Raw genomic sequence first — 283,269 nt, 5'->3', positions numbered from 1 at the left:
AAGATTACTGATCTTATGGTCATGTTTAAAGTAAAACCCCTACGCTGGAGTCAGTGTCAATGATCATTGCTACTCAATAATATGACACTGGCTCGGAGGTAAGAAACCAAAGCAAAAGTCACATCTGGTTGCTGAGAATGACGAGACAGTCTTGTCATGTCACAAATAGACACAACTAAAATAGACAAAGAAGCAGCACTGGTGGGACAGACATAGAAGCAAAGAAGAAAACAAACAGCTCAAGTTATTCACATGTCAACCCTACTTCACCCTAATGAAAAAAAAAATCAGTCAAATTGATTAAACAGCATTTTTTACTGTCATGGTTTAGCTGTGTTTTTGTTTTCTCTTTTCTCCTTTGTGTCCTCTCCATCCCTCTTTGTGTGTGTATGTGTGTCTTTGGCCTGGCCTCCAGGATCTGGCTTCTATCTACCTGCTCACCTGGCAGCACTCAGCTCATCTGGTCCACCAGCACACCTGGCAGCACTCAGATCTTCACCCACTGCTCAAGTACTCTGGCTTTCCCTCCACCCTCTGCCACATTGTTCAGTCAGCTAAGTGCTCTCTGCCACTTTTCTCGAATTTGCTTGTTCTCGATTGCGAAATATTCCTCCCTGTGTCCAGGTCTCCAGTGCCAAGCCTCGCAGCCTCCAAGCCAGCCAGACATACTCCCACTATAAGCTTGCCTGCCCCCTGGTCACTTCAGCCCCCCACTCCTTGTCCCTCTCCAACTGTGTGCCCTTAAAACTACCCTTCAACTCAATCTTCTGTCTCTGTGTCTGCTTGTGGGTCCTCAAACTAACTCTAACCTTAACATGTACAGTTAATTCTGCCAACGATTTGTATGTGTAGCAAGAAGAACAAGAAAGCAATCAAAATATCACAGTTGAATTGGGTCAACTTGACAATTTCTTGGTCAAAGTGTTGAAGAAAGCTTCCTGATCTGATCAAGATCCACAAATAAGAGAGAGGCAGTTTGTTCAAACATGCTGTTGAAGATGAAACTGATGCTGCTTTTTCTATCCTCTGAAAAATGGTGCGCCTATGGACAGTGTGAGATGTGGATCTATGTGGCCCTGTGTCATCATACTGCAGAGCAGCAGTTTTATATTGTGAATGGGAAGTGAATCTAGGAGCTTAGCTGAGCATCCTTCATGAGGGCTCTGAGCAGGGTGAACAATGTGAGTGTTGTAATCAGTTCCTTTAAATTATACACATCAAACACTCCATCATCATCCCAGCAGGAAGGTCTGAGAACCTGGAGTTGACCTCCTTTTTTACTGTCAGACTGCTATTTTTGTTTATCTTCTTTTTTTTTTCTTATTTCAGGAAGATATATTTGACAGTTTGTGTGTAAGTCTGTAGATGGAATGGATAGATTATGTGCTATGTACAGTATATAGGTATTTTAATGTTGATGTTTATAAAAATAAGACTTTCAGTATAATGAAGATGTGCATCATTATCTTTACACGCCTCCAGCAAAGAAACACATAGAGAGAGGATGTGTTGTGAGTGTTATGGGGTGTAAATTCACTGCACACACAAACATAAATACATTTAAAATGTTGCAGTTTCTGTTTGAAAATAACATCTATTCTTTTCTCTGGGAAAGGAAAAAATGTTTTTATGTAGTCGGGCAAATTAATACTTAAGAAATGCTTATTTTATAGCTCATAACTGGATTAAATACATTCTCTTATCCACTCTAGTGGAAGTTATTTGAGCTGAAGCCATCATACGGCTCATCTGTTGGTTTGAACCAGTCCGACCATCCATATTCTATTGGACGGCAGGCGTTCACCATTTTTTATAACCCTTTCCACAGCAGGCTGGTATGTGTTTTTGTTTGTTTCAGGGGGAATTTTATTACATTTTGTTAATTTACTCCCTTTTGTTATTCACAGTATATCAGCACCCTTACTCATGGATAACTTTCTTTTCTTGGCCCAAAAAGAGGTAAAATGCATAAGATCCGGAGGTGAAAAAAAGTGAAAAAATGACGTAGGGTGGCGGATTGTCCCGAAACTTGCTAAAATGAGCCAGGGGGCCGGGCTGAGTGAAGAATGAGCAAAATTAACCACCATGGGGAAGTTATCTGAAAATTGGGTACAAGGCCCAAAAATGGGTATAGTTTCTCCCATATTATCAATTTTATACACCAAATCATTGGGATTTATTGTGGGTAATTATTGTCCTTAATTTTCATTAGCACTGCAGATTAACACGCAGCCCAGCATGTTTCTAACTTTCACCGTGAGTCTCGAGTGTGTTCTGCAGGTTGACATGCTGCTGTGGAGAGATGGTGCAGTGCTGTTTCTGCCCTTCACTACTGTAGTCTATGTGGTGCTTAACATCATTACTGCCCTCCTGTCACCACAGCAACCAGCCTTGCTACATCCTCAGCAATGCTTTTGTTTAGGCAGTTATTGACTCTTTCTGTGTATGTGAGGTTGTTGGGCGCTTCTTGATGTAAATGTATATCGCACACAGCAGAGAGTCAATCACGGCTATCCACATGTCAATAAGAACACAGCGTGACCTTTAAGTGAATGAATAACCACAAAATTCATTACTCTACATCCTATCAGATAATCAACTTTATTAACATGCCTCTCCATCATCCTCTGCCCTCTTCTTCTAGTCCCCATATACTTTCAGTAGTCCCCAGGACACGGCCACATGTCGCCTGTACTGACTGAAGGTTTAATAACACTAAAAGGTTCACCGCCCCCACACCTCTCTCTTTTCTCCCTGGGTAGTCTCACTCATTCCTGAAATGATCAGGTTCACTCTAATAACACCTGCCTACGTGTCACGTTGAGCCTGAGAAACAATAGTGCAAGTTTCAGGAAAATCTTACTGCAATTTCCCTGCAAACGCATGGAGGTTATCAGTGTAAATGGGAATCACCCTTCAGAGAAGTTCTTGCACAGTTTCAAGATTAATTTACTTTGGTCAGGAGTTTTCATATCATAGAATAGAGCAGGTTAAATATCTATAATTTATCAGCGATAACCCAGAGACTGCGCTGATGTATCCACCCTCTCAGAGATGTATCATTTCTCTGTGTTGAATAATAAATATTAAAGCAGATTTTGAATCTGTCCAGCTGAAAGCACTGCAATGAACTCTGCATTCTATGGTGTATGTCTCCTATACAGCATGAAAAACTGTATTTCATGTTCATACAGCACAGTGGTGACTGGTGACAGTGCAAATATTCAGACGGAGTATCTGTGCGTCAGTGAACAGTGATCTTATGACAGATGTATGAGCAGCTGTTTTTTCCAGTCTGCTGGCTGGCTTTTCAGTCTCTCACCTTCACTTCTGTAAGGACTGACCCGATCAGACTCAACATCTGACTGAGAACTGATTTTTTTTTTTTTTAAGAAACACAATCTGTAAGGCAACAGTAATTATCATTCTCATATTGGTCACAACACAGCATAGTCAAATCAACTGTTTGCATAATAATTTATTCACATATTTTTTTCACATACTATTATTGCTGCAGTTCTGGAACCTTTCAGGTATTCACTTTCAATATTCCCACAACGGGATGCTATGTTCATATCTCTTTATATTTTTCATCTTAATGCATGCTGAGTATTACATTTCACAGGAGCAGGATGCAAATAAATAAAACTCTTTTTTTTCTTAAAGTTACATGTCATAATCTATCCATTCTATTAATGCTTCAGTTAACATGCCTTTTTCAAAGTCCATATGGGGGGGAAACACTTTTCGGGAACATATAGTCTCCATTAGAGGGTGAAGGCTTAACAAAGAGCACATTAATAATACATATTGTTAAAGCTGGCAATCTATGAGTAATCATTACCACCCAACCCCTGTCCCCCCTCCCCCCGCCCCCATCCAAGTGATGCCCATCTATACCGCATAGGAAAAAGGCTAAGTGTAATTATTACATTTCATCTATGTACAGTAACTTTGAAATATGGCACCAAATCTGCTTGTGAAAAAAAGCTTGAGGTTACACGTTAAAATATTTGTGACTACAACACTTTTTCCTGTTTAATTGAAAAAATCTGTATTTAACTCCATTCATACCTTTAGACAGCGATCACACACACAAAGTGGAAACACTGGCACACTTTTCTTGACTGTCTTCAGTGAGTTCTGAGAGTAAACAGCATGCCTTGCAGGCACTGAGAGCGTAGCAGTGTATAACACAGTGTTGGAAAATAAATCTAACTCATCTTCAATGCATTCTAGTTCTCACTTTGACTTGGTTCTTAGTGGTAGCACAACAACAAATGACCCGAACTTGCTAGCAAAAGCTACAGGGCAATGTCAGTCTGTAGTCTGACTAGCACCTAATGTGACAAAGAAAATGTGGAATAGTGAAAATGTATTTATTTATGTAACACTGACAACAAATGTTCCAGTTTATGCTGATAGTTTTAGTGCTGTTTGTTTTTGTTTGATTTGGTGTAAGTTTCTTAGGACAACATTAAAAAGGTGCTTGTTTGTCTGCCGAGTGACTTCACACGAAAAAAACTGTCTTTCTCTCAGTAGCTCAGATTTGCTTAGCATTCAATTTTTTGACTCGAGTCAGAGATTGGCTTTTTTTCCCACACACATGCGTATGCATGCACACGCTTAAGCTCTTGCATATGCACACATAATTGGAAAATTAGGGGATTATTTCTGAACTACAGCAAAGGCAAATAATGAAGGACTTCAGATAATTCAATCTCAGACTACCTTTACAGTAATTTATTATCATTCTTAATTGTTCAGTTTTGTCTGTTGGGTTCTTTAAAGGCACCTAGTGTCACCTAGGCAGAGCAGGACTCTCCATCATTTAAGCTTTAGGCGTCAGCTTCATTACAGCAACACAGTCGGCTTTTTTAGGAAGGTGATTCTTCTCTCTTGAAGTGTCAATAAGTCTACTTTGTGAATTGATGCTTCATCATGACTACACAGAGTCTGTCTGTGCTCCTGAATAATAATGCAGTGGTGAGTTTTGTACCCTAATGATCAGGGGTCCTGGGCCAGGGAAAAGCTCTTCTCCAAAATTTAAGAGGTCCTTGAGCCCCCAGGCAGAGAAGCCTCTGTCAGACATAGGCTGACTCACTAGACTGGGTTCTGCCCAGGTTTGGGGCCTGGGACAGGTGTGAAACATCCTTCTTGCGTACTTCACAGATGGACTTCCTTCGGGCCTGCACCCCTCGCATGGCCGTCTTTATCTTCCTCCAGCCAAGGTGGTTGAGCTCAGCCAGGTTGAGCAGCACACATATGCCGCTCACTGCAAACATAAAGACCAGAAACACGGTCTTTTCTGTAGGACGAGACACATAACACTCCACCTCCTTCACGCACGGGTAACGATCACACTCAAACATTCCTGGCACATTGAAGCCATACAGGAAGTACTGGCCGGCCAAGAAGCCGATCTCCAGCGCATTGCGGAACACAACCTGGATGACGTAGAAACGGGAGATTCCTTCCTGCCGACGCACTTTAGAACTCTTGTGTGTTTGAGGAAGTCCCCGGGGTCCGTTGGGGATCTCCTTGACTTCCAGGCAGTCGTGGTCTTCCTTACTGCTGTCAGGGTGCACCAGGATGCCGTTGATGTTGCGAGAGTGAAGCTTGCGGGCGTGATGGTCGTGATGGCGACCGTGATGACCACCATGGCCATGGTGATCCATGTAAGGATGCAGGAGGGAGTAGCTTCGGTCGCGTGCTTTAGCAGACTGATGAACAGAATACGTGATGAAGCACAGGCTGGGTGTGCACACCAAGATGATCTGAAAGACCCAGTAGCGGATGTGCGAGATTGGGAAGGCCTTGTCATAACAGGCTTGGTTGCAGCCAGGCTGCATGGTGTTACAGATGAACATGATTTGCTCATCCTCATACACCTTCTCTCCCACTATGCCTACTATCAGGATACGGAAAATCACCACCACTGTCAGCAGGATCCTGCAAAGAGACAGAAGGAGAAGGAAAGGGCAGGAGGGGGAGGGGGTGAAAGGGAGAAAGACAATGTCAGTAAATAAGGAGTAAATGCAGAAAGGGTCAGGAAATATCTGGACAGAATAAAATTGATTGTAAGTCTTGGTTCAGTGTAGTCTAACTGGTGATTGGATGCTTGTTGTGTTTGAGTATCTGTCTTTCTGACACTAAAGGGACACATGATGTACTAAATATGTGCCTCTGAGTCTGTGTATATGTACATATATGCATGAAGATGTGTGTTTGCATGTGTTATTACTCAGCTGCTGTGACAAACACTATAGGATGAGGGAGTTGCGCTCTAGATACCATGCACATATGAGCTCACTAATAAAGACAAGAGAACATAAGAAGAGACAGAACAGGAGGGGCTGTCAGATGATAACGGTGATTTCACATTGATCTTCACTGTTGAGCTAAAATGGAACATCAAGTTTATTGACACCGTTGTGTGACTGCACGTACATGCTTGGCTAAGTCTCCATACTTCATACAGGAAGGGGAAATAGTGCAGTTGGTGTGTTACCAGAAAATCTTAACAGAAAGAGGAGCACATGCAAAGTAGAATATTAAAAGAATTGTTAGTATTTTTCTGACAATGCCATTCATCAGATATCATAAATGTCTTCACCGTTGCGGATATATTAAACAAATATTTAACAGCGGTACAGTTGGCCTTGTTTTACTGATACTCTTCCCTCATTTGGAAAAAAGAGCAAGACCATAATATGGGACAAAACCTGTCACAGTTGGCCAGCTGTTCTGAGAGCTCAGATACCAATACAAAAAAAATAAGGTATGTTGCAGTCGCCTTTAAATCTGTTGTAATGTGGAGGCAGCTCATTAGCAACTTGTGATACAGTATATACTGAACCATATACAGGTGGCCTCCTCTACAAACTGAGTGGACTTCCCATAAGCATCATTAGTGCATTGCTGTAGCTATAGAGAGCTGTAGCCCAGGGCAGCTGCGATTCAAGGCCTCTGAGAGACTGGTGTGCTGTACTGTTATCTTCTGGTGTCGATCCAGCATGGGCACTGCGGAGGAGGACTGGGCCTTTAGGGCTGCACTGTCAGCTCTTTCTAATGAACAAGGAAAGCCTGCATATCATGGGGCTCCCTGGTATTTATGCCACAATGCAGAGGATGTGCATGGTCCCTGCGTGGAGGAACCAATTACTTAGAACAAACTTGTTTCCAAGCATAAGAGGGCCAGCCAAGGTGGCTAAAGGGACAGCAATCGATGAAAGCTGCCCCCAGGTGGTTTGGGACAACAGTGGTAAATGGCAGCTATGTATGACAGCATTTGATTCAGGTGATGTAGGGTAATATGATGTCCTGTGTATCAGAGAATATGCACATGAAAAGTTGCAGTAGTTCTGTTGTGTCTTATAGCGGGGGCTCAATAATGCCAACACCCACCTTCAATGGCCAGTTACCACAGCAACCAGCAAATTGGTGAAAGGTTAAGACTCAGAAACGAATACAGGGAGAGAAGGGGGACTGGACATAGAGGTATATGGAGGAAAAAAATATCGTCTAATTTAATCGTCTTTCATTTTTAAAGATATCTGAAAAGTTAAATATGCATTTCCGCGGGGAATGAGAAAATAAACGTCTTTAAATGTAAAGAGTGAGGACATCTCAAGGGGTAGACAGGTGAAGGTAAGAGGTAAAAGAGGAACATTTGTTAGCGTGAATCAGACTTAAAATAGAGCAGCACGCCGCTGCAGGACTGTTCCTGCTCCACTTGCGAGTGTATTCCTATGCTTTTTTGTGTGTGTATGTGAGAAAGACAGACAAGAGGACACAGAGACAAAGAGGAAGAGTCAGCCATGTGGATGACTTCTGTAAAATGGCAAACGTGTCTGGCCGTCTGTGCTTGGAGCAGCTGTGAGTGTGTACGCTACACTGACTTTTAGTGTGTGTGGAAATACAACAGAATAAAGCTTCTCTGCACTGTTGGTCTTAAAGGAGTTAAATACAGGTTGCGTATGTAATTTACGTTCAGTCGCTCTCTGTTCCTTTGCAGCCAGTCACATGTGTATCCCTTCACTGATGATTCAACAGCAGCAGGTTTGACCAGAGGGCTGATATTGATTGTTTTCTGCACCACAAAGAGTTATTTAATGTATGCTGCTCACTGAGTACACTGTGGTCCACACTACTCATTTATATGCAACTATTTGTTCAAATAATATAGGGAATATGTAACAATCTCATGCTCAGTGTCACTGTGAGAAGAGAAGCTGATTTGAAACAACGTAACAGACTGTGTTCACTTTCTGTTCAAAAGGTGCCTCCTCTCATACCAGCGATTATTAGTACATCATAATAGCATTAAGTAAATGTCACTAAGTCTGCCTGCTATCCACTTGTCTGTTTAATGACAGAAGTTAATACAGTACGTAGACTGTACAGGTCATGTAGAGCAAGAAAAATGTCCGCTGCAATGTTCCTAAATACATTTCTTTCAAATATTTTTTTAGAATCTAGAGTCCAAGTGGATGGTTTGTGTTTCATTATGAATATATCTACACAATAACAACATGTAGAACAACTCAGTATATTAGTTTGCAATATTGTCTTGTGCAGGCCTCCTCATTAACACTGGTCTCCTATATATTATACACAAAAAAATACTAGCCACACTTGTTTTAGTGACAGCTTCCCTTAAAGGACAAAGACCTTGTGGACATTGAGGGCAAGTACACTGAACCTTTGTCTCCTCACTTGATGACAAAGTCTACTTCACAGAGACCAAAAGTAATGATGCATCTGGGTCCTTCTAATTAACCTGTTCAGTAAAAAATGTCCAAGTTTATTAGCGTGGAGATGCCCTCGAAGTTATAAGGTGCTGAATAGCAGTGGAGAATTTGGTTGTGATGTTTTACTTCAACACATGGATAAGGGGCACCCACTAGTCCTAGTTAATCACAAATATATAAGGCTTATTCCTCTATCTTAATGTGTGTTACTAATGTGTGTAATGTAATGATTGTAAGATTGTAAGTATGGGCTGTGCCTGCATCCTACTGTAAGTCCACTTCCCGCAATGTATGCAAAGTGACCCATGACCACCTTAAAACAAAAGCCTGGTAAACTTGATTGTGTGCAAATGTTTTAAATGCATGAGTTGTTGATGAGCATATGAATGCAGCATAAACAGCTGACTGGTGCACAAAGTAGAAACCTTTGTATCCTCCTGAAATGTGACGTATGTTGTGACTGCAGTTAGCTCACTGCAGCTTTACTCACCTCCTCCCTCTTTGGCAATTGATTGTCTTAATCAGACATTTATGCTTGTGGTTATATAATGCCTAACCTGTAAAAAACCTGCAAATGTTAGACTAACGCTTGGCCTTCTGTTGGAGAGGAAAGTTTTTTGTGAGTACTGTATTGCAGATATTCAGTCTTTCAGTCTGTATTTGTTTGTTGGGCAGATTTGTGTCGTAGAAAAAAAAATCAAAGACATTGCAAGTATTGGATGTTTGCTGCTGTGTGTGTTTCCAGGCTTGTGAGTGTGTTTGTGTGCTGCTGTATAACAGGATAATCAGCACAGGGCAGATTGCTGCATTAGCAGAAAGCAGTGAACGAAGGTTATCTGCAAACATCAGTGTTTTAAGTCCTGCAGAGTAACAAGCCAATACTGTACGTTAGAGCAGATTGGGGCAGGACAGCCCTGAGGCTTAAAAATGCAGAATATTCAATAACCACCATTAATGATCAAAAAGGTTTTTGAATTTTTAGTGTCTCAAAGCCTGAGGCAGAATATAAAAATATGTCTAGTTGCTGAGTCGATTAAAAAGGAAAACATAAAGACGATGCAGGTACTGCACCACTGCATCATCTATAACGTGGTGCCTTTGACCGAATGTTCCTTAAATGGTGAGTAAATTATCTCCTACATCAGTCACCACTCATCACCTCAATTAGCTGCTCACTTCCCGGAGGACCTCCTTTTAACTAAGACTAATCATTACATTTTGGAGGCTTTCTAAATCTCCAACATGGTGCCAGAGATTTAATAAGATTTGAAAGAAAATCCTTTTGTATCCTGGACTGAGCTCACATGTCAAACTTCTGTCCTAATTTTTCATTTCTTGTGCGACATCACTGACTGTTTTAAGTGCAATATACATATACGGTATGTTGATGCCTGTGTTTGACATGGTGCTTCTCTGCTGTATAATGTAACAAACAAAGTGATCTGGAGGCAGCTGATTGACCTGTAAGATTATGTGTAAGTGTAATGGTAGCTGCTCTTCAGCTGGTGTGTTGGCTGGACATGCTGGCTCTGCCTTTCCCAGAGGCTTTCGCACACACACACACACACACACACACACGCACACACACACGCACACGCACACGCACACACACACACACACACAAACACAGGCATACGTTCATTCATGCAGCAGCTGCTGCCGTCATCCTCCAGGGACGACAATGGCCCAGAGCACGACAGCAGGTGCATTCGAAAACGTGCACACATTTGCTCTCACACAAATATAAATAAACTGTGAATATAAAGCAGCCTTTACTGTATATAAGTTCAACCAAGGTGTACAGTATATCTGCACATGCAGAGGCACATAGACAGTCCTCAGAAGGACTGGTCATATTATCAGTAGGGAGACCTTGGGTAAAAATATTCTTCCCGCCCATACGCTCTTAATAATAAGCTCCACTGATTGCTGATGGCAGCACATAATGAATAAAGACCTTACCAGGCATAGAAATTAGGCAGCTTAATTATCAGAGTGCAGACATTTCTTTCCTCCCGCCTCTCATCCACTGTTCCTCGCTCAAACTGTTTTAATAGTTTCTCCCACGTATCAGGCAGACGTGCATGACCGCCTGAGGTTCCGCTAAGAGTCGGTGTGACTAATACATTAATATAAGCTAAACTCTAAGATGTGCCTTCAGCTGCAGCAGTTCACTTACTTCTGGCTTCTTCTTAAAATACTTATCAGCGATATTTTACTGAGAGTATAAAACATAAATGGTTTAAAAATAGACCTCTCTGATATTTGGGATTTTAGACAAAAAAACACTGCACAGAGTCAACACATGCAGATAAGTAATTGTCTCACTTGCTCATTCAACACTTCTGAAGGAAATACATTTGTTTTGCAGGAATAAAGGAGGAAACAGGGAGAGTTAATTGAGGTAGATGCTACAGGTAACTGCCTCCATTAGGACAGCCATTAATAGAATTTGAGTTATGATAATACCTTACCAATTCTGATTAGAAAATTAAATATGATATGAGAAATAGCCGGGGGGTTTTTTCTCTTACTGGAAACAGATCTACAGCACTACAAGGACCAAAAGCTGGAAGATACTGCATTTGAAGAAATTACACACGAAAATGTTCTGCTATGCTGCATGGCCAAACCATGAGTGATGATGATGATGCCATGTGAACCAGACGCAGCCTTTTTCCATCCCATTTTGTCACTGAGGTAACCCTTTCATCTTCAAAGGGCAAACATTATGCCGAAGTATTTCTTACTAAAATAATCTTAAAGTTGAAATACATTAAATGAAATACATCTGCATTTACCTTTCTTCCTAACTGGCACATTTTGCTGATTGCATCAATATGTGATTTCAGAATATTCCATAAATCACATTGAGGCTGTTCAGTATTTGGAGCAATTATAGTTTCTACACAATCAACACGTTGAATGAAACCAAGAGATGGGTTTTAATTCAGTGTAGAAGATTCATCTGCAGAGGGTTTTCACACACAATATCTGAAGTTATAATTTAGATGGGCTGTTGATGTAGGACTTGGCTTCCACCCAGAGAAGATTATTTTAATTTGCAGCAGGATGCAGAGTAGATTGGGCTTATTTTCCTTTCTCTTTGCGTCCAACGCCTTACAACAAAATCTAATGTTTCCTGTTTACACAGTTTACATTTTTCCATACTTAACTCCACTGGAGCTGTATTTAAAATCTCAATGTGTGTATGTTTGGCAGGTTATCTGTTAGAAAATAACATACACATCCAAACAACAAATCGGACCAAGAAATTAAAGGTGCCTCTTCTTTGTAAGTGTTAAAGGGATTTAGGGTGGATTTTCTGTAACACCACAGACATTTTCCACCTCTTTATGAAGCACAGCTATTATCCCATTACATGGCTACAAACTGAGCACATCAGAGCACAGCTTTTACTGAATTTACCTTAGTCAAGCCTAACATGATACAAAAATGTGTGTGAATGGAAGGCTACTAAATGTGTAGAAAATATCCTTGGCAGATCAGCTGCAAACCCTATAAGAAGCATATCAATCTGAGCAAATCATTAGATGATTTAAATGCCACAAAGGTTGTAACTTCTGTTCTGTCTGTTTAACCTTTGTAGGTTAATGATCATTTTTTCAAGAATTTTTCCCTTTTCATTTGTGGTTTACTGATTAGACTAAATGGCTAGCCTTATAGTTCATTTTAGTTTACAAGTCATGTGATCTAGGTGGTTAAGAGTAATAACATACAAACAAAACAAATAAAACAAACATTTGCATTTTTCATGTTTCTTAATGTACTAAAACAGGAAACACAAGTTTCCCTTCTCAGCCATAATGGTCACTGATTCAGCTGAATTGCTCCACTTGGCCAGCTGACAGAGCCAAAAATGGGGGATTCAAGGATGCAGAAAGAAATCTGATCTGACATGAACATGAAATGTTTTGTTCTGAATGAAGGCTTTCAAAAAATCTATTTCCATCAAAATCTTAAACATGTCAAATGTTAGTTAAGATACTACTTCAGTTTATATGATCATTTAAGAAATGAATATCTACTTAAAGAATTATATAAATAACAGCAAATAGTGTCCCTTTGAGCAGTGACAGTTGCTGTTTTTTATTCATCTAAGGGAAGTTAAGGGTTGTTAAACCAAAAACAATTAGCTGAAAGATGCTAAAATGTTCTACAGAGTCTGCGATATTTAATTGTAAGTTCATCACAATGAATGATATCCTTGTCATTTGATCCATTCTTAAAGGGGACCTATTCTGCTTTTTCTTATTTTCAGTCATGATGTTACAATGTCAGATGCTCACATAAAACGTTGCCAAAGTTTCAAATAAGGAGGTAAACATATTGTGTAGAAGTAATCCCTGTGAGCAAAAAGCACCACCTTCAGAGTGCTCTGAGCACTCATTTTTTCTACTTTCAGCCAACATTGATGTCGGCGTGTGGCAGATTTCTTTATATAGTCATCTGTTGCACACATAGCACACCAGCTAAAATTATGGCGTTTCTCCATCATTGTTGGGGATAGTCTTGCTGAGCCATGACTTGGGTCGAGCTGGCACGCTGAGTGTTTTTTCCACTACACAGCACGGCAAAGTAAAATAAGTTTAAGTTAGTAAGTTTACCTGTCGGAGGTGTGCTGGTCATCTGCAGCTTTAAGACAGACATTTTCACTCTGCCCACTACTGTCGGGTACAATTACACATACTTAACTAAAATAACTGAATATTACTGGCAACACTGAACAAAATGTGAATAAATGATATTAACAATGTACTATAAAATAAAATATATTTTCAGGTGCTATACATGCACTTGACTCTACATGGTTTGGTGTTCATTGGACTACATTTATAATATGCCCCATTACAACAAGCCTTCTCATCTTCAAAAACATTGACTATATGGACTTGAACTATCTTAACCATTCAATACCTCATCAAGCAGACAGCCTATTACTCTAGGAGATTTCTATTACTGATATTATATATGATATATTTATATTTTGTTATATTATGCTTATATCTCCATTTAAAACACATACATTTAAATATATAATAAATCTCTGCCATTTACATGTAGCTATCTTTATGATCTTTTAAGATTATATATCTCAAATGTACATAATTAACATTAACTTAATGGGCCCATGAACATTTTAGTATCTAAACATCTGAGAAACCCTATTTTAACCTAATTAAGGAATTTTAACAGGTGAGAAAATCACTGAATGTTATGTATAGGGAAACATTACACATGCTGTAAAGCTCATACACACACACACACACACACACACACACACACACACACACACACACACACACACACACACACACACACACACACACACACACACACACACACACAAACACAAACACAAACACAAACACACATATACACACCGTCAATGTGTTGCTGAAATGAATAATCGCCTGTGCTGAATGAAAGCTGAGCTCAGCTTTACTGGCAAAATCCCCCCGTCGAACAGTATAATCAATAGCATTCAACATCAGGGATTGCTGCACAAATAAACTAATGACAAGTCTAGATGTGCAGAAAAATGGTTTAATTTGAACGACAGTCCTGCTCCTCGCCACAGGATGATGGATTACTAATCCTGTCAAACGCTGACATACAGTATTGCCTCCAATATTTTGCTTTGCAACACAATCTTCCACAGAAAGTATAGATTTTACCCTGGAAGCTGACTATTAATGATTCATGAAATATATTCCTGTTTACTGTTAGACAGGATGACGCCCTCAATTGAAGCCATTCCTACATCTCAAATTATTTTGGGAGAACTAGGGTGCCCTTCTCAAAGTAGGGTACCTCCTTCTTGTGGATATCCTGACCTATTTAGGAAAAGTGGCGAGAGAACACAACTACAGTAGTGAACCATTTTTTGGCAAAAGGGCAGACTATCATCTGTATTTTGCTGTTAGAGCCAAAGGTGTAGGTATATTTGGTTTCATTAAACCTTGACACCTGTCTATTCAAGTACTGTTTTCTGGAGTTTGCTTTTCATATAAACACAAAGCAACAAGATATTTTATACACCACTTTATCCATTACATTAAAAGGTTGGTCAAATCTGTATGCATTTTTAATGAATGACTTGACATCCACTGCAAACTTACAACAAGGGCCACATAACATCCATCAAGATTGTATAAAGTATTTATAATGCTTAAGTGGGGAGTGATAGATGTTAAATGATAGATCATATAAATCTGGAAGAAAAACAAATAGATACAATTGATATAGAAATATACTATGAAGTAAATAAATAAATATAATAAAAAGCGGTGACAGTAATGTGTATATTTCCATTTTCTAAAATAACTATTACGCTGATAGAAATGTAATGCTTTATAATGTGAACAATGTGAATGATGAATTCATTTGCTTCAACAACTTGCAGTTTCTGCCTCTTATCAAAGATTCTGTTTATTCAGCCGAACCTGCATTGCTGTGTTTGCAAGGATGGTGAATGATTGCATGTACTTTCTCTCCTAACGACATCAACCTCACCTTTTATCAGGCTTACAGTAAGAATGTTTCATGAGGATGAATGTGAAATTATAAAAACACAAAAGGTCCTGTGTATTTTTAGAGCATCTCATCAATGCAGGGAACACATATTGAGTTTGTGTGTGTGTCGAGACTGTTTCCTCAGCAGCGGGGTCAGTCAGCAGCTCTGACACAGATTCTCAGCACTGAACCTCTGCAGAGGGAAAACTTTTCTTCCTTCCCCTATTTCTTCTTCCCCCCTCTTTGTTCTGCAGCTCACATCCTCTCCTCTGTATCCTTCCATTCCGCAACCTTTATTATTTTATCTTCCTTAGATCACTCTAGTCCTCCATTATCTCTGCCTCTTTTTTTTTTTTTGCTCTACTTGTCTTTGGCACCGACCTCACTACAGCATTGCAGTGTAGGGGAAGATGCATCAACACTTCCTTTCTTCTTTACTTCCTACCTACAAGGTGTATAACTCAGATTTATCATCAGATCCTTGGGGCTTCATGCTCTCACGGTAGAACACATCCTTTTTTACGTGACACACACACCTGTGGTCTGCAAAACATCTGAGCATCACACATGAAGAAGTATATATGTAGTATGTCATGTTCTATGTGTGCACTTTATTGCCCTATGAGTAGAAGTATGCATCAGAGAATTGTGTCCAGTAGCCGGTGGGTTATCCCCAGAAAACAGAAGTTACATCTCACATGGAAGAACAGTTAGTACACAACAGATTCTACCTGCTCCGACTCAGCAAATACAAATGACGGGATGACTCTAGATGCTACACAAATGCCTTCTGCATTCAATTGTGAGCAATGCTGGTTGGACAAATCTGTTTTTGGAAAATCTGAGAATGTATTGTGAAGGTGTTCAAATACTGGTCTGATAAGCAAGAATAATGAAGATGAAAGGAAAAGTAGATTAATAAATGTTGTAAAACTTTTAATTGTGGAAACAAAACTTGGCTATGATTTGATTGTAATGTGTGAGACCTTCCAATTTCTGATGGTTTAATAATAGTTGCAAAGTTGTTGACATTTTTATCAGTTACAAAAGTGTACTTACTGTACTAAGTGTGATCACAGATGTAAATTCATGATTATGTGTACACGGCTTTGAGATGTTTAAGGCAACTTTAAACATTATCAAGGCTGCTAGTGTGTCATTTTACACGACTACAGCTGCAGATTCTCAGCATATCAACACAAACACGTATTTTATTCATATTGGTGTCAAAAATCAGGCACTTAGAGCTCTATTCAAAATATGATTATCTGTTGCTACCTTATAAAATATGCTGCTCTGAAAGCCAATCAACGCACCAACATTTTTGTCAGTGTACTTGCAACAAACCAGATTTACCTCAAGGGCAACAGAGAACTGTGATATCTAATTTTACTTGAGTAAACTCTATTACAAACGTTGATTGAATAAGCTTGACTTTACTAAATGACTGAATTATGTTGAAAACTTTGAGAGATTGTTAATTTTCTTTTTGTTTTTTCATTGAACAAATTATATTACTATTGCCTGGGTTGTGTCATTACCTGTTAGCGGGCTACCTCTGCCCATCAAGTGCAACTGTTAATTTACTTAATTTCCTTAATTAAAACACTGGATGAGATATGTCAGGACACTTTACAGGCCATATTGAACAGTCTAATGCTAATGCTGAAATTCCCAGAGTGATTCTTACTGTGAATATACAGTAAATTTGGTTTTGGTGAGAGGTTAACGCAGCCTTGACAATGATATCTTTCACTGTGTAATCATGATTACAGGCATTGGTTATCCATGCACACACTGTACATCGTTCAGTTAGAAGTCAAGCTTAGAAATCACAATACACAACATTAATCTTTGTATGAGTCATAATATGCAAGCTACCTGTGGTTAGTCAGAGGCACAGAAGCAACTCTCAGTTTGTCTGTCTTTTTCAAAGACCGTGATTAAGCTAACCTATGCCACTGCGTACAGTTGATCCAGTTCTATTATTAACACTGTTCTGTATCCCTAGGCTAATTATCTATCCTATGCCAGGGCATAGGTTAGCTTAAAACCTACAATTAAGAAGCATCTTAATTGTAGCTGGATTAGACAGTCTAGACATCCAAAAATGGTATCTAACAGTGTCTCGTGGTAGAACTACATCCTCATGTTGCAAGAGAAAGGGTTGGCACTCAAACAGATGACTGACATGCAACCATGTTCCAAAGTTTTAATGCAGGGGAGACTTTCTCAGCCATGGGGAGACATCACTGTTCTGTACTTTGGAACGGCATCCTTTGAACTGCAAGCGGAGACATGCAAACTCTTTAAAAGTTACTACACAGAGGCTGAACATCCTGCTTTTTATGCCATCTAGCAGTTGCTGCATGCTCCAGCCACACCCTGTGAAGTGCAGAACTTCACAATGCACAACAGTGCAACACTACGTCACAGTTGGTAGTGTTCACAAGTGCAACAGACCACACCTGACCACACCCAACTGTGTTGTTGGGTGTGGTCAGTGGTGCAACAGACTTGAACCTTTCAACCCATAGAGGTCAGTGTAACAATTTTGACTCCATGCACGATTTAGTGTGGAGTTGATCTTTAACAATCTAGGAGGCACCTTTACAGCACGAAACTGTGCCAGAGGTGAACAATTCTCCAACTTGCTGATACATCCAAAAACATCATTATAATCATTTAAATATTAAGTGTCATTGATTTCCTGACCATGCAAATACATGCTTTGGATAAGGAATCAAGTCTTTATCTTTATTAGTTTTATGTTATTGCTAAGATTGTCTGAGAAAGTCTAACGTCTAATGTCTAAGAAAACCTGTATATAGGTAAAACCCAAGATCCAGACGACCACTTTAAAATGAATTCCTACACTTTAACCCACGTTCTCTCTGTCCACCAAACTAGATGAGAATTCTCCAAATATATATTTGAGATATCCTGCAAACAAACTAAATAACAGGGACAAAAGCAAAATCGGCTTGGCAAGGGTAAAAATAAATTCAGGGACCTACAGCCTATTGCTAGAAACTCACAAAATAAAGTTCAAAGTGATTCCAAAGACAATGTTTCTTGGCTCGTATTGCACAAGCAAAGTAGATGAAGGGAACCTCATTGGAAAGCAGCTAATGTTACAGCTAATGCCCTAGGGTCAACTAGACAGCCTTGTAGGACAAACAGTCTGAGGGAAACCAAAACACATAAGGATCATTTACAGAGTGTTTCACTGTATTCAACACAGTAGCATATAGTTGATGTCCTGTGGGCATCATATAAACTATGTCCTGTATGAGGGAACATTTTCTCAGTTCAAATTGTCATTTAACTATATAATAATATGTCCTTTTGGAAGTTAATGTTTTGACACATTGGATAAATAATCTAGTGGACTCTACCATTAGAGGAACAAAAACAGATGTTTAAGGACTATTCCAAATTGATCCAGAAAAGCTTACTTTTGCCACTCAGGAACCCCTTTTTAATGTTGAGCCAGTGAAGTGCATGATCAAAAAATACCTCAGATTAAGCATATAACTGGAAGCCATTGCATCGTCAGAGTATTCATGACTTTTGAAAGAGGTAGCAGACAAATTGAGAGTTGCCTCTGTGCCTCTGAAAAACAGTAGGTGGCATACAATCATTGAATCATCCAAAACTGTGTCCTGTGCTCACAGGGTTTTATTGATTCAGGTGCCAGGACTGGATTTTAAAGCTGCATTAAGTCATTTTTGACCACTAGGGGGCGGAAAGACTCCAGAACAGATTCACAACAGTTAGCATTGAGCTTATCAAGTTGTTATGGCTAACATGTTAGCAAACAGTTGCCTACTTACATATCCAGCAGAAACAGAGCAACACGGACATCCCTTCTGTCTCCTTTTTCTGGCCACCTGTTGAATGTAATTCCAATATTCACTGCCGTTTTAGCCCTTATTTGGTCTTCCAGCTCATGAGAAAAATATCTCTTTTTGGCTTGCTCAATGTTCAACTTTCTTCACCACTATCTTCGGCACTTTGCCATTTCGTGCTGGGCAGTTAGTGTATAATTAGCTTCTTTTAGCTTCTGTGCTGGGAGTAGATGCCCATTGTTTTGGTTTTGTTGCTCCAGAGAACCAAAACAATGAGCTGTAAATATCTGAAAGCTTCATAGAGCTTCAAAGTGGGATGTTGATTCTCAGTGATATCGGAAATACAACCAAAGTCATTACCGCGATGGAGTCATATGATCAACTGATGATACAAAATATTACTTAATGCATCTTTAAATCAAGTCAACATGCTCTCTATGTGCAGGTTTTCATTCCATCTGAGGACTAGACCAGGTAATTTCATTAGTTAATGTGCTTTCAACCACAGAGGAACAACCCAGTGAAATGACTTGGTGTAGTGGTTAGTTGGAAAGAAAGTCTCCACCTCACATGGTTTCAGATCCCTGATCAACAGAAGTTTTGGTGTAATGCAGCTCACATCATCTCTGTCGTTCTGATGCAGTTACATTGTCCCTGAAGCTGAAGGATATAGCCTAATGTCTCTGTGCAAGCAGAGCATAGTGTAATCAGTGAAAGCATGACATCATTTCCACACTTTCAAATTCAACTTACACACAAGACAGACACACACAAAGAGCAACCGGAGCAGAGAGAAGGTTAGGCCATGCCCTTGTTATGGACTACCTGTGGTCTGGGTTAATGAGCACAGCAGTGAGGTTAAATTCATATTCCCCATGGCTTTGTTTTCCCTGAAAACTAATTTTCAAATCACAAATCTATACATCCAGGCTAAACCACTTTGACTCTTCACTTTTGCAAATGAGCATCCTGAGCGTGACATTCGGATTGTGTTTAATGGGTGGAAAATTCCACTTTTGCATTCAAATTAATCAAACAGAGATGATGTGGAGCACATTTTTCACACAGATATCACAGCATGTCTCCATGGCATGTCTCCACTGCTAATCCAACTGAAAGCTCATCTGTTCGACCCTCCACCAAGAGCCGTTCTTATGCAAACATATGAGAATTTGTCCAACTTTCACTATCATGCAAACAAGAGTCTGCAAATGGGAGCAAATTGAATGAACTTGTTTTCCTTGTTCTTGTCTTTTTTTAAATTTCAAGTACACACAGCGCACCGAGCCATTTACTCCCCCTTTGATTCTACCTTCCACACCTGCTTGTTCACCATCCTTTCATCTACCGCACCTCTGGTCTCCTCTCTCTCCCACTCCCCTCTACTCCTTCTGTCCTATTGGTCTGTGGCCAACAGCATCAAGCGTTATCTATCAATAGCTAGGCTATTAGGTAGTATCAACACAAGAACCTCTCTGAATTAACCATAATGCCCAGTAAAGCCTGCTATTGATCCCTTAACTAATTACGGTGTGGAAGTTAAGGGTGAGGACAGCAGGGATGAGGAAAGGATGGGGGAGGTGGGGGTGACTGTGGGGGACTGTAGAACAGAGGAGAACACTTGGACAAGCCTGAGGAGGGGGGTTTCTGTGGGGATGCCATCGGCTGATCAACACATACTATACATAAATACAACCAGCTCATCAGTATAAACAAAACCACGGTTAAAATAAAACCTTCACACACAAAAGCGATGAGTAACTTACCTCCCAATCATGGTAGAGTGCTGCTGGACTGCTGCCTCCAGCAGCCTCTCCAAAATGGTCCATTCTCCCATGGTGATGGAAAGGTGGCAGACCTCTCAGAAGAAACAGGACTTGGGGAGCTGGCCCCTCTTCCTCCAGTGGACTTCTTCTTCTTCCTTCTACTACTGGACTAGCCGGCTAGCGGTGGGGTACACCCAACCCCCTGTCCCGCACCAGCTCCCTTTTGACCTCTACACGTTGACCTGGCTGTTCGTCGATTTTGACTGTGTGTGTGAGTGAGTAAGTGAGTGAATGTCTTCTTCTGGGCCTGTCCCGCTGTGCTCTTCTTCCTGGTGGAGGAGAGGTGCTGAGCTGATTGCCTCCCCCTCCTCTCTTCTCTCCCTCTTTCTCTCAGTCTCTCCCCTTCACCCCCTCCCTTGTGCAGTGATGCTCGTCCTCCCCCTGCCGCACCACTCTGCTCTGCGCTACAGCATATGCTATAGCTCACTGTGTGACAGCCATGATCACCCTCTCTGTTCCATTTCCCTCTCTCTGCGCCCTTGCTCTTTTCTCCTTCCACTCTCCCTCGTCCTCCTCTGTCCCTGCCTTCGTCCTCCACCCTACCTCCAGGGCACTCCTTGTACTTTAGCTGCACTCCCTGCCATCAGTGCTGGTCTGTGCTCGTCCTTGCATTGTGTAGGATCTTTGCCTTTGCTGCACCTTCACTCTAACCTAAAGACACACACGCTGCATATAGCTGATCCTCCCTGGCTCACCTCAGCAAACAGCTCCGTAAACACAGCCTTGCACACACTTGCACTCGATGACAGCTCTGAATATCACTCTCCCACTTCCTACTGAGGACTGCAGATCCACACCAGCACACAAAGCTCCTGCCTGCTGAATGTCATTTTACGACTGGAGGAATGGTCGCTCCCACAGCTCCGAGCGCTACAGGGACCCATAAAAACCTGCATACACACACACACACATGTACACACTCTCAGAGCCGCACACGCAAACACGCTGCCACCCAGCCCCTCAGTAATAAATCAGCTGCTTTGCTGCATCCAGTGATGCTAAACCAAGGCAGCGCGCTGCAGACCTGCTGTCCCGTGTTGTCTCCCTGGCTAATTTCAGCACAGTCCAATGCCCAGAGTCATGTCTGCCGCAGAGAGCAGGGATGAAAAGCTGTCCTGTGAAGCTTATTTCTGGGCTCCATCATCTTGCATCCCTGTCTCCCCCTCCTCCTGCTCTCCTTCAACCTCCTCTCTCTTCCTCCTTCCCCTCCTTTGCTCACGTTTGTGTGCAGATCTCAGTCTTGCCAACTACCTCTGTCTCAGTGTTCGGTCCCCATCCCTGCTTTGTGTTCTCCCTCTCTGTCTCTGGCTCTTCCTCGCTCATGGAATCGCTCTATCTCTGTCACACACTGTGAGCATGCAACACCCCCCCTCCTCCTCCTCCCCTTCCTCTGATAGATCTGCTCTCTCTCCTCCCTCCTTCCCTCCCTCTACCTCCCTCCCTCCCCTATAGTAAATGTGCTTGGATTGCTACCCTGATCGCTGCTTCACTTATGCTTGCAAGAATGCCTCCCACTGTACTGCTGTGTCTGTTCCTGCCTGATGTTGCACAGAAAAGTGGGATTTGAGATCTCACAGTGCCTTCTGCCCTCTCCTCACTGTAATCCTTTGTTCCAGTCAGAGTTCGGCAATGTTTCCTGTGCTCTTCAAATGATCTCCTTCTCTCTTTTTTCCCCTCTGTCTGTTACACATCATCCAGCACATGCTTCCAGGGAGAGGATAACAGGGGAATTGTGGCTCTGCTCCTCACCATCCCCCCATCAATCTCCTCCCTTTCTCCATCTTACTGTATTGGGGATGACAACACACCTATTTCACCCTGACCCAACCCTCGTGCCCTTTCCATATTTCCTTCCCTCATCTTTTCTTTCTCTTCCTCATTCTGTCCATTTCCCCCCTCCTCTCCTCCATTACAACCCCTGTGTTCTCTCTCCCTCTCAAGAGAGATGAGCGCTGTATTGTACTTTGCTGTGACATTGAAAGCTGCATTCATTAGATTTATATTAAGGTGGTGTGGAGATGGGATGGTCTCCATCTATTATAAACACAACGATAGAGGCAGATGGGAATGTCATTAACATAAACACACACATACAGTAGCGCAACTACAGTAAACCTGGAATACATGTGTGTATCTTTGCATTCCAGATGAGAAAAAAAGAGGATAAATAACAAGAAAAATAAAAGGACCATACGTTTGTTTGCTTATTCAAGAGGTGAGTCATACTGTATCAAGGTTTTCCCATCTAAGAGACAGAAATGATGCAGAGGCATGACAAGAGACCAGCACACCAGGATGAAGTCATGGCTCGAGGTGACAAGTTCAATTCATATGTGCTGTGCGTCCTTTTAGTTACGCTTCTTTGATTGTAGATGGTATGCTTCTCCAGTTGACAGTGTATTTATTCCAGAGTGAGGTGCACTGTATTTCTAAAAATAAAAAATAAAAACATAAATAAAAAAATAAAAAAGCTGTAGCAATGAGGTGAGCAAATTCACAATCACAACCCTTACACCACAACCTGTACAGTGCATTAGTGAACAATTTATCAAGAATATGCGCATGCACACATACAAAATCCCTGTGTGTGTGTAACAGAGAGAGTGAGAGAGAGACAGAAACAGAAAGACGGAGTGGGGGAGATAGAGAGCGAAAGAGGATTTTGTTAGTTCAGCATCTTCAGTAGGGGACTAGGGGTCTTTCCCTTTACCAAGGACATTGTCAGCAGCCATACAACATGCAAGACCACCCTGTTTCTGCTGAAAGACTGAAGCTAAGCAGGTATGGTCTTGGCTGGTACTTGGAAGGGAGAATTTCCTGGGATAAATTGAGTTGCTGCTGGAAGTGGTGTTGGTGGGCTAGTCGGTCCTAATGAATCCCAGTTCCCCAGTATAGTGACAGGGACGCTGTGCTGTGGGAGATGCCAGCCTTTTGATGAGACATTTAACTAAAGTCCTGACCATAGACTGTAAAAACATAATGGACATTGCCACCGTGATGTCATCCATTGGTTTGTGGACTCCTGTTTTGAAGCCTCGAGTTTGGCATTTTGACCGTCGCCAATTTGGATATTTGGAGCCATATCTCAAACATATTTGAGAGGATGAGAGGGTGGAGCTGAACCTAGCGCTAGCCACTAGCACTTCACCATTGGCTTCACTTTTAAGAAGGTTCTGATTCAGTGTGTTCTTTAAAGATCCCATGGCATTTATCTCAAAAAGTAAGGGGTTCCCCGGTGACCTGGCAAAATGCCCAGCTTAGCTTTTTCCATCTGCTCACCTAATCACACCCCCCACCCCACCCCCCAGTGTAATTGGCTCAATGATTTCCTCACTCTCCACCTTGAGCTGATGTATGGTGAGCGTTTTGGTGCAAAATGGCTGCTGTTCATCCCCCAAGTGGGTGCTAAACATTGGTGGTGTTTGAGGTGAGTTTCTCTTGTTTACTATTTACACCTTTGGGTATCAAGATAAAGCCTAGATAGATGTAATCCATTATTATTGTTATTATTGTTGTTGTTGTTATAATTGTTATTATTATACGGAGTAGGAATGCTGTTGAGGAGAGTGGGGAGGGGAAGGTGGGGCAGTGCAGTGTGATGGCTCTAGTGTGGGGAAGGCTTGAGTCGCAAAACAGAGCAGCTGAAGCGCTGGCATCAGCCGGCCAGTGCTGTGAGAGGAGGCTTGAGCTGCATGGCACATGAGTGAGAAAGAGGCGCAGGTGTGTCTTCAGTGACCTAGAACAGCTAGCTCAAGCATACATAAACACACATACTGTACTCACACGCTTTTAATGCGTCACCATATACACTGAAATCAGTGATGACACAAATGTGATTCATAATAGTTGGGTCCTGATGCAGGGAAATGCCAGCTGTGTGTTTCTTTTACAGTACATACTTTGTACTGTGCATAAATTAAAAAAAAAAATGGTGATGTAAAATCTGAAATGCTTATATATTCTACAGGATTCTCCAACATTTTATAATATTTTTTCACTTTAAGGGTATGTTTGATCTCATTAAGTTGCCTGTGTAAACATACCCCATCTATGCCCCCATATAACTTATATATCTTGCAAGGATAATCAATATTTAAGCCCATTTAATGTTTATAAGGGTTATGTAAGAGTGAAATTATCCACAAAGGCACTTGATGAACTATAGATATCAGAGGTAACTATGAATATATTAAAACGTGGTTTGGTATTCAAATGAATGCAGCTGCATCAGTGTCTCAGCAAGATCTCTATTATTTTAATTCACAAATGTAAAAGTCAGATGAGTATGCAAAGTATTAGGGAAGCCATAAAAATGATATTTTGCCTCTCATTCCTTTATCAGCTACTCCCGTTATAGACAGAAGAAGATTTATCAGATGCAGCCAATAAAGGATCAAACCACTTTAATCCATTTGGCCAGATTAGTATGAGAATGAATGAAAAGAAATGAGTCTTTCTGGTCCATTGTTTAACATTTTCTCTTGACACTTTTGACCTCTGTTAAACAGTAAGCCTACACTGAGTGACAATAATAAAATATCTGCAGACTTTCATTTGAAAACGTTATGAACATTTTGTTGGCCAGTTGTGACAGAGACAGGAAACAAATACATTTGAAACTCTTTAGGATTTTGGTTTTAGCTTTTATAGATTTTATAAATTATTAATTAAGATTAAATGGTTGATGTTACTTTTTCAGTCCACAATTTACAAAATGTGTTAATACACAAAATTGAGTTTAAAAATGTTTAACGTTGGTTGTTTTTTTTGAGAGATGGTTTGGTTGAACTTGATTAATGTTTTGTCATTAACCATAATAATAAATCTCATAAATCTTTTAACAGGTCATTACTGATCAGCAAAATATCAAGTGATTATTTATTGACCATAAACAAAGACAACATATTTAACTCATGAACTCTTTATTCAATATTTTATTGTTTGTCTGTGAACCAAGCCACCTTGTATGTTGCCACAGGGCTTCAATCTTCTGGACAGCAGCAGGAGTTCATAAGCAATCAAATAACAGCTACAGTGGGTCCTGTTAACATTGCAATGTGACACCAATTTTTCAAAGTTAGCAAGTTAGATTTCCCACTTTCACACCTACATATTGCTACCCATAGCCTAACTGTGATTTAATTGTGTTCACGAATATAATTAATGCCAGTTGGCTTGATGGTGAAAGGTTGCAAACAAACAATTGTGTAATAATATAGTGTATAGTAGCCTACTGTGAAGTGCATATTCACAGTAATGTCTCAAAATAGTTTGCCCTGAACTTAGAGAAGAGCTTATCTTTCAACACCAGCAAAGTGGCTTAATATTTTCTGGGTAGGGAGGGTGCGCCAACTCATATTTTATGAAAAGAAATGCAAGTCTAAGCCTCCCTGTCTCATATTAAGTGTTATAGAAGTGTTATATAACTATTAGTTAAACATTATTACTGTGCTAATATATTGTACAAGAATATTCTGCCTTGTGTGATACCTCTACCCTATTATTTTAATAATTTGGAGGTGAATTTCAGATAGATAGATAGATAGATAGATAGATAGATAGATAGATAGATAGATAGATAGATAGATAGATAGATAGATAGATACAACATAGATAGATACAACAATACTTAACGGGCTGTTTCTTGTAGTTTTCTCTGTCTTTAGCTATCTATTGTACGACGTAACTCCCACAGATTAAATAAGACGACATATCGTTCAGCATTGCTCTACCACAATGAGGTTTTTTTACCCACACATTATGTTTGTCGCCACCAGTAGAGGGCAGCATATCACCTGCCTGAGATACAAATACGGTGTGAAGAAGAAGAGGAGTAAGACGAAGAAGAAGAAGAAGAAGTAGCTGTGGACATGTCAGCGAACTGACAGTAATGCTAACTGCTAACTTGGCCCTAGTAGTTAGTGAGTTATCAAAACAGTGTCCGGGAGCTTAAAGGAGTGATTGTACCACACGGACCCTCGCCTGGCTTTTGTAGAGGGGTTGTAAAGCAGTAAAACCTCACGGATCTCTGGACTTTTTGTATCTGACAGAAGCTGGTTAGCTAGCATTAGCTCCTGAAAAGTAACGTCAGAGCTTGTTTCATACAGTCATGTCTGCGGCCGGAGACTTTGGAAATCCCTTAAGAAAATTTAAATTGGTCTTTCTCGGGGAGCAGAGCGGTGAGTCTAACGCTTAAGTCAAATATTGTGCGTAATTTAGCTCTACGGGGTGCTTATTGTTGATGAAACAGTGATACAGCCTTAGTCGTAGCTTGCTAACATTAGCTGCGTAATTTTAAACTTGGCACACTGAAGGCATTGCGACACAAACAAACTTGTTACTGCCTGCTTGACCACACTGGCTTCATGGAAAGACTATTAACTTTCTTACAAATAAGTCCTGTCTGTGCAAACTGAGTCGTGCGCTTGTTTACTAACTTCATTGGCGAAAGAAATAGACGTTGTGCAGCCAAGAACATCCCAAATGTTACTGAAGTGGTTAAATGAATGAATACTAAGTTCTTTCAATATAATAATAATAATAATAGTAATAGTTGCATTTTGTCTTAACATTACTTCCAAAGCGGATGGTACAGTCACAAGCTGACAACAGGTGACATGCTGTGTTTAAAGGCTGCAGTCAATCTCGGTTAAATTCCGCAGCACAGAGTACATTGCAGTGATTTTCACAGTCAGATCACTTCTTCTATCCTGGGGGCTCCTCTGCAGAAACATGAAGCATCCCAATTACCAAACCTGTTCGGTAGCATTCCTGCCCTCTCCCTGCTCACTTGCCCCCCTTTTTCCAGTCAAACTGAACACAGGGTGTACTTGTATTGGAAAAGAGGGGGCGTGGGAGGTTTTATGAAGATTTGGGATGCACAAATCCCACTTTTTTTTCTCTCTTCCCGTTTATATGATACCACCACTATCCCAAATTCAAAATTGAATACTTCACTGCATTAAACTCATTGTCATCTTTCTATGTTCAAATGAAGCCAGGTATTAGGGCAGGGCTGAATTATTGGTGTGACTCAGTTTACGAAACAGATAGCGGAAACCGTTAATTTCATGACATTAGCAAAGAAACTGTGTAGCAATCATGTCTAACAAGTACTGATTCTCTCACCAATCTGAGAGGGTTGGTTCTGCCTAGCCTAGAGGCAGGATAAGGTGTAGAAAAGGTTTTCCAGTAATGATTTTTTTTACAGGTGTTGTGTCATGTCACGTTACTCTCCGCTCCGTCAAGATAAGACATGCAGGCTTTGTGTTAGTCAGACAGTCTGTGATCAGCTCCGGTTCCTTGCAGGTTTGTAAACAGCCGTGTTGGCTTTGGCTGTATCATCATCACTTGATGCACGGTGTAACTGATAATGTAATTCGAGCTCAGCAAAACAGTCTGAGGCGACTGTTGTCTGCATGTTCAAAGCAGACAGACATAAGTGTCTTTCTCTTTACTGAAGAGAAGTTTTGCCAGTAAATATCAACAATGTTGAAATGACATTTTGGATTTTCACCAATGGACACAGCAAGGCTCGATCTTTATTTTTATTTTTAAAGAAGATAAATAGAGAGCTTGATTCACAATCCTATTTGTCTCTCAGCATTCCTCAACCCTCCAACTGCTCGTCAGATGCTTTTATTATTGTGCACCACACCCTGTCACGGATAAAAATTTCAAAGATGCATGAAATTCTGCTGTCAGCTCCATTCCATTATGAGACTTCTTCATCTGCAGCTCATAAACTGTACACAACTTGTTAAAGTTGCTTCTTATTTATAACTCTGTGTGTCTTGCAGTAGGTAATATTATTTTCTAACATATTATTAACAAGGTCATAAATTCCACAGACTTGTGTGGTATGTTGTCAGGGTAGTAAAACATGTGCACCTTGTCAGTAGTGCAGCAGTTAATAATGATATTTTGTCATCAGTTAATCCGCTGATTATTTTCTCGATTGATCGGTAATTTGTCCAGTGTGTAAAACATCAGTAAATAATGAAAAATATCCATCTCAAATTTCCATGAAACCATGATTACATTTCTTGTTTTGGATGACAGTCCAAAATCCACAGGTAATTAGTTTAATATCATAGAAGGATGTAAAAACCACAAACTATTGATATGTAGAAGCTGGATCCAGTGAGTTTTATACCATTATTTGAATCTTGTAGATTGATTTTCTGTTAATTGACTAACCAATTAATTGTAACAGCTCTTCTAAGTTTTTAAATTGTGGCAACATGTGAGGGCGAGTGCCACCCCGGCTACTATAGATTTTCATACATTAACAAGGATAATCTATTATTTTTTGTTGATACTGACATGACAAATTATTTTCACTCCTCACAATTATTCAGTTATTATCAGTCATGGGTTGTATTTATCTTTTGATGTTGTTTTATTAGAACAGAAATTATCAGTTGAGTAACCAATGAGTCTTTCAACAGAAAATTAATTGGCAACAGTTTTGATAATTTATACAATATTTTAAGTTGTTTTCAAGCAGAAATTCCATACATTCACTCCTTCCAGCCTTTCACATGTGAGAATACTGATCTTTCTTTGTTATTATAGCAGAGTTTATTAAAGGAAATATATTTGGGTTTGGATTGTTGGTCTGAGAAAACAAGCAACTTGAACATGTCATCTTAGACTCTGAGAAATTGCATTTTTTGAATATGTTTTCTGACCTTTTTTTAGACTAGATAATAGATAAATTGGTTAATTGAAAACATAAAATTGAAATGAGGCCTACTCATGCTAACAAAATGCTTCTTTTCCCTCAAAACAGAAGTCAAAGTTTTTAATGTTCTGTGTTTTCATTGTTTGTTTTACTTCAGTGGGAAAGACGTCGCTGATCACCAGATTCATGTATGACAGCTTCGACAACACTTACCAAGTGAGATGAACGCCTTTGCCTGATTTGATCATCATTGATAAGGTCCAAATCATATAATGGTGGATTGAAGATGCCTAATTAACAACTTTTTATCAATTTTCAGGCCACAATAGGAATAGATTTCCTGTCGAAAACCATGTACCTTGAAGACAGAACAGTAAGTTTTGTGTGGATGTGGATCTGTCCTTTTTGGTTGTTAGTTGTCCTCGTCCAGACTCTCTTTAGTAACTAAAGATTTGATGCAGGTAGCTGAGGGCTCTCATTTACTAATTTCTGATATCATTTTGTGGTGGCGTTTTTTTTTTTTTTTTTTAAGAATTCAGTGTCAAGTGTGAGTCTGGTGCTGTACCCTCCTGGAGCGTTTTCCTCTTCTCTGTTTGTTTCCTCCCTCAACACAAGTTTTCTTCTTCTCCTTCCTACCCCTCCATCTATTCTCTTCATCCCTGTTTTAAAATTAAACACCTTACTTGATCAAGAGAGGAGGGATGCTGACAAGTGAAGGGTGATTATTTATTTTTTTCTCCCCAGGCGCAGACAGCTTGCTCTCTCTCTGGTGGTTATTCACTACCTGCATGCACTACGTTCTCTCTCTTGTCTTTCTCTCTCTCTTCCCATTTGTCTGACTTGATTTAGTTTTCTTTCAATTTGCTTTTTTTGTCACCATAACTTACCTCATCTCTGACCTGGGTTTTTTCTTGTTTTATTTTCATCCCTTCTGTTTTATTATTATTTTTTCTTTTTTTGTGTTTTATTTCTCCTCCGTTCCCCTTCTCCATCTTGCCTTACAGATCAGGTTGCAGCTGTGGGACACGGCAGGGCAGGAGCGATTTCGTAGCCTGATCCCAAGTTACATCAGAGACTCTGCTGCAGCTGTTGTAGTGTACGACATCACAAGTAGGTGGATTACTTGTGCACTCAGGTGTCCTACAAACATTCCATAGCTACCTTTTTTCTGCTATATGCACTGTGTTTTTATTTGGTGTCAACAACACGTGCATGCTAGGAGCTTCCTCTTTCTTCTTTATTTTTTAGAATTATTTGCAATGATTTTTGCAGCTATTTAACAAAATAAAAACTGAGAAGAAATTGTTCATTTGGTTTAGTTGGTAAGTGCTGATTTCTTTATATTTGGCTTGATTCATAGTTTTGAATTTGCTAAAATTCTTAATAAATTAGAGTCTTGACAATCCTTAAACTGACAGAAAATACTTTTCAATGTGTAGTTTTGTGCCTCAAACTGCATATTAGGTTGTTTCTTAAAAACTCTACAATGAATACATTTCCTGTAAACTACAGCAGTTACTTTAATAAAAGACTGGACTTCCTCAGACAACTGAAGAAGTATCATGTCATACAACACCTGTTGGTCCACTTCCATAAATCTCTCATAGAGAGCATCTTCACATCATCTCTTGTAGTCTGCTGTGGGAGCTCAGATAGTCACATCAAGAGGAAACTGGAGCGTGTTATCACTAAAGCCTCCAACATAATCGGTTGTGACCTTCCTAAAATAACCAGCGACCCCTCCCACCCAGCCCACCACCTCCAGCTGCTCGTCTGTGGAAGGCACCACAGGTCCATATTGATTCAAAAACAGCTTCTTTCCTACAGCAGTCAGAACAACCCTTGTTAACCCCCTTTGCCATGAGATCCCAATACTGACCTGAATGCTCTGTATGCACCAGACTTGGTGCTCCATTGGTCTGCTGGATATGCTGGTGAACTGAACTGTGCATATCATTTATATTCACTGTACATATTCTCACATTCATGTATTCCCTTATTGTGGGGTCGTTGTGATGGTGCCTGTTTGCTTGTTTCATTGTTTTGCACTGGAACTGAGCTACCATGCTGTACCAAACAATTGCTACCAACACTGTTGCACGGCAATAATAAAGTATTTATCCATTATTGGAAAAAACTATTATGGTAAAATATCGTCAGCATCGTGACACACAACTTTACATGCTGAAAGGTTGTTTTTTTTAAATTGTTGAATTGTTGAGAATGTAATTTATTAAGAGGTTTTGCAAATGAACAACTATATATGAAGCCAAAGGGTGGGTGCTTACCAACTAAATCAACTTTTTCTCTGTTTTTTCTTATAATTTGTTCAAAATTGCACCATCCTTTCTGTCAAATGTCCTAAACAAGTAGCCGTTTATACCTGTAAATTATTTCGAAAATTTCCAGGAAATAAGGAAATAATTAAGCAATCTGTGAAACAAAGTGTTACCCCAATTTGGCCAAGACATGTAAGACTTATGTCCACTTCCTTATTGTCTCATCCTGTCACAAACTCGCCTGTTTTCACAGATGAGGCTTTTCATCTCCTGAACACTGATGACTCTGTTTCCTGCCCCCCCCCCCCCCCCCTTGTCTCTCACGCAGATGTTAACTCCTTCCAGCAAACCACAAAATGGATTGATGATGTGAGAACGGAGAGAGGAAGTGATGTCATTATCATGCTGGTGGGAAACAAGACAGACCTTGCAGACAAAAGGTAATCTGTTCTTCCATCCTTCTGCTCCTGTGCAAGTCAGCTCTCTATATTGAGAGCATACTAATGAAGTCATTGATTGTTGCTGCTGGCCTGTCAATACTCAGTTCCTCAGTCCCTCCTGAGGCAGCAATAGGTCAGAGCCAGTTATCTCTGCCCTTTCTGAACGTCAAAGCTGGGATTTTTTAAAAATGTTTTTCATGCTAAATGCCCTATTTTATGTTTCATCTCACACTATTTGAATATATCAGTTATTTATTCTTTAATAGATCAAGTAGACAAATAGATAAATGTGTAACATTTCCTCTGAATATAAAGTGTGCATTGTCTTTCTCTCTGCATCTTTTAACTCCTTTATCTACTGCAGGCAAGTATCTATTGAAGAGGGTGAGCGGAAAGCCAAAGAACTAAATGTAATGTTTATTGAGACTAGTGCGAAAGCAGGCTACAACGTAAAGCAGGTAAGAGCGTATGTGAGTCGTGCTCTGTAGTCCTGCTGCAGATGCTGCTGCCTGGGCTCCTCATCCAAAGGCCGTCCACCAAATTCAGAGGTCAGATGCAAACAAAAGATGTTTAAGATTAATTGAAGATTTACTTCTAAAATAAGCATTTAAAATATTCCAGCACCTGGATTTTAGATTCAATGTTCCTGTTCTGTCCAGTTACAAAGCTTTCTCTCTGACACTCTGAGTGGCCTGAAGGTCTACTGGCCAACATTTGGGTCTGGAGCAGAGGTGGCAGCAGCAGCAGGAAGGGGCACGGCTTGTTTTTCCACTTCAACATAATTACAGTCTGTGTTTTTTTCCCTCCCCGTGTGTGTGTGTGTGTGTGTGTGTGTGTGTGTGTGTGTGTGTGTGGTGTGTGTGGTGTGTGTGGTGTGTGTGGTGTGTGTGGTGTGTGTGGTGTGTGTGGTGTGCGTGTGTGCGTGTGTGTGTGTGTGTGTGTGTGTGTGTTGACTCGTGGCGACTCGTGGCTCATTGCAGACAGATAACCACAGAGGAGGGAGAACAGAGAGCGAAAGAGATGAATGTTCTGTTTATTGAGACAAGTGCAAAGACAGGCTACAATGTCAAACAGGTAGAGAGTGTGCACCTTTTATGTGTGTGTGTTCATAGTGCTCATGCTCTCTTCCGATTGACTTCTATTTCACACACGCATGCGTGCATAAAGGTGTGCTTTGAACATTTGGCTTCCTCTGGTCATTAGTGAGGTGAATGGTATGTTTTTCAAGCTCTCTCCCACCTGCTGTAAGTAATGATTTCTACTAGTCTACTTTTGTTCTTAAGGTGGGTCAGAGTTTGCAAACCAATACTTCCAACTCTACTGATTAGCACAGTAACTATTTTTGTTGCTTTCAAATCTGCATGTAATCAAGTTCAGCTCTACATGATTCTTGTAATTGTTCTGTGGCGATGCAGGACATGTTGAGCATCACCATAAATGCAAAACTGTTTGTTTAAATTCATGTGAATTCACCAGCCACTTTAATCCTCCAAGCTCCATCAATGGAAGGTCTCAGTAAGGCACAATTATGTCCTCCTTTTCAAGTCAAATTACCTCGCAGTAGATCAAACACATGCTGCTAAATCCAAATCAAATTAGGAAAAGCTCTGTTGGGTCTCTTCCTCTGTGTGAGCTTCAAGTGGACCTTAAGCTACATCATGTAATGGAAATATGCAAGGCACGCTGGCTTGATGTAACCTTGTGTTTTTGTCACCCTGTGTGAGTAGACTTCTCTTGTCTGACAGAATATGTCTGGTTCTCTTTGCCTCCAGCTTTTCCGTCGTGTGGCGGCCGCCCTCCCTGGCATGGATACCACACAGGACAAGAGTAGAGAGGACAGTATCCTTTTTGTGTACATGTCAGTTTGACTGTCTGACATGACAGAAATGAGTCTGCAGGTCTACTCGCTATTTGTTGTGTGATGCAGATAGTCACCTGCCAGGAGGAAAGTCCAGCGTAGCACTGTGACAGCTTGTTATTGTTGTTCAATCCATGTGTCCCCCTAGATTAACTCAACCAATTAGCAAACCTATACTGGCCTTTTTCACAGGAGACTTTTTTTGACATTTCACAATACGAAAGGTGCAAATATTCAAGTTAATGATGACTAAATTCCATTTAGCTGCTTCAGTGTTAGGGTGGTGGTGGTGTTGTGTGTGCAGACTCACTGTCACACTGTCATGGCTGATTGGACCACCTGAATAGAACGCAGCCATCATTAATATTACAAGTAACACCAGTGCTTTACCTACTGTGACAAGTCAAAATGTGTGCTGTGAATAAGGCCTACATCTATACTCTATACCTATACTTTTAGCACAGAGTACATCAAAAACTTATCCTGAATAAATCAAAATGTTGCTAGTTTTAGTCAAGAAGTGCCAAAAAATAATTTTGTTTATTATTAGTACAAAAACTCATTTTACTGACACTCGTATCAGGAAAAAAAAAGTCTTCACAACAATCAATCAATAGTCAAACTATCAGTGCCAGATATTAAAATAAATTAATTTTGTACATTAACACGTACGTTTAAGGTTTACTATTTTTACAGATTGTACAAATAACTCCCTGTGTGGCTTTAAATGAAAGATGAGCTCATATAAAATCTGTATTCAAGTATATTAAAAAGGTGGATAAAGTTGGATTAAAATAATCATTTAATTCTGATTTATGTCACTTCTCGCAGTAAAATGTCTAATAACATTTAAAAAATGAGTTGTTTATGTTTGTAGCTTTTCCAGGCTCTAACAACCTCTTGTGTGTTTCAGAGTTACATTTTTCCTGCTCTGTGATGTTCCTTAATTCTCCACCCTTCAGTGATTGACATTAAGCTGGAGAAGCCACCAGAGCAACCCGTCACTGAAGGAGGCTGTGCCTGTTAATGCTGGCCTATCATCACTAAATAATTTCTCTCACTGGCTTTTTCTCATCCCCGGTCATTTTTCTGTATCTGTACCCTTCACTACACTCGCCTCTTTTCAGCAGCCTGAAAGACAACACTACATCCGTTATCATTGTGGAAACCTGCTCTGAAAGTCATAAACCCTTTAAATTAATTATTTGTGCTGTAACACGCATACATTGAAACAGTATTCAGAGCCGGAGCTTAGGCGTCTTTACTGGACTGGCTAAAATGTTTGCGTCTAAAGATGACTTTTTGAACCAAACTGAAAGAAATGTGTGTCTGAGATATCAAGTCAAAGTATGTGTTAAAGAGTGAGAGTATCCTTTATAAAGTTATATATTGCTTTAAGCTCAATAAGCGCAATGTGGATGTTTTGTGCGTTTGTAAGTTAACAAAATGTGTGCAGCTGAAATCGATTGGCAAGGTTTCATTAATGTTAACAAACTACTTTTTTTAATGGTCTGGAATGATGTATGGGGAAAGGCTAAAAAGTTGTGTTGAAGTAAACTAATAACACATTTCAGAGATGTCAATGCTGACGCTCATACCGTAAACCCACAATTGAGCGGAAGTTGGACGTGGAAACCATGTCACCCCACACCAGCAAAGTCACCATTCTCCCAACATGTACCAGCATGATGTCGACCGCACGGTCTCAGAACCAGCACGAACACATGAACCCTACTCCAAGGGCAACACTACACCACCAACATTACCGTCCTCCCTGTCTTCTCAAACTTGTCCCTTGAGATGGGTTATTTTTTTTACCCTGGCTTCCATTTTCTGTTACCTTATTATTTGGATAGATCTTTTTTTCCCTCAAGAGTACAACATAGATTAAAACCATTTCTTTGATCATAGTGTTTGAGGAGGATTTTCTCATATATTAAGAGTCAGAATTATAAAAACCCACCATAAACATTAGATATGGAGATACAGTATATGCCTTTCAGAGTAAAATTGTAGAGGGCTTCCTTGGGTTTGGGTCTATCTAGATAAGTTTGGTATGTTTTATGAGCACATTATGTTTTCTTTTGCTTGTTTTTATTTTTTGGCATTGATCATTTGTTAGTGATTATTCTACATGTGTATTTAATCCACAATGACTTGTAATATTTATTTCTATTGGATTCATATTTCTTTTTTATGGCTGTTAATATCTTAACTTTTGGTATGATTCCTGAATCACTAAATAAAATATGCATCCATCTGGACCACCTTTAACAAAATCGGTGGGGAGCGTCTGCTGTTCCCTCCACCAGCTCTAAATGACAATTTGATCATACTGATTATACCGTGCAATTTTTTTGTTCTGTGTGAATTTATGGAAGAGTGTATGATTTGTATGGCATAGTAGTCCTTAACGTTTCTGTCTGGAATGGTTTTAAATGAAAGAATAAAATAGAATACACTTGTCACTGCTGCAGGAAGTCATCAGCGTCTTATTGATAGCTATCACGGTACCTTTGGATGTAGTGACTCGATGTGTTATTTTTTCATATCAATGATAATTCTGCATCAGAGATCAAATATTCAAGGCATTGCATAGTTGTTGATCTGTTTCTGTTAAGTCTTCAGCCTGGTTCTGGAAGCACTGGCACAGATCCATACTACCAGTGACTGTACCATGAGGAGCAAGGCCATTCCAACCATCTATGCCTGATGTCTGCTATGGTTTAGTGTGGCAGAGATCTTCATTGGAATTTATTTAGGGGGACACTGGCATCATCATCAATCATAGCCACCTGTAGGATCATGAAGATTGCAAAGTGGTCAACTGCGGAGGACGGGCCTAAACGTCCTGAGCTTACAGTTTGTCAATAGTTGCATGTATCTGATTAATTGCAAATATCTTTTAGAGAAGTTTAGAAGCAGCTCTATTTTAATTCATATTCTGCTCACTTAGTGCACATTCTGAAGCTTTACAACTTTAAGCCTACAATACCAGTAGTTTTGCCCTGGGGCCACCAATCAGGTTCATTGGGGCCATTAGTGATCACTTTAAAGGAGACTGCGACTTTACTATAACCAATAATATTACACCAATGAATTGTCTTACTTGGATTTTTTCAAACGTGGGAAAAAAACTGAAGTATTTTGTCAACTATTCTCTTTACGATTGACTGGTACGGTAAGTCTTTTTTTTCTTCCTAGGATGGCGAAATCAAAGCACTGTAGATATAATGCTCCGCTAACATCTAGAATAATTACTTTCCCAATTACTTACCCCAAAAATTAACCACAGTGTTTGGATTAGGACTGAAATATTCTTCTGACACCTTATTTTACTTTTTTGTGCATTTTTATTACTTGGCCTAATTCTTATTTTATTTGTGTTAATTAAAAAGTGTTAATTAAAAAGCCTGTAATCCACTTCTTGTTGAAAATCTCTCATCATTTCATAATCCGTGGTAAAAAGTACCTGAAAAGTGATCCCCAGGTCATCATTTGCCCTTTTTTCCTCCCCAAGTGTTCAACATTACCACCATGCAGGCGTTACGCAGGAAGTCTGCTGACGGCCTACCTGGAGTGTCTGATCCAGCACTGGTAGCGACTCACATCGGGTACCCAGTTAAAAAGAAATTAATATTAAACTCTTACATAGATACTATACCTGCAATGAATTTCTTAACAAGTTTAGACCCGATGTGTCCCCTTTATGTTCCTTTGAGAGATTGAGTATTTTTCTCATTTATTTTGTGGATGCCCCCATTATACTAACTTTTGGACTCAAATGTCTTTATTAATTTGGGAGCCTCATAAGGTCTTTGCCACTATTACAGAAGGTATGGTCTTATTTTTGAGTGTCAAATCTAATAATAAGGAAATTAATGATGTGATTAAATTGCTGTGTCTGTTGGGTAAATATCATATTCATAAAGCCAGATTTCTTCAATTTATTCCAAACGAAACATTGTTTTATGTTGAACTTAAGACTTTTTATGATTCTGTCTGTAAAGTACCTAAAAACAAAAAGGCTTTTAAGACATGCAGTCTACTGAAAAATATTGTGGATTTTTCATTATCTAGTTTTTATATAGTTTGTTACATTACACATGTTTTTGTCTGCTTGCGTTTTTTGTTTTTCTTTTATGTATGTTGTTTTTTTTTTTACTCTTATTACTCCCTGTACATCCATGTTGTTCCCATAGACTGTATATGGTTGTTCCATGTTGTGTGTATTTTGTCCAATATGCTAATAAAGTTTGATTTTTTTTTTAAAGAAGAAAAAAAGACTCACAACCCTGATTGGCCCTGCTTTTGCAAATCCCGCGAGAGTATCCTGACCAACCGTTTCCATGGAAACCAATCTAAACGACTACTGCTGAAGCGCGTTAAAACACACTGAGTTCATTATTTTTGCATTTATAGCATTTAATCCTATAATGGGCAGCGATTATTACGAGACGTTAGAAGTGAACAGAAATGCAACAGACGCAGATATCAAAAAGGCGTAAGTCTAAAAAGAACAATAAGCAAGTTATTTAATAAAACATGCAGCCACACAGAGGCAGTCTTAGACGTTTTGTGTTTATTATTGTCACAGTTTTCCTTCTCTATTGTCCTAGATATCGACGTCTTGCATTGAAGTTTCATCCGAACAGCAACAGAGATCCTGGAAGCACCGAGAAGTTTAGCCAGCTGGGTGAAGCCTACGATGTTCTGAGCGACCGTGAGTTGATTAGAGAGCAGAAGTTTGTTTTACTTTGTATCAATACATTAGAATAATTATTTTACAAATAGCAGAGTATTTTCTTTTCTTTTTTAAAATATATTAAATGTGTTTTGTTTTTTTAAACTACAAAGCAGTGTGTGTCCCGATGTTATCCTTCGTATGTTTTGTGCTGATATATGTGCTAGATGCCAATGCAAAAATATAAATATTTATTATATATGAACTGAATCATCAATAAGGTATTCTTTACCTGTATCTTACTTCCCAAGGACAATAATCACAGCAACTTTTACCCAACCATGAATACAGAATGTCTGAGTGTGCTATTCTAATGTTCATCTCTTTTCTTTGTGACAAGCTCGCAAAAAGGCCACCTATGACAAGTTTGGTGTGGAGGGTCTAAAAGGTGGTATCCCTCCGGAGTTTGGCAGTGGTGGGGCATGGTCATATAAATATGTCTACCATGGGAACCCAGACAAAACATTCAGAGAGTTTTTTGGAGGTGATAACCCATTTGCAGGTAAGAGAAACAAACATACAAATGTACTTCTTTCAGATTTCATATGATTTACACTGATAACCATTTGGGTTTTGTTTTATTTACAGACTTCTATACAAATGATACACCACTTCAGTTTGGTGGCCTGCAACCAGGAGTGTTGAAGGTCCAGGATTCCCCAATAGAGAGAAACCTTCATTTGTCCCTGGATGATCTCTTCCATGGATGCATGAAAAAAATTAAGATCTCTCGTAGGGTGAGAGCTACTGTATTAAATATATCATTCATACTTCAAAAGATTTTAAGATAACAAAAAACAACAGTTAATCTCCCTAGTGATCACAACAAGGTCCAAAGAAACACACTAAACAAGACTTATTTGCCTTACAGGTTATGAATGAGGATGGATTCACATCCAGTATCAGAGACAAGATTTTGACTATAGATGTAAAACCTGGATGGAAAGAAGGCACAAGAATAATTTTCTCCAAAGAGGGAGATCAGGTAAGAGAGCTATATAACATTCTCTATTGAGATTTAAGAAAAAACTGTACTAATGATCACAAATAACTCACCCACTCTGATGTCTGTAGTGAAAGGAGAGTGGTGTTTTAAACTGTTAAAAATACTTTAATAAGTTGAACAAGACTTCCACAATAATCATAAAGGAATTATTCATTTCACTACTTATGCCATATTCTGATCATATTTTATGAATACGTGTTTAAGATTTAATGAACATGAATGGAAACTTGGTTACGTAGTTGACCACAGATAGCCTTGATTCTTTTGAACGAGATGAAGATTTATAGAGATAGGAGAGGTCAAGTCAAGACTATTTTTGGAAATTGTGTCATTCTTTCCACTGGCTCTGCTTCATTGCCACCACTAGGTGTCCTCAGGAGATCACTCTATAAGTAGATGTCTTTCAAGTTGTTCACAAGCTCACTGTGTATGAAAAAAGACACTCAGCAATAAAGGGACCTAGTTACTGTACTTGGTCTCAAAATGATAAAACAACTAAAGCTAGTATATTGTTCTGTAATTAGAAGCCTACAGGGCACACACATTTTATTGATCTAACTTGAGTCTATAAAATGATCTACCTTTTACAAAAATACAATATATATTTACATATTTGACCAATAAGCCATTTTTAAGTAAAGACCCAACTACCTTGTAATCATATTGCTATATTTCACCTTTTTAGGGACCAAACAGCATCCCTGCAGATATTGTGTTCATAGTGCGACAGAAGAGTCATCCTCTGTTTGTAAGACAACACAATGACCTGATGTATAAGACCCAGATCTCTTTGGAAATGGTGAGTCATGTTGAGAGCCAGAATAAGTAATATAATTATTGGTCACACACAAAAATCAATTGGATTTAAAGTATATAAACACTCAAATAGCAAGTTGATGCCTTTTTTCACACAGGCCTTGACTGGGTTCTCTGTGGATGTGGAGACACTAGATGGCAGGCTACTCCATATTCCCATCAATGACATTGTGCAGTAAGTACTTTCTACTACTGGACACAAAATAGCATTTATGTAAAATACAGTTTATTTGACATTAACCTCAGATATTCAGATATTAATCATGAGGAATTCAAGCACTTAAACTAGCACATAAACTGTAAACTTTTAGGCATCATCTGCATCAATTAACCTTTTCCTGTTTCTGATTTGTTATAACGCATCAGCCCTGCATACAAAAAAGTAGTGACTGGAGAGGGAATTCCGCTGTCCCAGGATCCTTCCCAGAGAGGAAACCTCATCATCACTTTCGACATCCAGTTTCCTGAGAAGCTCGACACTGAGAGGAAGTATCTGATCAAACAAGCTCTAGTGTTTAAAGATTGATCATGTGTTGCCCTCATACAGTAGCACTATGAAGACAAATGTGGTTACATTCCTGTCATTATCAGTGTAAACATGATTTATAAAACTTTTACACTTTTTGTTGAAATATACACTATGAGGCAACCAAAAGTAAAGACATTTATAAACAGAAAAACTGTGGTATAATATCAGCCCTCTGTCAGATGGTAATGATTACAGAATAGTTGTGTAGTTGCGATTTGCCGCCATCATGGCCCGTTTGAGCTGCTCGTATGTTACAAACATCACCACATTCCAGGAGCCAAGGCGTAAGAAAGATGGCATGAACCTGAAGAGTAAAAACACAAAAAAATAGCACAATTTAGTGCAATCCATTTAAAATTACAGCTGTCATTTAGTCTACAATCATTAGCTCTCATTCCCTTCCCTTATACATATTTAATTTATATTCTCATTAAATGGCTCAGTCAATGCTCACCCCTTATAAAAGGCAAGTGGTCCCTCGTTGGTCATCATGGAAACAGCACAGTTGAGGACACTGCTGTACTGGCTGAGGGCCGAGTTCATGTATCTTGTCTTGACCACATCAACTGGAGAGGCAATCACTGTTGTGCATAACCCTGCACCAAAGGCTGATACAAAGTGGCAGGGCAGATTATCTGTGGAGTAAAGGCTATAAGTTACTGCTCCAAAGACAGAGATAGTGTGGCATTATATCATGCCTCTGGATCATTGTTTTACCTGTCAGGGGAGTGGACTTCAGAAGGGTATCCTTGATGAAGTCATATGTCACCAGTTCAGTGCAGTTAACAATTGCATTACGTGCGATGTTCGGAGCTGTACCTGCATGACAGAGTGATATAAGTACATGATCATATTTATTTTAAGAAATTAAAAGGATATGCTTCAAGAACTGCATATTCTTCTTAAGCTCTAGCTACCTTTCCACAGGCCACGAACACCCTCTTCCTTAGCAATGGTCCTGTAAGCCTCAATGGTGCTACAGTAGCGCCTGGCATTCCCAGGAGACCTCGCCTCTGCCTGGAAGCGGACTTTCACCACATCTGTAGGCTGAGCCAAAGCAACTGCCATGGCACCAGTAGTACATCCAGCAAGCAGGCGACTGCCGATACCTACATCTGAAGAAAAGAAAACAGAGATATCAGACCTGATAAGCGCAGCTCGATAAACAACAAGAAGAATACATTCATAGTGACTCACGGTCTGAGCCTTTGGTGTAGAACTGTTTTACAGAGTCGTAGAGACCAATGCGGATAGAGGCAAAGCTCATCTGCCTCTGAAGTCCTGCCACTAGTCCACTGTAAAGGCTCCTGGGCCCTTCTGTACGAACCATAGTGGTGATGGTGCCGAACACTCCACGATACTTCACTGTAGACCCTCTCTCTAAAACTGCAGAGCCCCCAGTCTCACCTTGGATCTGTGTGGGTTCAAATATTGTAATGGAGGATCAGTTGAGGATAAGAGAGCGGGGAACCGAATTATATATAACATGTTTTAAGGATTCACATTTTTTATATTATGTATATTTCACATGCAGTATATTTGAATATGTGCACATACAGTATCAGAAGTTGTTGACAAAAAATTACTGAATATCTGAATCTGCAAAGAGCTTGAATACCTGCAGCCGCACTTTGGCTGTGTCCAGCGGAAAAGTGAGCAGGTCAGCAAAGCATGCTGCAGTTCCTGCTCCTACAAACTTCACAGCCGCTGATGGAGGAACATCTGCCGGTCCAAAGCCAACCATTTTTCAGAATGATTTTAATTAAAATAAAAACTGAAGAGTATAGCCTATTAACAGGACAAGAAGCTCCTCCAAAATCTGAAAAAGATAGACCCCAAAACAAATTAAATGAAATATATCTGACGTGAAACTGAATTTCTGCAAAATTAACACACAGGAATCATAACCCGCAAGATAGGAGAATATTGTTTATTCCTTGGATCTGCTTTTTAATTTATCCTAAATATTTAGGATAAAGTGAGGTGTGTCTTGTAACTCACTATACTAATGATGGGTGTCATAGGCTTATTTAACATCACTACTGAGCAAAAGGGCCATTCTAAAGCAGAGTTGTTAGTGATGCTAAATAAAAGACAGCTGTTCAGTACATTTTGTACAGACAGAGAAAGACTACCAGACCTCTCTGTCACATGAATGAAAAATGTCTGGACCTTAATTATTTATTCTCACCTTTGTTAGAGAAGTTCAGAACCAAAACCATTCGAGATCAAGATTCTCTAAAGGCGTCCCTCTGGCTGAATATTGTCCCAGCTATAAATTGATTTCCTTGTTTTTCCATAGAAAATGTTTCAAAAGTAAGCCTTAAAATCATACTCCAAATCCTGAAAAAGAGAGAAAAATGGTTAAAAATAACACTACAGTGGAACAATATTGACAATAATATAAATATCCCTATAAAAATGTCATTACAAAGAGTTTTGTTGTACCGTAACTTGATGTGTCGAAGTTGAGATGCCTGGAAAATGCCTCTGGAGGTGACAATACCCAAATGAACCAGTGAGAGGAAAGGATACAGCACGTTGTGGGAGAGCAGCTTCTTTAAATACTGCCATGACGTTGTTACATCATGGCATGGCATGTGTTGCTGGTGGGGCCCCACCCCCACAATATCTATAAGGAATGTCTCTTGGTCACATGGCCAGAACGTTATAAACCTGATTGTGTATTTGCAATTTTTGAATGTGCAAATTGTAAAACATGATATCTGTCTGTTTTATCTTGACTTCATAATCAAGCCCTCCCCATTCTGTCCAATGTCAGAACAGACATAAAAAACAGCATTGTCGTTGACTATACTGTCAGCTGAGAGTGGACTAAATGTTCCATTACAAAACTGTATTATCTAGTTTCCTGAAATGTTATATTAATATTTCTGTATGGTACAGATAGGACAGACTTGCTGGTTAAATGCTGAGTCATGCTGAAAATACAAGCGCACTGTACATCCCATGTGAAATTAGATCCATATGTTCAGACCCATAAACATCCCCCCGCTGGGTTTTGTTCAAAACAATGTGTTCTACAATGTGTTGTCTCAAAAACAGATAATCAAGAAGGTTTTCAAAATAAATTCATAAACAGTATTATATTGCTTAATTTAACAGTAGTGTGTTTCTTTGATTGGGCTTCTGTAAAGCAATTATTATTTAAAGGATGGTGAATTTGTTGAAAGTGTGGTGATATATACATAGAATATCAAATAAACGGATTATACATTTCATGAGTGAATTATGAATTGGGTACGTTGATCTACATACAGCACGTGAGAGTATGATAACTATTCATCTGACTGAGCCAAGTGTGAAACTGTAGCATTAGTAGCAGGTGATTTTGGAAATGTTCCAGGCCTGAAGAAGACCTCCTAAACAAAACTATATTCACTCAGAGGCCCAATGCAACAGGACCCTGCTTTCTTTCAGTTAGTAGTTAGCTCGTTTCACAGCTCGGATTTCAACCCACTGTTTGCTGAGATGTTTAGAAGTGTGGGATTTTTGCTTGACAAATGCACATTTTGAAATCATATCCTGCTGTCCACTTTATTTCCAAAATCAAAAGGTCACAACAATTCATGGTGAATTTAGGTCATACTTATTTTTAGAACAAAGTTACCCAGGTAGTCAGCAAAAAAAAAAAAAAATTATCTGGGTTCCCCATCTTAATATCTTACCATAATCATCAAATTAGATGTGAAGTAAATCGTGTTACATTTGCCCAAAACACGTGTTGGATGGTGTATGTACACAACTGATTCTACCAATTAAACTTAAAGGATATGGCTGGTGATTTTCTATAATTTTCTTATCAACAAATCTCATGTGCGGAAGCAAATTAACCATGAACTCATCCTACTTACAAGGATTGTATGTAAATCCAAAACATGTAATATCTATTCCTCTGTGCTGTAGACCTCAGTTGTTATCCAAAAACTATTAAAAACACATAAATGAACCACACCGCTGCACAAGATGGTATGTTACTTTGTCACACACACAATGGCTACCGTAGTTTGTTTAGAAACAGTTCCAAAGAATAATAACAGCAATAGTATTTTCAGTCTCCAGAGAGTAGTTTTACCTTTGTAAGGCAGATGCCACTGAGCATGTGTGGGAAAGAGTTTCCATTTTCAGAGCTTCAGCAGTTTGTTGTACTACATAGCACAACTTTACACCTTACAAGGCACTACTCTTGGGATACTGAAAATGTACGTTTCTAAATCAACTACAGTAGCCTTCAGGACAAAGGTGCAGCAGTGTAGTGTTGATGTGGTTTTAATCGTTTTTTGATTACATCAGAGGTCTACGGCAATAAGGAATATGATGAAAGATATAGAAAATTGCCAGCCTTATTCTTTGAATTCTGAACATGACCCAACTCTCAAGGTGTTCAACTACTGTAAACAGCAAATGTATTGCCTCACTTCAGTAACTCTCTAATCTTTTTATTCTTTTCATTCACATTATAAACTTTATTCCAGGGTTGGTTCAAGTAACACAACTACCAAAGGTACAGCAAGACTCAATAATGGACAAAGATAAAGAACAGCTGAATTATTCTTTAATTTTGGCATTCATTTGTCATTGTGTACAACATATTTACAACTTATTGACCAGCAATAAATCCTACTATTTACATACACCAATAAATATATTATCCTATGAACCCCTGAGCACATGCATCACAAACATTGGTAAACTAAATTGTAAACAGTCCAAGATACAGAAAACAGATTGAGGAACATAGAAATGGTCACTGTTTAGGCCTGTGTTGCCAGGCTCAGTCTGTCCACTGCTTTCATGGAAACTTACTCTTAATAACTAATAACATTATACTACCACATAATCCATATGATCCTACAGTTTATTCTTGTAAACATGAAAATGAATCTTCAAAGCCCAGAGCCAGCTGATCAAGGTTTTTGATATGGATATGCTAATAACTAATAAAGCAAGACTTTCTGGAATTACCCTTTCTCCTCCATTTCACATCCTTCGCAGCATTTAAAAAAAAAAAAAGAAAGTGCTCAACATTACAGTTTAAAATGTCCTTTTACAGTTGAATACTAAAATCCTTCTAGTTTTACAACAATACTAACAGAGTTAGTGTTCATTAATGAATCAGTGAACAAACTCCTGTCATTATAAGGACTTTTTGCAAATAGCACATGAACTCTTTTAGAGCATGAATTCCAACTCTAAGCTGCTACACAGATAGCATGACCTGAGACCTCCGAAACCTTTTGAAGTTCTCCTCTGGGCCTCCACTTGCAGCTATCATATTCAGCTTATAAAACCACTGGTCATCAGTGCACTGTGGTGAGGGTTAACTTCTTGTTTCTGTGCATTTCTGTCTAAAGGAAGCGTCTGACAAGCTGAGATCAAAACGGTGACTCCCAGTACTGTTGTGCCCTGGTCATACCTCGTTTGATTTGCTCGTATGTCACAAACATCACAATGTTCCAGGACCCCAGTCGCAGGAAAGAAGGCATGAACCTAAAGCAGAAAAACAAAATAAAAGTAAAGAAGTGTACCAAACACGTTATTTTATTTGGTGTTGGTTTGGTTCACTGTCATGTAGTTAACAGGACATATGTTTACCCTTTATAGAAGGCTGTGGGTCCTTCTTTTCTCAGCATGGTGAGAGCACAGTTTATAGCACTGTTGTACTGGCCAGATTGTGAATTCATGAACCGTGTTTTGACTACATCCACAGGGGAAGCCACAATTGTCGTGCAGAAGCCTGCACCAAAGGCGGCAATGAAGTGGCATGGCAGGTTGTCTGGAGGGAAACAGAAGCAAGGTCACATCCTTCCGCAATAGTTGATATCGTTTTAGAAACTACTTGAATATCTGTAGTCTCTGCGATCATTTGTTTGTTTTTCCACCTCACCTGTCATTAAGTCATACTTCAAGATGTTTTCTTTGATCAGGTCATAGGTCACCAACTCTGAACAGTTGACAATGGCGTTACGGGTAATGTTGGGCATGCAACCTGAAATAAAGGTATCAAGAGGAGAGGATGGTTACATCAAAACTGGGGGAGGATTTTTTTTTTTTTGTATAATCAGTGATAAATGTGATGCAAATATTTGCACATATTTGATGTAAAAATGGTGAGCACCTTTCCAAAGGCCTCGCACCCCCTCATCTCGGGCAATCGTCCTGTAGGCATCCAGCGTGCCATTGTATCTCCTCACACCATCTGCCATTCGTACCTGGGCTTGGAACCGCACTTTCACCACATCAGTTGGTTGTGCAAAAGCCACAGCCATGGCTCCTGTGGTACACCCTGCCATGAGCCGAGTAACAATCCCAGCACCTGTGCAGAGATGAGTATTTTTCACAATGAAAGGAGTAAGAGAGAAACCAAATTGCTTATATAAGACAGCAATGTCATTAAACTCACTATCAGTTCCTCGAGTGTAGAATTGCTTCATGGAGTCGTAAAGGCCAATTCGGACAGAAGCAAAGCTCATCTGCCTCTGGAGTCCTGCCACCAGTCCATTGTAAAGACTCCTGGCCCCCTCTGTGCGTACCATGGTGGTAATGGTGCCAAACACTCCCCGATACTTTATTGCACTTGACCCTTTCTGACATTCTCCCTGAATCTAGGTGACAAGATGATATTCAAGGAAACTTAGCAACAGGTTAAAAAAGGCTCAAGATAAAAATCTGATTTCAAAGTTAAAATATGCCAAGAAACATTGTGTGTCTAACCTGTAGTCTAACTTTGGCCGTGTCCAGTGGAAAGGTGACAAGATCAGCAATGCAGGCTGCGGTGCCAGCTCCGAAGAACTTAACTGCCGCAGAGGGCACTACGTCTGTGGGTTTTATGCCAGCCATTGCTACACCTGGACTGATGACACAAATGGAAAAATCGAACTTAATGCTATTTACCCAGGACTGCTGTGTACAGTAAATCACACCACACACACACCAAAGAAAACCATTACTCTGTTCATCAAGACAAACACACAAAATAATTTAAAAAAAAAATGTAATCTTTTTTTTTGCTCTGATTATAACATCTAACTTTGGTTAAATGTAAGTAAGGAATAATGAGTATCCTGGATGTATTAGCAGTATTTGTAGTGCTTATTCTAAAAAACTGAGCATACCTGTAAGAGAGGATTTAAGAAAAGCTTCAAGTTTTCTCGGGAAGCAAACTAATCTTTGGAAATAGTTCTGTTGAGAAATCTTCTTGGGCCATAAACTCTGTTTGAAAGGAGTCAGCCAGCACAACACCACTCCCTGAAAAACAAGCGTTTATCATTTACTTTTGATCCAAGAAGAGTCTGTATTGTAGATTTCATCAGTAGTTTAATGAGTATATTGACTGACTGATACATTGCACTTAAATGAAAAAGGTACAAGGAACAACCATGCAACAGTTTAGATATTTTAAAGATTTAGTTATTTATTTTCAATATTTTAATCTACTTCTTCAATATAAAGTGACATGAAAGACACATGAAAAAGACACTTTTGTTTTGGTGTAAAAGTTTACCTAAATGTTCTTCAGTTAAGTTATAATCCAGTGCAGTCAAGAGTATATACAATTCTTCAAGTAGTCCCGTTAGTGTCCTCGTCTTGTGCTGTGTGCTCACTGCTTCACTGTTGAAGAGGCTCCTAAATTTATAGGCACCTTTTGCACATGACTACAGTGTGGCCTGGCAAGTTGTACACACCTGTCATGTGAACCTCATCATGTTTACCAGAGGCTGTTAGACACAGACAGATATTTGAGCTCTTGTTGATCTGCGTCAGTGCCTTTATAGCATCCTAGTGTGGAACATTTTGAATGTTTTCATGTCATTTTAAACTTAATTTAAAACTTATTTGCTCAGAATATCACAAATATATTTATCTAAGTTTTAACCTTGGCGTTCACATTAAAATTCAAAATTAACCGGCTCATATTTCTACACTGACTTCAAGGAACATGCCTCATGTTTCTATTGGTTGATACTGTACGTACAGCCAATCAGAGAGAGAGGCCCGTCTGGATGCCATGGGTGTTTTCATGGGGCATAGGCTGACTCACAGGGTGCCGTGGTGGATAACATTTGCACTATATCCTTGTTTCAGTGTTAGCGCCCCACAACAAAATGCAAAACTAGTTCAGGAGTTTTAGGAATTTCCTCCACCCCCTCCCTGCAAGCATAAAGTAACACAATGTTCCAGGCCTAGGAACCGCCATGCTTCTCAGCCAATCCATACCATGAACGAAAGTGGGTGGATGCACATGGCATCTGTACGCAATCAGCCAAGCCATTAGCATCTGTACAGGCAAACATCCAAAGAAAGGACTGGACACTGAATGGAAAATGCTGTGTGTGGAGTCTTGCGCGTGCATGCCTCTATACATGTGACTTTCCATAGCCAGTGCAAGTCATGGCCCAAGCTTACGTCATGACTCGCAGTTGAAAAATGTTCCCTCTAAATATCAAATATTTCACCTGCTGATACGTGTGTCAGGATGTTGTTGTATTCTTAGAACTGTACTTCTTATTACTTTTTAATGTGCATCTCCAGTCTTCTTTTAAAATTATACTTTGCTTTATCTTTTAGTCTTTATACTGTACTGTGCATATTTTTAATAATGCATATACTTATGCTACTCCATATTTTCCACAATTTACAGTATTGCCAACAATAAAGTTGACATTAGCTGAACGTATATGTCGACCGAGCAGCCCATGTGGGTCAATAGTGCTGGTCAGTAGTGCTGGTCAGTAGTGCTGGTGATTTTGACACTACTGGTGTAACATGATTTTGTAACGTCAAGACTGGAAGTGTGCAAAAGTTCAACTCCTTGTCTATACATAGTGCAACTGTGCAACTTACTGAAAAAATAAATGAATAAGGTGCTTTTATTGAGATAAGTAGATCAACTATTTTAATTATTGAGCTTTGTTACAATTTTTATTTTTATAATTAATAGTATGTTCTAAGAACTTATTTGCATTTAAATACTTTGGTGACAGACAACGAAATGTTGATTACTGTGCTCACAGTGCACGGATGTTTGGGAAAAGAGATTAGAGGCAGCCTTTAAAAGGTTGGATTCATGCATTTTCTTTCATTTTTCTTTAATTTCCTTTTGCTTTGGATGTGTTTCAAGGCAAAGATGGAAACTTGCTAAACCTTAAACCCTGTACTCCCAAGACTGATATGGTAAAAGAGGGGGAGCTGCTTTCCCAACTTGCCTTCGTCACCCCTGGCTAAAAACAGTTTCCTGAGGACACTTTGTGCGCCTGCTGCCAGACCAGTAAACAACCTGTTGGTCCAGCTTCAACCAGCCGTCTGTGACCTCGTTTACATCCTCTGAAAATGAAACTGAGCAGGCAATCTCTCGTCACACCAATCTTGTGTTCTCCTTCACTTTGAATACCATGAACTCTAAATCAGTGCCACGAAACAGCTAATCTCCATTACACTATAAATAAAGACCATTACGCTATGAATAAGGTCAACCGCTGCGTCAATGAAAGGTTAATAGACCACACAGGAATCTTTCCTTCATTTGCAGAAGCATTGGCCTGTGAACTTTTGTCTTTTGTCTTTAGTTAAACTAAATATTAGGTGAGAGGTGAAGGGAGGGAAACTGAAAAACAATGAATGTTGATTCATATCTCAATGTAAAATCAATTTTATTTACCAAACCTGAGTCAGTTGGACCTAACTCCAGCATATGGCGCCATTTATGTTTAATTTTGTCAAAATCTTTTGGGATTCATTTTGACATGCAGTATTTCACAGCACATATGAAGGGAGTGTTTCACCAGGACAACAAATGGCCGCACATAGCTGGCATTGTTGTTCTTATAGCTTTTTTTTTGTTTCAGCCTCCTGCATACTGTGTATGTGGCTCCTAGTAAATTTGATAACACAACATTTCAGTGTTGAATATTTCAAGATATTTCTCTAAATATGAAGATATTGCACTCTGCATAACAGAGTCTGATGGACTCTAGTCTGTTAGAACAGGATGTTTAGGTGTATATTGTCTGCTGGGGACATAAATGTGCCTATAAAATTAAACTACTTAAAATATCAAACAAATAAACAACAGTTAAACACTTGATACAATAAATAATACCTAAATATAATACTCAAAATGTATTATAAACAACATTATCATAATAACCCTTTGTCATAGAAAGAAGGGAACATAAAGATAGATAATAATTAAATATGCTTTAAATATAAACATTTCAAAAAATGTCTACATTTCAAAAAGAGCACAGGCAGACTAATAACTACCATGGCTTAAGTTAGAAACAGTGCAATAAAACAACCATCCATGAAATGTTTTGCAGCCCACCATCAGAGAATACACATGGTCCACCTTATGAATTTGTTCTGAAAAGCACAAGGCACATGCCCCGCATGTGACTAGATTGTGTGTACACTCTGTTGGCCACAGCTCTGTCCATCAACTCAGTTGGCACCTCAGTTGGAGGTTTTACAATAATCAATAAACCTTTTTCACAAGTAGCTATTTTTCTTCATCCGTCTTGGTGACATTTTTGGAAATTGATGTTAATTGTTAAGAGAAAATTATATGTGATCAGTTATGTCTATTAACATTCACCTCTTCCTGTCCTCTTTTGTGCCTCTCATAATCAAATTGGCATGTCTGCAATTATAGATGATCAGCTGTCACATCATTCTGTTTATGTAACTGTCTTTACAAGTCTGTCAAATGGCTCCAGTTGCATAACAATGACTCAGACTGCATGACTGAAACTGCAACTTGAATGCTCATAAAGCTGCAGTTTCCTTCATTACAATCACATCCTTCTTATAATTTTTTCTTGTTATTATTGCTATTGGATTTCATCAAGAGGTTATCAGCAGCAAACACGTTCTTCTATACTTCCCCATATACCACTTGATAGAAGTCTTCCAACCCCCACACCCAGTGTGTAGTGGAGGCCTTCTGTTAGTCATGTGTAGTGTCTAAGCCAAAGGTGAAAATTGAGGTGTTAAATTGTTAGAGCACCATTTTAGGTTACATGGGTAAAGTGTGCACTGCTGCCACCCTGTGTTCAAGGGTTTACTACATATCTACATATTAATTTACTGTATGAGTGTGTATGTGTTCACAGTGCTATGAAACAGACAGACCAGCTGGGTGTCAGGTAAATCATGAAATCATTAAGCAGTCATAATCGTTTAGATAATTCCCATATGCAACTGAAATTTGATCAATATGGTATTAGGACAATATTATTGCAGCTAAAGGGCAATTACTTATTAAGTAAGGGCAAAAACCTAAAAACTATTTCCGTAATAACCTCAATATATGACACATTTGTTTCTCTTAATTGAACATTATTTGCCATGTTTAGGTTGTGTGATAACATTGTAAACCTGAACAAAGGTAATTCTAAGTTTTACTATTAAAGCATCCTAAATAAAAAATTTAAAAAGAAAGAAAAGAAAACAGAATTTCTAGATTAAAACATTTTGTTCAAAGCCTCAAATCTACAGTGGGCATGTTTTATTTTTACTGTCTGCTGTGTTCATTTTAATGGGCAAGTGTTCGTAAGACTTTTGTGACTCTGAAATGACAAAATTAACAGTTAAGTCAAATCGGAGAAATCTCTGTGTCTCCAATCTCACATGACTGACATGAAACACCATGTTAAACTTTGATTGGGCTATCAGCACATTCTCCATTTATTCACGCATCTCAAAGTCTTTCAAATAAAACTACCTGAGAAGGAAAAAAGAAATCATTATTTGGACGAACTGCTGGTCACCAGAAGTATTATGGTTTTATATTTTTCATTGTTTTTTAATTTCAATTAGCTTTTAATGTTTGTTCTCATTTTGTTTAGTTTAATTTAGATTCCATATTGGGTTTGCTCGTTTCACTTTAGTTTATATTGTTTAAAAATGTTTAATTTAGTTTTTTTTTAATTTAGTTTCAGTTTTTTTGTTTTTTGGTATTTTTTATGTATTCATTATAATATGGGGGTATTTGTCAGGGGCAAGATTGAGGAAGATCTGATTAGGTATTACAATACAAACACAACACTTTGCGAAGGTAGTTGATGAAGTCATTCACACCCTTTCAGTTAGTTTTTGTTTTTTCTAAAGGTTAGTTTTTATTTTTATTTCCGTTAAAAATGTTTTTTCCACACCTAGTTCTAGCCTTTAGTTTTTAGTTGTTGTTGTTGTTGTTGGTTGATGTGTCATACTTTTCTCAGACAGCAGGGGGCAGTAAGGCCTTGAAATGTCAACACGAACCTACCAAGAAATAAAACCAGCGAAGAAGAGAGGCCGACCCAAAATAATCACAGCAGACGCAGAAGAAGAAGCGATTAGCTTTTTTTTTGTATTAGCCTTTAGCTTGCCAGACAAACGTAGTAAATTCATCCAATGTCCGGCTAGCATTGGTGCTGCTGTCGGAGGAAAATCATATGCTGCGAAAGAGAGACACAGTTCCTGACAGAGACCGAGCCCGACTGTCGACAACATGGAGAAACGGCTGCATTTAAACCTGCTAGCCTCCAGACCTCCTATGGCAGGTGGTTTTCAGTCCAGCTCCAAAATGAAAATGGGGTGAGTTAGCCAGCTTAATGTTTATGTTGGCTTTCTAACGTGACATTTAATCACATCTGTAGTCACATTAATGGCTCTCTGCTCCGCCTGCGCCATCAACATAGCTGCTCTGATGCTATCCTGAACAAACATCACATATCACATACTGTATATGACAGCACAGCTGATTTGATAGCTTTAGCTGCTGCTAACATCAGTGGTGAATAAAATGCCTTGTAAACGTCAATATGAGATTTTACATTAGCTGTTAGAAAACTGATCCTATCCTGCTTTAGCTAAGCTAAGCTAATATATTTCACTGTGAAATGATGAAGAAAATGTGTGACTATAAAGCAGTTTCTGATCATGTCAGTGACGTTTTGGCCCATTTTCCTGTTAATATGAACTGATACAACCTGTGTAATGAAGGTCAGGGCTTGTGACTGGCTTGTTTACATCACCATGATACAGTTGTTTTTGGCAGAGATGCACATTCCTTGTTGACACTGCGTCTGCTGGCTCATACCAGCGTTAATAACCAGGTTTTAACAAACATTTTCATTTCATTTATTTAAGTTTAGATAAGCTATGTTGTTAGGTTTGCAATTTAAACACTTTTCTGTTTGCTCATTTTGTTATGACCTCAAAAGATAAAGAAATAAAATATAAGAAACATTGACTTTAGACTTATCCTTTCTATATGGGTCATTAAGAGATAAAAAGAGTTTAAAACACATAATTAATATCTATGTCTTGCTGTCGATCACATTAATGTTTCTATGTATTTTAATGGTCCTGATTCACATTTAGATGATAGACACAGCTCTTTTTACACTCTGCTTGTCTTATATTTTATACAGACCTGGACGGAAGAGAGATTTCACTCCCCTGCCCTGGAGTCATTACTTTGAGACCATGGAGGATGTTGAGGTGGAAAATGAAAATGGCAAAGATATATCCTTCCATCGTGCTGCTACAGGAAAATTCAACATGAGTTATTTATACTTCAGCTCCACCTAGGTTCATTCAGATTCAGCCTCTTTTTTTTTTTGTTTTTTTATAATAAACCACTGCAGAACATGTGAGGGTGATCCATTCAAACCATTATTGTTAACTCTCCTCAGGTGAACATAAATTAATCTACCTGTTTTACTGTGAATATTCCAAAAAGAGTTGCACCTTTTCACATTATTAGTTGCATTAAGTAACGTTCAGTGTATGTCATGTATGCTTATGTGTCCGTGTAGTGTACAGGATCTTATCTGACTTCTTTACAGTGTTGGCATGTATTTCCTTGACTTCCCTGAACATTTTCAGACTTTACTGCAGTGGTTCCCATGGTCCTGTGCTGCTCCTGCTCCATGGAGGAGGTCACTCTGCTCTGTCTTGGGCAGTGTTTACTGTGAGCATAATTACACAAACTCTGTAGCCTCTTAGCTCAGAAAAAGTTGAAATCCCCACAAAACAACATATAATATATTTGACAGTTATTTCTTTCAATATATTTATTGTACACTTGTTGATGTGAATGGTTTCATGTGTGTCTTTGCAGGCTGTCATATACAGCAGGATCAACTGCAGGGTGGTGGCCATGGACCTTCGAGCTCATGGTATGTGTCACAAGACACAGAATTAGTTACTAGTTTGGTAACATCTGTTCACATATGCAGGAAATTTAAGATCTTGAATAATATTCATCAGTTCGGTTAGAGATTTAAGAATCTTCTAAGTCACCTACTACTTTAACACTTTAACATCTTTTCAATTGCTAAATATTGCAGTGATGTAGTGATGAAATAAAGCAATGATCACTAAATCTTTTATACTGACAGCATAATAACAAACGTCCGTTATCAGATTTTACTGCTCAAATAGCAGCTACAGCGCCATTAGTGTCATGAGAGGTCAACCTGCCTACTTCATTTGACTGATCATTCTTCATATTCATGAGCTTAGATAGATGAAATGATTACATTTCTTTCTTTCTTCTTCTGCAGGTGACAGTAAGGTGAAAAATCCTGAAGATCTCTCTGCAGACACAATGGCCAAGTAAGTAATATTGTGTGTGTCTGCACTAAAGGCTTATGCTAATTTTGTGACAACCACTTACACACTCAAATTAAACAGAGAGTAGCAGTGAATATGTTTATACTCATTGTGCCTTTTAAGTTTCAAAATAAAATTTAAAAAATAACAATAGTCTCTCAAATTCATTATTAAATACAGTCAAGTTCCAGACTGTATATTTAGAAACACTGATGATAAAAATTTAACAGGTTATCCTTTTTTTAAATTTCAAAAGGGACATTGGCAAAGTGGTGGAGGCGCTCTACGGAGACAACCCGCCACCAATCATGATTATTGGACACAGTATGGGTGGAGCTATTGCAGTTCACACAGCCGCTGCCAATCATATACCATCCCTGCTCGGCCTCTGTGTCATTGACGTTGTAGAGGGTAAGTGCTTCCACTTTGGCAAATAAAGTGTTGATTTAATTCTTTGAGTGCCCAGCTCTAAACTGATTACATCTGCGGTGAATTTAAATTTGAATTATTCATGATAATTCTCTGAAATGATTTTGTATTTCTGGGTATAGTTATGACAAATCGTTGTGATTGCATTCAGGTACAGCAATGGATGCTTTGAACAGTATGCAGAATTTCCTCAGAAGTCGGCCAAAGACGTTTAAATCTCTGGAAAATGCCATTGAGTGGAGGTAAACATACAAACACTGACTCTGCTACATATTGGTAGTATGATTGTGCAAATAAATATAAATATTTGTTAAACAGTCTCCATCCTTAGAGTTTGGATTAGCAAGATTTCATTACATCTCACGTTATTATTCTTGTCACTTCTTGTCTTTTCGTTTTTAGTGTGAAGAGTGGCCAGATCAGAAACATAGAGTCAGCACGGGTGTCGATGGGAGGCCAGGTGAAAAAGTATGTCTGCTCCGTGTCTCATCTCTACATTTACTGTTGCGTTGGTTTTTCAGGTTATAAGTGCTGTGTGTTATGTTCCTCTTGTGACATTCACAGATGCGAGGAATCCACAAGCAGTCCTGCTGTCTCCAATAGCATTGAAGGTATAATAGAAGAGGAAGAGGAGGAAGAAGTGGAAGAAGAATCCAACAAGAAAAGAATGAAGGAAGATGATCAAGAGGTTCTGTCTGTTTTAGTCTTCGTCTTACTCGTGTACTGTGTGTGTGTATATATTTACTGTATATGTATGTGTGTTGGAGAGGGGTTGCACAATACCTTTTAAAAATACCTACAAAGGTTGTTTTCTTTCATACAGATAAAAAAGGAAAGCATCTTCACCTGGCGAGTGGAGTTGTCAAAGACAGAAAAATACTGGGATGGCTGGTTCAGAGGCCTGTCTGCCCTCTTTCTCACCTGCCCTGTTCCAAAACTGCTCCTGCTCGCAGGTGAGATCTGTCAAATCACCAAAGTGATCGAAGGACTTACATTATTATTGATATTCCATGCTGTACATAAAATGTATCTTTATATTCATGCACAACAAGGATCGGCAGATTTATGTAATTTCTGTGCTGTCTCACTAGTTTAGATGAATGCAGATAATTTAACGTTTCTCAAGAAATGTTGCCATTAACTTCACGATTAACACTCCTGACTTGTTCCATTGTTCAGGAGTGGACAGGCTTGACAAAGACCTAACTATTGGACAGATGCAAGGTAGAGCTAAACTGAGATTTTCTGCATTGTTTCCAATTATTGTCCAATTTTGACTGTTGCCATATACTTTTGTACAGTCACATAGTGATCAGCAGTCTCACTGTTTGTCCACAGGGAAGTTTCAGATGCAGGTCCTCCCTCAGTGTGGTCATGCTGTCCATGAGGACGCACCTGAAAAAGTAAGTGGTCCTGATCATATCAGTTGTATGTATTATTGAATATGATGTTTTATGTGCATGTTCAGCTGCTTTTTGATCCAGATTCAGTGTGTTGTGTTCTTTTTTTGTCATCTGTCACCAGGTAGCAGATGCTTTAGCAACATTTATGGTCCGGCACAAATTCACAGAGTTTAAAGAAGGATATCTGTGGTAAGTGAACTTCCCACCAGTAAGAATATAGATCTGTTAAATGTTTAAGTTAGCTCATTGATGGTACAATATGTACTTGTAGCATAACAAACATTCCAAATAGGTTTGGTGTAGAATAAAGAAGACTGAAATGTTGAACAAACAGTAAAAATTATATTAAAGTGAAAGTTCCACAGAATATAGGGCTATAATGTGTCAGTTCTTTGAGGACATTTTTTGTCCTTTATAAAAGAATTTACAATTATATTAAAAAACATGCAAAAACAGAGATGTTGAGTCCACATGTCTGATTTTGTGTAACTATCTTTCTACAGCTAATTTCCAGTTTTCAACCTAAATATAGCCAGCAGCCATAGAAGAAATGTTTCAAGATTCATCAACATCGACATACAATTTAACAGTGAATTAAGGAAATGTAATAAGCATTATTATTATTATTATTATTATCATGTTGCTTTTGTTATGTAGATACCTTGCCTTTCAGCTTTGCCTTATTTTTATTTTAAAACACTGGGATTTGATTGTATTTTTCCTTAATTGTTTACTTTTCTTTCTTTCTTTTTTAATCTCTGAAATGTAATGTTACCCTTATTTTAATGTTTTATTTTGGGTGATTGCATCACTGTTATAATACGTGTTTGTAAGGTTTGAATCCAAACAAAGATTAAAGATGGATGCAGCAAAAAATGTCACCCAAGCTTGTACGTATATTTGGAATGTGTATTAAAAGGACATCATGATCATTTTAAATTTGGTCGTTCATCATTACACCATGTAGCAAGATGCCAGAAATGAAATTATTGACAAATACATGTCAAAATCAAATGAGTACTGTTCTTCTATAAGGCATATCCTATGTGCCTTGAGATAACTGTTGTTGTGATTTGGTGTTAAGCATTTCTCAGTTTTTCCTTCAAAGCATCCTAAAATAGAGGAAAAACATTCTGAACATCTTGCAGTATGTTAACAAAAAGAAGTTAAAAAAAAAACAGTTTTCTAAACTTTATGACAGAGGTGACATGTTTTTCTTCCTGTGCCTGATTCACTCGAGGGAATGAAATGCAGGTTTTAATTGTCCCTCCATGGACTAACACACTCAGAAGTATCTTGCAATGAGGTGCAATATAAACATTTTAATTATTAACAAGCTGTAATGACTGTCCTCCCAAGAGCTAAAGCCACTGAGATCATTATGTGATGTGAGTTTGTAAACAATTCTTGTGTGTATAGTCCTAAACAGAAGTTTTTTGGTTGCGTCATTTTAGGAATTACGCACATTTTCAGCAAAACTTTAACAACCTACGTGATGAAGTTAAAGAAAAAGCAAAAGAGTGTATTTTCCTGCCAAGTAAATATATGTTTGTGAGGTCCCTTGTGATTCCATCTTCAATAGAAATACTGTAGGATTTACTCACATTGGAGAGTGTATGAGGCCTGATATACACAAGAAAGACTGTTGACCATGACGAGTGATTTCACATCACATTGAACCTTTAAACCTTATTCTTTTTGAAACAAATTAAAACAAATCTGCCAATAGGAAGCTGTACATAGTGACTAGACATGCTGATGAAATGATACATGTCAGTCAGAACAAACAAGACGAGCTTCAGGTTTGTTCATTCTAATAATAAAAGTAAACAACAATGTCTCACAGTTGTTGTTATTGGTCCAGCATATTATTGGTTCATGGTGAAATAGCATACTATATCTTAACAAAATGAAATTGGGTATCCATGGTCAGTGATTTTGGTGAGCTACCAACAGGACCGAAACACACTTAAAGGTACCCTGTGGTTTTTTTAGCACAATAGTGCCACTATTTTACACATTTTACAGGCAACACAATACATATTATTGCCAATGGTAGCACATTATTTCTCTGATCCACGTGGCGAGCAAAATTACAGCTTTGCATCCATAAGGCAGAGATGAAGACGACTAGCAAGTAAACAAAGATATAAAAAGTGCGTAATGCTTTATGAGGAAGGAAATACATTTAACATGTAGACCCCATGAAAATCAGAGACTTTGTTTACAAGAAAACTGCATGACAGGGCAGCTTTTAATTATATATACCTTCAATACTAATGATGGAAAAGGTTTGATGCTAACATTGCATGCTAATGCTATTTTAATTCTACAGTAAGAAATGTTAGCATAATGTAACAAATGATTTTATCCTGCATCTCTATGTTATGTTAGGAACAAGAAAAGGGTGGACAGAAAAAGTAGTTTATATAAATGTAGAAAATTATTTGGATATTTTTTTTAAAACCCCCCAAAAAACATTTATGTCATTATGTTTGTTTATTAGATTGTCTATGCGATATTTTAAATATTGAAGAATAAATGCAGCTCATTTCCCTTTAGTTTATAGTTTATAAGCTTGTCCTCCTGTTCAAAATGGCCATGAAAAGATCTCTTTATCATGCACTTTCATTGTAAGTGACAGGGGATAAAACTCCAAAGTCCTCCTTCTGTGCAAAAATGTATTTAAAAGTTTATTTGAAGCTAGTATGAAGCCTCAACACAACAGTCTGAATGAGAAAAAACCAAGTCAATATCTTTCAATGTTGCAGTCTCCTTAGTGCCAAATTTACTTTTTGCAGCTGCAGCTGAACAGGGATTTTTTTTCTGGGAAAGTTATCCACTTTATTTGACTAACTCAAACAGAAGAAGCTTCATATAACCTTCAGATATATAACCTTTCAGTTAAATTTTTTGCTCTAAATGATGACTGAGGATTTTGTTCCCCATCACTTACATTGTAAGTGCATTATGAAGGGATCTTACAATGTTCAGTAAAAACGGGGAATTATTATAGCAAGAAAAGTATGTTTCAATGCTCATTTGGGAACACAACTATTGTTTTAAGACAGACTTAAAAACATGTGAACCTGGCCTTTAAGTTAAATATTGTTAAACAACAACATAGTATATACAATACATAAGATTTTATGCTTTTGTAAATAAGTCTTGCCTCAGTTAGCACACAACTTTTCAAACTCTTACTCCAAAAATAACCATGACCAATGCTGGGCTTTGGTTATCAAACTGACACAGGTGATGACGTCAAGAAGGAACAGATCACTTATAAAAAGGACATGATGGAGGTTACTTCATTCCGCAGACCTGTGCATCAAAACTCACATGAAGTCAGACCAAACCAGTAGCATGTAAGCAATGTTTCTCGTATGTGCTTATGAAAAAATTCAAGTAGTTTTTTTCATTTTTAGAATTTACAATTGTTATTTACTTTTTTTTTAAATAATAATTTTTAACCCCTGAAGTTGTGACTTTGCTTCTGTACAACATGTTTATTGAAGGTATCACATAATCATTCTGAATAGACTTAAAATTCATCATTTATCATATGTACCGTTGATTAAGGATCTGTCTGATGTTTTCTGTCTTTACAAATGCTGCATGAAGCTGAGGCCATGAATAATGCAACAGAAGTGATCCAGATGATGCCATTTCAGAAGGCTGTCAGAGCTCTGCTGTCAATGCTGCCATGTGTCTTCTTCCTCTACATAAACGGAGTCATGCTGTTCGCCTTGCTGAAGAAGCCCCTCTTGCTGGAGACCTCTCGCTATGTCCTGTTCGGTCATTTACTCTTCACCGAGTCTGTCCAGCTTCTAGTGACTATGTTGCTTTACCTCTTGGCTTTTACCATGGTCAGAATGATCAACTATGTTTGTGTTACTGTCTCACTGCTTGCAGGCGTCACTGTCAAAATCTCACCCCTCAACCTGGCTGTGATGTCTTTGGAGAGGTATGTTGCCATTTGTTTCCCACTAAGGCACGCTGACATTGTCACCACCAGAACGACGAGCATAGCCATCGCTGTGATGTGGACAGTGGCCTCTTTGGACTCGCTCACCCAGATGTTTGTGTTCATAAGTCTTGAGAGCACAGGTTTCACTCTGCAAACCTTCTGCACCAAAAAAAGTGTCTTCCGGCTAAAGATTTTTACAACTTTAAACAAGGCCTTCACCATTGTGTATTTTGTGTTGGTGGGCATGATTATCATCTACACATACATTGCTATCATGTTTGCTGTAAAGTCAGCCACGGGTAATGTTCGCAATGCCAGTAGGGCCTGCAGGACAGTGCTGTTACATTTGCTTCAGCTGTGCCTTTGTCTCACCTCCACTCTGTTTAATATGATTAACTCCAATAACATGTTGCCCCCTGATATTCAGTATGCCTTCTTTTTAGGTCTTATCGTCCTCCCAAAGTGTTTGAGCCCGCTCATATACGGCCTCAGAGAGCATGCCCTCAGACATGTCTTAAAATATTATTTCCCCTTTGGCATCAAAACAACTATTAGGCCATATCCAAAGTCTTGATAATTTAATAAGAATTAAAAATGTGGTTTAAAGCTTCTTCTTTTTTTGTCTGTTTCACAAAGTTTGTGTTCACTGATATGCTGAGTTTAAACTTAAGTCACAGAGAGCAGTTATTTACTCATATCAGAACATATGTAAGAGCTCAAATAATGTTTTCTCAATGAAACATATCTATTTTCATGGCAAAGGCTTGGCTGTTATTTAAAGACAAAATGACACCCTTAAATGTGTGGTTCAACTGCAGAGTCATTACAAAGTATGACAGCTTTGCAATCACTTCTCGTTTTGCTTACAAAAGTCATAACATATTGCATTTTGTGAAATTAAAGTTAATAAAAGACCAGTTTGTTGGCTGATGAGTTTTAAAAAAAATGTTTTATTTAGTTAATTTTGCATTAGTGCAGTGTTTTTGCAGCCCTAGTTTAACCTGCACACTCAACTATTTGCTGCTTCTTCTCCTATATAATGCACATCAACAAAACCATAACATTATTTTATCATTTTAAATGAATATATGAGTAATGCAGAAAAATCCATGAACAGTAGATCTAGAATAATAATTATATGTAGCCTGCATCCAGAATCATTCATTCATCTCTACACATAAATTGTCCTTAAACAAACTAGGACATGTTGGATATTTTTTACCATCAGGTGTTTATTTATTGGCCATTGCTTGTTTACTAGTTTTTATATTGCATTCTGGGATCATAGACCTTCTAGACAGGATGAAGTCATCTTAACATAAAAATTCAGACATTACTATAAAATAACAAACAATGAATAATTATGATGTTCAGCTTTTTCATTGACAAGAAAACAGTTTACACACCTTGATGCAGACTGCATTTGGATGATAAACATATTAATATTTGAACTAAATATTTAGTGTTTATTGGTGGATTCTGGGACAGATCTATTGGAGAATTGTTTCATATCTTTGGCTTTTCTTTAAATGTAAACGTGGGAAAGTACCTGAAGAAATTAATAGAAAAGATACTCATTAGTTTTTAGTGATAAGAATAGCTATGATTATACAAATGACAAAGAACTGGTTAACAGATGATACTTTAATTAACTCTACATGGAAGGATCTTTTAAAAGAAATATATGAAATGGAAACAAATAACTATGAGAATCAGAAATCAAGTTCATATCTTTGAAAAAAGATGGGGAAAATGGGTTAGATACATAACAGAATGATTGATGTCACCTTGGTTATGGATATATAAATTGATATTTAATTATACTATTTAACTGATATATCCTATGAACTACAGTAGTATAATTGTTTGTTGGTTGGTTGTTTTTTTTGTTTGTGATTTTTGCTTTTATTTTTGTTTTGTCTCTGTCTGTTATCTTCCTTTATTAGTTATGTCTGTAACACAATTTTGTAAAATGCCAAAACAAAATTAGAATATATTTTTTTGTGTATAGATGTTACAACTTGAAAATACATATTTAGAAGAATCGCACTGTGAAGTCTGAATCTGAAGAGTTCATCCTTTAGCCAGTAGATGTCACCTTTGGTTTGTATATGCTGTGGCTTTACAATACACACTGTGACTGTAACTCCCTTTAACTTTGATCTGGACTGATGTGACACCTGAAGAAACTAGTACGAGGGAAATGAAAAATGGGCATTCTTACAACTTCTGTTATTATTGATGAAATTCCTGTCCCCTCCTCTTTCTCACAGTCTAGATGGACACTTGTGTAGTAAAGAGAATGGAGGCAGAAAGCAGGGAGAAACCAATTTATGTGGGTAAACAGGGAGGGAGGTGCTGACCCGTGGAATAAAAGAAGTGTCTGAGCGGGAGGTGGACTAATTTAACCGATCTTTACTCTGCCACAATCCTCAAGCCCTCTCAATACCTCTCTGGCCTTCATGAAAGAGCACTTGAAGGATTGAAAAACATTCCAGAGAGAGAAAGTACCTGGTGACAGAGAGCAGCTTTTAGAGCAGGAGCAGACGAAAAAGGTTGTTATCAGGATCACAAAATCCTTCACATCCTCAACCGAGAAAATGGATTCTGTTGCTTTTGCTTAATAATGGCATTCATTAATACAGCTTCTGTTTTAGCTTTGGTCACAGAGGTTGTGTGTCACTCTTACCAGTGTGTTGTGGGGTTTTCATCGTACTGCGTTCACATGGAGTGCACTCAGAAAAGATAATTAATTCTGAGCCAAATGCATGCAATGTGAAGGTACAGAGAGACAGAGACATAATGCTTATCTCTATCTTGTGCCTTTGGGCTAAATGCAGGTAGGAGAGAACTCCATTATACTAGTAATTGTTCTATTAAATAATCACCTTAGAGTAAAAACTCTAATTATAATGCATATGTACAATAACAACATAGACTAGAGAAGTAGCTGAATGAACACCTCACTCCTTTATAACAGGGCTACATTGGATTGCCCGTCTTAAAACACTGCTGGTTACAAAGCATTTCACTCTGTTGACTTGACAAGTTTTACTTCTGTTTATAAGACATTGAAAAGAAATGGAAGTTCAATTACAAAAAAATAAGCTGATTATTAAAGAAAAAGGAAATATGATGCAAATGGTAGCAAACATAATGACATACTAGCATAATAGTAGGGTTCATCAAGGGCTAAATCATGTCTGATGGGAAAGTCTACTGCTCCATGAGGAGGGGTTGTGGAAAAGTCATGGGCATACTTTATAAATTACGAAATCTAATGTGGCCGTGATTTAAAAAGGAACAGCTCAATTGAATTATAGTCTTTTAGCCTGTCTCCCTCATCAGAATTTCTTTTTCACAGCAACATACAGTATACTTTTCATGTTGATGCAATGCAGTCAAGGTAGAATTTTATGAATGAACTTTAGAGCAATGAGAATATTCAGTGTGCTTGTTTTACCCTCTTCGAAATGGACTTAAAAAAGACAAAAAGACAAAAAAGACTCTGTTATGCTGGTGTGTACACTCACAGGCACAAACATTTGCACCATAGTGCTGCAAGATGAATGGGATAGTGGGAGAGTAATTGTATCCCTTGTGATTCTCCAGAGGATAGCACAGAGACTCAAATTAAAGCACTGACCTGGTTAGCTTTCTGTCAGCGGGGTGTGTGTGAGTGGGTGGGTGGGTGGGGGGGGTGTGGTTGCTGCCCCCGACCCCCACTAGCACTTTACAAAGATTAACTTGTGGACTGGCTGAACTATGAGCGGCAACTTGAGCTACATATGTCTGCCTGTGCCAGACCCCCACAGCCATGAATTTATTGATACGACAGATTTGAAATTCATCTACCACCATAAATGTCTGAACACCACAAACATGTCCTATAAAAGTTGTGATTTTTCATTAGGAAGCCCCATCAGATGAGTAGACTACAAGTGGAAGAGATAACATTAACAATGGCTCAGTGTCCCAGAAAGCTAATACTAATGAACTATCAAGTGCCCCCCCCCCCCAAACGAAATGGGACGTGGCATTCATTGATGCTATTAATTAATGCATGATTTTCCTATTATGACATGTCACACACACACACACACACACACACACACACACACACACACACACACACACACACACACACACACACACACACACACACACACACACACACACACACACACACACAACACACACATACACACACATACACACACATACACACACACACACACACTGAAATGAACTGACACACTCAGATATTTTCACACCTTGCAACAGGTTAGAAAGAGACACAAGTGTTCATCACTAACAGAAAACAACAGGAATATATCTGATAAAGTGAATCCATCAGTCATGGACCCTGAAAGAGGCAGCCAGGCAGCTGAGGGAATGAGACATCCAAAACAAGGCTCTAGGGATATAGGCTGAAGTGCTAAAAGCTCACCTCCTTTGTGCAGAGCAGCACCTTGCATGTAAGGAGGAAAACTGAGGAATTACTGAGCTCAGCACCAGGCTGGAGACAGAGACCAAAGAGAAAAAGTCTCTGTGGAAACAGGTGGAGTACCTGACCAGTGAGCTCCAGGATGAGAGAGCCAGGAAACTCAAGCTCAGTGATCAGCGGGAGCAAGCAAGAGGCACCCATCAGTCTCATGTGAGTGAGAACCAGGAGCTGCTCAGTAAGCTAAGGTCTAAGTGGGAGGACCTCCATCAAATGATGGAGCAGCAGTTGGAAGACCTGAAAACAAGACTTGAGAAACAGACCTCCACCAACTTTGAGCTTGCCACTCCGCTCCAGACTTAGAAAGAGACAAGTCAAGCCCTCCAGGCCAAAAATGCCCAGCTCAAGGAGAAGCAGGAGGAAAAGATCTTTGTTGCTGTAATGGCCGTCATGCTGGTAGAGGAGGAAGTTTCCGAAGAGAAGGTCCCAGAGATAAAAAAAAAAAAAAAAGAAGCACTCAGTGTGGAAAAGAATCTGCCACTTCTTTGGTTTGAGGAGGAGGAAGAAGGACATGCAGGAAAACAAGTCAACAGTCAACTGAGAATTCTACAATTCACCACCCCCCAATTTAAAAAAAGTACTCGTATGAATGTATTTTATCATTCTGTAGTTGCATTGTTGAGTTGTTGCATTATTAAGTGTTAGGTTTTCTTTTCTGTCTGTTATATTCCTCTTCATAACATACAATAAAATCATTAGCAGAACAGAAAATGTTTGCGTCTTTATTTTGAGAACATTAGAAAAAAATTGTAGACTACATGTGGTGATTTTTTTTTCTATTTATTTTTTTGCTATAAATTCAAAATGGTGGAAAATGTGCAAGCAGAAACTAGTGAGGCCTATATAACAGTCCATGCTTCAAAGAGCATGGACTGAGCTTTGATAAATATTTTTCATTTCAGAAGTTTAACTTTTGGACACAATATGTCTTCTACTCCACTGTAAAGTCCATTTCAAGTGTACGTGCACTAGATGCTTCAAGTTTCCACATCAAACTTGTGTAAGTTGATTATAAGAACAGGTTTGCCTTCAAACTATTTGTGATGTCACAAATCATATTCGTAGGCCCGCCCCTTAAAATTTAATTTTCAATGAGATCAGAGGAACTTTCCACTTTAAGCAGATGAATGTGAAAACAGTTTTCAAGTGTCAAACTCTGTACATACATCATTCTGCACACTGAAGCTCAAACATCCAACTGAAGGAACAGCAAGAGAAACATATTTCTGAGTGGATGGGGACTTTAAAATATCCTGCTAATTGACAAACAAGAGGAAAACAACATATGGAAATGTATTCATGCAATACACATTTTGGCAGAATTTTTTTTAAAAACCTGTAGATGTATTTCAGTGAATAGCAGGGAGAGACAGCAAAGAATAAAGTGATTTGATAAATCAATTATGTCGGGTTATCAACAGAGGTGACGTAATGTGTATAGTAATGGATCATTCCTCCGGGGGGGGGGGTGTTGCTGTGGACCCTCGACAGATGACCGTTTACTTCCATTGCCAGGTGAGCTCGCGGCCTCCCCGCTCCGAGCTGTGTAGATGGTACAGTCCAAAAGCAGTCTGGAGTTGTTGCTGAGGAGCTTCTTCTGTTCAGCACATACCGTCAAAGTGGTGTGCAGGCTATGCCTTTGTGTCCTGTAGCGAGAGATTGCACTGTTTCTTAAAAATGTTACCGTCTTCATACCGGAGTTACCTCGGACAGCAGGGCAAGGTCGCATTAATTCACCTTTTTTTGAGCAATATTACAGGTGAGTCGGGAATATTTTGTATGGTAGTTTGTATCTGCTCCACAACCGTTACACAGAAGTTTTGTGATAGAGCCGACTGTCTCAGCATAACTAGCTACCATAGCCTCCTTTAAAGTGGGGATTATTTGAAGTAGCAAGTTTGGCAAGTTGAGCTGGTGTCATTTTAAACACCAAAGGAAACTTGGCTACAAGTTGAGTTGAACGCCTCGGAGTGGTAACCAGCCAGCGCCGCCGCCGCCGCCACGGGTGATGGTGCGACCCGAGGCTGCCATAGAAACCCTCCATAGAAACCGGCGAGCAGCAGAGGCACTGATATCCAGCTGTATGTATACACTCGGATCATTGCAGATTCAGTGGCAGCCATATTAGCTCCAGAAACATTTTTCAATAAATGTAACATGGTGCTGTATGTGTCACGCTAGCTGCTTTTGTAAAACTGTTGAGAAACTTACAATTAGATCCTAAACATCAGAGCTTGGCAGGTCTGGATGAGGGTCAGCCACCATGCGCCTGCACCGGAGCCTCAACTCATTATGGTGTAATCTAGGGGTTGGCAATTTATTAACTCCACCCTAAAATATGGCAACTTTGTGCCCAGTGCTGAAGTGTTTTTCTATTAAAAACTCAAAACTGAAAAAAGAAAATATATAACAGTTTATTTCCAACTTTGTGTGTAAACTATCTTCACATCTGTTCTCAAGTTAGCACATTATGTGTTTAAAATGAATGAGGATGCATGTCTGAATATTGCAATGTGTGATAAAGATGTGCTTTTCATAAAGCCGCTTTTCTGGACAAAGTCTCTCCTCCTCTACAAAAAAAGGACGAAGTGAGATTTAGGATTAATAATTAAGAAATGTGTTTGACAATAAAATGGCTTTATCAAATGTTACATGTGCATGAAACCAGGCGAAAGACTCCCTGAACAGAATACCTTGTTTTAGGGATGTCCCGATCCAGCTTTTTGCACTTCCAATCCGATACCGATATTATAGCTTTTAGCATAGGCCGATACCGATACCGGCCGATCCAAGCATGTATTAAAGATTAAAGATATTTACTTATTTTGTTGTTATACTCATGTTGAAAAGGGTTTTACTCTTAAGAACAACTAGCCAACTTAATTAGGTTAGTTTGAATAATCCACAATGGTTGGTAATGAGAAGCTGACCTGTTTATTCTTAACAGGGTTAAATAAACACAAAATAGACAAAATAATAAATAGTCAATTAACCACACAAACTGAATTGGCATCAATGCTCTGCTCTTGAACAACAAGAGTGTAAACCAAGGCTTAAAAAGCCATCAGTGCAAACAATATTGTAAACTGTATAAAAAAAGCAAAACACAAAAAAGCTGAGTAGAAAATAAATAGTGGGATGCTGGACAGGTCGCTAGGTGTGCTGAAAAACGCGGACCGGATTTAGGGGGAAAAGCTGAAAAAAACTGGAATGGATTACCTACATCGGTGCGCTGGAAAACACGGACCGGAGCTTTGAAAACAAACTGGATCGGGAGTCCGGATCGGGATTTTCCCGTGCAGGCCGATCCGATATTGATATGCATTTTTTTGCTAATATCGGCGGCCGATCCGATCCAAATATCGGATCGGGACATCCCTACCTTGTTTAGGAAAAGGAAAATCACTCACATATTAAAGCTTGGCTGTGCGTTGGTTGGGACAATCATGGTTTAGTGTCCTGTCTTTGCAGCTCGGTGTAGCCTTGCTGACCAATGAGCAGGGCTCAAATTTAGCACCAGCCATCAGCCAAATGCTAGTGAATATGCAAGAGGCTGGTAGATTTGTTCACTCACTAGCCAAAAAAACAATAGTAATCTGTTGATTGGCTGGTAAAATTTAAACATTCACACTTTTTGGCCAGTTGACAAAAAGTTAATTATAAAACCTGCCAGTGAGTGTATTTTCAGTTTCTCCCCCACGCTGTTTTCTCCTGTCATATCTGAAGGTAGAGAGAGTATGCTTGACTGATTGTATTGCACATACTTAATTACACACGATACCACTGTTTTATGTTGGAGAGGCTCTCGAGCACTTGAGCCTCTTCAAAGCAGGACACGAGTGCTCAAAAAGCTGGACAGTGTGCAGAGAAGAGAAGCCTCTGTACCAGGACTGAACTAGAGCTGCAACAATTAGTCGATTAGTCAATTTATCAATCGACAGAAAATTAATTGGCAACTATTTTCATAACCAGTCACTTTAGTCATTTGGATCCTTTTCGATTTTTGACCGTCGATCAGACAAATCAAGACATTTCCAAAACTCACCATGGGCTCTAAGACATTATAATGAGTATTCTTCACATTTTTCTGGCATGTTACAGACCAACTGATCATCTCTGGTGTCCTGGTAGCCGGCTCGTTAAGACGCTCGTCACATAACTGCAACGTCTGCGGTTTGATTCCAACAGCGGACCTTTGCTGTACGTCTCCACCCCATGTCTCTCTCCCCTTCATTTCCTGTCAGCTCTCCACTGTCGCTTTAATAAAGGCATAACATTCCCCCTGCCCAAAGAAGAACCAACCTAAATGATTGGGTTTGCAACTTGGGTCTTGTTTTTTTCCTGACCAAGAGTCCACAATCTAAAGACATTCAGTTTACAGGCAGAGACAACCAAAGAAACCTGAAAATATTTACATTTAAGAAACTGGGACCAAAGAAATTGGGCGTTTCATTTTAATAATGACTCAAACATTTAATCATTTATCAAAATGGTCGGCGATTCATTTTCTGTTGATTGACTAATCGTTGCACCACTAACAACACGTATCAATTAACTCCCAAATTATTTTCTCAATTAATCAATAATGAAAATAATTGGTGGTTGCGGCCCTTGACTGAACCCAGACTAGGATCTGAATCTCCTGTTAAAGACTTGAGACACGAGACCCAGAGACCCCCAGCCACATTATGCGACTGTTTAGTTCCTCCAGAGTTTACGTTAAGGAGCGGAGACAGGTGCCCGTTAGCTTACGTCTGCCGCACATTTCAATGAGGAGTTTGACCTTGTGCTTTTGTTGAATGCAAAACAGATGCACAAATCCTCTCCCTTGCAATGTAGTGGTCTTAAAGGAAAATAATCGTATTTTCTCAACCAAATGCATACTTTGTTTCATTAAAGCTGCATTAATCACATTTCTGACCACTAGGGGGCAGGAGACCCTGAAATGAGCTGACACTCAGAGCCACACCTGATCGTACCTCAGGCTTCAAATACTGCGTCTATACAGAGCGTCTCTGAATCTCGTTTTCAGTCGTCCATCTCACATGTGTTTGATCGTACAAATCCGCTCCTATTTGAATCATTCCAACTGTTTAACAGCTGCGTAACAGCTCAGGTTTCACTCGTGCTGTTTGCTCTTTACACTTCAAGTCTGCGTCTCTTTCATTTCACACGTAACTATAGTGATTGTGTTTTTAAAATGTATTTATTTAGCTCTGAGAGATGCCAATACACGAGCGACCCGCACGCCATACTGTGCCTGAGCGCATCCTGTGTACACACAGACGGAGGTGTAACATTGCTAGTTAGCCAGTTAGCGAACAGCTGCCTGCTCACAAAACCATCCAGATGTGAAGCAACATTAGCATCCGTTTGCAGTCTCGTTTGCGTTTCATGTAGTTTACATGGTTACAGTTTCTACACATCGGCATTAGAGCGATAGACTTACATATCAACTCACCTCCTGTGTGCAGGAGTCTCTGTGTGACAGGTTTTGAGAGACAAGTAAAACAAATCCAAATTAGTGCCTCTTACAACAAAACTGATGAGTTAAAAATGTGAATCAAACAAACAAGTATTAATTTGATGCACCTGTGTGTGTGTGTGTGTGTGTGTGTGTGTGTGTGTGTGTGTGTGTGTGTGTGTGTGTGTGTGTGTGTGTGTGTGTGTGTGTGTGTGTGTGTGTGTGTGTGTGTGTGTGTGTGTGTGTGTGTGTGTGTGTGTGTGTGTGTGTGTGTGATTTCAGCGCTAAAAGTCAAACTGAAGAGAACAGGATAAGATCAGACTGTCAGAGAGCATTCAGTTGTTTCCTGTCCCTCTCTGCACAGCTGGCTCTGCCACCTCCACCCTAACATCGTCACCATTTATGTTCTGATTTCCACTTTTAACGAGACACGCTGCCCTCTGGCAAGACACACATATTAATACACTGGCTGCCACATAAGTGGTGCATGTGAAGGTAATATTGACTAAAGTGAGAACGAGCAGCAGAGTGTCCCGAGGGAGCAATGTGTCCTTGATGCCAGGATATCTATAATCTGTTTTCTTCTGTGTGAACGAGACACATTGTGTTACAAACCAAACTGAAAGTAGCTTTTCTCTTTGAGGATACTTAAAGCAGTTTATCGTCTTTGTCTTTGAAAGCACAAGAAGAAGAGAGAAGAAATGCTTACTGCTATGTCAAGAAAGGCTGCATATAAGATCAGATAGACTTTGCCCTTATTTTCATCACTTCTTTATTCCGAGTTGAGGAAACGAGGGCACGCTTATGTAAGGTTGTCGTCATGTCACCAATAAAAATTTAATATAGTCGCTATACCTCCTCCATTACATATTCAGTGCAGGGAGAATACGGCATCCTTTCTTCTCTCCATGCCGTTATTCTTACTATCGAGACATATCACCGCCCCACAAATACAGCAAGTTATCAGATCAGTTTTCTACCGAGCCGGAGGCTCGATTACAGGATGTTTGTACAGTAGTGGCCGTCTGCATTCAGGTGTGGCATTTTTACACTTTTCATTGAAACCACTTTACGCTAAGTAGAATAAAAACGATGCATTCATTCAGAGATGATGAGTATCTCTTTATGTGTTTACACAAAAACATCAAGCATACATTTTTTAAGGGATGAACATTATGTGGGGCGTTAATTGTGACATGAACTGTGTGAGCAGTTAAGTTTATTTAAATGTGTTCACAGCTCGCAGCGTCGTACTCGATCACCTGACTGAACCCCTCGTACGGAGGAGTCTCTGTTTGGGGCGACTCGCTAATTAACTTCAGCAACTGAACCGAATGCAAACATTAGCTCGGGGCTACATTCAGAACAGCTTCACTCCTCCTCTTGGGAAGTCGTGAAGTCTGTGTGTGTCTGTGTGTGAGTAGTGCATAGTGCTATTTATTTGATACGGGGGAGTTCTCCAGGAACATAAGCCTCCACGTCTTTTATCGCAGCTCGGCAACTGGTGGCTCATTCAAACTGCCCTTCATGTCTATCTAGGATTTGTACGACACCACTGAGTCCTGGACTGATCATCTGTTGGTTTAAATGCTCCACCACGTGTCCTCGATGGCAGCTGCCTCAACATCACTACAACATTGAGCTCCCAGTAATATTTAGTGTTAAAACGTCATTTTTGAGAGTCTTAACACCACAGGCCAGAATCAGATGTTGTAGATTTTACAATGTTTTTGGTTTTTAACCCAGATTGTTCACTCCAAATCATATAAAATTCATATTTAATGATGTCGGATGCCTCAAGAAATTAGCATCCAGTTTTTCTCTTGAATGCTTTTTTGTATTTAACAAGTTTTCATTTGTTTCTGTCTCATGTCGACGAGCTGTAGTTGATTTTTTGTTGTCAGTTTATTTTTTCATCTGATTTATAGACTTTGTGTAAGGAATGATTGTGCGTGCGTGCGTGCCAGCCCTGAAGTGTGAGTTCAGACCAATGAATAGCCGTAAATAGCCTGTACATTCAGAAGCTTCCACAGCTGAACATCTCCCTGCTGTGAGGATGACTCATGATACTTACTCTGCAAAAACACGTTGACCACAATTATCATGATTTAATATTAACAATTAAACATTGAGTTCATATTTTAGATCTTTTATCGACAGCCTAAACTGAACCAATTCACAAAAAGTGCTAAAAGGGTTAGAAGTCATTACATTTAACAAGTGCATTAATAGTTACAATATTTATTCTCAAATCAGATATTATTAGTTTAAATGTCACACATGTGTTTAGTAATTATCTGGAAGCCTTATTAACTCACTAAATTGTAATTAACTCTTTAACCTTACAACATCACTACAAGCCTGAAATTCTGTAACCAGCTTAGTCTTCTCACAGATTCATACTTCATTCAAATGGCAGTAAAGAAAACATTTGCACTTCATACTTCAGGGTTTGGGGAATTTCCGTCTACTGTACTAATATTTGAGGACATGGTCTTTGAGAAGAGGATTGGCCTGAAACGGAGCTGTTGTTGGCAAAACAACAATACAATATTTGGAGTCAGTTGCCGAGCAGCGCAGCAGGTTTTGATTTATGGTGATGTCTTCCTGCTCGCAGATTGTTGCAATTAGTGATCTGGTTGAAGGCTCAACCGAGCAGTGTTATATTTTCTCTATGAAATTGAAACATAATCCTTTTTTTCCCCTTTGTTTTATTTTTGTTTTGTTTACCCCAATCTTGGTGATATATTCCCTCATACGTGACTTTGCTCTCGCCTTTTTTCTTCTCTCAGCGATGATGTCATCTTTGTGTTAGCATATCTCATCCACTCTTTTTTTTTTTTCCCCCGGCCGGTCTCAGTCTGTTCTCTCTACATATCTCTCAGACTTTCCTCAGCGCGGCGATGATGAGGTCTCCGTTTTTGAGATGTGCCACATTTCTGACAAGTGCAGGTGACAGATGCGTGTGTTAGTTATATTTGGACAAAGGATGTACACACAGCCTGCTTTTAACTCTTGAATTCGGGTCAGGAGGAGGAACGCTTTTGAAATGAAACAAATTCATCAATTGAACATAACGTCACACAGTCAGCTGTGTGTTATTTGTTGAGAAGCCGAGCGCCTGCTGCGGTAGTATCAAGCTCTGATTCTAGTCTGATCCCCACAGATGTCGTGTGCTATTGAACTTACAGATATTACTTTTTTTTCTTTTCTTTTTTTCAACAATTCAGGTCAAAAGTAACAGCAAAAATATTCTTTACTCCCTGATGCTCTCATGGTGTTCTTCATTTGTCTCTGATAAATGAAGAACACCATGTGTGTGATTTCTGTGTATTGAGACAAATAACGTAACTGTCCTGTCAAAACAAGCAACGAGGTCCGCCATCATACTCAATGAATCATTAAGTCTATGAAATGTCCAATAAATGGTTAAACACACGTTAGGGCTGTCACTTTTGTCTAAGATCAAGTTCGAACGATTAACAAATGTCGCGCAATTTGTTCAAATGTATTCGAATACCTGCCCCCCCCCCCCCCCCCCCAAGGCGGCTGCTCTGCGTGTTGCTCATTTTCGAAACAAAACATATTCACTTAAAGTCTGTGTAAAGTCAATTCATTGATTTACTTCTAAAAATATTATGCCTGTTGGAAAATGGTTACAGAAAACATGTGAAAAGGCTGATAACTATGCAGTACTGAATTGTGGAGATAGAGCCTTAAACTGTTTCTCACGCTCTCATTTTTCCAGATTTTCTGAGCCTGCAAAAAATGGCTACCCCGTGACGCAGTGGCGTACCCGTGTTACCTTGGTCCCTCCCCCACTATATAAGTGGTTAACCTGACTAGTGGCGAGTTTTTGTTAATATCTAACACTACTACTACTACAGTCTACAGTTAGCCAGTTAACTGAGCTAGCCGCCGAGTTAGCTAAAGAGCTAGCAGCTGAGCTAGTGGCAGAAAGCTCTCAAACATAGCGTACATGTTTCTGGTGACGTGATTGACAGGTGACACTTGGTAGGGGGCGGGGTTTCAGCGAACTCGGCGGGCACGCCCACAGCGTTTGGGAGCAGAGAAAGAGGCTGACTTTTACACAACTTTGAAGGCTAATTTCATATATTTGGCGATTTTTTTAATCATTCAAATTTGGCAGGGTGGTTAACAACACACTTTTCTGTGGTATGTCAAACCCAGAACACATATTTATTCTTACTTTACACAGACTTTCATTTACAGATGGGTCAAGAGCCTACAATACTTTTAGAGCGCCCACTGCTCGATGAGACGGCAACAACAAAATATAAACAAAAGGTCTAATGCACTACTGATAGCATTTAAAAATTCGAATGGGTGAATTATAGTTTGACTGGGATTTTCTTTCACATCATGTTCAATGAATGTTCGAATATCTAATAAAAAGTGACAGCCGTAACACATGTTGTAAGAGCGCAGAGTGACATGTGGAGATGTTAATCTAAAAAAAAACAGCAAATATCACAAAGCAGGTGTTTATAATTTCTATTTCACCCAGGTTACTACTATTTTTGCTGAACTGAAACAATGAATTTTCACATGTAATTTCATGGTGATTGAGTAATCCATTAATTTATTATTTTTTCAGCATTAATATCAATATGAACTGAAATTTATTTACTTAGAAATTGAGATTAAAGTAGATAAAAGTGTTACTTTATTGCTCAATATTAAATAGAAAATGATTGAATTATCTGGATTCTGAATTTCTCAAAGGTCTCGATGAGTAATAATGTTCAAATTCACTAGTGAGTTATATCTTATTTTTCCCCCGCAGGGATTTTTTTCTTTGAAGGATGAGATGTGGATAAGAATAAAATTGCAGCAATTGCAGCACTAATTGGGCAAAAACATTATGTATCAAAAACAGTGGATATGATAATTTATAAGATGTTTAATATAAGATGTCTTAACAATCAAAGGTGCCGTGTAAGTGCTTTTTCCAACTGTTTAGATTGAAGATGGTATATCATCCAAACATGTTGGCTCATGATTCTTTTTGTGTGTCTCCTCGGCAGGTGTGTGGAGCAGTCAAGTGATCGTGCCGCAGAGGGTGAGCGCTGTGCTGGGGAAGAATGTGACGTTAGAGTGCATGGTGGAGGTGGGCACAAACCTCACGCTCACTCAGAGTTCCTGGGAGCGCCGTCTGCCTTCAGGCTCTGTCACAGTGGCTGTCTACAACCCCGAGTTCGGCATCTCCATCCCGCCAGAGTTTAGCAATCGCCTGTATTTTCGCTCACCATCCTCTCACGATGCCACCATCGTACTGGAGAATGTGGCCTTTTCTGACGTCGGCATATATACCTGTAAGGTTGCTACATTTCCACTGGGGAACACTCAAGCCTCCACGACCGTTAGTGTACTCGGTAAGTGTGTACGTTTACACACATCCGTGTTTCGTTGTGATATAGATTCCTGTAGGTATTGTCAGCTGAAACAATTACTCAATTAATTGATTAGATGATTATCAGAGATGTGCCAAAAGATGAATTAATGTATCTAAATGTTTGTCAAATGTGAGTATTTGCTGGATTACATTGTTTTCTATGATAGTTAATTGAATATTTATATATATTTTGGAGTGTTAGAACAATGCAAGTAATTTGTGATGTGAATTTTTCACTATTTATAGACCAAATATATATACACACACAATCCATTTATTATCGTAAAAGGATTCCAGCATATCTGGGTCAGATAGTGGCTGCTATTAGCTGCCAGATTGTTGGGCGTTTGCTGCATAAAAGAGAGCTTGATGATGACAAATCAATATTTGAGTTTTGATAGGAGTATTTTTTTAGATAATGATATATAGAGATAAGACAAATGTTTGTTAAATCTCTCACAAAATGACAAAACTGATGTTCAGTGTAATTAATTATATTCCACTGGTTCAGTGACTCATTTTTGATTTCGTTCAACCTTTATGGATTCACTCATGTTGTTTGAGGATAACAGTGTCACATCATCATGATAACATTACAATGACAGTCAATAATAACAGACAATAAACAGTGATTATTGACTGTAGTCCAGTCCGAGTCTAAATGAGTTTGAAGTATAGCTCGACCTCCTCAGTGTGGTGGCTTTGAAAGTGTACCCTCCTGAAGCTTGGACTAGGTTGTACTGCAGTGTTCTTTATATGGCGTCCGCCCTCCGCACAAACTCATACTGAACACTTTCAAGCCATCAGGATTTTGCCAGCGTCAGGTATTAGTCTGAGTATTAGTCTGCTCAATTTTGGAGCAATAGCAGGTTCTAATGTGTGTGTGTGTGTGTGTGTGTGTGTGTGTGTGTGTGAGAGTGTGAGAGTGTGAGAGTGTGAGAGTGTGAGAGTGTGAGTGTGTGAGTGAGTGAGTGAGTGAGTGAGTGTGTGTGTGTGTGTGTGTGTGTGAGTGTGAGTGTGAGTGTGTTCCCTCAGTCCATTTTCACAGAACAGATCACAGGGCTGGCTAGAGCTGCTAATGATGGGTTGGACTGGGAGTGGAATGATATAAGTAGAGAGAGAGAGTGAGAAACTGGTATTGGTATAAACTGAATTATAATTTGAACCTTTCAAACACTGTAATTAACTCGGAAAAATAAACTTAAATTTTAACATCATAATGTGGCAACTATTTTCTTTCTCCTTTCTTATCTTTGCTCTCTCAATCAAAGTGGAGCCGAAGGTCTACGTGTCTGCAGGATCAACCGCCCTGATCGATGGTGGCAATGAAACTGTGGTGGCCACCTGTATTGCTGAGCGGGCCCGTCCCCCCGCTGAGGTGTCCTGGGAATCCAACCTTTTCGGCCGGTCAGAAGTGCAACTATTTGATGAAGCCAACGGCACCACGAGCACACAAGTGCGCTACCTCTGGCAACCCACACGCCACGTCCAGGGCCACGCACTTACCTGTGTTGTCCGCCACCCGGCACTGCGGAATGACTTCAGGATCCCCTACCAGCTCAATGTGCAGTGTGGGTATCTGTTATTTTATTTTATTTCCAACAGTAGTCAGCTGATGATTTTTGGCCTTGTCAGCGTTGGTGTTTGATTTATTTGAAGCACTTCAACAACAATTAACTGTAGAAGTAGTTTAATTGACAGATGATATCCTTACAGGTCTTAATTATGGTTTTAAAAAGGCTGTCCTTAGTGTTTTCCTCATTTTTTAAAAGTTTATATTATTTAGGTTTTTCTGTGTCAGTGCATTTTTGTACTTGCCCCTAAACTGTCAAAAGTGAAAGTATTCTAGTGAGCCCCGATAGATGGTAGTGTACATATTTATACTTTGTGGGGCATAAATGGGTCTCTGCATACCATCTGCAGATAGACTGGTATGCATTTAAGTTTGGTCTTATCCAGTGATTTATGATTATTCGATGTTAGCACAGCAACAAAACTGCAATAAGTATACAGCAAACATTTTGCCATGGGACAAACACCCTGCATTATGTTTAGATGTCATCTAACCATCTAACAGAGGAGCGGTGGATTGTTGTCAAAATCCATGTGATACTTACTTGGCAATGAAGAGTACAGTTGGGGAATAATGTTTATGATCTTCTTTGAAATTGTGCTAACTATCATAAGCAAGTCATTGCTTCCTCTACACTGTACTTTTTATTCATGTTTTCACATTACTAAACACCTGAGTGCATATTTGGAGGACACCAGCTCATGTCTCTAGGCTGTAACCGTCCTCAGACTCCACATAACACTGCACACAAACTAGGCAAACAGTCATCTCATGTGTATACTGATTTAAAGTGTAGTTTCCGTACAAGATTAAACTTTTTTTTTAATGTTGTAATTTGATGGTTTTTTTCCCCCCTCTCTCTGTAGTTGCTCCTGATATCTCAGTCGTGGGGTATGATGGAGACTGGTATGTGGGCCGGGAAAACGTTCAGATGACGTGCAAAGCCAACGCAAATCCACCAGCTCATCACTTCAGATGGATCAGGTGTGTGTGTCTGTATATCTGTGTGTGTGTGTGTAAGACGTTTTCCTCTTTAGTTAAGGCCCCGAAATACTGCATTGTAGCTTGAGAAGAGTCTGTTCAGTACATCTAAAATGCAATTACCTTGCAAGGATTTTAATTTAAAAGTAGAGTGTTAATGTGATTTCACAACACAAGTTACCATGGTCACTCGGTCCTCCATCTTCCATTGTGTGTTCGCATCAAAAACAATGGAAGCCCAGCTCTCACGTTAAAGAGCTGCAGTGTGTTGAGTTTCAAGAATCAGGCACTGCAAAGTTTTCTGAAAGCTTAAGAGAGGATTAGTGACTGAAGAGTTATATTTGCTTTGCTTTCAAATTAATACTCATAAAAAATCTTCCAGTCATTGTTTTATGGTTGTTGTTTTTTATAGATCCAGAAAAAAAAACGTCCCAAGGTTCATGTTTACATAATGCGGTTTTAGTCGTGGGTTTGTCTGAAAGTTTTTGTCTCCTGTGAACCTCAGATTGGACAGTGAAATGCCACAAGGAGTGGAAACGATAAACAGCACTCTGCTCTTCCTGCGTCCCCTCAAGCGCAATGACTCTGGAGTTTACAGGTGTGAGGTTGCCAATGACATCAACCTCCGCAGTCGGGATGTGCGCATTCTCATACAAGGTGAGCGGAGTATACACACCGGAACACAGCTGACTCCTATTGCCTCCTCTTCCCTTAGGAAGCACTGTGCATGCACGCACGTCATAGAGGGTATCGCTGCCTGTGACATTGTCCTTCAAGCTGAAATGTGACACTGTATCACTCTTGCCCGTTCTGTACATACTGACAGTCTATCAAACAGTCACCAATTTTTCTCTCCAGTTCTTTTCAATCTCTGCGTCCGTCTCTGTTTTATGTGAATGGAAGTGTGTTTTGACACCGATAATATTTGACCTGTAGATCTAGTCTCATTGCATGCCGATTAGCCTTGATTAACATTGGGTCTCCAGATGTTGAGAAGGGGAGTTCCTGGGCCAAACACATCTGCAAATGTTTAAAGTCTCTTCAGACCACAGTGCACTGTGTCTGCTGCGTCCTGTCTCAGCTTGGCGTTTCAGTATGTCGTGTCCCTCTGTTGTATATGATGAGCATGTTCCTCTGTTTTCGCCAAATCTGTCTCGTCTGCGGAAACCCTCTTCCTGAATGAAGTTCTGATTATGATGTGATTTTTCTTTTACATCTCTCTTGCTTCCTCTCCGTTTCTTTTATTTCTGCATGTGTCATGCAGTAAGATGCAAAAGCCTGCAGCCTGACTGTAGATGATGTCCCAGATTTATAAAACATTAACTAGTTCTTTTCAACTCCTATTTATTATTTATCATCCATATTTCATTTTCCTTTGAGAGGACCTGTACGGTTGTGCGCAAGCTTACACATGTTAGCGTACCCTTCGTGTTGTGTGTGTGTGGGTGTGCTCACTGCCTCTGCATGGAGTTGTACAATTCATATACTTAGAGATTACAAACCTTCGGGTTCATGTTTCTCTTCTCTCAGAAGTGAATCTTTGCCTCACATCTGACATGGCACGGAGGTTAAAGTGGCAGAGCAATTTTGCAGCACCATTATAGCTTTTAGACTCAGATTCTTTCCATTACTTTAGTTCCTTCTGATCCCGGCTTTTTGCTTTTCTGCTTTGTGGGCATCTCCTGATCCACTGTTCAAATAGTGGCATTTTAAAACTTTTAAAATAAGATTTCAAAACATATTTTCATGCAATTTAAGAATTTAATACAAAGTAATCTGGTTATTAGAATTGACAATCCCAAATGTACTCTTGTCATGAAGCTTGGGGAGATCCCTGTTACCATTATGTGTGTTGCATCATCGAGTCACCTCAGTAAGTCTCACATGTGCTTAATACATGTATTAAAAAGTTAGTCAACTTCTCTTCGACTCAACAGCAAAAAAAACTGCAGTGGGTTACACAAATGCAGTACTACTGTAATTATGACTGATGTGCCAAGTTTCTAGGTACCAGATGTCTCTATTTTCATTTGTACAAATTTGACAAATCCATACCAGTATATCAGTCTCATCCCAATCAAGGATTCTGACTGCAAGATTAAGAAACTCCTGGTTACGGGGTTTCAGTCCCCAAGAGTTAGTTCTGTGATTTAAATTGGGATGATTTACTTTGGCAGTTGCAGATAACAGCGTTTAATTGAGCCAACAAAGCGAAACATTTATTGGGCACCTGTCGCAAAAACACTGTATTAAACTGAATTAAGCCAAGTAATCCTAAAGTAAGACATGTCATCAAGGGAATACTCTTCTACACTATAATACCAGTTGGAAATGAGCAAGAAACTAATGTTGTGTACCTGTAACCAAGTCATTTCCCCACCGAAGCCGAGTGAGAGCTGTTTGCAGCGCCTGGAAAACGAGCCTTCACCTGCAGTCGATTATGAGACCACCTGAGAAGTCAACAGCAGACACAGCTTCACAGAAATGTTACTGACATGGTTGAACAATTGTGATAAGATGGAAAGGAAACTTTACCTGGGTGTTCGTGTTTTTATCGACACACTGGCATCGGTCACCTTGGTTACAAGTGACTCTGTTGATTTAAGTACTTGAAAGGGCATGATTAGATATCCAGGTGCAAAGTGCTCTAGCAGTCAGAAGGAACTGAATACAATTTGAATGAAAAAATGATTTGTGTTATATCCTTCGTCTTACTTTCCTGTTGTATTTCCACCCGAATCCATTCACTCTAGTTCTAGTTTGATTCCCTGTGTACAATGTGCTCTGTTCAGTGGCGTTTGGTTTGCTCCTGTTTATGTGTGTCGATGTCAAATTAAGAAAAGCAATACCTGAAACTGTGAGATTTTGTTAGCAAGCGAAGCCTCACAAATGCAGTACAATAAAACCAAATGGTCCATGAAAGATTTGTAAAGACCCTTCCCCGTTTTTTGTTTTTGTTTTGTTTTTTTGTTTTTTGGGAGGGGGGGTTAAGTATCTATTTAGATTTTTTTTTTTTTAATCATGGAACAAAATGATAACAGCCTGCCTCAACCAAAGTCAAAGAATACTTAAAATTTGATTTAAAATGTGTGTGTATAATTTAAAGGTGGTCACTTCAGATCTGTAATTACTGTCACTTGGCTTTAATCTTGGGAGAAAATGAGAAACTACTACGTTATAAGGTCAGTTTGAAAAACCTGCAGCAACGTGGTGAAATATGGTGCTCTTTATTTTAAAGGGGACACAGTTTAGACCATCCTGGTAAACCTTCTCATTCTGCCATCCTCTAATACGTCAGCCCATTATACCTAACCCTAAAGTGTTGATGTTTTACTGACTTATTGTTTAGTAAAGTTCTCACTGCAAACCTGAGGCTTCTGTGAGCACCAACAGTACTCTGTAGTTTAGTATGTGTTGTAGTTTAGTTGGTGTTTTTGTCAGCCTATCCCTACTTAGTAAAATGCTGATGTAGTTGGCATTGACATTCTCTGCTTCTCTGTGTGTTCATCTCTCCCCTCCACCCTCTGCTCCCCTCTCACCCTCCTTCCCTCCATTAGATCCTCCCACCATGCCTTCCACCATCACTGCTCCTGTCCTAACCGGTTCTGCCTCCTCCACCTTAGTGGATGATAAACACCATGTCCTCCTCAGCTCCCCCACTCTTGAAGCCCTACCTGAGGGTAATCTGGGTTCCATAGTGGGTGGGGCTGTGGGCGGGGCCTTGTTCCTACTTCTGCTGCTGTGTCTGGTGGGCGTGTGTTACCTACGGAAACAGCAGACCTTCCACGGGAACTACTACACCAAGCAGTACCTGGGCCCCAATGACCTCCAGAAAGCCCCCGCGCATCACGAGCTCCACCCCACCAAAGCTGGCAGCAGCTCCCACCATCAGGACCACGACCGAGAGGAGTGGGGCGGCCGGGAGCTCAAACACGAGCGTGACCGTCGTCACCATAGCAACTATAACGGAGAGGAATATCCCTCTAATGGCTACACTAGGGCAATGAGGGAGAGCAGCCACCACAACAGTCAGCAGAACCACCACCACGAACACACACAGTATTCTAGTCCGCGGCAGGCCAGAAGTGCCAGATACCCTCATCCGCCCAAGCCACTGGAAAATGGCTCCCCCTACATGTCAGACGACTGCTACGATAGCGGGCCCGAGGGCGATTATGTCTCTCACACGGATGGCTCAGTCATCTCTCGTAGGGAGTGGTACGTTTGACGAGCTACCTGAAAACAAGACGGAAATTGAAGGGTCTCGTTTAAATTAGGAACACCTTATTTCTCTTTTGTACGCACACTTCTACTAATATCAGTTCTGTTGTTCCCTCGTTTTGTTCAAGCGCCCTGGTCGACACTTGAGATATGTCTGTTCTTGATGTGGATCAACTGTGGACTGCATAGCCACTTTGACAGTAACCGTCCACCTGCCTGCAGAAGTGGGCAGGTCATGAGTTTGTGTTTGTAGAGACTATTTGAAGGTCATGATATATGCGCTGTGTTTGCCTTACTACACGGACTGCCAATTTATTTAGAATTACTAACGTATCTCAGTTGAGGAAGCCCTGTGGGCTTAAAGATGTGGTTGTCTGAGGAGACAGTATCTTTGTTTATTTATACAAAATCAGCCTTGTAAGGCTATGTGATGCTCATTTGTATATGTTGATATTGCTTACACTGATGTGTTGAAAAGGCCTGTGACCTCTCAGTAATGTTGGCTGATATTCAAGAATGGAAGAAAAATGAATCCGTGCAGTTCAGATGGTTACCAGTCCTTTTCCCCAAACTCAGTAAGACACAGCAGTCATTACAGGCTAATTTAAAAAAGGATTTGTCTCCCTGAGAAATCAGGACGTCTCCATGATTGATGACCTCTCCACGCTGATTCATGGTCATAAAATGTATTGCACTGCCGTTTGCAAAACTTTAATGGACAACCACATTATTAGACCATTTGTTTTTCTCTAAAACGTCTACCCTGAATGTAAATTACCACGATGGGAGACTTGGGAGTTTGAGGACTTGACCACTGATGTCTGTGCGGTGTCCTTGAAAAATGATGGCCCAGAGTGGGAACCTTAAGAGCATTTCTACTGTACGTTCTCTGCTTGTGTTATCCCAGGAGGGAGGGAGAGAAGGTGGGGGCAAGCAGGGAGGCTCAATTCACTGAGCGTATCACATACTCACTGACATACAGGGAATGTGTGATATGCACATTTGCTCCAAAATGATTTCATCCAGTGCAAGTTTAAAAAGTTTTGAATGTTAATAGTTCACTTTGTGTTTCATCTGAGTTGAGTTATCTACATACACAATCTCCTCTGTTATTTTTTCTACACAATTATAATGGATATGTTTGAGAAAATTTGCACTCTGGCACCAAACCAGGGCTCTTGGAAATTCAAGAGTGCTATCAGCAGGGGCATTGTTTAAAGCAGGCTACAGTATGGCAGCCACCATACGCTGGCCTCTTAGTATTATGTCACACAAAGAAAGCATTCAAGACTGCAGGCGTTACACCACAAATAACCACCGATGGTCTAATTTCACTATTCGAGTAATCTGTAGAAACTAGATTAATAGGCTTATCCATACGTGCAACTTCAGGCTCTCATCATGTTCACCAGTTCTTTTAAAATCTAACATTTATTATTACAACCAGTACGACAGTAAAATGTGCAGGACGTAGACACATTTTTGTGTGTATGAGAGATGTACTGTGGTTATCCAGGCATCCACTTTGGCGTCCACAGCACTGTGCGTACGTGCCAGAAGGGACAGACAGTGAGTTTTTTGCACTGATCATTAAATCTTTCACTCATAATTATCTTTACATAAAAAATCAAAAAAACAATACCCTCTGCACGTTTCTTTTTAAGGATTTCAGGGTAAACTTACAATTTACAAATTATTTGTTAACCAGCCACATCAAGCACTTGAACATTGCAGGACGCACCAAGTACTGTGATTGAAATGAGGAACAAATGTTTTACAAGTCGGTGTCAATGGCCTGTGGAGCCGCAGTAGTTCAGGAGTTAAACTGGGATAAAGTTATTATGGATTTAACGATAGAGTATTTTGGCACATGCACCTCTTTACCAGATCACATGAAGGAGATCCAGCAGTTTTCTTCATGTACACTAACTAGTGTTTGTGAATACATGCCAACTTTAGTAGTTTGGTCACCTATACAATATTTGCTTCAAGCAGCCAAATATTTGTTTAACTTGTATGTATAAATATGATGACAGTGTCTCACATAAGTATTACAGACTAGCTAACAACTGATTAGTAGCTTCTATTAGCGTATCACTGTTGTATACAGGGTCTTGTAGCCTGAAATAGAAATGAAAAGATGCTTTAGGCCACTTTAATATTACCGTAACAGTCGTCAAAATGGGAATTAGTTATATTGTTATGAAGCCTCACTAATTTTTTGTCAAGGTGTGAATTTTGTGCAACTCTCATAGTGAGAAAATTATCCCTGTATTGCAAATCATGATGTTTCATGTGTGAGATGCTGCAGTACAGGAAAATAATTTATCTTTGTAGACAAACCTGCCATTCTGATAACTCCATTATAAAGACATGTTTTCTCACTGACTAGTGGTATACAGATGGTTTGGAGATTTCCATATTAGATCTGTAGCCGACACAATACAATTGAACATGAATGGAACTTCTTGAGTTTAAAAATATTGAAACATTTAAAGTGTGGATTATCAAAAATGACCAGGACACTGTTTCTGTGATGAGATATTGCTGTAAAATGCATTTCATTATTTTTTTTTATTATTATATTGGAGTAGAAGCAAATCAGTCCAAAAATATCTGCACCGCTAGATACCACAAGCTGTAAGTGAGAACATATTTCTTTTTAATTTGGGTGAACTGACCTTTCAGTGGGACTGTCTAATATGAGTGATTTAAGAAAAAGAAAAAAAGAAGTGTACAGTTGGCAGTTTGTGAGCCACCAAACCTTGGTTGTTGAATTAGAAGTAATGTTTTCTGGTGGGCGAGCTGCTGACACCTGTTCATTCAGCCTCTCTGGTAACTTTCACATAAACGCAGAGAAGAACAGGAAGCACGGCAGCCTAACCCCCCTCTTGTGTTTGCCTCTATGCACTAAGACGGAAATTCCACAAATCAATACACTATTTTTGCTTGACTCTGCAATTTGCAGCCCCGCACCTGGATTAATGGAGTTCTTTTGTACTGTGACATTTTGTATAGAGATCAGTCATCGATATCTTTACCTTGAGAAAATGTCCTTCACTCCGGGTTGAGAAATACAACTAGTGCCTTAGATACCTAGAAAAAGAAATTTAAGTGTTTTTCTTATTATTGTTTACTTATTGGTGTAAGAACCTGTTTTGTTGCTCTGTGGGAATAATTTGTTGCCTTTATGTTTTGATTTCCACTACATACAGTACTGTGTTAGGACTCTGTAGTGCCATATTCACTTTTTCTGCCTTTGCCACCATGACAGTAAATGACGCAGTATACTTACAAACCAAGAGGCATTAAAACACACGAACAAAAAAGACGAAGCTTGAATGGATCTAGTTGAATCTTCACATGTATTACAGTAAGCTATCAGACTCCGTGTTTCGGTTTCTGTAGAATCACTGTTGTTCAAAGGACTGGAGGGCTCACTTCAGTCTCACATTGTCATGAAAAGCACCTTGTGGTTTGTTTTTTGTATATACAGAAGAAATGTATGTTTCTTTAAAAGGGAAAAAAAAATATTTATGTTAGTGACAACAGTGACGCATTCATTTGTCAATCTTTTTGGGAATACTTTATTTCAATAAAGCACCTTAGCACCTGTGAGTTATTTTCTCTGGAGGTTTGGAGCTCACTGCTCAGTCTCAGCCTCTTTGTGCTTCTATAAATGACATCATCTCTAGCTCCCTAACGCATAATGCTGCATAAGCCCACCTCCCCACCCCACCCCCTCAAATCCAGCGTGCACATGTGGAACGCTGCACATGATGTAATTCGTGTTTCCTCATTTCACCTTATCTTCATTTCTCTTTAGCTTCCAAGAACGCTTTCCGATATGTATTTCCATTTATTTGTGTTTTATGGGTTAAAACCGGAATCTTGAGCTTTTCTTCTCCGTTGGTCGTTTTATAGTTGAGGGGGGGGGAGATCCAGCATCTCGTCTGCACTCTCCGTGCCCTCTTCAGCAGTCCTAGTTTGCTTTGTTTCAGGACAGAAAGGCCCTCGCTCTCGCCTACAGCTCCTTTTGTGAAACCCCTCCTCCCTCCTCCCTTGTGTCTTTCTCCCACTGTCTACCAGCTGGTAAAATTAAACGCTGAGTGTTTATGTCTGGACCAAAGTCTCCACTCTCCAGCCCATTGACTGTCCCCATGGCAACAAGCTCATCTGGATCTGCTGATGGAGGCTGTCTTCCTGCGAGCTCTACCTGGCCACAGAAACCGGAGGGAAGAGGGATGGCCAGGGGGCACGGAGCTAAGAGGTTAACTGTGCTGCTGCGAGAGGCGGAGCACAGAAAAGAGAATGAACTACTGGAATTGAAAACGGCCCATTATGCCCCGCTGCACTACAGAGAGCTCCTCTCGCTGTAAGGACGCATCACACCGATGTGACCTTGACATTGTTTAGCGTGGACTCCAGGTCCTCAAGACACACTTCCGTTAAAAGTCTTTATTTCAGCTGACCTCTCTGCCGTCCACAGATCTCATCACGGTCACAGCAGTTGTTGTCACTCCGACCTTGAAGCGGGGCGTGCTCCGTCTGAGAATACACGGAGGAAGGTTTATGAAAGTGAAGCAGCTCTGTAAGCTTTGATGATGTCAACCAGCAATGCTTGAATTAGTTTAAGACACTTGTGTAGAAGATCAGTGGATCTGCTTTTTTTTTCGCCTGCGACAACAGTTTCCAAGGATACTTTTCACAACACACAAAGCAGCGAGCAGATATCTCAGGCGGTGGGATGCAGAGCTGATGCCTGTGTGAGAGAGAGAGAGACTTTGATATTGACTCCCCACTTTAGGTGGGATCAAATTGTCACCATCAGTGAGCTGAAAATATTGAAATAAATGCCTGAGAGAAAAATGACAGACCACCTACTGCTCCTCACATGATCTGTTTAACACCCCCCCTCCTCACCACACACACACACACTCTCATCTGTTGCGTGTGGGGTCTGCTCTCTGGTCAATAGCATGACCCTTGACCCTGCTGTTGAGGTTTTAGGATGGGAGGGGGGTTGTATTGCCATCCCTGGCTCCCTCACTTCTCTTAAGGTCCCCAAAGTGTGTTGTGTTTAATTCATGACAAGCCCGTCTGCTGTGCTGACCTGGCTGATGCACTTCTCCCCGTTTCGCTGCGATGATGTGTGTCGTATAAAGTGCTGAAGTAGGAGAGACATGCAAGAGAAAGAAGGATCCTTGCACTGGAGCCAGAGCCCAGTGTGGTGACAGTCGATCCACCGCTAAGACCACTAAGCCAACTTCCTGCAGAACGGATGATGAGTTAAGCAATGAAATGTTCAAATGGGAGAAATGATTAAAAACAGAACATGCATAAAAAATATGTATACATATAATTAACCCAAATCTTATTTTACTTCTAAAAGCATGAAAGAAACAGTGTGCATGATTTATTGATAACACATTTCCCAAAGCTGATACTTCCATTCACAAGAAGACGTTCATTCAGTAGTCTAAATTTTATTTAAAGAGCACATGAGGTTATATACCTCATGGTGCCCATGTATTTTGGGTTTAAAGCTTTTTTTAAATTCCATGTCACATTATGAATGTCTGTCATCAGACATTAAAGCAGGCAGCTTGACGAATTGCATTTTTAAAGGTGTTTTGATCAACTCAAGAGGCTCTTGTCATAGTTCAGCAGCCATCAAAGGTAATCGAATGGTTATTAACTGTTAGAGGACACCAGAGGAGTGGAGGGGGAAGGGGAAAAGGAGGAAGAAGAGGACTTCAGGATGGAGCTCAAAAGTCTCAGCTTGTCCAATCTGCATCATAATTAAACTGTTATTTAAGATTCTCATCTGAGCACATTATTGATTTTTTTCCCCCCTCCACCTCAACAGCTAAATCAAGTGGAATTGACCACTTTGCTTTGTTTTTTCCTATCGTGTCACCTTTTGTCCTCCAGTTCCTTCAGTGCCACACAATCACAGTTTTACACGGTGCTGCTGATTGACCAAAGCTGGCCGTTCTGTGAGTTTAATGCATCTTAATCATGATTAATCCTAATCCCCTCAGCGGACAGCATGGAGCGTATGCAAGCATATGGCCTAACAGAGCTAATTCTGCAGACATTACAACAGCATCTTGAACTCCACAAACACAAAAGACAAAGGAAGGACAATATAGACACGGATGGATGGAGGGAGGGAGGTGAAGATGTAACATGAAGTGATAAGTGAGTAATAGAGTTCAGAGATGCAGGACCTCCAATTGAACTCAGTTAAACTGCAGCCACCCTATCCCTTTCATATGTATGAGTTATCCTCCTGGACATAAAAAAACAAACACTTTGCAACCGTGGAAGAAACACAAGTTTGATGAAGATTTTTTTTTGTTCACACTGTTGGAAGTGTTGATTCAACAGGTCAGTCATTTTTAGGCAGTAGCTTGCTGTTTTTAAGGTGAAAAGGTTTGTCACTCAAAAGCAGTAGTAATAGTCAGGAATTATTTTCATTAGTTTTCTTGCCAAGAATTGTATGAGAAGATTGATGCTACTTTTATATGACTAACATCACATTATGTTAGTGTTATGAAGGGTTAGTTGTCTGTTACTATCCAGTCCACAACCAACGGATGTGTAAATGATTTCAATAATACCCAAATTCATATTTTTAGTTTTCTATAATCAGCCAAAGAATCAAACTTAGCTGTAATATTTATTATCTTTGAACTGTGAGTTGTCTAAGTTGTCTCTGTTGACTGTAGTGTGTTTGTGGTTCACTAAAAGTCTCTCTCCACTCTCAGAACAGTCTCGGGCAGAGAGGTCAAACTCTATTGCTGTGGCCGGAGCTGTGATGGGCGCGGTCCTCGCTGTCTTCCTCCTCGCTGTCTTCATCATCGTGATCCTCACTGCTCGCAAGGCCCCGACACCAGCCTTCACTGACAAAGTGTAAGTCTGACAAATAATTCATACTGCGGAATGTGCTCTGCTACTTAATTAATGACATGATACCTCATGAGGTTGACTGAAGCCTGTCGGTAGGTTCAGGGAGTTTCTGCTTCACTCCTGTGGTGAGTGCTGCAGCGGTGCGCGCCCTGGAGCAGGGAGGCTGTGGGACAAGGTTGAGGGGTGGCGGATAATTGCTGTCTTGGCAGCAAGCCCTTGTCCTGTTTTGTTCAGTCTGTTCCTGTAGTGCACCGGCACTCATGTTAATGTTAAAGCTAAGAAGAATAACTTTGAGGTTGAATTATTTACAGAAGGAGCTGGGTCACACTCTGCCACAGTCCTGTGTCTGACATCAAATGCTTTGAGTGCTCTTTGTCTTGTTTGTGTCTGTCCTAAATAACTGTGACAGTGTGTGAGTGCACCAGGATGAAATCTTGTGGGTTCGTTTTGATCAATTCTGTTTCTATTTAATATTAAAGCCCACATAGCAACATTAAGGTGTTCTTTATGTGTCCGATACTGCTGATCAGCCTACCTACTCCTTCCTTACAAATCATTATTATGAACCTGTGGACCATATCTGCAAGGTTGCAGGTCGATCCCCTCATTCATCCTTATTAGTGTGTCATTGAGGTTGCTCGCTCCGGAGAAACATAGTTATACGCTTCAAGCATGTCTCAAGGAAAGCAACAAAATAACTATAATTCTCTGTTAAATCCTCCCAAAATAGAAATTGCTTGTCAGTTACACAAATAAGTCAATGATGTATGAAAAGAGACACTTGGATATACAAGTTGCAGCTTATAATTGAGAAGATGAAGCTAAAAGTTTGTGAAACGCCTACAAAGGATGTTCATACATGGTTTAATACTGTTGGACTCTAAAGGATTTTGGTTTTATTTACTTTTCCTCAGCTATGATAACCTCTCTCTGAAATCTCTTGCCCCAAATAAAAGCAGTCTCATGAACAATGACATTTATTTGTCTCTGTAAAATGTTGCATTATGATTTCATTGATAGCAGGTACATTTAAAAGACATGAGATTATGTGGCATTGATGATGACCCACCTCCTATCACTGCTGATTGTGTCATCACCAGCAGAAAACAGCATGAATCGATGGAAAAAACACTCAACGTTGGTGCATGGGTGTGGGCCCCGCATCATTACACTGACACTGTAGGAGGATGTGTGTTGGTCTGTGATCAGTGACACGACAAACTTAGCATCTTAAGCATGACCGTGGCTGAGGTGTCCCGGTGGGATATGACGGGGGGCGGGTGGGGGTTGGATGCAGGCCTCGTCCCTCTTCTTCATCACACACTGACGAGAGTGTAGGACAGCAGGTCACTGAGAGCGCTAACCGTAATCTCCTACCACTTCTCATCTGAAGTATGAAAGAGAGGCACTGCATCAAGTGATATACAGTGTTAGAAAATCAATGTCTGTCATGACATCGTTTTATGAATGGCCAAGGTCAGTTTCCAGGTTTCGGTTTAGTAGTGGGCGGGGATTTCAGTGAATGAGACGATTACTCTGATGGTCAGAAATTTTAGAACAGCTGTCAAAAAATCTTCTAAATTTATTGTTATATATGAAAATCCATCACTCTTAAATCCATATTGTGAAACATCCTAAACCCTATTGTATGGTGTCATTAGTGTGATTGTGTTAATGTCAGCACTTAAAGGGACAGTCCAGTATTTTAGTCTTGTGCTTCCATAAATTTGGGAGACAACAAAGAGAGAGATTTTTTTTAAATAATGGTTAAGATCACTGCAGCACAAGCTGAAATATGCAGACTTTTAACCCCTAGAATGGGTTCAAACTCCAAACATTTCTGGAGCCTACATTTCCCATAATGCAACTTGATGTTGCCTTTCATTTGATCCTTCTTTTCTGGTAAACACCCAGGTCTTTCAAACTCCAGGCCCTACATTTGTATTGCCGGTTTTGTGTTATACATTTGGGGTCTCTCAGCCCAACCCAAAATAACCCCAATGACATCACTATGACATCATCAGGATTATTTCACAGACATTACTTCCTCCTTCATAGCCACAGAAGACGTTATACAACCATTTTGTATTCATGACATATAAACTGACCCTCGGTGGTGCTGCTCTTCCGAATATCAGTCCATTCGGTAAAACTCTGTAATCTATAATCATTGCTATTTCTGTCTCTTATTCTCTGAAGGATTGACCTTCCTCCGACACACAAGCCGCCCCCTCCCTACTCTGAGAGAGCACCGGCTGTTCCTCTGGGTGTCCACGCATCGCAGGTGGCCTGGCTGTGTCAGGTAACCCCCACTCTCTCCTCATAATCTATTTAATATTATGTCCGTATATTCTGGTACATCTGAATCATCAAGTATTTGTACTACAGCCCAAAGTTTATCACTTGGTTAGTACTGAGTCAGGACAGGAAGTATATGTGTGTATTAAGCAGGAGGACTAATGTCTGTACTCATTTAATATGTAGGATTGTTTAAAATTTAATTTGTGTTCTCAGCTCACCTCAAGCCTGTACTTTTTTTAGCCTCACCTACACACAGACGTAAAGGCAAAAAAATTTCGGACCTTTCTGAAATTCGCCTCAGAACAGCCGTGAGAAGAGAAAATTGTTTTATGTTTTGCGCCGTGAAAGAGCAGCAGCAGCAGCAGCAGCAGCTGGATGTGAATGATGACTTCTATCTTTGGTTATTTTCAACATGCAGACTCGCAGGGCCGACCGCAGGTACGAGCTGACTGAGAGGCAGCATCCACCCGCAGCAAGGCCAGGACCGCCGGGGACTCAAAGCCACACCCAGCAGCTGTCCGGCCTGCAGTGGGTTTGTCATCAGAGCGGGACAGACCAGGTGTACATCAACCACCGTGAACACTATGTGTGACGCAGTCCACCGAGCACCTTGCAGTCATTCACTCTGACCGGCAGCGAGCTCACCAGCTTCACCTGATTCACTGAGCTGTCAATCCAGAGGAGGAAACAGCTGGCAGCATCAGAGCACAACGTCTCTCTTTGCAAATTGTTTTAATGTGTTACACCACATTGTGCAAATGTTTTTTTGTCTTAAAGCTAATAGTTCAACATTATGGGGAATTCGCTTATTAGTTTTCTTGCTGAGAGTTAGATGAGAAGATCAATACAGCTTTCATCTAAGAGTGGTATCTTTTTTTTTATCTATCTCTCAGCAATAAAGCAAATACACTTATTTCCCAAGAAACTATAAATGTACTTCAATTCTTTTTTTTCTTTGTTGTGTTGCAAATGTCCTGTATTTATCAGTGTTTCATGTTTGACATCACTGCTCAGATTATGCTTTGAAGCAGATTATTAAGAGAGCGAAACTCACCATATCTGCCCCCTTAACAACCACAGAGAAGATTTAGCTAGACAACAGCACAGGGTCATAGTTATCTACCAAATCCAAACACCATATTCATGTTTTTATCGTCAGAACCCACGAAGCGTAAATCTGACAAGCTGTATCCTCACTCATATCACCAGATCCGAACTGCAGAGGTCCACTGAGACCACGTGTACTACCTGCAACACAGACCATGAAGGGATTAATTAAAGTATTTCCGTCCCACTTCTGTGATTTACTGCTGTGATGTTATGACACTGCGCTTTTTTGGCAGCACAAACTGTAGAATTGTAAATGTGTAAATGTAGCCTCTGTGTCAGGATAATTTTGTAGAGCTGTAATCTACTGCTTACTAATCAGGGAAATAATGATGTCAGGGCATTTTATATAGATATGCGTGTAATGTAGAAAAACGTACTTGTTAACTGATAGAAATGTTCAGAAAGGTTGTGGCGAGGAGTTAGCGCTGCAACAGTCAGATTCACAGTGTACTGAGCTGGATTTCATACTGCTGTAAAATATACTGTGTTTGACTTTGATCATGAAGAAACAGAAATAACTGTTTTAAGTGCCATATTGACATTTTGGGGGTATTCCCTCTGAGTATCGTATCCTGTAGTGTTTCCTGAAACGTGACTGAACGGTCATGTGCTGTTGTGTTGTCTGATTCATGTATTAAAGTGTAAGTTGTTGCCATATTTGCACCAGTGACATGATGCTGCTGCTTTACAATGAGGAGTGGATTAAAAAAAAGTCTGCTCTCTCTGTGAAACATAAGAACAACACAAAATGTTCTAGACACGAAAACAAAAGAAAATGAAAGAAAGAGAAACAGAGGACGGCAGTCTTCTGAACTGCTGTGTAAAATCAGATAGCTGCCGGCGTTCGATAAGCTTTTTAAAGTAAACAGGCTAAGAGGTGGAATCTCTGAGTCACCACATGTGGAAACAAGAGAAGTCCTTGAAGGTTTGAGAGGGAGTTTGAATTGATGCGAGGAGGGTTTTTGAGGCAAAACATTTTCATCTCAAGGTCACAGTCACATTGCTTCCTGTGTGATTCTCACAGCAGAAGGGGGAGGCTGTTCACATCACCAGAAACATCTTGTGTAGATGATGCAGTATTTGTATGTGAAGAGGCGAAGCCCAACGTTTTTTTGACGCGACACAAACGGTGAGAATGTTTGTCAGGATTCGTTTGTTTCTTTAGCTCCATCAGCTCTGGGTTCCTCCGTCGTTCCTTATGAAGGGGCGTTGCTGACACTTCCCAAGAGCAACACCCAGTGTTCGAACATGTCAGTGCAGCTTTCAGTCTATCACCATCAGTCTGGATACAGTTTTAAAGCAAATATACAGTTTGACTCTTGGCTTATTGTAAGCTATTCAGTTCAAACTTGGCAATATGTCTGGTGGTTTTTTTTAGGTGTGTCAAGCTCCACATTCCACATTTCCATTCCCAAGCTCCACACAATTAAGCCACAGTTGGCTCTTTCACTTAAATATGGTGTGTGGGATTTTACTTAAGTTAATGGATATCTGTATAGAAATGGAAAATCACATATTGATCGCAATGGCATGCTGATATCCATCACATATCGGTCATGTTAAGGGATGATGGGAAGGATGACCATCTGCTGGCCTTTCAGAAAATCTCCTGAGAGAAATCTGACTGGCAGTAATCACCTTTATAGTGTTAATTTAAACACAATTGTAAAGTAAAACTGAAAATTAAAAAAAGACAGACAGACATATACAAGAAAATGAGAATAAATCATGGATGGAACAGTTTGCTTTACCCGTTACATTTTTTGTGTTATCCTGTTAATCTCTTTAAATTAACATCTTCTGTTTATTGTTTTGCCAAATGTAATCATTTTAATCTTCAGTTTATTTAGCCTTATGAACTTTTATGGTTGGGTTTATACTGATTTACACTGACTTAGATAATAAAAAAAGCACAGGTGTAAATAATTAAATTAATGAATTTCATTTAGCTGCTTCACTTCCAGGGTCCTGGCATTGTGTCTGCTGTCAGACTGTCATGGTTTACTGGGAACTGAGCCATTATTCATGTTATTAGTAACACCTGTGCTTTTCCTACTATATCAAGTGAAAATGTCCTTTCATGTCATTGTTAATGAACTTAACACAGGTGAGTATGAGGATACAGAGAGCTGAGGAAAGTCATTTTTAAGTAACATTTTTATTGGGGAGCAACAGAACAATAGGAAATAACAATAGAAAAAAAATATAAATACCCATAGAAAGAAGTAAACCAAAAACAAAATATAAAAGTGGCAACCATAAGAGAAAATGTCTTTTTAAAGTTCATGGTTACACTTTTCTTTTGTTGCACATTTTTACAGTTGTGTAAAGTGTTAAACTCCTACTGTAGACAAAAAAAAGTTCACAGAGACACCAGTTACACCAACAGCCCAAAATAGGCAGTAAAAATCATTTTGTACTGATACCAATGTTGCTTTTGAAAAGTGATATCAGCTCGTACCACAGTAATGTGATGCATAGGTGCATCATAAAAGGGTTGGTTCACCCAAATCACACACATTTTCTCACTTACTTCTTGTAGTAGCACGGAATATAGTTTTAGCAACTTCTCTAATCACAAATGGTTATAGTGTTAATCTGTAGACCTTTACTTTCAGCAGTGATTGAAAAAAATGTGTTTTTTCTTTTGGATTTTTATGATTTGAGTGTAGCGACCCTTTCCTTTTTTTTTCATACTGTTTCACCTGGGATCAGAAAGTGAAATTACAGTAAATAACTTCAGCTCATTAAGACGTGTCAGTATGAGTGCAGCTGTGTTTTAAGTTCTGAAACATCGACCACTAGAGAGCACCACACGGTCGCTAACATTAAGCTGACGTGTGAACAGCAGCTCACTGCCTGAACAGCTGCATTCAAACATCTGCTTACACTTCACTGGCTCAGGTTTGGAAGCTGTTTTGCAATTTATCAGCTTGAGTTTGAAGGACACGCAACAAGTTACAGTAACAAATGTATTTCTTAATGTAAGGCCACAACTGAAGTGCCTTGCCTTTTTTTGTAAAGTTACATTAAAGGCAAAGTTCATACATTTTGTTCATTTAATTCATACAGCACAAAGTGTTCTGCAGCACTGTGGGCTCATAAAACAAATACTTTGACACAGATATGTTATCTTGAAGGTTTTTCCGACATTTTTCACCTCTGTCACAAAACAAAATGCAGCTACAGTATGTTGCATCACAGTGACATTCGAATTATGCTTCATGAGACTGTGTATTGTGTAATTTTGTAATTTTCTGGTGATGTCTTGGTCATTTCTGGTGCTAATGAACACATTTTTGGGTCGTTTTGTTGATTTGGAAAATTTTGACTTGGAGTTGTGGAGTCAGATACTTGCTGAAAATGTTACATTTTTATATTGTGGCCTGACAAAAATATCAAATAGAGAGTATTATAATTGGCTTGATGCTATTGGAGTAATCTCCTTTATTCTGACTTTACATGTTGTTTACCCTTTCCCAGGAAATCCCTGAAATAGAACAGCTCGCTAAAATCAATATTATTTTGTTTGCCAGTGACGTCCACCGCCTTGTCAAACTGCCCCTCGAGCTCTTCACAAGCTGCCGGCGGCAATTGTTGGTTTGTTTTTAGAAGTGAGGCAATGAAAGTACAGTGACTCCCTCTCTGAGTGATGCACTTTGGTCAAATAATGAATATTTTACAAATGGTATAGGATCTGTAGTTGTATCTACTGAAATGTCCTCTGCGGGCAGTTTAAGGTGCATCAGGTTCACACAAATATCCAGCTGAAACCGGGTGGAGGTGCTGTATACTCCTGAGGATATTTAGTTATAGTTGAGTAAGTTACAAGAGACAAACCAAAAGTGTCCTAAGAGCAAATGCTAGCAAATATAGTAATAATCTAAACTTATGTACTTAATTTTCCATTTGCTCCACAAGTGCTTGAATAAGAAGCAAATATGCATTCTAGTGGCTATAATCAATACTCTTATATCAACAATGAATCACATGACTACTTTTATTCATATCTCTATGAATCATGACCTGACTCAGCAGCTCCCCTCTGCTCTACAGAGCTTTAAAGCAAATTTAACTGAAGCTAATTACTTTGGTTTTCTGGCCTGCAGCTTTTCTTATTTGGTTCCCTCTCACTGCTCCCATTAGCATTGTTTTCGGGCGCGCAAGCAACTGTTTTCAAAGTAAAGAACATCTGTTCACTACCTGCCCAGCACCAAACAGTAGACAGGCGAAGCTGGTGAATATAGTTGAACATGTAGCAGCTCAAGAGTCGGATATATTTTTATCAGGGGTTGGTGGTGAGCATAACAGAGCTAAGGAGAGTGACTATCGGAAACATAGTTCCAAATAAATGCAAACACTGCTCGTTATCTGCTGGACAGGTTGGACAAGTTTAAACTGATAAACTGTAGTAAGACTATGAGAGCAGGAGTCTCTTATCTGCATAGTAAGAATTGTTGCTATTTTGTGTCATAAAACACATCTTTTTGTGCTGTTATTCAATCCAAATGTATCTGGAGTTGCTGAGTTTAAGGTCTCTCTCACTTGTTAAAAGCTGTGTTGGTGCTACATTTGTATCTTTAATCAGCAGACTACCCCAAGAGGAGCAGGGAGTCACTGTTTGAACCTGATTAAACACAATTTACATGAGGAGCAGAGGGCAATCAGTTCTCATTATTCCTTATATAAGTCTCATAAAACTTGTAAGGAGTTGCTTCAGAGAGAGCTAATACTAGTACTTCAACATGGCAAGCACACACTATTAATGTTAATTAATGGCTGGTTATGTTCATGTCACTTTTATTTTACCCAGCTAGCATGAATAATGCTAAATAATGAAAGCAGTAATAATGCTTCATTGCTTCAACAGGAACATGGTGCTCACTACTTGTGTAAAAAAAAACAGACCTGTTACCGCCAAAATCACAGTGATCGTCTGTGCTATCCCTGCTCGGAGTAGATGTGTGAACTCTTTCTATGAAATCGTGCCCACAGAAAGCATCTCAGTAGATAAAATTCCTCTCCTCTTACAGTTCCCCTCCCTCCTCATGAGTGAATAGCAGCTTTGTTTCAGCTGTCAGGGTCGATTAAATCTTGCTCCCATAAACAAACATCATGGCGGACAAAATGGAAATGAGCGGCCCCTCCAGTGGCCCCACAGATGATATAGCCTACCATTCCAACACTTTCCAAATCCCAAATCCTTCCAACATGTGACCGGCATGTTACTTTGACTTCACTTTGTGTTTGGGGGCAGGTGCAGGTGTAGGGGCGGGGGCAGGTGAGGGACTAACTGTACCATACATTCTGAGAAATCTGTAACAAAAGAAAGGACATCATTACAGAAGATCATTTAAAAATATTCTCATTTTTTGTTTGCATGATAATAACACATTGCATAAAGAGCAGGTTACTTACATGTTTTTTATTTTCTTTACAAAACCTTTAACAGCTCTAACCATCCTCCTCATCCGCGCCTGTTGTCAAAATGACAGATGGGTCAGTGCATTCATAGCATATTTTTTATCCAACTGCTCTTTCTATCAGTAGACAGTCTAACAGATTGTTTTCTGCTTGAGTAAATGTAAGCAGGTTTGTTTTGAATCTCACCTGCTGTTTTTTGTACAACAGAGGAAAGGAAAAAACAACGATCACACCTGTAAAACAAGGACACAGAAGCATTTATTTTCTTCACTTTGATACTGTTGTGCAAGTCCATTTTAATTTGTGAATTACCACTGAAATACATGCCATACAAAACCATATCTCATCCCTGTCCCTTAAGGATAAAGTCCTGTTGAATGGACTTTGGCAGAGGAGACTGTGCCTCCTGTCAAAATTGGTTTCTTTTAAACACGACCACAATATTTCCCTGACTGTTACCAGCAGGTCACACTGGAAGGAACTGCCACGTTTTTTTCATTTAGGTTCAGGAAACACAAACACAGGACATACTGTGTGTTGTGTGATGAGCGAAGACTGTGAGCAAAACTCACCAGTTATCACCAGAGTCAGTCCGTTGGTTACGATGCCGACGTAGGTCAACAGATACAGAAGCACAACAAGCTGGGAGAAAGAGCAGAGAAAATGTTTTATATTGATGTTTAAGTTGCTTTTTTTTTAACAGATTTCAGGTCACTGTTTTGAACTGTTGGTCCAGTTGATTTGCAACTGTGGAAAGATGCTCACATACACCCAGTATTGGATTATAGCATTGCTGGCAGCCACAGTGTATTTTTAATACTATCACCAGATGGTGCCAGAGACACAAATTTTCATACATGTTTTGGTTTTGTGACCTATAATTATACTTTCAACATTAGACATGTTTTATGATCATGATCATATATCTGTCATTATTTTTATCATCACACACAGACCTTAATAGAGTCAATTATGCTGTCGATGAAAAGAAGGCGTTTGATCTCTGTGACAGCAAATGCGACCAGTAACACCGTCTCCTCCACCAGCGTCACTGTTTCCTTATCTGTCAGAGAGCTGTCATGATCTAGATAGGACCTGGGAACAGAGAGGCACATACAGACCCTTGAGAACACAAATGGTAATGTGCATCTACCACAAATGAGGCTCAGATAAAGCCAGTTAGTGACATTATAGAGAGCAGTGCAGTTGCATATCTTTCTGCTATATAAGATTAATTGTGAGCTTGATGTCTAAATCATCAGTTAGTGGACTCACTGGAAGGGGTGCTCCTTCTCAGGGTTCCAGCGCAGCAGCTCCAGCAGCTTATAGTAGAGGCGGAGGGGGAGAGTGACACACAAGATACCCAGACAGACATGGGCGATGACGGTGATGGCACTTAGCTGGAACATACTGGCCAGACCGATCACCAGCCCCGTGAACACCACACCAGTCTTACTCACTTTCCGCCAGTACACCAGATCCACAACTGCAAGGTGGACACATGTTAGAAAAAGGATATGGGATGAGTTAATGAGTAAGAGTTAGAGACTGATCAGTTAGAAACACCTTTTTTCCCCCTCATAAATACTGTGTGTTAATTTATCAGATGCTTCTATTTTTGATTTTAAAGCAATGTTTGTTGATCATTTCAAGGTTTTATACTTCATCAGCTGGATGTGAAGCAGTCTGGCAAGTAAAAATGATTTATTTTCTGTGGGACTTTTTGAAAATAATTATTTAGCCATGACAACTATCACTAAGAGTGGGACAAAATAAACAAGAGTTTATGGACACACTGGTGCCCAGTATGAATATTGTTCTACATACAGATGCAGTAAGTAGATTAAAGCCTCTTGTCATTTTTTCCTTACAGCGTTGCTAATTGATGACTGCTCAAGTTAAATTGATAACAGTAAGGTAAATTGCAGTTGAACCTAATTACAAAAAGGCAGAGTGGGCGTATAAAAAACACCATTAAGTTGCATCATGGCAGGTGAAGAAGCCAGTGTTTTAGAAGGTCGAACCATTTGGAATCATCAGGATGACTTTTGTTTTTCAGTCTGTCTCTTGCAAGTCCCCCAATTTTATGGAAGTGTAAGGCTAAATGGCTGAAGAACGCCTCTAAGTACTGTCTAATTAAAATACTAAACTCTGACCACACAACAAACATGTATAATTCCAGTCAGAGGTTTGTCATTCATGGGGTTGAGTAACTTTTGACTTGTACTGTACATGTATAGATATGTATGTGGTCATCATATCAGAATGTCAACTATCCGTTTCTGTGAGAAACAATGTCAGTGTGTTATCAGCCTTAACAACATACAACATACAATATAAGGCATAAAAATGGTCACCTGAGTTTAAAACTTGTACAGATATGAAGCTTGCCATTCCTTCACTACAGACTTTTGGCTCTTAATTTAAGTTAGGGAACACGTGCTCATGTTGCATGTTCATAGTTTTATAAACTACTGTGAAATCGACACTACTTTACCCTGTGATTCACAACGCTCATTCCTCACTCAAATGACCCAGGTCATCTTCTTCTGTTCATTACAAACAAACCTGCTGCTGCCGACAGAAATGTGAAACCCAGCACTGCCTCTGTGCCAGAGAAGACTTTTCAGGTATAAAAAAAAAAAAAAAAAAACACACACACAAAACAGCAAATGCAAAACCTGCCTTGAACTCACTATAATCTGAATGTCTGTTAAATGAAAATCAAAAAGTTATTCATTTAAAAACACGGTGCTCATTTGAATGGTTTAAATTAAGTGACCATGGACCAATCTCAAAAGATTAAAAACATTTAAAAAATAAAATGTGGAAGCAGGCATTTCTACATAATTGCTTTTTTAAATGAGAAAAGTAAGGCTCTGGAGAAAGAATGAAAATGAAAAATAACAGGAAGAAAGCTCAGTGCAAAAGGGGAAAACATACAAAAAAATCAATAATAACCAGTAAATCAATTCCCTGTCATGTTTGCATACACAACACTGGTTTCCTTGTTACTCAAATCAATGAAATCCTGCATAATATCATCTTTTTGTTCATATCTCTCTTTGTGCCAAAAGAGAAGATATCTCAGGAAACAAGTATGTGTCTTAATGAGCGCACTGTTTTTAGTAATGCATTTGTTACTGCACATTCAGGAAGAATTATAAATAAATGAATAAGAAAACCGCGAGTCACTGTATGGTGTTAGATCTTTAACCACCAAAACATCAAATGAACCTCCTAACTCCAGTGTTAATCTTGAGGTAATTATCTGATTAAAAGAGACCCTCAGGCATCTTACACTTAAATGTGTGTACACACACAGACACACACACAACAAGCATTTTTTTCCACAAAAGACAATCTGCAAGAAACAGATCTGTGGATTTACAGGCACAGCAACTGTTCTTAATAATCATGTTTCCAGATAAATCAATAGATGAACATTTATCATGTTTTTTCAGGACAGAGACAGTCACACTCATACCTATGAAGTCATTTTCCTCAACACTCAGCATGCCAAAATATAACTTAACTCAAATTTGCACCCCTATAGCGACGACATAATAAAAAATAAATCACAAACCCTGACAAGAAAACACTTATCAGTATAATTTTCTAATGAGACAACCTTTAAGAATGAACCAAACAACATTCAATCAGCAGCAGGGTCTCATTTAGCTGAGCCCCATTCTGTCCATCTGTCCACCAAGTGAAAGACATGCTGGACTAAGTGTTAGACTGGTTATCCTGCCTGTAATCACATCTGCCCAGCAGAGGGGAAAAAATAATTCCCTCTTCCTCCTCCACCTGACAGCAGACCAACTCACTGCCTGTTCTGATTCACTTCACTAAAAGCTGTCACTCTTTATTTCCTTACGTTTGGAAGCCATTTCAGCGGCGGTCCTGCTTGCTCTCCTCTCTGTCTTGAGCTTGCTGGCTTGCACCTCAGGCTTTTTTTGGCCACCCCAGCTCTGTCAGCGATATAAGGCCCGACTGGCCTAATTTTATCCTGTATTGGATACCCCCTGTTTGGATTCACACTCACACTCACACACACATACACAAAGTGGGAACTTGAGACATCAGCATACATGTACTTGCCCCTCAGCTTCAGAGACTTTCATGGTTTGTCTGCCAGTTGGTGGTTGACCTGAACCCAGAGGCCTTCACAGTTAGTGAGGAACAGCTTTTAATGTAAAATTAATCACCAATCATTATTAATAAGAACACAACCGGTGTTAGTACTGTAGGTCGCTGCAGTATCTCCTCCAGCTGAGTATGCAGCTTTCATAACAAACTAATGAATTTATAATAGAGCTTGAATCATAACACAGCATAGTCTAATAGTGAAACGCCTTAGATGATTTGCTTATCAAAATGTAAATGCATGGAAGAAAGATACAAAGGCATATTTCTCTGCACAGCACATTATCTCAGAATTATGTTGCCTTTCATTTTAGCTCCTTGCAACTGTCTCTGATGACACCTCAGTGTCAGTCAGACCAAAACCTGGACCACACACTCCTCTCAACACTGTAAATTTTTACCAAATAACTTACATCTTGTAGTTGGAAAGATATTGATCAATACTTTAATTTGGTTTTAGAAGCAGATATTCTCATGTTGCAGGCAGATGGCTTTGTTTAAAATGTCTGTTGTACATCACAGTATCGTCCAGATTATTATAATTTTTAGCATTATGTGCTGAACTGTTTATAGTATGTCCTTCTCATGGATTTGCTGAAAATCCCGTTAGCCATTTCAGAGTATTTTTGCTCATGTTTTGACAAAGATTACATTCAGATTAATTTTGCTGCAGTATGACGTTGCTGCTCAAACTAATATACAGCTGTGTAACGGCACATTTTTGCAGCAGTGAATAGAAATGTCAATCTAGAAAAACATTTTCCTCGGGGTATTTTGATCACACACATACTCACAAGTTTGTTTTCTTTTGCTTGTACCTCTGAGACTGAGCTGTTGAAACACCATCATGACTAAGTAGATGTCCAACCTTTCCTGCTTGGTCAGAGTAGCACAACTGGCGGCAAGTGTCAGCCTTTAAATCAAAGTATGTGGAGAATTACAAAGAGTGGTGATGTCATCCCGGCAGACTGCACAGCTTTAACCAGGCAAAACCAAAATCTAATTTCTGCTTGTTCAAAATGAAATAAACAGATTAGACATGAACCAATCTTTACCCATAATAAATAAAAAACATAAAAATGTAATGAGGTTCAGTGTCGCCAAAAGCAAAATAATTGTTCACATTGTAGACGCAAAAACAGTCCAGTCTGACTCAAAATTAAAGTAACAAATTAAGGAGTGCAGCTCTGATTTCAGGTTTTAATGGTCTGTCAGTGTTGGTGCATGATCAGATATGAATCCCTGCAGAGGTGCGTACATGCTCTGTCACCATGTTTAATACACAAAAGTGAAATATCAGTTGAAATCATCTGTGCACATAATGAAAATAAGTCTTCTTTCTTCCCTGCGCCCTCCAGTGTCTCTGTGTCTCCTCTTTCCTTTATCAGTCACACACTGTGTGCTAAATGGCCGACTGTCCCATAATCCACAGAACCGCAAGCCCTTAATCCAGACCGATCAAAGGTTGAGATTATCAGAGAGGGTGGGTGGGTCCAGAGCTGCAGACAGGAGAACAGTGAGAGAGCGTTGATGCAAGCCAGGCAGGGATTGGTGCACACAAATAGCCAGCCAATCACAGAAGAGGCAGGGAAAATAACAAGACGAGGGGAGAGCTGGTGAAAGAAGGAAGAGCTATGAAAAAGCGAGGGAGAAGGTGAAATCACAGCAGCACAGCAGAGGAGAGACCAAACAAGGAAGAGAGGAAGGATGAGTGGAGGAGAGAGCACTGATCACTGAGGTCTCCAGAGAGGGAGAAGGAGATGAGAAAGGAGAGGAGGGTGAGCAGCCAGCACAGAGAACATCCATCAGCGCACGCAGCCATGCTCTGAGCCCTGGAGCAGCAGGGCTACGAAGACACGGCACAGGCCCAGCATCAGGCCTAGCTCAGCCCTCCGTCCCAGCCGTAAACACCGAGGCAGGGACAAAAGCATATTCCCCACGCATCAGCTGCGCATAAGAGCCATGAGGACATCCAGGAAGGGCAGCGTGGAGATGCCTGCGTTTGTGCGGCAGCTGGTGAAAGAGACTGAAAAGAGGGTCAGCTCTTTCTTCAAAGGGGGCCGTGGAGGAGCAGCAGAGGGAGAGCAGCCAGGGGAGGGGGAGAAAGAGGAGGTCATCCCCAGCCCCTATCTGGACCGGCCGGTCTTGGACAAGCTGACAGAGGAGGGCTGTGCCCGCTGGGGCCTCACCTACGCCCTGGGAAGCATGCAGGGCTGGAGGGCCAACATGGAAGACTTTCACAATTGTGTACCACAGCTGGGTGGAGAGCTGGCTGACTGGAGCTTCTTTGCTGTGTTCGATGGTCACGCAGGCAGCACGGTGGCACAATACTGCTCCCAGCACCTCCTGGGTCACATGCTGGCCACAGGTGGATTGATGGATCTAAAAATGATTGAAAGATATGAATGTAATTTATAAAAATGTAATCAAAGATGCTGGAGTCTTTTATAAGGGAATACACAGAGAAAAAGCTGTTCTTATAGTGACTGATGTAAAGAAAGAGAGAGGAATGCTCCCTATTATCAGATATCAATATTATAACTGATAATTCTTTATTGTATCTTTGTATTGTATACATCTAACAATGTGTTTTTATTGGATGCTTTGTTTGTTGAAGTATTAAATCATTGTATCTTTGTGCACACAGGTGGAATGGGACCAGAGGACGACCCACAAAGGGTGAAAGGAGCCATCATAGAGGGCTTCCTGCAAACAGACAAGCACCTCCACTCTGTGGCACGTCGAGAAGGATGGGAAAGAGGTGGCACCACCGTGGTGGCCGCTCTCATCTCACCATATTACATCTACTTCGCCAACTGTGGTGACTCGAGGGCCATGCTGTGTCGCTCTGGCCAGGTTTGCTTCTCCACTGAGGACCACAAACCTTACTGTCCTCTGGAGAAAGAGCGTATCGAGAGCGCAGGAGGCTCCGTGTCCATCCAACGGATCAATGGCTCCTTGGCAGTCTCCCGTGGCCTGGGGGACTTCAGCTACAAGGGGGCAGAGAACCGGACACCCAGCCAGCAGATGGTTTCACCAGAGCCAGAGGTGTGTGTGGTGGAGCGCTCACCAGCAGATGAGTTCCTGGTGCTCGCCTGTGATGGGGTGTGGGACACCATCAGCAACGAAGAGCTGTGCGCTTTCATCCACAACCGGCTGCGTGTCTGCACTGACCTGAGAGATGTCTGCACTCAAGTTATTGACCTCTGTCTCTATAAGGTCAGAAACTGCTACTATCCCATTATATTACAAAGTGATCCAGCGCCACTGTGCACTTTTGCATGTTGTTCTGGAGTTAAACTAGAAATACTTTTAACTGATTATAAACTCAAATTACAATTTTAGTTGAAAACCGAGTTACATCATTTTTAATGGGTTGTGGATTTTATGTAATAACATAATCCCTTCAACTATGACTGTTGAGTTAGTTCGGATGGATTTGAAGGCTGCCAGGGTCTGAGAAAAAAGCTTGGCTTTATAAAAATAACTCAGAAACATTTCTATTTGATTAATAGTAAACAAACCAAATCAATCCCAATCCTAATTTATTCAGGCTTTCAAAAAACTCACTCACTCACTTCTCATCTAACTTTTCTGTCCAACTACTTTGATTAGACAGGTAATACATTTAGTGGGATGAGAAATACAGTACAAAATGTATTTTGCTTCATATTTTACGATTTCAGTATTGCTGTATTGGGCTGAGTCACATTTTAGAAAGATGAGACACATGTTGTGGATAGTTTGTGAAGAGGGCTGATCTCCATAAGGGAATGAGCTGGATCCTCTTAGTTTTTCTTACAATAATCTGAAGATTTGTTGGTGTGGTTATTTCTTTCCACATACTGAATTTAAATGACTTGATTGGTCCCATCACATTTAAAGGTTGGCAAATTTTTAAGCACAAAGTTGTTTAGTTAGCATATATACAGTAATATTAGCATTACAGCAGGTCAGTGTAAGCCCAGTGCCCACTCTCCTTTTGTTTAGGTTTTCTTCCAACTCTTTACAATAATATATGCCTCTTTAGCTAGATGTTCCACTTTCTTCACCAGGTAGTCTGCTGTTTGGAGCTGGGCAGGTAGTGTAAAGTAGATTGTAAAGATCGCTCACCCAAAACAGCACAATGTGAGAGCTGTGAGAGAGGTCATCATAAGTAAAAAGTGAGCTAAAGGTTGTTATTAAGCTCCACTTGGTGACTCTTTCAGACATGTGATCATTAATCATTAATAATAAATTATTAAGTAAAACAGTTTTAAACACATTTGTGGCCATATGGATGGAAAGGTCTAAAAGTGTCTTAGTGTCACAGATTTACACTGAAAAAACATCAGCAACTTCTGCCAGAGCTTCGGTTCAGACTCATTAAGACTGTGGCGGCTGTTCATGGCATAATAGTCAGGCAAACCACCTTAAAATAGATGCAGAGATGTCAAAACAGGTTAGAAGAGATTATGCTGGGGTCCTGTGAGGATTCATGTCACAACCTCTCACTTTGAGAGTGTCAGACGGTTGAAGGTTGTTCAATAACATAGAATTGTTTGTTGTACCGTCTTTATATGATGAATAATTTCAGACTAATGAGGAAGAACAATTATTTCAAGACAACAAGCTCTAATTTATTTAATGAACAACATTTTTCACCATACAGTAACCAAGCTATAGAATATGGGAATTAGCTTGTCAAGCATCTTATCAGCAGAAAAGCGTCATTGCATTAAATTGTGGCCTTTTAGATGAACTTAAAGGTAATTAATAAATGAAACTAGATTAATAGCCTGCCTTTTGTTTTGTCAAAGCAAAGAAACACATCAGAATAAACATGGGCCACATGTGCGCAGCCAAGCAGCACTCTATTTGGCCGTCATGTCCGTCATATCACTCTGTTATGTAACAGGGCTGCAGCTTGGAGATGAACAATGACCTCAAAATGTCACTGCTTCTTCCACACTCCATTTACATTTTGCTGCTCCACTGCATCTGTGTGACACTGGTGTGCAACCCTTGAGGTGAAAAAGATCTATGTCTAACACTGTTCACCCAGGATGAAATAATGTTTATATGACCTGTAGGGTCTGCCATCATTGCTCACCTCTGTTGGTGCCTTTTTCGCTCCACAGGGCAGTTTGGACAACATTAGCATCATCCTGTTATGCTTCCCTGGAGCCCCCCAACTGTCAGCAGAGGCACTGCACCAGGAGGCTGAGCTAGAGGACCTGCTGGAGTCTAAAGTAGCAGGTGTGTTGTTATACACGGTGTGCAAAAGAGGCTGTAGGCACTATATTGTCATATTAGGCTTCTACACCTTGTTTTTTTATAGTTAAATGCTAAAATCTTAACAGTGTTTTATGAGGGTAGACAGCCGTAAAGGGACTTTCTTTTTTCTAATACAAAGATAAATCAATCAAGTTCTCTCTTACCAGTCCTCCATTTTAATCCTTTAAAGGATAAAGCTGCATTATTCTATATTTTATTATTGTCAACAAATCCAATGAAAAGAGATCAAAACCAACAATGATTTGATCCTAGTCAGTAAGTATTGTAAGCATATCAATAGTGTAATCCTACACTGTGATTTAACATTTTAAAATAAGATTTGACCCGCTGATAACTGCAGGAACAGACAGCCAGAGGACTGAAGAGCTGCAGAGCGAGATTCAAAGAGGATGTTCTTTCTTTTTTGTTGTTGATACTAGCAGCTCTTCTTCCTGTGGAAAGTCACAGACAGAGAGCCCCTCCAGCAGGCCAGCGCCAATGTGGCTGCTGTTAAATCCTTAAGTTAAAACTGTCTCTCTCGATTGCGGGGATGGGGAAGGTGGGTGAGCCATTTTCAACCAATGAAATGCTGATTTTCATAAATGTGGTGTCAAAGTCAATATTGACACCAGCATGTTTGTCTTTCCTTACAGTACAGTCATAAAAACACATTTTAGTGTGCAATAACTCTTATCTCGTGTCCTAAATAGTCGCTAACACCAGATGTGTATTGATCCGCTGCTGAAAATAGTCCCCGAAGGGTGCATTATTTACACCTGTTTTATTAAGTTTAGCTAAAAGCTGCAGTGCTCAGCTGTGAAGGGAAATTGCTTCATATTAGTACAAAAAAACAAACAAAAAAAATACATATGTAACCTTTTATTTATATGTTAGTCTATAGAAACAAATTGCCAGGTACTGAAGTCAGAAATTATTGATTGACATATAGTTTTTTGTTGACAATGAGAAAAAATATAGAATAACATCAGTCTTCTTCTTTGAGCTGCATATATAATTTTGCAAGAAAAATGACACCAATGTGCTTGTACGCCTGTTTCTATTGTTTTAATATTTGACAGAGATTTACGATGAGCTATGTGCAAGAGGAGAGGAGCCTGACCTACTGTCCGTCCTCACAGTCCTCGCATCCACCGTCATCCCTGGTTTACCACCAGGTGGAGGCATACAGAGCAAGTAAGAGACGTAACATGTGTTTATGTCTGGGCATGTGTGTTTGTGTGTGAGTGCATACACTGTTATTGGAAATAATATCCTGTTACTGCTGTGTGTTACAGAAGAAACTGCATTATTTCTGCTTACTATCAACAAAGAGAGACACACAAGCCCACAGTACCAAATGTAAGTACAAAGTAATCATCTGTCCCATTGCAACCATTAGAAGACATGTTATTTCCATCAGTATGCACAGTATATTTCTCACTAGTTCCTCCTTAACCTGTCCATCCAGGGATTGGGAGGCTCCTGAGAAGCCCGGCTGGATTTTGCCACAAAGGATGGAGGGACTGTAATTAATGTCAATATTAACTGCTTTCTTCATGTGTGCAATTTGACAAAAAGGGAGATGTCAAAAAGACAGGGTTGTTTGTTTACATCATGCTAGCAAGCAGCATCTTGTCAGAACAAATACAATGCAAAAATAGATGTAATAAAGCCTGTTACATTTTATATTTATACAAGGACATTTTGTAAAACTTACTCAGAGACACTGACCCAGCAACAAACCTCTGCCTCATATTAAGTGAAGAGAAGATACAGATGATAATTTCAAACGACAGCCTGTAAAACTGAACATCAACCAACTGTGAAATTATACATTTTCATCAGATATAGTGAGAAATGTGAGTATATGTGAGGCTGTATTTTAAAGTAAATAATAATGTTTATAAAGACTTTCAGCTTGTTGACCAGCCTTTCCTCAATAGGAGGGGAAAGTGTGAAACATTGTCAGTGCTTGGCATAAGTTAGATTAAAGTTAACATATATATGTTTTTAGTTTCAACAGGATATGCTATCAGTGCTATTTTGGGCAGCTGATAGGAATGCACAAATGTATCTTTTCCACTCATGGTTGACAGGCAAATAAACATTGATTAAATATTATATTTGGCTAATTAAAGGTGCATTGTGCTGGATTTAGTGACATCTAGTGGTAAGGTTGCAGATTGCAACTAACTGAATACACCCCACTGCCTTTCCATGTGTCTAGGACAACCTACAGTAGCCATGAAACTCACAAAAATATGAAAGTGCCCTCTATAAAGCATAAACATACTTGTGAAAATTATATTCCATTTCTGCCAAGTTCCACTAGACGCCACTAAACTGGACACACCGCACTCAACTCTCAAATCTCATTGGGTCAAGAAAAAATACATTTCACACCTTAACTAAAATCTTTTACTCGTTTACTTTTACATATTTGTGTGTATTTTAAACCTGTAGAATCAGATCTATGTGGCTTAGTGATGTTTGGAAATTCTGTTAATTTGTTACATTGCAATCAAAAGAGGTATACAGTATGTTGATTATTACTTACAAATTGAATTAGTTTTGGTAAAAACATCTTTGAAAGTATCCAAATATACGCTGAAATCTATATTTACTGACCAATTAAAATCTATTTTAAAATACGAGATTCAACACAATCTTTTGCCATTCTTTCTTTACAATGAAACATATTTCTGAAGCCATTCTTAAGTACAGTGCATGTGAAATGTATTTTTTCCATAAGTTGGATATGTACTGTGCTGCCTTACTCATCTGTTATATATTTGATAAAACAAAAAACAAGCATTAGAAGGGGTCAGTTTCAGGATGGGTCATTTTATCAGCATAATGCTGCATTGTTGTATTATTTCAGTGAGTACGTTTCTGTGTATAGACATTACATGTTAAAGAGTCATGATTGTTTTCAACCTAAATAAAGAATATTTGACGGACTACTTGGAGTATTTTTATCCACAGTAACTGACTAAACTATTTATCTCATTGTTTTGAAATTATTAACAGTCAAGACAATTATCAAGCATGATTTTGTCTACTCTAAAGATTGCTAAAGATGAAGCTTTTTTCCTTATACTCATCATCGAAAGCACTGATAAAAATCTGCCACATAGACGAGACAAAATGACACAAAACAGATTCAAATGGGTTTTCTTGCATAGTGAAGGATCTCCTCCAGCTAGCCAAGGAGAGCCCAAATGTTACTCCCCACTCTGTTGATGCGATCCTGCAACTGTCTGTACAGCACTTATTAACATAAGGATGTCCTCTACGGGCCACGTTTGATTAGACATGTTCTTTTCGAAAACCCGGGATCTCAGCACTCTTTCATGATTACTGTGAATTTCAATGACATGCATTGATGAAGCAAGATGGGCGATTTGCAAGCAATCAACAAATTAAAATGTTTCTTTCTCAGTGCTGCTGTAGTGTGTTTGAGGAGCTCCTTTTCAAACACAAATCACAACTCAACATGTTTTATATATGCAGCTTATCTAAGAGGAGACTGTAGATATGGTGTTCATGTCTGCATGCTCACTAATACTGACTAACACCATCACATACAAGCATATTTGTCGAGGAGCCCAGGGGACATGTGCAGCACTCTTAAATCAGCCATCCCCTTTAAGTGGTCCTCCACTGCTTCTTTCATCTGATTGCCTTTGTATGAGCCAATCACTTGAGGACATCAGACCGCTCTTCACAGTGATGCTGAATTTTTCAAATTGCATTCGTCTTTTAGCTCTCTCTCTCTTCTCAGAGCAAAATGCACACAATTATTTGATGTCCAGGATCCTTGCTGGAGGTCTGCTATTATCTGCATAGACTTCCACGGAAATTGCTCAGAGAGGCGCTGAACAGATGGTAATTAAAGGGGAATTATTTTATTGTGATAATTTGGTTTTGTCTTACTAAGAGGACAAATTATTGACTTTCTCAAATTCACGCAGTTAGGAAATAAATTGAATTCCAAACATACAGAGCCCAAAGCATACAAGAATACACATCTTTATGTTATATAATTTGGTGCTACCTATCCACACTGGTTTCCTGTAGGCGATTATTCATGATGGCTAAGGCCCCCACGCCACCAGAGAATCCATTTTGATGGCTGTAGCTCTGCCGTGGGCCCTGATGAGCTGTTTCGCTCAGCTGCTTCTGCAGCAGTGCCAGAGACACCTTATTGGACACCATGAACTCATTGACAGAGATCATCTCCCCCGACAGTCGGCGGCCTACATAAACTCCATCGGCCACTGCACCAGCATCTGTCTCACTGTCACACACTGTCTCCACTGAGCCATCTGTGTAGCGGTGTCTTCCTGCAGGGCAATGGGATGAGACGGGCCGCACAGTGTTGCGTTTTAAGCGTTTTTGCCTGAGGTGTGCAGGCGGACGCCTGTGGCTACGATTTTTCTTATGGAGGCAGGGGCAGCAGAGCCACCAGCAGCCAGATATAGAGCAGGAGCAGGACTGATGCTGCCCAGAACAGACCAGCTTACCCAGGATCCAGTTAAGAGTTTGCTTGATGATTATAGAAATAACATTAAAAAGTGAGTAGATGCAACATACTCCCATTAAGATGAAAAGGCAGTTCCCAAGCCGGTAGGCCTCCTGAGACTCGTACTGCTGTCTCTGGCTGCTTACCAGGTCCCCGAAGCCGATGGTGCTAAAGGCCACAAAGCAGAAGTAAAGGGAGTCCACGTAGCTCCAGTTCTCCATGGAGCTGTACAGAGTGGAAGCACTGCATGCGATCACAATTGAAGCGATTCCCAAGATCAGCATGACATAATAGACCGAAGGTTTCCAACCTTCTAAGCTGTCATCCTCCCGGGTCTGCTCCTCCCCGCTCGACACAACCCCAACCCCAGCACATCGCAACCGACGCTCATGACACCAGCGCATGATGTAAGCTAACATTGTGATGATCCTCTCTAGGAAGAGGTTAAAGAAGAGGATAGTGGCAGCACAGCCAATCAGGCCATAGAAGATTAGGAATATTTTCCCAGCTATGGTCGCTGGCGTGGTCATGCCAAAACCTAGAGAGGAAAAATAAAAGGTTCAAAGGTCATGGATGAAACACAGTACAGTTCTGGAGTTGGTATATCATAAGGAACAACTAAGAACTTCTGAAGCAGCATCTCAGAAATGCTGTGAGACTTACCAATAGTGGAGACCACTGTGCCTACAAAGTAGAAAGCTCCAGAAAAGTCCCAGCGGGGCCTTAGCGCATCCACTCTGATCCCAGCTCCATTTGCCTCCTCGTACTGGCGTAGCAGAGTATGCAGGGCCCCCAGGTTGACCCTGTATCTCTGGGTGAAGTTGTCAAGCTGCTGCTTCCAGAGGCGGCGGGCACGGAGCTCAAAGGGATGCTCCAGGGCTGAGAAGATGGCTGCCCCGCACAACAAGTACAGCAGGATGAGCCCGGCCAGCAGGCAGAAACGGGCATTGTCTTCATTCATTGGTGCCCTGGGGCAGCAGCAGCCACCAGCAGCCCTCCTCTGAGCCATGACCACAGCAGCAGCACAGATACACCACTCCAACAACATGCACCGCTTCTGCCAGTGTTGCCAAGTCACACACTCACTGTACGCGTTGCATGCATCACCCGCCACACAACATACATGCGCTGACTATATGAAACACATCTCGTTCACATACACAGCGATACATTTGGCTCGGGACTGAAAAAGCATCTCTTTGAAGAGGCTACTGGGGCATGCTTTGATCATTTAGGAGAAAAATGATGCATCTGTAACAAAACAAAGAGGAAAAAAATCTCAATGTCTATATTTTAGGTATGTTTACTAAAATGGACATGTTTTATTATTTCATTTTGCATAGTTGTATTGTTTATTCATGCAAAAATTATTTTAAACCACAAAACTCTGACTGACAACATGCTTGGCTGTGGTTAAATTAGTACATTATAAAGAAGTCAATGATTAGTAAACACTAAATTAAGAAACACTAATTAGTCAGTAGCTGTTTATGATATGTAATGTACACAGATTTCATAGTCAAAGTTTAAATTTAAAAAAAAACATAGTACCTGTTCTCGTTCCCTGAGCGCTGCTGGTCTGCTGTGTTCCTATGGATCTGCTGAACAATGACCAGGGAGAGGAAGCCCCTTGAGTTTTTTGTGCAAACTGAGAGGCTGTGTGATGTTTCATCTGTCACACACTGACATCATCCCCTGCCCACCCCCCTCTGTCTTTGAGCACACCCCGATTGGTGCTGTCATCTATTCGTTTTCAAAGCACTACTCCTCTTTTCAAGCCTTCATCACACCTTAATTTTGAGTCTGCTGAAAGAGCTCCAAGTGACAAAAGGTTTGCTTTAAATAACTTGTCCTTGAATCACTCTGTTTCATCTACATAAGCATGAACCAAGGAATTTCAAGTCCCGACTGAAGTCAATCTGGACTCCTCTCTGCAGCTGAGGCTAGTTCTCAGCTGTGTTAAAAACATTAAAGGAGCGCCACAACAAAGTTGAGTGGGTACTCGGCTCTAAACTGCTCCAGTGGGTTTTGCTCAGTATCCAACAGATCAGGCTGTGGTTGTACTGTGCAGCTTGCAGACCCTCTGAGAGGGCTTTTTGTTGTTGCTGCAGACTGTGTGGGAGGATTTGTTGAGGATGACTCTCAGTTTCTCTGTCTGTTGTCATTGCTTTAATCTTGTGTGGTGCAGCAAGTAAGGGCAGGGGTTCCCTGTGCCTGCCGTCTGATGACTGAATGACCGTAGAGGACAGGTGTGGAAGACAGAGAGCACATCTGCCTTCATCTCCCTAGTCAGCCCTGTATCAGGTGTTCAGCTTCAGTTTGATTAATATGTGTGTGGTTTTGACTGTGTTGCACATCAATCTGTTAACGTGATAATTTAATTACTTTAAACGCAAGTGAAAGCACTGATGTAGTATGTTTCTTGACTTACACCAAACTGAATGACAGCATATTCAACAACCAAACAATGCAACATATAATTACTTTAAGATTTTTTAGATGATGAGATTAAAGGACCAATATGTATTATATTCACAGTATTAAGTCACAAAATGACCACAATATGTTATCAGAGATTGAAGAAACAAGTTGAAATGCTGGCTTCTCCGACTAAAATACTATAGCCCGTTTGCTCTCCTTTGAAATTTGGTACAGAATATGTGTTTTTGTTTTGGTCTGTGTGATCCGGCCCACAGCTCATTCAACCTGATCATCAGTGTGCTGCAGCAGAAAGCAAGCAAACAAACTGGATCAACTGAGAGGCTCCAGCCGACCTAAAAACCTGCATGAGATTTGAGTCGGTGGAGGAGGGGACGACCGAGACAACTCTCTCCAATATTCTGAATCTGGACTGCAGCACCCATGTTAAATGGTTTGTCAGTGTTACATATTTCTCCTTTCATTTTGAAATGTATTTAACAAACCAAAAATGTACATGTCCATTTGTTATTGTCACAAAAGATTCAATTTTGCATGTTAAAAATTCAGTAAACCCAGGATCTAAATATGACATTGGCACAAAATTAACATAATTTCCCCTTTTCAAATACTCTCAAATTCATGCAAGTTAGTTAAATACAAATATATATTTTTTACTTGTTTATTATTGGTCTATTTTTAGGTCTATTAACTTAATCCAGACTAATCTGCAGTTTGTTAATTATTTTTGGCTGATTGGGTTTGAAAGCTGAAATGCAAAGATCACAATCTGTTTGATTGTTTTCAGTGATCCAAAACAGAGTACAAACATTAAATGTCATCGACCTTTGTTTCTCAGAAGGGAATAAAAACAGCTTCTTGAGTTTCGGGAGGTTTGCAGAATCACTGCAATCAATAACTGACACTGAGACAGATGCACATTTCAACCAGAAAGTTTTTGTTAAGATGTCACCAACAGACAGAATACATGAGGAGAGTTTGCATCCAAAAAATATCCAAACATCAACGTGACACAGACAACAATCCAATCATAAAATTTTGTTGATAGCATATAAAAGCATAAATTCTAATCAATGGTAATTAAATTGATTAATGTAGAAATATTGTCTTGCAATATTACCGATCATAGTAACAATGCATCATATAATGTTTAACCACTGTTGCTACCTTTCCATCTTAAGTTGGACTTTTAGATGAGACAAGAACATTTCACAGCTTTTCACTCCTCATAAAAGTTAATTAAAAGTACAAAGACAAGCCTGAAAATAATATAAAATGTTATAAAATTAAACCATCAACCCCGTAAATCACTATAGTATATGCAAAGGTCTAATATTGTGGGACTAAAACTGGTCTAAACTATGAAGTTAAAATTTCTTAACAGCGGGATCCTATCACCAAAGTATGAAAATTGCAATGTTTTTTTAACAATCTAATGTGAATGTGTCAATGTGTAATAAGCCATAAGCCAAAATCATATTTATGCAAATGATGCATTTAAACCTTAAGTGATGGTGAAATAGTAATGAAATAATGAAATAGCAGTGCACTTTTTGGCATTGTAGTTTTAGCACCATTTTAATGACACTGTGATATTTTAACTACTGATCATCTCAAGTCAGAGGAGGCGTCCATATTTTTGGCTCATAATTGCAAGTGCTACGTTTCCTGAAATAATGAGACATCTCGACACAGTAGAGCCGGATGTCTCCTAGTGAAGCTGGAAACTGAGACTGTGCTTGGCTCAGTGTCAGTGCAGTGCAGCTGAGCATTGCTCTAATCAGCAGTCACACTGGATTCACTGGAAAGGCTCAGGTTGTTCAGGGATCTCATAAAACACTGATTTCATTTAAACAGAGACTTTGGCCTGATTTATTGAAAAAAGTCTGTTCTGGAAAGTATTTCTTTACGTAATAGCGCAAATTCCGGCGTTCACTTATTTTTTGCAATGTTTCTTGTTATTGTAATCAACCACATCTTCCATTTTACACCCTCATTACTATATTTCCCTAAAGTTAATTTCCTCAATTCAGACAACAACCATTTCAGAAACCAATCCATCTGCAGTCACAACGAGAGGTGAAAGAAGGATTGAGAGTAAATTTCCGCAAATTCTTTTCACGTTGTCTTCAGGTCAGTGGCAGCATGTTGGCCAATATATCGATGAGGTTGTCCAGACCCCACAGGTAGCCATCTTCTCGATTGCCCTCCACCCAGGGAGTGCGGTGGTCCAAGGTGAGGGGTGCCGGCAAAGCCACTGTCTTTCCAAAGTCAATCATCCAGATGCCTGTTCGCCCGTTCCAGTCATGCACAAACAGTAAAGAACTACCTACAACCTGCAGGGACAAATGTAAGACAAAAAAATAGGCTCAAAAATACATGGTGCATTTCCAATATAGCTCTTTTGGAACAAGATCAGTGTGCAGTGTACATCGAATACACTGAATACACTAACCTCATGTGTCTTGAAGAAGTTGGACGTCTCCAACTCCTGCCGCAACTGTTTTAACCGTCTTAGATAGCCCCACTGAAGAGAATGACGCAAGATTAACAAGAGACGAAAGAAAGAGAAATACACAAGTAAATCAAAGTCAGTGACGGTCACACTTACCACGATGTGCGTATTGGACTCCACAAAGTTGCCGAGGGCTTCCGTCACTTGTTCTCTGCTTTTGGTCCTTTTGAAGTTTGTGTGACATTCTTCGTTAGCCTTCTGTACAGGACATTTACACATTAAGGAATTACAACCAAATAATATATTTATTGCAGCAAAAAAACAAACTGTTTTTTTTCAAAGATTGTTAACCTAGGAGCATTTACACTTTGTTCATATCTATGAATTCAATAACCATTTTGGAGCTTACCCTGAATCCTTCGATACGGAAACCCAGAGTTGCTGTGGAGCTCAGGGTCTCCCTCCACTGCATGTACCTGGTTTTTAGCACTGCCTGTTGGGCTCGTTCCTGATCTGTCGGAGCCTCTGGGTCCACCGTCACCATCTTCTCATACATGTCCTTACGAGGCTGGGGCCGCTCTTGGGCCATCAGCAGCTCCTCCTCCTGGTAGGTGCTAACATTAAACAGACTGCCTTAAAGACTGGAGTCACTTGCATATAATTTGTATGTAAGGCTCATTATACATGTGAAAAAAAAAAGCTTCAAAGAAACCCAATGATATAATCTGTCATTAAAGATACTCATTTGTTATATATTGAGGAATGATCTGTTCTTTTTCTGCTGATTGCATCACTAGATGTAAAATATAAATTCATTCAGTTGCTCCCGGTGACGTTAACTGCTAATAATACAAACTTACCGGCTGCCCATCTTGCAGTCCATGATGGCCGGTGTGTTAAAATGGGTCAGCAAGTTATCCATCATGTTGTAATCCTGCTCGTCCCGCTGCACCACACCATAGTAGGCTGGGACAAAGGGTCTCAAAGTGTCCTCCATCAGCTTCAGGTAACACTGTCGCTCCCCTTCACAAAACCTCTTCAGCAGCGTACCATAATCCCCAACATGAAAGCTTCCTGGAGCAAGGAAAAGGAGACTCAGAGGAGAGAGACGCAAAAAAACCAGTGAGTTACTTTGAGGGACGCAAAAGGCAAGATAAACAAACCTGCATGTCCGACCACCTGAAGCCACTGCTGAGGGTTCTTTGGGGTCATAGGAAGAAGAGATGAAGTCCCGCAACTTTTGTGTTTCTTCCATGCGGAGTTCTGCATGGGAAGACCAAAATTCTCAGTCCTCATGAGCTGACAGTCATTCTTCAGCACACACACACACACGCACTCCAGGTCACACTCCTGCACCACCTGTGTTTTTCTCTACAGACCGGCAGTGAGGACCTCAGACTTCAGACTCAGTCACTCAAGTTTTTTTTTTTTCCCTTACGGGTGAACAACGTCTCCGTGGAAACAGCCCTTCACTAAGACTGAGTGAAGACGTGCAGAGGACAGGGTCAGCTCTGATCTTACGCAACAGGTGCAAACATTTATCAAATATTTACAGGAAGCACTTGTTTTCTGTAAATGTGCTATTAACCACTTAACAAAACAGCATCCATTAACCACTTAACAAAACAGCATCAGTGAGCACATAAATGCTTATAATGACAACAGGGAAGTTTGTTCAGACACAATACTGTTAATTACCAAGAAGAAAATGTATCTTTCATTATTATTCTGACATATACAAATACGTATACTGCTAATACTGTCCTAAATGTGAAAAGTTGCTTGAGTTGAACTGGTTGTGAGCAAATTAACACACCCTATACTGGACTGAACCCCATCTCTATCTCATTCTACAACACCTCATTTTACACAACTAACTCCGCTTTGATCAACACATCAATGATATCCATAAACAACCCCAGCACTTTCTGTTGCCCCCCCCCCCCAACCTCCTGTTGTTGCTAATCCAACCCATCCTGCTGTACTGCTCTCTGTGTTTCTTTATTGTGTTAACCATCTCTAACAAAAACAAACTTACCAGGGAAAATAAATGTCAAATAATGTATAAAATGCAAAATATACTTTTCCTCCTCCACTATTACAGTATTTTTAGCCTTATCTTGTACCCCATAGACTGTATATGTTTTACCCTGCTGTACTGTGGAGGTACTGTTTGTTTGTTACCATCTGTTTGTTAATGTGTTTGTTAATTTGTTAGTTACTGTTTGTTAGTTACCATCTGTTTGTTACTATTTGTTTGTTACTGTCTGTTAATTTGTTTGTTACTGTTTGTTTGGTACTGACTGTTTGTTTGTTACTGTCTGTTTGTTAATTTGTTTGTTACTGTTTGTTTGGTACTGACTGTTTGTTAGTTAGTTAGTTAATTTGTTTGCTAGCGTTTGTTACTGACTGTTTGTCACTGTTTGTTTGTTACTGTCTGTTTGTAAATGTGTTAGTTACTGTTTGTTTGTTTGTTACTGTTTGTTTGTTACTGTTTGTTAATTTGTTTGTTAGTTAATTTGTTTGTTTGAGGTAGTGTCTCTTGGTTACTCGGTTAGCCGGTGTGTCTGCAGTGTCTTAATCTGACCTGTGGAGGGCAGCAGTAACCCTGAGCGGTATCGAGCCTTTGTCTAAATATAGAAGAAGAAGAAGCAGCGGAGGCAGAGCAAAGTGAAGAAGAAGAATTTAACGGTTCCCGGTTGTTTAACCGCTCCAGTCTCCGGTCTCCACGGTGCCGGTGGTTTACAAACAGTCTCTGAACTGGAGTGTGTCGCATCAACCCAGCAGCTTCATTTAACCTAACCTGGCTAACTCACCGCGATGTTTCCCCACCAAGCAGCCCTTTAGTTGACAACTTAAACCTCACTAACGGAGCATCGCTGCACCCAAAGGTAACGTTACCGTCTTTTTTCTTTGCCGGTTATCAGCACACCGGGAGACGGTACGAGCTTGACTTCACAGATAACTCGGTTTGACTAGCTGCTCACTACGGCAACGTCCATGCTAGCTAACCGTAGCTACCGACGAGTTACCGGAGCGGAGATGTTGTTCACTGTAGTCGACAAATTACTGGAGAATCAGGAGAAAATCCGCGTTTATGAGCTTCAAGAGCCTCAAACTGAACTAACAAGAGTGCTGTGAAGTGTCAACGAGCTAAACAGGCAGGGCTGCTGTGTTTGACTGTGCGCTGAAACATAAAGGTAACACTGTCTCTTTCTCTCTGTTTCACGGGAGAAAGTGAATCTTTAAACAGCATTATAATGCAGCGAAAGAGACGTAGTTCATAACTTACCTCGTAAAACATGATTGGAGACCTGCGCCGAGTCCTCCACATGTGATCATAAATGAGCCATCAACCTGAACTTTTCAATAAAAACGATGAGACCTTTTCTAACCGACTCGCTATCGCCCCCTGCGGTGTGTTTAGGACACGACAGGCTGTGTGAGACAGGACAGAAAGCCACAATAATTACATAAAAATGTTAAAAATGCTCTATTTTGTAGTCATAAATTAAAGATAAAAACACCTCCATCAAGGGCTACAACTAAAGATATTTACCTAATAAGTAATCAAGAATAAAAGATAATATTCTCTTCCATTAACCAATAATCATCAAAAAAGTGACAACAGCTTGTTTTTTGATATTCATACAAGATATTCAGTCTACTATCATAGAAGAAAACCAGCAAATATTCACATTTAAGGAGCTGGAAACTAGAGCCCGACCGATACCGATAATAGGGAATTAAAAAATTCAGATTTCAATATATTGGTTGATAATCTTATTTATTTATTTATATATATGTATGTGTGTGTGTGTATATATATATGTATGTATGTGTGTGTGTATATATATATATATATATATATATATATATATATATGTATGTGTGTGTGTATATATATATATATATGTATGTATGTGTGTGTATATAAATATATATATGTATGTATATATGTATGTATGTATATATGTATGTATATATATATGTATGTATGTATATATATATGTATGTATATATGTATGTATATATATATATATATATATATATATATATATATATATATATATATATATATATATATGTATGTGTGTATATATATAAAATGCAAATTGTTTACAGTGTGGTTATCAAACAGAACATTAGTGTACTGAAACAGTAAATGTCACTGGGAATTATAATTATAAATTCCTATAAATAATAAAACAACAAAAAAACATGTACGTATATATTAAACTTGAATTAAGAAAAAGGATAATATATTAATGTATAAATATACATTAAATGCTGCCTATATAACTTAAAATAAAATATCAATGCATATTGTACAACATGTATGCCGATACCGATATACAAGTGATAGGCCTGGATCAGCCGATAATAATGACTAACCGATATATCAGTCTGGCTCTTCGGGAAACAGCATATTCTTGGTAGTTTGGGTTATTTAACTTATCGATCATAATTGTTGCATCAAAAATCAACTAGTCAATTAACCAATTAGACGTTTCAGCTCATCCTATTCTACAGTGGAGCAAAAAGTCTTCCATAGCTGCAACAAACGATTATTGTCATAATCCATTTATCTATAAATAATTTTCTCTACTAATCGATCAGTTGTTTGGGCCTGTAAATGTCAGAAAATTGTAAAACATGCCAATCACAGTTTCCCAAAACCAAGGTGATGATCTCAAATGTCTCGTTTCATCCACAGCACAAAAATATTCAGTTTACTGTCCTATAAATATAGTCCTGCAACAATTAGTCAATTAATGATAATGGATTGTTGTTGTTTTTTTGAAGAACTTAAAGTCTAAATTCTCTGATTCCAGCTTCTTAAATGTGAATATTTTATGGTTTCAGTCTCTGACAGTAAACTAAATATTTTGGGGTAATGGACTTTAGGCCATGAACCCACCCAAGATGCTGAAAGTTAGTTTTGATCAGGCTTTAGATCTAGGTGTTCATTCAGATGTATGCAGCTCTGTGACATGTTGTTTATCACAGAGAAGACTGTAAAATCATCCACTAACAGATCCAACTGAATTCACAGAAATCATTTTATTTCTCCTCCACAGAGCCCGAGCGATGGAGGAGGGCTCTGAGATAATGGAGGATATCGTATTTCGTGGAGTGGAGTTTGCTGTGAAGGTAGAGCTGGAGAAGGGTGTGCTAATAGTGGAAGTCTCCGACTCTATGACAGCGGATCAATGGAGGGGGGAGTTTGATCCAGCATGTAAGTAGCATCAGATGATCGTAGATTTAATGTCATTGCAGGCACAAACAGTCCCATTCATGCTATTTAATTCTTTTTTTTCACAGACATTGAAGATCTCACCCGCAAAACCGGCAACTTCAAGCAGTTTCCCATTTTCTGTAGCATGTTGGAATCAGCTGTTAGAAAGGTATGTCTGAAGGTACAAAATACAATAAAATAGAGGTAGTGCACACAGAGCCAATAGAGAGATGTGAACAGACACAGAATTCGCCCCAGGCTGTGTGAGCCGAGGCAGAGACGTGTTCATTCAACTTCAACGTTTCCACTTGAGCGAAAAATCTACAGTTATCCTGAGCTGTCCTGTTCCCTTTCTCCTTTTCATTCACACACAAGAACAGAGGTCGAGGGGAGGCTGGAGGAAAATAAAAGAAACTGTTGGAAATGTTGGTACATTACGATTCAGTTTCAAGTGGACAGACACAGGACACTCAGTACTGTCTGTGAGGGACATGTTCAGTGGCTTCAACAAAAATCACAAACTACAAAAATTATTCAGCAGTAACAGACAAAAAAACAGCTCCGTGTCTTATCTGACGTTAACTAAGTCAACTTTTTCCTCTGAGAAAAACACATCATTTATACTATTTTTGAGTGTTTACTTTCTTTTTTTTGCTGCACATGTTAGTGTCAAGCAGAAATGAAAAAGTAACAGTTATAATTAAGATGTCATTAAAACATTAACAATCCTTTATAAGTCCCCTCCTCCCAATAATATCTGGACATGAAATCTATCCCCTCTCTGATGATACAAAATTAACTTGAGCTTTTTCTGCAGACGAGTGATTCTGTTACACTCGACCTCCTGACCTATGCTGACCTGGAGCTGCTTCGTAACAGAAAAGCTGGAGTGGTTAGTCGCCCTCGCAGCCATCAGCAGTCATCTGCTCTCACTGCCAAAAGATATCTAATCCTCATTTACACCGTGGAGTTTGACAGGTTGGTGTCTTTGGCAAAGTTCATATAGTCAAATAAAACACGATTTAGAGCTTCTTTTTTTGTGTATGTTGATTGCGTCTGTTGTAATAACTGTCTTGGTTTGCTTATTATTTTGTATTTACAGGATACACTACCCCTTGCCGCTGCCCTATGCGGGTAAGCCTGACCCGGCTATGCTGCAGAAGGAAATAAGAGCTCTGAGGGCTGAGCTCAGCGCTCTCACCTCTCATGGGGTTAATAAATCTGCAGAACTGGAAATACACCGGCTACGAGCAGAGTAGGTTACCTTTACATCACCATGATCGATATGATCTTTTTTTGTGTGTGTGTTTATTTTAAGATGTCTCCTACTGTCTTAAAGGCTCGCTCTGGTAAAAGAAGAGAAAGAGGCAATAGCCAAGGTGCTGGAGCGACTGCAGATCAGCGGTGATGGATCCGTGCCTGCACGAGAGGACCGGAGGGGCAGAGATGTGGTGAGGACGCTGGAGGAGCAGCTTGTCAAGGAGAGGGCCAAAAGCCAACGCTCGGCGAGCAAGAGATGCCAGGAGCAGCGACTCTTGATGGAGCAGGTGGACCCCTTCTGCTGTTGAAATGGACATCTGATTGATTTTTCATCTGTCACTCTCATGGTTTTAACAATGTTTTACCCCTGCGCTGGTTAGTTGGAGGAGCTGAGGTCGTCCGAGTTGGCTCTCCGCGTTCGTGTCAAGAGTCTCACCAACGAACTGGCGCTACTACGGAGAGGGTTAGACAATCTAAGCGTGTACTATATCCTTATTCTCTTTACTCTTTCAATCTTTCACTTACAATATGGACTAAACATTTTCATATCTTAAATCTTATTTACTCACTGAGTTCATACCCTCTACATGTGCCTGCAGCAGAGTGACGCCTGTTTCCGGTCACGCCAGCTCTCGAGTCGATGGGGAAATCTATCGCTCTCTCTCCCGCGAGAGAAGGTCCGGGTACGGGAACGTCAGGGCTCGCTCGGGATCCAGAGAACGGATGGAGGACAGAGGGCAAAGGTTAGAGGAGAGAGGAAGAAGAGCAGACTCCTCTGGACCTCGTGCTCGGATACCGAGGCCGTCACCTTCTCCCACCGGTACCAGCTCTCGTCATGATGTTGTTGCTACGTAACAACATATTTGTAGTGTATAAATACATTTAATTTTATTTATTTGTTTTGTTTGCAAAGGGTAATTAGATCTCAGTTTTGCTACTTACTATCTTGCAGGGTCACGGGCACGCTTTGACCCAACCGCTTACATCCAGGACAGACAGCGCAGGCAGAAGGAAGCAGACATCAAAAAGTTGGTTTCCTTTTACATTTGGTCCGACATGTTTGACTGTACACCCGTATTTGATGTGGTATCATTACTGTCAACCCTGCGTCCTGTGTCAGACAGAGGAAAGTGCGGAGGGACATGCTGACGTCACCCATTGTCCCTGAGAGAGGGCGCTCACGTTCCAGAGAGGCCTATCCTCACATGACCCGGTCTGGCAGCAGAGGCAGGAGTTTATCTCTGGAGCGGAGAGGGAGCAGGAACTCATCCGAAAGCTCGTTAGTGGATATGGACGAAATGGCCAATGCGATGTTCAGGTGAAGTTCAGTGTTTGGAATTACGCTGTTCTGTGTGAAGTTTTGTTTTAACTGCTCATTTGAATGTTTTCTGTGTTTACAGGGGAAGAAAACAGACTTTCAATGGCCCCAGTGCGGTGAGTGTCACGTTATTAATGTAAAGAGATAGGAAAGGATGTGTTCGGATATCAGTGGGCAAAAACTGCCTCATCCTCCTCCTCATCTAACAACGGGGGAGGAAGAGCGCAGTCCTCTACAGCTCAGTTTCTCTCTGCAGCTCCATATCACATTAGTCTGTCAGCCACTTTTGAGTCAAATCAAATGCATAGGATTTGATTTAAATCCCTTTGCTCAAATATTCAGTTTCAAAGGGAAATTCATCACAGTATTGAAGCTAAAAACGCTTCTAAAAAGTTCTGTTGAACTGGGGACTTTAATGTGTGATTTATCTGTTCATAGTCCAGAGGAGGCCTTCTCACCAGGAAGCCATTATGCAGCACTCCGTCACACAGAATGAAGGACAAAGGTGACCCATCACAAGTCTTATTTTTACTGTATTTTAATGATTTTCAATCATTCTACTTCTTAAAAAAACAAATCCAGCATCTTATTATCATTTTCCATCTCCAAACCCCAGAGGGATCCATGGATACGGGCGCTGAGCTGTCGGAGATTGATGCCAGGCTGCAGGCTCTTCAGGAATACATGAGGGACCTGGATACAGGACACTAACGACGACCCGCTGCCCACATCACACGTGGATATGCTCACTAACGACTGCACAGCTTTTTTTCCCCTCTCTTTTCTTTCTTTTACTGTGCATCAACTGAAGGAACACCTGCTCCAAACATGAGCGATGGGTTAACCAGTGTACATGTAAGAGACTAATACTCCCTCTGGGGAATCAGATTTCCAGGTTTACAGGAAACTATTGCCATCACTGTGAAGGTCACTGGAAGACCTTTTGTGGACTAAAATTATTATTTTTTTAATGTAACGTTTTTATTAACTTAAAAGATTGTGTCAAAATGTGGCGTTATTTCCTTTCTCTTTTACACCTCAGCAACCCAAACAAGCGGATACATGGATGTAAAATCTGTCTATACCCGAGTGTTTTTCTTTTTTAAACTTTTTAAATAACAGTGTGGGTTGCATTCTTTCCACAGGGCTTGAAGATCAGTTGTTGGTCATTAAACAGCACAATGCGTCTGTTTTATGTGAAATCTTTCTTTCTGGACACGTTTAATTCAGGTGACTTAACTTATACTGAAATGCCCACAGGTGTGAATGTGATTGTGTGATAGTAAATAAACCCTGTGAACTGTTGTCTCTTCCACCTGCAGTGTGCTGGGATTGACTCCAGCTCCTGAACCGTGAATTATATAAATTGAAGAAATGACTGATTGCATGCACGTCACCACAGGATTTGATGCTTCGATGTTTTTTTTTCCATCTGTGTTTAAATGTATTCTCTTTCCTGCTCAACTTCAAACTCAACATTACCAGTGCTTTATATCATTATAGTTAATAGCATTAAATGACTAGTTGACCCACCTTGTGCATTAAAATTCAGCATTTTTCCACTCCTTGAACCTTAATGGACCTCATTCTGTTTGACGTTATATCCCAAACTCAAACAGTTAAAGATACATACAAATGCCATTAATCAGCATTTGAAAAAAGGAAATAAGACTCATCATTAAAGATAAACTATGGTTGACAAGCTGGAGTTGTTTCAGACAGACTGTGGATTTTATATAATACACTTTCATGGTGATGAGTGTACGCATGGATATACCGACACTATGTACGACAGCACCTTCTTTCATATGATGAAACTGCCAAATTTTCTGCATGAAACTGCTGTATATGTATGTGCACAAAGACTGTTACCCCCATTTTCACCTTATTTTATACACCCTAAAATATAATTTATAAGAAACGATCCTCTGTGTAAAGACTTTTTTTTTTGACAGTTTTATTTTATATGATCCAGTTTTGTGTAGACACTGATTTCCTTTGCAGTAACAGTGAGTTGATGTGGAGCCTGAGGGAAACCTTGAAGGCTTTCCACCACTGCAGCTGGCTTGGTTTCATTAATTAACAAACTTCAGAGCGTGGAGCCGTTCTCTCAGGGGAACACCTCAGCGTCTGAACAGCTGCGCTCTGTTTCTACTGATACTCACGAGGGAGACATGAACGCCTTATGTTGGTTTATGTCATGAGGAAAGGTAACTCTGCACGGAACAGACAGAAATTGTATGGCAAGGTGCACAAAAAAATGCACAAGATCAAATATCAGAGACCTGTGAATTCAGCAAAGGTTTTTTTTAAGAGATATAAAACTACCAGCTAGTACAACGCATTAGTACATTTTCAGCTACTGAATCTTGTTGATTGTAAAAAAAACAAACAAAAACATTGATACAAAAAAAACTACAAAAATTGTATTTAATATACGTAATCTTAACTGGTAGCAAAACATATCAATAGAAAGGCACATTCAGTAATTTCCTAGAGTAGAATCCATGAAATTGATGATTTGGTACTAAATAACGTATTGAAATAGTATAAAGCAGCTAGTGAATGATTCCTTTTTTTGCAAACTGACACATTCGTACAACTGAAAATCATTAAAGTTAAAGTACTTAGTGTAACTAAACTAAACTGATGGTGCATCTGAGTATCGTACTACAAACGTCACCACTTAAAATCTAAAAGTAATATAACATACAGCTGTTATGTTGCTTTTGGTACTCAGTGCATTCTTGTGTTATAAAACATACGCCTGTCTGGTAGAACAGTGATTGAGGAAAGTTACGAGATGAAGAACAAAGGCATCACATTCTTCCTCAAGTCTGCCCTTGCTGGTTCACAGTGTTCGCTGTCGTCTGCATCAGTTGAGTCCTTCGACTGTTCAGCATGGCCTGGATATGGAGTGTGAGCTGTCGAGGAATATTGGAATATAACATGAGAATGACTACGTAGAGTACACACACACAAATGTGTAACACCAGATCAAATGTTAGGACTAACTAACCGATTGTTGTTTGGCGAGGACGTCTTGATAAAAGGCCCGTCTGCGTTCCTGCTCCTTCTCGTCACTTTGTTTCCAAAGCTCGGCCTTCTGCCTGACCTCTGGATGGGGCAGGTCAGGATACTGCTGCCGCTGTAACATGAAGAAATGAATGATGACACACATATACAGGAAATTATGAACTATAATTATTAATCGGTCCACTTCATTCTGTAATGTGTGACACGTGATACATTTGACCAACTTGATATCTATAATCCTGCTTTAAGAGTCTCACAGGCGGATGCTGATGCTGTGCAGACAGGCAGTGATTTGACTGCTAGAGCTACTTCAAACTTTCTACAAAATTGACTATTAAATATGTATAAGAAATACCAGTGCAAACGTTACTGCTCTTCTCACCCAGTCAGTGTTAGAAAATTTAAACATGATCATTTCACTTGTAAAAGTGTACCTTCATTTTAAATACGTTCAATTAATTCATTTACCAAATTATCACAAGAGCTTCAGGTCACTCACCAGCAGCTGCATGTATTGTTCGATAGTGTGAGACGTGATCTTCTGCAGCGCCAAAAAGGCCCCTGATACGTCTGTTCTAGTCTTGTTGAGCAGTTTCTGCAAAAACATTTATCGTTATCGTTAAACATAAACAGCACCAGAAGCACAATATCAGAAAATCGTATTTATTTTTACCAGTAGCTGTTCATTAGTCTTTCCTATCAAGGCGTTCTGGCTCGAGCTAACCGAGGCGCTGGCTGTGTTTGACTGAGAGAGAAAACACAAAGAACGCATTCACATACAGTAAGCACATGGGAATTATAATATAAAACACCATGTAGAAAATCTGGGGCATGAGGTTTCACTAGTGAGGCCTAGATACTGCTGCTCACGATCAGTGTTCAGCTCTTTACCTCGGCCTCGTACTCTGCCCAGGCAGCTTTGCGTTCTGCCTCACTGAGCTCCTCCTCTTCTTTATGGTCCAGCAGAGATTCATGCTCATGGCAGCTCACTATGTGGTCTTTACAGGTTTGTAACAGCGTCACCAGGACACTATCCTAAAAAGAAGGATGACACAAAACGTTGCATCCTACGTGAAAATTAAACAGTATAAGCCTTTGTCAGACTGCTGTGTGTCATATGTTTGTGGCACCAATGAAAAAAAACAACCCTGTTATCACCTTTGGTAAAACAGAGGTGGTTCTCTTGCTTTTCTTTGAGTTTGGGTCATCCAGCAGGTCTGGCTCAAATATGTAAAGTTCAGTCAGTTCAGAAAGGGTGAAGTGCCTCTCGATCTGTTGCTGATCCACCACTCGGTTCGACAAAGACTGCTTAGTCACCTGACGATCATAGATCTTCTCCTCCATGGTTCCCTGGAGATGAAAACAACAGCAGTACATTCAGTCAATTTCAACCCAAAAAATGATTTTATTTTTCCTGTAAAAGATAAAAGGTTTGTGAATTTAAGTATTCAGGAACATTATAAGACAGGATTCATTAAAAGGCTTTTACTAGTCACCCATCATTGTTAAACCTTCACTTTAAAAAAAAAATCATTATAATCGTAATATAAGAATATATAACATATGCAGAACTTCCAGTATGTGACCCCTTGAAACGAAGCATTTATGACTTCTCGTCACAGGTTGCATGTCTCCACCAAACAGTGATTTTCACTCTAAACATCTCAGATAGTTTCATCAGAATATTTACTGATTATAAAAACCTCAAACTATCCAGTATTTCTAAAGATAAAAAATTAATTTGTGTAGCAAAACAAGAGTGTCTTCCTTTTCCACCTATCAATAAATTAATAACTGAAACTGTATCTTGGGAGCCACTGACCCCTAACACCACTGTTACATAGTAGTCTTAGATTTTTGTCCTTAAAACACACAATGCAACACAAATTTCTTTCAGTTACTTATTTTAGGACAACAGATAGAAGCTGTGTTCATGGCAAAATGTATTTACATATAACAAAATCTAAGTCTATTCACTGAAACTGTGAGTACTCATCACATTGGAGGGCCATAACGTGTGTGCCATTGTACATGACGTAATGCTTTTCACGTTGTTGCACTGATACTGTTAGCTGATCATATTTTAGGTGATACTGAATGAAGACCAGCTGAACTTACCTGAGCCAGGAAGCGATACACAAACACTTGTTTGAGCTGACCGAAACGGTAGACCCTGTATATGCTCTGTATGTCATATGAGGGATTCCATGAGGCGTCGAAGATGATCACCCTGTTGGCATGGACCAGGTTGATGCCGAGCGAGCCCGCTCTTGTTGAGATGAGAAACAATCTGCCGCTAAGGACAGAAATCGATAAAATACGATCAGAGGAGAAACTTTCTTCTCTAATCTTACTCTAAAATTATCAATATAGAGATATTTAAAAGTGAGATAATCAATACCGGACATTGGCAGGATTATTGAACTGATCTGCCCATTTCTTCCTTAATATAGCACTGGTGGAACCATCAAGACGGTAGTAATCAATGTTTTTAATCCAGCTGCCCGCTGTTGGAACAAGGAAGCACAAAAATCAAAAATACAGTATCGTCAAGGAAGAAAGACACATTTTTAATTGCAATAAACAGAAAAATACCTTTGAATGATGATGAATCTCTTGCATGGTGAGAAGCCTTGAGGAAATCCTCAATTAGGTTTAACGAGATCAAGGACTGACTGAACACGAGCCTACGAATGCAAAAATTGATTTAGTTAGACGTGAGGTCCAGTCAGCATCTCAGTAGATCTCTCACAATTTTTAACAGTTCAAACTGGCTTCAGCTGAGAACTGACACATACACTTTGTCCTTCAGGTCTTCGGCCATTCTCAGGATCTCAAATAAGAGCACCATCTTCCCAGAGTGCTCCAGGATTTTGGCGTCACTTTCAGACAGCAGATTCTTGAACCAGCCCTCACCTGGAATCTCTCTGGTTGCTCTCTCCCCTACACAGAATAAAACACAGGGCAAACTACATTAGCTCACAGTTAGCAGGCGTCAGCGTGGGAGTAAAGACTGACACACAGAGGCTCAGTACCTCCTACTGCTGGAGCGTCTTTGACCACGTCAGCAGAAAGTGCTGTAGTGCTGTCAGCGTTCTCTCCTTTGTCTTTGTTCTCGCTCAGTCTGCTACATGAGGCAAAAAAAAGAAGAATAAAATAAGATTTGGAAGGCTGCAGTCTAAGTGGAGCAGAAAAGGTCTCAAAGTCTGACTATATTCATAAAACACTAATACCACAAAACACAAATGAAGTGACTGATTTGTTATGATTGTGTATGATTATGGATGTAGTCGGCCTTACGTCTCAGTCACAGCGGGCTCCTTATTTCTGAACAGAGCTGCAACTGTAACTTGATTCTTCTTTTCAAAGGGTCCCTGTAGTATAAAACCCAGTTAATTCACATTTCACAACACTTGACATTATGTCACACTAATGAGGAATCAACATGAATTCAGGAGATGTTTTTTTTTTTGCATTTTACTTTTTTGTTTTTGCTGATGTAGCTGAGCTGAAGGCACCAGGGATGAGTCCAAATCCTGCTGAGAACCTGAAAGTCCTTGAACAAGTTTGCTCCCGTCCTCATCCTCGGTGTGTTAGCCATGAAACCAACACCTGGAAGAACAAACATCTACTTAACGTGGTCTAACATTTTGTGAAAAACTAATTTTTGATAAACTCTCCATAAAGAAAACATTAGAAAACGTTTACTTTTTATTTTCCACTGGCTGATGATGATCATATCTCAGCCTTTCATTAATTAATAGTCAGGCTTAATTAATATGCCAGGCTTAAAAATGTGTTAAGTTATGATTGAGACAATCATTTTCTATGAATAAACTTCAAAATGGGAGAAAAAACAACAACAATAAAACAATAAATACAATAATGTAACACTGGAACATATCAGCTTAAGACTAAACTTGGAGCTTTAGAAGAAAATATTAAAACCTTATTACCGTCTTGACAAATTAATCAGCATATTTACGTAAACAATCTATCATGTCACAGAAGACATGATAGAACTTCACAGAACTTCAAAAAACAACACCAATATTTTATCTCTAACATGTATTTTCTTCTATAATTACTGTATATCTACCCAGCTTACAGGATAAACATAAAGAAAGACGTCTTACCAGTGACGTGCTCAAGGTAGTAGCGGTACAGCTTATACTGAAGCGGGGAAACCCTCACCGCCACCACATACTCAAGTTTGGGAGGTAGAAACTGGGTTAGCTCTGAGTAATCTCTCCTCTGGGAAAACACAAATCAAAATTTTAGAGCTAAAAATACCAAACTGTACATGAACATAAACAGACAGGCTGCAACTGGCATGAGTTTGTCTTCTCTTTTTTTACCTGCACACATCTGGCCAGCATGGCATGAAGGACATGTGCACGCTTCTTCATGATTCGCACGTCTTTTGGTGTGGAGTCGGCACACTGGCCGTTCTGTATCGGGTTGATAAATCGGTTTCTGAATTCGCCCAGCGAGCCCAGAAGATTCTTCTTGATGAAATTGACCATGCAGTGGTCTGCAGCAACAAAACACATTATATTAATATGAGGAGTTTCATTACAAACTGAAACATCTGTTACAACATCAGGCCAGCACTTAATTATTTCATTTTATTATAGTACAGCACTGTTGGGTTGTTCATGACTTGTGTTTCTGGTTTTGAAATATTTAATAATACTGACTGATGCCTTCAAGTAGTCCTGTTGATCCTATATTAACTGTATGTTTAAACAGATAAACCTATACAAACATACCGTCAAACTCCATCCACAAATCTAATTAACATACATGAACTGGGATAGTGAGGAAAGCTCAAAAGAATCTATAGATACTCTGGTTTGTGTCTCAGACTTACACTCGACCAGGTTGTTTTGCAGCGGCGTGCCAGTTAGCACGACTCTTCGTCTGGTCTTGATGGCATTTGAGGCTTTGGAGATATTGGATGCTTCGTTGCGCAGGATGTGCCCCTCATCACAAACCACAAAGTCTGGACCTGAAAATAAGAAAAATCACAACTACAGCTCACATCAGTTTCAATGAGGAAAGCAATGACACATAAAACTGATTTTTTTCTATTGTGAACATTACTGTACAGTTACAGTACCTGGATCCACCAGTAAGCTTTTAAGCTCTTTCTTCCACTTCTCATCCCCCATTTTCTGGCTAAGTGACATGTTGCGGTACATTTCGTATCCCATTATCATAACACCTCCAGCACTCTGCCACCTCTTCAGAGCACCGATCCGGTCTGGGAGAGTCTTTTTTGTGACCAGTTCTGTAACCTGCAACATATTTAGTGTGTTTACACAACACAATAATCACGTATGGACATGTATGTTTGTACACATGTAGTAAAAAATGAGACATATCGGAAGCAAGAATTGCCAGTTCATGAGTTAACACATCTTAATTGCTTTGCATACTTTGACTATATCCTCTCCCATGTTGCCTTGCCATTTCTTGAACTCGCTGACCCAGTTGAGGACAGTGTTAAGAGGACACATGATCAGTGCCGTTCTGAAGTTCAGGTTCTTTGACAGCAACACTGTGTGAAGGAACGCTACCACCTATAAAATAACACAAATATGAATACAAAAACAATAGAAGATAGGCACTAAAGGACTGCTCAAAACCAAGAAAACAACGAAAACAGTCAAACAACAGGAAACTAAACCGACGTATATTTTCATCATTTCTGGACAAAATGTTTGGTAAATGTCTTGAAATGTTTTTAGCATTTCTTTTCTAGAATAAATGTAAGCAAACCAGGATACTGGAAGCATAAATATGTGTCTGCACACCTGAAGAGTCTTTCCCAGACCCATGCAGTGTGCCAGTATACAGCCTGATCCAGGAGAAGAGTTGGCCTTCTTCACAGACTCACAGCAACTGTCCCAAATAAACTGAACTCCTAATGGAAAATGAAGAAAAAGAAAACGGTAAGTTCTGTCTAAACACAAAAAATAGCCCTCAACTATGAAAACACACAGCTAAGATGTGAGATTTGTAAAAAAAAGTCTTCATTAGTTTCTGTTCAACTGACCAGTACTTGAGTCTCATTGAAACCAGGCTAAAAACTTCATATTTTGTGGATTAATTGGTAAAAAATACAGTTCATAATTTCACACTTTTTCTCAGATACACGTGTTCGACGAAGCACAATCCTAAATGTATTGAGCAACGTCCGGCTCAATGTAAGTAAAAAAAGAGAGCGCATACTAACCATCCACCTGGTGAGGTTTCAGTCTTGTCACCAGGTTCCTGTGCACCTGAACAAGAGGCTTCTTAGTCTCCTCATCCTGATCCAGGACCAGCTTTGTGGTGATTGGACACGGCACTTGAGACAGCTCATCCTCTATAACAATAATCTGGAAAACAATGCGGGACAGTCAGTTTTTTTCTGCATGCTCCTCCACTTAGAAACACGCCCAAATAATGATGCTTTCCACTAAAACTTTCTAGTAATGAGCTTGTTGTAATTACTTGCTTCACATTCGGTGTGTTTAACTAAACATCATCAAGGCAGTAAAGGTTCACAACCCATTTGATTAGCTGTGTGTGCAGTACCTCTCTCGTGTCCGCCATCTGTTGCTCCCTATCTGCCAACCGTTTGCACCTCTCCTCCTCCTCTCTCAGCGCTTCCTGGGTCTCTGCCCGCAGATTCTCATTTTCGAGGATTTTGCGGATCTTCTTGCGTCCTTTGGGGGTGCCTTTACTGTCGACAGTCCCCTCATCTGTATCCTCCTGATCGCTCTGCTCAAATATGTAAAAATACAGAAAGCAATGTGACCACTAGACAATGCAGTACTTTTCCTCTCCAGAGATGAGCAGAAAGATAAGCAAATGATAAAAAAGTCAGTCAAAACATCAACCGTTACCTTTTCAGTGCTGGAGTCAGACAGCAAAATGCAAAGCATTTGTTCCTTTTTGTCGTTACTGCGGGGCGATTTCACTTTAGTGGATAATCTGGAAGTGAAAATAGAAGAGTATCGGGATTCAAATATTATTAATAATCATAAATAAGTACATATACACACTTAAGCATGAAAACTGAAGTACTGATACTGCAGTATTCATTTATACTTTCACTTCCACATATCATAAGTTTAACATTCATTGTATATAACAGCTGTTAATGAGGTTTTATGTAGGAAATAAAAAACAAGAGACAGGCCTTTGCATCAGACAGATCATCTGTTTTTGCAACATACTTTCTAACTGCAGTATGAATTTATCATGAAGTTAATTATTTAGTGTAAAGGTGTGCTCCAATGCAAGTCTATTTTTGTTAATTAAAGTCTCTTGGCCTCCCAGAATGCATATATACTAATATCATGAACATGAATACAAGTAAAATTATGAAACTCAATTTTGAGTATGTATATTTCTAAAAAATCAAATAAAAGTATGAATGTTGGCATTATAATGAATACGGTGATATTCAGTTACTATTGTGGTACTAATAGTTGTACTTTAGCAATGACTACATTTATCCAGTAAACTCTGTGTAGATTCATATTTATTTTATGAGTACAACAAAAAATGGTGTAAAATCAGAGTAAAGCACAGATTGTTTTCTTAACTTTGTGTTTATCAGATGGCAGCTTAAAATGTGTCTACCTGTTTGGCTTTTTTTCTCCGGCCTCATCCTCTGACTGACTCAGCTCTTCGCTCATTTCCATCTCCTCCAGCTCCAGCTCATAATTGTCACCATCACTTTCACTATCAGCTGGACAGGAATCAAAATCAGACATTAGAGAAAGGTGCGTATCCCCTGTTCATACTGATCAGTTTGTCATGTCAGAAGTATCCTTACTGCTCAGGTCTATGCAGCTGGCCTTTTTCTTGCCCTCCTTCTTTTCTACTTCACCCTCTGCTGCCGCCTTGTCACTTGATGTTCCCTCATCTAGGGTGAGTTTGTGGCGGAGCAGGTGGTGCCTGGATTTGGGCCCATCTGACCCAGATTGAGAGGACGCTGAAGCCAAGCCTTCACCTGTAGCAGAATTTATAACTACTATGTATTACCCAGTGACATGGAAGCTGTCTGGCAAGATACATGCAGAATAATTCTCCAACCCGTAACTTTTATTGTAAATAAAAATATAAAATTCATTAATTAATTAGGATGCTTATACTTGTACTTATGTAAAGATGAATTAAAAGGCTAAAAATGTGCTACTTTAAAATAATTGCTTACCATTTTCATCTGTCCCATTCTCCTCATTGCCTTGTTTAACCTCAGCACCCTCCGACTCAGATTCTTCCTCCTGCATGTCATCATCCGATGAGATATCATCATCCGAGGAGTAGTTGGCTTTGATTTGGGCCAAAAGTATTTTCTTAGCGATTCTTTCAAAAATAGAAGAGAGGGAAAAGGTGCCTGAAGTTCATTTTGTGATAAGTAACATCGGTCTGATAGTCACATATTTTAAGCCAAAATCACATTAAAGTGTAATCACAATTTGACTGTTAGCCTTAAAAATAAATTAACTATAGTTATGATTAAATATCTTTAGTGAGTCGCTTCTGGTCAATCCGCCCAATGTGTCAATACCAAACTCCAGATAAGATGATATAACGCTCTTTTAGTCAAATCAGATCATTTAGGTGTACTGCCACAAACACTGGAAGACATACATTTCAAATAATATAAAAAGATCAAAAGAGACAGATGTTCGAAAGAGTAAAAATTTATTACAAAAACAACAAATATTCTTCACAGATTTCAGTAAAAACAGAAAGAGATATTCATGTTTTCCACTTTGTGTGTAATTATTTTTTCTTTTTCCGACAAAGTTTTTTTTTTTGCTTGCTTGAGTACTTAAGATTGATTGAGAGATTAACGACAATTAATCTCTAGTTCATCCAGGACTGTTAAACCATGACAGATAGAAGTTAAAGAGCGCTGGGAATTTGATGTGAGGATCGAAACACTGTCCTTGATCGAGTAGGTTGAAATGTTACTCTAATCCGATGGCTTGGAGTCAGTGTGCAGGTGTTCCTACTTTTTTCATTTGTGTTAAAATGAACAACTTTTTGACAGGAAAACGTGTTAATCCTACTCAGATCTTAGTAGGTTCAGTCTTTTGTGGTGTGGAGTCAGTTTGCAGGTATTATTACACTTTTCATTGATGCTGCTTTTTAAAATAACCTTCCATCTACATGATACGCAAAGAATAACTCTCCACAAACCCAGAGCTGACTCAGACTCCTGCTGCTACTATCAGCCAATTCATATTGTCTTATAGAGAAGAGAAACGTTTAGGACACAAACAGCAAATGTCAAAGTCTGTACATGCTTGTTTAGATAGAATGAAAAAGTTATTTAAGCTGTTAATACTTCGGCGGTTTGGGGCGAAACTAGGTTTCAGAAGTGAGGAGAATATCTGCAGGTCATTATGTACATAATCTGACAAAGTTCATGATAAACATGTTTTAAAATGTTTAAAAGTTTGTGGTTTTTAATACCATATAGTGTTTTGACCACTCAATACATACAATAAGTTGCCCTTTCTACATTAACTGTGTTCAACACGATTTTTTCAACACAGGCTGGCCAATAATTATCCAAGATAAGATGAGTTCTCTTCAAAAAATGTGCAATGCGTGCACAGAAGTGTGTCGCGGGTCACTGGACACAGCTGTCATTTTCACTGCCATTAAATTCCATGTCCAACGAGAGTTTGTCAGATAGGTATTAAAGTCTCTGCAGGCAGTGGCAGACAGCAGCAGCAACAGACCAGAGCCTCAGGTTTCATTTGACATGTTTCAACTAGGAAGGAGGGCGACACAGAAAAAGCAGAAAAACACTGAAAAAAACGTATCATACTGCCACACACGCTTAAAATCTACACAGCGTCCGATCACCACTGGCCAAAGGAACAACAGTCAAAGTATTTTTCATGCTTTAGTCCACTAACTATTAACAACGTAAACTTTACATTTCCACTGACCATTTTTCTAAAGTTTGTGGTCTAAAGTTGGGCCAAAGAGACTTTCAAAAAACAAAAAAAACAATTGGTGTCGGCTACAATATCCCAGATTTAAAAGTTTGTTTCCTAACAGCACTGCAATCACTGCTGTGATCCAACCTGGAAAAAACATGAGAAACAAACATGGATTACATTAAAAGCATCAAGTTAATTTGGTCGCTTCTTGTATTGTTGTTGTTTCACAGCCCACTCTCAATTCTCAGTTATACAAAGTTCTAACCAACTTTTAAAAGCACTGACCTGAAACGTTTTAACACAAATTGTTTTTATATTGATTATTTGAGGAAAAAACGGACCCCTTGTTCATCTGCCAAGCCGCGTTCAAGTCTGCAAGTTTAAATAGAAGCTAGAGTATGCTTTAGAAAATGGTCAGCGGTAACTCTGTGCATAGAAAGTGGGGTAAAATATACAAACACTGGTCTGTTAATTATTTTGATTAACCAGGACATCGTCTGTGGAAAGACGAGTTTTTCAAATGACATTCTTCTGTGCTTTTTCAGTATGAATGTATTATGCTCAATGGCCACATACTGTGCACTGCAGCACCCACACCCAGGCTTTCCCTGACTGAGCTGGCTAACTACACACACACACACAGACACACACAGACACACACACACAGAGCAAGAAAACAATATGCTAATGCAGCTTTTCAAGCCTTTTTTTGGCACTGATGGTTTAAACTGTAGTTTCTGAAACTGTTATACAGCTGCATATTTTGTTATGGCCGTGTATGGGGAAAAGCTTTTCTGGGTCAGAGTACGTCACATGAAGTCTGTTCTTAGCAGTGGGTGTGCTGTTCCTCAGAGCTTGGCCTTAAACAGAAATAACGAAATGTCATTCACCTCCGTTATACTGGGGTGGTGTCAACTGGATATCTCAAAACCTCAGCAGATAAAACAGAGACTGTGGGCATGGATAGATATTACTACAGACACAGCTAGTGGAAATTATGTCTTTGTAATTTGAGTGAGCCAAATTTCGTTAGAGAAAATGATACTCTGAAATTCACTCACTTCAGCAGCACTTTGACCACATGGAATTTAACACTACAAGATACAGACAAGACCTGAGTCCAATGATGCACAGATGTATAAAGAGAAAAGCAGTATCAATATAATAGATATCAATTAGTATCATGTACCGACAGGAAAGCTGAATAGCTCCACCCATCAAGACTTACAATGAGACCAACATCCTCTTATCATTGAGAATATTCTGGGAAAAACAGCACCTGGGTCTTTTGTTTTCAACTTTTGCTTGAGACTCTTGACACAGTTTAAGAAGCAGTTATTGCACTGAATGACTCAGAGGTTCTGACTTCATTCACTAGCACTAATAAGCACTCAAGGCATAAAGTGAGTGTCAGCTGTAGCACACACACACACACACACACACACACACACACACACATATATATGTATACACATACAGACGTATACACATATATATATACACACACACATTTAATATAAATATATATATATATATACACACACACACACACACATGTATACATAGATATACACACACACACATTGATTGCAGGCAAAAATTAATTTAAATTTAAAATTTTAGAGATGCAATAACAAGCTTTTTAAAAAGTAGTTTGTGTGTCAACTATTTTTTAAAGAAGACAGACTAAATACCAGGTTATTAAGTATAAAGTCAATCAAATTTATTATTCATCATGGTGGCAAGTGCAAATACCAGAGCCTTTAATGTTGATGCCTTAATTTGTAACAAAAAACTAAGCACCATTTAATCAAACAATCAAATAAGGACTGTCAAATGACATGCACCACAAATTGCATCTATTGACTCTTTAATTTGTCTTCCATGATTTGCAGAAAATGTCACCGATTGAAAACAATCTTCCGTTTTATGTTCATAGTTCTGTGAAACTAGCCTCATAACAAAAGCCTGAGATTTACAGATGTTCATGATGCCATCACTAATTTAACAGGAAAGAAAAGGAACTTTTTTGCAAACTTGTCATATTTATGGAAAAATGCAATTGTGACAACATAACTGTGACCCATTAAGGGTTACATATACGGCAGAAAATCACAAGGATGGTTTTGAAGGTGAAGCATTTAAGTTTTAAACAATGCTTTGATCTTGGCAATCATTGCCTTTTATATGTAAACACAATATGTTGCTCAGTCAGTAATACTTAGAGTAGAAAACAAATAACTTTACAAATGTATTGTTTTTTAAATGTAAACGTGTGCAGATAATGTGGCAGGAAAGGACTAAACTTTTTACTTCACCTGTAAATGATAATTTTACATTTGCTTCAACTGTAGGTGTTACTCAATAGAGTACAACAGGTTGTGCATTCTGTAACAACACAGAACCGTAGAGTGGACTTTCTTCATATATTAAAATATTAAAACCTATAATATATTTAACATTTTGTAAGGCAAAAATCACTTCCATTCATGCTCTCTTTTCAGATGGTCAAGTACAGAGTTTTCCCTTTTGGAATAGCTTTGTATGCCAGGGAGAGACTACTAGTATGGCATAAGAAACAATAACATTTTTTTATAAAAATGTATCTCTGGCATTTACATGTATAATGGTTGCACACTAAATAAAAACAGAAAAGCTGCTCATCATTCACAAGTCTGTTAAAAGCACAGTTCAGTATCACTGCATCACCATATGGACCCAGTGCTTCATGGTGTAACTCTAAAATGTGTATTTGATTGCTGGGGCTCTACTGCAGCTACGTTTTGGTCGGGTTTGAATAGATTGCAACTGAGTCTTGATGACGTGGGTGTTTCTAGATTTTGCACAGAGGTTGGGGTTCGAAGTTGCAGCCTTTCTTCCACACTTATGGTGTTTTAGAAACTCTACATCCGGGCTTTTAGAACCATACCTATTTTCTGGGTCATCATCTTCTTCTGCTGCCCACAAGGGTCCAGATTGCTCCTCATCTCCTGCAACAAAACATTTGAAACATTAATTATTTCAGAATGTGTTCAGCAGATAAATAACATGTATTCTCAAAGAATAGATGCACTGCAAGCTGCATTTTACTGACATGCCAAAAGTAACTACCTTGTATTTATTATCCCATGACACTGTTAGGTCACAGCATGTCCTCTGTGCAACTCATTAGGCAGAACAAATTCACCTGGGACAACTGGTCTTTGATGAGTATTTTACAGGTTATCCTGCAGTCTGAGTCAATCTTGCCTGTGTGAATCTCGATACCCTTACCAGCATCAGAGCACTCTCTTTTTTGGTAAAAATGCCAGCTTTTATAGTATCGATAATCATTGTATTGGTAACTCTTTGTGTTTATATATTTTATTTCAAAGATGTAACTATCTGACAGACACCTCTTCAATAAAAAACATATCTTCTGTGTGTGTGTGTGTGTGTGTGTGTGTGTGTGTGTGTGTGTGTGTGTGTGTGTGTGTGTGTGTGTGTGTGTGTGTGTGTGTGTGTGTGTGTGTGTGTGTGTGTTTTGTATCTCATAGGCTACCTGTGGGGACAAATTTCAGACTTAACACCAGTTAATTGGGGAGAAAAGCTTTGTCCCTAATTGGGAAAAATCTGATTTTTGGGTCAGTGGTTAAGATTAGGCAAGTAGTGGTGATAGTTATGTCTCCAGGAAATGAAAGTAAATCTATATAATGTTCCCAAAATTGACCATGCTCTGATGTGTGTGTGGTTTCAATTTTACACATCAGACTTGTGCAAGTTGCTCACATGTACATGATCTAAACTCAGGTTTAAAGGTGTGTTCAGACAAAAAGTGAAAAGAATTTTCACCCATATCTGACTACTGGAAAGTTTGTATTTAATCGCCCCAAACAGCCAAAAACAAACAAACAGCTGTGCATTAGCTTTGTGTTAGCTAGCAACAGATCTCTGCTAGTCTATTGGGCTGGTTGTGTGTTTCTGTTCATCTCAACCTCTGACTTAACTGACTGAATCTTTTCTCAATTTGTGCACTGAATTTGTGTCAAATCATGTCAAGTGATTTTGTCAATCGTGCAACGTCTCAAATTCATTTCACTTTCTGTCTGAATAAATAGAAATCATCTCATCCAACTAAATATAACAATACTAGATTGATATTGATAAATGTTTGGACTGAAGCTGGGGGTTATGAGTGAAAGTTGTGAAATACATAAACATCTAGTCTGAGACTCACCAGATGATTGTTGGAAGCCTGCTGCCCCCAGTAAGGCCACGTCTTCAGTGATTGGCTTCATCTTCTGATCATCTCCGTCACTCCCGGAGTCGTCATCATGTTCGTCTTCGCTAGATGAGGACGACGATTCTGTCGCTTCCCGACGGGATTTAGTCTTGGTCTTCCTGGCCTGTATCCTTCCCTGCTTTCTGACCACACCTTCCTCCTCTCTTTTGACGAGGTGGGGCTTCCCCATTGACCTCAGCGTGTTCAAGTGTTGAATTTTCTTCTGCGAGTCTTGATCGTCACTAGAGGAATCTGTCCCGCTTTCCCTCCGAGCCTTGGTTCTTCTGTCACTTGAGTCAGACTCGGGGGAACGGTCCAGCATCTTTCGTTTGCGGCGCATCTTCTCTGGTGATATCGGCGTGTTCTTAGTGAGCCAAAAGAGACATTTCTTGGCCACCTTTGTCGATGCTTTGCCGGCGTCCTCGTCACTCTGGGGTTCATCAGAGCTGTGCGTCATAGCTGCTCGCTCAAGCAGGGCAGCAGGAACTTCGTCCGAGTCAGAGTCGTCTCTTGCTCTGCTTAGACTTTGTTCTTCAGTGTTTTTGGCTGGTACTGTGCTGGGGGTTCCCTCAGGGTCCGAGTCACTGTCGCTGTCTGCTGTCGAAAGAGAAGTTTTGGCCTTGACATCACTCGGTCGACGCAAAGGTGTGGTCTTTACGCGAGGAGACCGTCTGTTACCTTGTTCCTCTTCTAGAGGCAGAGATGCATTTGAGTTGTCATTGCTCATCTTGTTGTCAGCTTTAGCACATGCGACGCCTGACTCTTCATCTTCTGATAAGTCTTTGCTCTCTAACTTTTTATCTTCCATGTGCATGTCTGTCTCGGTCTTTGAAGAATTGGAGGATGACTCCTTTTCCACAAGCACGGGTGTAAGCTTTACCACCAGTTTCTTAGTCATGTTGACCCCACTTTCAGAAGACTTCAGGCCAATCTTTTGTGCCTTCAGTCTGGCTTTCCGTGAAGATGAGTCCACGCCCTCCCTGTCGCAGTCAAGTGCACCTCTCCCATCTGTGTAGACCTTAGAGTCAGAATCGTCATCTTGCGAATGTTCAGCTGCCAACTTCTGCAACTCTCTCAAGCATCTTTCATCAGCGGTATCCAACTCAGTGTCCGCTTCTGTTACAGGCTGTGCATCAAACTCGTCACTAAGTAACTTATCCCAACAGTTCAATACATCCAAGTCGGTAAATTCTTCCTTCAGGCTATCCTCGAGTGCTGAAAGTGATTTCCGCAAGCCCTTCACCACTGTCAAAAAAGACTTCAGATACAGACTGCGAATGCCAGGCGTTGGTTTGTTCCTTGTCGCAGAATGAATGAAACTGATAAATGTTCGATTTAAGGCGTTTGTTGATTCCACTAAATGTTTGGCCTTTTTGGTACTATCCTTGGAAGTCTGTAGTGTGTTATAATTGAACACCACATTACCATCCATACCAGAGTGATCCCATTTATCCATAGGAATGTTTTGGGGTAAGTGTGGCAAAATGCCATAAAGTTCAGATTTTTCCGGCACTACTCGGTTCCTCCGGCGCTGCTGATGCCACATACACTCCGTGGTCTCAATGACATTGTCACAGGCCATCACTAGGTCAAAAAGGGGCTCCGGGCTGCAGACATAGCAATACCATTTACTTTCCAAGATGCCAGACAGCTCCTTCCTTCCCAGATTTCGGAGAATACACTTCTTGCAGAAGGCGTTACTGCAGAAGTCACAACAGATCAAGTTTCCTCCTTCAGCACACCATCTGCATCAGGAAAGAGTAAATAAATGCTCAGTACACACTCAGTTAAAGAAAATATTTGTATTTAAGTTCAAATATTAACTACAGCAGATCCTACCTGCACTGCTCATCCATTCCATCGGGATCCTTACTGATGTCGTCACTTAAGTAATACTTGTAGCAAGACTGACAAAACAAAATATCAAATTGAGGAATTACAGACAGCCTGGATATAAAGTATATTAGAAACAACCAAACAATTTCCATGATGTTAAAAAAAAACATGTTAGTTGCTATGTAAATGATTATTGGCAAAACCTGATTAAATATTTTAAATGATTCTTTTAAATCATTAATTTCAAAAACCAGTTTGATCATAACAAAAACTGTTTAGTTGTTGACAGACGGACTTAACATGGTATATACACTATATTATAAGTTTATTACAAGCCATTGACTTTTTTCATTTACACCATCTTATACATGCTGTATTAGCATGTATAAGCTGAGCTGCCCCACATAACATTAATGTAGATTCCTTCTATAAAGTAAAAAAATGCATGCTGTTATCAAGATTTTACATTTTGGTAACAGCATGCATGTAGGTATGTTGTAAGGTTTCTGACCGTTGAAGGAGCTGTACATAGAGCTGACTTACCTTGCAGATAAGCACTTTCAAAACAGGATGTTGATACAAGGAATCTTTCCGGAATTGGCTAACTTGGCGGCCACATGCAGTGCAGCTGACAATTCCCATGCGTTCAACTCCTGTGGAAGCATAGCACTGTTATTAGCTACAACATTTTTATTAATACGGATTGATGGATTGCTTGAAATGGTGTGAGAAACACCCTTAATTCCACCACTTTCCCCAGGTAAGATTTCCATGAGTGAGAGAACTGGTTGGAAAACGAAGACTTGGAGGAAGCAAACTGAACAAATCTTTTAGCCTAATTTGACCGCTGGAGTAGATCTATCACTATGTGCATCTTTTGGACACAAGCAATCGATGGTTGTGACTACTTTTTGTTTCCTGTGTTGCTAAATTGCTCAAAGTGACCAATATTGCGTTCTTTTATGTTGATGTCATTAACTGAAGAATTGGCTCCTTAATCAAAAAATTGTTGTGAAATTTTAATCATAACATCCACCAGTGGTGACTGACCTCCACGTCTTCTTGAAAACTCTTTACGTAGTGCGCTGGATTTCCGGCTGCGAAACTCTGGACCCCTGAAGTCATCTCTTCCGTTTTCAACAGGTTCAGGCCGGACCATCACAGTGCCTGTGTGTAACAAAGCATACCACCATAATTAAATTAGTCCATCATTATTAAATATGTAATTACAGCCTAAGTCTTGGGACAGAGCTGAAGACTTCTTACTTCCAATAGATAGTAAAAAGACAAAACACACATTTTAATGACTGAATTGCATCAGCATACAGGAATTAAGCAAAAGGTAGAGTGATCTTAACCTTGGGCAGAAACTTCCAGAAAAACATAAATACTTCTGCAAGATTACACACAAAACAATGGACACCAATCAACAATGAAATGATACGCACTGCAGTCTGTCTTCTATGAAGCCGAGCAACCATGAATTATTTTGAGTTAAAGCAGCAATGAGAAACTTTAAGACCTACCTTTTGGCAATCTAGTAATATCAAGTTGACCATATGCATTGATTGGTAACTCCACGTCCTCACTTCCATTTGAGTCCCCAGATTCATCCAGTCCAGAGTGCTTTATAACCACAGAGGGTTTTCTGTAATATCAGTGAAGGAGGAAAGATGTAAATCACAGAGTAACATTTCCAACAGTTTGGCAGTTTGCTTTGACAGTGACAAAGGTGGAAGGAATTACCAATTATGATTATTACTACCAGTTACAAGCATTATGAACACTGTATAAGCTAACGGCATCGTAAAAAATCTTTAATCTCATTATTGAGTTCTGTTTCAAACTTTTTCTAGTTTTGTGCCACTACAGACACACTACAGCTTTAATAAGTAAAACGCGTTGATCATAACTGGTTGATTCCACAGGACATGGCTGCACCTCAGTGAAAAGCCCCAGCAACAAACTGTCTGGGATTTTTAGCATTAAACCACAGGATAAGAAAAGCAACATACACACACATAACATGATGAGTTTGCTTTTTTTTTTGGCAGAAGTCATGATTGAAGAAGCTAATGAAAGCAGTGGACTGAAAGCTAAAAGAAAAGCAATGTATGACTCAGCCAGCACTTTGGAAACCAAGCTTCTGTAAGAGTACCATTTAATGTCCTGTAATGCTTGAAGACTGTTGCAGAACAAAGAGGTGAAATTGAGAAGATTTAAGTTCCTTTTTGGGTAGTTTCTTTCATAAAATTAACTTTATGTTTGCAGCTTACACTCTGAATGCACTTAAAAGGAAATCTTAACAGAATTTGAAGTTTAAGGGAACTCGGAAGTTCAAAAGTATTACTTTCATTCATATCGTGATATATATTGACAGAAAAATTACCATGATAAACTTTTTGGAATATTGCTCAGCCCTACCCTTTAACTGAAACTATCTTCAGCAACTGGCTCCTTATTTAAATCTGACTGTTAGAAATCTGTAATTGCATCACTCTCTAGTTTCATGCATTACTAGGACCCACCAGACTCCAAAAACAAAACTTTATATGGTTGGGTTTAAATACATCAAGGCCGGCCTCCAATTACTGACACTAAAAGGAAAATACTGATGTGGTGTTGTGGTGCTTTATTGATGCTTGCAGGGTATAAATTAAATGCCAACTCACCTCCTGGAGTATCTGGTATCCACTCCTGCCTGCAAAGTAAGACAGTTTGTTAGTTTAGTTCTTGCTGGTGATCATCAGTGGCACTTTAAGTGATGAAACCAAAGAGGGACGGCTGGTACATCACTCATTTATTTTACTCTTAGAGACTGAATCATGTGAATAAAAAGTTAGAATACAGGAATACCACTTTCCCAGAACAATGAATGATTCACGTGATGGATACTTTACACTCCAGAGAGTTAGACTAATGTTCATGAGTTCACTACTCATTAATGCCAGAGACCGTGTGAGAATGACAAAAATCTACAAATGCTTGTGATGTGCAAGAGGGAGATATTGAAGCGAATGCCTGATTGGGCACAGACGTTTGTGTGGTTATTCTGCAACAGCCTGGTACTTGTTGTGCGAGCTTTCATCAATGTGGACCACAGTGGTTATAATGTGTGTAATTACGCTTTGACAATGCACGTCACTCGGATGAAACATTGCAGATGGAAAAACAACATACTGCTTTTAGATGGCTGTGAAGAGAGCTAATCAGCTAAGAAGTAGCAGATAACATTTACTCTTCCTTCCAGCATTACTGCCATAAAGCATGCCAGCTAACAAGTTACAAGTAATTCTAAAATAAGCAGAGAAAGAAAACAATCATTAAGTGCATTTCTTTCAAATGATGTATAATGAATTAAATTACTGTGTTAACCATGTTTTTTTTCTCATTCCCTTGAATAAAACTGTTACCTGAAAAGTGGCACAAATCTGGGTATAAGGGAGGCTTTGTGAAGTTGACTTTTCACTGGTTTATAGGATATGCAAGGACTTGAACTGAGGCTTTGTCTGTTCATAAACTGACTTCAAAAGGACTAAAAACATAGTCCTCTGCAACTACTGCACCAGCATAGCCACCTTGGCTCTTTACTGAACAGTGGTGAAGAAGAAATGTTAAATGGTCCCAACTGAAAACCAGCTGCAGCTGGTAAAAGTCTTACCAGGCTGCAGATTTTTCATTATTGGAAAAGACAAGAAAACTACAACAAGAAGATTATTGTTATAGACTGTTTAGAATGTCTTTTTCTTATATTTGAAGCAGTAACATTATCCTTGTGTCATGAGCTTCACGTGGCTTCTTACAGACTTTTAGTTGTCGTTACTGTATCAAAACTGTGGCAACTGGAAACATGTTACTCTCAGGTTGTTTCCTTATTAGTCATCAGTTCATTAATAAACATTAACAAAGGGAGTTATTCACATCGCCATCGTTTGGGGTCAGTTATGACAAAAACTCTTTTGTTCGATGTACTTCTGCTTTTAACCGTTATTTTAAAGAGCTGTGACTAAGTACCACTTTTGTCAGGAATGAAAAGAAGCAGAGCTAACTAGAAATACCTCCTTGTGGTTGTGTGCCTCCAACAACCAGTCAAGTTGCAGTTTGCATGCATGTCTGTCCAGACTCATGTAATATTTGTAGTGAAGACTTTGAAGGAATTTAATAAAACGGTATTAAGTGTATTTTTGGCTAAATGGAAGTTATAACCACATCGACATGAATGATGCCAGTGAGAAACATGCGGTCTTCGCTTAGAGATTATTCTTACAGGAGTACAAAGGACTGATAGAGAGCTTCATTACGTGGAGCGACAATAATCGCCTCAAGCTTAATATCAGCATAACCAATAAGCTTGTAGTGAACTACCAGAGGACCAGAGTCCTGTCATCCAGGGAGAAGATGTGACACCTACCGTGGGAAAGCAAAATGCAAAGAAGCTACAAATTCTAAAACATGGATGTTTCACACACATCTTCAACCCGTCAACACAGAAGAATAAATAATCACCACAGTTTCAAGGTGGGCACCAAAGATTCACTAAATGACCAAATGTGAGATATGGTCACAGTCACCCCCTCTGTTCCTGACTTGTGGCGCTCAATAATGTCCAGAAAAGTGTTTTTTTAAGAACATGAGGTCACAGTCAAGTTGACCTCTTTGATATAAAAAGGCTAGCGGTGGTACAGATGCATAATAACCCTTCAGTGTGGTGAACAAAAAAACATAATAATATGACAAACAAAACACGAAAAATGTTCACTTACCTCTGTCACAGTATGGCCTGTTGAATTTCTGGGAGAAAATCCCCTGTTTGTAAGACCTGTGAACGTAAGATCAATAAACCAAAATTCAAAGATCGAACTAAAATGCTATAAATCATGTACACACAATGTGCATTTTTCAATCCCTCCTCATTAGATTAATCAGAAACTGTACCATCGGCATCCGCTGAGGATGGTGTGCCATTGCTGTCCTCAACGGTGGAATGAGCCAAGTACTCGTGTAGTTTGTTGACCAATACATTCAACTTGCTGCTAGTGGTGCTACAGGCAGGAGGGAAAAAAAGCATAATTATGGTTAATATGTTAGTAAGAAATTGCTACCTACTATCAATTTGTGGCTGAAACGTCTTCACTTTGCTTTGTTTATACAAAGCTAATTTGGGAGAATCGACTGTTATCGTCTGAGATATTTTACACTATTACTGTCCATTACAGTTTCAGTTTTCCAGAAGGAGAGACAAATGAAGCCGGACAAGACCCATTTCAAAGGCTCCAAAAGCTGTCAAGAAATGCAGCCCTTTCTCAGTATTCCAGTCTGCTGTGTATTGAGCTATTGTTTAAAAGGAGCAACTGTGTGATCAGAAAATCTAGAAATACAGAACCAGTCAAATGTTTGGACATACTTTCTCATTCAAATGAATGGGAAAGTGTGTCTAAACTTTTGACTGGTACTGATTGTGAACACGAACCTACTACATATTTGGGTTCAAATAGTTATTAATCATCATATGAGTATGTAACATGGACTAGACCACTGAAAGCTACCACAGGACACTGGTTTGAGAAAAATGGAAGTTATATGTTTACCATTAACCTTGTACACGTTTTACCAGTTGACTATTATGAATAACAGTAAAACATTACAACTCTGGTATCATAAGTTATGGGACTTTTGAAAAAATAACTAAAAATACAATACTATTTTTAACATTGTTTATTGTCAACAGGTGGAGGATATTTGGGATTTGAGCTTAAATGTCTATGTGGCCACACTTCAAAAAACAACTGAAGTATTGCATTCAGTTGCCAATTTATTAGATAACCCTAACTTAAATTAATTTAAGGAGTTAAATTACTAATCTGCAAAGTGTCATACTTTTGTATTAGAGTTTATTTAGTCTACACAAATTAAAACACATGGGGTAAACAAAATAGTAGGAACACCCCTGTGAATAGCCCAAAAGGGAAACATTACATCCTTCGCGAAGGTGAATTTTATTGCAGGCTGAATAAGACTGAATTCATTTTAACAAAATGTACCAACCTAATTTGAAATACGTCTCTAGGAGAGTGAGTAATGAATGTGCGACTCCACAGTATGATATGGTGTAGGATTGGTTGCATTTAGCTCAATAACGATCAATTATAATTAATGTGACGTTCGCAAAACTACGAAAATGTAGCTAGCTTCAAGGAGCTCTGAAAGGTATTTTTCAAATTCACATTACCTTACCGGCCATGTTAGCTCTGTTAACAACAATTGGTTTGAGTTAATGGCATATTTAAATATAATTACCGTAGGGGTATAAATCTGGCTATTAGCTGGTGGCTAGCTAACCTAGCTAGTTGCTAAGCAGCTGAAGAGCCGCAGCTCAGTGTTTACCTCAGCATCGCCGCAGACATATCGAGGAGAAAATGAACAACCGGAGTCGTTCAAGTCCTTATCTTCTCATTTTATTAAAATCATGTGGTGGACAATGACGCTCAATTTGCGCTCCGCATCAGATCATAGGCAAAATAGGCAACACATATACCACCGGACGGTCCTCTATTCTTCTTCTTGTGTTGTTTTTTTGGGCGCATTTGAGCCTCGACCGCTACACTAACGCCACCTGCTGTCGCGGAGGAGGATCAGTTATTCAAGGACAGGGTCACAATTTTTCAAGTCTGTCAAAACAACAGTCGGGTGTCCAGATAAACACTGAAAGATGTTTTCCTTGGTGTAATCATTGTTCCTGCTCATAGGGGCTGTTAAAATATCCCCTTTAAATGTGCTTTGAATGTAATTGCCAAAGTTCAAAATGAATTTTGTGCTAAAATGCATGCAAAAGTTTATCTGAAGCAGAAATTTCCTGATGGATCCAGCACTTCACCTCCTTAATGACTCCTCACAATTGCCACTCCTGGAAAAAAGCAGGCAAACATATGACTGGCTGGTATGTTGGCAACAAAAAAGCTTATCTCACATTGGATACACTGGATATCTGAATCAGCTGCGAGGATAAACGCAGGACATGCAAAACGTCCTAACAAGCAACAACTATCCCACTTCTTCATTTCTCTCTTGATCCATTATCACATTTTGCATTGACCTACCTGTAACTGTTCTCTTTTATCCTCCTTTCTCCTTTATCCTCCATTTTTAGTGTAGTAACAAAAAGAGGCACTAAAAAGGCTGAAAAATTGAAATATATCTGCTGGATCTGACTAAATGGTTTAATATTTTTATAAAGAAATGTGGCACATGAGAACAAAAAAACAATGTCAGTTTAACAATTAGAATCAGTTAAAACATAGAAACATAATAACAGTATAGTCTAGATATTGTGCATCTCAATGGATCAAAAGAAAAAAGTAAGCCTTTTTTAAAAGGTGTTTTTATTTTATTCAAAGCTCAAGACCACAAAAACAAAACAAAGCTAAACAAGAGATAATTAAATTAAAAAGAAAAAAATATTTGCATAGTAAGTGCATTATGAAAGGATCTCTTAATAGTAAGTATGAAAAGGATGAGTGATCATGGCAAGAAAAGGGTGTAATGTATTTATGTTCCTCTGCCCTCTCTGAACCAGCACCTGGTACATTATGTCAGTTATGCTTACTAGAATATTATTTTGTGTATATTCTTCATTATCAGGCAGCCTAGCTTAATAATACTCATCTGTGTCTCATATTTAAACACTTTTTACTGACTTGTCTTTCTTAGTACAACATTTTGTCATTATGACTTCCTTAACCTTCCTCTACTACTATACAATTATTGTGTCAGTTTAACTGCTTCCACCCATTATCATCTCCACTGTCAACATCTACAGTGTGTATACCACCATGTTTTGTGTTTACTGTACAACTGTCTTTCCTGGAATTGGGACAATAAATAACATCATTTTTTAGCCACTGAGCCATTTACGACAATGCAATAAACATATCCGTATCACACGTATGTCTGTTTCTGCTTTGCTGACAAAAATATAAAGCCCATGGTAATAATCATATTATTTGTGTTTTTTAGCATCTAAACCACAATCATATGCCCTTTGATCCACTTCATCAATGGGTTCTTTTTGCTTATAGCATGCTTTATATTTCTCCCACGTCATAACGGAGCCATGCAGCAGACACTGTACCTCTTGTAGGCTACTCTTCCAAGAATTATCACTGATGGATGGGTAGATATTAATTATTTAAAAGCCCACTACCGTTCCACTACACACTAATTTTGTAAACTGATTTCAGTCTCCTATTCTGACTCTGTCGGTTCCAATGCCAGCATTTAGCTGTTTTGGGCCATTAGATAAAACTAGAGGTGTTTTGAGCACATATTTGTCCTGGATGTGTATGGGTTGGAATTGCTACTGAACATTTTGGACCTTGTGAGGCTCAGTGTATTTAGCAATGAAACTGATTATTTACTGTAATTGCAAAAAGTTGAAATAAAAAAAGTATTATGATAGATATATATTTCCATTCTTATCATGGGAAGGGTCATGGGGGGGCAGGAGTCTATCTCAGTTCACATTGCGCAAAACATGGTTCACCCCTTACTAATTCAAATGTACCAGCTGGTGGATTCAAATCCAGGACCTCCATGAGAAAATACATTGACTAATGCAAGTGGAACAAAAGCCTAGCTTGAAAATAAGGCACACCTTTGGCCAACTTTTGTAACCTAGATCTTCTTTTTAATTAATTTTTAAACCAAAGCTCACATTAGGTTAGGTTGGGTTAGGTTGGACTTTATTATACAATACAATACAGCTGTCATAGTTGTTCACAGACATTAATAGGTGGTAATCTGTCAGGAATGGAGTGGTGATGCCATTTTTTTCTAAGACAACAATAACAAAACTTTCAACAGAACATTCAACCATAAATTAACTGTTTATCATGTGTGGTTAAACAAATAATGTACATCTCTGGTGTCAAAGTGTAACACAGAATATATATTCACATATGAGTTACTTTTAGACAAATTTGTATTAAAGTAAGCTGTAACTCTTTTATCCAGCAGTTAAACTTCTGAAATAAATATATTCACATCTTTATAGATTTTATACAATTTTTAATGAAGGAGAAAGAGTAGAAGAGTCTTTTTAAGGATTAAACCATGACATAATTGAGCTTTTTTGTGGAAAAAATGTATCAGACTCAAATGCACATTCAAAGTATAGTATGTTATACACATCATAAAATAAGTCCAGAGGTGGTCTTTAATATCTATAATATATATAGGCTGCACATCTTTCATATTAATTGTGTGTACTAGATAGGTGAAATTACTTGAAACATTTTTACCATGTGAGTGGACATATTTAATGTCAAAAGCACCAAGTCACATGTGAACATACCATACAGACTCACAACTGACCTTCTTGTGGTCTATCAGCAGCGGCACTTGTGGCGGGTTTACTTGCACAGGCCACCAAATTCAGTTGGTTGGTGAAATAAAGTTAAGCATCTCTCCCTCATTATGTAATTTAAATATTGGGAGTCTTACTATAACAGTTATTGCAAAAATATTGGCTTTACCTCCAGATGTAAGTTTGAGCAGTTCTGCTCTCATCTCTGGACTGGTTGGCAGTAAAGTGTTGGCCAAACAGCTGTAGATTTTAGCCACTGCTGCCTGGTGTTTGCATGGTGCCCCAGTTTGTCCTGCAGGGCCTGAACACAGCTCCAACTCCATGTCCACAACATACGTCTGCTTGGACTCCTCCACCAGGAACGTCTTCTCCTCAATCTATATAAAACATAAATCATTAAAGGGGCAATACATTTGTTTTTAAATTGCCATGCATCCATATAGATTCCTTTGACAAACATGTAGGACATCAACAAATTACACTTGTTAAGATCCATTACCTACTGAATTTTCGAAGCTGCAATGTTGCCATCTTGGGGAAGGAATCTGGATCTCTGGAATGATTCCCAGCATCCAAGGGCAACATCAAAAATGCGTGTCTCATAGTAGGTCTCCAACCTTGATGTCAGGAGGTCGAAGAGCTGAGGAGGATTGAAGGCCTTCGTCTTCCTTGAAGACATGCATTGCCGCTTCTACAAAATTTTTAGTGTTGTGACCTCTGGTGAGAAGACTGCCTCTGTAACTGAGTGCCCAACACTCCCTGCGGTTGTACAGACGTTCAATGTACTTTAGGTTTTTTTTCACACCTGCAATTGATTGAAAAAAGAAACAAATGCAGAAAATATAAGAAATACTTACATCAAAAATGTAATGGCACAGCAAATAAAGAAGTGAAAGAATCCAAACACAATAGCTTCATGGTTTCATTACATTGTATTTACAAATGTAATGTGATCTGATTATAAAAGTTTCTGTCCTACAGCCTAACATACACTTACTTGTCTATGCTGAGCACTAACCTGACTGCAACGGGATGTTGTCTTGCCTCACTGTAAAGCCTATCCACCCTGGCTATCTCTTTGCAGTACATCATGTCTTTCACCACTGTGAACAGAGTCGGTCTGTCCCTGTGGTCAACATCACTCTCCTTGCTCCACAGCCATCTCCAAATTGCTTGAAGCAAATGGAAGGAGCACAGGAGAAGTGTGGCATCAGGAAATGCCTGCCCCACAGCTCCCCTCTCTGACCTACAGTCATCTGTCAAGAAAGTCTGCGGCCCTGCCTGTCCCCTTCCACCAAACGCCTTCTCTCCAACTATTTTCTTCAGAAGCTCCGGCCCTTCAAAAATAGTCTGCTGATCCTCTGACTGGCAGAGGAGAGTGCCCAGTGGGAGGCCACCAGCACAGCTGTGGGTCAGGAAGAGAAACACCCTGCAGCTCTCCCTGTCCATATTCCTTGAGGAATCTATGAAGCACAGCTTCAGTTAGTGTACTTTCCTCGTCAAGGGGGAACATAAAGCAACAAGAGGAGCTCCTTGGGAAGATGTGATCATTATGGCACATCTGTCCTGGCACTTATTATTATAGCGCTCCACCTGATCCTGCAGTGCTGCCAACATGTTTGGACCACTTTGGGTTCCATATTCCTTCCTACACACCTTGTGGAACAGTCTAGGAAATACATAAACTTGGTTGGTATGGGTGTTACATACTGTGGAAAATTGTAATTGCATTTACTGAATGTTACTATTGCATTGCATTTCTATAAATATAGTGGGTAGTAGTTATCTTGACCATGTTTTCCAGTGTGATGTCCACCTTTGCACATAGGGCAGGTCAGGGCAAATCTCCCTGTTGGCAGATGCATATATAAACTGCTGACCATACTCCACTTGGAGGTCATGTTTGAGCACCACCAAAGCAGATGTGGGGGTGTGGCTAATCTCAAACAGACCCATCAGAACCTCCTTTGCCTTTTCCCAGTATAGCGGATAGCGTCGGCGACAAACAGGTGGTGATTATGCCTGTTTACTATCCGCAGCTCAATTGGGAAACGGGTAGACTTTTGCGAGGCCTCGTCGTAAAACATATATAAATATCTCAATATCATTATTATGTCTAAAACAATGAAATTGTGAGAGTAGGTCAATAAACTCACTTGCTCTTTTCACCACCAAGACTCTTCAAAGTTACAAGCATTTTTGCCTGACAGCAGGTGTTCTTAGAATTTCTACTGCTGCTTGCAGCCTTAACATTCATCTTGTGCTGACATTTGTAACATGCCTGCGCAAAATATAGTAGATTTAAAGCAGTATGAACCAAAGGAAAAAGAAACACTGATAAGTTGCTTGAAGAAATTTTGACAGCACAACTCTTACCTTGAATAGCACACGGTGCCCCAACCTTGGTCGGGTGACATCCACCGTCCATGTCACCCCTGATGACCCCTTCAAAAGATGGATCCACTGCTTGACTTGCTCCACAGTGCTGACATCCACATGCACTGTGGCATCGAAACTAGTGTGGTCTCCAGCTGAAGGCACCTCCTCATACTGGCAGACATGGCACCTAAATTGATTTGGTAGCCAGTCCTACAAGTAGGAAACAAACTACTATTAATTTAAATCCACACACATATGTAATAATTTTGCTGGCCTTCACAGTTATCTAGTACTCGATCTGGGTTATATATAGGCTATACAGTACTCCTTCAAAATGTTCTAATACTGTAAGTTAATACAACTATGTTATAAGATTCCTCATAGTAACAGTAACTGAGTGACAGATATTGTAAGACACCTTCAGCTGTGGATACTCATCTATGTTTTCTGCTGGTCCTGAGCACACACAAATACTAAGTCTGAAAAAGCAAAAGACATTTACAAAACCATCACAATACAACATGCTTAACTTAGCTACATAATTAATTCATTATCTATGCACAATACCAAGCTAACTTGATAGCTAACTTACCTATTAGTACCAAGGACGTCAGACAGACTGTAAAAAATGTGTATGAGGTGCAAGAGTTAATATTAGACTCGTGTATAGATATTATTTGCAAGTATATTCTACCAACATAAAACTGTGGTGAATTCACATAAATAGATAACTTACCAAAGCTCTGCATTTGTGTGATCTGTCATTTTCAAAGAGCGCACTATACCATCTATATTGCCGCTGTTTTACAAGCTATTTCTCGGGACGCGTGAGCGCGGTTTCTATGGGAACACAGCATTCGAGGCTTCCGTACTACGGAAGTGGGCGTGGTTCCATCTAAACTGGGTTGGAAAAACGATAGACGCCGGCCGGGCGGGGCCAACATTCCTGACTCTGTCTACTTTTTGTCTCTACGTGGAGGAGGCAGGACCGCAAACTGGACGCTGTCTGGAATTTCAGGCGCACCAACAGTGAGTACCAATTTCCTGGCAACTTCTTATCCAAGAGGTACTTACAGACAGACTTTGTCTCGGATGTATTTCTGCTAAAATAGCACTTTTGTCCCAAGCCTTCTCCTCTGTGAGAGCCGCTAGCCTCAGCTCGGACAGGAGGATTTGCAAGAGTAATTAGGGATAGTTTCGTGCCTGTAAAACTTGCATGTCTGGCGCTAGCTGGGTAGCTGTAGCTAGCTACACCTTCACTGTAACCTATTCATCCTCAGGGAGCTGGACAGAGCCTAGAAATACTGAAATAAAGTAGCCTTCGAGTCCTACAGTTTAACGTTTAGCAAAAGTAAGTTTAAGACATAACAACGGTAACTTAAAATATGTCCAGTAAGTTAGATATAACTCTATAAATTCAGCATGCGTTTTGAAAAACATATAAAAAGTGTATATTGTCTTTTAAACTTTGTAAATATCAACCTTTGTGAACATGGGAGCAGGTTCGTTCCGTTACTACACCAGCGCCCACCGGAGGAAGTCGCATAGGTGGAGCCTGCTTTACATTTAACATCTTCAGATTAGCATTGACCTATGTGTAAGCACACATTAAAGTTTGCTAAAGCCTTTTATAAAAGGTCCTTTACAGTGCTAGGCGTGTGTTTGTTTGCTCCTCTGATCTGCCACGTTTTTTTCGTGTTGACACTTATATGATGCCTGCACAACTCTAGTAAATGATTGACCCTTTGTTCAATTGATCTGTCTCTCCCTGTCGGTGCCACATTTAAACTGTATGGGACATAAAACTGCAAAGTGGACGTTCCCACGCTGCACATCAGATCTGACTTTCTTTGTTTGTTTGCATGTTATGGTGCTTTGGGAAAGGTTGATGATTGTTATAAAACTGAAATGAAGCAGTTTCTTTATTCTCTCAGAGTTTATTTGCGCCTGTGTAAAACAGCGGCCTATGTAAAGCTGTTTACTACTCTGAGTGATTTACCAGATTTTTCCTGTGGACCCATCTGGGTCAGGAGTACACTTACATCTGGGATCCCAATTGTGTTGACAAATAGTTGAACGCCTGTCTGTGTGATGGTGTCAGAGAAACCCACATTTTAACTCGATAAATATTGTGACTTGGAACAAGAAGTGTGTTGTGAATACAGTTTAAGTCAGTGGTGCTTTTCCTTCCAACAGTCCCTGCTGTCTCTCCTCAGTGAAAGTCATGTCTTTGCTTGTACGGAGGGATATTTTGACAGGAAAACATGTTTAAGTATTAAATCTATTACAGTATTAGAAGTGAGGGGACATAGTTTTGTCTTAGTGGAAACAGTGTTGTGTGTACTTCCTTTATGGGAAAGAGGAAAAAATCTGTCGTTACTTTTAACTGTGTCTGTCATTAACCTGATTGGGCTGTTCAAATTGTCCATGAATGTGCATGTGTGGTATGTATGCTGTGCTTCAATATAGCCTGAGTACAAAGTGAGACTCCCTTGTTCATACTGTGGATAACTACATGGGAGCATGTTGGTGTTTTAAATACAGACATTACGTGTCTGATGTTATCTCTGTAAAGACAAACCAGACAGTCAAGAAGGAGGGCGAGGAGGAGGGAGCTTACATTGTGGATCCACCCTTACTCACACCTGTGCGAGTGAACAGGTTGCTCCACTTTCTGCGCCGACAGGGTTTTAAACAGCTGCCGTCACTTGTTATTCAACGGTGTGAAAGTGAACAAGTTATTTAAAAGGTGCACCTGTTTTCACGTCTTTTTTCTTGTGCTCTTCCTTTTCACACTGTTCTGTAACCATTTTTAAGAAAATTAGACTAGCTGCATCTGGTCTTTTAAAGTGACCCTAATCAAAGAGAGTAAAATCCACCAGGGCTGCACATTATTGCAAATGGACATTTTTTAAATATAAATCTCAATCTGCACTGACACACATTGTTATATAATCAAAATTACTTTAAAAATCATTATCTCTGAGTCATGACAGTGCTTTTGAGTAATGGCAGCCCTTGTAGGTGTGTCTGCTTTAAGTTGAGCAGCCTAGCCCAACTGATTCAGCAGGATCTCAGTAACCTGTCTAATCACATTCATAAGTGATGTCTGCTAGTGATTCCTGGTTTAACACCTATGCTAGCATGACCTGCTAGCTGCAGCTACTCTCTATATCCTTTCATTTGGTGAAAAGCAGTTTACTACAGAGGGAAAGTTGTTCCAGTGGTAAAGATTAGCAGCTCACCATTTCATTTGAATATTTCCATGATGATTCACCATATTTGTGAGGTTTTATAATAACCCTAAACCCAGCCCAGGATGCTATGCATGCAGCTGTACATGATGTTAGAGTTGGGTAAACTCCACGTATAGTATTTGTTGTCGTCACCTTTTCTTTTCCTGTCAGTATGGCTGCGCTTATCTTATCCACACAGCAGTCGCAGACTGTATAGTGTTTATGAGTCAGTGCGCTTCACATCTGCAGGCGATTGTCACTGAGTAAAAATGTCCGTGTTCTTGCAGACTATGTTGGGTGTGTGCATATGAACTTGACCACACTTGGGAAGGGTGCCCAAGCTATTTGTGAGCCTCACATTTCCCATGTAACTGTGTGGATAAAACACTGGGACGGGGTGTGTCGGCTCTAAACATTTAACTCAGCCATCTGGGAGCAGCCCACCGCTTTAAATTGACTGAAAGATCCATCAAAGGCGATTGTAAATGTCGTAGATGTGCTTTTTTTGGCCTGACAATTAAAGCTGGTGCTCGGAAAGAAATAGTTGTGTATGGTTGATATCCAGACATAAAGTAAAGGGCGAGAGAGCCTTGTGGAGGAGTGGTGAAACATCTTCAAGACTTGTTTTGCTACTGCTAGACACGTGACCTGGGTGATTAAAGCCTACACATGTGTGTGTAGAGCTAATGCATTTGTTGTTTTCAGTGTATGTCACTACGTACCCACATAGCTTTCTGTTTGGTTCAAATTGAATCCCTTTCAAAAATGTCAAAGACTTGGAATTTGGGAAATCTTTTCCCAAGATTTTTGTTTTGTATTGAGTCCAATCACCAGTCAGAAGTATGGTAGCATTTTTCTTATCTGTGAAACTCTGCACTGCAGCCAAGCACTGACATTTCAATCCTGTGTTTGAACATTGTCACGAGTATCATATGCTTTTAGGCAAACAACAGCCTCTCCATTTGCTGCTGCATTTAGAGGCATGCAGGAATTGTCTCTGCTCTCAAAACACACAGTCCAGCTGTCAAACACAGCAACTGTCTTTGGAGCCTGACACTCACAACTCATTTTCTAGCGTTACACAGGATTTATTGCTGTCATTTGTAAGGCTGATTACAAACGCTCTATTCTTCTGTACAACCAGCGGTACGTCTCGCATTTGTCCGCCGCCATCTGTGCCCTTGCTCCGTGCACTTAACCCCTCTTCTGTTTCCACTCGGCCTGTGTCAAGGGTGTGACATGGGCTGGCAAATGAGGTAATGTTTGTCGGCCCTTATTGTAGCTGAGCCGACTTCGGCGGCCACATTTCACATCCTTGTGGAGAAAAGTTAAATATAGCAACACTTGCATCGTCATTTTCCTAATCGTTTAGTCAGGAGTTTAGTTGCTTGCCCTGATTTAGTAGCAGTTTGTGTAAGAAAAACACTCTGTTCTCTCTGATTCATACAGTGGCATGAATCAAAGAGAAGAGAGAGAACTTTGATCTGAGTTACTGATAAAAGTGACAAATCTATTGTACTGTTACCTAAAACCAGTTCTCTACTCGGTTTTACTTCTTTATTGTGAACAGAATGATTTTATCTGAATGGCTTTGTTGGTGAAGCTCATTCCTGATTACAAGGACAAGGTGTTGCATTTCATCAGTTTGTTTTGTTTGTAAGAACATAGGAAATGAGTCATCTCAGAGACCACATGGCTACTGTTTCATGAACACTATTAATAGTTTCATTCATGGGGGAAGATGCACGGTTACTGGCCTTTTGTCCATTGTTTGTCTGCTTGAATATGCATCTGTTAGGCTGCTGTGGCCTTCAAAGGAAATACTTCACTTTGAATGATACTAACAATCAGGTGGATAATGACCCGTTTGACTAACTGGATTTTCAACTATTCCCTAATATGGTTTTACATGTGTAGTACTAGGGAAGGAGAAATAGCCATGCCCAGGATTTCTGACTAATACGCTGTGAAAATCAGTCATCTGTACTTTTACCATCAGTAAACGGGAACACTTTTCTGTCTGGAAAAAGTGTGATCCTTCGTCGTCAACTGCATCTTTGTTTTCTGAACACTTGTGTCAGAGAGGAATGCCATCTCACCAGTTTAGCCTCGGAGAGCCGAGCGAAGCAGCTCGCCCTGCTCACCTCCTCTGTAAAGTGAAGCACGATCTGCCCAGGCCTCACGCATTCCTGCTGCAGAAGGGGAAGGAGGCACTCGGAGGAATTCCTTATTTTCAGATTGGGACTTTTGCCTTGGATGAGTTCAGGAACACAGTGTTTTTAGTCAGACAAAAAAAATTCAGATAGTCTTACTCATTATGTGACTTGTCTTTACTCATTTAAGTGAACACTTTTCTGTAATGGTTTCATGATGAACTGGCATCATATTTTTTAGAGAAATAGCCCAAACAGAAGGCTCACAACTGTTCCAGATGTGAGTTTATCATATAAAACTTGATCCCTTCACTACAGGTATCTCAGTTTGCATGAAACTTCAACACATTTAATTAAAATTTGATTTGTAGAGCAGACTTTTTAAAATTGTGAGTTTTAGAGGATTTGGAGGATGTTCTGTTGCAGTAAGCAGATTTATAAGAAAGTTGTTTTATAAAAATCACCTACTGTAAACAGTGACTGTTTGTAGCTGCACTTGCTGCATGTCTGGTAGTTATTTTACAGTAGAGGCTCATTACTATACAATGGAACAACAGGAAATTACTTTGATTATGGGAGAGAAACGTGCTTGGAAAAGGAAAAGAGCTAAAGAAAGAAACCGAAGAGAACAGTAGATAGGATCAGTGGGGGTGGGGATCAGCCTAGACTGTTTTTATGAAGAACTACTAGTTTTTAAGATTTAACAGAAGACGAGATGTGAAGTGTGTTCTGCCTGCAGAGGAAAGGTCACATCTGCGTTGGCAGAAAAGTTGAGAATGTTCAGCGAACCACGAGCAGCGAGATTACTGACTGGAGTGAGGGGTGCTGGCTGGAGACGCAGAATAGTGTGGCAGTCTGCATGAGTTACAGAGGCTGGAAGGAGGTTTACAGGAGGCTGATGAGGATGAGGCTCTTCTTGAGTCCTTCCTCCGCTCATTTCAAGACACTGCTAATGACTGCTCTTTTTCTCTCCGCAGTCCCACCTTTCTCTGACTGACCACCTCAGGTCAATCACAGAAAATGTCTGGAAAGATAACAAAGGAGGAGATGGAGGAAATGAGGGAGATCTTTGGAAAGATTGGTGAGTAAAAGCCACGTTAGATTAGATTCAACTTTATTATTGTGCAGAGCATGAGCACAAAGCCAATGAAATGCAGTTAGCATCCGACCTGAAGCACAAAAATACAGTGTTATTTATAGATGAGTACAGGAAAGTCAGCACTATAGTATATAACTTCCAACAATATGTACAGTGATGGACAGCATAGAGTTATATTATTATATATTAACATATTTTGATTATGTATATAGAGAGGAGACAGAGTTAGACAATAGATTGTATGTACAGTATTAACAGCATATGTACATTTGGGCAAGTATACACCACATATTTCTGGTTATATGTACTGAACACTGTAGGAGTTAATTAATTATTATAACAAATATAAATAATATGAATAGTACCTAAGACATGCTCATTAAAGTACCATAAACAGTGCAGTAATGAGGAGGATTTTTGTAGTATCCAGTATTTGGAATACTGTATGTTTTAGACTGATATCGATATGAGGGAGTAAAAAAAATTCTGGTATCGTTATATCAGCCGATAATCTTATATATACATAAACACACATATTGTTATCATTAAACCCTTGTGACAAAGATACGTAATGATATTTTACAGTTTAATCAGTGCACTGCAACAGTAAAATGTAACAATTCTATATGATTAAAAAAAAGACAAAAAAGCATATGTGCGTGTATATTCAAATTGAATTAAGAAAAAAGATGAAATAAAGATAAAATGCTACCTATACAAGTTTTTAAAAATATTCTCTGATAGGCCATATCAGCTGATAATATTGGCTGATTGATGTATTTGTTGGGCTTTAGTAATGAGTGTAATGATGCTATTGGAGTGGTGCTGAGGAGTTCAGTTTACCATGACAGGATTTTATTAATTAGATTATTTTAATGAGAAGGAAAACTAAATCTTGCTTTTCACTGCAACAAAAAAGTGATTTAAAGATATCACGAGGCTCAATTAACTTCTGATGGGCATTTATTATTATTATTATTATTATTATTATTATTATTATCATTATGATTAGTATTGACATTTGATTATTCTGACAAACGATTAATCAACATCTAACTGACATTATAGGTTGTGAAAATAAGTCTTCTGGTGTCTAATGATGGTTTTTGTGTGTGTGTGTGTGTGTGTGTAGATCTCGACAGCGATGGATACGTCGTTGATTATGAACTCCATGAGCTCCTCAAAGAGGCCGGCCATGCCCTACCTGGATACATGGTCCGAGAGATCATCCAGAAACTCGATCGCAACAAGGACAACAAGATCAGCTTCGAAGAGTTTTTGTCTGTACGTTAAGTGGAGCTAAGAACAGCTCGGGCTGCCGAGCCTGACAAGTTTTCACCTCTTGCTCAGAGCTTTCCTCACTGTGAGACTGTGAGTTGGTCTTTGTTTTCTGCTCTGCCTGAAGCACCTCGCCCTCCTGAGTAAGACGCCTCAGCAAAGCAACTTTTAGCAGCTAAATGCTCGACAGAGTTGAAAGGCCCCTATACAAACACACACTCACACTCAGGGAATGTGGAAGTGAGGTCAGCAGAGTGGTGTGAGTTCCAGTATTTTGTTTCAGTGGTGATGAGGGAGCAGTCATTTACTGAGGCAGCTTCTGGTTTAGCACTGCAGGAATTTGAATTACAATCAGGAGGGTCGACCGCAACGAAGCTGTCAATCTGTGATAGTTTAATTGTCTTGCTTTTGGATATGTGGCTGTTTTAGTCAGTCATTTGTAAACTTGTAAACCTATCAAATGACTCTGAAAATGACAAAGTGAAGCAAATTGAACTGGGTGGTCTTTGAACTGTGTTTTGTCCGAACCTCTGTGGCTGAACGTCTTTTGGTCTTGAAGTGTAGCGGGCTCTGTTACTGAAACTGTGGACTCAACTTTATTTAAACGGCTCCTTTTAAGGCAAAGATTTAGCCATGTGACAATTAGGGTTGAAAGAATTCAGGACGATTAAATCATAAAAATAGAGCCATAAAAACTAGAACTACCAGTAATTGAAGGTGTTTCAAAATAAGATGTGAAGTGATTAAAATTATGTAACTGATTCTACAAACTTAAAATCCTTCTTTTTTTAATTTCTCTCACAGATGTAGCATGTGCTTTTTTAAAAAAAAAAGAAAGCCTACACTTTTGTCTTTGTACTTACTGGAGTTAATGAACTGTGTCAAAGTCAGGAAAGCTCTTGTTGTCACTCTTTTTTGTCCTCGAGCAAAATGTCAAAAAATAACAACCCTATTGTGTGTGTTTGTGTGTAACTCATGGAGATAATCACTCTTGGCTGAAGGATTGATTAGTTGCTATTTGCAATGATGTAAAACTGCGAGGTGAATGTTGTGGGCTGTTATGTCATGTTCATGTGCTGGTGGGAGGAGACGTCATCCGGCCCCTCCCAGTTGGCTGCTTAACAGCATTGTGCCATTGTGTCAGAGAGGTGTGTGCTCCGGCACAATGCTTTGATAAAAATCTGCTGTACAAAATATGTTCTTATGGATGATAACAGCCCAGTTTAAATGCATGCAGAGTGAATGTGAATATCATATAAGTTTTAGCTGAGTTGTAGAACCGAGTGGAAACTTTTATCATGAGTCCCACGGTCACTATTGTCTTGTTGTGGTTGTGTCTTTTACCTAAAGCGCACAAAAAAAATGCAAGCTGGCACCCTTTGACCTTGTTTATGTTTGTGGTGAAGTGTGCTGTGCTTTTCAAACAGCGCCAGGCTGAATAGCTCATTGTGGTCCAACGCCACAGCGAGGCGGGTAGCCAGGCTGTGGTCACTGATGAAGCAGCAATAACTTCAGATTCAGGAAGTATCAGACATATGACCATACAATATGTATTGTCTGTAACTGTCACATGTGCTGCATTACTGATAAGCTTTATATTATATGAACTCACACCACATAGCTCTTTATGGTTCCCCTTAAATGTCGTTGAGATTTTAATGCTGGAATGTAGCCAAGCTTGAGGGTGGTGTTAGTGTGGAGGATGATAACGACTGTGTTTGACAGTTTACTTTTACTGTTGATAACCTTAATGAAACACTGACACTTTATTACTGATTATTTTTTATATTCATTTATGATTAAATATGTAGTGAATGCACAGTCTCACTTTAAATCACTACAGTGTACCTAAATGCACCACACAGCATTAGTCACTATTATGAACCTGAAACTTTATGCATCAATGAACACTGTTGTTTTTAGACCATATATATTGTTCAGAAACTCAATTACGAGTGTTGATCATTAGCTCTGTAGGTGTGTAGGTGGCCTTTTATGTTTTCATGTTATTGAGGAGAAATTCCAGCTGCACTGCTGCAGAGCGACCTTGGCAGTCATGGTGGCTAACAGGAGCTCAATAAGACAACAAGGGATGCAAATGACAGTAAAAGGAGAAAAGATGAGAGAGCACAGACGTCATTTTAAATTGTCTGGCAATTAATCATCATAAGTTTCATGTGTTAAAGGTGATGGTTATGTATCAGTTCACCAGAATCATAGTGCAGTAATCACAACATGTGATTTATTTGGATGTGAAGTTACGATATTTAGTTATAATCTAATGTTCAAACTAAAAAAACTAATGCTGATACAACAAACATGCTGCTATTAAATTTTTTTTAGATGTTTTAATTGGCCAAAACAATGAAGTGGTTAACCTCTACGACAAAACCATCATCTACTGTATTTCCATAAATATGTCTTAAGCAGTAATGTAGAGTCTTGGTGGTAATTAGTCTGAATATTCTTTGTTGTGTTGTTTCAGATCGTCCAGGACCTGAGGGGCAGTGAAATAGCAAAAACTTTCCGCAAGGCCATCAACAGAAAAGAAGGCATTCTGGCTATTGGAGGGACGTCGGAGCTGTCAAGCGAAGGCACACAACACTCGTTCTCTGGTACGTTCGTCTGTTTCCTCCCTCCAGTCGCTGCTAATGTTTGTCATGAACTGTTGACTTTGTACCTTCAGGTGCAGATGCTTCGTTTGCCATTGAGAAGCCCATAATGGACCCACTTTAATGAGTCATTGTGAGCGAGTGTTTTTTTACTGACACCTGTGGACGTTCACCTTTACAGAGGAGGAGAGATACGCCTTTGTAAACTGGATCAACAGTGCTCTGGAAAAAGACCCTGACTGCCAACATGTCCTGCCCATGGATCCCAACACAGACTCTCTGTTCACCTCTGTCGGAGACGGTATAGTCCTCTGGTGGGTGTTCCTGTTTTCACTGCAAGGCAGCAACTCCACTATACCCTCCCTTACCTGCTGTAGCTGCCTCTATGAAATATATCAAATACCTGCATGTCACTGAACTTACTGGTGTGTTCACGTTATGGCTGAAAGAAAAGCCTGTATTGGTCAAACACAGCAATGTTCTCCTCACATTGCAGTGCAGGAAATGATACTGCTACATTCATGAGAATATTCAGAAATGAATACGTATTGTTCCAAATCTATCTACGCATTAGTATGTACAGTATAGTAGTATAATATATTAGTATAATATATTATATTATTACGTATCACAGTAGAAACATGAATAATGTTTGTTTGTTTTTTGTATGGATACACAGCAAAATGATCAACCTGTCAGTGCCGGACACCATCGATGAGAGGACCATAAATAAGAAGAAGCTGACACCGTTTACAATACAGGTCAGTTAGATTTACATCAGTGCTGCTTTGTTTTAAAGGATTTTTTATCTGTCTCCACTCAGCTGATGCTTTATGTAACTTACAGGAGAATCTCAACCTGGCCCTGAACTCAGCTTCTGCCATTGGCTGCCATGTGGTGAACATTGGCGCCTTAGACCTGAAGGAAGGCAAGCCCCACCTGGTGCTGGGCCTGCTGTGGCAGATCATCAAGATTGGCCTGTTTGCTGACATCGAGCTCAGCAGAAATGAAGGTACAGGGCATGTTTGAGATTTCCGTTAGGCAACACGTGTTTGAGTCCGTGTTCCCATCACTAGGGTTTCCTGGTCTGTTGTCAGGTAGCTTTAACTGATCATTAACACCCCTCGACAGCACTGGCAGCATTGCTGAGAGACGGAGAAACCCTGGAGGACCTGATGAAGCTGTCTCCAGAAGAACTGCTCCTACGCTGGGCCAACTTTCACCTGGAAAACGCTGGCTGGCAGAAGATCAATAACTTCAGCTCTGACATCAAGGTAGCCTTGCTCACTAAACTAAAAGCACTTTGTTCACACTGAGTATTTAAACACTAAATGATTTTTAAACTTGCAGTTTTAAGGTTCTTGTGAGGAGAGTCTGTTACTTTGTTGCGTTTTTGTAGTTTTTTTTTTACCCATTTATTTCTGCGTCTTTAGTAAACAGGTCCAACAACACAGGTGTCCATCAGCACCCTGGGCAAGGCGGTGTTTACACAAACTCAGTCAAATATCCGCCTCCACTGCTCCAGAAATAGGATTGAATTAGTAGTGTCTCCTTCAGCTAACATTTAGCAAACTATCATGTGCATGTAAGCATTTAGGATATTTTGTGTCTCTGGAAAAAATTCATTTTACTAAGGACGTTTTGATACATAATTTTAACAACTTCATCAGATTTAAAATATTAGTCAGTTCGAAAATATTGTTACACTTTTGGGCACTCCATAATTGAAGCAGGCAGTTAAACAGCAGCTACAGCACGTGTCCTTGTCTGTCTAATTTTTTCCTCATTCGATTTCCACTATTTTATAGACATAGAAATGTCTTAAACAAAGTATTTTACATATTGTTCAGCAGTACACACTACATTTTACAGAATAATTCTCCGAAATGTCATTTTAAGATTAAATATTTGTTTCATCTGCTTATATAGATTTAATATATGCCAAATGTTGTGTTTGTAAAGCAAATCTAATGCATATACAATACTAAATAGTTTAAGAGAACATTTAAATACCTGACAGGTGATTGACAAAATACAAAACAATGTGCTCACTACAAGTTAAGTTCAGGTTTATCAACACCTCCAGATGTGGCACTAATTAAAGTACAGATATCCTAATGAGACAAAAGTTACAGTTATGTTACACAGTGAAATTTAATTGTGTTTGTTTGTATTATCGTCCAGGATTCGAGGGCCTATTTCCACCTCCTGAATCAGATCTCTCCAAAAGGCACCGACGAGGACCAGCCACGTATAGACGTTAACATGGCAGGCTTCAGTGTAAGCTCTTCGACAGTTGAGTCTTCACCACATGGTGACAGCTGTACAGCATCTCTGATCGAAGCGTGTGTTCTGTGTGTTGTTCAGGAGAAAGACGACATGAAGAGAGCAGAAGCCATGCTGCAGCAGGCCGACAGGCTCAGCTGTCGACAGTTTGTCACCCCAGCTGACGTCGTCAGTGGAAACCCCAAACTCAACCTTGCCTTTGTGGCCAATCTGTTTAACAAATATCCAGCTCTGACCAAACCTGAGAATGAGGACATTGACTGGGGACTGTTGGAAGGTGGGTGTGGAGAGCAGGAGGAGTTTGCTCACATTTCAGATTAACTTTAAAGCAACAAAGTTTCAGCCTGAGGACAACCAGCTCTACACAAACAGCTGTTAACTAACGCATACAGGTTCATTTTAGCATAGAAACTATTTTTTTTTAAATATTATGATGCGACAATAAACCACTCGTAAGTTTGGCTCCTTCTGTACAAATTAGTTAATGCACAGATCACATTTACAGTAAGATTATGGTGGTTTGAGCTAACACAGTGGTATCAGAGGTATCAAAAACATCAATCAGGTCTATTCAGTTCTGATAAAACCAACAAGCTGCATGTTTTAAAGCACACTGACTATTACTGAGACCTCCACTATGGCTGCCAGCTACATCACCTGAAACCCACTCAATCCTATGATCCCTTTTCTATCCAGGTGAGACACGAGAAGAGAGAACATTCAGAAACTGGATGAACTCTCTGGGAGTGAACCCACATGTCAATCATCTGTATGGGTACGTACCACAGACAGTTTGTTTTACTCCTGCATACACCAGTATCTGAATATGTATTCATGTTAATGAATATCAAACGCAATCTTGTTTTGTAGAGACCTGCAGGATGCCATGGTCATCCTTCAGCTCTACGAGAGGATTAAAGTGGCTGTTGACTGGAACAACAAGGTCAACAAGCCGCCTTACCCCAAGCTGGGAACTAACATGAAAAAGGTGAATTAGGATTTCTTTTAAACATTCATATCCATGAAAAAATCCTCGATGGCTGTCTTTTACTAATTATTTTATTTTTCTACCCTAAGTTGGAGAATTGCAACTATGCAGTGGAACTGGGCAAAACAGCCAAGTTCTCCCTCGTTGGCATCGGCGGGCAGGACCTGAACGACGGCAACGCTACCCTGACTCTGGCACTGGTGTGGCAGCTAATGAGAAGGTAAAACACCACTTCACACTTGTTTTTGTTTTTTTGTGGTTATGTCTTTTACCTAGAGCAAAAAAAATAAGTTAACTGGACTGTTCAGTCCATACTCATAATAACTACACTGCCTCTCCTCTCTTTCAGATATACGTTGAATGTACTAGAGGAACTGGGTGATGGACAGAAAGTAAATGATGACATCATTGTAAAGTGGGTCAATGAAACATTGGCAGAGGCTGGAAAATCAACCAAGATTTCAAGCTTTAAGGTGAACCAGTCTGCACATGTTCTGCTAACATTGCTGTAAAAAAACTGCAGGTATAGATTAGATAAAACAAACACTGAAAGTTAACTTCCTCTGAGGAGTTTTGACTTCATCAAATTGTAGATAAAGAACTTTATCTCTGAGTCTGAATGGCAGCTGAATGTAATATATTATCAGTGCAATCGGCCTCAGTGACTTTTATCCTGTGTGTTTGATCCTTAATCTGTGTGCTTTGTGATGATCAGGACAAGGAGATCAGCAGCAGCTTGGCAGTATTGGAACTGATCGACGCCATCCAGCCTGGCAGCATCAACTACGACCTGATAAAGACAGGCAGTCTCTCTGAAGACGACAAGCTGGAGAACGCCAAGTAAGATTTTTATTTTTTATTTTTTTTTCTATTACAAAACCAGGGAGGCGGCCAGTCATTTGTGATTATTTCGGTCACTTTTGAAACAATTTTACATGTGTGAACCTCTCTGTTCTTCCTAGATACGCCGTCTCTATGGCGAGGAAGATCGGAGCTCGCGTTTACGCTCTCCCAGAAGACCTGGTGGAGGTCAAGCCCAAGATGGTGATGACAGTCTTTGCCTGCTTGATGGGTCGGGGGATGAAGCGAGCCTAAGAGACTGTCTGCGATCATTGTGGCACTTATTATACTCGTTCCCACAAGCCATTAGTCTTTTGAAAGAGCCCCCTCCCCCTCTACCCCCTGTCCTCCCCCCTTTCCAACTGAAGGAATGAAGAATGGTTTTTTTGAATGAGAATTACATGAAGTCAAAATCAGAAATTTGCATGAACCCGCGACTCTTTTTGATTAACGGAGGTGTTTACTGAAAAATCACATGCTGTCCTCTTTATTTAAAGTGAGCCCAACCTACTAAAGATCAGAAGAGCTGGGCCTCATGTTACAGGACAACTTGTTACTTTTGATATGCAGGAGTCTCAACTAATGTATAAGAATGCTGTTTTTTTTAAAAGCAAGAATGCATATTTCCAGCTGCAAGGTTGTTTACATATTTTTACTCAGACTGATAAGTAAATTATATCCTCGACTAAGCAACACACATTCCTAAATACCATACTTATAAATAAATGCTTGACAAGGCAAAAAAAAAAATAAAAAATTCGGGTGATGAGAGGCAGGATGTTTAGGTGGAGCACACGTCATACAAACACCAAAACATTCCCTCTCACTGAATGAAGTACAAGCATGTCTTAATAACTGGCACCATAAACTTCTACATATCTGTATACAGAAGCCATGAGGTCAAATTATACTAATGACCAGCCTGTATGTGCTGTCTGTATTCTTGTATTCGTCATTTGTTTTGTTTTTTGGGATTATTACGTGAGGTAAAATGCTGTTTTTTTGGGGTGTCTAGTCTTTGTTGTATTGGGCTTCTTGTTTTTTGTCTGTTACGTTGGATGAGGAGCAGGCGGACTGGACTCTCCTGGCTTCTGCTGTGCCTTCTTGTCTCAAAGACGACCTATACTCGTACTTTGAAGTTTTTCCTTTTTTTTTTTTTTTTTTTTTTTTTGTTCCTTTTTTTTTTGTATTCAACATTACCAAATATAAATAGTAACTTCATTCCAGGTAGCTTCATGATACTCTACGACAGTGGCCAGATTGTATTTGGTCTCGTGTTCATGTCTATTCTTTAAGCGCTTCACATGTAACAATAAATATGACTTTAAAAACGACTCAAGTGTTTTTATCTTCATCAGTCAGAGTCCACCACAGTTTCTTAACCAAGCAGTGACGGAATCAGATGTGCTTAAATTATGTATCTCTTTAATTTAGAGATATTTCAAAATGAAACCTATTCAAATTCCTCAGTAATAACTTAAATATCGTCTGTCAGTACCTTCTGAAATGATCACTTATTTGCCACAAACACAGTTTATGATAAAGGAGAATGTGTAGACTTTTAAACTACAATTTTCTTATATAAAGTTTAATATTTTCACATGAATTTTCTCCTTTTTCTAAGAATGCCACAGGCATTTAAATTAAATAATTAGATAAAAGTGAACGATGCAAAACCAGTGCTCAACATCTCATCATAAATACTGTGTAGCACCCATTTAATGTCCTCTGTCCAGGCTAATAAAGTCATGTACACACTGGCTTCTAAGCAAATGAAATGTTGAATTTGAGTTTGGAAACAAGTTGTCACAACGATCTCCACACAGCGTCCATGTAGAAGCTGGAGCTTTAAGTCATCATATGATCTTCCTCAGCAGAAGGATTAGCTATGGTATTGCAGATGTTCAAATGAACGTATAAATGGACCTTGTGGTGAGATATTTGTTTCATCTACTGTTTCCAAATTAAAGAATAAACTCAAAAGTCAATTTTTAAGAAAAGGTATATGACAAGTCCTTCAAGTGTTGAGAAAAGATCAGATTCGTTCAATTGGATGTTCGAAGAAATTTGAACATCTGTATTTCCGTTTCATAACATTATGTAATATTATTCAAACATTGTGGTGAGATTTTATTGGCTGAATTAAATTTGCCTCCAACAACAACAATCTGCCAGAAGAAAACCACAAATGCTTATTTCTTTTTTTTAATGATCCCAGCTCTCACTTGATTGTCTCTTCACTGCTGTCTGCTTCTCTTTTCTCTTATCTGGCTTTTCTGATGCTGCCATCATGGTTTTATGTTCTTCCCTGTTTTGCATTGTAAAACACAGTACCTGTTTTGAAATAGCATCTCATAAAAAAGATTTATCATTGTTTGTGTTCGGTCTCTCTGCCGCTATTTGATTTCACATTTATTAATACTCAATAAATCAAGATTTTTGCAACCACTTCAATGGAGTGTAAGTGACAAAATATGTAATACATTAACTATTATTCTGGGGGTATATTTAATATTTCCCATATTTTATAACTATTATATGTTGGCTCTTGTCTCTTGATGACAAGCAGGATTTATTTACACTCCATCAACAGTCTCATGGTGCATCAGGGGACAGTAGTGGCAGATTGTTGTTTACTGTTCACTGGCCTGAATCTCAGTCAGATGTAAAGTCCTCCGGGCTCTAATCTTGAAGAGTTTCCCAGTAAGTTTCCAGCAGCCCCCCAGGATCTGTCATAGAACTGGGTGATGATGATGACGAAGATGATGAGGAGGAGGAAGAGGACGAGGAGGTAGCATTGTGTCTCCTGTGGCCTTCATCATCTGGATGTTCAAGCTCCATTTGCACCAGAGTGTGTTTATTTGATGTTGGAGGCAAAGTTTGGATTTTTAAAGATGCGATTGAACAAAGAGGAAGTCAAATCACAAATAGCTGAGACCATCCATAGATCAGCAACAATTGATCGATCAACAGAAAAAAGAATAGGCAACTATTTGATAATCGAATCATTGTTTGAGTCATTTTTCAAGCAAAACGTCTGATTCCAGTTTCTCATATTTGACTCTTTTTCTTTGTCATGACAGTGAATTAAACAACAGATTGAAGACACCACTGTGGCCTTTTTCACAAACGTTTAACATTTCATAGATTAAATCAATTAATTAATCGATTAATCAAGAAAAGAAACAACTGATTAATCAAAAATTAGTTATGGACTTTTTAGTCCTAAACAGTCCTAATTACAATCCTAAACATCAATAAGTGATTTGTAAAAAGCATCCTTGAAAACAGTTTTTTGTTTATATTTATATTGCACCAAATCATACAGAAGTTATCTCAGGGCACTTATTAGTGCAGACATAGACCGTACTATTTGGTTTACAGAGACCCAACAGTCCCCCATGAGCAGCACTTTGCGGCAGCATAGAAAAACTCCCCTTCAACGGGACGTAACCTCGAGCAGAACCGGCCTCTAGGTGGGCGACCATCTGCCTCGACCATTTAAGGCGGTTATCCAGATCATGGTTATCCAAGGAGGGTTGAATCAAGGGCAGCTGGACTTGGTTGTAGATACTTAAAGAAGTTTCGCCTCTCAACTAAGGGCCATCTTCAGCTCTTACTGACTCTGTGGTCTTATCATGGTCATTGATACCACTTGGTTCGTTAATGCTCCTGTTGTAACAACAGTTGTTAGAGTCATTGGAGTGACCTGAGGCCAACTGTAAATGATTCAGTGGAGTTGTCACATGAGGCCACATGCAAATAGTTGTTAAATCTCCTGGGAAGGGATGAAAGGACAGCATTGTCAGTGGGGGGTAACTGGTGTCGTAGACCTCCTCCTCTGATTGGACATGGTTCCTCTACTTTAACTTAGATTCCCTCCTTCACTCCCCTTTCAAACAACCTCTTCTCCCTATCCAAAATATGTACACTGAAAGAGTGTCCCTTATCTTTCAAGCGTGGGTAAACTGCTGAGTGTTGACCTGAGGAGATGGTCCTCCTCTGATGAGCCATGCATTTCCTCAATGGTTGTTTAATTTGTCGATATACAAATCTGTGCTTTCCTGTCTAGATTGGACTGTATACACAAGATTGCTTTTCTTGTTTGGCTTTGCAGTCCTTCAGGTGGACCAGTTTCCGTCTTAATGTGCTGTTGGGTTTGCGAAACATAAGGAATGACCGTGCTGAGCGTTTATTTTTCTTTTCTTCACCACCTGCAGTGTTGGTTGTTCTTCCTGGACCTTGTGGCTGTTTTCACAAAGGTCCAGTTGAGGTATCCACAACCTTTAAGTGCATCTTTCAGGTGTTCATGCTCCCTCTCCTGGACCTGCAAACTTATTGGTACATATATCAGCTCAGTGGTGCAGGGTCCTGATAAGTCCTGGCTTATGATCCAGTGGGTGTTGTTGTTGTATTGTGTTGCTGTTTCTCATTATTCTCAAGTGTACGAGAGAAGAAAGGTGCAGCCAAGAGATTTTCCCAGAAGACCGCTCACTCTAAACCTGACATCTGGGCTCTTAACCATTCAAAGATCTCTCCGCCCTGCATCTGATCTTGCACTTCTCCTCCCATCCCACCAGCCTCCTGCACGTGCTCAGTCCATCAGAGGACCAGGTAGACCACGTGTCCTCGCTCCTAAAAGGAAGAGGGGAACACACTTGAAGAGAAGGCTCAAAGAAATTGTGGCAAGAGTGGGACATGTGAATTTTCTCCTTTTTTTCTTCTTCTTTTTTTTTATGAGAGTAGCTCAAGGATGCAGAGATTTTTCCTCTCATAACATCCAATGTGGGCACAGAGGATGGATTGGCCAGGAAAGAGCTGCTCTGGGTGTGTCTGTGTGAAGTCACCATAAAGATTTAACTGGAGTAACTGGAGGAAAGTAAAGGTAGGAACAAGAATCTGTGTCAATTGATTTACTTTTCAAGGATTCAAGGATTCAAGGATTCAAGGATTCAAGGATTCAAGGATTCAAGGATTTATGTTTGTATTGTTTGGGGTTTTTTTTGGGCATACACAGCTGATTATGATGTTAATAATCCACACTGCCCCTTTTGTGAAGAATACAATTTGATTACAAACGATGATCATTTCCTTAATGAGCTATAATGTAAATGTAATACTGGAGTAAAACAGGTTTAATTTCATATTTAGAGAGCAGGGGGTTGGGTAGTAAAACAAATAGAAGCTCTGTCTTATAATGTATTAAGTAAGTCAAATTAATATTTACATGCAATCATAAGGATTATTTATTTATTAGTTAAATATTAAACATCAAAAAAGAAAAGCATTTATATTACTGGTTTGTAATTTACTAATATATTTCCTTGGAAATTTCTTAGATATGCTTTGGGTACCAATTACAGAGAAAATATTAATTTCCCTGCAAACCCCAAGTAAATATTGATTAATTATTCATTTATTATTGGTAATTTATTCTCAATACATGTTAAATTGCCTGCTTGCCTGCAGACAACCAATTAAATGGACCCACAACCAATTGGTGCCAATTAAACATTGACTCCACTGTTCCTACAATTAGTACCAAATTAGGAATAATTAGTGAATTATGCACAACTAGCTACTTTTTCAGTCCATGCTGAAAGTAAAAAATGTTGTTTGTCTCTTTGAAGTTAAGTAAATGTAGGTTTATTTAACCCAACTACTGTGCAGTCATGATACGTACATGACACACTTTGCTTTCAGTCAGCACCCTGGTTTCCTAAGTGATGCGGCTCCTGAGGGAGAGCAGCTGAGCCTCAGAGCCTCAGGCCGACCGTGTGTGTGTTTTCGTTAATGATCCACCAATTAGTCACACAATGGTAACAGTCGTCTAAACACCCCATCATCTGTCTGTGCCTCAGAGGATGAAAGCGTCTCACTTCCCGCACATTTGGGGTGGGGAATGGTTTAGGATGAACTCCCACCCTAAATTTCAAACACTGCTGCATCCACATCATGTAACTGCACTGCCTTCCTCTTGTAGGTTACTTCCGTTACCACAGTAACCGCATCCTATGTGATGGGCCAAATGAGGGACTGTGGCAGACAGTCCCAGTTGTCCTCCCGTCCCCTGACTATAATCTGTCATACACACCATAAACACTGAGAGTCCCTGTGAATTGTCAACACTTTCCTCTCCTCAACTGAAAACAGCCATTAAAATAGGGGGGGTTTGGATGGGTGAAGCCTCATGTTAGATTCAGATAAAGGTTTGAATATATCTGTGCACTAAATGAGGACTGTGGATTTTGTCCACCATCACTTACATTGAAATTGCATTATGAAGAGATCTTCTAATCATCAGTGTGAACAGAAAGAATGATTACTTTAAGCAAAACATGTTACAATGTTGTTATGGACACCTGACTGTTGTTTTAAGACAGACTTCAAAAATTGTGAATTTATCCTTTAATATGAGTGTTTGTGTGCTCTGTGGCAGATCTGAAGATGACGGGTCAGGCAGCGGAAAGAGATCGGTCCCCCCACAATCTGTCAGTGAAGACCACCTTGGAGGAAGAGAGCGAGAGAGCTGATAGTATTCTGAGCAGGTGGGGACAATTAAATTATGTGTTATGCTTTTTTTTCTCTCCATAGGTTTGTTTGAGAAAAGAAAAATGAGACTTTTTTGATAACACCAAGAAGCATCTTCCAAAAAAGTAAAATGTTTTCCTCTCAGGGTGCCATCTGTCTGTGATGACACATCGTCAGAGCTACAAAGAGTCGCTGCTCTCGACCCTCACAGAGGCAATTCCAGAAATTCTTTTCAAAGAAATGGAGCTATCTCAAGGTAAAACTGTCTGACACCTCAGCTGTGGCACATTATCCTCATTCACAAAGATTACATAAACTGACTGATCAGAGAGGGTGAAACTTTTCTTTTGTGGTAAAGGTTGTCTGTTTTTTTATAAAATTGCCCATTACTGCTTTTTCAGACAAAATGGGACTTTAAAGTGGGTACAGAAAGTGTTCAAGTCTTTTCATGGTCACAGATTGTGCCAAACACATTTGTCAAAAGCCTTTTACTAGGAGCATAAAACTGGCCATATTCTTTGGTCTTCTGCTGTCATTGAATAAAACTCTGAAAGGGTTATAAACTTCTTGATGCCCTTCCAGCTGTTTCAAGACCTTTATTAACAAAAAAAAGTACAATAATTTGAGGGAAATCGAGAAACTTATTTAACATAATGTAATAGAGTTTAACAGGAACTTGTCTTTCCCCATTTGACAGATGATATTTTCATTTGCTTATAGAAATATTTCTAGACTAACTGATGAACTAAACTTTAGAATAAAATGGAAATATTTTATAGCACAGGCTATATCATTTTACGTACTGAGAACACTGCCTTTTTCCTCATTTATGGCATGAAATGAAAAACTGATGGTGTTGTGCATTAACAACAATTTTATTGATCGTTTAGAATGAATATGGTATCTCAGCTCTTCTGGGTTAGTGATGTCCTAAAGATAAAGTATGGTTTTCTTTTCATATATAGTATGCTGTTGAGATATTTCTATGGAAATGCTACCAATGTGTTGCTAAACTAATTGACACATGGTGTTTAATTTTCAAAGAAGTTGTACATGTCCCCTATTTGTGTGTCAGACTGGTGAGCCTGGTGGTGAGACTGAGAGAATGGGCACACAGGAGCCTGATAGAGGAGGAGGAGCGGCCGGACTCCTTCCTGGAGCGCTTTCGAGGCCCTGAGCTAAGAACTGCCCCCAGCCGCATCAGCAACACGCAACCAGATGCCAATGGCAACAATGCCAAAGGGATGTTAAAGTATGTTTGCCTGACTGAACCAGCACTAAGCACCAGAAAAATGGAGACAGCTGGAATCTGCAATCCACTCCTAGCACAGTCCTATCCAATATTGTTGATAACAGGGTTTTTAAGGGTCACAGGGCAAAGAAGGGGCACGTCTCCTGCACAGAGGGTTTGCTGCAAGTTAAAACTGCTACTGTAGAGTCAATGTACTCTATTGTTTCTGTATACCTTTGCAGTAACATGTACTGTGCTGTGTCTGATTTATTATTTATATGTCTCTGTTTCAGGAAAAAGTGGGATTTATTTGTGGTTTCCCCATCCGATACAGCATACTACCGCTGGTTATTTGTTATCGCCACAGCAGTGCTCTACAACTGGTTCCTTGTTGTAGCGAGGTAATAACACCACAGTTGTTGTTAATTGGGGCCCTTGCAGCCTCAGAGATGGGTGATGGATGAAGTAAATGGTTGTGCTGTCCATATTTTACACTGAAGCAGTAAATCATTTTTCTTTCTTTTCATCCACAGAGCATGCTTCGACAAGTTACAGGTGGGCAATTACATCTGCTGGCTAGTGTTGGACTACCTCTCTGATACTGTGTACATAATGGACACTTGTGTTCGACTTCGCACAGGTAATCTATTTCAAAATGCAGCTTCTGGCCTCAAAACATGATGTTGTTGTATTGTTAAAAACCACCATAAACAACCTGCTCAGCATCAAAAAACAAGCAGATACAGTAAGCAACAAGCTGGTGAATATAGTGGAGTTACTGAAGAGCAAAAAAAGAGCTAAAAGAATGTGAATATTAGAAGTTTTTCATACACAGTTCAGCCTCATCTCATGATAAGAACTGATTTGAAGACATAAAACTCAACAGTGAGCAGAGACATCACTGCTCAATGAATCTGTGCTCTGTGTTTCTTGTGTCAGGGTTCCTGGAACAAGGTTTGATGGTGAAGGACCACGCCAAGCTCAGAAACAGCTATGTCCGAACCCTGCAGTTCAAGCTGGATGTGCTGTCCATCCTGCCCACTGACCTGGCGTACATCTCCACAGGAATCCACACACCACAACTCAGGTTTAACCGTCTTCTGCGCTTCCCACGAATGTTTGAGTTCTTTGACCGCACTGAGACACGCACAAACTACCCAAACATGTTCCGTATCTGCAACTTGGTGCTTTACATCCTGGTCATCATTCACTGGAATGCCTGCATCTACTACGCTATATCTAAATCTTTGGGACTTGGCTCGGACACTTGGGTGTTCCCAAACATCTCCAAACCTGAGTATTCTTCCCTGACTCGGAGTTATGTGTACTGCCTGTATTGGTCGACTCTCACTCTTACCACTATTGGAGAAATGCCTGCACCAGTGCGAGATGAAGAGTACCTATTTGTGGTCTTTGACTTTCTTGTTGGGGTGCTGATCTTTGCCACAATTGTGGGAAACGTTGGCTCTATGATTGCCAACATGAATGCCACCCGTGCCGAGTTTCAAGCTCGGATCGATGCCATCAAACACTACATGCACTTTCGCAAAGTTAGCAAAGAACTGGAGACACGTGTCATTAAATGGTTTGACTACCTCTGGACCAACAAGAAAGCAGTAGATGAACAGGAGGTGCTAAAGAACCTGCCCAACAAACTGCGTGCAGAGATTGCGATTAATGTACACCTGGAGACCTTGAAGAAAGTACGAATTTTTCAAGACTGTGAGGCAGGACTGCTGGTGGAGCTTGTGCTCAAACTACGCCCGCAGGTCTTCAGTCCAGGAGACTACATCTGCAGAAAGGGGGACATAGGAAAGGAGATGTATATAATCAAAGAGGGGAAGCTGGCTGTGGTGGCTGACGATGGGGTCACACAGTACGCTCTCCTCACTTCTGGCAGCTGCTTCGGGGAAATCAGCATCCTTAACATAAAAGGTAGTAAAATGGGAAATCGTCGGACAGCCAACATTCGCAGCTTGGGTTATTCTGATCTCTTCTGCCTCTCTAAGGATGACTTGATGGAGGCAGTAACCGAGTATCCAAATGCTAAGACTGTGCTGGAGGAGAGGGGCCGGGAGATCCTGATGAAGGAGGGTCTGCTGGATGAGAACGCAGAGAGTGGCGGGATGCAGAAAGAGGACACAGAGGAGAAGGTGGAGAGGCTGGAGTCCTCTCTGGACACCCTTCAGACTCGCTTTTCTCGCCTACTCAGCGAATACACACACACTCAGCAACGACTGAAGCAGCGCATCACTCTGCTGGAGCGGCAGCTGAATCAAACGGACTGCGGTGCAGATGCTAATGAAGATATGGATGCAGATGCAGAGACACTCAATGAAACAGACCCTGGGCTTGTTGCCCATACAGATGGGTCTCCTCATCGGAATAATGTGCAAACAGATGGCAAAAAAAAGCCCAACGTCAAAACATTAACAGAATCCAAAAGGAGCTTTTAGATCTACATCTGCTAAAATACTTTGACTCACACTCAACAAGATTATAGATTAACTTTATGACGTCTTTTTTCACTTTTATTGTGAGAATTTTCTTTCAGTTTAGCTGAGTGTAAAGAGATGTCTGCATGTCAAAAAAACATGAAAAGACATTGGACAAAACTGTTATGCCCATGTGGTCTTTAACCAGTCTGTTGAATGTGTGTCAGTGGTTACAGATATTTCATGGATGTTTGCTAAAGCTAAAGGAAGGTATAGGATGGTTTCAGCAAAAGTTGGACATCTAAGCATTGCCTTGTTTTACTATTTGAATGAATAGAAGCAACAAAGTTTTTCAATCATTGCTATTGTTGTGACATTATTTTGGGTGTGACTGGAAGTCAAACACAGACTGTTTAGCATGTGCTCAGGGAATGTGGAGCAGTATAAGCCTAATGGAAGGATTTGTTTAAATATAAATTAGCTACAGCAGACATATTATCTTAATATTATGAGTCTGGTCTCAGTTCAAAATAAGAATGCACAATATTATCTTTAACTTTCCTCGAAACTGTCCCACTTTTGCTCAATGTGTTCACCAAACTTTGGACAGTGTTTCTCTTGTAGGCATGATTTATGCAGTATTCAAGCAATATCAAATGTTAGTTTAATAATGGACAAGTACAGTGACTCAAGATTTTAAAGCTGTTGTGCTGTAAAGCAAAAGTTGCTAGTTCAAGTAAGATCGAAGAGGTCTCCTGGCCAAGCAAGGAGAGAAAGAAATGCAAGAAAAGCAAGAATGAACTATGAAGTGTTATCTGAGGGTGAGAGACAGAAAACAAGTTAATGAAGGCAGAAATGCAGTTAAAATAAACCAGTGGACTGTGAAAAAAGAATAAAAGGAGCCATGGATGAGCGTGAGGAGTTGCTTGACTCAACCCAAGTTGAGATTCTTTGCGAGGACATGACATAAATTAAATTTCTAAAAGACTTGATACTTGTTCCACGTTAGCAGATAAGCTGTCCCACTAAACCTGAAACCTGGTTTTTGGTAGGTTTGAGTCTATAATGTTTAAATATTAGATTTAAACCTTACATAAGGATGTTTAGAATAGTTGTACCATTTCAAAAAAACACAATTGGTAAATATCTGTTATAATGACACAGGCACTTTGCCAAAAAAAGTGGCCCACTTTTGCTGAATTCACGGTTCATGGTTTAAAAGCCAGTTTTTTGCAAGCAAAAGATTGAAAACTGCTGATTGTTGTACTGTTTCTGGTCACCTGTAAACATCTTGTGTCTGGTTGCATCAGCAGAGGGATTCAGTTCTCTAGACATGTTACATATCGTGCTCTGGCCCTGTACACCTCGTCTCCTGCTGCTCCTCCTGAGGAAAAAGTCCAAGGAGAGATGGTAGGAGTTGATTTGCTGTGTTCGCACACACAAACACAATTATTTTCCAGTGTTCTTATTCTCCAGGTTAGACCATGAAGCTCAGCTATGACTGCCATTACAATCTTTTGATATGTTCCTCCCTACTTTGGCTTTTTTAGGACATTTTGTCTGACTTTATCCCTCCCCTTTTCTGTTTTGCAGAGTCACTCTCTGAACTGAAGGACTGGGGATTTTCCAGTTATTCAGACGCTGCATTCCAGGATACAACTCAAGCACATGAGCTGTGTTGATAAGCACAGCTGGAACAATGCCTCTGCAGCAGAGGTGGCTGTTATAAAGAGGCAGGAGGTAATGAGTGCATATCCCCTGCAGCCCTGAAGGACTGGGTGGGATCAAGTACCGGGGACAAGTCTCCTATTACGTACAGGCTGGTTAAACAGCATGAACAAATATGGTCTCTCTTTTGCATCACGTTAGAAACAAATGGCAGGGAGAGTTCTTGACTGATGCAAATATCAAACACGTAATGTTTGACATTTGATAAAAAGTACATGATCTCTTGGTCTAAATATTACCTCAATATGATATGAAGGAGATATGAGAAGAAATGAGAGGGATTTGCTAATCAGGAGATATTTATATATGGGCTTAAGTTGATTGAGTTTAACATTTTTAGATTTCTTGGTTACATATAACCACTAACAGTATTTCAATTACTACTTCAATTGCTATATTTCAATCAAAAGATTAGCTAACTTGAAATATATCACTACATATATCACAAATGCAGTTGAAACAATGGTTTTATGTAATCTTCAAGGCAACACATTTCTGGATATAAATCAGGAGCAAAAGGCAGGAGAGATCCATGCATGGTTTTTCAGGGATTATGAATAACCTCCAACTTTTATATGAGCTGCAACTATAAAAGCAGCATTAAACTAATGACCAAATATTTTCCAGCACTTACAGCAGTGCATGTTTCACTGCTGTAGTTTACCTATAGAAATGCAGCCCTTCATGCAGCGATCTGCTTTTAATTGTTTCGTGGGTCATATATACAGTATCATCAAAAACTGGATCCAGTAATGTATATTATGTTAGAAGCATGAATTCACTACACTCTATGAAGGCTGAGTCAGTCCTGATTGGAATTGCCCTTCAAGCTCCTAAATTGTAGCTAACGTGCTAATTCAGATAATAAAAAGTAAATTAAAACCCATTCTGCGTTACATGCAGCTGTTTGTCATGTTGTTAAATTCACTGAAAGCATTTCCCTGTGCTGTGCTTCTAACATACTGCTTCAACTGCCCCTGTAACTCCTTTTAACAGGTGCACTGAGCTGTCCTGCACCCTTCCCCCCTCTCAAGCTAAAATCTTGCCACCACATGTCATGTGTGCAGGACAACTGGTGCCAACAGGGCTTATGCACAGTGAGTTGACAATGAATTGAGGAAGGAATAACACGTAGCATCTCTGAGCAGGAGGGTTTTTTATAGGAAATATGTACTAAATATATGTTTATACCATTATAAAGCATAGATATGACCTGTGTTCTTAATGTTGTTCATGTGGTGAGCACAGGCAATATATAAAGGCAGAAAAAACATTTCACGCACCATATATTTGTGAATATAACTATATTGTTTGTACTTTCAAAGTGTAACAGCTTACAAACTGCATTTGAAAATCAAACTGTATGTCGCTTTTCATTTGGACTTATCCCCCGATCACTGGGATTCACTGCGAGGAGTGAATGTCTCTTGTGTATGTGACAAAGTGTGACAGCAAACGTAGCCACCGTTTCATAGTAAACACAGCTATTCATTTTACTTTAATACCTCAAGTCAGGACAAATAATTCAAACAGAAAGCATCACTGTTCGTGATATTTATGATCACTGTAGAAATTAGACCAAAGAAAATATGATTTTCCCTTAATAACTGTGATTGAATGTGAAGATATAGAGGAAACGGTGCAGGGCTGCTCATATGTATCGGAGCTGGACCGCAACATGCCGTCTGCGGTCTGTGGACTGATTGGCTGAGAGGATCCACTGGCACGAACACACTGGCTAGCGCATTCGCATGTGCAGGCTGTGCTTAGGTCCATCCACCCGCTCCAACTTCTCAAAGTGTTTCCTAGCATTGCGGATATTGATGAGAGTGGCTGCAGACGCTGTGAAATTGGAGACACTGATTATTATTGATTCAGTCTCTTTAACTTTACATTCACTGCAGAGAAATGTTATCTTCACTACTTACGGATGGACGGGTCGGACATGATGACCATAACATATGTGTTGGAGGTGAAAACGTCGATGAAGGCCGCAAAGTTGGAGTTCCTCACTTCCATGCTTTGGAAGGAGGCTGCAAGTTTACTGTAATGAAAAACAGAAATGTATCAATAAAAAGTGTCATAAGAAAGCGGCAGGTGATGTGCGGAGTGTAGTTGATGTTTTTTGGTCAAGTGAACTCACCTACAGCTGAGTTTGAACTGCTTGATAATGTTACTGATCTTCTCAAATCGGTGAGCATCACGCTGCTCTTTGCACTGATAGTGGGAGATCACCTGCATTTACAAACACACCATAAAAAAGTTCATTTCTAGATCCAGATTTTCTACCCAGACACTGGTTCTCCAGAGGTGGCAGCTGCTCTCACCAGGAAAGTGGCTCTCTCAAACAGAAGAACTTCATCTGCCTCTATGATCTGCGCAAAATTTCTCAGGTTCGTCTCCAGCTGCTGGACATTTGGGATGAGCTGGTACACTATGCTAGACCAGGCCTGCAAAGACATGAAACAGCGTTACTAACAGCCTCAATTTATATTACCTGACATATTAACATGCAACCAGTCAAATATCGCAACCTTATACAGGGTTTCGTCCCAGATTGATGTCCGGAAGCATGTGCAAGCCAAAGGTCTGGACAGTCTCTTCAGATCTTCTTCACGCTCCTTAAAGATCTGTAAAGGTCACAAGGATGGTATTGAAGCAATGTGACTTTCTGTGTTCTTCCTCAGTTCACTATCAAAATGAATGCATTAGTAAATTACATAAATAGAGACATACGGAGGTAATAGATATAATAATTGAGCAGAATTAGTACCACTAGTAGCTTAATTGATATTTATTTTATCCATTACTATCACCTAATGGATCATTGTTGTCCAGTAGGTTTATTTCAAAATAGTCACATAAGCGTTAAAAAAAAAAAATAGTTACAGTTTTGGCCTGTGAAAAAAAAAAAAAAAATAGTTACAGTTTTGGCCTGTGAAATTAGTCCAGAAGGCTAACTTTCATCTGTCCAGATATTTAAATGCACCGCAAATATCCAACAGAAGTAACACTGTTCATTTATCAGTATTTACATTTACTAATGATTTTATCCCAAGTGCAAATAATATTATAAACACTTCCAAATGATCAATACACAATACACACACAGGAACTGATATGTTTTATATTTTTATACCTAACATATTTTATATATTTTAAGAATGATTTTACAGAGTTTATGGATTTTATGGTGTTTATGTAATTTCTGTCTATGGTTTGTCTGTTATTGGTGAGCCAAAGACAATTTTCCATCATGGTGGACAATAAAGTTTTATTCTATTATATTATATTATGTTCTATTCTATGCAAAACAGTGTGTGTGAAGTTTGAGGCAGACTTGACTGATCCATAGTCAAATTACTGATACTGATGCTGGGACACACAACATGATTTAAATGTTCTCATGTGAGTGCCTTTGTCAACGTACATATTATCTAATGCACATAAGTAGATGTAAGCAGCTTAATGGTGGTGATAATACCAAAATACCAAAGATTGTAAAGGTACACTTATAGAAACAAACTGATTTTAGTGTCATGATTGGCTCATTGATGTCACATTAAAAAGTTCCTCTGACTATGTTTGTTGGAACTGAAGGATTAATCTAGTGAGTCAATCAAGTGAAGTGAGTCTTCAATAAAATATTATAAAACATTATTTATCTGCATGTTTATGTGTCTGTGTCTGTGTGTGTATTTCAATGTGAGAGTAGGATCACTACTGGTGCAGCAAACAGTTGTTACTTTACCAAATCTCTCTGGTCTTCCTGCACCAGATCCATTTTGTGCACGAGGCAGAACACTTTAGCATCAGGGGAGTTCTGCAGGATGGCCTCTAGACACGACTGGTAGTAATGCATGTCTTTCTCCAGCTCACGGCTCTCGACGTCAAACACATAAATAAGCACTTCTACGTTTCTGAAAATGTTGTCCCTCTGGCTGGTGAAGTAGTTCTCCATGAATGTGTCCTGTCTGATGGGTAAAGAGAGCACAGAGCAATGTTTCACAGAGGTTTTTTAGATGATGTGAAAGACTTTTAAACGATGAACTTACCCTCCACAGTCCCACAGGTTTAGAACCAGATTGCCAAGAAACCGTACGTGGGAGTGCTCCACATCAACTACATTAAACAAAGGAAAAGAAGATATTTTATAAATTAAAGAACCGGCTTCAAAGAAATGTATTTTCATGTAGCATCTATCTCTAAAGTGCTCTTACTTGTAGCTCCAAGGCGACGTGTGTCTCGAGCTATGTAATTGGCAAAGATGATTGATCTCATACTAGTCTTTCCAGACCCACTTTTGCCCATCAGTAACACCTGAAAGCACAAATCCAACAGATTAGACCTTCACTGAAGTTAAGAGCATTGTTTATCTTCCCTTCTACTCTACTTAAACTCTTCATCTACAATCAAAAGTTTGGTCACATCTTCCCGTTTACTTGTATAAAAAAGTGTGTCCAAACTTTTACTGGTGCTGTATAACAATGAGTCATATTTTATTGCCTGATTTTATGTACATGTAGTGTTGTACATAAAATCTTACTCACATGACAAATGTTAGACAGTGATAGTGACAGTGGACTGAAAAGGTGCTTCAAAGAATCCTCCACTGGCAGAATACACATTTAGGAGAAAAATAGATCGTAATTAAAACCTGATTCGCAAAACATTTAAAGATACTAACTCTAAAGATTTAATTCTTGCAATGCCCACCATGTGTGACTGTAGAATGTATGTTATGTTGAACTGAAGAGGGTTTGTTTACTGGAGGTGCAAAACAGAAGTGGGGACTTTCCTATGAAGTTATTTCGAGTCCTGGGTATTGGTTCTGCAATTCCATTGATTTATGTTTTTTAAGGGAGCAGGTCAAAGATACCAAATACCACATATCAAAATGTGCAGTTCCCATTATCATTATTGTGGGCATGACTACAGGCATTGGAGACAATCCAAAAAACTCCAAATTGTAAAAAGACAAAAAAAACTTAAGTTCACAATTTTTCAACTCTTTTCTAAAACAATAGCCGGGTGCCCACATGAAAACTGAGATAGGGTTTTTCTTGCAATAATCATTACTCTTGTTCATAATGTACCAAAATCCACAGTCCTTCAGTGCAAATGTATTAAAAATGTATATTAATCTAATATGAAGCTTCGTCCAAATGAGTCAAACCAAGTAGATATCTTTGAATGTCACAGTCTTTTTAATGCCAAAGTTCCTCTTTTGTTACTTAACTTTCACCACAGCTCAACAGAGAAACACTGTCTGAGGAAAGAGGGAATTTGATGACTGTAAAAAATGGCAGATATCCACTTGATATGACTAACTCAGACTGCTGAAGGGTTAGGGTTACATTGAGAAAAAACCTTTTCTCTGTTCATGTGGACACCTAACTGGTCTTTCAGGATCTTTTGGGGCGAGGGAAGCATCCAAAGCTCAGTACTTGAGTAAATGTACTTCACCACCAGGAAGAGTCAATGAGATCCTCTGTTTCACCTTTTTCTTCATTGCTGTGCTTGACATCCCCCCTCAGCAGACACAATGTGGAGTATTTCTCTGAGCTGCAGGTCAGATGACTACAGTGTGTGTGTCTGCAGCAGCTCTCCTCTTCCTCTCCTTCAGCTGCGGAACAGAAACACAAATATTTTCACCAAGGTGTCACTTCAGCTTAAATAGCTCCACTGACAGAAAACAGAAATAACTACAGAATACAAGTTTGAGGGCTTAAACGACGAATGAATAAAATATCTTTAATCGTCCATGTGCTTATCAAACACATGAGATCATATAAACAGCTACTTAACTTTGTTTTAACTCTTTTCTGTTCTGATTAACACCTAAGCTAATGCTAAGCGAGTTAGCACGACACACCGTCCAGATAAACGTCAGGTAGCTTAGCCGAGCTAAACGGCTAGCGCAGAGTTAGCGTGTTGTCTTACTTACCCCGGTAGGGTAGCACGGTTACTTATATTCATGCACTTTAAGGTTACAGTTTGTATTTGTTTTTAAGTAAACAGTGGTATACATTACTTGGTAGAAACAGGCAGTGAAGTCAGAATCAGCTGCTTCCTGTTTACGCCAAAGTCACATGATGAGCTATCGGGATACTTCGCCCTGAGTTTTGCCTGACGGAAGGCTCACAGGTTGTGTCCGCCCTTAAAGGACACATCTTATTAAATATATGTTATTTATTTCATTTTTATTTATTCAGGGAGTCTCATTGAGATGAAAATCTCTTCCAAGAGAGACCTGAGAACAAGAAACATGCAAAAGACAAGAACACAATCAGAAAACAAAACAGCAACTACAAAATAGACAATGAATTAATTTTAAAAAACAGTTAAAAGAATCATAAAAACATCCGATAATAAAGCTTTAAAATCTCCAAGAGGAATTTAACACTCTGGTTTGCAGTTCATTGCATTTAAGAGGTAGGCTTACATAGTAGCTGAAACCAGTTCTGCTAACATTAGTGCATCCTCGAGGGACATCTAAGGTTAAATAGTTACTAGTTGATGTAATGTAGTTACTGGATTCAAATGAGAGATGTGAGGTAGTTTGGAAGCTTAAAGTAGAGCTTAATAGATGAATACATGAGATGGTTATTTGTTTTTGACTGTAAGGAAGTCAAGTCCGTCCAGTCAGCTCTGTGATACAGACAACAATGATGAAATGTGTCATTTGTGATATGATACAAAAGGGTTTAACTGCTGAAGTGTTAATGGAGCAATATGACAGTACATAATATCTCCACAGTTAAGGACAGATATAAAGGTTGAATGTGACAGACAGCATTTAATTCTGTACAAGAATTATATATGTCATATTTTGAATAAATCCAATCTGAACTAATATCAGTGTCTTGGTAATATTAACAGTGGCACTAATCACAGTGATGACTATAATATCTTTATTTTGTCCACTGAATGTGTTGAGTTGTAGTTTCTTATAGTGACCACTAGATAGCAATACACACTGTCTCTGTTCATGTCTGATGGCTTGAGTGAGGTTAGATAAGAGTAGGAGCAGAGTGTGCTGTTTGACCAATAGTTTGCTGCTAATAGTCACCTCACTACTATTTTTTCTTCTTTTAACTTCTTTCTTTATTTATTGTTTTTTTTTTTTTTTACCTGACTGGGTGAACGGCACAAGAATTTCAACGTGCATGTACAATGTGTCTGTGGAATGGCTATAAAGTATCTTAAATCTACTGTAAAGGAAAATAAGAAGGTGGGAAATGTGAAGTAAATGAGCAGCAGTTGGCCAGTATTTAAAAAAAAAAATTCAATTGCATTATTCATACTGTTTACTAATCCTGTACTGAGCTCCAGAAGATCTCCATTAATGATTCTCATCATCATATTCACACACAGGCGCTTGATACCATGGTCATGGTACCTAAATGATCAGATATGATTATAACCTTCCCAGTAGAACCTGCAGGAAATGTCATTGATGTCTGAAGAGAAGCAAGACATGCTTTTTTTACACAGAATTTTAGGGCCTGCTGTGATGGATTTGCTTTGATATCATCTGCATGCAGTCGAGCAGATAATTCAAAAAATGTTTTGAGCCAAGCCCTTCCCCAAGGAGGGAATTATGATTGCCAAGAGGGACACAGTGACTACAGACAGAGGACAGAGTGAGAGAGAGCAGCTTATTTGGGCCACTTCTCTCCTTTTAGTTGCAGGGTAGATGATCATTGGTAATGAGATGATCAGAAATTATCAGTATTTGGACTCCTACATTAAAGCACGTAGATGCACTTTACACACACCAGAAATCCTTGATGTCACTTTTTATGTGTTTTCATCCCATCTTTTAAAATGACTGTCCTTTATTAATAAGTTGCACCACATTTCTAAATATTTTACATTTTATATTTAATGCACTTTCAGCTTGTTGTAGTCTAGGTCTTTTATATTAATCATTAAGTATTTTTAATCTCTGCAGACATTAGTTAGATGTAATTCATATTCCATTGTACCACCCAGTGTTGTAAAGAGAAACATATTATTAATCATAACTCTACTTAGAGGAATGCATATTTTCTACATATATTTGTACCTAGATGTTTAAATTACATTGTTCATCTGTTGTTCAACCCAAAAGCTGAAAGTTGTAAGACTTCAACAGAAAAACCCACTGCAATTACTGAGATATCAGAGAATAACAAAGATACATACTAAGTATCTGTATGCGAGTTAATATTATTTTGTAGTTGATTCTCAAAACTGACTTTTTACTGCAGCTGGAATAGAGAATTATATTGAGTTGTTTTTTAAAAGAAATTAAGTAACTTATTGAAAAGGCAACAAGATAAAAGTATTATAAAATTTTATTGTTTATTTCCTGTTTGTAATATTCAAACTGTAGCCCCTTCCCAAATGATCAGTGAATATACTCAAAATGACAAGCCAGACAACACAGGCTTAACATCCGGCTTCTTCTTAAAATATCTGTCAGAAGTCAATTACAGCAAACCAACACAAGAAGTCAATTCACCAGTAAAGGGGTAAAGTCTCACATTCTGCTACCAAGAAAAGAAAACAAATTTGTCTGCTGCAATCATGCACATAGGAACACAAAATAACTCTACCATCCCAGACTCTTTTTGACCAAAGCTTGTTCACCACAAGTATATGAGGATGGCCTATAAATACATGGTAATAACTGCCACACTCCTTCTTTTTTTTTTTTTTTTTTTTTAAATGTATAGAGTTCTTAAGTATACATGAAAAAGTTTAGTTCTTTTTAATTGCTAGATATGTATATTTAAGAAGTACATCAATTTTCTGTGACCAGCATTTCTGTTAGTTTATAGAAAGATTCTTATCGCTGTGAAGTTATTATAAACACAGGGACAACAGTTGCCATGATCTAGGAAAATAATGAGGATGATATAGTAGCTCCTCAACAGCGACACATGAGATGTAAAGAGGAGAAAAGACATTATGCAAATAAACTGTGTTTTGGGGTAATATTCAGGTAGTGTACGGGCGTTTCAGCGCTCTGCATCACAGTGTCAGTCCACTGCAGTTGTCCTTTACATCTGATCTCTGAGTTTGGCAAGCCTTTGAGAAAGTTCATCCTTTGGACAAAGAGAGAGAATAGAGCGTTACTGATGAAGATGAGGAGAGAAAAACCCATTCCACTACGCTTTATGCAAACACACGTATTCTTAAGATGATCTGTGCCACATGTGCACTGATTTTAAAACCAGGTCGTCATGAAAAGCAAGCACCTGTTCTGCCGAGGCCACGCTTGTACCCACTGATCCCGTCTGTCCCTGAGGGAGCTCCATGTTCAGGTCCAACCTAAACATAACGTACAGATTACAATGAAATATCTTTGCTTATATAATACTGTATAACACTGTTGCAATCATTTCTGAACTTAATTTCAATTTAATTATTTGGGATTGCAACTACTATTTCGGCTGAAACTGTGTCTCTTTTATCACTTCACAAAATTGGGGACAAAAAACTGAAACCTTACCCTGCTTCATCAGCCATTTCATGCATCAACGAGTCCACTTGATTCTGAAACACACATCAGATTTACAGTGAATGTGTTTGTCTTGAGAGCATACTGTCAGACAACAAGAACGATCAGAGCAGTGAAATGTACCTGTGGTGTTGTGAGTGTTGTTGTGCTGCTCATGGTGTCTTCCATCTGGGCTGTCTGAACATCCAGAGTTTCAAACTGGTGCTCAAATTTGTCCATGAGAGAAGAAATCTGAGAGAAGGGATCGAGAAATAGTTTTAAAACTGAGTTTTGTTACCAACTGTTTTAATAATTATGCTTTTTTTGCTAAATAAATAAAAAAAAGATATAGTACTAGAAGTATTATGAGTGTATCACATGCAAAAGGACCTCTACCTTTTCCAGATTCATAGTCTTCAGAGTGGCATCCATGCCTTTCACCACTCCAGCCATAGATTTTGTGACCTGTGAAATAGCACACGGTTACTAAGACGGAAAACTAAATGTTTTGTTGAACATAAAATTACAACAAACAAGCTTTGTTGAGTGTGTAATGCCAATCTTCAGCCTGAAATCGATATTATAGGCCTACAGCAGTATGTAGTGACCCCATATTCAAAGTACCTGGTTCATCGTAAGTGCAGTTTGGACCCTCGCTGCCACTGCATCTACCCGAGCGCTCATTCTCAGGAAGTTCACTGACTGGTTCTTCTGTCTGATGGCGTTCTCTGCGTGGATCCTCGCCACTTCCATGTTCCCCTTCTGGATGGCCTAGAGATGACACGAAAACACAGATGTTCAATAAAATCTTCCGCTGCCAGAAACATCAGTCAGCCAGAGTTTAGTAAAGCTAGTGGTGACTTACTTTCTTGACTTTAGCCTTCTCCACTTTTTCCTCTTTGTCACATTTCTTGGAGTTTCTTTGTAGTTCTTTGGCAGCAAACTTTAAATTGAAGAGATGTTCTGTGGTTCGAGGTTAAGGACAAAAAAAGTCCAAACAAAAACAACAGGCAACACTGGAGGACCACTTTGACCTCGGACCACTGCAGATAACCCTGAAAAACTCAAAACTGTGTGTTATGTGTGAGTGTTATTTGAACCTTTAAGACAAGATTGTGTTAGAAACAGGCCCTCGAGCGTCGTCAATAATACAGGTGCTGGCACAGATGCTGACCAAATTCAAAAGGATGAGGTATCGGACGTGACAGGATCAATCCAAAGTAAATACAATGTCTTTGTCAATGTCACTATAAAGTTCAGTGTTTCTGCTATCAGCCACATCCTGTTATGTTGATCAGGATGTAAATGATTTTGAATCTGACGAACAAAGAAGTATCAGTTCGGTATTCAGTATCAGATAGCCTGGTTTGAGGTTTCTGAATCAGTATCGGATAGGCGTATCTTCACAAAATTGCACTTACTCAAATTACCACATAATAATTTACACAATTCACTTTCTAATAGGTTTGAAATATTTGACTTTTCTTCTCCTAGATAAACAAAATGACTGACTGTACAATTGAACAAGTAGCTATGCAGTGAACATACAGGTTATATAACAGATATATTACTATAGCTTTGATGTATTTTAAAGCAATTCCTACTGTATGTAACCTTTGCTGTACTACTGTTAATTAAAAAGTCCTAATAAGATTATCTTCAGATACAGGTCAAATTTAGAGACGTAGCCCCGTAGCCAGAACATACAAACATACACACACATTTATTTACTCGTATTATCTCGCGTTGTAACCAACACCCTGCCTACATGAGTTCAGTTGTACCAGTTTGTGAGCATTTTTAGCCATTAGCAGTGAACCTATCAAGGCCTTAAACTGTGTCTCAATATGACGCCTCCAATCAACTGATAAAACGATCGGGCTCATCAATAAATCAGTATTTGTGTCTTTGGTCATACTCTGACCCACTTAGCGATGTCTCAGATGTCTGTAACTCATAAATCTCGACAGTCTCGCACTTTAAGTATCTTGTTATGCTCGGTGTCTGGGCCGCTGTGTTGACACTATCTTACGTCCCGCTCTCACCTCTTTTTTTTAAAAGGATACTTTCCATGGCTGGCATTTTGAGGCGGCTCTTCTTTTGAGGCGAATTCAATCCTTATTCAGAAAGCCCACGAAAAAAAAAGTGGTTAAATATAGCTGCTACGGTCACAAAAAACTTCAACTCCTCGGTGTTTCGCCCCGTCGTCGCTTTCTTCCGTACTTCCTGATGTCTTACCAAAATATGAACTACGTCATCATCACGTGGTGACGGTATTCCATACGACGTCATTAGGGAGCAGTTCCTCCTCCTACCAAAAACGTGAATGAAAAGGGGAAAAAAACTAACTGTGAACATTAAAATACGACATTTTCAATGTTTTGACTCGAGTATCTGCTTCTAGTATGTTCTACGGAGTGTGAACCGGCATATAAAAGTGAACGTGGCGTTTAACCGGAGGAGTAGTGGGCGGTAAAAGGGGGCTGATGGATGATTAGATTTACGGTGTGGAGCACGGCACGGCAGAGAGAGGATGACTCACTCCCGTCTGATGTGATGTTTCACCCCGCAACAGTGCGGTGGCACGCCGGTACCTCAGTCTCAGACACATCGCTGTGTGCTTCACCAATACCAGTCAAACTTTACTAAACTGTGAAGATGCGTTTGAGTGACCCTAAAACACCGCGTTTTGTTGCCAACTTGAGTGCTCGTCACTTGGCAGTTAGGCGAGAAAGAGCGTCGTGATTTAGCGCATATTTCGTGACGCTTGATTGCCATGGCAACAGTGCTCCTTCGCTGAGAGGAAACTGTCCGTGTTAACTTCAGCATCAACCTATTCAAGGGGTCGGATAAACCTGTTGGATATCTCTCGTTCTCCCTCCCTGTGTGTGTGTGTGTGTTTCTTGTTTTGTGCTGCTGCTCCGGCTTTACTACATTTTAATTTGGCCACAAACAAGGTGAGTTTTTAAAAACATTGTTGCTGTATTATCCCGTCGTCAACGTTACTGTTTTATTTAACCTAGACAAGCTGTCAACTTGTGAGCTGCATTCATTACAACGAGTATACAATCTGTACCATGAAATAAAGGCGCTGGACATAATTTAAACTAATTGATAATTTTGCTAGTTAGTTGATGCATTGGCAACATTTTAAGTTCAGTGGCTTGACAACATAAAAAACATTAAAGAATAAATAAAGTGGTCTGTGTAAAATGTTGTTGGTCACATGTTCAGAAAATGTGCATCAATATGTATGCCTCCAGATCACGACTGTCCATAGGCTGAATTATATAGGCTGCAATATGCTATATTGGCCATATACATCCAACACACTTACTTGTTCAACCATTTTTTAAATTTCCAAACCCTAAGCAGCTTTTTATGGTGCATTTTGTGTCGTTTTTGCGCACAGGGGAATAAATCCAGAAGGAGCCAATGAGCGGTGCTTCATTCAGTGGCTGTATGACTCATATAGTCTTATCTATAAAGAAGCCAAGTGGCAGGAGAGCAGTCCTGCTGCAGGACCGAGTTGATGTAACCCCTGAGATTCACTAGAGGCTGCTGTGGGCCACGCTTCCCTGTGGCCCCTCAGTCACTCCCACCACATGTACTCTGATGACCATCCACACTGACATATGCTGCTCCTGCTGAGCACACAACACATGCTGTTTACATGATCTGGACAGTGTGAAAACAATACCAGTAAAATCAAGAAGACAGACTACTTTTTTTATTGAGTTAAAATATATATTGAAAACAATTTATATTTCAATTTAGTCAAGCTTAATTAATTAAATGCAGCATGTTATTTTAGCAAATAAATCTTGTCTAAACTATTCATAAAAAATGCTCAAAAATGGAATCGTTTTTTTTTTTTTTTAATAATAGCCTGTTTAAAACTGAATTAAACCAAAGTCAATGCTGTTTTACAGCTTATATTGGCTGCTATAGATGATGCTGATCATCTCTAATTACACAATCGGCACATTATTGGAATCAGTTTCTGATTAAATAATCCCATTTAACCAGGTTTTTGTAAATGTAAATGTATAATAAGGACGCTAAGAGGAGTCACCTTTGACCTCCGACTCAGAATGTGTGATGAGGTTATGCGTGAAGCACCAAAGGTTTCATGATCTGAAAATTGGTGCGTCACAATTTTTCTCCTGCCTTTAGTAGACTGCAGTGATTCACGTCACAGGGACATTTAACTCAAACACAAAACCATATAATATACACCTGAATGTTTTTTGCAATAAATTTCTCTATATTCTTTGCCTCAAAACTCAAAAACATGTGCTAAACGTATGAAATAAAAAGTTTAATCATTATCCTTTTTGGAAATGTATTTATATTTTAGCAGTATCTGCTGATGCTGACTAAAACATTAAAGCAAAAAACAAAAACAAAAAAAAAGTTAAATCCAGATACTAAAAAGAACATAATAACAAGTCCATTATATTTTATTGCATATAGTATATGGGATGATGAGAACATTCATCCTTCAAAACACCCTGAGGATGCTCCACTTTCCCTCCCTCATCTTTAACGGATCTCTTATGCCTGAAGTTGTCATAAACGTATCTGAGAGTATGAAGGCCCTTTTAAAGGCTGCTAAAAGTCTGACATTTGCCTCTGTGGTGAGTGAGTCAGCATGCATTAAAGATGACGTAACTTTTTTCCTCTTACAAATACAATGTTTTAACAGCAGGAATAAACAGCAGCAGTAAACACATCATCCATCAAGATTGTGCTGTTTATTAGCCTGTAAACCGCAGCATTAAACGCATTGTTTGGCATGATAAGCTCAGATTCAGCACTCCAACTTCAGAGTGTACAGGTGCAATTATAGAGCCAGTGGATGGCTGACACAGGTGAGTCACACACAGCAAGCAGAGGGGTGTATGATCATGGATGAAATTTCCCCATGGCGAATATTTTATGTTTATCTAGTGGTACAAGTAAAATGGCATGAACTCAAAATTCATCGTGGGAGTGGTTGTAAAGTGGGAACATTTATCTTACAGTTCAGGTAATCACATCTTACAAATGTATTCTCTTAATTAGATAAGTTTTCACATCAAGCCACTGATGTGTAAAATATCTGTTAAAGAAGTAAATCTGAAATGTTTATTTGCAAATCAATCTGTTGTTGAATCTCCTTGTGCAAGTTCACTATGAAGTACAACATGGGAAAATTAAATTAGCTGCAGTGCATCCTCAGTGGATTATGTTGGAGCATTTATTATGCAATTATTAAAGTATGTGAGCCATTCAGCTGACATCGCCATATGCTATGATGCTGTTGCCACCCAGCGGTAGCTCACCAGACAAGTTAATCACTGAGACATCCTCAGTCCTCAGAGCTCACATATGTTTCTTCCCATTATGTTAGATAGAGTCAGAGCAGTTTCTGTGTTTCAAATGAAGCACATATTGCAATCTGAGAGAAACGAGGATGAAAATATCTCTATTATGCATATTTGTTTGGCTGCATTTGTGCAACAGAGACTTTCAGGAGCAGAGGAAAACAAAAGGCTAATGTCAAGTCTGTGAAGGCATAGACTTTGGAATAAACAAATGAGTCAAAAATATACTCAGCGAGAGGGATGGAAACAGGGCGCTGGGTTGATGCAGACAACGTGTAAAGAAAAAAATGCACTGCCATTTGAAAAGGGCATCCTGCACGGAAAACAAAAGGGCACAACTAATGGATGATGTTACTCTATAAAGATAGACCGTTTTTTTCTAAGTTACATTGTGTTTTCTAATCTGTTGTACCGATTCGATCTCTCGTACAGGTACGAACGATGGAGCTTCACACAGAGAAGAGGTTTCACAACTTGACCCTCGAGCAGGTCCAGGCTCTGGACAAAGTCTTGACCGAGGTGATCCCCATTCACGGTCGAGGAAATTTCCCTACATTGCAGGTGAGAGCGAAAGACATCATTCGTGTGGTGAAGGATCGCCTGGTTGAAAGAGACATCCAGGTTAAAGATATTCGCCTTAATGGTGCGACTGCCAGCCATGTCCTGGTGAGAGATAACCGCCTGGGCTACAGAGACTTAGACATCATTTTTGGAGTGGAGCTGCCCAGGCAGGAGGACTTCCAAGTGATTAAGGAGGTGGTGCTGGGAAGCCTAAGAGACCTCCTCCCTTGTGGAGTTAACAGACGGAAGATCACCTGCCTGACGATGAAGGAAGCATATGTGCAGAAGATGGTGAAAGTCTTCAATGAGCACGATAGATGGAGCCTTATCTCACTGTCCAACAACAGAGCTAAAACTGTGGGGCTTAGATTTGTTAGTGCCCTTCGAAGACAGTTTGAGTTTAGTGTGGACTCCTTCCAGATAATATTAGACCGCATGCTGGAGTCCTACTGGGAGACTGAAAGGAGACAAGGAGAAAAGCTGGCATTGAATGCTCAAAATATGTCAAAAAGACACAATGAGGATGAAAAAAACACACAAGAGCAATTGAGCGTTCCTCAGGCTGCTGGAGGGGAAAGCCAAAAAGACTCAACAACGGCAGCCAGTGGAGAAAGTCCATCTCAGGATGAAGCCGTTACTGTGCTCGAGAAAGAGCTTCCACATGCACAGGCTGAGCATGAAGATGGAAAGCATGGCGTACAGCAGGCGTTGGAACCTGAAGGCATTAGCTCAGAGCTAACGTCTCAGCAGGAGGAAGGGAAAGTGGATATCATAGAGGATGTTCATTCAGAGGAGGACATTGTTTTTGAGCTATGTGGAGAAGATGGTGAAGAAAAAGGAAAGTTTCGCACCGATTATCCTTTAGTTTCATCCCCTAAAACGATATTTACAGATGTCAGGAATCCACTGATGGTGCATGCATGTTTAAAGCTTCAGAGTAAAGAAGAGCTATCTGAGTCAAAAACTTCCCAGGCAGCGTCCACAGAGCGTACGGAACAGTCAGTCCCACGGGAGCTCATCCACTGTGAAGAACTGACTCAGTTTAAAGATGACGCTGACATCTGCAGGACTGAAAATACCACAAACCTACAAGATTCACACCTTGAATTCTCCTTTCCTCCGCCAGCTAAAAAAACCTGCAGCACATCACAGGACATTGTACCGGACTATTGCCCCTCACCCAAATTACAAAGAAAAATGTCTCGGAAGATGCTCAATAAACCACAACAACTCGCTGAGAAATGGTCTTTATTGACTGATTTGTCAGATCTTACAACACAGCTGTTTCCACCAATAGAAATACCCAAACCACTTCAGCCAAAGCCGCCTTTACAGGACACCCCTAAAGTGAACTGCTCAAATGTACCAGGCTCCATGCAGGAGACCTTTGAGGGCACAGACACCCTTACAGTCCCCACATACAGTCCAGCCAGCACATCTCAGGGTGGGTCTGTCTCAAATGAAACTGTGGAACAAACTGTTAAGCCAAAACACTCGAAGAAGCCCCCCGATTCAGAGATTCAGAGCCACACCTGTGCAGCAAAAGTAGCCACACAGCCTCAGGTTGACGAGCAGAAACATGAGCTGGCAGAGACGGTCCCAAACAGCTGTGGGCTGAGCTCATGGGCCGGTGGGGCAGGTGAGTCCACTATCACTGTGGAAGCAGAGTGCATGTACGGAGACTTTGAGCAGGCTATGGATCACCTCCGCCACCGCCTCATTGCCACCCACAACCCAGAGGAGATCCGAGGAGGGGGCCTCCTGAAGTACAGCGACCTGTTGGTGAGGAACTTCAGGCCGGCGAGCGAGACAGAGATCAAGTCCTTGGAGCGGTACATGTGCTCCCGCTTCTTCATCGACTTTCCTGACGTGAGCGAGCAGCAGCGGAAGATTGAGGGGTACCTGCTGTGCCACTTCATTGGCAACGAGGAGGCGAGCAAGTACGACTACCTGATGACCCTACGGCGCGTGATAGATGAGAGCACAGTGTGTTTGATGGGACACGAGAGGAGACAGACGCTCAATATGATCACAGTCCTGGCTCTGAGGGTGCTGGGCGAGCAGAACGCCATCCCAAACACAGCCAACGTCACCTGTTTCTACCAGCCGGCTCCGTATATAACAGAGCCCATTTACAGCAGTTACTTCATCACCCAGGCCCAGCCCCCGCTTGTCTACCACCCCTACCCGCTCCATGTCCACATGCAGACTGGCCTGGTGTAGCTATAGTGACATGCCCACAGGGAGGCATGTAGGTTACTTTCAACATGGTGCTCTGCAAGCAGAGGCACAAATGGAAGTTTTAACAACAACAGGCAACCACGGGCGCAGTGTTGTTTAATGCTTTGAAATCCCTCCTGCTTATGACATGAAAGATCACGAAAGGTCAGAACTGAAAGTGGTCTGGAGGCAAAGCATGTCACCCTTTCAAGATAAAGACTTTTGAAAAGGAAAGGATCGCTAAGAGCCCACTTTTTGGAAACCTCACAGAGAGGATTTCCTTGAAATGGAGGGACTTTGTTTCTGGCTGTTTCAGCTCAGTTTTGGGGGGGCTCTGTACCGGTCACCCTCCCCTGTTGAGGAGAATGTGATCATGTTATGTGATGACTCTCTACAGCTAGAAGATAAACTCATCTAACATACAAAAACATAATCTATGAATCACCTTTTGGCAGCAAACATCTTGATTTGATTAAAGTTTGAATAATGATAAATCCTTAATGTGTCAGACGGGTTAAAGCCCCATATAGCTGTTTTGTGAATCATCCTTCTCTGTGGATTATATTTCAGCACGTAGTTATATTCACTGTATAGAAATATGACACCATTTACTGAGAGCATACATTGTCAAAATTAACTGTAGTGATGATATTGTGAGTGTTGTATTTGTGAACGTAAACACTTTAATGCAAAGGTAGAAACAAGAGATCCAGGGTTGAGTTCAGGTAGGGACTGTGTACAAATTACTGGGGTGGTGAACTTTATATTTTAACTTGTAAAAAAGCAAGACCCTCCTTCTCTGAACCTTCCTCTTGATTGAACCCCCCCCCCCCCCCCCCCCATAAACATCTTCTCCACAACAATTCAAAATAATATAAATTGTGTTAAATGTTCTAATGTGTTTGTATGTTAATAAAACCCTGATGAAGAAGTCCACCTTTAAGATAAAAGTAGTTTTTATGCAACTATTTATTAACTATTAACTATATTGAAAAGAAGGCTGAAATTAAATTTAAAAGACCATCCCCTGTTCTCCTTAAAAAAGTCAGGTTGCCTTCATCTAAAAGAAAGCTCAGGCTACTGCAGGCAAATGTGGCCCAAATCTGACTTTTTGTGTATCTGTGACTCAGATCTGTTTTTTGAACAGTGAAAACAAATCACATGGGATCTTCTTTTTTGGGCCACTATCATATGTGGTCCTATATCAGTTACCTGTCTGGGTTTTTGCAGTGCAACCTCCGGCTGAACAATCATATCTGAATTCATGCAACCTCACTCTAGCCAATACAACCCAACAGATGTAGTTAAAAGTAGTCCTTGTCTTCCTGAAATCTGGCTCTGACAACGCATCCACACATACCTCCGTAGAGAAATAGCAGACATTGCTCCACAAAAAGTCATAATTAAAGAGCTGACTGTCTTTCCCTTCACTCTGTAATAATTTTCCAACAGTCCCTTAGCATACTGAATAAAGCCCAGATTTGCTCCTTTAACAATCAGTGACACATGTTATGGTCTTAAGGGGTGTTCATTGTAATAATTTAAAAATCTTACTGTGGTAATTGTGCCCACACCTCCCTGAATTCATTCTGCATTTAATGTCAATGTCAGATCAGTTATTTTATTCCTCATCAGCATTACAAGGATGTGCCTCCTAATGGCAATAATGAAAAAGCCTTGGCTGTGTTGTTTTTCATTTGGGACAAAATATGTTCACCAAGGCAGAGTGAACAGCTTGAAAATGCAGGAAGCATGATTTATTCTGTGTTATAGCAGATTTTCCCCTCAAAGTGGTAATTTCTGTGTTGCTGAACAGACTTGTGTGTGTGTGTGTGTGTGTGTGTGTGTGTGTGTGTGTGTGTGTGTGTGTGTGTGTGTGTGTGTGTGTGTGTGTGTGTGTGTGTGTGTGTGTGTGTGTGTGTGTGTGTGTGTGTGTGTGTGTGTTACATGGTGACTGTTGTTTGTTGTAGTGGACATAGTGGATGTCAGTTCTGTCGGGGTAACGTGGGCAAAAATTTTACTGCACATTTAAATTATTCATGCAGTTCAATCCAGCCGGCAGCTGTTGCACTCTGTCCCTGTGTATTTGTTCACTGTGTTATGCATAGCTACGTGTGCTCGGTATTGTAAAAATACATTTAGAAAAAGACAATTTAAGCACAGGTTAGCGTATGTGGGCTGCTCATATTAAATCTGAGACTGAAGCACAATGTATTGCACATAGCTGTTGTTGAGTAATGAAGGTGTTTCTGACATGCTTGTGATTCTCCAATTAAGTATTGAAGACGTCTAAAATACTGCGTGCAGTAGTGTCATATGTAGCTTTACAGTGATTGTATCTATCTTGAGACTTTGGGTTTTTGTGTGTCATTAAGGAACTGTTTTACCAGTAAAGAATTCAAAGTATTCCTGTTAAGATATCTAGTTGCTCAGTTTGTTGGGTTATTGTGATAATAAATATAACCAACCGCTTCTTGCCTGGAGTCTTCTCTCGGTGGTCACACGAATACAGGACTTTACTTGAAGGTCACACATCTTTTCTATGAAGTCCATCACCACTGAAGACACTAGGTCACAGTTCATTACACTGCAGGGCCGGTCATATGTATCATGCATGCTTACATTTTCAATTAAATGATGGAGCATAATCACATCTCCACTGTTACTATGAGCAACTTCAAGTTTTACTACATCATCTCTTGCATTGTCATTGTTATCAAAAGTAGGTTTCTTGGGTGCCATGACAACACTGTTAGCATGCAAAGGACACAGGTGTTTTGGGTTTTTTTTACAAGAAACTTTGCAGTAAATACTAAAGAAAGTAGGAATTAATATTTGTTTCTTTGTACACATGCATGGTGCAAGATGATAACTGAGGCATTCAATTTTAAATCACTTTCAAACACTGTCAGAGAGCTTTTTAAATGCATCAAATTAAATTAAAAAACTTAAATCCTTCCAATCAGGTCATTTTGTAGCATTTGGATTTGTGGAGCTGCTGTTTTAAGTCAATGCAATATGCTTCAAAATAATTATTTTTATAAATTCATTGCATTTAATTGAAAAATAAAGCAAGTCGTTAAGAGTTACAATTATAAACTGTTGTTCAAAGCATTAGAATTATAGTTAAAACTGAAAAAAATTGTTGTTCTCTATTTTCACTCATTGGAAAGTGTGCATGTTCAGTCAGCCTGTACGCCCACCGTCCTGCTGGCACTCTTCAGTACTGACAGTCTATGATAGCCTGCTCTTAGAGGACAGGTTCACAATTTTTCCAAGTTTGTCTTAAAACATCAGTCAGGTGCTCACATGAACGCTGATACTGTTTTTTTCTTGCTGTAATTATTCCTCATGTTCTTATCGGCCAGAAGAAGATATTTTCATAATGCACTTACAATGTGATTAACAAACATCTTGTTCAAAGATGTATTTAAAGCTGATAAATAAGGAAAAAAAATAGATACCGTCCACAGTTTTATTAAAAATGTCCATCTTTGTGTTTCCTGAGTATTTTCCTTTTCAGCTGCTAAACTTTGAAATACATTTTATCACAAAATAAGGGCTGTGGGTTTTGTCCGATATTTAAATATGAACAGGAGGAATGATTACAACGAGGAAAACCTGTTTCAATGTTCATATTTGACTGTTTTAAGACATATTTGAAATTGTGAACCTGTATTTTAAGTACACCAAAAGGGCAAAGATGCTTCACATCTTTGCACAAAAAGCGGTACATCATTTAGACAGCTGTCTATTTTGGAACATGTGAGTGTTGATGAATGTTTTTATATTTCCTAAATTCTTTATAAAGATTATACAAACTCTTCTAGTAACAAAACTGAGACATTTCACTGCTGACATGCCAGATGTTTTACAAAGCACCGCTTTGTACATACATACAGACGATATAATCCTAATCCTCAAACTATTTTGAACTGTGGAATCACTTATTATCAGCACTATAGAATCCAAACTCATTGGGGCTGCTTTTCAGTATGAATGCAACATATATTTACAACCAGGGTGTATTTTGTGCAATAATAGTCTAACAATGAGAAAACACAGCTCTTTTACACCTGTTACCTTTCCACCGCACTGCACACATGCAACAGAGTTCAGTTTGCCCCCTCAGCGTCCTTCAAAGTGACCCATACCACTTTCCTTATGCATTGATCCTCCAGCGTCTCTGCAGTTTCTAGGTGGGGCAGAGCACGGTGCGTCACAGCTCAACCTTGTTTGTTCCTCGTCTGACTCACCCGCAGCTTTCAGCACATTAATGCAGTTAGGCAGTTGCAAATGTTAAGAGTCAGGTTTACGACTGTCTATCGTGGTCGATAAGAGGGTCCCACTATCCTGAAAGTCTGAATCTTTGCCTTCGGTGCATATTTACGAGCCATCATAAAGACTACAGTTGAGTCCCAGTCCCTCATGTTGTAATATTGACTGCATTTAAATGGAAGGGTGATGTATAGAATAATATTTATACCATCGACCAACAGTCTAGCCTTTTGGGGAAAAGGTTTTTTTCTTTTTCCAATGAAATCTAAACAGGAGACCACAATGAACAAATACATTTTAAGAGAAATCACAATTTTATTAAAAAAATCCCCACATACAATCAAAACATTGAGTATAAAAGACAGTCACATAAGCTTATTCCACCTACAGTAGAATATTATTTTGTATTTGTCGTCGACTAATCTGATGCTTAGAGGCGAGACTAAGAGCCATCTACTATATGAAAATAAGTTTTCAAAATATGAATCATAGTCTTCTCACACTCAACCAGAATAATTTCCAGACACCAGTTAATGCTGCTGCTCAGAGCGCCCTCGATGCTGATTTCTGTTTTTATCTGAGAACTCAAACCAAACTCTTCAGCCCAAAACAAAACAAAAAAAAATTAGATAAAACTCTCCGAGGGTTCTCTCTCTCTCTCTCTTTCATGTTGGTGACCACACAGAGCGATGAGGAGGTGGGTTTGGATTTGAGCCCCCAGCGTTAAAAAGGATTATTTGTGAGTCAGCTTTCCTGGCATCTCCTGACTGGACTCTACTGCTGACCCCCCCCCCCCCCCTCCCTCCCTCCCTCCTCTATCCCTGACTGACGACTGCACAAGCTTTAAAGTAAACATGATCGGTGTGACAAAAAGCATCTTTTCTTGCAAGAGAGAGGGAGGGACAGCTTGGATTTAGACGCGAGTCCGATGGGAGACTTCAGAAATGCAAACCGATCGGTCACGGGTTATAAAACTCAGGAGAAAAACTAGACAAAGTGAATCTGACACCCACTCAAACACCTGATTGTAGTATATCATGGTAAAAAAAAAATGTGTGCAGTTGATCCACCCAAAAGCTAGAAAACCCATCAGTCCACAGATGGTTAGAGTGGCACAACACACTAACACAAAGGGCTGATCCTTTGCTGCTTTCAGCCAACAGAAAACATGATGCCAAACAGACGAGGCCTTGAGCTCCGAATACTATCCACAGGTTGAAAAAGGGATTTCTAGTTACATCCTGTTTTATTTGATCAAACTTTTAAAACATTCTTTCACAAAATTCATGAGAGGTTTAGTCCCCATTTCTCCTTCTGTTATATTTATTACTCAGCTGCCACATGGAGTAGATGAATGTGCAAAATATTTCCTTTTTCCTCGTCGCCATCAATGCACGAGACAGATAAAGTATAATACAATGGAAAAATAAATATTTCTGTGGAAGAGAGTTGGCCATGGGAACCCTTTGCCAAGAAGGTGTCGTGGAAGCAACAATAAGTGGATCCATTCGTGTGATCCGTGAGGGAAAAAAACAGCCGTACAAATACAAACAGGATGCAGTGGCTTTCCTTTTTTTTTTTTTTTAAACCCAAGATAGAAAAGAAAAATCACTTTTACCCTTTAAAAAAGCACCCAGCTCTAACTAAATAATAGAATTAAAGAGCCAAAAAACAACTAATAAAATAAAAAAAAATTTAAAAAACAGTCCACACCACCAAAAGGAAGCAGGAGAAAACATTCACAGGCCAAGGTGGTCAAGTTGTCTGACAAGGGCTGTAGGAGCTGCTAATCTACTCTGACTTAGGCCTCTGATTCTTCAGTATTGCTACTCCTCAAACTCCACTCGTCTCGACTACAGCCACAAACACAAAAGACAAAAATCTGAATAACGTGCGCTCTGAAAACTAAGGCTTGTGGTTAGTGAGGAAATACCAAGTACCAAAAAAGTTGACATCAGTGACCTTAAGTGATCCTGTGTCTCACGGCGGTCGTGACCGAGCAAGCGACCACTAGCACGAGAGAGAGTTCTTGTTGATTTTTTTCTTCATCGACGAACAGAAAATTAAAATATGAGCACCGATTTTTGGCATCTCCGCATCCTTCTTTGGTGAGCAGGAGTTGTGGGTGAGAGGGATGAGAGGAGTAGAAGTAGGAAGGGTATAGTGTTTAGTACAGGATGAGACACAAGGAGGAGAAGGAGGAAGAAAAAAGGGAGGAGGAAGGGAGCAGTGCCGTGTCTAGAGGCTCCTCCAGCGAGCAGTAAGGCCGAGGTGAGTTAGTCCGGTTGGAGAGGGTCCGTGTTGAACAGTAGCTCTGTCGGCCGGGGAAAGGAAAACTCCCCGGCAACACGTCATGAGCACCAGCTATCAGTTTGAGAGTCAAAGCAGTTTCAGATAAAAAGAGAAATCATATATATATATATTTTTATATATACACACTTGTACAAAAACAAAGAAAAAAAAAATCCCTGCAGTATTCCTCGTATTTAAACTGTTTGTCTTTTCTTTTCTTTTTTAACTGAGGTTTGAAAAGGGGCGACGTGTCAGTGACCCCAGCCCATCAGGTGGCTGACACGGGCTTTCTCAGTCATACGGCGTACCCGTCCTGAGCGGGACATGCCCAGGTTGAGGGGGTCTTCCTTCGACCCATGGCCATCATCCTCTGACTCATCCCTGTACAAAACTGTCCTGCGGCCCTGGTTGCGCGTGTTGACCCGCCGAGACTTACACTGGCTGCTTCTCAGACTGTTAGCTGCTGTTGCTGATGCTGCCCCTCTCTGCGCCTCAGAGTTGTCATCGTCCTCCTCCTCCTCTTCTTCCTCAGGTTCCTCTTCCTCCTCAGGCTCCTCCTCCTCTTCGTCCTCCTCCTCTTCCTCCTGCTCGTTCTCTTCCTCTCCCTCATCCTCTTCGGGTTTTTCATGCAGCTCTTGTTGTTGTTGTTGTTGTTGCTGCTGCTGCTGCTGCTCTTCTTCTTCTTCCTCCTCCTCCTCCTCGTCCTCCTCCTCTTCTTGTTCTTCTTCTTCATCATCATCTTCCTCCTCCTCCTCCTCCTCTTCATCTTCCTCTTCCTCCTCCTCCTGCTCCTCTTGTACCGGCAGCTGCACTCGTGCTCTTTTAGGTCTCTGTGCGACTTCCTCTCCTCCTCCTCCTTTGTGTTTCCTTTTCCCTGAGGCCGCCACCTTCCCCCTAGCTGAGAGGCGCAGCGACAGGCAGGGGGCTTTGCTGTAGTCGTGATCTCCCCCCTCCACGTACTTCTCCATCTCGGAATCGGAGCCGTTCTCGCTGTCGGACGACGACGAGGAAGAGGAAGACGAAGAGGAGCCGGAGGACGACGACGACGAGGAGCTGGTGGATCCTGACTGCGCCTTGTCGTCATCGTCGTCGGACTTCGGCGCTTCTCGCCTTGGCCGCTGCCTGGAGCCGTTACTCAGATGGGAGTTTCCCCGGTGCACTGCTGCAACACAAGAGGAAGACTGCTTCACTTCTGAATCGCAACTATTAAAATATTTCGACGTGATGGGACGTTAATACGTTTTAGTTTGAACGTGTGGTTTCTAATACCTGACTTCTTCACTGGAGTTGCTTGGCTGCGGGTAACCCGTTGGTTTCTGCTCGTCCCTGAACTTGGGGAAGAAGGCTCCATGTCCTCTTCCTCTGCTACACTGCTGCTTTGTTGAGCTAAAGCAACAACACAGTGTTAATTAACAATCAGGGCTTTAATCACTTTACTTTTCATGAGCAACTTCTGGATCGCTGAACATTGTGTTATTACCTGACGCATATAAAAACTTTATGTTATAAAAAAAAAAAAGCTGAATTAAAACTGTGTCGATACTTAATCTGTAAAGGAAAATCATTTTAACATGGATGATTTTATTTTTTATATTTATTTGAGGGACTGCAGTGAGAATAACTCAACCCTGCTAAAGATGCCACTAAGATGAGATCAGCTTTTAACCTTAATAACACAGAGAGGTTACAGTAGAACTACTGTCTCTGGGTGAGATTACGACTTATTTTCCCCAATTCTAATACAGCAAGATCCTGAACGAAACAAGCCGGAGTAGAGCGGCCATACCTTGATATGATCTCTGAGAACGATTCTTCTTTGTGGTCCGGGATCTTTTCGGCTTTGACACCTTCCCTGACTTGTGCTTCCCTTTAGGGCTGGATATACAGAAAGAGAGTAAAGAAGAGAGAGTAGTGAAGTGCATTTTATAAGTGCAGCATGCCAGGGTGTCTGCAGCTTTCATCAGTTTAAATGTATGGTTTTGTAATACTTTTTAGCCCGTTATGCAATAAAAGAGTTTAGTGACAGTTCTATAGCCATTAGAATAAAGTTTGAATGACCAGACTGAAGGAAAAAAACCCAATAAACACCTTTTTTTTAAGATTTATAAAGATGACTGTAAAGTGTAAAACAGGACTCAAGTTTAACGTGACACATCTGAGATATTTTCAGGAGCCGCAGATACACCGCGTGCACTGAGATGAAAAAGATAATTTGATAAAATGGAGCGTTGAGTGAAAGGTTTGTGAATGAGCCTCAGTACCTCGGGGATGGACTATTAGGCGGGGAGCTGCCTCCGTTGTGCAATCTACTCCTGTAACTGAGCCTCTGACGAACCCGCCGTTCATTCTGAAGGGCGGACTTGAAGTCGGAGATGATGGAGATGATTTGTTTTTCAAAGAACGCCGACAAGCTGAGGGTCATGGTGTAGATCTGAACGTGAAACAAGAAAAGTTCAGTGTGTCTGTTTTTATCTTAACTCAGCCGTGATAACACTACTCCTTCATTCTCTGCTGCTTCACCTGTGATTTCTTGTTCGGTGTGTACGCTTTAGAATTGCTGAAAATGAGGCGGATGTCTTTGGCATACTCCATCGGATTCTGGTAATTTCCCACAGCCAGCGCCTCTGACACTGTACCCAGATCCATGGGAGTGTCGATGATGTCTCGATAGTCCTGAACAAAAACAAGGTAGAGAGTAGAGATGTTCATGTGATTGCTGTTTTTTTAAATGTAGTATTTATTTCTAATTAGTTTTAGCTGTAAGTGGTAGTTTTACCGGATACTCAAAGAGATCCACAGGCTGTCTGAATGGTTCGGAATCAGGGGAGACCATCATTCGACGCAGCAGCTCTCGGCATTGATTTCGCCACACTTTCATGTCTAAAGCATCACCGCGCTTAGCTCCCTGGAAGAGAGAAAGAGTGCTCTAACACACAGCGAAAACTCACAGAGACCATAGCTACTGCAGATGTTTAAGTCTCCTGACTCCTGTCATAAAAACTGGAGTCTCCTTACCCCATGCCCTGTAGATGTCCCAGGAGTGTCAGAGTCCACATCCAAATCGCCCTGCGGAGGAACACATTCAAACCCCATATTACTATTTATGGAAAAAAGTTAAACAAAACAAAAAAACACTTGAACTATACCTTTAAATGTATGATCTACACAACTCGGCCTTACCTCATCTTCTCCTCCACTGCTGATCTCACACTTCAGTTTGTGATACAGATCCAGGATGTCAGTGCAGCTCTGATCCCTGAGCGAGACAGAGCACCAAAGGAATCAGACGTGTAGGAGTATTCATTGCTCCCGTGTTTGTTTTAAAAAACGTTAAAAGCAGTAATGAGGCAGCTGTAACATAAGGAGTATACCACGAACTCGTAACTCAGTGGAGTCTTACCCAATATAGCGGAGGAGAACGTCAGTCACCACTTTGGCTGATGCTACAATGGGGCTCTGGGGCTCGTTGAAAGTGCGGGCGTTGTGTTCGATGTAGCGCACCTCCCACATTAATGCAGAGATCCGCCTGTGGCAGAGAAGATCATCAGTAAATGTTGAAACTTCGGTATTGAGATTTTGTATTTGTGGGGGGAAACAAAACAGTGCGTTTCTGTTCAGGTTGCGTGTGCTGCTCCACCTGTGGAAGCGGTTCTCCAGTCGTTTGCGGATGGTGCTGAGGTCAGTGGGGTAAGCCACGGCAGTGCAGTACAGAGGGTAGTCCCGCAGATTTACAGGTAAAGCAAATGCCTTGGCTACATCTGTGGACAAACAGAAGAAAAAAAAAAGATCAAACCAGGCAGAGACGAACTTGGTCAGAATTTTCCTGAACCTGTTATGGAACTTTCAGTGGCCTACCCAGTGTAAGAAGCTGATCGATGCCTCCAATGACTCTCTCACAGTCTTCGTCCCGTGTGTGAGCCCCCCATTCTCCTTCCTGAGGCGTGTACAGCAGAGCCTTTAACTCCTCCTCTGCCACCTCTACCCCATCACCCACCTGTTCCGGCAATGCAGCTGATGGCATGACAAAAGTCGGAAAAGGGTTAGGGTCAGGGTTTCCAGAAACTATAGCAGTATTTAGCAGATTGACTGCACATATAAAAACTACTATGATTTATGGACAAATCACCATATTGCTGCTGGATTGAAAGGAGAGAATTCATCTGCTGTGAGCAAATTAAAATGTCAGTATTGTGAAAAGTAACACTTTAAGATTGACCAGCCTGTTCCAGTTTAAATACGAATCGACTGTTTGGCTGTCACAATGCTACTTGAAAAGAAGAAGCAAGTGATTTCAAATCTTAATGTACAGTCATGAAGTCTTTTGCGAATAAAGAAGGTAATCAACTATTCAAGAATATAAAATGGACTCCTTTATGAACAGGTCAAAGCCTCTAAATGAGGAAATAAGAAACCCCTTATGTCCAGGAAACACGTGGTTAACCTTTTTGAAAAGTAAATTATGCAGTATGTTAAGTCCTGTGTATTTTCAACCAATGCTCTCGTTCACAGAGGAGTGAATGATTGAAGTTATTTTGCTGGTCAGTTATAAAACCATTATAATATATGTGAAGTTTTTTAGATGACTGATAAATGCTGCTGATTTTGGCAACATTGAGAAATCTTCAGGTTTAAACTTTTTTTTTTTTTTAAGGGATGACAACAGAGTTACAGCTTTTAATAAAATCCCTGGAATTCATAAAAGTAAATACTGTGTTAGGTGAATCAATGAATAAGATATTGAACTATTTTTTATATATATGGTTATATTATCTAAGTTCACCTGTCTTCGTTTACGTGCAGACCATTTTAATGAACATACTGCTCTATAGTCACAGTTTATTATCCAATTTTGCAATGTTTTGATGGATGCTTGCATTATTTACTTGAGATTGTGTCTTGTTCTCTCAGCATGTCTTTTCTGAGCAGCTTCATTCTTTTACCTCATGGTGATTTCTAATGAGGTTATGGAAGTGAACAGGAAAGAAACTACTGTGAACCACTACTAATAAAAATGCACTTCAATTTCATCTCCAAACAAATTTAATGGAGGGGAAATTTATCAGCCATAGCTTGAGCAAAAATCTACAACATTTATGAACTATACATTTTCCAATTTGAAAGCAAAGGGTGTGTTACACAGTATTGTAAATATCTCTTCAATGTTTATGGTGTACAATGGTGTTTAAAATTTGCACATCTTGTCTGTTTATGATCTAACACACAATCATATTAAGAAATGAACTGTGCAGGTTTATTAACAGGTGGATTTTTCATATTAATACTACTGACCTTCCTCAGGAATAGGTTCCATGTCCCAGGGACTCATTTTCTCCCGCTCACCATTATCCCACCTGATAAAACAAGAACATTAATTAATGAGAGATTATTATCACTTATTTGATTTAATTTAATGTAAAGTGACCGGGTCAGCAAAGAAGAACATGATATTAACAGAGAGTAGTGCTGCTGTGTTATTGTGGAGGATACACCACAAACCTTAGAGAGATACAGAAACTTACTTCACTGCATAGCACTGAAACAGGCTATCTGGATACTCTGGCTGCAGAGGCTCTTGGTCCTCCACAGAGCCAAACCACCAGGCGTCGTCAATGATGCTGCGGAACCTCATACCTGAAGAGTGAGAGAAAGACCTTTAAAGTGAAGGACAGGATACTGTCCAAAACAATAAATAAGAGCTGGGGGCAGACTTACCTGGCTGCCAGTTGTGCTCTCTAGCCTCGTTGTAAAACTGCTGCAGGACCAGAAAATCTATGACATCAGGCATGTCATGGTACCTGAGGAGTGTGGGAAAGAAAAACGTAGTCAAATGCATGAGCTTAAATGAACTGATGGTATATCATCTAGTATACACTGTATATAAATACTCACTTTAAGGAGAAAGACTCATTGGTCATCTTCCCTGAGACTGGATCCAAGAAAGCCAGTTTGAGGCAGCAGAGGGTTGGAGGTCCCACTTCATACTTTATTCCAACAACCTTCACAGATTCCTGATCCTGAAGGGGTACAAGAAAATCCGCAGAAGATAAGACTCGAGATGAATGAGAAAGATGAAGAATGACTACAGGTACACATGGAGGCGCGCATCATTAATACAGTGAATAGTTTGTTGTTGTAGCTCATTTGAGGTGAAATGGCGATTGTGGCGATTAGCGGCCACATTCTGCACACTAATGTTGAATTGACATGCAAGATTCTTCCATCCATAGCAACGCCACAACAGCTTTATGAGAGATGCTTGAACCAGCAGACCTATTGCCAACTATCATGCTGTGATAAAAGCCACACAGTCAGCCCATTCCAATGCTATAGATGTTATGGAGTTAGAGGCACTGTAGGGTTTATGTTACATACTGTTGTCACATACTGTCATATGACTTGTTGGAATATATACTATGTGTGAAGGTAGTGGTTAACCTGATATCCCTGTACTTCAACTTTGAAATAACAAAAGAGCCTCACCCTGAGGTTGAGTTTGTTCCAAGGCTGTTTCTGAGGGTTGATGCTGTATGCTTTGGCCCTGCGGACAGCCCGGACGTATGCTTGATGGCCCTGTTTGAAGTATATAAGCTGGAGGAAGAAGACGGGACGATCAAAAACAAAATGTAACAACACAATTAACAAATAAAAAAGATGTACTGACTAGCTAAAAGACATCATGAAGACAATATGATGCTGACAAGGTCACTTCCTACCTCATCGCCCATCTGTGGAACAAAAGGGGAGCGGTGTGGGATGGTCTCCATTATCCAAGCTGGTGGCAACCATTCCTCCGCATCAAGTCCACCCAGAGAGGATGTGGGTTTCTAAGTAAATACGATTTGTTAGAACACAATTTTTAAGTACAGGACAAAAGAAAGAACTGCAGGTGATGTTAGCTCACTTGTTTGGTCTCCTTGGGCTTCTTCCTCTTTTCATTTTCCCTCTTCTGGGCCTCGTTTGCCTTGTCTTCTCCTTCCTCCTCTTCAGAGCTGCTGTATTCTGGGCGCTTAACAGGCCTCCTGGTCGCTCGCTTCGGTGGCTGAAGGTTGATCCCAGCATCGGCGGTCCAATCCGAATATTCACTGGAGGAGTCACTGGAGGAGAGTGACGGAGGGGTGTTGTTAGATGGGTAAATATATTTTAACTGCGTCTCCAAAAACGTGACTCAGTCAAAGATACTTACCTGGAGCTGCTCTCACTCTGCCACCGAGTTTCACCATCAGAGGAAGCATCGCTGGGCTCCGCCTGTTCTGTTGCCTGTCAACACAGATAAAAACCACCTTTATCATTATGAATGCAGAATAAAAAATTTAAAAAAGTGAGTAATTTTATTAATCTATTATTTCCAGCATTTAATTTGACTTAAACTATCCAGACTATTGTCAAACTTTCTCAATGGTTTGTTTTTTCTTTACACATGCACACATGTATTATGTCTGGATGTGAAGTGTAGAGAGATGAGACGTACATCTCTATCGCTGTCCGAGTCTATCTGGCTGTCAGAGTTGCGTCGGTTGTTGGAATTTCGACTCCTGTTCCTGGGACGGCGGACTTGAGCTGAGCGGGTCTGATAGGCGTGCTGCTGCTGCTTCTTCTTCTTTGTCGGCCGCAGGGAGCGCAGGCGTGTGGTCAGCAGATCGGTCTGTAAAGTGCAGACGGAGGAAAAAGGAAAAATGAGCGGAGCAGAAATTGGCATGGATGGTATTTTGTAATTTTTGAGAACAACTGTGAAGTAAAGAATAATGTGTAGATGGCACAAACCTTGGGTGTGCAGTTCACTGGTTTCTTCTTCCTTTCGGCATTGTACAGAGAACATTCCATGTCGGATTTGGCTCGTCTGCACTCCTCCATAACTCTGATGAAACAGTAATCATTTCCATCATCAAATATACACAATTACTACAACAACAAAAAACAAACTGTTTTCTCTAATGACATTCTCTCCATCTGCCTCACCTGAATGTCCCATGTGGCACTTCATTGACCACCACTCTGCGGCTCCAGGCCAGCAGGTCCCTCTCAGTGGCCACCTGACTTTGCAGGGCATTATGCTGCATCTGCCACACCCCATTCACCTGCCCACTCCTGCTGGTTTCAGTAGTTGGAGAGGATGGCACCAAGTCTTCTGCATCACCAGCTTAAAAAACACACAAGAAATTTGGTTAAATTTGATAATACAAAAACATGGCAAATATGAAATATGGCTTTAGAAAACATTTGAACAACTCCTACTATTAAAAATATAGTGTCCACATAATTCTCACGCTCACATTTTCACAAATTTATCAGAATGTTATAGCAGTAATTTAAGGCATACTGGACACACACAAGACAACATAAAAATATGTTAAAAGTGTATATCACAAGGTGAAAATCACTATAAAATCTGGATTGGAAAAGAAAATCCTTCCATTTTTGTTTAGTTACCACTCCTCTCAAATCCATCAAAAGCTGCTATTTGTTTGATGATAGGTTTAACTCCAGATGATTGCTTTGAAAAGTAAAACATACCCTCTTCCTCCTCAGCCTGCTCTTCTGGGTTCTGACGCACATCCTGCTCGTCCTGCAACTGTCTGATGAGACTGTCCAACAGGCTTTCTCTGTTGTCCCCCGTTTGCTGGCCAAGTACCTGCTCAACCAACTCTCCTTCACCTACAAAGCAACAAAAGAGGCAGAGCTTAGGTCAAACTAAATCTTGACAAACTGTTGTCAGTGATATTTCCTAAATTAAAACTAGCGTTTTCAATGATTTGAGTAATGAGCGAGAGGGTTTTTACTGTTTGCCATGTATCCTAGCTGAGGTATCAGCTGGTCCTCCTTGCAGTTCTCTCTTCCTGGCACCAGGCGCTGGTAGTGAGGAGGGTGAGGATTCCCATCGATGTCCACCAGGAAAGGTGAAGGCATGAGGTGTGGGGCCTGCTGCGTCTGCTCATCCAGGACGTAGTTATTAGAGTCACGAATAAGAGGTCGGTAGTCCGTGTGGAAAAACATCTGATCAGGAATCTGGAGGCGATGAAGAAGAGTTTTGTGTTAACAGTGAGATAAAGAAAGTTAAAACTGCTGCTGGATCATTGGGCTTAAATTCAGGTCTTAAGATCAAAGAACAGAGTGTGTAATTACAAATCCACCAAGCAGTCTAGCTGTATTGATTTCACTTCATTGCTGAAGTACGGGTCCAAAGCGTGTGCGTGTGTGTGTGTGTCTGTGTCTGTGTGTCTGTGTGTGTGTGTATAGCAGTAGATAGACCAGAGACTCTCACATACTTTTATGGAGCAACTATAGCTTGCTCCATGTGGTTGCAATATAATTCCAAACACAAAGCAGCAACTTGTGCTGAGGGATTAGATGAGCTTTTTTTCCCCAGTACCCAAAATTATGAGTTTACAGACGGTAAATTTCTGCAGCTGAGTAACAGCAAGCAGATAACAGGAATGTTAATGTTGTCTTTGTTTTGTTTAATGATAAACTACAAAAATGTTGCCTCTAGACTAAAACAGCCTAAATAAACTCTCGGAACACCTTAATTGCCTTTACTCAAAGAGGAAATGCTTTGGATCTATTATTTCAATGACATATCATGAATGAACCCGTTCACTGTGTTGACTGGCTGGTTGCCTATCCATGTCATGCCATTTCAAATATTCCACCTGTTTTATGTATGCCTGCTTTATCTTATCTAATAAGTGGACGAGAATGCTCAAAATGTCTTTTTACCGCAAAGTGTTGCAATATAAGGGCATTTGCGGGGATACAGTGACTCGCAACTTTAAAAGAAGGGAGGACGGTAAAGTGGGGCCGATGGCCAATGGCCCCTTAAACTCCCTACTTCTGCACACTTGGTGGAGGGTAAATATGCGGCAACAAACGCTTACCTTCTCATATGGTTTGCTGCAACCGAAGCCAAAGATGAGCAAATGTCCGTGGGAATCAGTGCAGGCAAAGTGCTGCCCATCAGCTGAGAACTTGCAGTCATAAATAGCACCATGGCCTTGTCCTTCAATCTGGAAACAAATATTTTCATTAAACTCAAAGATAGTGTGAAAAACAAAAACAGCACTGGTGGTTTTTAATGATTCTCAGTTACCATGTTGAAGAAGTTGCGGATCTTAGCTCCCTTGGTCAGGTCCCAGATGTAAATGTTGCCATCGTGACCAGCAGATAGCATGATGCGGGAGTCGAATGGGTGAGCCTCCATCACAAACACCTCATCGTCATGACCCTTGAACAGAAAGAGAAACATTCAGAGTGGTTCGTGACACAATTAGTCAAAAACAGATGCTTAATGAATTTGTTGTTTCCTCTTGAAGGAGCTGCACTCACAGATAAAACATGCAGCAGCTGTCCAGTAGTTGTGTTCCACACTTTGAGCAGGTAGTTTGAAACCGCTGTGACGATGGTGTGATCACCTCGGTCCCAGGCCACCATGGTCACCACCAGCTTGGTTTTATCATCTCCATTGGCAACAGAACTCCTGGAAGGAAAATATGACATCAGACACGACTCACTGAGCAATTCACGGAGACATAAATGGCAACAGGAAACAACAGGAACTGAAACTGTTTACTCTCTTACCCAGGCAGCCTGGCAGCCATGTCTAAAGAGACACTCTTCCACTCTTGTTTCTGGTAATGCCAGATCCTGGCTGTGCCGTCACGACTGCCGCTCACGAACCTTAGGCTGTCGCTGTTATTGCTAAACTGGACTACTACAACTTTATCCTAAAAAACAGAAAAAGATGACATATATTAAAGCTTGTTTAAAATTAAAACGTTAAAACAACAATGATGGATCTGTTTCTTACCGTATGAGCATCCATCTCAGAGACCTTCATAGGAGTTTCAGCACCAAGATAGTAAACCCTGATCATATGATCAGTGCCACCAGTAGCCATGAACATACCACCTATTTAAAATAAACACATAATGAAATTAAAGCAGATCCTCTCCTCCTTTGGCTATTTAAATATTCTCATAACATTCCCTCTCTATCTTAATACAAAATATCAAAAGAAATCCCAGTTTGCAATCTGAATTTTCAAAAAGTTACAATGTTTACGATAAATTCATTCAGAAGGGCCACATTAGCAGCCCTCTTTGCATAATATGTATGCATTTAGACATTTGCCAGCAGTTATTCTGTCACTCAAATGACATTCTCACACTTTCACTGTGTCTGAAATCACTCACTCTTTCACACACTATATAGGGAGCTCATTGGCAGAAAGAAAAAAGCACTTTCGGACACTTCTCAGGCGCCGTTATTTATGTCAGTGCAATGCATGATGGTAAATATTGCTTGGTTAGTGGCCATTGTTTGTGCATTACTTTTCGCAATGCATTGTGGGATACTTTGAGTAAACTATATAGGGTATAAGAATTCCCACTAGACATTCAGACAGCACTACAAAATGGCATACTCATTATGTAGTGCACTATATAGGGAGTAGTGAGTGATTTAGGACACAGCCCCTGTCTGCAGTACCAGTGGGACGTTTGGACACACTTTCTCATTTAAGTGAATGGGCAGGTGTGTCCAAACTTGTGACTGGTACTGTATTTGTTGCAATAAGCTAATGCTGATTCAGAAAACCATGACTTCAACACTTCCTATGCATTACAATAAATGCAATACAAGTTTAATTATAAAACAGAAACATTGGATTTGTTTAACTTTTAGCAATTGGGAGCATTAAAAAAAGACTTACAACATAACAAAAAAGTTATTTGTTATGTGTTGGACAATGAAATGTTGCCAGGCAATGAAATGTACTTACCACTGCTGAAGGAAGAAGTAGAGACCTGCACACCTGGACGTGACCGCTCAACAAATTTGACTGGCTGATCACTGAGGATGGAAAAAAGAAAAAGAAACAAAAAGCTGAAGTATTTCCATGATTAAAGAAAAAAGTGGCAACTACCGCAGATGTCTCAAATACTCACTTGAACTTCATGCTGAGTGAGTGCCACTTCCAGAAACACACCATGCCGTCTGCACCTGTGGAGGCCAGGTACCGCGTTGTCCCTTTTACTGCCGGACAAAACTAAAAAGGAGAAAGTCGGTGTTAGTTAGTCACAAACATCATTTACTACAACAGCACTATGGTAGTGAACAACTGATGCTGTGAAAGTTGACATGAAGCAGAAAACATGCGGAAAATCTTGGCAATTAGGTTAATATTAGACTTTTAAAGTGAAATAATTTTGCCTCTAAAAACTTGCATTATACTGTAGGGTCACTTTTACTGGCCAAATCAGCTGTTTTGAGCTTTATGTTCCAGGAAGTTAAAGCTAAACTCAAAATGTATCCGTCTCACCATTATAGATGTGATGGAGGCAGCATGGGCCTGCAGAACGATAATGGGGGCGCAGGTTCGTAAACACCAAACTCTGATGACTTTGTCGCAGCTGGCCGAGGCGATGAGGGTATTCTCGTAGTTGACAGCCATGTCACAGATCTCTGCTGAGTGGCCACGGAGTGTTGTAAGGAGACGGCCATCATCTGTGGCCCAGATTTTTACCAGGCAGTCATCAGAACCCTAAAAAATGTAAGACATTAGCATCATGTGAAGAAGACACTTACTTATCATCTAGCTCCGTGAAGCTGTTGACAAAAAGGCCTTTTCATCGTGATTATCATGTCATGGTGTCAGGTGAAAAAAAAAAAAAAACAACTCTTTGAATCGCTACATTTCAAGCTTGATACATACTATGCTTTCAGTAAATACAGTCTCCCCTTCTGAGTCCAATGACGACATACTCCTGGCTTTTTTACTCTACCGAGATAACTAAAGGGTTGTTATGCTATTATCATTTTGTGCCTTTGTGGTTTACTATGAACCCAGCTGCTGTGTCCTGGCGTAATCATCTAAATACCACAAGAGGTCACTGCATCTTACTTGACATAAACCTACTGCATACATGGAGTAACTGTAGATTAGGGGAACAAAATTCAGTTTGAATTTCTAAAAGTTAAGGTAACTTCATCATACCTTAGTTGGCTAATGTTGTTACCCGCCTAATTAATTAAAATGCCCATAAAAGTATTTTAAAATAGATTCTGAGCAACTGTAGATTGTATGTCAGTTTGTCACATGAATGGATTTGCTGATGGAAAGATTAGCCGTTTATCTTTAGCAAACAATGCGACTTTGCAATAATCATCTGGCCTAGAAATCATTACTCACCGTAAATATTCGACGGCCGGTGCGGTCAAAGGCTACACAGTAGACTGAAGAAAGGTGACCAAGGATACGTTTGTGTATCTTCATGTGTTGGTAGGAGGAAGACGGCAGGGCCTGGCCAAAACGAGCTGTGCCTGTGGCCTGGCGAGCACCCATGATGGACACTTGATGTAAAGATACATGAGAATGATTAATAAGAGCAATAGGCTGTTAAAGCAGTCTAAAAGGTACCCTGAGGAGTTTTTGACCACTAGTAGTGCTTTGGAGCATATTGATATGATATTGTGATATCCATGCTAATGTTTTGACACTATTTAACTGAGCTACAGGTGTGGGCAACACCAAGAAATGCTGCAATGTGCCAACAAAGGCAGGAAAGAAAAAGATTCCAAGCAAGTATACACAGATGTAATCAATTTGGGAATTATTCAGCATGTTTGGTAAGTCTGAAGGATACACAGAGTGGATTTTAGTGACTGACACTGAATGTAAACAGACATTGTTGTTTGTTTACAACAAAACTCCACAGGGCATCCTTCTCACTTCAGGTTCTGTTTTGGGTTTGCTTAATTGGAATAGATTTAAATAAATTTAAATAATTTCACACACCAACATTGGGAGAGTCTCCATTGCTGACTGCAGGTTCTGGTGGACGTCCTCGGTGGAGTGCAGCAACAGCGGAGCCACTGCATACTTTGTGGCTACAACCTAAATTTAACAAGCAGTAAATTAGAAAAAATAATGATTGTTGACATGAAAACAGATCTACTGACAAGAAACCACAGAAAAACAATACATCTAAAAATGAAAACAAGATTGGCATGTCCAAAAATACAGAGAGCAAAGAACAATGATGAATGGGAGGGAAATGGGTCTCACTTTTGGTGGTACGAAGCAAGGACTGTTTTCCCAGCCCCAGAAGTGTTTGGACTCCCGGGACACTAGGTGGGATCTCCTTCTCTATAAGTGGGCCTATCCGCTGACAGATGTGCAGCAGATAGTCTGCAGGAATGTGCTGGTTCAAAATCACCTGCAGGAGTCACAGACAAGTATTATAACAAATATACAAACAGATGCAAAAACATCATCATCTCTGTTAACATTATGAAAAACTGAGAATAAAAAACGTATAAGTTCAATCAATAAAGTCAATTATAATATGTATATATGAATGGATATTGGAGTTTAAGTAGGAATATCTACTTAATTACAGCCACGATTTATCCATTAGCTACCCAACTAATTTGAAAATAGATTACTTGTTTAGTCTTTTTTTTTTTTAAGTAAACAAATGTCCAAGTTTTGATTCCAGCTTCTCAAATGTGAATGTTTTGTGGTTTCTTCAGTCTTCTATGATATCTTTTGGTTGTAGAAAAGGACATCACCTTGGGTTTTGGGACGCAGTGATCTACATCTTTCACAATTTTCGGACATATTATGGAACAAACAACTAATTGATTCATCGAGAAAAATAATCCAAAGATGAATCAATAATGAATATAATCAGTAGTTAGATGGTGATGCAAATGGCTGCCTCTGTGTTGAGGAACAGCCTAGAACAGACATTCAGGTCTGCAGAAAAGATTATTGGTGCCAACCTGCCCACCATCCAGGACCTGTACACCTCCAGAGTCAGGACACTGGCAGGGAAAATCATTGCTGACCCCTCACACTCTGGACATAACCTGTTCCAACTTCTCCCCTCTGGTAGGTGCTATAGAACACAGTACACCAAAACCACCAGACACAGGAACAGTTTTTGCCCTCTCGTCGTCACCCTGATGAGCAGTTAACTCAGGCACTGTCTGTGCCATAACCCTAGAACACTATAATACCCACTGCACCTACAAATTATATATATTTATTTTAGTCTTAAATACAAAATGTGGAATACATTTCACTCACTACTATATATTTGAACAACCTGTAAATACTGTACACAACCACCTACAATATGTATATAAAGTAACATGTCACTTATTTTTCAACATTTAATATTTATCTCATCACTTCTTGCACTATCCGCATCCTGTTTATAGCTCACAAATGGTTTCACTTATATAGTCATTCCTTGTGTATATCTCTGAAGATTGTGGTGTTGTTATTTTGTGTAAACACATTGAGAGTTACACATGTGTAAACATACAAGAAATGAATTCTGATTAGTCACAGCCCTATAATAAATATTACATTACTACCCAGTAATGCAGTAATAAGAAACCTCTTTACAGTTTATGTTATGTTTGTCATGTTCTTCCCTCCCTGTTTATACATGCTAATGATTATAACTTTTATCATGGTTGTTATAGTGCAGCACAGTCCAGACAGAGGAGGGAAGGACAGAGAAGCTCACAGCCAATCAAAAGCGTCTCTTTTAACCGCGCACTCATTGGCCCCAGGAGAAGATTGGCAGCTCCCTTCTTGTGGTTCAGCCAATCACAGCCCTCCTCATATCTATGTTCTCCTCCTACTGGCCCACACAATAGCAAAGCCTGTACACTGTTATTTATCAACAGGCCTATACTGATATAAATGTTTAAATGTCTTAATATAAACCCAAACTCATAAATATCCAATAAACGATCGTATAGATGGCCAACTGAGTTAAAATATAAACATCCGCATAAAAGACATATTGTCGATAAAAATAGAAGTCGCACGCTTCGTTTGATTAAAAAGTTAATTAAGCCAATTCACACTTACCCAGTCGTGGAAGGTCCGTTTGTATTTGTGTCCGTCCCAGCTCCATCGCTGCGGGACCAACTAAAGTAAAAAAAAGATAAGCTGGTTTTAAGAGATAGCACAAAACTGCCGGTGTCGCCCCGGCTCGGTTACAAACGCCAGTTGCAAAATTACTGAAAAGTTGCGCACAAAATAGGAGGCAATACGGAAACCAGACATGAGAATAAACAGAAAAGGTGCAGCTGTTCGTACCTCATACTCCTCCAGCTCCTCAATCAGTATCTAACAACACAGAGAGAGGAGGGTTAGCAGCTAGCTACATATATGCACGGTTTAACAGCCTTTTTCAGCTCGTATCGAAGTTATAGTAGTAAGTGTTACCTGTGCTGCTTTTTGACAAGGTCCAGACTGCAGAAACCTGGCAATGAGGTAATACAGCTCTGAAAGGAAACACAGATGTATTATAGCCTGGTTAGTGCTCCTATCTGATGTTTCTATTGAGCTAACCGTAGCTAGCTTCGGGTTAGCACACAACTACAACATGTTGGAAGTGCTAACATGTTTTTGTCCATCGGCACTCACCAGCTTCGATTTGTGAATACCCTTCTCTGGCCATCACTTGATAAGACAGGCGACATGAAGACAAACTGGTGTTTTAGCTTGCTCGTTAGCCGCCGGGTAGCTAACAGCAGCTAAAACAGGCTAGAATGGCCTCCTCCTGACTCGAGTTGTTCCCTGAACCACCTGGTGCTTTGTGTTAGCGCCCTCCAGTGAGACAAAGCAACACTGGACGGCCTGTTTTTTCTTCAGAGGACATGAATACATATGACAAAACATCTGAAGATTCAGTTGTACAGCCTGCAAACCAAACATTTCACTCTGAAATTAGGTTATTATTAAATTATTCTCTACTACAAATACTTAAGATATATACCACATCATGTATAATGCAGGTTTGTGCGGATGTTGAAATATTAAGAACACCATACAATATAATGGACTCCAGTACACCACCGACTGCCACTACAACCTCAATAATAAACATAAAGTAGAATTGTCATCTTTCAGACTGTGTCAACAAAAACTGAAAATGTATAACTTTCGTAAAAGTAGATTTTGTGGAAGAACCCAACTACTAACAATAATAATAATTATACACTTTATTTTTATAGCATAATGAAAGTGTACAATGCGACACAAAGTGCTTGAGAAAGAAGCTGATGATCACAGCATTTATGATAAAACAATAAAAGAAATGAAGATTCAAATAAATTAGATTAAATTAGATTAAAACAACAGGATAAGGCAAGATAAAAACAACCTTCACTTAAAAATACTTCATTGGTAAAAAGATGCGTCTTGGGTGTAATAATGTAGGCTGCCTCTCCCTGCCTTATAGTTCTGACCTCAGGAACAATCAGGAGGTTTGAGCCACAGGATCTAGAAGACACCTATGTCTTAACCATGTCAAACAGATCAGATGATGCAAAGCCATTCCCTGATGTAAACACCAATTAAAGAATTAAAAATTAATTCTGTGATAAATAGGTAATCAATGTAAAGACTGAGTCAGTGTCATCTGACACAAACTGACCCAATAAAGATTTAAATGCTGATGTTAATGATCAGTATTGCAAACTTTGTACACACATCTTTACATATTTGGATACACAGACTGTTTACTGAAAGGCTGCTCTGAAAAAATACATTCTTGTCTCATACTAGGGCAGTATTTGGAGACCCTCACTCTAGGGTTAACATCTGGTTTTCATTTTTGAAGAGGCCTCCTTGACCTCAATGCTAAAAAAGAGAAGGTGCAGATTTTATTGTAAAGTGGTAAACTCGTACATTTCTAAGCTTAGCAGTAGGAACCAAATCACACCAGTAAAATATCCACTGTTTTCATTTCTGACAGAACGGATTTTTTTTGATTATGAGTTATGAATAATTGAACATTATAGTTCTTGTATATCTTGGATGAACTGGGTCTTGTCATATGTTTCTACTAAACATGTTAAAGTACACTGAGAAACATTTTGTAAGCTTTTACACAATAACAATTTGGGTGGATATTTAATTTAATCTGCTGGTAATAAAATGTAAATACAGTTACAGACATGTTTGCCTTATACTTTGTCTATTTATACTGTTTATTTTTGCACACTCTCTTTTGAAACATTTGCACATTTTCAAATGACAACATAGTATAGTATACAATGCATTCTTTGAAAATTGCAAATTAACAGAAATAACTATTGCATGCATATATTCACTTAAATAGAAACAACCATGGAAATCTTGAGAACATGTCTGAGTCTCAACCAACAACCAAAGGTGAAGTCTTTAGTCATGGAAAATTGAAAGTAAATGTTTTATGATTCAAAACAAACTCAAGTTCAGAATTAGGCCAGACCACAGAAATCAGCATGACTGACATAACATGCATCATGGCCTGGTATTACAGCTGTAAGGCACACTGATTGTTACTGGTTCTGCAAGTCGTGATTGAGGACACAGTCACATGTTCACTCACTCTCTTCAATAGACATAAAAAGGAAATTCTCTTGAATAGCATGCATAGTGGTCTCTCCAGTAATTGTGCTTGTGAGCATAGGCAGTTTATAGGCAGTGTATGTTCTTTTTGACTACATCTAACCTGGCTTCACCCATCACAGATGCTTTGTTTATTGAAGGCCATGGCTCAGAAAGAAGAAAATAAAATTCACCATTGTTAGCTGTTCTCAGTACAACTCACACAGTGTATCCACATACTAATATTTCAGACTCACCAGACTTCACGACCTATACTGGTATAAACAATCTTAATAATGATTCTATCATTTTAAATTCTTAACTCACAATGAACTATAGATATTTAACCCACAACTTATAGACTTTTTTGAATGTGCACATGCAGGCAAAAACAGTTTTTAAAGTGTCTCCTGATTCAGAGCAGGCACTGGTAAAATTTGAATAGTGTCTCCATGGCATGTAATCAGGAAGTTATGACAAAACATAAGAAAGCATCTGACTAATGCCGAAGCGGCCAAATGGCACCGACCAGGCGATCCATACAGGCAGCTGGTAAGGGTGTTAAAATGTGAGAGGTGAAAGACTTAAAACATGCTCACTCAATGTCACATGGTCTGTACACTGGGCGTGAATAGGTATCAGCGAGGGGAAAGGGAACATTTTTGTTTTCTCTTGTTAAGGAAAATGTTACACAGCAGCTGGTTTACTCACAATCCTTTACCCATATTTAAAAAAAAAAAAAATGCTGTTCAGGAGAGAGATAACCTCTATCTACAACTATTTGGGGCGTAAAAAATATATTTTTTAATTAAATGGGTCCTCAAGGGTTTTTTGTTAAACAACTATCAATGACCCTTTTAATAATATGTGTTTTCATGCAGATTAGTATAGCCCGCTAACATTAATCTCTATCAGGGTTTCCACACTGCTGTGCTGCTGAGTCACACACTATTTGTTTAAACTTGTGTTTAATCACAACTGTTTTATCAAGAGGCCAACTGAGACACCACTTCCTATTTGACAAAGCATTCTACTGTGTGCTGTATTATGAGTGATGCCCTGTCCACGTTTCAAATTGTTCACTTAATTTTAGTTTTTGATTAATTTTCCACAATTTTAGCCTTGTCCTGAGAGATTTGGGCAAGCGGTGGCTTTTTCAGGTGGAGGTTGAGTCAGTTGTCCTGTCTCACAGGTTCTTTTAGAGAAGATTGCTAATGGAAAAGCAACTAATACTCTCAAGCACTTTACTTCAGAGCTTTGTACATTAATTATTAACTAACTGATAACTAACTGTTTGAGTATTTCTATTTTATTGCTACTTTATACGTCTACTTGACAATAAACAAGTAGTTATCATCTCATCTTTGACTAGCTTCACTATGTGTATTGATCATTACTTTGCAGATTCAAACAATATCCAAAAGATGATGAAAATTATTTCTTAGTAGTATAGGTACATATGAAGTATATCAAGTAAATAAAATGAGCTCCATCTCGACCAGCTACAATGCTAAAATGCTACTTACACATTATGCATCATTATTAACAATCCAGTAATATGATATATTATAATGCAAAACTGACCGGCCATTTTTCTGCATGGGCACTTTAACTTTTCATATTGTAATTTGCTGTTAACACTTGTTTCTCAGTGTATGTACACTGAATGTTTCAAGTTGTCAACTCACACTTGTGTAAGTTGCACACTGGACCACAAGTTGACCACAGTTGTTATGTTCCAGATTGTGCTTGTAGGTTCACAACTTTCTCTCAGATTTGAGATGAGCACAGGGAAACTTTTCACTTTCAGCAGATGAATGTGAAAACAGCCTTCCAGTGTCAATCTCTGCACATACATCATTGTGCTCAGTGAAGCTCAAACATCCAACTGTAGGAGCAAGAAGAAAAAAAACATTTCTGAGTGGAGGGGGACTTTTTCCACTGCTGAATTGCACTGATTGACCCAAGGGTAATTGTATATGGCGTCTCAGTGTTTATTGAGTTTATGCATTCTGTGAAACCTCTGGTTCACATGTTTTTACATTTTCATACTCATTCTGATCAGCCCAAACCCATGAATACCATGGCATGAAATAATTAGCTATATCTTGGCCTCGGAAGGCATGATTCAGAGAGTTAAAGGCGTGACTCACACAAATCACAGCACATCGCTGTACTGTCTGTTTTGGCTTCTAGGCCCATAACCTGACGTTATTGTAACCCTTACCCTAACAGTAGCTTACCTCTAACCTTAACCTTAACCTAAGCCTATACATTAACCTTAAATCAAGTCTTCCTCCTAAAATGATTTATTTTATTTTTTTAATTTATGGTTTTTGTCCCCAAAAGTGAGGCAAGTCCCCATAATATTGAAGATATGTACAGTGTTATGTCCCGACAACATGAGTAATACAAACACACACACACACACACACACACACACACACACACACACACACACACACACACACACACACACACACACACACACACACACACACACACACACAGCACTTTATTTAGTATATAGTCCAGTGGGCGGGACTCTGACTTGTGGACGCACACTGGCTGCACGGCACTCTTCATTCAGCCTTCATGTGTCTCTGTGGACAGGACATGTTTTGATCGGCGTTCCGTCATATGAAGATGTAAAATGTGAGGTGTGAGTGCTGGATTAGAATCAGAATCAGGATCAGGATAAGGATCTCCCACTCAACAGGCTGTCAATGCGAACAATCAATCACAGCGCAGAGTACGCAGCGCAGTTTCATCTCTGGGCAACTTTTTTGGGATGTAGGACGTCGGCTCATTTTCTAGGTTAAAGCCCACATATTTTCCGTGTGGATTCGTCTCAGCCTTATTTCACCGAATAAGGTAAGTTTCCACGTTTGAGCTATTTAAAGCTTAAAAACCGCTCCGTCCATACAGTCCTCGACTCATTACTTCTCGTTACAGCAGGTAACGATGGTAACTGATGTAACGTTAGCTTATAACGTCGGCTAACGAAAATCTTACGCACAGGATTTCTTTTTCATGTCGTCTTTACTCAGTTTTAGTTTGATAATATTCAAAGACACTTATATTTTTATGTCATCAGTGTATACCAGTCAATTTGTTATAACGTTATATGTTTAAAGCAAGCTGACAGTAGGTGAAATGTGCTTCAGTCAAAGTTTAAATGTCGGTAACTTCTAACTACATATACAGTAGAAAATATTTCAGCTTTTTCTTCTTTTCTTCCACAGTTGAACTTAGTAAGTTGTAAACGCCTCTGTAAGTTGGGAAAACCCTGTGTGCTATTGTGTACATTTAATAAGAGGTTGGTATTTTCTCTGGTATTGATAATACATGAAGCTGCTGTAGCTAGCATCCATTTAAGGTAGTCCCATTTAACTCTAATTAAGTGGTATTCAACTATAATGAAGAGTGTGTGTGTTGAACTGTATGCCTGGGGACCAGCTGTTGGTTCAGAAACACGAATTATTAGCCATATCTGAAAAAAATGGACACACTGTGAATGACATATGTGGATCATTTATCCACATATGTCATTAAAAGTGTGTCAATTTTTTTATTTAAGCAAAGTCTTGTGTAAGAGATGAGTGTGAGATGCTGGATTGTGTGATTGGACTTATTCACGGGGTCAGAGTTTGTTTAAGGACTTGACCCACAAAACATGGCCAGGTTGTGCTAGTTAAAAGGAGCCAAGGTCTTGCAAATAATGTTCAATTGTCACAGGATGCAAATGAGTATCTCCATCTACGTAGACCTGCGTTGAAGCTTGAGACATTATGCCTGCTTGCTGCGTCAGTGCTGAGGTGGGCCCAGCAGTCATGAATAGTGATGAGGATGTGTGCTGACAGCTGAGTGGGACAAGCTGGGCTGCTCCATGACTGACTGAACTGGGGTGTTCACCGCACCATATGCTCCTTTTACATCATTCTGCTCAACATTTGGGCCAGCCTCATGACTCATGCTGCCCTCTCCCTTCTGCTAATTTTTTAAGTCCTGTCACTAAATCCAAACAATCTGAATTTACACTGTGGGCTGGATATATAGGTGTGTCCCATTTTTGGCTCAGTGCAAGACTTGCTTTGTCTGCCACCATGGAAACAAAGGTCAGGAGTCAATCACAGTTTCGATAAATAAATCGTCCTAATCTCGTATAATTAAATCAAGACACACTATGTGGCACCACGTCGTTGCATCACGATCATTAGAGTTGTTTAGCAGGATGGGGTATGCAGTATGTTCCCCTCGGCAGTTGCTGCGAGGGTTTGAGGGTTTGACTTTTATGTTAACCTAGCAACTCAGAGGAATGGGTTTTGGGTATCAGAGAAGTTCACATGATACATGGACCGTAAAGGCATGGGACATGTTCGGAGAGACACGTTGTCCTGATGCCACCTTGCAATCCTTGCAGTTACCCTAGGTAAAGGGTTAATGCTTCAGTGGGACGCTCTAGCAAAACACTGTTTTAAATATGTGAAGTTATCACATCAGGAAATACCGTAGAGAGCCATTATGAGAATCTGTTTCATAAATAGGATTTAGTATGTCATAATAAGGTGAAGCATACAAGAAACGTTTTGTCTCATAGTTCTCAGAAACTTAACCTCAAATATGAGTAATCTTTTATAATTATGACTTTTCATAATTATTAAAATGTTTCTTATAATTGTCTGTAATTTTCCTTCCCCCTTCTTTATGACATCTTTATTCCTGCTTTTCTCCTCTGCTCTCTATTTATATAAAAAGAATATAAATCTACTGCTTCACCCTCAGGAGGAGAGTGAGCAGGAGCTATTATGGAGATTTCTTTAATTGTGATTGTTATTTAGTTTGTGCCCAAGCAGTGCTGAGCCTGGGTTTTTTGCCTCTCTTTGCTGAAACTATGCTGCGGTGAAGGTTAGTTAACTGATGACACACAGCCTCGTCTCTGATGTTACAGAGCATGTTGTGGGGAAAGTAGGTTACTGGGCCATGTCCTGCAAGCTTAAACTGAACGCTAGTCTGAATATTGCTAGAGCTGCTTAGTGTGACTGGGCATGCACAAATGGTGGAGGACTGTGCAACGGAGAGGAGGATTGTTTTTACGTTCTGTCCCTTTAAGGAGAGACAGAGGGTAGAGATGATTCAAAACTTAGATTTCATCTTCTGTACATTTCAGTGCTTCTCCGTATTCACATGAATCATAAACTGTACTTTCATAGCATGCAGCCCACATATCAGCACGTTTCTGTCCTGCTTTTAGAAGCTCTGCCTCATCAAAACAATTTATCTGTGGGTTTACTTTGGCTTAGCTGTAAGTTAAAAAAAAAAGAAAAAGAGAAAAAAAAAGCTGTCACTTTCCTGCAAGTGTGTGTGTGCGTGTGTGTATGCCTGTGTGCCTGTGTGCAGCCTAGGAAGTCATTGTTACAACTGCATTTACACTTCACCAGGCTGCTGAGGCCAATCTGATAATGAGGTTGTAGCTGTTACTAAAATTTAAGGCCGTGTTGATTCATCTCAAACAGAAACAAGTGAGTGAAATCTGACATCAGCGTCACAGCGTCACAGGTTGCAAATCAACGGGCCCTACTTACCTGAAATATCAGTGGACTCATCCCTTTGTGTGTGAGCAACCCACTTTTTAGTATTCACACTGTAATATTTATATTTCCCTTTATTTTAAAGTTTAGAAATAGGAAATAAATTTTGGTGTTGCTGAAGCTACAGAAATATCTGTCTTGGTGCCTTATTGTGTGTAAATAAATCGAGCAGTTTGTTTCTCTAGAAATATTACAAAGCTTTGGAATAATGGTGGAAGAGTTAGCTCAGTATTAAATGGAAAATCTCAGGTTACATGCACATAGAGGCCTTTGGACATGCTTCCTATGTGTATCCTATAACCTGTATGTGTGTTTTTTTCACACCCGGTTGCAACAATAGTTTTTCTTGGGAATGACAAACTTGATCACATTGTTTTGTTTTCCTCTATTTGAAATGTAAATTATACTCTGCACAAAAAATTGCAGTCGTAAACAAACCAATGTCAAACTTTTATTCAAGGTAGTCGCAGAGTGATTAATCATCCTGTATGTATACGAGAAGTTGATCTAGACATCAGTGGCATGAAAACATTTTTATAGGATGGGATTAAGTAGAATAGGAAACAGCCACTCTGACCACATTAAATAGGCATTTAAGGAATTTGTCATTTCCATCAGAACCAGATGAGATTTCCATGAGCCTTAGCAACTGCTTTTTAATAGTTCCTGACATTTCAAGTGTTTTGAAAACTCTCTGTCTGACCCTTAGAGACAGTTTGCACCTTTCCAAAGAAAACAAGTCCTTGAAAACTTTGTCTTGCAGGTGTGATCGTTTTAATGAGCAACACTCAACACAGACAGACGGTGGATGTTGAGAAAAACAGAAGAAAAGTAATATTCCTAAACAAATGTCCTTGTGCGGCAAAATGTCATCAACAACAATACAAGAGCAGATGCAGGGCAGTGATTTTGTAGTAGAAGTGTGATTTAGTGGCATTGTGTTCATAGCATCAGCATCATCCTTGAGTTAAAACACATTAAAGCACTAAATACAGACGCTGTTATAAAATTGTCGATTAATGTTTCAACAGCTCGCATTCAGACGGTCCAAGGCCGCTATTTGAATTGAGCTTGTAATGAAAGACCTTGTTCACAGCTGAAAAGCTTTATGGTTAAAGCTGAAATCCCTAATGTTAGTTAGTAGGGCTGCGACTAATAACATACAAACATCTGTTGATTTTTTTTTTTGATTAATCGATTAATTATTTTGTCTATAAAATATGAAAAATAGTGAAAAACAGGTTAATAATTTCCCAAAGTGACATCTTCATATTGCTTTGTTTGTCTGACCAGCAGACTAAAACCAAAGAGATTTTTAGTTTATAAGAGAAAAGAAAAAGGCAGCACATCCTTTGCTTGAAAAATGACTAAAAGGACCCTTACATTTTTCAAATAGTTGCAAATTCAAATTGTGTGACAATCAACTAACTAATTAATCGACTAAACGTTACAGCTCTAGTTGTAACCGTCACATGTTTGGCATGACCTATATAATTCATTTTCCAAGTAGTGATAAAGTTACATAGTGTTATAGTTATAGTTTGGTGATGTAGTTTAAGGGCTCACTTAATCAATGTAAGACTGGCAGATATTTGCCCTCAAGTAGACCTCTCTTGTCCTCAACGTGACGGCCAACCTGCAAACCATTTACATATTTTAGTACGACTGTTACAATCTGGTCCAGCTGAACAGGACTCACCACTCAGAGCCTTTCTGTGTGCAACTTTTGGTCCTTTGTTACAAATGGATCACTTTATGGTATATCTGATGAGCTGGGGGGAGAGGATACGGGGAAATCACACTTTTTTTCACATGTTCTTTGAGCTGTGAGTCGATGGATCTGCACTGAAGTTATGATGATCTTTCATTGTAGCCTTTAAAGGCAGGAGAGATAGACGTGCCGATCATTCAATCAAACACGGACACTGCAGTGTACGGATTCCTGCCTTCGTCATCAGGGCTCCAGTTTGCCAGTGGAACTATGCCGCACATGACTCTTGAGACTATGACTGGTATTCATGTCACCCTCTTTGACCTTGTAACTATGACAGACAAAATGTTCAGCTCCAGTTATATAACCGCCTCCACAGACGTCATCATCCTTGCTGCTGTCGCTGATCTGCTGCTCCAGAGCACACAGTCATTGTCCTCAGTAGCTGCGGGCTTCAGTGCACTGGGGCATGATTAAGACATTTAGCTGCTTTATAAAAAAAAAAAAGATTAAAAAAAAAGATTAAAAAGTTCCCCCTCTTCCAGCTCTTATTACAGTACGAGTATTTTCAGTGGCATGAAACAAGTGGCGTTACCCGAGATAAACATCTGAACATGATGTGTGAAACCTTTTCAAAGAAGCTGCACAAAAGGATCTCTATTAAGCAAATTTATGTCTGTGACCTCAAATCTTCTGAGTGGCTTTTAGTTTAGTTCATTTAAAGGTGTGAAGAACTCAGACACATTAAAGAGGTTTATTAGATATAAGGTAAAATTAACACGGCCGCAGTGTCATTTCTTTTTTCTTTTTTCTTGTCCAGTCTTGCAGTTTTACAGCTGATTCACGGTACTAAAGGTACATCTTTTATCTTTCTATCACTACAAAAGGCCACTCTCAGAATTTGGGTGTGGCTACACTTTGTATTCCAGAGGCAGAAATAAAAAAAAAAGGTTTCACAATATGTGGGCCTGGCCCCTGTGTGTGACCTAGATGTAATTCAGATCTTTTGCTCAGGGTGTTGGCTGCGTGTGCGTTACGAGGCGGTTTGTTTTCTCTTTAGTAAAATACACAACATCACAAACGGGACGAGCACGTCAGGTCTGATTCAGGAATGAAGATTTCCTCATCGCTTTGATGTTTAGTAGGTCAACTCCAATCTGTGACGTTGAGAGGCCGCTGTGATTAAAATGTATTTTTAATATAAACCTGAATTATAGTTAAAAATTACATTTACAAGACCCGGATGCTCTTGTTTCCCTTTTCCCCGGTGACATATATCGCAGTATTTTGAACATTTAGTTAATTTACTTTCTGTCATTCTGTCACACAGAATGATGACGTTTCTTTGGATATCTGTTGGGTAATTATATCTGTCCATCCATTCACAGTGAGGCCACAGGACAAGGTTCTTTAAAAAGATCAGGAAGGGGTTTGAGGGTCTGCTCAAGGACACTTCAGCAGGGTGAATGAGTCATGAATCATTACCTTAGTGAAGCTCGATTTCCACACTCACCACACCAATCTACTCCCCCGTCAGGACGAGCTTTCTGCGCACACTTTTTGTAAGCCTCCAAATTAGCAGTATCTCTCTGTGCTTTAATCAGGCATGAAGCATTAACCATTGTGTAAACTAGTCAGTGTGATTATATTTTTCTCCAGACTACTAATGATCCAGCCTTTTAACATAAAACATGTAGACATTATTAACCCACTTTCTTAGCTAGGCATCTATTATGATTATTATAACTCATTTTTCTCAGTGAGCGGGCCCTCAGGTGAAAAAAGAGGCCATCTACAGCTGATGTTATGCCCTAAAGTTCAACTAAAATGTTAATTACCCTAAAAGTGTATGAAAAATGAATGTGCTGCTGTCAATATTGTCAAAGCTTGTTTAATTTGGTATTGGAAAATGTCGACAGCCTCGTAAGTTTGGTTTCTGTGGACTAAAAATGAGACAGAATGGATGTAATTCAATATTCAGCTATTTGTGTTACCTGTGTCCTCACAGAGATGAATGCTTTTCATTACCATCTGCTTACCTCTGCCGAGAGAAAACCTGAATCCAACAAGAGAGATTTGTCTGCTTTCAGGGGGACGCTACGCAGTGTTTCATAACAAGGAAAATGAAATATCAATAGATAGGAATGGAGACATAAGGTCATTTTTTCCATGGCCTGCTTGCAAAAGACTGTTTGAGTTCACTTCAGAGTCTCTGCACAGAGCGAGAGAGCGTGGCTGGTTGTGGTTTTTACAAACACTCACTGATGAATTCATAATGATTTTATTATTCTGTAAGCAGTAAAAAAAAGTTTCTTTGGGGCATTGTTAAAAGAATAAGTCGACTTTCAACGGCCAGGAATTTAATCTGAGATGTAACCTCCGATCCAAGCTTGAGACAGTGGTACAAAGAAAGAGCTGCAATGCCCTTTCCACCCGTGCCCTAGAATTGTGACCCACATATTTGCTCACACACTGCCTTAGGTAATTGCATCTTTTTCTGAGCAGCAGCAGACAATAACAGGCCTGGAATCATTTGGTGATTCATTTAGAGTACTTGAAAGAATATAATTATGAGGAAAATTTCAGAGTGGATCTTACCTGGTGAAAGGATGTTTGCTTTATAGGTCTGCTTTCTCATTCAAATGATGCGGCCACCCACAAAGTCATGCGGTGGATGTGTAATTACAAGGCACTCTGGGCAAAGCATCGCCAAAATCATTGACAAATGTTTTTGTATAAGCATAAGAAGTAAACGTGGAATAAGTGACAGAAGCAAAAAATGTACAGTTAGACTCGACAGGAATGAGCTCATTGAACATCAAACATTACAGAGGTGATTGATCACTTTTTGATTAGTTTTTCATTTATCATCTATAAAATGTCCAATCATTCTATTAATCAGAGTTTAGAAGTGATGTGAATTACCAATATGTAAAGATGAAATATAAAAATACTCTATAACTATGGTCACCAAATGTTTATACATTTCTGATTGACTGATTATTTGACACACAATCTCAACAAAAAAAAAAGAAAAAGAGTTACATCATTCAGCTGGTACTAAGGAGCACGGAGGAAGGGCATGTGTGTTTTTGGTGCACAGCAGGTGAGGATGTGTTAAACTGCGCTGTGACAGGATTGTCCAGCGGGCAGAGCTCAGAGAGTGTAAGGGTTCAGCTGTTGCCCGGGGGAGGATTAGCGCCAAGCTGCTGTTTCGTTGAGACGGACACCGCTCGTGGGAAAACAGAGAAGAGAAGTAGCATGACGTTTTATGTATTGTCCCCCCCCCTCCCTTTATTTTTTTTTTCCACCGGGGGACTCAATGGAACAAATTCTGTTTGGGGTGAGAAATGTCCCACGTAGGTCCTCCTGTGATTTTTCCCCAATTTACTTGTCCTGCTGTTGGATAAGGTCTGAAGTCGTAGCCAATGGTGCTCCAGTTACACGGTGCAAAATGTCCTTGATCTGGACATTGTGTAACTTCAGCCGGCCAGCAGTGAGAATGGACTAAAGAGCGGTTAATGAAATGAGACAGCAGTTTCTGTAATACGGTGATTTTCTTCACATGCTGTAAGAAGAACACCTGCTACCGATGTGATGTTATATTTATGGGAGAAGACAAAGCTCAAGTGTGGGAAGCTTTGAATTTGAGAAAAATCAATGTATGAATTTATATGAAACACTATCTAATATGAAAAGGAAACAGGGAGTGATCCAACTTTGAGCCTAGTATTAAATCATGTATCACCACTTTACAGTTTTCATAATAAAAAATCAAAGCACACAGCCTGGAAGGTTACCTGCCGCTTTATTAATATTCATCAGACTGACAAATGTGTTTCTGAGATGTGCAGGAAAAAAAAAATCTCCTAGACCTGAAGAAAATGGAAACCAGTGGCTCGATGGACATAGCTGCCTTGGCTGGGGGAAAGTAGACACCACACATTGTTACCATGGGAACACAGAGCGAACAGCAGTGCCACAGTCTAATTAATGACAGTCAGTGCTTCAGCAGAGGGCCGTGATGACATCATCAATACCAGCATGACAGATGTAGCTACAGGCGATATGGCTTAATGTCTCGGTGATTATCTAAGTAATTCACTTTCTTTTTTTTTTCACAGACGTTAAAGCGAGCAGTCTTGAATGAAGGTACAGCATGTCAAGAACCTAACGCTGAGCATTTATTATGTAGTGAGGTCTGCTTATGAGCACTAAATGTCATCTCATTATCCAGTAGCATGACCTACATAAAAGAGCGGAACTAATCTCTATGTAGGCGGATGGTGAATAATGCAGTAAAATGTGGGAGATCTTGATGAATCTTAGATGTCTCACACTTGTTGGTTGCTGGCATAGCAACAGTGTAGTTTACAGCAATCCTTTATCATCACTCTGGCATTGTTTACTTTCTTAACATTGAGTTATATTGTACATACAGCCTGTAAGCTTCTTTATGACTGAGCACATGACACAGGCTATCAACATAATTCCATTTTAATGAGTTGACTTAGTTTGAAATATGTGTTTTAGTTACATTAAATAACTGGTGACAGTTGTTCCTGGATTAAACTGTTTGAGTTATTCAAAGATACCCTTCTGACATAGAAGTAGTCTAGTCATGTTGCAGCTCTGTGAGGCTGTCCTTGGGAACAGCGGTGCTTTGAGGGAAATACTAACATCTGAAGTCATCTGCTAACTGAAGTGTATCAGGTATAATGTGCACCATGGTTACCATCTTAGTTTAGCTTATTAACATTGCCTTTGAATCATGAATGCTTTATACGAACGTTGATAAATAGACTTATATAGCTAACACTACAAGCCTCATTCATCCACTCACACACATATTCATACAGGAGAATGTAATCATTCACACATTGGGAGCAACTCAGGGTTCAGTATCTTGCCCAAAGACACTTTGACATGTATCAAACTGCCGATTTTCAGATCAGTAGACGAGCCGCTCTACCTCCTGAGCCACAGCCTCCCCGAGACAGGAAGGAAAACGGACTCAAAGATGGCAGCCAATCACTGAAATTGAAATGGTCAAAAAAGTTTTCTAGCCTTTTCTAGACATCACAAACTTAAAAATCACTTTTCTAGGCTCTGGGAAAAGATAAAAAATTCATAATACCGGAGTCATAATTTACCTAATTGCAGTTTGACATGCTTATCAACAGTTTTATCGACGTCTCTTTTGTAATGGTCGTCTGTGGGGAAAACGCCTTTAGGGAACGTCATTAGTTCTGCAGATATTTGATCATAAACCAAAGAATTGGACAAATTCATATTCTGACCTGATTATGTGATTACTATTCATCCTGAGGGGAACATGAATGTGTGTAACAAATTTCATTGCAAATCATCCAATAGTTGTTAAATCATTGTAATCACAAAGTGGGGCCGCGGAGTGGAGCTTCCAATCCTTGCTGAATAACAGTCAACAGTAAGATTTGCTCTGTTGGTCCCTTTAGTGGTCCCTTCGGTGTAAAGCAATCACTGACTAGACAGGTTGGTAAATAAGACTTTGCAGCGTGGAGTTTATTGACATTGTGCAGCATGATTTCTGGTTGTTGAAGGCCAGTTGAATTTTTCAGACCGTTAACTTTCACCATCATTAAAGTGTGCATTATACATTTGTAGCTCTTGCAAACGTAAGTACTTTCTAGACAGTTTTTTTTGTAGTTTTCAAGACCTGATAGCGATATAAACCAAGTCAGATCACGCTGTCTGACTTCTTACTTATTGCATCCGAACATTCGATAATCAACGCTGAAGAAGTCGTCCTCAGAAACTGGCAGGCGCTTTCAAAAAATACTTGGCAGGTGAATGGATGAAACATCTGTCTATCACTGTTTTACTTTGTGAAGCAGCTGGATTTGTGAGATCACGTGAGAATCCCTCACAGGACGCTGATTAGTCCAAACCAAAGGTAGTTTGGACACAAGCTTGACAAGATGGATTCTCTCGTGATCTTGCGAATCCATTACAGTAAGTTCAAGTCGGATGGAGTTAAAAGAAACAGTTAAAAGAGTGACTTCATGCTGATTTTTGATCTTCCTGTTGTTCCTCTTCACAGTAAAATTAATTGTACAGTGTATTATGGCTTTTTTCTTTTATTTCTGTGTTTAGACATGGTTTATAGTCATCTAAATGCAAGAAAAAGTACTGTAGTGTTGGATGAATGTTGTGATACTTTTGTAGATCTATGAAGGGTCATTATAATTTAGTATATCCAGACATGATATATTTTATTTTAGATGTAACTGAACAACGTGCAAACATGAGTTTACATTACAAAACATACCCATTAGCTTGTATGTTAAGTAGTAAAAAAAGATATTGCTAAATGTTGCTAGATACACAAACACTGAAACATCTTCTACCTTAAGTCCTGGTTAGTAATCACACTTGATTATTATTAACTTCGCTTTAGACTTGCTGCTAACAAAAAGAAGAAAAGGTGTCAATAGTAGTTTTAGTAGCAGCTTTACTGACACATACTTGGCCAATTATTTCATAGTCTGAGTTTTAACCAGGACAGAATACAGAAGAACTTGTTTTCTGGTCTTAGCTCACACTGGCTGACGGGGTATTTTGCATAGTGTCGTTGCCTGAGTCGAGTCGCTTTTATTATATCCAAACCACTTCCATTTCTCTGTTGTTGTTTTTTTTATTTGTTGCCTGCAATTTCCTCATTTGCGAGGATCTAGAAACAGTAGTTCATCAGTCCCGCTCTGTTCTACTTACCCTTTCTGATACCATTCGGTGGTCAGTTACTGTTTACTGATGGTTGGCTGCACAGTGCAAGCAACCCGCAGCCTGATTAGCTGCACTGTGGGAGATGCGATCTGATCAGCTACATTTTTGGCCATCCACCTGACTTCCACGTCTTTCGCACATGAGAGGAACTGGAACAACCAGTGTGGACACGCAGCTGGAACTCCGCACAGAAAGAGGGCCGTGGTTAGAGTGGCTGTCAGCGGTGGCCTCGCTGTGGCCTGAACTCTGTATCCATTACAGAGCAGGGGGACAATGATTTTCTATCATACGTGATTTATTGTTATGTTGTTCATAACCTTCAACATAATGAATTCTCTACTTTTACTTGCATGTAAGAAGAATATATATTTAATGATATTGTTGGATATCCAAACGTTGAGCTACATTGTTCTCAGCATCAGCATTGGAGTATGAAAGAAAATGGTTACAGACCATGCTCAGTGGTGTCCTAAATTGAGTGGACATCTTGTTTTTACAACCATCACTTTGAGTGGACTAAACACGATGCTCAAGTGACCCATCATAGACAATTCAGTTCAGTTCAGTTCAGTTCAGTTCAGAGCTTTATTGTCCCTCAAGGGGAAATTTGATTTGCAGTGACAGTACAAAAAACAACTAACACAACAATAATAAATAGTGACATAGAACATCATCGCAGTATACAGCACAACCAAACTTGATAAGAAACAATCACGATCGGAATAAAACTCAAACTCTGTACCTGTTGTGGAGCACCCTCTTTAAGAAGTGGAGCTCTGCTATTCGAGTACTTGCTGAAGATTCGAGATTCAAAGTCATGCGGCTGATGAAAGACGCGCAAGTCACCAGAACCAGACGACGTGGGAGACTGTCTCCACATCTCACAAGCTTGTTTAAGTGGGATCACACTGGTACCACATCACAAGACAGATCACTCATCGAAATCTGGACTACTACAGCAGCTGCAGTCTGAATCAGCTGTGGGAAAGTGTGACTCATTACATGAAGATGGCCATTGAGACAAGTAGTCTGCAAATCTAGCTTTGCTGCAACTCTGTCTCAAGCTCGGAGACATCTGGAGAGAAAGTCTAAACAGAAATGTCGGATAACGAGGAGCTGGAGGCAGCCATTTGGTCGTTTTGACTTTGACTCAGCTCGCACTGTATGTGCAGTTTTTAATATTTTGTTATATCTTACAGCTTATTTTTCACTCTTATTAATATTTTACTACATGTGCTTGACGGCCATAGAAAATATTTCAATCTTTAGCTTGTACTCACAGGCCAACACTCGCCCTCTCCATAACGAGGAGCCCCTTTTGTCTAAATGCACTGAAGGTTTTCAGATGTTGTAGACTAACTTGTCAAAGCAGCGTATTCTTATGTGCTCTGTATTCTTTACTCACATGACATCTGGCCTTTATCACAAGACCATCTATTAGGAAAACTTTTGTATGCAACTTACAAAATAAGAATTGAAACAAAAGGAGAGATGTGGAAGGATCTGAGAGATGAAAGCATCAAAGTAGCAGCTACAAAACTGTCATGCAGCATACAGAAACAAGGCTTCACCCAGAATATCAAAGTCCCTGACAGCAGTGCACATTTCAAGTCAAAAGTCTGTCTGACATAACAAAGTCAATACAGGCCAGAGGGGGAAAAAACCCTGTAGTGTGATTATTATGATTTACAAATTACTTAGGAAGGAAGCAGCTGGTGTCCCGGTGGAACAGTGTCGTAAGAGTCAGGCTGTGTACTGGACGGTGATGTTCTTGGTTTGAATAAGACTCTGGAGCATTGCTAAATGTCATCCCTCTGCACTTGGCTTGGCTAAAATGGGATGGTGGGATGTCAGTCCACCACTTTGGTCCAGACTGAAATATCAACAACTTATGGATAGATTGCTGTGAGTTATTGGTATAGACATGCAGGATGATCTAGTGTCACCATCGGGTCAACATTTTAGTAAGTCGTTTATAACAAGATACCTTCAAACCTGTACTTTGTGTTTAGTGCTAACATGTAAATATTATATCTGCTCAGTGTCAGTGTGTTAGCTTTGTCATTGTGAGCATTTGGCCACTGCTATCTTTGGCATTTAGTTCAGAGCACTGGGAGCCTCACAGAGCTGCTGCTCTTGTTTGTATAGCCTTATATTACGAATCACAAATACGCCTCAAGGGACAAATACGCCTTTACAATCTGTAGAGCAGACCAGTTCTTGTTTCACTGTCTCTTAAAAAAAAAAGGTGAGGGGCGGGGGGGCAAAAGTAATTAAAAACAGAAGCAACTGAAATAGTTAGCTGATACAAGACATAGGTTATTTCCAGTTCAAACATGCTAACTTTTTTCATTGCATTACTAAATATGAACAGTTTTATATTTCAAAATATGGTTTGTTCAGTTGTTCATGAATATTGAACAGACATTACGCTGCTTTAAAATGCCCTACCAGTGTCGACAGTGTGAAAATGCCCTTCTGTTTTGCTATGAAACACACTTTGAAAATCCAGATTTGTTATTTAGTCAGTATGGCAGAGACTACATGGTTGTAAGACTTCAATTATCTGCCTATGAGCACATATCATCTACCTATTGAAAGTCAAATGCACAGTAACACAGAGTCAGAAATTCTTGAGACACAGCAAGTAGTAGGCATAAAAAGAAAATAACGAATTATTAAGAAAATCAACAAATAAGGGCAAGAATAGCAAAAAATATAAAAAATAAAATAACATTATATACATAACAGTAAAACACTAGAAGCAGCCTCAGAGACTGGGTAGTGGTAGTCCTCGATTCTCCGGTAACGACTACCGCACAGCAGCAGTGTGAACTGTGCCTGGGTGGTTGAAGTCATTTCTGACTTTCTGTGCTTTCTTATGTCATCACAGAGAAATGAGGGCTGTGATTAGTAGTAGAAACTTTCTGTCTTCAGTCACTTAAAAAAACAAATCAAATCTAAAATCAAATTCAGGATTTCTCACTAATTGATGACACACTGTGTAGACTGTGTGGAGAGTGTACAATTAGATTAACTGAGGAATGATTAATGCACTGATAGTCACTGAGCTGATAATAGTGATAATGAAAATACCGACAGGGCTGTTTGAGAGTCTAAAGTTTCACCTCCTGCTTGTTATTTTAACATATTGTCTTGAAGGTAAACAACACATGAGCTCACTTTAATAAAAGTTCTCTGCGCTGGCGTACACCTGCATCTGTAACCATTTGTGTGATCATTTGATAAAAAAGCAAAACATTTGGAGCCGGTCCAGTATGAGCCCTTGAAATTAGTCATGCAGACTGCTGACCCACATTTGGGACTTCAGCTGGGGGAAAAGGCAACCAGGAAGTGGTAAAAAAAACAAAAAAAAACGTAAGGAAGTGCATGGGGAAGCACTTGAGGGGAAAAACAAAGGCGTATTTTGCTTGTGGATTGAAGTGTCATCTCTCTTTTTTTTTTTTGGTATGGTCTGTGTTATTATTTTTCCAGCTTCAAGTAAATGGTTTATAAACTTATTATGAACAGGGTCAGACAGGCTAATCTCTGTCTTGCTGGTTGGGAGGAGACACACCTCTCATCTCCTGTACGTGTAATTTATTTCCCTTCTCACACACACACACACACACACACACACACACACACACACACACACACACACACACACACACACACACACACACACACACACACACACACACACACACAGTAAGGATCATGTGGGGCCACTTCATCTATATTTTCATTATGTCAGTGCTCTTTTTCGCCGAGTTTACACCAGCTTGTTACCCTAATAGATTAAAGGCTTCTTGTCATGCTTCCCAGTGGTATTAAGCTCCAGTTCAGACCGTACCATTCACAATTTCACACCCAAGTCAAACGACGTTATTACAACTTATAGAAACAATTTTCCTTCACGGCACTAGAAATGACATTGAGTCGGGATTGCTTTTATGCATTTAGCACGTGTTAAAGATTACAATCTGCCCCCCCCCTCCTCCCGGTCACTACAGGTTTCTTTCGGTTGTGATGCACAGCCGACTGCTTATGCTGCTGCTGCCGTCGTGAACTGAGCTACCAGCTGACCTACTTTCTCTCAGCTCACTCGGTCCTGTTTACAAGCCACTGCCAGCGGAGGATGTGGAGTACCGTGCCTGGAAAATACACGGACACTAGCCGCAACTAGCAAGTGAGCACGAACGGGGAATTTAGTCGCGTGTATGTTGATAAATTAGGACTGCCAAAAGCCGCAGACAGTTCACCGGCGATTAATAACAGCGCATTATTAACTTAGCGTTGTTATGCAATTTAACGCTTTCGGTGCTCTCTCTCATGGTCAGTCGGGCGCTGGGAGTTGCGCTCAGCTGCTATGCTGTAGTTAAAAAAAAATGACTGGATTGATTAAAGTTAAGTGTCGAGCTTTATTTCTACCGGAGACCCATTTTCAAGGTATGTGAGATTTAATTTAAGCTTCCAGTTTTTCTTTCACTCCGATTAAACGAACAAATATGTTGTCATTTCCACCCGTTTTTTTTCTTTTTCTTTTTTTTTTCTAAGTGTTTCTAACGTCAAAGTTCACGAGCGGCCTCTTTCCAAATTGAAGTGGAGGTGGTCGACCACGTGATTAGCCCCACTGAAGATCCAGTTAATCATTAGATCCTGACTGTGTAGGCTGAAGGTATATTTTAGTCAAATACAGTAGTCAGCGTCAACCTACATAGACCTTAGCGCTCTTGAATGCTGCTTACATGTTTTCAGCTCACAGTCATGAAGTGTCCTGGTTACAAGGTTGAAATAACCTATTTCCCCCCCCCCCCTCTGTTGAACCACTGCTTGATGACATTGGTGGCAAAACACTAAAGGGATTTTCGTCATTGGCTCCAGTAAGACGCCACATAGCAAAATGTTAAATGCTACAGGAAAAGAAATCCTTAAATAATTTCTTAGCAGGCTTAGGTCAGGCTGATGTTACCCAACCTGGCAGCTTTTAAGTCTACTGGAGGTCACATTTCTCTAACTAACGTGCTGCTTTCTCCTTCATAAGGGATTTTGGGCTCCTTATTTGTGGTTGACAAGGTTGTTTTATATAGAGATTTTCTGTGTTTGACTCTGAGATGAAGCGTGGCACAATTACTTATTTACTATGAACCTACGGGGAAATTAAGGGTCAGTAAGTGCACTCATTGGCCTTTCCACTGTTTTTCATTTGTAGGCGTGTAAATGCTTCCTGTTTCCTTGTCACTTAAGGGAGGCTTTACCTGCACCAGCAATCACAACATGCAACTGAGTTTTTACTTTCAGATTTATAAACTAATATTTTATTAGAACTGAAATGGATTTTGACAATGTAATACAGATGTTTGTTTATATGTACAATGTAATTACAACTTATTTACAGTACAGTGTGTATATATACACATGTAAATTCTGTACATATGGACTATATGACTATTTTTAAAATATAATGTAATAATCATCTTATGGAGAAATGAAGCACATGAGTGAAGGGTAATTCTGTACAAATGTGATTTCCCAAATGTGATTATATACAATCCAAGCAACCAGACCTATACATGGTAAACATTTTCATAGTGACTGAAACTAAGCCTGTGCAGGCCCAGTTACTGTTTACCTGACAGCTTGAGCCGTCGGCTCAAAACCAGATGCAGGTGGAGGTGGTCAGGCAATGTAAACTTCTAGAAAAGCAGACAGTAGCAGTCATGACCCCAGACACTAATGCTGGATCTGCAAGCAGCTTAAACCCATCTATCACCACTATAGCAGCAAAAACAATGTGAGCTCTCTGACTGGGATACCATAGTATTTTTAAAGAATGATGCTGGCCTTTAAACGGCTTGGAGATGCCCTTTTTCTCTCTGTTAGTCTATTATCTGATTCATTCTTTAAAGTGTTGATTAAAGGGTTAAAAACATTGTTGCAGATTTAAAAGGTTGTTCTTATTAATGAATTACAGGGTAATATATATTCCATCAAATCAAAATGCACAAACACCAGGTAAAAAAAATACAATTTATGTTGTTGAATGCATGAATGAATGGAAAAAATACAAGTACTATGGTGATCACTGAGTATTGAGAACTGGGACTTGGAATGGGTGATATCAATAAAGATTTTATATTGATATTGTTATACAGTTGTTGGAAAAGCACTTCATGGATAAAGCATATTTTTGGCTAACTTAGCAAATTAAACACCAGACAATCGATCAAGAAAGAAATACAACATCAAGGTACTTCATCACTTTGATGTAAAATCCAATTGACACAATTCCCATGATGGCCCAACACAGCCAGAGATATTAAAGGGATAGCTACACATATACCACACATTCACACATTTCCCAACCCTAATAAAAACCCAAAGTAACTTAAAACTAAAAATCAACTTAAAAATTCAGGCTGAATAAATAATAAATTGGCTCTGTCTAGATGCAAGTTAATTGTAGATAGTTTTCATTATTGATTGATCTGTCGATTATTATCTCGATTAATCGAATAGTTGTTTCTTAAATAAAATGTCCGAAAATGGGGAAAAATGTCCATCACTGTTTCTCAATGGCTCAAAGTGATTTCCCCAAATATTTTATTTTGTTCTCAACACAAAGATTTTCAGTTTGCTGTCAAAAAAGACTAAGAAACCAGCAAATCATCACTATCTGGACATTGTTGTCATAAAAATTCAAAACAATTAATCGATTATCAAAATAGTGGGAGATTCATTTAATAGTTGGCAACTAATTGACTAATTGTCGCAGTCCTATTTCTAATTTGAGAGTTGTTTAATAAATTATGGGCATGATAATTGCACAGTTCTTGAACAGTATGATACTAATGAACAAAGCATATTTTCTTTTGATTAGAATAGTCTTTAGGATCACAGTAGATTTAAGATAAACTGCATTGTTGTGTGATTTACACCATATACAGTTTGCTAAGGCAATCCCAAGCATTAAAAAGCATAAACTCTGGCTTTATTATTTACTATAATAATATAATTAACTATAATAATGTCTCAAGATGTCCATGTGACAGTTTATATAGTGTGTCAGACCTTATTATAATGCTCAGTGTGGACATGTTGCGCATCAAATGAAATGAAGCTTGCCATAAGAAGTTTATTTGATTTATTCCGGTTCACATGTGGCAGTAAATCATTGCGGCCGCTGTCCTTATATGTTAAAGGTGAAAGGCTGGCTGGACACACCCCGATCACGATCTGACAGCTACAGGGAAATGTCTACTGTCAACATCTGTCATTTGTGCCCATGCACTCTGCAAGCCAGTATTAATTCACCCATAGTTTTCTTGGTAGATATCATTCAACGTTAACTAAGAGCCACATGAACTTGTTGATAACCTATAAATGAGGATTTCTCGATAGCATGATGGTGTCGTAGTATCTCAAATATATTTTAGATTTTCATTTACGTGGTGGCTGCGTCATGTTTGTAACTCAAAGGTTTCCTGGCTGCTTGGGCTTTTATGTTGGCTTGTGCTGATGGCAAAAATCCAACCTGTCACCATTATAGGCCATTTTCTTACAGTAATTGTTGTTCAAAGATCAGCACCAATATGTGTTAGGAACAGGAAAAGTAGCAAAAGTGAAAAGGCAAAAGAAGCCTTTCAGATGTCCTTTTCTGCTGAGGAGAATTATATCTTCACCAGAAAGTCAGCTGTTGTGTCTGGGGGCGACATCAGCATTATCCGTGACTGGAGGCATCATGTCTTACGGCTGTCTGTCCGTCCATCCCATTCTCAGGAACACAATATCTCAGGAACCTCAGGGAGCCTTGAGGGAGTTTTCTTCAATGTTGGTCCACGTCCACTTGTCAAAGGTCACGGTCACTCTCAGAAAACTGTTTTTTGGCCATAACTCAAGAGCTCAGACGCTATTTAAGATTAATTCACACAAATGTATAACAGGAGAAAATAATGAAGTGCAAAAACACTTTCCTGGCTGTTAGTCAACGCTGTAACTCAGGAACAGAAGGGGAGATTGGTCAGATACTGAATCGGTGACGATAATCTTGGGTGTGCACCTGTAAACTGTGGTGATGGTTTAGATCTTTTGTGCTGCTGGGTTGAAGATGTGTGTGTGTGAAACGTATCTAAAGTATCGTCTACTGTCTCGCCTTTTTCTGGCCAAGCATGTGAACACATACCAGGAATTTGATTTGTTTTTTGTTTCTCCCAATGAACTTAACCACTAATAGACATACAGCAGAAAAGGAATTACAGAGCTGAGGCAAGTTTAGTGAAAACTTCCATTTTGCCACAAAACAAAAGTCAAAGTCTTTACTACAAATTATTATACAAGTCGGGATAGATATGGATGTGACTGGTTGGTATTTCTAGTTCTTATCATAGCTATCAATGGTTAAATGACTACACATTTGTGTTTGTTATGAAAATAAATCAATACTAACTTTTAAAACCTGCTGGATGTTTAGGAAGGCAACAAAACTTTAGCTGTGCTAGTTTCTGTGTACCGCAGGAAAGCTAATAAACACAGGTTGTGAGCTTTGAATTAAACATACAAATGGAGAGAACATTATATCCCATAACAAGCCCATAGGGTGAGGTGTGAAGTTCAGTCGAGGCAGCGGTTGTTTTTCCTCCATTAAACTTTAAAATGACACCCACACTTGTTAAAGGAGGACAATAATTCTTACATTAAGTTTCCTTTATTGGAGATTTTGTGCCGTAAAAAGTCATTTCTTATCAGCTTAGTCGTCTCTGTCTCTTTTACAGCCTGTTTACGTTCAGCATTTGGTCGTGAACTTGAACTTCAGTATGTTGACTTCTGGTCTGAGTTCATGTTGCTAGTTTAAGGCTTGAAATACCCTGAGGGCAGAAGTGTAACTAGACTCTGGTGTTTTTAGCTGTTAACCTTGCTAGGTGTGGTTTTAACCTCAATACATCACAAGAATGCAGGCTGATGTGTGAGGTTTCATTTTACACACAGTGCAAAGTATCCACGTTCGCATTTTCACAGCAAGCTAAATTCATTTATCAGTGTTAATTGTATTTTTTTCAAACCTTACTTAAAAGTACAGTTCTGTCAAAGGAAATCTCTTTTTTTTTACTTTGTCGTTACGTATTTCAGACAAAAGTTTCACATTTTGTTATTGGGTCAACGTTTCAGGAACTCATTTATTGGAGGTCACGTAACAACATCACAGCGCTGTGATAAATGCAGAAGTAATGTTTCTGATTAAGCAGTATCGTTTCCCTCAGTGATAGCAAATATTTCTTTTTTTTTCTGGCTCGACATGAAAAGATCGTCATGCAGGATCAATTTGGGAAATATTAAAATAGTGGCCAAAGCTCTGCGTGCTCTGATTGCTTCTGAAGTTTGTCCCTGCCTCTCTCGTCTTTTTCCTTTCTGGCCCTCATTGTTTGCGTGTGTGTGTGGACTCAGGAGGAAAGGAGGAGAGTATTCTTTTGTTTACATTAATTAAGACTCAAGAAGGTGCTCGTCAAATTAACTGGTTCGTGTGAAGTAGCGCTCGACCATTCTTACGTTCTTTGAACTAATTAAACCTGGAGGTGAGGTGACAGCATGAGCTTCATATGTGTGATTATAGAAGACGTGTATAGCTCACCTTTAACGTTAAGATACAACAAATATGAGCCTCGCTCTACTATTTCCATACAATATAAGATTATAATGATTAAAGATTATTTTAAGGCAATTAAAGCAAAGATAACAGGAATATTGAACACGTGGCAACTACATAATGACCCTTCTGTCATGATTCCTGCCTCAATCCGCTGACTCCCTACCTGTTGCCACTCCCTGGGCGTCTCCCTCCCTCTGTGTGTTGGATTGATTGAGTGGACACAGGTGTGTTGGAGTCGGAGGATAGCCCCACCAGCTGCAACCGGTTCTATAATCAATTCCACTTCTCATACTCAGCCCTGCTAGACCCACACTGCCAGATCATAGTCTTCGCATTAGTCAGTCTACAGTTCAAGCCATTTCTTCGACATTTGTCCTTTTTTATCTTGTCTCGCCTGTTTCCTGTCCTTCGTCTCGTTAGTCCTGCTTCCAGCCCCATTTTCCCAGCTACATATCCAAGCTTCCCCAGGCTGACTTGCATCCCATTTCTCTCTTCCTTGTAATAAATATCTTGTCCCATTGTGTCCCTGTCTCCTCTCCTCTTGAGTGTTTGCACTTGGGTTCATCAGGATTGTTTCCTCACTTTGTGCCTTTGTTTTATTTGATTGGATTCTTAGTTGTCTAAGACTGATGTGATTTTGTTGTGGAATAGAACAAATGTGAGCAATATATTCTCTTGAATTACAAAAGAAATTGTGTCTGAATTATTGATTATGAATCTGAATAGGATTTTTTTGTGCTTTGTTACACAAACAGAGAAATCAGACAACAGTGATGCTACTGTCTGAGGAAGACAAGATAACAAAGCAGTTTTGAAAACAGTGTCTGTTTGTTAAGCAGCGTTTGAATGGAGTGGATTTTCAAGATATTCAAATGAAAAATCATGAAGGCATGAATCATTTCCTTTCTGCTTTTCTTTCTTGTGAGAGGCATTCTTTGCAGTTTTCAAAAAGCCTGCACATAAAGGGTTTAAATCAGTGTTTTTCAGCTGATATCAGAGCCTGAATTTTAGTGTTAATGCACATTTTTTTGAGAGCACTGAAAGATAAAGTCGAGCATAAACTTAGATATGAAACATTTTAACATGTTTTTGTCTTGTAGAAAATCTCATGACACATTATTACACTTTACACTTTATTCTTTAGAATAGATTAATGACTGGATTGAGATTGAATACATAATCAGTAGCCGCCTGAGGAAAACGAGTCAACAACAACTCATTCATTATATATGTTGACTTTTAGCACCTGCACGTACTCTGTCATGAGATGCAGTACCCTGCTCTGCCACTTGAAATGTGCTTTTCCAATTATTGTTGAAAATTAAGCCTGCATATATTCACTTTTTAAAAAATTGTTGGTGAGCAAGTGGTCTGTGGCTCAAGTCATCTTGGATGGAGAGTGTCCTCCAGCAGCCCGTGATCATTAACTGAAGTGGTGCTCAATAACCAGCTACTTACAGTTCATACTTGCTCATGGGTGTATAGAAAGAGGAGTTACGGAGGGAATAATAAAACTCAAAATTAAATTAAGACATATTATATATATATATATATATATATATATATATATATATATGTCATGATTAGAATCCAGGAACCAGTCAGGGAAAGCAAATGCATGATGCTGATCTCCAAATGTATTTATTTTTTGTTTGACAGAGACACATCAACTTTAGGGTAGTTAATGATTCAGGGTTGCACCACACCATGCTTACATTTCCATTGAATGACCCCTACTCTTACAATGAACCCCATTTACATTAAACATAATAATGGAAAATGCAATAAGCTGAGGCTGCTTGTTTACATCATCAGCGTACATACAAAAACACTGAAGGCTGCCTGAATTCAGATTACCCACCAACTGTAATAATAACTTGGATATACTTGATATATAATGTAAATATTTCCAGACCACAAAACCATAAACTATTTCAATCAAGTTTAAAGGAAACTTTTGTGTGTTGTTTTCCTGCTGGAAACACTGCAGTTAAAAGTGACGGTGGCTTGGAAGAAAATAAATACTCTTTGTTATTGTGACTATTTCAGACAGTTGAAATTGGGCGACTAAAGCTGATGCTCCGTTAACCGCACAAAGAAAAAACGAACTGAAGTGCAGACTGTACGTAGACATCTTATTAATAACTGTAATTGAATACAGTCTTGTGTTGTTTAATTGCAGCTGGCCAAGGCTCCAGTCTGAGAGTTTTTAGTTTGGGTTATAATCGAGTCGTCTACTCCATGTTATTTAAGCTTTCTTCATACAGAGGATGTGAATGAGGTGGCTGCTCTACACTTCTTCTTTTTTTTCTTTTTTTTTTTGCTGGGTTATCAAAAGAGGTGTTTGCTTCAGACATTTTTCTAGGTCAGGGGAGCTCCTCCTGTGCGAAAACACTTTAGTGTTGAAGCACTGTAGCCAGGTAGAAACCGAAGATGGTTAATGCACTTTACTCTGTATTATTAATGATTATCTGCAAAAACACATTAACTCCTCACTGTTAAAAAACGACATGTATTATTTTGTACAGAGGCTGTTGTGTTGTTGTTCTTTCACTTCCTGCTGTCGTCACAGCCGATATATTAACATGAAATTATACAACTCAGTTTTCATCCTCAGCACAATGCCCACTTTCAGGATGCTGTAATCCGTTTTCTGTGTGTTCACAGGATTTGACGTTTCTTTGGCGGATTCGGAGAGGTGGTGGCTGTAGGTTTTTCCAAAAGAGTGTTCAGATGAGGTCAGCGCGGATGGGACTTAAAAGACTTCAGAAAGGGCCTGGTTGGGAAAGGGAGTGAGTATGGACAACCTTTCTGACTTCAGTGGCCCCTGTCCGTCCTCCCGCAGGGAATGGGAGTAAGTATCAAAACCAGTTCACTCACATTCTACATTGTGCTTATAAAAAATGTATTATTATTTATAATAATGACACTGCATTAATACATATACAAGGTGAAAATACCTTTTATATGTATTAATGTATGTTTCTGGTAACATGATATAGTTTGGGTATATTTCCTTAATGAAAGCTTTATTCTAACAATTAAATAGCTTTATTTTTGAGGCTCAAACTGAAACAGGACTGCAACAAGATTGTTTTCCATATTAATGAATATTGAATAATAATGAATATTAATGATTCTGCAGAATATTTTCTAGATAAATCTTTGATCTTTAAGTCAAATGTCTTTTTGTTCAACCGACTGTCAAAACCCCAAAATACTTAATTGATAATAATTGAATACCAAGAAGAGCAGCAAATTCTCAGTCACTATTCTCACTTTTAGAAATTAAACAATTAATTGATTATCAAATTAGTTAATGTTCTTTCAATCAATTAATCAATGCTGCTCTATTTTTATTTTTTTTATTTTTTATATATAAATTAACAAATGTTTAATTTATTAAATGTATTTTTTCTTACTTAAGTTTAACTGATGTCTATCGTCCTGAGGCTTCTTCAGCTGATGTAATGCAGACAAGATGTGAAAAAAAAAAAGAAATAGTTGGACAGTTTTTGCTATTTTCTGACTTTTCTCCTTCTACCACTACTTAATATTTCAGTGGTTCACATATTATTTTCATTCATTATTTGAACACCACCAGAATTGTATGTAACATCTTTTCATAGCTGCTTAATAATGTGTAATAATGTTTGATGTGTTGCACTGCACTTTGACATAGAGGCTGTCTGAATGAACTGAAAGGTTCACTGTCTTCTACAATGTATGTGAAATATATGGTGTTAAAAGCATGAGTTTTGAGAGCTGCTTGTCAGAAAGTCTGAACAGATGTTTTACAGTCAAACGTTGGTGAATGTGGGTTGACTGTTGATTAAGGAATAAGAGGAGACGCGTATGTGCATAAGAGATTTCTAAGAAGGATTCAGCTGAGATTTTCACAAGAATTTGGCTTTCAGAGAACATTTCTTTAATTCAACACTTTAATTATCAGTGTATAATATTACCAGACACGTTCCACAAAGTCATTTAGTACAGTTTTAATAGGTGGTTACTGCTTTCTGTCTGCACAGATACAACTCACAGTGACATCTAAACACAAAGAGCATTTCACACAGCGATCAAAGCAGTCACATTCATCAAGGTTTCAATGAATCATTGTGTGGATATATTTATAGTGATCAACACAAATAGAGTTCACTTACTCACAGCCACACCTCTTACTTCTGACTTAAACTTGCTATTTGTTCGAATATGATGTGTATCTTATACCACTTAGTCCATTTATATACAATTTTATACTGTTCATTTATGAACATTGCCTGTCTATTCACTATGGACACGGTGTTAAAGGAAATACTTGTGCTGGTACCATATTATCATATGATCATATGATCATGCCTCATTACTGATGTATTTTAACTGTTCATATTAAACCATTTAGATGTAAAAATACTGCCTTATTGCAATTTATAAATAGAAAATGTATTAGCAATCTGCAAATTTAAGATTTACCGCACAGACTTTTGTACAAGCTTAAAACCCAAAGCTGTTTTTAAGCTTTATTTCATTCTCCACTGACCAATGGCTTGCCAAACTGATGATACACAGTCTTGACATACACGGTTGTAGACAGTTGGCACAGAGACAGAAGGTAAGACAGGATTCCTGCAGCAGAGCTATAATCTTCTCGCGTTCCTTGAAATTGCAGATCTGTGCTGTGCTTAAATGTAAATGTACAAAGTAACTGGCTACTGGCCATACTCAGGTTAAAGTTGTATTTGGGTGATGCAAATACCTCAATGCCTAATGACTAATTATCTCTAGTGCTACTAATGAACAGTACATAAAAGTTAATCTGTGCTCCTCTGGTCTCAGATAGTAAATATATATTAGCATTAATGTGTAAAAAACAGATCAAAATCAGCTGTCATTTATTATAATTCAACAAATTGTGATTATATATTTTTTTCACTATCTTCATCATTTCACTGACTAAACACTGAATCAGTTGTTCAAGAAAACAATTGTCAGATTTATCGATAATGAAAACAATCAGTGGTATATGCAGTAGTGTGACGTTTACATGCCACAGTAACCTGTTAAATATGGGACAAACCAGGCACTTCAACTGGGTTAGCAGGTTATTGTAACAGAATTATGGCATTAACAGTGGAAGTGTAGATGTAGCCAGTGGGATAACAGTTTGTGTCCTTCAAGCTATTGAATGTATCTGACTGATTGTTGTCAACCACCCAATGACCTCTTTTCTCTTCATGTCCGGACACCCAAGATGCAAGTTAATGCAAAAAAGTGTGTCAGATTATCAGCTCGATTTTAACATGTACCCCTCTGTTTGTAGCACCAACAGCTGTGCGGACGATTTAATGGATGAAGATGAGAAAGACAGGGCAAAAAGGTACTTCACCCTGTGTATATGTGTCTGTATGTCTAAACTTGAATCAGACTGTACTGTATATTCACTACATTCTATGTTCATATGCAGTAGTTTTAAGTAATATATAGTTTATCTCTGCTTCTTCAGTAATAGAAAACTGATATCATTAGTGGTCATTTGTCTTTATAAAAGAGACTTCAGAAGAAATGTCATATTATTGTTAGTAATAATGTCCATGAATACTAAAGGACATCTGGAGATCTGCGAGGATACCTTTTTTTAAACCACTTTGGCTGCTTAATATAATGTCATATTACACACACACACACACACACACACACACACACACACACACACACACACACACACACACACACACACACACACACACACACACACACACACACACACACACATATACACACACACACACACACACACACACTTTATATATATATGTTGTAGTCTCCTTTTTTTATATTATTATTTATATATATATTACTTATACTATGTCACATAAAAGTTGCAGGACTCATTTTGGCCACAAGGGGCAGAAGAAATCTAATTGTTATGGCAAACACGATAGCAGCTAACAGTTAGGTACTTACACACCAAGCAGACACAGACATGGAGTTGTGTTTCTGGCCTCCTGATCAATGTAAATCAAATTGACACTGTTCTTCTACCTCACTTTAAGAAAAATAAGAATAATATCTTTATCTTTAGCTTGCTGGCTTGAAATGCTACGAATAAATGTGCTGAAAACAGCTGCCTCTTGCTCCCATAAATAGCAACATAACCATACAGTAAAGTACAGCAGATTTATAAAAGAGCTTCAAAAAGGCTAAAAAAGCTCATTAGAGCTGCAGAGTTGGTAATTCTTTGTGTTCCTCAATATAAGTGACCAGTTTTATACTGCAGTCTTTGTCAGTTGATTAAGTATTAATATAAGATATTGATGGATGAGAAAAAAACAAGCTGGGTGAAACAAATCATTAAGGAAACAGTGAAAGTAAACAAGTATGATGTACAGTGAACACTGGAGCAATTGGTAGGAGTGTAGATGCTGTTATTAAGTCTGTGTTTTGTCAGCTGGTCCATCTGTTGCAACTACCTCTGGGTTTGAGCCTGAATGTTTTTTTTTGTAAATCATATGATATGTAAATGTTTTTATTTTCCTATCAGTCTGCAGCTAAGTATGACTGCAGTCTCGGCTGGCTTTTGTTTGTCAAAGATCTACAGTGTAGCTGTGTTAATACATGTTAAACTACAGTTGCTTGATTAGCTGAGCCCGTGATTCCACTGATTTCTAAATGTTTTCATCTGTTGACTTTTTCAGGGCATCCCGTAACAAATCGGAAAAGAAAAGAAGAGACCAATTCAATGTGCTCATCAAGGAGCTATGCACCATGCTGCAGGGTCAGGGCCATCCGCGCAAGATGGACAAATCCACCATATTGCAGAGAACTATTGACTTCTTGCAGAAACAGAAAGGTAGGACAATGTAATGTAATGAAGTATTCTAGTTTGAAATGTTATCACATACTGTATCAGAGCTGTTTGCATGTTTAGAAGTGATAAACAATTTTCTACATATTTTCCATTAATTTCAGTTGACTAATGCATTTCTTCTCAGACAGAACCGTTAGTTTCTATTGTTCATCAGAATTTATCATCTATCTTTTTTTAGATATCACTGCACAGAATGAAACTTGTGACGTGAGACAAGACTGGAAACCTTCATTCCTCAGTAATGAGGAGTTCACTCAGCTAATGCTGGAGGTAAACCACAGACGTGTTTGTTGAACAGCTCAAGTCTGGCATTTAGTAATGTTGATAATTTCATATCCTCCTTAAATTGCCCATGGAGGAGAAGTAGAGATTGAAGTTTCCTCAAAATTCAACAGAAGCTTTAACAGTGCAGCTATAAAACATGTTTGATTGTGACTCTTGCTTTTCCTTAACTGGAAGAAATCTTTAACTGGTATCACTTTTGTTCTCAGTGCCCAGAAAAATAAGTTCACATACTTTGTAACTGTAACTGTACCTCTTATATTACAGTTCCCACTCTCTCCTTTTCTTACAGGCCCTCGATGGTTTCTTGGTAGCATTAACAACAGATGGAAACATCATATATGTATCTGACAGTGTGTCTTCACTTATGGGCCATTTACCGGTAAGTCAGAAAGCTTAAATAGGTTACTGTTATTACTTGCTTAGCCTGCACTGTTTTGTTGTCCTGAGTCCATAGTTGTTGTTTTTTTTTGCCAAACATATGAACATATTTGTGTGTTTGCAGCATGTTGTCATACGAGCATGAATGCTGCTTAATTAGAAATTGGCCAGTTAGGAGTTTACTGACAATTATTGGCCAATATTTGACTTGCACTGATAAACTGATATCTGTAGTTAAGATAATCTAGGACGTGCTTGCAGATTATCTTTTTAATGCTTGCCTTGATGTTTTTTACATTTTTGTTACTGAAACTTCTCTACTTAACGTGTAAACAAAGAGTTATAGTTTATAGTACTACACAGAGGTTTAATTTCATACATTCATGCAATTTCAAACTTACTTTCAAACTCTTAAAATTCAGATATTGAGATATCCACCAGTATTGGAAGATAGTATGATATGAAGAGAGAAAGACCTGATGATAACAGGTGAATATTTTGTGGAAGATGGTTTTGTAGCCATGTAGCACACTGCACTAACTGTGTAATGCCTGCATTGCTCGTAAAGCTATTTCTACAGCAACATTGTTGCATATGACATATGTCTCTTCAAAAGACTGACCGTCACTCATCTATTATTTTGCACCAGTCAGATATGGTGGACCAAAATATCTTGAATTTCCTCCCGGAGCGCGAACATGGTGAGGTGTATAAGCTGCTATCATCCCACATGCTGATGACTGACCCCATTGCTGCTGACTTCCTTGACAGTGAGTATCCTACTGAGCTCTGCACGTATCCGGCCCCTGTCTGCTTCTAACACCACTGTGTCTGGTTCATCATAAAGAAACCCAGCATAAGCCAAAAAGGTTAAAGGCCTGACCATAATCCCCCATATCAGGAGGTCAGAATTTCACTTTGTGGCAGAAATACTCCATTTATAAAATTGAGTTGTTTTCACATGAAGTTCAAACTTCTACAGGTCTTTGTCTGAAATACAAAAGTAACACTTGATTCTTGATATCAGTCTCATTTACTTCTTTTTCAAGTATTTTTCTGTTTGAGAATTTCTCAACCATTGTTCTGACTTTGAAACCTGACTTCAAATTCTTTATATATATAGAGCAGGTTGCCGAATTGAGGCCTGTAGTTTATTGGATTGCTGATTAGTGTGTGTCTATGATTAGCCTTTTAGCTAATAATAGGTGCTAGCTTAGTATCATAGTTAAGACTTTAAATCAGTGTTATGTTAGCACAGTAATCCAAAGCAATGTAGTATGTGGGGCTCGAGACACTGACCTTAATCCTGCGTTACTATTGGGCTTTTCTGAGGAAGAGAGGTGGTGAGCGGAGAGTGTCCTGTTCTGTCCTCAGAAGCCTAAATAGCAAACTGTCACAGAGCCATGTCTCCCAAGATGGCACCAGCTTTTTTTTTTTCAACTGGCTGAAAGCACATGAAAGGCTTTCTCAAGCGGTTTCAAAACTACCTTTGGCTGTCCACCTAAAACGTTTTGCTTCTGGAGTTTCTTTGGAAGATATATCACCTGCCTGTAACTGCAAATTATGAACACTTTAATGGTACATTTGCAGGAAAATGTTAAGTCTTATAGGTCAATTTGCTCCATTAATAAGTTTCTCCTTCAGAGAGTTCACATCGAAGTTTAAAGTGTGCTTGTTATGCTGTCAATCCTAACTGCAAATTAATTTCCTTGACTCTGTCAGTGGATGCAGAAAATGTATAGACTTCATTAGAATATTACATAATCCAGTCTTTATGGATCAGAACTGTCTCTTTTTCCTCAGGCTATCTAATAATTGTATGTATGAATTATGCTATTCTCTGTAGCATATAAAAATGCACAATATACAGATGCATAGAAACTGTTTGACAAATTAGTCTGCTCTGTTTTTCAGGCGAGACACATATTGAATTTTGCTGTCATCTAGCCAGAGGTAACATTGACCCAAAGGAACCGCCTGTATACGAGTATGTCAAGTTTGTTGGAGATTTCAAGTTTCATAACAATGGTAAGAATTTGAATTTTCTCCTTTTGTAAAGGCTTTAACCTTGATGCATTTAGTAAATGAAACACTTTGAATGAGAAGTGTGGTACAAATTAAATGTTAAATTATTTCTCATTAAAAAGTGTTGTAATGGTCACTGAATCATCTTCATTTAGCCTTTATTTAACAAATAGTTCAATTTTTATTGAGACTCAATGTGATGTCTGAAACAGACCCCTGCACATATTAATGTAAGTGGTAACAAGAGTCTGATAGTAAAGGTTATAATACTATAGTAAATTGTTATATACTATACTATTATACTAATACTTTAGTATATTGTACAAAAACACATCTACCGTTTAAAATAAATGCCAAAAATACAACACACAGTAGGATAGCATGGATGCCACAACCATCAGTATAAACCGTGAGTGATTCGTCTTTTGTCACACAGTGCCTACATCTTCTTGTAACGGGCTTGAGTTGACGTTACCAAGAAGCCTGCAGTCATCGCTTGAGGAGCAGGTCTGCCTCATAGCTACTGTACGATTAGTCACTCCACAGTTTCTAAAGGTAAGCGTTTAGTTTGTTAAATCTTCAAATGTTTGCTTTTGTTTTCCAGTTTATGTCTAATGAAAAGCATTTGTCTGATAATTGTCTAAAGAATGACAGCTTACAGATTCACTTACCGTAGCTGCTTGACAGGGTTTATTTGGATGTCACACATTTTGGTGCTCCACAGTGTGAAGCACTCTCCAGAGATTTCTTGTTGCACACTGATTCGGTGTGGCACACTGTGTACCTTCTAACAAATAACATCATTAAATTAAATCACATCCCAAAGGTCTACTGAGTTGAAATCTGCTGTCGCTGTCGAGCGGTAACCTTCCTGAGATCTTGTGATGTTGTGATGGACTCAGAACACAATAACAGTTTTATGTTTGCCTCTACACAGACAGAAACAGAAAAGCACAGATTGCTTAGTTTATTGGTAAACACAATAAAATGATACACATTTACAATTATGCCAAAAAAAATTAAGGATTTTTTTTTACAGAGGCAGCATGACAGGTCTTTTCATTTTTCTTTTCTTGTCTTTAAATATGCTGCAGCTTAGAGAGCGAATATGCCAGAAGAACTAGATCTGCTGGACAAGCTTCAACTCTCCTTCAATACTTATTCCAACATTTAAATTCACTCATTACACTGATTTGCCTGATGGACTGACTGTAACAATAACTTCGGGACCATTTGACATGAAATATTTTCCCCTCAGGTTTCCAGACATATCCATTGCAAATACTGCATTAAAAACAACAACTCAATACAAAACATATTTTTCACAATTTCTTCCAGACAAGTCTCAGTTGTCATGAGATCAAAATACATTAAGAGTCAAAAGCTTGGACACCTTCACATTCACTTGAATGAGAAAGCGTGTGCAAACCTTTGACTGTTAATGTATTTAAATGTTCAATATTAACAACATGCAAACTGTTTGGCTGGGGCACACATGAAACAATTACAGAGGCATGTTAACAAGGCACTACCGCCAAATCCTTGATGCCAGGGGCAGAGAAAGCTAAAAGGAAACAACTGGCGATACTCTATATTTTTGTTTTTGTCAACAAAAATGACATAAAAAGGCCAAAACCAACAATTTTTTAGTCTGTCTCTGAATGCTCTCTGGCTTCCCGACCGTGTCTGTGTCTCAGCCCCAAGCAGATTTGATCCTGCTGAAAAAATCTGTCTTCAGAAATGGGTCATGAATATTTCATTTGGTTTTTTAAAAAGGCTCCCTAATTCATCAAAACTGCTGGGCACTGTAGTTTTTTAGCAAATGTTGCTCAGTAAATAGTACATTTTAAGAGGAATATTTTCAGCTGCAGATTTGGTGCCAGTGAATATTTACTGCACCTGGAAGATGTATGAGGGATTTACTCATAATATACTACAGTGTGCATGTTTATAGTGATGAGGAATGGTATGACACAGAGAAATAAACTGTATCAGGCTTATGCTACACAGACAGTACTTGTTAGTGGAATAAACTTATTCTCAGTTTTGGGATTTGTTGCCAATTATAAAATATAGAATATTAACAGACTACTCCTTTAACATATTGTAGGTTTTGTGACATGTTCCATAGTACAAGCATACCTTGCAATAAGATTTAATGTTTAATCACCTGTGAAAACAAGCTTGTCTGTTTCGTAATAAAAAAGTGGATTATTTGAAAACAAAAAGTGAAGCATAACTTCCTTGATCTCTCCATTATTCAATGTAAACATCTGTAGCGCTGTCATTTTTTAAAACTATATCTTTAATTCCATGCTTTGCTGTGACATCTCAGTAGTGACTTTCTCCCTCTGTGACTTTTGGTTTTGTTAAGGATTTGTGTAATGTGGACGATCCCTGTGACGAATTCACATCCAGACACAGCCTTGAATGGAAGTTCCTGTTTTTAGATCACAGGTAAAAGAGATGCTCATGATTTCACGCCTCATTAATCAGTCATGTAGATTTTTTGCAATAATTTTTTTTTTTTTTACATACTTACCGTCTTCTCTTTTTCTTTCAGAGCTTCACCGATCATCGGCTATTTACCCTTTGAGGTTCTTGGGACTTCTGGCTATGATTACTATCATGTGGATGACCTGGAGCTTATAGCTCAATGTCATAAGCAATGTAAGTAGCTCTGTCTGTTGCTTCTTTCTCACCAACCTTCATCAGCAGCAGATCCAGGAATCCATCTTTGAAAAACAGCTTATATTTACAAGCATTCTTCCACTGCACTAATGCACAGAGAAACCCTTGACCCCTGTTTGCTCTGGAGTTTGTCAGGCGTGCTTCATTGTTAAATCTTACAGTCTTATAAGCAGCACCGATGCACTGCTTTGATCTTACGGTTTTCTCTCCTCAGTAATGCAGTTTGGAAAGGGTAAATCCTGCTACTATCGCTTTCTGACCAAAGGCCAGCAGTGGATCTGGTTGCGGACGCACTACTACATCACCTACCACCAGTGGAACTCCAAACCCGAGTTCATCGTCTGTACTCACACTGTTGTCAGGTGAGCCTTTTTTTTGTTTGTTTTTTGTTGAATTTGTGCTTGTGTTACTGTGTGGGCTGTTTTGGCAGAAATAACAATGTCTTTCGATTAAGTTAGATCTAAAAGTAATGCATAAGCTTTCTGTCTGTTGTTACTCAGTTATGCTGAAGTGCGAGCTGAAAGGAGGAGAGCATTCGGCCTTGAGGAGTTGTCTCCACCTGAGATAGCGCCCTCCTCTGTCAAGGTAAGCATCAAGTACCCTCGTACATTCAGTATGTACCTTATACAAAGTCAGTCTTTATGTCACTTTGTTCTACGCCGCTCTGTGTTACAGGCTCAGGAGCTGTACTTGGACATCTGCTCTACACTGGACCCTCCGCGGGACAGAAACAGCGGCGCACGTTCGGTATCCTCCCACAGCTCCCGGAAATCCTCCCACACAGCGCTGTCAGACTCTGCATGTGAGTCATCCTCTTCTCCCTAAAGTGCTAACTCACTTTACCTCCAGATCAACATGTACAGAAGTTCTGCTCCTGTATGGCTGTAGGAAATGTTTAATGGAATAAATGGCCTTTTCTCTGTTGTTGATGGATTAAGCAGCAGGAAAATGTGACTCCTCTCCTCTCAGGTTTTCATTAGGTTTAATGTGGGAAATCCTCATCATTGTAATGGATAAGTCTTTTTTTATAAAATCCTACTATGCCTCTTTTGTTTTATAATCTTAGAAGACTTTGTAATTAGAGCTAAAATGTCAGTTAGACCTGCATCTCACTTCTCCTCAGTAAATAACACCCACTTTAAACAGTATGTGGGTGACAATGCATCTATGAGATGTTTCCAAAGCTTACTTTAGCTCGCCCTGCTTGTTTTGAGCCTCCAGTCTGTCTGACTTGAGCCGCTCTCCCACCCACCGTCTAATGTTTTAAACACTTCACTTCTATCTACATATTTATGAAAAACACACAGTTGCAGTGGCAGCTTTTTAAACGTGTTAGTTTCTGTTCATAGAGAATAAACATTATGCTGCAGTCTTTCCTTAACCCACACACACACAAGCACCTTTCTTTATTTTCAGAGACATATTCTTAAAACTGCACCTGGCAGAAAACATTGTTCGTAGATGGGTTTTTTTTTCTTTTGCGTTGGTTATAATGAAAAAAGATCCACATGCATCACAGTTTGTGGGTTTCAGTCAGAAGTAGAACGAGGTGGCAATCAAGGGCCAATGAATCAGTAATATTGTTATAAAACCAGAATAAAATGCATTTCGTAAGTTATTCTGACTTTATCTTAGAAAGGTTAAAGTTACTCTGTTTAGGAGGAAACGTGTGGGTAGCAACAAGAAACACTGCCTATTAGGGAAATGTAAGCAATGTAGCACTGTTCTGCTAAAATAAAGTTTTTGATTAAGAATTTTAAGATAACTTTTTTATAACTTGACTATATTTTAAAAGAACTGAAAAATAAAGAGGACGTCTAGAACAGGGGAATCAATGTTAGAGGGATACACAGTATAATGAGGTACATATTTAGGTGCATTTGCCCATAAAAGCTTTTAAACAAATATATATATATATATATAATAAAATGAATCCAGTTATGTTTATCACCATTTTCTTTCTGCAGTAGAACAATATAAATAAAATGTCCACAAATCATCAACAGTGTATGTGGACAGATGCAAAGTAGAAGGGTTTGAAGTTCGATTTTTTCTCTTAAAAAGAAAAGTATCACTTTTACTCAAAGAGCTTCTTGTTGCATCATCCAACAGAAAAAAGTTGACAGATTATGGGATGTATAACAAACTGTATCTCGGAGTGAAATCAGACGAGGACCCACGCTTAGACGAAATATCAATTTCTGTCAGTGGAATGTACATTGATGATCAAAGTGTGTCTGTTCTGCAGCAGCTAACTCCTACACTGAGGCCTGCACACCATCATGGCAGTCTGCGTCCATGGGGACAGAGAAGACGGCTCCCAGACTCCAACCTAGTAGTTCTAAGGTCAGTTTACACATCAGTGACACATCTGTCTCTCTGTCTTTTGACACAATATGGCGTTAATTGTAAAACATTTTCATTTTATTGTACCCTGTAGAATTTGGCACAAAGGCAAAATTCCTTTGACCTCGTTCCCCAACTGAGCCTCCCCCTTTCTCCCACCTGCAGCAAGCACTCCGCAATGGTTAGTGTTTAGACTTCCTTTCCTGCCTGTTGCCTTTCCTCTCTTCAGTTTGTGTACAATATCTTATTGTTATGACTGTTGCTGCTGCTATGTGTTTATTTCTGCTTCTGCTTGTGTACAGTGCCTCCAGACCCAGTTAAGATTGTGTTATAAAAGCAAGTGAAGAAAAAGTAGCAAGATTACATATGAAATTTTTTTTTTTGTAGCTTTCAACATATTACTTGGTTATTTCTCACCCATCCATATCACTGTTAGACTTTGAAAACCAATTTCATAGAAAAAAAGAGCTTGATGTGCTTTGACCATCACAAGAATAAACCATTATATGACTCATACTAACCGATTATCTCCTCATATACCACATTTACAGTAAACCTCTTCTGAAAAAAGCATTGTTGAAGCACAAAGGCTTTTATGATGTCTGTTTCCAACCACTTTTTTTTTTCTATAATCACTTGTTTCCAGCAACAGCAAACACAGCAGCAGCAGCAGCAGCAGCAGCAGCAACAGCAGCAGCAGTCTGTGTATCAGCTGCAGCAGCCCCAGCTCGGTGTAATGAACCAGCTGAAGGAACAGCTGGAGGAGAGGACGCGCATTCTGCAAGCTGACATTAAGACGCAGCAGCAGGAGCTGCACGACATAAAGGAAAAGCTTCACCTCGCTAATCTCCAGGTAACAAAATATCATGCGGATGTTTTCATTCCAAGCAAAAAAGACAGGAAGTGTGTTTTTTCTGCAGTTGGGGGAAACAGTATCAAAAACAGACAGACTTTTGATTAGGCATGTATACATCAGCTGGTACTAAGCACACATTCCCCAACCCTTCACAGTAATGGCAGAATAGCCCCACCAAGAGGCCAACACTTACCAGTTACACCATGTGTGTATTACCACTACATGTCTGTATATATATATAAGTTTAAGCTGCTGCGACTAGTGAATTTCTTGTGTGAGCATCAATAAAGTTTAATTCATTCATTCATTTAGCCAGCTAGTGCTCAAACCACATGAGAGCATCTCCACATGACCCACATGAAATCAATGAAATTAATCAAATATCATGTCGCTATCGCACCAGGAGGCGATGACATTAAACAAACACACATAATTGTATTTGTCATACTCATTTAGCTCACCAGAAGTCAACACTACACCAGAATAGAGGACAGCATTTGAGCCACATTTTTGGTCTTTTTAAACAGACAACTGGCATGAAAAATCACTGTGGAAGCTAATGTGTGTTTTGTAAATAAAATACATGAAGGATGCATTTATATTTTCTGTTTGTGTGTGTGTTAGATGTTATTACAGCAGCCTATCCACAATGACTTGGGTCAGCCACAGCAGCCACAGCAGCCCCAGCAGCAGGGCCCAGGCCGACCTGTCCAGCAGAGCCAGTCAGGGGTCATCAGGCAGCTCTCGGGCCACCCTAAACCACAGTCCTGTGGGGCCCACAGTGTGTCTCCTCACTCACTCCTGAGAGAGAACAGCTCACCCTCGACGCAGGTACACAGCGTCAAATGCCAAACTGTCAGAAAACTGTATCTTTTTGAATGATTTTGATTTAATTGGTGTGTATCCCGTGCGTGTCATTGTAGGTCCAGCAGAGGATTGCACGGAGCAGCCAGGTGCAGTCAGTGAGTTTACCGGTGCAGACCAACACCAGTTTGACGATGCCCTTCTACAGCAACCCCATGATGTTCTCTCAGACCAACACGAGGCCTCTGCAGGACGCAAACCAAAGACATACAGACAGCGAGTTCAGCCAAGATGGGCAACTACGGTGAGAGCTCCGAAAAAGACGCATTTTGTTTCACAGTGTGACATGTGAAACTTAACAACAGCACTTTCTTTCTATCCCACACAGGTGTACAGGAGTCATATTAGCAGGGAAATGCATGCTCTTACAATTATTTAAAAAACTAAAACCTTTTAGGATCCCGAAATGACGAGACATGTACTTTAATTCTAACACCTGATGTGCTAATTCTTAAATTTAGCCTGTAGTTCCTTGACTAAAAAAGTGTTTTCAGCTGATATACCACCAGGATATTTCGTCCGAGGAAAAGGTTAAAGTGCCCACCTCATGCTCTTTGACAGCATGCCTTTTTTTCACTGTACAGACTGAGCCCTGGCTTCCCAGTAACAGATTTTATTTCCTGCAGCATGCTCCTCAACCAGCCAATGCAGACGCTGGTCCCCACTAGCAGTGTAACCTCACAAGCTTCCCAGTGCAACATGGGAATGTCCCAAACCATGTGAGAATTGTTCAATGAGACCTGCACAAACACACAACACAAGAGTCTGTCGGAGTGGTGTTAGTTAAGGTTTTGTGTGTGACGCTCCTCGCTGTTCTCTCTGTGCAGATACACCTTGGAGCAGCAGATCATCGCCCCGTCATTCTCCATGCAACAGGTCAACTGCAACGCCGTCCTCGTGCCCTCTCCAGTTTTCACATCCCCCATCATGATCCCTCACAACAGTTTCATCACACACCAGTCCCAGTCGGCCTACCCCACTCAGCCTCAGGCTTCTCAGCACTCCCTGCAGCTACAGCAGCCCCAGCAGTTCTTTCAGGTACCGTGAAGCTGTGTGGAAAATGTTTGCAAAGGCATATTATTGACTTAAGTTTCACTGCTTAGTAATGGTGTTGCATAATGTTGTTTAGTGTAATTACCCAAGGCTTTATATTTACTGATTTATGATAATTTTACACACCACGCTGCATCTGAATCCCTAGTTACCACAGCAACAAGCTGCTGTGTAATTCCCACAGGCTGCTAACCAGGAGATCAGTGTTATTTTCAATCATCTTAAAGCCTCAGCTTTGCACCAAAAGCTGCAGTGTCATCTAATTTCATTAGGTCAGATTTGTTTGCTCCAGACTTGTTTATCATATTTGTCCAGAAGCGTCAACGCAAGTCACCAGCCAACAAAAAAAAATGCAGCATAGATAAATAATGTGAGATTGGAGGAAAACACAGATCTTAAGTAGCTTACATAAATCCCTCCACACATATAAACATCCAAGGAATACTGCATCAGTTTACTGAGTCACCTCACAGATCATAGACACTTAAGTCTGAAGTGATCTCTTTTTGTTTTGTAAAATATGAATATAAGTCATGAGACATGATGATTGAGCCTTTTATTGCACTGCAGATTTTGGCTGTTTATCACTGGAAAGTAATAGCTGTATTTTTGTTTTTATTAAAAATACAGTTAGAAGCTAGAATAAGTTGATGCAGACAACATTTAAACATACACAGATGGCACTCATGTGTACAGCATCTCAGTCAAGGATTAGATTAACAATATCTCACTCTAAACATGTCAAGAGTGTGTTCATATTCTCTTCTGTGTCGCAGATGACTCAAGGACTCGTGCACAGCGGACCTACTCCAGCATTCTTACACACCACTAATGTCCCGCAGCAAGGCACTGTGGAATACATCCAGCAGCAGCCGCAAACACAGCAACTGCAGCAAGCGCAACAGCCTCAACAGCAGCAAAGACAATACCAACATTCCCAAAACCAGACTGGCAGCATGTCAGACTTCCGAAATATGCTGACTCGGTAGCGCTGCGGACTGCGTCAGAGCGCTAATATCTCCCTCGGTGTTGTCGCCCGCGCAGGCGTCAGCACGCTGTGGCATTTGGAAGTCAAAAAACGTTGACCTCGAGATGTGCGGCGGAAACACTTGAAAGCAGGAAAATTGCTTGTAGTGACCTTACGTTTGTGGTCTGTGCGTCATTGGAGCGAAACCACAAACAGAGGCTGCACTGACCTGATGTCACTGTCAGGATCTGAGGAGACTCTGATGTGCAGGACCTTCATCACTGGGCCGCTGCACACTCAGTCGTCTTTCAGTAAAACTGTTGGGAAAAGTGGATTATCACAGCTCTCAACAAGACTTTGCTTTCATCTTACAGAGAGAGTTTATTTCTAAGTGTGTGTTTGCACTTTGGTATCACCCCCCCCCCCCCCCCCACCACCACCACCACCATACACACACCCCCACACACACCCAAAAGTAGAATATTTATTTTTGCCTATAATTTAATATTCTATTTTCCCTACTAATAACAGCGTATTAGTGAGATTATTTTCAAATGTTTAGCTCGACACCCCTCCACATCACATCATCACCTCAGTCTGATTTTTAGCTCCACTGACAGTGATTCCTTACCAAAAAGGGATTTGTGTGTATGCGTGTGTGTGTGCGAGTTCAGATATTGCTCCAGTTTTGTCCCAAAAACACAATTTACTTGCAGGTATGTTCATAGCAAGTCACTAGGGAGGGGCTTTAATGTGAACCATCATGACCACCATATCTAAAATCAGGTTTGGGAAGAATTTTGATGTAATACACGACACTGGGAAATTGAGAGGGGGGGGTATTCTCCAATTATTCGAAAACGTCTATCTAGATTTTTAAAGCCTCAATCTGGGACTGAAGAAGGGCTGCTACAACTATCCCACCACTTCTCACTGAGAGTGAAGACAAAGCTCCGAAGCCACAACTGTAGGTGGCTCTGATGAGCTCTGCAGCATGAGTCCTTCAGAGGGAGGAAAACAAATTGTGCCTTTAACCATGAGACAGTTGGTCCATGGTGCGGTTTGATGGTTGTGTCTGATTACGGCTTTAAAAATCCAGCTCAGGTCCATTTGGAATACAAAATTATATTTTCATAGGTCATAAGTTATTATTTTCCGCATCAGATCTAGATTTGTATCGGATATATTACAAATACATATTGGATGCCTTTACATGTACAATCAGTAAAGTCCAAAACACTTTTTGAACTCCGTAATGATTTAGAGATACAAGATGCATTCATCTAATTGCTCAAACCATAAGGAAACCATTTGTTTATTTATTACATATGTATTTTAAACAATATATGGGATTAAGAAATTAGTTTTATATACAAAAGAGTAGAGTTTATGTGCTCACTTAGACATTGAAAGGTGAACACTGGTCTTGACGTCTTAGCTCTCCTGGGTTCAGGGTTTAAAGGAAGCTGTTCTCACAAGAACAGCACATCAGTTGTTGGCCACCTCGGATCTGTATGTGGCTCATTGTTGTTTTTCCCACCACAACACAACAAACTGCTGCAGAAGGGCAGGCGGGGCGTGCTGGTTTGAATATCTTGGAAAGAGTGAGAAATAATTTGATAAAGACTGCCTGCGACGTGGGCGTTTCTAAACAGTATTGGCCTGTTTATTCTAGTCCAGTCAGTCATTTATCTTGTGTATTTGGCCATCTGAGAAGTCACAACATGTGTGCTCCAACCACTAAGACCAATAAGTAATAATTTACCCTGAAATGACACAGCAGTAAGCTGCATTGTGTTGTGTTAAATATACAGCTGCAGTGATGAAGAAAACACTGGATTCTTCATATATCTGAAGGTTATTTGCAGTCGATCATGTCCAATGTTAAAATCACTTCTTATACATTGTGTATGACAATCCTTTCAGTCCATCAGATAGTTTTATTACAGTCTAGTAAAAGACTACAACTACTTTAACTCGTATTACGGCACTTAATCAAACAGTCATTTCCAAACAAATATAAAGCAGACTTTATATATTTGTTGTGTAAAATAATAACAGAGAGGTTTTCTGCAGCTGGATTTGAACACTATAAAGCAAGGACACGTGCTAAAGAACATACAGTACATGGTTGAAGACAATGAGACAGACATCTTGCAACAGTAATGCACGCACTGTTCAGTCACTGCCAGCACCAGAGTCACAGATTGTATGACTTTATCATTTTAAATCTTTACTTTTGTCTCCTGGGTTACATAGTTGTACATGGGTATCTCAGCACTATTTGGCATTACCTGAAATTCTCACGGTGCTTCTTCTTGTGCTACACTTTATAAAAAGCAGCCCTTCGTGCTCCATGTAACAGTTTGGTCTTAAAGTCACAGCTACCTTTACGTTAGTCCATCATAGATCCCTTTTTAAGACGGGTGCTGTTCATACCGGACGACGAGACTCAAATGTCAGAACACTCTCAGCATGTAACGTTCAGTGCCGTTTTACACTTTACTATGTGCAATGTCAATTTGAGAAGAAGAATGTTAATTTATACAATTTTAAATGTTTCAGAGCAGATGTATACGATGTATATAGACGTGTATAATAAGCCATTGTACCATGTAAATTATATGTGGAATATGGAAGTATTTTTTTAATGAAAATGTCCTAACATTCCTTCAGACGTTGATATCAGCAGTATCTTTTCTGAAGATGCACAACATGTCCACTGAAGACTATTACAATGACTACAGCTTGTACACAGGACTGTGTCTGCATGGGAATGTGGTGTAGAGTGTTATTTTTCCTCCCAAATATGAGATGATAACAAAATACAGAAACTCTGGACCATGATCATGACAAAAGAAATGAAATCGTGTCCAGAAGTGAAGACACTGTGTGCTCACTGCTTAGTGATAACAGCTGCATCTTTAAAAGGTAATTCAGCCAAAACTTTACTGCAAAAGGTCGTTTGTTTTATGGGTTTCAGTTTTTTAGCTTCTACAAAAAAGTGCAATTGTACATCATCATCAAAATGATTTTTTTTTCCCAATGGCTGAGGAAGTTTCAGCTTCAGTCCCTTTATTCATTTTTATTTGGTGAAGAAACATTAAAGTGACTGCCCATAAACATTCAGCCAGCAACTCAGAGGTGCCATAGATGACTATATTTTTCTTTTCCTTCATCACTCACTCATTACTCAGTAATATAAAAGTCACGTTTGTAGAATATCAATCTTTCAGTCAATTGCAGTGAAATTCCACATAATGGTTGTTTTCCATCAAACACATCATTCAGAGAAGATTTCAATCCAACGTCTGTCTACAAAACAGCTGTTATTATGTTATTTGCCTTGTAAAGGTGGTTGAGGGAAATTCTGCTTAATTATTTTGCTTTGGAATTAAAAAAAAAAAATCACCAATCTCCGCCAGATGAGATGATTTTTAGAGCTGTTCAGGTGTGTTTTGCAGTTATTGTAAATAATCAATTTTCTCACATGGTACTGTTTTTCTTTGTAGTCGAGTTGAAACGCTCTCCATCAGTAGTCACCGCACCTTTTTTGTTTTTCTCCTTTACTTTCAGTTTTCTTCTTCATGGGTTTTTTTCTTTGAGTGTCAATGTTTTTGAAGGTATGTGATCTTCATCACATTTAACTTGTACTTTTCTGATTTGTAAAATAATGACTGACGCCTCGAGTGTGAGCTTGGGCGGTCACATCAACACTTTCTGTGTAAGATAAACCAGGACATGAAAAAAACAAACCTGGTACACAGCCATTTCTGCAGTTTCAGTGCAGAAACAAACCTTGAATATATTGTATAATAGAATGTAAAAAAAAAAAAGTTTAGCCTATATAGTTGTTTATTTTATATGTCTAATAGATTAAATATGTATGTTACATGATTTTAAAATTAAAGTAATTTTGTAACAGATAATGAAGTGTCTTATTAGAGGAGGTGAAGCTTTTTTTGCGTTCAAGTTGGTGTTGCACAGTCACTTGTATGGCTTGTTTTTTTTCTGTATTTACCATCAAAATAAGCTTTAAAAATATTGTTAATATTGTTTTAAAAGAAATTAACAAATTAAGTTTACATTCTAAAATATCTTGATATTAATTATGTTATATTGAATTATTTATAAATCAACATGGATATTGTGAAATATTTGAAAATAAATATTTTTAAACATATGTATTGTTATTCTGAGCAAACTGTTTACTTAGAAGACAATTTATGCACAAGAATGTGTCTCGACATGGTAATATCAGACTGAGGATCTTTGAAAACAACTCAGTAGGAAGAAACAGGCTGTCATCAGCGCCAGTATAAAAAATGTATTCAACACATTTTCAATGAATTCACTGTATATTGTGTCATTAGAGCATTTTAAATTATTCACATCGTAGTAAAGAGCATACAAGAAAGTTATCTGACAATCTAAAGCTAAACGGCTAATATTTCGTTTTTGTGGGATAATGATCGGGTTTTGGGTATGACATCACTGTGTTAATGAGGACACAGAAGACCCATTCTCACACCTATTTGATTTGATTTTCAATGATTCATTTGATACATCCACCATCCAAAGCAGATTTCCTGTTTGGAGGAGTTTAAACTTGCAGCTTGCAGTAAACTGACACCTTATTTGTAGCCTGCGTCACATCTGGCAGTCACAGTAAACACACAGTTTGATTCTGATGGTAATAAAATATGCCATTTTATATATTTCACTATTTCAGTAGATTCAAAATATTAAAGCACAATTAAAAAGTATAGCATCACATTTACTGTACATGTATAACAGGTAATGAAATTTACAAACAGATTTTAAAGGTTACTGTTTCTATCCAAAATCATTTTAAATTACATGATTAATGCCTGCTGATAATAATTACAAGATACTCTCACAGAGCTGACCGTGTTTTTCTAAATCCTAGTTAATGGAAACCTCCGTCACTCTGTACACCTTGTTGATCAGGACTTCCACCTTATCTCCACCCAGGTGACAAAGGTCCAAGACGCACACCACATGTGTATCCTCCAGCTCACTGGCAGTCACCAAAATCTCCTCTGCAAGATAGATATTTGACATAGCGCCACTGGTCATACTGATGCTAAATATGATTACACCTGTTAATGATGAAAGTGTCGTGGTTACCTGGCTCAGGAAGTGTTATGTCACTGTGGTTGGCAGCATCACTGAGAGGGCAGAGGAATCCTGACGACAGGCAGGACATCATCGTGTTGCCATGGGGATCCTGAGGAAGACCTACAGCCCTGGGCTCGTTGGAGCGCACAACAGGAAAATACGCAGCATCAACGGCTATCTGCTTGTTTATGCCTGTCAAAAAGATTTAAAAAAAAAGATTGTAACAACTGATTTTAATAGGCGACATCACCGTTTGTAGGTGAAGGCAGGCTCTAAAGGTGACCCTATGTGACACTAGTTGCTCACAGGATAGCTGGAACGCTCATTTATAACCTAACAGACAAACAGAAGCTAAAATGAGAGCTTGACAGCTAAAAACTAATTGTTTGAAAACAGAACAGAAGTCAGAGAATAAAAGATAAAGCAGAATTACATGAATTTCAGGGCCACATATAATTCTAGGAAATCTAGGACCACACACGCGTGGCCCTGATCTGATAAAATCTGATTTGGTTTGTTCAGATCTGAGTCACTTGGCAGAGAAAAAAATAATTGAAGGCTCATTGATGATGTTAAAGGTAATAGAATAAATTCACAGAAGGTCAGTTATCTAGGTCTAGGCTAATTTGAGACTAATTTAATTAGACAGCAGTTTTTGTCCAACTGAGGAAGCAATTAGTAAAATAGAAAAGCCGAGGCCTACTGTATGTCCTGGAATGGGAAATGACAGGAATATCAAACACACTTTACCTAATATTGTTATCAGGTAGTAGCCTGGACAACCCACGGGTGGGGTGGGGTCAGCACTTTGCTCTGGTGTCCACCGCAAGGCCTGAAGGTTACTCCACTGCAGGAGTACGTTCTTTTCATCAAACGTGAACCTCCGAGAGATGCTGTCCTGGTACAGACCGCCTCGACACAAATGCTCAGACATTTCTTGTCGTTGCTTCAGCCAGCTGCTGCTTTCCCAGGATAATACGTCAGAGTCTGGTGGAAACAAACCATGACGCATGTAAAATCAAAGTCTGACAGTAAATCACATCACAGGAGGAACACAGAGTAAAACTGTAGCTCCAGTAACGCACCTTGATTTTGCGGTTTTAAGCCATATTCGACATCCTGCATTGCCTCTGATTCTGAGTCCTGCTGTTCTTCTTCCTGCCCTCGTCCTCCCTCTGTATTTTCATGTCCAGACCTCCTGCAGGAGCAGAGACAAATGAGCTCAGAATGGTTGAAGTGGTTTACTGATGAACACCATCTGCTGAATCCTCAGTACCTTTTTTTTGGCATGCTACCATGACTCGAGGAGGACTGCTTGGCTTTTCTAAAAAACACATTGATGTTACATTCCATTCAATAAATTGAATGTGGGCTTTAAACTTGACTAAATGTCCTCCCACTAGCATTAAAAGTGTAAATCATACCTCATTCTTCTTTTCCTTTTGTTTGGTGAGATGTCCTCAGAAGATGGAGATGTTAAACTGGCCTCAGCAGTGGTAGGATTGTTGTGTGTGTCTAGCACAGCTTGTTCACACGCATCAGTAGAAACATCTGGTATCTGCAGGAAACCAGTTGATTTGTTTAACAGTTTAAATGATCAATGTTAATGGGAAGAGACTTTAAAATAATGTCTATTACCTGTTTCCCCTCTGGGCCTTGTGACTCTGTGCTCTTTGGGCTGTTCATGTATCGCACTGCTGTGATCTGTCCTTGAATTGCAAGTTTTATATGTTCCCTGTATTGAAGGGTCTCCAACTCCCTCTTCAAGTCAGCTGCAGCAACCAGAGGAGCTTGTCCTGAAGGTGGAGCATGAAGATTTTAAAATGTTTAAAACGTTTATACAAACATAATCATGTTTACTGTGGGGGGAACAATTATTACTTTGTCTTTTTTTGTGTTTCTTGAAAGAATAGCTTTAAAAATTCAAATAAAATATAAAGATTCACCCCTAACAGCTGCATGTGCAAAAGGATACAGACAGAAAAGGTGTTCAGTACAAATGTTTTATTTGGATGATACACCACATTTCAACTCCACCATCTGTGTCTTGTGGCGGAGCTGCAGGAGAATGCTGACCCAGATTTCTTTTCTTTTTTTTCCTGCCACCCATCTCATTACAGCTCAGTGCTGAAGCAGAGTTCATCGTTTCATGCCTCGAAATTATAAGAATTAGAAGCTGGCCATTTTTCTGGCATTTTGAAATGAATTTGTGGTATATTTAAATGCCAAAAAACATGAATGTGTAATAAAAAAACTACTAAATGTTTAAATAAAGATAGCAGTGCAGCCATTCTGTGTTTTTCCCTCACCTGAGGCGTCTATCATTGACTGGGTGAATGTCTTCGGGGCATGAGGATAACAATAATGGCCACCAACAGCGGTCCTCTGGAGGATGATGTTGTCCTTCAGAGTCTTGGTCCACTGGATGAAGCTCTTCACTGTGGGGTCATTCACATATGGCTGACCTTTGTGATACCCTGTTGTGTAGACAGACAACAAACTGCACTGACTAGTACTGCCACCTCATGTTTACAGTATATAGATGATCAGAGTTATTGTTAGTATGCTAACCTGTGATGAACATCTCTGTCTCACAGCTGCTTGTGAGGTAGGGCGATGAGCCTTCCACCTGACACACCCTCATGTGAGTGCACACCAGGTAGGTCACTGAGGGAGAGATGGCGATATACTAAACAAACTGAAAAGCTTACAACCAGTGTGGCAGCAAGGATGTCAGATATGAGCCACAGTTGACTTACTGGGGCAAATATGACTGAAGATTTCAGGCTGAGAAGAAGAAAAAACCTCCAGGATAAAAGGCTGGTCAGTGGATCCGTCCACAGCGTGGACCCAGCGGTACGTCCAGAACTTCTCTGGACCTGAAACAAAGGCTCATCAGTTTTAACTCAACTCAAATTAAAACGAGGAAATACAGTAGCTTTACTTTGGTTTATGAATAATTTCCACTTTATAGATAAAACATGAACATTTCTTACCCTTGTTGCTTTTACTCTTTACTCGTTCAACACGACCGACAAATGTTACCAAACCAATGATGTCACATGCAACATTGTTGGATAATTTGTCCAACTCTGACCTGTAATACACACATTACATGAATGAAAGCCAGATTTTATTTTTATTTGTCAAAATGAACAAAACTGAACACATAGTAACACATGATCAGCAAGCAGATGCTGTATTTGTATGAACCAAAACAGTAAAAAAAAAAAAAAAAAAAACGCACATAAGATGCAAAGATGGATGAACAGTGGATGTGGTATTGTGGTATAAGAAATACAAAATAATGTCAAATCATTACCTGTTGGTGAACTGGTAGGAAAGCTCAGGTAATCCCCACTGCGGCAGTACACTCTTTGGTGAGACTACAGTGATGACTGACACTGGGTTGCGAAGGTTCAGGCAGATTTCTGGGAAAATTATAATTACTTTTAAAAGCACTTTACATTTCATTTTTATTGCATGTACAAACTACAGAACCCCTAAATCTAGCGTCTGAAAAAACATTGTAGTAGTTGTAGTCAGTTTGATTTACAATTTGAATATGTGAGGTTTGGACAAGAAAACAGTGACCATGTTATGCCCCATATCACAGCATTTGTGCAACATATGAGTTTCAGAGATAAGAAAAAATGCTATTCACACTAAACTCTGGCACAAAACTTCAAAATGTGACTGTGGACAGTAGTTGTGTACATACCAACAGAGTTAAAGCTCTTCATCCTGTAATGGTCCATTTGCGGGCGTGAGCGGTGTGAATAACTCGGTTTCAGGGCGTAATTTTGGAGGTACAACACAGTGCCAACATTTAGTCTCTGGTAAAACTCTGGACAAAGTTCGTTCCAAAGCACGAGGGACATTGTACCGCTTTGATCGGCGACTTCAAAGTACGCCTGAAATATGGCAACACATGAGGTGAAAAACTGTCTCACTACACAACAGCAGAGTATTAGTAATAAATATGTTCCTGAAGCTGAAAACTCTTGGTTCTTTAAACTCACCTGGTAGGGGTAATCAATATTGAGTCCAAATTTCCCATAGTACCGTAATCTGGATTTGTGAATTATCTTCACAAGGAGAGGAAGAGGGAAAGATCTCATTGTGTTTCTAAAGGATGACTCCAGACTACTAAGAAGAGTGATCTTGGACACTGTTGGAAAAACATTGTGGAAAACATATCATCAGGATTTTATCATTAATCTGGTAGCCAAACTATAAAATAAACATAAAATAAATAAATATTTTTCACACAAGAGCATTAGTGGGAATGGACAGAGTGCAAATTTCAGTGTACATATTTTAGGCAACAACTGCATTCCTACTGTATACAGTATATACTTTAAATTATGCTACTAGTACATTGTGACGAGAGAGTATGTTAACATATTGTCTAGGAGTGGGATAACTGTGATAACTTGAAATGCAAATTTTAAAAATGTATTTTCCAAATCTTAAAACCTAAAAAAATGTGTTCAAATGATTTCTTATTACATTAGATTGTTTTAGCTTAGTGAACAACACCACCTCTTGTCTGCTTGGTTGTCATGATTGTGCTTAAATGATTAGTCAAGTAATCTATCAACAGAAAATGTAAAGATGATTCTGATCATTAAACAATTATTTAAATCGCTATTAAAAAAATAACACATTCTCTACTTACATCTTCCTTTATACTATTACAAAGTTAACATATTTGTGCATGTATGTTATAAAAAAAGATGATTTAAAGGACCTCTTGGGTTCTGAGAAACTATGACAGGCCTTTAAAAATTATATATATATTGTCTTACATTTTGTTGCCCAGGAGATGATAAACATTCAGAATCTGAGTATGCAATAAATTGTCTTTCCTGTCTATTCTGATTACTGCCATCCTAAAATATTGTCACATTATGGCAAGGTCCCTATACCTTGTCATAAAATAAAAAAACCCCACCTCAGTGATGTGAACAGATCAATGTGAGACAGAGTGCAGCATCTCACCGTCCAGCACTGTGACAGATGAGGGGGATCCTGAGGTCCACATGTCTCCCTCTGGATCGTCGTTGTTCCACAGAGACAGGTAATGTTTGCGGCTCACTTGAAGAGGCACATCACTCTGCAGCACCACGCTCCTCTCCATGCCCTGCTTGACCAGCAAGGGCAGAGCACTCACATCCTTCACCCGGGGCAGGACTTCAGAGCTCCCTGCATCAGAGCTGAGCTTCTCAATGCACATGTAACCGTGGCCCAGTCTCTTCTCATTGTAAACATAAGAGCACTGCGTGATGCTGATGTCAGTCCCTGTCTTCAGGGTGTTTGTGTGCACAAGTTGATTTAAACTGGAGTGAACAAAGCATTTGGCTCTCCAGACTCCGTCGGTGACCGTCACATCGTAGCTGTAGCTGTCGGGCTGCTGCTCACCCTCAGCTGGCTCACTTAAGTACCTCTGAAGAGCGACTACAGCGACAGGAGGAGCATCCTCAGCTCTCAGCTTCAGGCACTGCGTGGAGGACAACTGCTGCAGCGTCCTCTGAAGGAAAGACGCCTGAGGAGGACCAGTAGCCACCGAAGAGCAAGACGAGTTATCCTCCATCATGGACATTTACTTCAACTAGCAGCCCGGTAACTTAGTTGAAGTTAGTCACTGCAATCATGTTAGCTTGTTGGCTAACTAACGTCTTCCAGTCACTATTACCAACATTTCCATACACATTTAAACTGCTGGTATCTGGATAAATACAACAGAAACTTATGTAGCTAGGTTGTTATGGAAAACTTGAATATTAGTTCTTGTTTTGTTTTTTTGTTTTGTTTGTTTTTCAGAGTAGCTACGACACTAGCATAGCTACCGCTGGCTAATGTTCCTAACGCGGGTGCTTTTTGATTGCGTCACTCTTTGCTTTGAACACCACAGGATGCACGAAGAGAAATACAACCATCCTCAGGTAAAACACATATATTTCTACAATGACAGATATTTCAGTCTGACCTCATGTAAACAGGAAGTCCCTCTTTCAAATTGCCCGCTGTTGTCTTTTTTTTTTTTTTTTTCAAAACTTTATGCCCGCTGTTGTCTGTGCGGAGAGTCGGGTTTGTCTGACGTCATCGACGGGACAAAGCGCACTGTAGTCTTTTGTAGTGAATTTGTAGTCTGTTTTTAAAAAGTGATCAAAACAAATTAACCTTCTCTATTAACTCTTTCAAGTCATGTTCTAAATAGTGTTTTTGACACAGATGCCACTTTATCAGTAATTATATAATAATTATATTATAATGTAATAAATACATTATATTAAATACTAATGTCATTGTGTGAGTGAATGTGTGTGTTATTCCCCTCTGTGCTATGGCTTCATACGCAGGCGTGACAGTGTGAAATTTGATAGATAGCCTATAAAAATAAATTAGATTAATAGATAGAAATAGAAATATTTCAGTGACTTAACTATACAATGTTATTAGCGACACCTGATTTTCTTGCTATGTCAAGCCAAAATATCAGCTGTGAAAAAGGCTGCTGATTAGACAAAGTCCCCTTTTTTCAGTGCTGAAATCATTCTACTATTTATATTTTGAATTTCTTGTTAGTGGGGACAAGGTCCATTTACAGAAGCAGCGGTCCTGGAGTCTTCAACCATATCATGGTCTTAGTCAGCAGAGTTTGCTCTGTTGCCATGGAATCATTGATGTTCAAACTCTGCATGACTGAGCACCTCTGGGGCTTTGAACCTCAAATATATATAATGTCTGCATAGTATTAAAAAAAGGCATGTTCTGTGTATTTGTGCATTTTTTCTGTTATACTTTGATGAAATGAAATGGCACCATTTTATTTATATTTGATCCTTTTTCTTAATTCAAGTTTAATATATATGTAGATTTTTTTTTGTTCAATGTGTTTTTTACTTAAAGTTATTTGTAATTTCTAAATGCTCAGTGAAGTTTACTGTTTCAGTGCACTGATATAATTTTATACAATAAAGTTTATTGTTAAACTGTTAAATAGCATGCCTCCTTTACATATCTTTGTCACAAGTGTGATAACCATATTTGAGGGATTGTTGTTGAAGGTTGAAGTACTTCAACATTAACTTGATTCTATCAATCTAATGATAAAAACAATGAAAAGGTTTATTTTAGTTTGTTATGTTGTTTAAATCCCATCACACATGATTTGGCATATGTTATATTTACATATCTTTAAGTGTTTTATTCTTAAAAGTTTAAGTTGCCAGTAGGGGAAATGACAAGCTGACTTTCCCTTTCCATTGCAAAATAATCAAAGAGGGTCCAACAGCTCAAAGAGGACCTCAGGTGTCCAAATCAAGTTACTGCAAACCAATGTCCTCAGTGAGGAAGGGGCTCATTTGAACTTTCTTATGTTCAAACTTCCACATATTGTGTATGAGGCTGCTTTTTTCCTGATTTTGGCTTGACCCTTTGTTCCAATTAAGAAACTTAATTATGATAATATCATATAATAATAAACATGGTGATAGGAATTGCAAGCATACAATAACGTTTTAAGCGACTTAAAATTTGGGTGCAGCCCTCTCTTTGCACAAAGTGAGGTCCATAAAGAAATAATTTTCTGTGTTTGGTGTTAAATTACTTCACACCTTATAATGATTTGGAAATCCGACTGAGAGCCAGGCTTTATCACCCAAACATCAGTGGCCAACCTCATTTAACACACTTGGGGCTAAATGAGAGCAAACCCCTACAGTTTCCAAAGATTCGTGGAAAGCCATCAAAAATGAGTGAATTAGATTAGATTAGATTGTACTTTATTAATCCCACAACGGGGAAATTCACTTGTTACTGCAGCAAACAGAAGCAAAAAAAATGTGTAATATACACTACAGGAAAAAAATGGGCACCCACAACAAACAGAAACCCTTATACAATAAAAAAAGGTGCTAAACAAGTACTAAATGTAAAACAAGTACTAAATGTAAAGTGACCAGAATATAAATAATATTGCACATGATAAACAGTTTGGGATGTGAAAAAAATAAATAGAGATATAAATATAAATATATGGTGAGTAGCGGTGGTAATTGAGAAAAGAAACTACAACATGTTCAGGTTGTGCAGGTGTTGTAGAGTCTGACAGCGGTTGGAATGAAAGAGCTACTCAAGGATTCCACAGTGTCATGCAGGGGGTGAGAGGTGTTGTCCATGATGGATGTCAGCTTTACTAACATCCTCCTCTCACCCACCTCCTCTATGGAGTCCAGCAGACAGTCCAGAACAGAGCTCGCTCTCCTGATCAGTTTGTTGAGTCTCTTCCTGTCCCTGTCCGTGCTGCCCCCTCTCCAGCAGACCACGTAAAAGATGGCAGAAGCAACTACAGAGTCATAAAAAGTCCTGAGGAGAGCCCTGCTCACTCCGAAGCAGTTATGAAGTGAGATGTTCAACAGTCACACATGGGTGTAATGTCTGGTTATCCACATACTTGTATGTTGCTCTTAATACTTCATTGGACTTCACTATCCTGCAGTCAACCTAGTCAATCATCAACATGTTTCTGCAGTTCATTTAATTCACCAAGTCAAATCCCTTTTGCAGTTAACAGCTTTAACTGTGCTCACACTGTTCATATTAGATGGTAAAGGGGATTTGCAGTTATTCATACTGCTGACCTCTTCAAAAAATCATTGCTGCAATTTCCTGGCAGGTGAATTAGCCAATCTTTGTATTCCGTTAATGAAGCAAACAGCACTTACCCCCGGCAGTATACATTTTACAAATGGGTCTGTTCATCATTTTGGAACTAGACTAGCGTCTCTGAAAGCCTCTCTTGCGGCTGCATGGAGTTCATCCAAAAGTCATGTTCATTGCAGCCAGGTTTTATATAACATGCTTTGGTTTTACGGTAATACTCTATTGCCACCATGAGATATTTCATAATGGGTGCCATTTTTACTGTTTTCATTTCTAGATCAGGCGACATCTTTCGTTTGCCAATCATCACTGATCAGAATGAATACTTATAGGGAAATGAAACCATGTAACTTTCTCCAAGACGTGGTGGCACATCCCCATTTTTCACTCCATGTTACTCAAATCATTAATGTGTCAGTGAGCAGAAATGTATTGTAAGGGTCTGAAACCAAGACCTGGTGACAATTTTGTAGGTGTGTATTTCACCTCTTAAAGCAGTTTCCAAAATGAGGTTTAATGGGTCCTTAAGCCTTTAGACATTGTCATATATAGACAGCTTTGACACAACGATAATACCGTTATTTTGATATGGACAGTGGTGCAATAGAGACACCAGATAAGAGAATGCTCTCCTCAGTCATGACTTCCCTGGTAGTGTACATACTGTATGCCTTGTCAGCCATTTGTATCTAGGCTTATTAAAATATGTGGTATGTTAGGTAGGCTATAACAGTATAAACATTACTGTATGCTATTTAGACAACAGGTACATGTTTAGAAATTAAAATAAAGAAATGAACTACACCATGAAGGCAAAATGGGTCCCAATTGTAAGATTAGAGAGGCAGAAGAGATTAACATGCACAGCAACAGAGTAAATGAATGCAGCAGTATAAAGAGCTGAGAGAACATCACTTCATTAGGCTTAATGCAGAACATTGTCAATCAGCTTAACGTGTGTGGCTAAACATCAAGGGAATCGTAGTCCTGGATATAGAGGACTACAAATCCACTTTACTTGTAATTGTAATCCTCTATATGCAGGACTACAATTCTGTTGATGTCTTCTCAGCCTTTTATAGGCAACTGTTTTTTGAACAAAATATCTCTAATTAAAATGATTCTTATGTAAGAAAATTATGGATATGGACTAAAAGGGTTTGGGAAAACAAACAAAGAAAATAGGCTACAGGTTAATTGAAAGCATTTAAAAAAATAAAATCTTAATTGCCTAACTAAAAAAAATACTAATATTA

General features: G+C 39.5%; 22 protein-coding genes across 33 annotated transcripts; 11 read left to right on the top strand and 11 right to left on the bottom strand.

The window, feature by feature from the left end:
- Positions 1 to 5,084: 5,084 nt before the first annotated feature.
- LOC133993768 (gap junction delta-2 protein-like) lies at positions 5,085 to 20,978 on the bottom strand. The gene is made up of 2 exons (XM_062432832.1): positions 20,908 to 20,978; positions 5,085 to 5,952 (listed from the first exon to the last, which is right to left on the bottom strand). The coding sequence occupies exons 1-2, from the start codon at positions 20,976 to 20,978 to the stop codon at positions 5,085 to 5,087; spliced, it is 939 nt and encodes a 312-aa protein (XP_062288816.1).
- A 5,825-nt stretch (positions 20,979 to 26,803) lies between these two features.
- On the top strand, positions 26,804 to 36,701 carry rab6a (RAB6A, member RAS oncogene family). Of its 2 annotated transcripts, none has more exons than XM_062432914.1 (8): positions 26,804 to 27,146; positions 29,811 to 29,869; positions 29,973 to 30,026; positions 30,658 to 30,763; positions 32,261 to 32,372; positions 33,353 to 33,446; positions 34,145 to 34,211; positions 35,193 to 36,701. In XM_062432914.1, the coding sequence occupies exons 1-8, from the start codon at positions 27,077 to 27,079 to the stop codon at positions 35,255 to 35,257; spliced, it is 627 nt and encodes a 208-aa protein (XP_062288898.1). In that variant the 5' UTR covers positions 26,804 to 27,076; the 3' UTR covers positions 35,258 to 36,701. The 2 variants fall into 2 exon arrangements, with proteins under 2 accessions (XP_062288898.1, XP_062288897.1); XM_062432913.1 differs by lacking the exon at positions 33,353 to 33,446 and adding an exon at positions 32,737 to 32,830.
- A 1,965-nt stretch (positions 36,702 to 38,666) lies between these two features.
- On the top strand, positions 38,667 to 41,322 carry dnajb13 (DnaJ heat shock protein family (Hsp40) member B13). The gene is made up of 8 exons (XM_062433619.1): positions 38,667 to 38,734; positions 38,850 to 38,953; positions 39,315 to 39,476; positions 39,563 to 39,711; positions 39,846 to 39,959; positions 40,666 to 40,779; positions 40,895 to 40,971; positions 41,163 to 41,322. Exons 1-8 carry the CDS (start codon positions 38,667 to 38,669, stop codon positions 41,320 to 41,322), a joined length of 948 nt encoding a protein of 315 aa, XP_062289603.1.
- Positions 41,323 to 41,514: 192 nt separating this feature from the next.
- LOC133993511 (mitochondrial uncoupling protein 2-like) lies at positions 41,515 to 43,092 on the bottom strand. The gene is made up of 6 exons (XM_062432493.1): positions 42,944 to 43,092; positions 42,523 to 42,739; positions 42,243 to 42,440; positions 42,043 to 42,144; positions 41,780 to 41,960; positions 41,515 to 41,629 (listed from the first exon to the last, which is right to left on the bottom strand). Exons 1-6 carry the CDS (start codon positions 43,067 to 43,069, stop codon positions 41,515 to 41,517), a joined length of 939 nt encoding a protein of 312 aa, XP_062288477.1. The 5' UTR covers positions 43,070 to 43,092.
- Positions 43,093 to 45,698: 2,606 nt separating this feature from the next.
- On the bottom strand, positions 45,699 to 48,186 carry LOC133993509 (dicarboxylate carrier SLC25A8-like). Its single transcript, XM_062432492.1, has 6 exons — positions 48,061 to 48,186; positions 47,750 to 47,951; positions 47,465 to 47,662; positions 47,234 to 47,335; positions 46,942 to 47,122; positions 45,699 to 46,836 (listed from the first exon to the last, which is right to left on the bottom strand). Exons 1-6 carry the CDS (start codon positions 48,184 to 48,186, stop codon positions 46,722 to 46,724), a joined length of 924 nt encoding a protein of 307 aa, XP_062288476.1. The 3' UTR covers positions 45,699 to 46,721.
- A 5,464-nt stretch (positions 48,187 to 53,650) lies between these two features.
- Positions 53,651 to 58,526, top strand: ppme1 (protein phosphatase methylesterase 1). Its single transcript, XM_062432959.1, has 14 exons — positions 53,651 to 53,919; positions 54,759 to 54,854; positions 55,210 to 55,300; positions 55,451 to 55,508; positions 55,896 to 55,947; positions 56,201 to 56,355; positions 56,525 to 56,615; positions 56,776 to 56,841; positions 56,938 to 57,061; positions 57,197 to 57,326; positions 57,553 to 57,597; positions 57,712 to 57,776; positions 57,898 to 57,965; positions 58,280 to 58,526. Exons 1-14 carry the CDS (start codon positions 53,834 to 53,836, stop codon positions 58,281 to 58,283), a joined length of 1,131 nt encoding a protein of 376 aa, XP_062288943.1. The 5' UTR covers positions 53,651 to 53,833; the 3' UTR covers positions 58,284 to 58,526.
- Positions 58,527 to 61,408: 2,882 nt separating this feature from the next.
- On the top strand, positions 61,409 to 62,320 carry LOC133994375 (odorant receptor 131-2-like). Its single transcript, XM_062433618.1, has one exon. It carries the CDS (start codon positions 61,409 to 61,411, stop codon positions 62,318 to 62,320), a length of 912 nt encoding a protein of 303 aa, XP_062289602.1.
- A 5,373-nt stretch (positions 62,321 to 67,693) lies between these two features.
- nectin3b (nectin cell adhesion molecule 3b) lies at positions 67,694 to 83,912 on the top strand. Its single transcript, XM_062433616.1, has 7 exons — positions 67,694 to 67,765; positions 67,903 to 67,972; positions 76,763 to 77,110; positions 78,402 to 78,701; positions 79,570 to 79,687; positions 80,190 to 80,341; positions 83,242 to 83,912. Exons 1-7 carry the CDS (start codon positions 67,694 to 67,696, stop codon positions 83,910 to 83,912), a joined length of 1,731 nt encoding a protein of 576 aa, XP_062289600.1.
- Positions 83,913 to 99,456: 15,544 nt separating this feature from the next.
- rtn2b (reticulon 2b) lies at positions 99,457 to 103,548 on the bottom strand. The gene is made up of 7 exons (XM_062433614.1): positions 103,536 to 103,548; positions 100,931 to 101,141; positions 100,612 to 100,750; positions 100,228 to 100,297; positions 99,842 to 99,888; positions 99,650 to 99,708; positions 99,457 to 99,547 (listed from the first exon to the last, which is right to left on the bottom strand). The coding sequence occupies exons 1-7, from the start codon at positions 103,546 to 103,548 to the stop codon at positions 99,457 to 99,459; spliced, it is 630 nt and encodes a 209-aa protein (XP_062289598.1).
- A 2,218-nt stretch (positions 103,549 to 105,766) lies between these two features.
- ppm1nb (protein phosphatase, Mg2+/Mn2+ dependent, 1Nb (putative)) lies at positions 105,767 to 110,434 on the top strand. The gene is made up of 5 exons (XM_062433613.1): positions 105,767 to 106,172; positions 106,452 to 107,023; positions 108,925 to 109,042; positions 110,140 to 110,254; positions 110,356 to 110,434. The coding sequence occupies exons 1-5, from the start codon at positions 105,767 to 105,769 to the stop codon at positions 110,432 to 110,434; spliced, it is 1,290 nt and encodes a 429-aa protein (XP_062289597.1).
- Positions 110,435 to 113,113: 2,679 nt separating this feature from the next.
- kcnk12l (potassium channel, subfamily K, member 12 like) lies at positions 113,114 to 114,546 on the bottom strand. Its single transcript, XM_062433735.1, has 3 exons — positions 114,249 to 114,546; positions 113,559 to 114,123; positions 113,114 to 113,489 (listed from the first exon to the last, which is right to left on the bottom strand). Exons 1-3 carry the CDS (start codon positions 114,544 to 114,546, stop codon positions 113,114 to 113,116), a joined length of 1,239 nt encoding a protein of 412 aa, XP_062289719.1.
- A 2,394-nt stretch (positions 114,547 to 116,940) lies between these two features.
- itpkca (inositol-trisphosphate 3-kinase Ca) lies at positions 116,941 to 121,890 on the bottom strand. Its single transcript, XM_062432675.1, has 7 exons — positions 121,772 to 121,890; positions 119,643 to 119,742; positions 119,340 to 119,553; positions 118,889 to 119,093; positions 118,636 to 118,737; positions 118,480 to 118,551; positions 116,941 to 118,360 (listed from the first exon to the last, which is right to left on the bottom strand). Exons 1-7 carry the CDS (start codon positions 121,811 to 121,813, stop codon positions 118,154 to 118,156), a joined length of 942 nt encoding a protein of 313 aa, XP_062288659.1. The 5' UTR covers positions 121,814 to 121,890; the 3' UTR covers positions 116,941 to 118,153.
- On the top strand, positions 121,131 to 128,186 carry ccdc61 (coiled-coil domain containing 61). Of its 2 annotated transcripts, none has more exons than XM_062432673.1 (13): positions 121,131 to 121,370; positions 123,561 to 123,718; positions 123,805 to 123,887; positions 124,536 to 124,696; positions 124,821 to 124,973; positions 125,058 to 125,265; positions 125,359 to 125,441; positions 125,578 to 125,798; positions 125,931 to 126,006; positions 126,099 to 126,296; positions 126,379 to 126,412; positions 126,735 to 126,801; positions 126,913 to 128,186. In XM_062432673.1, exons 2-13 carry the CDS (start codon positions 123,571 to 123,573, stop codon positions 127,005 to 127,007), a joined length of 1,527 nt encoding a protein of 508 aa, XP_062288657.1. In that variant the 5' UTR covers positions 121,131 to 121,370; positions 123,561 to 123,570; the 3' UTR covers positions 127,008 to 128,186. The 2 variants fall into 2 exon arrangements, with proteins under 2 accessions (XP_062288657.1, XP_062288656.1); XM_062432672.1 differs by having other exon boundaries at positions 125,359 to 125,459.
- Positions 128,187 to 128,649: 463 nt separating this feature from the next.
- On the bottom strand, positions 128,650 to 151,929 carry LOC133993669 (transcriptional regulator ATRX-like). Its single transcript, XM_062432671.1, has 35 exons — positions 151,779 to 151,929; positions 150,330 to 150,436; positions 150,158 to 150,213; positions 148,067 to 148,095; positions 146,921 to 147,042; positions 146,445 to 146,561; positions 145,938 to 146,047; positions 145,398 to 145,465; positions 143,514 to 145,303; positions 142,227 to 142,287; positions 137,548 to 137,699; positions 137,167 to 137,343; positions 136,971 to 137,079; positions 136,229 to 136,316; positions 135,918 to 136,103; positions 135,574 to 135,718; positions 135,152 to 135,261; positions 134,774 to 134,917; positions 134,455 to 134,632; positions 134,206 to 134,343; positions 133,691 to 133,866; positions 133,469 to 133,586; positions 132,814 to 132,944; positions 132,633 to 132,706; positions 132,368 to 132,459; positions 132,131 to 132,275; positions 131,928 to 132,019; positions 131,734 to 131,839; positions 131,451 to 131,628; positions 130,491 to 130,682; positions 130,224 to 130,367; positions 130,006 to 130,077; positions 129,832 to 129,927; positions 129,316 to 129,444; positions 128,650 to 129,220 (listed from the first exon to the last, which is right to left on the bottom strand). Exons 1-35 carry the CDS (start codon positions 151,796 to 151,798, stop codon positions 129,128 to 129,130), a joined length of 5,745 nt encoding a protein of 1,914 aa, XP_062288655.1. The 5' UTR covers positions 151,799 to 151,929; the 3' UTR covers positions 128,650 to 129,127.
- A 6,162-nt stretch (positions 151,930 to 158,091) lies between these two features.
- On the top strand, positions 158,092 to 172,817 carry LOC133994036 (plastin-3). 2 transcript variants are annotated; one of them, XM_062433206.1, is made up of 16 exons: positions 158,092 to 158,163; positions 163,501 to 163,604; positions 164,755 to 164,906; positions 167,386 to 167,515; positions 167,694 to 167,826; positions 168,192 to 168,273; positions 168,359 to 168,524; positions 168,644 to 168,786; positions 169,697 to 169,792; positions 169,880 to 170,075; positions 170,495 to 170,573; positions 170,669 to 170,786; positions 170,876 to 171,006; positions 171,136 to 171,259; positions 171,502 to 171,626; positions 171,749 to 172,817. In XM_062433206.1, exons 2-16 carry the CDS (start codon positions 163,544 to 163,546, stop codon positions 171,879 to 171,881), a joined length of 1,869 nt encoding a protein of 622 aa, XP_062289190.1. In that variant the 5' UTR covers positions 158,092 to 158,163; positions 163,501 to 163,543; the 3' UTR covers positions 171,882 to 172,817. The 2 variants fall into 2 exon arrangements, with proteins under 2 accessions (XP_062289190.1, XP_062289191.1); XM_062433207.1 differs by having other exon boundaries at positions 158,143 to 158,200.
- A 5,256-nt stretch (positions 172,818 to 178,073) lies between these two features.
- On the top strand, positions 178,074 to 181,844 carry cnga2b (cyclic nucleotide gated channel subunit alpha 2b). The gene is made up of 6 exons (XM_062433612.1): positions 178,074 to 178,174; positions 178,303 to 178,413; positions 179,233 to 179,409; positions 179,682 to 179,789; positions 179,922 to 180,028; positions 180,328 to 181,844. The coding sequence occupies exons 1-6, from the start codon at positions 178,074 to 178,076 to the stop codon at positions 181,842 to 181,844; spliced, it is 2,121 nt and encodes a 706-aa protein (XP_062289596.1).
- Positions 181,845 to 184,838: 2,994 nt separating this feature from the next.
- rraga (Ras-related GTP binding A) lies at positions 184,839 to 189,652 on the bottom strand. Of its 2 annotated transcripts, none has more exons than XM_062432876.1 (10): positions 189,586 to 189,652; positions 189,052 to 189,177; positions 187,772 to 187,871; positions 187,607 to 187,673; positions 187,303 to 187,525; positions 186,086 to 186,181; positions 185,879 to 186,001; positions 185,695 to 185,786; positions 185,480 to 185,595; positions 184,839 to 185,393 (listed from the first exon to the last, which is right to left on the bottom strand). In XM_062432876.1, the coding sequence occupies exons 2-10, from the start codon at positions 189,076 to 189,078 to the stop codon at positions 185,290 to 185,292; spliced, it is 948 nt and encodes a 315-aa protein (XP_062288860.1). In that variant the 5' UTR covers positions 189,079 to 189,177; positions 189,586 to 189,652; the 3' UTR covers positions 184,839 to 185,289. The 2 variants fall into 2 exon arrangements, with proteins under 2 accessions (XP_062288860.1, XP_062288861.1); XM_062432877.1 differs by having other exon boundaries at positions 189,499 to 189,596.
- A 2,223-nt stretch (positions 189,653 to 191,875) lies between these two features.
- On the bottom strand, positions 191,876 to 195,304 carry chmp1b (charged multivesicular body protein 1B). The gene is made up of 8 exons (XM_062432805.1): positions 195,108 to 195,304; positions 193,907 to 194,004; positions 193,666 to 193,812; positions 193,438 to 193,506; positions 193,186 to 193,293; positions 193,054 to 193,097; positions 192,800 to 192,872; positions 191,876 to 192,646 (listed from the first exon to the last, which is right to left on the bottom strand). The coding sequence occupies exons 1-8, from the start codon at positions 195,121 to 195,123 to the stop codon at positions 192,602 to 192,604; spliced, it is 600 nt and encodes a 199-aa protein (XP_062288789.1). The 5' UTR covers positions 195,124 to 195,304; the 3' UTR covers positions 191,876 to 192,601.
- Positions 195,305 to 198,851: 3,547 nt separating this feature from the next.
- Positions 198,852 to 201,194, top strand: LOC133994366 (terminal nucleotidyltransferase 5C-like). The gene is made up of 2 exons (XM_062433611.1): positions 198,852 to 199,456; positions 200,621 to 201,194. Exons 1-2 carry the CDS (start codon positions 198,852 to 198,854, stop codon positions 201,192 to 201,194), a joined length of 1,179 nt encoding a protein of 392 aa, XP_062289595.1.
- Positions 201,195 to 207,969: 6,775 nt separating this feature from the next.
- brwd3 (bromodomain and WD repeat domain containing 3) lies at positions 207,970 to 224,350 on the bottom strand. Of its 2 annotated transcripts, none has more exons than XM_062432873.1 (39): positions 224,206 to 224,350; positions 224,005 to 224,063; positions 223,876 to 223,905; positions 223,645 to 223,704; positions 221,821 to 221,971; positions 221,551 to 221,649; positions 220,945 to 221,105; positions 220,075 to 220,296; positions 219,701 to 219,801; positions 219,535 to 219,605; positions 218,563 to 218,663; positions 218,334 to 218,479; positions 218,082 to 218,232; positions 217,846 to 217,980; positions 217,634 to 217,762; positions 216,539 to 216,764; positions 216,273 to 216,413; positions 215,718 to 215,898; positions 215,523 to 215,616; positions 215,230 to 215,403; positions 214,945 to 215,018; positions 214,663 to 214,855; positions 214,475 to 214,585; positions 214,242 to 214,349; positions 213,651 to 213,775; positions 213,474 to 213,556; positions 213,281 to 213,392; positions 213,051 to 213,112; positions 211,617 to 211,772; positions 211,399 to 211,519; positions 211,162 to 211,287; positions 210,942 to 211,017; positions 210,777 to 210,827; positions 210,538 to 210,666; positions 210,282 to 210,434; positions 210,023 to 210,192; positions 209,548 to 209,636; positions 209,031 to 209,147; positions 207,970 to 208,923 (listed from the first exon to the last, which is right to left on the bottom strand). In XM_062432873.1, the coding sequence occupies exons 1-39, from the start codon at positions 224,237 to 224,239 to the stop codon at positions 208,013 to 208,015; spliced, it is 5,433 nt and encodes a 1,810-aa protein (XP_062288857.1). In that variant the 5' UTR covers positions 224,240 to 224,350; the 3' UTR covers positions 207,970 to 208,012. The 2 variants fall into 2 exon arrangements, with proteins under 2 accessions (XP_062288857.1, XP_062288858.1); XM_062432874.1 differs by having other exon boundaries at positions 207,970 to 208,920.
- A 4,621-nt stretch (positions 224,351 to 228,971) lies between these two features.
- On the top strand, positions 228,972 to 272,384 carry npas2 (neuronal PAS domain protein 2). Of its 7 annotated transcripts, none has more exons than XM_062432996.1 (22): positions 244,359 to 244,674; positions 252,536 to 252,722; positions 255,189 to 255,245; positions 256,564 to 256,718; positions 256,915 to 257,006; positions 257,311 to 257,400; positions 258,049 to 258,169; positions 259,314 to 259,427; positions 259,861 to 259,979; positions 261,799 to 261,881; positions 261,988 to 262,094; positions 262,330 to 262,477; positions 262,616 to 262,700; positions 262,791 to 262,917; positions 264,367 to 264,461; positions 264,556 to 264,642; positions 265,108 to 265,314; positions 265,942 to 266,148; positions 266,241 to 266,425; positions 266,808 to 266,900; positions 267,009 to 267,219; positions 268,011 to 272,384. In XM_062432996.1, the coding sequence occupies exons 2-22, from the start codon at positions 252,667 to 252,669 to the stop codon at positions 268,221 to 268,223; spliced, it is 2,652 nt and encodes an 883-aa protein (XP_062288980.1). In that variant the 5' UTR covers positions 244,359 to 244,674; positions 252,536 to 252,666; the 3' UTR covers positions 268,224 to 272,384. The 7 variants fall into 7 exon arrangements, with proteins under 7 accessions (XP_062288978.1, XP_062288980.1, XP_062288979.1 ...); XM_062432995.1 differs by having other exon boundaries at positions 264,364 to 264,461; XM_062432994.1 differs by lacking the exon at positions 244,359 to 244,674 and adding an exon at positions 228,972 to 229,029 and having other exon boundaries at positions 262,616 to 262,917; positions 264,364 to 264,461.
- Positions 272,385 to 272,663: 279 nt separating this feature from the next.
- radx (RPA1 related single stranded DNA binding protein) lies at positions 272,664 to 279,350 on the bottom strand. Its single transcript, XM_062433241.1, has 15 exons — positions 278,348 to 279,350; positions 277,366 to 277,514; positions 277,065 to 277,257; positions 276,666 to 276,774; positions 276,340 to 276,440; positions 276,103 to 276,222; positions 275,915 to 276,010; positions 275,653 to 275,820; positions 274,982 to 275,139; positions 274,768 to 274,901; positions 274,620 to 274,667; positions 274,429 to 274,541; positions 274,094 to 274,330; positions 273,353 to 273,535; positions 272,664 to 273,264 (listed from the first exon to the last, which is right to left on the bottom strand). The coding sequence occupies exons 1-15, from the start codon at positions 278,946 to 278,948 to the stop codon at positions 273,128 to 273,130; spliced, it is 2,547 nt and encodes an 848-aa protein (XP_062289225.1). The 5' UTR covers positions 278,949 to 279,350; the 3' UTR covers positions 272,664 to 273,127.
- Between the last annotated feature and the right edge of the window lie 3,919 nt (positions 279,351 to 283,269).

Source organism: Scomber scombrus, chromosome 14, assembly GCF_963691925.1.
Source record: "Scomber scombrus chromosome 14, fScoSco1.1, whole genome shotgun sequence".
NCBI classification, from domain to species: domain Eukaryota; kingdom Metazoa; phylum Chordata; class Actinopteri; order Scombriformes; family Scombridae; genus Scomber; species Scomber scombrus.
Note: the sequence above shows the minus strand (reverse complement) of the source record. Positions and strands in the feature narration are given on the sequence as shown.

What these genes read in the sequence shown, in the direction of transcription:
- LOC133993768 (XM_062432832.1), bottom strand. Translation starts at nt 20,978, where the DNA reads ATGGGAGAATGGACCATTTTGGAGAGGCTGCTGGAGGCAGCAGTCCAG. An exon ending in CACTCTACCATGATTGGGAG is followed by an intron (nt 5,953 to 20,907) that starts GTAAGTTACTCA and finishes GTCTCTTTGCAG; the next exon opens with GATCCTGCTGACAGTGGTGG.
- rab6a (XM_062432914.1), top strand. Translation starts at nt 27,077, where the DNA reads ATGTCTGCGGCCGGAGACTTTGGAAATCCCTTAAGAAAATTTAAATTG. An exon ending in GCTTCGACAACACTTACCAA is followed by an intron (nt 29,870 to 29,972) that starts GTGAGATGAACG and finishes ATCAATTTTCAG; the next exon opens with GCCACAATAGGAATAGATTT. An exon ending in TGTACCTTGAAGACAGAACA is followed by an intron (nt 30,027 to 30,657) that starts GTAAGTTTTGTG and finishes CTTGCCTTACAG; the next exon opens with ATCAGGTTGCAGCTGTGGGA.
- dnajb13 (XM_062433619.1), top strand. Translation starts at nt 38,667, where the DNA reads ATGGGCAGCGATTATTACGAGACGTTAGAAGTGAACAGAAATGCAACA. An exon ending in AGGTGATAACCCATTTGCAG is followed by an intron (nt 39,477 to 39,562) that starts GTAAGAGAAACA and finishes TTTTATTTACAG; the next exon opens with ACTTCTATACAAATGATACA. An exon ending in AAATTAAGATCTCTCGTAGG is followed by an intron (nt 39,712 to 39,845) that starts GTGAGAGCTACT and finishes TTTGCCTTACAG; the next exon opens with GTTATGAATGAGGATGGATT.
- LOC133993511 (XM_062432493.1), bottom strand. Translation starts at nt 43,069, where the DNA reads ATGGTTGGCTTTGGACCGGCAGATGTTCCTCCATCAGCGGCTGTGAAG. An exon ending in CAGCCAAAGTGCGGCTGCAG is followed by an intron (nt 42,740 to 42,943) that starts GTATTCAAGCTC and finishes GAACCCACACAG; the next exon opens with ATCCAAGGTGAGACTGGGGG. An exon ending in CCACTTGCCTTTTATAAGGG is followed by an intron (nt 41,630 to 41,779) that starts GTGAGCATTGAC and finishes TTTACTCTTCAG; the next exon opens with GTTCATGCCATCTTTCTTAC.
- LOC133993509 (XM_062432492.1), bottom strand. Translation starts at nt 48,186, where the DNA reads ATGGCTGGCATAAAACCCACAGACGTAGTGCCCTCTGCGGCAGTTAAG. An exon ending in GGTGCGAGGCCTTTGGAAAG is followed by an intron (nt 47,336 to 47,464) that starts GTGCTCACCATT and finishes CCTTTATTTCAG; the next exon opens with GTTGCATGCCCAACATTACC. An exon ending in GAAGTATGACTTAATGACAG is followed by an intron (nt 47,123 to 47,233) that starts GTGAGGTGGAAA and finishes GTTTCCCTCCAG; the next exon opens with ACAACCTGCCATGCCACTTC.
- ppme1 (XM_062432959.1), top strand. Translation starts at nt 53,834, where the DNA reads ATGGAGAAACGGCTGCATTTAAACCTGCTAGCCTCCAGACCTCCTATG. An exon ending in CATGGACCTTCGAGCTCATG is followed by an intron (nt 55,509 to 55,895) that starts GTATGTGTCACA and finishes CTTCTTCTGCAG; the next exon opens with GTGACAGTAAGGTGAAAAAT. An exon ending in TCTGCAGACACAATGGCCAA is followed by an intron (nt 55,948 to 56,200) that starts GTAAGTAATATT and finishes AAATTTCAAAAG; the next exon opens with GGACATTGGCAAAGTGGTGG.
- LOC133994375 (XM_062433618.1), top strand. Translation starts at nt 61,409, where the DNA reads ATGAATAATGCAACAGAAGTGATCCAGATGATGCCATTTCAGAAGGCT.
- nectin3b (XM_062433616.1), top strand. Translation starts at nt 67,694, where the DNA reads ATGGATCATTCCTCCGGGGGGGGGGGTGTTGCTGTGGACCCTCGACAG. An exon ending in CCGTTTACTTCCATTGCCAG is followed by an intron (nt 67,766 to 67,902) that starts GTGAGCTCGCGG and finishes TGTGTCCTGTAG; the next exon opens with CGAGAGATTGCACTGTTTCT. An exon ending in CTACCAGCTCAATGTGCAGT is followed by an intron (nt 78,702 to 79,569) that starts GTGGGTATCTGT and finishes CTCTCTCTGTAG; the next exon opens with TTGCTCCTGATATCTCAGTC.
- rtn2b (XM_062433614.1), bottom strand. An exon ending in ACTGACTCTGGTGATAACTG is followed by an intron (nt 99,889 to 100,227) that starts GTGAGTTTTGCT and finishes CTTGTTTTACAG; the next exon opens with GTGTGATCGTTGTTTTTTCC. An exon ending in GTAAAGAAAATAAAAAACAT is followed by an intron (nt 99,548 to 99,649) that starts GTAAGTAACCTG and finishes CTTTTGTTACAG; the next exon opens with ATTTCTCAGAATGTATGGTA.
- ppm1nb (XM_062433613.1), top strand. Translation starts at nt 105,767, where the DNA reads ATGAGGACATCCAGGAAGGGCAGCGTGGAGATGCCTGCGTTTGTGCGG. An exon ending in GCTGGAGTCTAAAGTAGCAG is followed by an intron (nt 109,043 to 110,139) that starts GTGTGTTGTTAT and finishes AATATTTGACAG; the next exon opens with AGATTTACGATGAGCTATGT. An exon ending in GGTGGAGGCATACAGAGCAA is followed by an intron (nt 110,255 to 110,355) that starts GTAAGAGACGTA and finishes TGTGTGTTACAG; the next exon opens with AAGAAACTGCATTATTTCTG.
- kcnk12l (XM_062433735.1), bottom strand. Translation starts at nt 114,546, where the DNA reads ATGAATGAAGACAATGCCCGTTTCTGCCTGCTGGCCGGGCTCATCCTG. An exon ending in CACAGTGGTCTCCACTATTG is followed by an intron (nt 114,124 to 114,248) that starts GTAAGTCTCACA and finishes TTTCCTCTCTAG; the next exon opens with GTTTTGGCATGACCACGCCA. An exon ending in GTCTGTTCTGGGCAGCATCA is followed by an intron (nt 113,490 to 113,558) that starts GTCCTGCTCCTG and finishes GAAAAATCGTAG; the next exon opens with CCACAGGCGTCCGCCTGCAC.
- itpkca (XM_062432675.1), bottom strand. Translation starts at nt 121,813, where the DNA reads ATGTGGAGGACTCGGCGCAGGTCTCCAATCATGTTTTACGAG. An exon ending in TCCGTATCGAAGGATTCAGG is followed by an intron (nt 118,738 to 118,888) that starts GTAAGCTCCAAA and finishes TGTCCTGTACAG; the next exon opens with AAGGCTAACGAAGAATGTCA. An exon ending in AGTCCAATACGCACATCGTG is followed by an intron (nt 118,552 to 118,635) that starts GTAAGTGTGACC and finishes CATTCTCTTCAG; the next exon opens with TGGGGCTATCTAAGACGGTT.
- ccdc61 (XM_062432672.1), top strand. Translation starts at nt 123,571, where the DNA reads ATGGAGGAGGGCTCTGAGATAATGGAGGATATCGTATTTCGTGGAGTG. An exon ending in GGGGGAGTTTGATCCAGCAT is followed by an intron (nt 123,719 to 123,804) that starts GTAAGTAGCATC and finishes TTTTTTTCACAG; the next exon opens with ACATTGAAGATCTCACCCGC. An exon ending in GGGTTAGACAATCTAAGCGT is followed by an intron (nt 125,460 to 125,577) that starts GTACTATATCCT and finishes ATGTGCCTGCAG; the next exon opens with CAGAGTGACGCCTGTTTCCG.
- LOC133993669 (XM_062432671.1), bottom strand. Translation starts at nt 151,798, where the DNA reads ATGTCTGCGGCGATGCTGAG. An exon ending in TATTACTAGATTGCCAAAAG is followed by an intron (nt 146,562 to 146,920) that starts GTAGGTCTTAAA and finishes TGTTACACACAG; the next exon opens with GCACTGTGATGGTCCGGCCT. An exon ending in CCACCTCTGTTTTACCAAAG is followed by an intron (nt 130,368 to 130,490) that starts GTGATAACAGGG and finishes CCTTCTTTTTAG; the next exon opens with GATAGTGTCCTGGTGACGCT.
- LOC133994036 (XM_062433206.1), top strand. Translation starts at nt 163,544, where the DNA reads ATGTCTGGAAAGATAACAAAGGAGGAGATGGAGGAAATGAGGGAGATC. An exon ending in GGAGACGGTATAGTCCTCTG is followed by an intron (nt 167,827 to 168,191) that starts GTGGGTGTTCCT and finishes ATGGATACACAG; the next exon opens with CAAAATGATCAACCTGTCAG. An exon ending in CGAGCTCAGCAGAAATGAAG is followed by an intron (nt 168,525 to 168,643) that starts GTACAGGGCATG and finishes ACCCCTCGACAG; the next exon opens with CACTGGCAGCATTGCTGAGA.
- cnga2b (XM_062433612.1), top strand. Translation starts at nt 178,074, where the DNA reads ATGACGGGTCAGGCAGCGGAAAGAGATCGGTCCCCCCACAATCTGTCA. An exon ending in GCTGATAGTATTCTGAGCAG is followed by an intron (nt 178,175 to 178,302) that starts GTGGGGACAATT and finishes TTTTCCTCTCAG; the next exon opens with GGTGCCATCTGTCTGTGATG. An exon ending in AGAAATGGAGCTATCTCAAG is followed by an intron (nt 178,414 to 179,232) that starts GTAAAACTGTCT and finishes TTTGTGTGTCAG; the next exon opens with ACTGGTGAGCCTGGTGGTGA.
- rraga (XM_062432876.1), bottom strand. Translation starts at nt 189,078, where the DNA reads ATGTCAAGCACAGCAATGAAGAAAAAG. An exon ending in ACGTCGCCTTGGAGCTACAA is followed by an intron (nt 187,674 to 187,771) that starts GTAAGAGCACTT and finishes TGTTTAATGTAG; the next exon opens with TTGATGTGGAGCACTCCCAC. An exon ending in TTGAGAGAGCCACTTTCCTG is followed by an intron (nt 185,787 to 185,878) that starts GTGAGAGCAGCT and finishes TTGTAAATGCAG; the next exon opens with GTGATCTCCCACTATCAGTG.
- chmp1b (XM_062432805.1), bottom strand. An exon ending in CTGCACTTACGATGAACCAG is followed by an intron (nt 193,507 to 193,665) that starts GTACTTTGAATA and finishes GCTATTTCACAG; the next exon opens with GTCACAAAATCTATGGCTGG. An exon ending in GCGTGGCCTCGGCAGAACAG is followed by an intron (nt 192,647 to 192,799) that starts GTGCTTGCTTTT and finishes CTTTGTCCAAAG; the next exon opens with GATGAACTTTCTCAAAGGCT.
- LOC133994366 (XM_062433611.1), top strand. Translation starts at nt 198,852, where the DNA reads ATGGAGCTTCACACAGAGAAGAGGTTTCACAACTTGACCCTCGAGCAG. An exon ending in AGACAAGGAGAAAAGCTGGC is followed by an intron (nt 199,457 to 200,620) that starts ATTGAATGCTCA and finishes AGGTGAGTCCAC; the next exon opens with TATCACTGTGGAAGCAGAGT.
- brwd3 (XM_062432873.1), bottom strand. Translation starts at nt 224,239, where the DNA reads ATGGCCAGAGAAGGGTATTCACAAATCGAAGCTG. An exon ending in GCAGGCTGAGGAGGAAGAGG is followed by an intron (nt 215,899 to 216,272) that starts GTATGTTTTACT and finishes GTGTTTTTTAAG; the next exon opens with CTGGTGATGCAGAAGACTTG. An exon ending in AGAGCACAACTGGCAGCCAG is followed by an intron (nt 213,393 to 213,473) that starts GTAAGTCTGCCC and finishes CTCACTCTTCAG; the next exon opens with GTATGAGGTTCCGCAGCATC.
- npas2 (XM_062432994.1), top strand. Translation starts at nt 252,667, where the DNA reads ATGGACAACCTTTCTGACTTCAGTGGCCCCTGTCCGTCCTCCCGCAGG. An exon ending in GAGAAAGACAGGGCAAAAAG is followed by an intron (nt 255,246 to 256,563) that starts GTACTTCACCCT and finishes TGACTTTTTCAG; the next exon opens with GGCATCCCGTAACAAATCGG. An exon ending in AGCCCCAGCAGTTCTTTCAG is followed by an intron (nt 267,220 to 268,010) that starts GTACCGTGAAGC and finishes TCTGTGTCGCAG; the next exon opens with ATGACTCAAGGACTCGTGCA.
- radx (XM_062433241.1), bottom strand. Translation starts at nt 278,948, where the DNA reads ATGTCCATGATGGAGGATAACTCGTCTTGCTCTTCGGTGGCTACTGGT. An exon ending in ATATTGATTACCCCTACCAG is followed by an intron (nt 277,258 to 277,365) that starts GTGAGTTTAAAG and finishes GCCATATTTCAG; the next exon opens with GCGTACTTTGAAGTCGCCGA. An exon ending in GAAGAGCTTTAACTCTGTTG is followed by an intron (nt 276,775 to 277,064) that starts GTATGTACACAA and finishes TAATTTTCCCAG; the next exon opens with AAATCTGCCTGAACCTTCGC.